The 287,258-nt window shown below is 44.9% G+C and overlaps 9 protein-coding genes, 7 long non-coding RNA genes and 4 pseudogenes across 50 annotated transcripts; 13 read left to right on the forward strand and 7 right to left on the reverse strand.

Annotated features, from left to right (window-relative positions):
* The first annotated feature begins 954 nt into the window (after positions 1-954).
* Positions 955-15,651, forward strand: LOC149353883 (uncharacterized). Of its 12 annotated transcripts, none has more exons than XM_089582948.1 (8): positions 955-1,975; positions 2,693-2,855; positions 9,545-9,741; positions 9,803-9,968; positions 10,155-10,253; positions 10,586-10,725; positions 11,544-12,314; positions 13,199-15,651. In XM_089582948.1, the coding sequence occupies exons 1-4, from the start codon at positions 1,924-1,926 to the stop codon at positions 9,865-9,867; spliced, it is 477 nt and encodes a 158-aa protein (XP_089439074.1). In that variant the 5' UTR covers positions 955-1,923; the 3' UTR covers positions 9,868-9,968; positions 10,155-10,253; positions 10,586-10,725; positions 11,544-12,314; positions 13,199-15,651. The 12 variants fall into 12 exon arrangements, with proteins under 12 accessions (XP_089439074.1, XP_089439076.1, XP_089439077.1 ...); XM_089582950.1 differs by having other exon boundaries at positions 11,544-11,615; XM_089582951.1 differs by having other exon boundaries at positions 11,544-11,615; positions 15,296-15,651.
* A 2,432-nt stretch (positions 15,652-18,083) lies between these two features.
* On the forward strand, positions 18,084-37,191 carry LOC149353884 (uncharacterized). 15 transcript variants are annotated; one of them, XM_089582935.1, is made up of 8 exons: positions 18,088-20,628; positions 21,346-21,508; positions 28,197-28,393; positions 28,455-28,620; positions 28,807-28,905; positions 29,238-29,377; positions 30,196-32,016; positions 36,836-37,191. In XM_089582935.1, exons 1-4 carry the CDS (start codon positions 20,577-20,579, stop codon positions 28,517-28,519), a joined length of 477 nt encoding a protein of 158 aa, XP_089439061.1. In that variant the 5' UTR covers positions 18,088-20,576; the 3' UTR covers positions 28,520-28,620; positions 28,807-28,905; positions 29,238-29,377; positions 30,196-32,016; positions 36,836-37,191. The 15 variants fall into 15 exon arrangements, with proteins under 15 accessions (XP_089439062.1, XP_089439065.1, XP_089439061.1 ...); XM_089582938.1 differs by having other exon boundaries at positions 30,196-30,267; positions 33,846-37,191; XM_089582941.1 differs by having other exon boundaries at positions 30,196-30,267.
* A 2,178-nt stretch (positions 37,192-39,369) lies between these two features.
* On the forward strand, positions 39,370-50,476 carry LOC149353885 (uncharacterized). 5 transcript variants are annotated; one of them, XM_089582960.1, is made up of 5 exons: positions 39,370-42,169; positions 42,891-43,053; positions 49,768-49,964; positions 50,026-50,191; positions 50,385-50,476. In XM_089582960.1, exons 1-4 carry the CDS (start codon positions 42,118-42,120, stop codon positions 50,088-50,090), a joined length of 477 nt encoding a protein of 158 aa, XP_089439086.1. In that variant the 5' UTR covers positions 39,370-42,117; the 3' UTR covers positions 50,091-50,191; positions 50,385-50,476. The 5 variants fall into 5 exon arrangements, 4 of the variants coding, with proteins under 4 accessions (XP_089439086.1, XP_089439084.1, XP_089439085.1 ...); XR_016291123.1 differs by lacking the exons at positions 50,026-50,191; positions 50,385-50,476 and having other exon boundaries at positions 39,370-41,549; positions 42,891-44,536; positions 49,768-49,894; XM_089582958.1 differs by lacking the exons at positions 49,768-49,964; positions 50,026-50,191; positions 50,385-50,476 and adding an exon at positions 46,699-49,240 and having other exon boundaries at positions 39,370-41,549; positions 42,891-44,536.
* LOC149353886 (uncharacterized) lies at positions 50,358-58,131 on the forward strand. 2 transcript variants are annotated; one of them, XM_089582962.1, is made up of 6 exons: positions 50,358-50,476; positions 50,812-50,951; positions 51,750-51,821; positions 52,358-52,521; positions 54,805-54,970; positions 56,798-58,131. In XM_089582962.1, the coding sequence occupies exons 2-6, from the start codon at positions 50,846-50,848 to the stop codon at positions 56,935-56,937; spliced, it is 648 nt and encodes a 215-aa protein (XP_089439088.1). In that variant the 5' UTR covers positions 50,358-50,476; positions 50,812-50,845; the 3' UTR covers positions 56,938-58,131. The 2 variants fall into 2 exon arrangements, with proteins under 2 accessions (XP_089439088.1, XP_089439087.1); XM_089582961.1 differs by having other exon boundaries at positions 50,379-50,476; positions 50,805-50,951.
* Positions 58,132-65,163: 7,032 nt separating this feature from the next.
* On the reverse strand, positions 65,164-69,510 carry LOC149353887 (uncharacterized). Its single transcript, XR_016291124.1, has 2 exons — positions 68,927-69,510; positions 65,164-68,383 (listed from the first exon to the last, which is right to left on the reverse strand). It is a non-coding gene; the product is annotated as an uncharacterized LOC149353887 (long non-coding RNA).
* Positions 69,511-69,803: 293 nt separating this feature from the next.
* On the forward strand, positions 69,804-77,002 carry LOC149353888 (uncharacterized). The gene is made up of 2 exons (XM_089582964.1): positions 69,804-70,195; positions 70,660-77,002. Exon 2 carries the CDS (start codon positions 74,592-74,594, stop codon positions 76,692-76,694), a length of 2,103 nt encoding a protein of 700 aa, XP_089439090.1. The 5' UTR covers positions 69,804-70,195; positions 70,660-74,591; the 3' UTR covers positions 76,695-77,002.
* Positions 77,003-77,059: 57 nt separating this feature from the next.
* On the forward strand, positions 77,060-83,330 carry LOC149353889 (uncharacterized). 3 transcript variants are annotated; one of them, XM_089582966.1, is made up of 8 exons: positions 77,060-77,710; positions 77,772-77,936; positions 78,123-78,233; positions 78,562-78,708; positions 79,505-79,576; positions 80,112-80,275; positions 81,160-81,324; positions 83,152-83,330. In XM_089582966.1, the coding sequence occupies exons 1-7, from the start codon at positions 77,644-77,646 to the stop codon at positions 81,277-81,279; spliced, it is 846 nt and encodes a 281-aa protein (XP_089439092.1). In that variant the 5' UTR covers positions 77,060-77,643; the 3' UTR covers positions 81,280-81,324; positions 83,152-83,330. The 3 variants fall into 3 exon arrangements, with proteins under 3 accessions (XP_089439092.1, XP_089439091.1, XP_089439093.1); XM_089582965.1 differs by lacking the exon at positions 80,112-80,275; XM_089582967.1 differs by lacking the exons at positions 80,112-80,275; positions 81,160-81,324.
* A 10,475-nt stretch (positions 83,331-93,805) lies between these two features.
* Positions 93,806-95,149, reverse strand: LOC149353890 (uncharacterized). The gene is made up of 2 exons (XR_016291125.1): positions 94,571-95,149; positions 93,806-94,027 (listed from the first exon to the last, which is right to left on the reverse strand). It is a non-coding gene; the product is annotated as an uncharacterized LOC149353890 (long non-coding RNA).
* A 2,164-nt stretch (positions 95,150-97,313) lies between these two features.
* Positions 97,314-106,971, forward strand: LOC149353891 (uncharacterized). The gene is made up of 3 exons (XM_089575873.1): positions 97,314-97,922; positions 104,809-106,928; positions 106,961-106,971. Exons 2-3 carry the CDS (start codon positions 104,918-104,920, stop codon positions 106,969-106,971), a joined length of 2,022 nt encoding a protein of 673 aa, XP_089431999.1. The 5' UTR covers positions 97,314-97,922; positions 104,809-104,917.
* Positions 106,972-107,426: 455 nt separating this feature from the next.
* LOC149353892 (uncharacterized) lies at positions 107,427-111,832 on the reverse strand. The gene is made up of 4 exons (XR_016291126.1): positions 111,130-111,832; positions 110,673-110,741; positions 110,094-110,158; positions 107,427-107,562 (listed from the first exon to the last, which is right to left on the reverse strand). It is a non-coding gene; the product is annotated as an uncharacterized LOC149353892 (long non-coding RNA).
* A 462-nt stretch (positions 111,833-112,294) lies between these two features.
* Positions 112,295-118,717, forward strand: LOC149353893 (uncharacterized). 2 transcript variants are annotated; one of them, XM_089582969.1, is made up of 7 exons: positions 112,295-112,945; positions 113,007-113,171; positions 113,358-113,468; positions 113,797-113,943; positions 114,740-114,811; positions 116,393-116,558; positions 118,539-118,717. In XM_089582969.1, the coding sequence occupies exons 3-6, from the start codon at positions 113,429-113,431 to the stop codon at positions 116,518-116,520; spliced, it is 387 nt and encodes a 128-aa protein (XP_089439095.1). In that variant the 5' UTR covers positions 112,295-112,945; positions 113,007-113,171; positions 113,358-113,428; the 3' UTR covers positions 116,521-116,558; positions 118,539-118,717. The 2 variants fall into 2 exon arrangements, with proteins under 2 accessions (XP_089439095.1, XP_089439094.1); XM_089582968.1 differs by lacking the exon at positions 118,539-118,717 and having other exon boundaries at positions 113,365-113,468; positions 116,393-117,996.
* Positions 118,718-129,185: 10,468 nt separating this feature from the next.
* Positions 129,186-130,534, reverse strand: LOC149353894 (uncharacterized). Its single transcript, XR_016289607.1, has 2 exons — positions 129,951-130,534; positions 129,186-129,407 (listed from the first exon to the last, which is right to left on the reverse strand). It is a non-coding gene; the product is annotated as an uncharacterized LOC149353894 (long non-coding RNA).
* Positions 130,270-151,558, forward strand: LOC149353895 (uncharacterized; annotated as a pseudogene).
* LOC149353896 (uncharacterized) lies at positions 143,318-148,382 on the forward strand. 2 transcript variants are annotated; one of them, XR_016291127.1, is made up of 4 exons: positions 143,318-143,402; positions 143,738-143,877; positions 144,673-144,744; positions 148,295-148,382. It is a non-coding gene; the product is annotated as an uncharacterized LOC149353896 (long non-coding RNA). The 2 variants fall into 2 exon arrangements; XR_016291128.1 differs by lacking the exon at positions 148,295-148,382 and adding an exon at positions 146,304-146,422.
* Positions 151,559-154,767: 3,209 nt separating the features above from the next.
* On the forward strand, positions 154,768-166,802 carry LOC149353897 (uncharacterized). Its single transcript, XM_089575874.1, has 4 exons — positions 154,768-154,816; positions 156,914-157,076; positions 161,286-161,425; positions 166,666-166,802. Exons 1-4 carry the CDS (start codon positions 154,768-154,770, stop codon positions 166,800-166,802), a joined length of 489 nt encoding a protein of 162 aa, XP_089432000.1.
* A 9,821-nt stretch (positions 166,803-176,623) lies between these two features.
* Positions 176,624-184,273, forward strand: LOC149353898 (uncharacterized). Its single transcript, XR_016291129.1, has 2 exons — positions 176,624-176,746; positions 184,095-184,273. It is a non-coding gene; the product is annotated as an uncharacterized LOC149353898 (long non-coding RNA).
* Positions 184,274-199,861: 15,588 nt separating this feature from the next.
* LOC149353899 (uncharacterized) lies at positions 199,862-204,886 on the reverse strand (annotated as a pseudogene).
* Positions 204,887-208,058: 3,172 nt separating this feature from the next.
* Positions 208,059-208,732, forward strand: LOC149353900 (uncharacterized). The gene is made up of 3 exons (XR_016289608.1): positions 208,059-208,143; positions 208,238-208,276; positions 208,719-208,732. It is a non-coding gene; the product is annotated as an uncharacterized LOC149353900 (long non-coding RNA).
* A 13,866-nt stretch (positions 208,733-222,598) lies between these two features.
* Positions 222,599-225,467, reverse strand: LOC149353901 (uncharacterized; annotated as a pseudogene).
* A 16,977-nt stretch (positions 225,468-242,444) lies between these two features.
* Positions 242,445-249,529, reverse strand: LOC149353902 (uncharacterized; annotated as a pseudogene).
* Between the last annotated feature and the right edge of the window lie 37,729 nt (positions 249,530-287,258).

Genomic DNA, 287,258 nt, shown 5'->3' on the forward strand with positions numbered 1-287,258 from the left:
TTCGGCACTGCTTCTCGCCGCAATGCATCCTTGCATAGCCACCACATATATGCCTCGTCAGATGATTGCACAGACGAGCTGTCTAGTCAGAGACAACTCGAAAGCATCGCGGTGACCTCGAAAGTCGCTCACCTTTCCCACTTCTAGGGTTTAACAAACGACGAATGAATGCAAGGAGCAGCAAATCGCAGCGCCGGCACCGCCATTCGAGCAATTTTCGCGCTTCACTAACCGCACGGACGGATGATTTCTCACCGCGAGCGAAGGGTTTGCAACGGGAGAGCAGTTAGCGCCCCCATGCGGCTGTACGCTTAAGCCTTCACTATTAACGCTCTCGAGGGTTGCTTATTTCAGATGAGCTCTTACAACGCGATATCATTACATTGTGCAATCAAAACAAGACTTTTGTAAGCTTAGTTTTGTCTTGAAATAAATACCCGTTAAAATGCGGCTACCTAACGCCGTATAAATCAGCATTTCACTAACTCATTTGCATGATTCGGGTACCTTTCGCCGGGCGAAATGATGGCGGCGAATTTCAGCCATTTTTTGCAATGGCGGCACAACGTAAACGTGATGAAACGTCATTCTGACATCACTCCAAAATGTGTGCCTATCACGTGATTTACGTGATATTGTTCCAACCAATCAGATTTTAGGAAGTTGCCATTTCCGGTGTGCAGCTATTTTCTCCGAATTGGCAAGTCGAGCGCAAGTGCTCTCGCACGGACCGCTTGTAGCTTCTTTTCCCTTCACAATCACATATATGTACCAGCCGGGCACCAAGAATAGCGCTACGAAAATGCATTTTCAATGCCACGTCAAATCGACGTCACCGCGAAAAGTGCTCGCGTAACCGACCCTGATTGACACGCCCATTGACGGCGATTGACACTTCTGACAGCCAATCAGAGAGGCAATATGGCGCCGACAGGCGAATGTGAATATCGAGAATCGGGCCCCCGGCCACAGTGGCTGCAGGACATGCTGCGGGAGACGAAGCGATTTCATATCTCCAACTGCCTGCTATGGCGCGCCTTGGAAAGCGTGCAGATTAAGCTCGCCGGTCTCGAAATGGCTCCTTTAAGAAGTTTTTGTCGTCCTTGCCCGTCGCTTCTCTGTCACCGTTTGGCAAGATCTGCACCCCGCTGCACCGCTACAGCGTTTCCTTCGGTGTACGGCCAGTGCGAAACCTTTTCCCGAGGCTTCGCGCTCATCGTTTCAAGCGCTTAGCTCTGCATTTCAGTGAGCTTGCGGCATGTGAAGAAACATTGCTCCGTGGCACATTGTGACAGCGTGGGTTGTACCGTGGGTGTCTTACCAAGACTACATCGCTTCCCTCTGGACTTTCGCAGGTGAGCTCTTGCCGTTGTCGTCTGCTCTATCGACTGTTGCGGAAATAAACGCGCCCCGTAAAATGCTTCTTTCAGCTAAACGGGCTCACTGTTCGAGCTCAAATTTCGCATAGAAATGGCATTTGGTCGGCAGAATTGTTTAATACCACGTTTGCTTGGGGTACTTACCTGATTCGAACAGAATAAGTCGGATATTCACATCGTCTGCGGCGACGATGAAGAAAATTAAACTGCTCTGCCAGATAGATAGATAGATAGATACTTGAGGCCGTACCCTTTGTAACGGGCGGGCACCACTAAAGTGAGCACCCAGACCAAACAAAAAACGAGGTGAAAGCGCACAAGAAAGGAGAGAAAAAATAAAAAAATAAAAAAAACGCAAAGTTCAGAGCAAGGAGTTCGCTCATCGACCGCGTTCACATTCGACTCTGCGGTTTCGCGCGGTTAGACACAGTGCGCCACCAAAGAGTCAGTCGACGCTTGGTTCGCAGCACACCCTCGCTCTTGAGCTTGGAGTTGTCTCCCTCGTCGTCCACCGCAGGATCGTGAAAGCCGAGCGCCTGAGGGAATGTGGTGCCCTCTGTCGGCATCGGATGGAGTCTCTGGCACGACATCACCAGGTGCTCGATGGTCTCCTCCGCATTGCCACACGCTCGGCATAGTGCTGCCTGTGCTTCTGATGTTGCATCGAAGCGACGGCGGTACACCAGTGTCCGCAGCGCTCCGGCCCGGGCCTCAAACAGCAGTGTGCTACCAAGGCCGTTGTCAAAGATCTTTTCGGGTCCGATGCTGTTCTTGCACTCGCGGTACACAGCCAGTGTCGGTTTTTCAGCGAGCGCCTGCAGCCACTGCTTATTCTCCAGTTCTTGGACCCGTCTCCTTGCCTCCTGTTTCCACGCCGTTGCTGATTCGGCATTTATGGGTGTCTGGAAAAGGCCATACTTGCCTTGTATCCGGTGGAGGCGCTTCACCCATGTAGTGCGTAGGCATGTCGCAGCGAGGTATTCAAAGACCCGCCTAGCCCATCGGTCGCGGCTCATGAACTGGAGTCGACCGCGGTACTCTAGCTTGCTGCATGCCTCCCTTGCCTCAAAACTAGACCATCCAAGGTCGCCATCGCACCGGTGGCGCCATCTCGTTTGTTGGTGGTGAACTATCGCCCCAGTGGCGCCATCTCGTTGGTTGGTGGTGAACAATGAGCAATAGAGCGAGGTTCGGGGGGGTTTGAAGACGGTCTTTCAACTGGTTTTTCAATGCTCACAGAAAACTTAGCTTGGCAAAACTAAGTTTTCAGCAAGCTAACTCGGTTTTTGGCACTAAAGGAGATTTCTTTTCAGGCACAAGCGTCTTTGATTTTACATGCATTGTGGCGCTTGATGGAGCGAGGTGCTTTGAAGGCCTGAGCTTTCTGCCTGCCATGGAGATCCTTTTTGCTGCATACTTTTGTCTCAACATCAAATACAGTCAAGAAGTGCAAGCCACATTGGAATTCAATCAGAGGTAAGCACATAAATTTTTCTCTTGCGTATCGGCACGTTTTTGCCATATCTATCTCTCTGACTGTTGCAGTAGCCTTATACTCAGTGAGACGTGAGAAAAAGCTGCATGCAAACTCCATAAGCCTGGCATCTCTCCCACAACATCTGACATTGTTGCGATTAAATGTGCATGTGCATTTTGTGCGTGGTTTGACAACCTTAATAATACGAACTGATGGACGAGTAGGTCGAACATTACGGTGAAACGGCGCTGTGGCACATGGACTAAGAAATGACACAACTACTTATCTCAACTATGTGGCTCAAGCATATGTGAAGCTGCTAGGAGTTGGATGGCTTGTGTCAGAAATCGGGAGTCCGCTGTGCTTTCCAGTGCATGCAACCATGGCTTTCATTCTTTTGTTACAGTTTTTTTATGCCATGCTCGGGTGGCCCCAAGCAGCACTGTCCGATGGCCTTTCATTGCACACGTCTTGGAATCCTCTTGGTGGCCATCATACTTGGCCAGGATTCTGTTTCCTTGATAGGAGATAACTTGGGCACCATGCTGAATGCAATTAAATAGGACGACCATTGGTCATATTGCTTGGCAACTCTTTGGCCACCGTGCACGATCCGTTCTGAATTCGCTGAATATTCGTATAACACACCCCGGCTAAAAAAACTTCATGGGGCACTTTGACGATCTAAAGAGCGTGAGGCGAAAGGCATTCCATGTCTGACTAGTCATGATTGTTTAATGACTAACCAGTTATGACTAATTATGACTGGTTAATGCATATAGTTATGACTAATTAGTTGTTACTAATTACCACTAATTAGTCGGTGACTGGTTAATGACTAATTTTATGGCTGATGGCATATATGGTTAATGACTAGTTAGTCATGTCTTGTAATGACTCGTCTTGGCCGGCAGTATGAGCTATTAAATGCTTTCACCTTAATATTAATGTATGCTGTGAGGGTCTGCGCCTGTGTGCATCGTTTTTATTTCGTCGCCACTTTCGCGCACGTCATTCCGGCGCACGACCGGCGTGTTCCGGCGCATGCTTCGTGTTGGTCGGACGGACGCGTGGCCTGCGAGAACGCCGATAAAAGAAATAGTTCTCCTAAAAAAATTCAGTCGTAATGTGGAAACCATCTGTATCTGAGCGAATATTGCAAGTAAAGAAAACATCCACTTATTTTCCATAGATATAATTGCAATCTGTGCATATAAACTTGGGCAGAAAAGTTTGTTGTCAGCATGATTTTGTATTCGTCCGCCGGGTGTGCCGCACGTGATACTTCTGTCATCGCGGTACACCGGAATGTGCAGTGCCGTCTCTGCACCTGCTTCGTTGTCGCCTGTGTGATCTGCGAAGTTTTACGACAACATTTTGCGACAGTCCTTTTGGGGTATTTGAGCTGAACGTGTCTCCGGCGATTGAAACATCCCGGAGTACCATTTCGGGATAGATCTTCTTGTCTTCTGGAGTTGATAAAGGTAAGCCTAAAATCTTTCCTACTGCAAGTACGCCATGTGTCTTATTTTAAGCTTGGAGACAGTTCGAAGCTGCACCCAACTTATTTTTCATTGTCCCGGACTACTAGGGACCCGATCAGCCTTCCCCGTCAACTAAGGCATTGTGGCTTTAATAAACGTTTTGATCATCATCATTCTCCTGGGCTGGCGGAGGTTTGCAATCGCCACTGTGCAGTTGGCGGAAATGAATTGCCATTCGAAATTGAAAGCACTCTTGAAAGAAAAAAAAAAAACGTGGTTGAGGCGCGGTCACAAGTTCTGTAGCACTTGCAGGTCGGTGGTCGCACAGTAATTTACGGGTAACGTTGCCGTGGCATAAAAAGATAGCCCTAAAAAAAATTATGTGTGCTGTAGTGTGAAAAATGTTTTCAGATTAACACCAGCGCTTGAAATAAGCCAACGAGGTATAAAGAACTATTAATTAATATCACCGTGTGCCGGTGAACAAATTTGAAAGCTGGGCCTGTGCATTGGTTTTCTGGGCCTCTGCATTTACACTCCCGACTCGCAACACGTGCTTTTCGGATAGGCGCGCCGGACTACACGTGCTTTGCGGACTTAGGCGCGCATGTACTTTCATTCATTCTTTCTGCGAGTGCATGCAATACGCGCGATCACTTCCCCCATATTTATGTGCCAGATTTTTAAAAAAATCTTGCTATTGGCCGATTCGAAAGCAAACATCGCTGGCAAAAATGACGTTGTGGTCTGCGTTCTTTAAGATGAATAGAAGCATCTGTTATTTTATCCCGTGTTCTCTCAATTGCTTTGTGATGCAAGTGGAAACAGATATGCACCAAATGGCTATGTTATTGAAAATAAGTAAACATACATTTACAGTTCTTGTTATACCCGTGCCACACGTTCGAATGAAATGCCACTGAGTGCTTAAGTTTTAGCGCCATTCGCGCGGTGCCACACGCATAAATATAATGGCATTAGCATTACTGCCATTTGCAGCGTACTGATCAGTACACCACAACTCATTCGCCCGAGCTGTGTGTACTCTTGTCCCGATTACACTCGCAAAAAAGCACATGATTTTGTAGTAACAATTGAACTTTCTAACCAGTAGCAAATAGTTAACTTAGTAGCAAATGTTTAATGGTTAATGAAGTAGCAAATGGTCAACTTTCAGTCAAATTGGACATACCTCTTCTGCATTTTTAATGAGAAGGGTTCCATTTTTACCAGCACTTCTGACAGATATCTCAGCTTGTATGCTAACATGCGAGTTTATGGCTGTTTGATTTGTCAAAGAACAATAGCAGAATAATTTTTATATTGCATTTCAGCAACATTCCCAAAATCACTCATCAGTGTTTATATTCGGGTAAAATTTTTGACTGCCTTGCAAGCGTTTACTATCATTGTGACTTGTGTAAAATTATATTAAATGTGGACATGTAGCAGCAAATCTGAAAATAGCGTTAGGAAACTTAAGGCCCTAAGCATTTACTGCTGCTGCTTCTGTACGTATGGCATGGATATTAAAATAGGGCCAGCGATGTAGCAAAACAGAATAAAACTGATTGCATATTGGGGGGTGCAGAAATTAGCAGTCAGCTTCTCTGCGAAGCAAAAACACCTCACTGGGGTGGTGTTGCTCTTCCTGCAGCTAGAAGTTTGGAGCCGCGCTAGAGATTTCCGTTGTGAGCCTCATGCACATGCACTTCCCATGGCATGGAGACAGTCCGTCTCCCCTTACCTCATAGCCTTGGCTGCAGAGCCACTGAATGCTGCACAGCTTTGTTTTATCCCCCATTGCGAAGCAGTAGCTTGGGTGAACTGTGCTTAATACCTTAAATGCAATAGCTGCATAAAGCAGGAACGTGAAGGAGACTCAGCATTTCTCAGACTGTGGAACTCTTCACTGATGTACCTAATTTCTTCCCCAAAAACCAGTGCCCATGGTGAAGGACTTTTCTGGTGCAAGGAAGCTGGCTTTCAGATTTCTGTAACTCTATTGCCTTGTCAGTCTTGCTGAAATGTTTTAATGCCAGAAGGATGTCAACACTGACCTGGCCATGTCTTGATCAGAATCGTGGTATGTTGTACACTATCTGAAGTGCAGAGTGTGCGTTATAATTGTGAGAATTGTGCGTTATAATTTCTTGTGGCACTTTAAATTTCTGTGTTTCCAGGATGAATCTCGAGAACTGGAAGCCAGCTCCTCCTGAAAGGTGAATTTCGAGATTCAGTAGTGGTGCACAGCAGCTAGCTAATCGCATATAGGTAGTGTCGAGAAGCAATATGATTAGGTGTTCTGATGCAGAACTGTCACAGAAAAGGCAAAGGAGGGAAATTAATGCAGAAGCTGAAGCAAGCATATCTCGTATTGATAAGTTTGCCAACAACGGTCCTGCTAGCAAATCTCATGTACAGCCAGAAGAGCACACAGAGGAAGCTCAAATTCTAGTATCAGAAGGTGTGTCCAATGAACTGCGGAACTTTCAAGATCAGGCACATAGTCCAGGTCACAGTTTGTCCTCATCTGATGATAATGGGGTAGCTGTCGACGCTGACAGTCAACCTGAAGATATTGTCTCTTCTCTGAGGAGGTGGGCTGTAGAGAACAACATAACGCATGCAAGCATTGACAGCCTGCTGCAAATTCTAAAATCTAAATTGCCACAGTTGCCAGGCTCTGCACGGGCACTTCTTGCCATGCCATCCGTTGTAGACATAGATCGTTTGAGCAATGGGCAGTACTTTCATTTCGGCTTGAAAAGGAGCATATCCACTCTACTCGACCGAATGCAGCCACTACCGAGTGTTGCTTGCCAAATCAGCTTTAATGTTGATGGCCTTCCACTGTTCAAAAGCAGTGGAAAGGAGTTTTGGTGCATTCTTGTGGAGTTGCATCATCCGCTACACCGCAGGGATGACAGCGTTTGTTTGGTTGGGGCATTTTGTGGCGTCAGTAAGCCTCTGCTCAATGAATTTGTCCAGCCATTCGTGGAGGAACTGTCCGAGGTCCTCAGCACAGGAAGATGGCACAGCAGCATGCACGATAATGTCTCGCTGAGAGCATTTATATGTGATGCCCCTGCCAGAGCATTTCTGAAGGCAACTAAAGCTCACAATGCTAGGTCAGGGTGTGAGAAGTGCACGTCGGAGGGTGTTTTTCGTGGGCGCATGACGTTTCCAAACACTAGGGCACCTCGTCGTACTGACTCTGCCTTTGCACAGCAGGAAGACGAAGACCACCACAAAGGCCACTCTCCTTTTGTGGCACTTGAAGTGGGAATGGTAACAGCTTTTCCGCTTGATTATATGCATCTTGTATGTTTAGGTGTCACAAGAAGACTGATGCTAATTTGGCTGAAAGGAGACCTGTCTGTGCGATTGAATTCAGCTCGCGTGGGTAGGTTATCTGCTCACCTTCATGCACTGAGGTGTGAAATTCCAAAAGACTTCCCCAGAAAATGTCGAGGTGTAGATGAAGTTAACCGGTGGAAAGCTACAGAATTTCGTTTTTTTGTTCTCTATGCTGGCCCACTTGTGCTGAAAGACATTCTGCCTGCAGAGCTGTATGAGCACTTTTTGACCCTTCATGTAGCGGTGGCTCTCCTCGTGTGTCCCTCTCTACGGTGTCGTGTTCAGTATGCAGAACAGTTAATGCACTATTTTGTGGAATGTGGAATCTCACTGTATGGCAATGAGTTTCCTGTGTACAGTATTCACAACCTGGTCCATTTGCCTAGTGATAGCCTGCATTTTGGTCCACTGGACACATTTAGTGCCTTCCCTTTTGAAAATTACCTGCAAAAGGTAAAGCGACTTGTGCGGACAGGCAGAAAGCCTCTTGAACAGCTTGTCAAATGGGTTGAGGAAATTCACAGCCTCTCCCCTACGAAGTTGCCAGCAGCCATCACAACCAATACCTGCCGAATAGTTCTGTCATCTTGACATTCTGATGGCCCGACTTGTGGAATTCAGTGTCAAGCACAGTTCCGAAAGGCAAGCTTTGCTAATTCAGATTTAACGACTGCAGGGCCTGAGAGATTTGCACTCTTGAAAGATGGTCGTATCATAGGCATCTGTAACTTTTTGCAGTGTGAATCTGAGGTTATTGTTATAGGTGAAGAGCTTGAGCATGTTGAAAGCCTGTACAACCATCCATGCAATTCTTCCACAGTTTCTTGTTATGCTGGTCGTGGGCTTTGTCAGCAGCTCTTGCCTTATGCGTCTTCTGACATAGCCTGCAAGGGTATGGTCCTCACATTTGGAAAGAGGCTAGCTTTCTTTCCACTTTTTCATATGTTTTGAGCCAGCTTGTGCCATATTTTCTACAGCTAAAGGAGGACCCTAGTCTTTGAAAAAAAATTTTTTTTATTAATGAACTCAAAATTATGAAATTTTCAAGGTACATGTATTTTTGTGTGCTGATTCTAAATATGTAATTTAGTTTCATGTGAAAGAAGTCCTTGTGTGCTTGTGAAATATGTTATGCAAGTCATTTGGAGAGACCATTTAAAAAAATTTCCCTGCAAGGAACTTGCTGAAATGCATGACATTGGTTTGTCTTGACATTAAGGAATGAAGTAAGGGCAAAATTATCATCCTGTCTGTTATAGAAGTTGAGTTATGGAGATTTGAAGTTGCCGCTTCAGGAATGGCAAGGAAAGTTGGTATACTGGTTTCTGGAGTGGCAACTTAGAAACCTTAACTCAAGTTCTATGATAGACAGCAGGATAATTTTACCCTTATTTCATTCCTTGATGTCAAGGCAAACCAATGGCGCACTTTTAGCAAGCTCCCTACTGCAAACTTTTTTGAAAGCTCCAAAAATTAACTTAACATATTGCATAAGTGCACAAGGGCTTGTTTTACATACTTTACATATTTCGAATCAGCGTGGCAAAATACATGTTCCGTGAAGATTGCATACCTGACTTCATTAATCAAATTTTTTTTTTAAAGACCAGGGTCTCCCTTTAAACGTCTGCTGTCAATGTAATCACGAATTGTCTCCATGTTTCAGACTTCCGAGTAACGGGGGTTTACTGTGAACATTTGCCGAGCCATTTCATCTAATCTTTTTGTTCTGGTTTCTCTTCTGCACAGTCCTTCCAAGATTTCACATGAAAACTGGATGTAACGAAAAATTGCAGCTTTTCTCAATTTTGTTATATCTAATATTAATTCTGTTTCCCCCCCAGGTATCATTTGGTTGAGTTTTTATGTGACAAGAGCACATATGTTGTTCCATCGTCATGGCTTTTGAATGATGCAACATCAGCATTTGCTTATTGGCCTCCGGCTAAGACAAAATTGGATGCCATCAAGGCAATGACCTCAAGGAAGCTGATTGATGAAAAATGGAGCCTCCATGAAGTTAGAGTCGTCGCCACGAAAGGTAATGTTTATTCTTAGCGAAATAATATTAACTGCTGACTTAGGTTTGCACGCCCGTTTAGATATCCTCAAGGAGGCACTGGACAGACTGACTGATGCCGAAAAGACATCAAACCTCGACTCTTGACACTGATCATGAGAGGCAATCTCGCAAAGTTCGGAAGCGGCGCTTGCTTTCAAGCTCAGATGAAGAGGGCCTGGTGGTGGAGCCGCCACACCAGCTAAAAGGTACCCAACCCCTAGTAGTGTCTTCATTCTCAATGGTATATTCAAGAGCTGACTTGAACTGTTCACTACTTTTTGCCCATGTTATTCTTGCAGTTTTCCTGCATGCTTGTTTGCTGCGTTTATTGTTTAATTTTCAGAAATTCTCAGTATTTCACTCCCCTAGGCCTTCTTATGTATGAAAAACAGTTCGCAGGCTGCCACCGCCACCTTCTGCGAGACCACATGTGCGGCAGCCGTTGAGCCCAATGCCAACCCAGTCGCAGGCTCATTGTCGTGAACTGACAGGTAGGGAGGGCTACTAGAAATTGGCAACCAGATTTAAAATGCACCGTGAATACAACAAGTAAAAACTGCGCATTCAGTGGGTGAATCATACTTTAATTTAAACTGTAAGAATAGTTTTATGCCAAAGTTTACCTGTTGTTTCTGTACCGACTTTTAAAAGACATACATAGGTGCTAATAGGGGAACCATGAGAAGTCCATTCACTGCTTCCTTGACTGTGATCTATAGTACTTGAATATCAACACTTTAAATTCGTATGGAGCTGACAGGATTATTACGAGCAGCTCTCATGGAAAGCATTGCATGTAGTTGTATTTTGTAACCGCCAGCAGGGAACCAGAACTCCTCCCGGTTCCAGTGTCCAGGACGGAGACCAGCGAGGCTGCAATACCTCGGCTGTCAGCAACCCTAGGTCAGCAGCTGCCTGCGGTGTCTCCACCACCAGCAGCAGAAACAGCAGCACCACAGCAAAGTATGTTAGGCTACTGTTATTTTAAAGAATGACAAATTGCTTAATCTATAAAAAAATTATGTTCACTGTGATTAACCTGTTTGTCTTGGCAATCTAAAACCATACCTCAGTATTCATGAAATCTCTATTTAGCAATCTCTATTCCAGTGAGCAACCAAGCAGACTTTGAGAAGCTTAACCTCAGTTGTACGTAGAGAGGGCTGCTAGCAGACAAGGGTACCGGAGTGTTTGAAACCAGCTGACAGTGTTTGAAACCGAGAGAAGCATAGGGGGCCAATTTTATGATGGTTTCAATTGGTGCGAAATTATTAGCATAACCATTTCAAAGATGGGAGATATATGGAGCAAAGAGCAGAAGAAAACCACATAATGCTGGTGAGATCTGAACCTATGACCTCAGCATATCTCGTACGGTGCTCTGCCTGTCGCTGCAGTAGTTGTCCAGATATGCATAAAAGTAGAAGGCTGGAGAAGTGATTGCCTTCTCCTCTGTTTTGTTGAAATCTTTTCTATGTAAAGGAAAATTGCACAACTAGTTGTAGACTGATGAACACAACAATGGAAAGAAGAAACTTCCCGTATGCTTTACTTTGTTTCAATGACCATTGGCTTTTTTCATGGGCTGACAATGTGCGTATTCAATGGCAGGGCCGAGAAGTTTGGCAAATTTTGATGGGAGTGCATTCCTTGGGTGTTGCCTCGCAACAACCATAGCATGACAAGATTTCGATGAGAAAGTGATCAAAGGGCCCTTTCATTATGTGAGGATTTTGTGGGACGAGAATAATGCTTACACTAGGATACTGTTTTATTTGCAGTGGAAGCAAGCCAACCCGCGACATTGCAGGCAATTTTGGACGCAGTTCAAAAGCTTCACCGACGTCAGATCTGTAAGAAGAGCAAGCATATATTTCAATTTACAGTTAAATCATAATATAAATGCATCTGTGTCGTGGTTTAATGGTTTCGATTTGTTTTGTGTTCCTGATAAAGATGACGGATCTCGAGTTCGTTTTCCAAAGTTACAGGAAATGTTGTATCACCTAATACCTCTTCAATCTTTCCAGAAAAAAAAAACTTCATGAACAGCCCTTTTTAAGTGGAATAAATCATGTCGCAATGCTGTCAAAGATATATTGGCTGTACATGCAAAATGCGGTGATGACTGCTCTGAGTAGCTTGCATGGCTCATTGAGAGGGTAGTCGTATGGCACAGCGTCTTTAGAAGTTCACAACTACACTGAGTGAAATTCAGTGGTAGCAATGCGAATCGCAGCAATGAAGATGCTCGAGATGTGAAGTGTCGACAGATTAGTTTTCTTTACTTACGTTGCTCAGAGATGATCTTAAAAAGAGAAGTGCTTAAACATGTCTCTCCTTTACACTTTCTATGCTTTGAAAAAGAAGTTATGAAAAAACTTGCAGACGTCCTCGTGACGGTCAATGACCTGCGTAAAGAGCAACGCAGCAGATCAGTTCAAGCTGCTCTGAGGCTGCCAGCAGACTGCCCTGGTTTGCCGGTAGTGTCGCTGGAGGCACTAATTTCTTTTGACGCTTATCTGCAAGATGAGCAGCACATGCAGTCTTTGGTATGTAGTTAGTCCTTTAGAGCATTTTACTTGAGAGATCTAGCGTATATATATTCATGTAGGAACCCAACTCCGCAAAGAGCTTTTATGTCGGAGGCAATGTGAGCACTAATTAAATTTCAGGGGAAAAAATTGAAGCTAAGGAAAGCTTGTTCGTGGCTGTAGACACTTTATTATACAAACCTCAGCTATTTGTTTCAAGTATTGTTAAAAGACTATAGCCACCTCATTTTAGTTGCGTTTTCTTCTTTCAAATGATGCGTTAGACGTTAAAATACATGAATGGTATATTTTGGTTTCTCATGCGCTCATGCTATTTTGGTTTCATCAATTGAACGATGGCTGTGATGTGTGGTGGACTTTTAGGTTGCTCGAGGCATGAAGAAGAAACCTGCAATATTAACGCTGATACATAGTTTTAATCGACTACAACACCTAAACCAGTCTGCTTCGAGAGCTGGGACGACAACAAATGGCATATCAGCAGTTATATTGCCACTTTTTTCACACCTCATGTGACCTGACGGCCAAATACATTTCACAGCCATCATTTGGTTGTGAAGCCAAAACATAATCGAGAAGAAATGCAATTACAATTTATATAATGGTCGTATATGTGAATACACGTGCTGATCCATGTATATTAAGGTCTAAGGTATCAGCTGAAAGAAAACACTCAAGCAAAAATTTGGTGTCTATAGTCCTTTAATTGGTATACCAGAGCTGTACCTGAAGATAGACTAAACACGCATGCATTTCAACAGTGTGAACTTAGAAAAATCTATGCACATAACCCTTTCTGCGGTTGAGGTACTTGGCAGGGCCAGCACGTCTACATGAGCGTAATGTGCTTGAACTTCAGTGCAGCCTTTTTCTTTTTCCAGGTCTCATATTTTGCATTAAAAGGGGGCACAGATGCAAAGGGTGCTGTGCAGCGAATTTTGAAGGCAACAGTAAGCAAGCCTGTTGCCCTGCAGTGCAGCTGGGCAGGCTCGAGGGGCCTAAAGCATAGCTTTAAGAGCCTCAGAAACATTCTGAGCCTGCTTCTTGGTAAGCAATGCCGTCCATAAACTGGAATAGTGTGCAGTGGTGGGAGTGAACAGCCCAACTACTACTAGGTACTACTACTTTAAGAGCTATGTGCAGCATTCCTCAGTTAGGCTGCTCGGCTGCTGACCCGAAAGACGTGGGTTTGGTCCCGGCCGCAGCGGTTGAATTTCTTTGGAGGAGAAATTCTAGAGGCCCGTGTACTGTGCGATGTCAGTGCACGTTAAAGAACTCCAGGTGGTCGAAATTTCCGGAGCCCTCCACTACGGCGTCTCTCATAACCTTAGTCGCTTTGGGACGTTAAACCCCATAAACCAAACCTCAGTTAGGCTTAGCCAGTCATCAACATTGAGCGTAGGTAAGGGATAGGCACAAAGGAAGGCGTGGAGAGAAGGTCAGGCATGTGCAAGTGTAAGCCTTTCCGTCTCTACCACTGGGAAAACCCTGCAGTGACTACTTAAGGCTCCATGCAGGTACAGGGCTCTCTAGACTATATGAGCGTTTCGGTGAGCATAAGGTCACAAATGAAAGTGCTTAGTTTGCGAAGACTTAGCTCGTCACGTAGCCAAAACTGGAATCGAGCAGAAATATCACTCCCAGGCAGCAATGCATGCAGCAGAGAGGAAGTGTAGTGCTTGGGACGCTGCACATCAATGTGAGGCCAGAGCCAGCTACTGTGTGGCGGGGGTGTAGAGGATGAATGCGCTTGAAACAAGATTATATACCTTGATCAAACGGTAGATGCTGCCAGTGTAGAGACAAAACGACATGTCTCAAACATCCAGCACTGCATGCTGCCAAAGGTATTGCTGAATTTTGCATTGAAAGTGAGCCTTAGAACTTTCGACCCAACAGGTGAGTCTGGAAATAATGTAAATTTCATGCATACTCTGATAAAATTTCTCAGAAAAATTTGCAAATGGGTTGAAATCAATATTATCTTTATTTCTAATTTTCATGGCAGGTGCATAAATGTGTTGTACTTCGACATAATGTTGACAGAAGAATGAAGTGGAAAAAGGCTCTGAAGATGTAGCAGTTGTGTGTTCAGGCTTTTCGAACTCTTCTTTCATTTCCATTTCTGCAACATGCTGGCTAACCTACTTCAGATATCAGTTTCAGTGTTGTGACAGCAAATGTATCTCCATGTTGAAATACCTGCTTATTGGTTTAGTGGCATTAATTAGTAAAAGACAAATTATTGTGTATGCAGAGCCTCCTAGCTTTACCAGAAATGTCGAAGTACATGGTGGTGCAGACATTTAGAGCGTGCATTGACAGCAAATTTTTCAGAATGTACAGCACATGCACTCATCCCTTGCGATAATGGCTGCAATGCTTAACGCGGTGGTAAAGGCACGGTGTGTATATTTAGCACCAGCAAATCCAACCCCATGGAATTCTAATTACCATATAATCTCGTATAAGGGCTGCAGCCATAAATGGGGTGCCCCTCGTTTTGAACTACATAGTTAAAAAACATGGTTATACGTTATTTTTTTTAAATTCATGTATGGACCACACCTTCCAAATTCACAGCCCAAATTAAAAAAAAGTGCACCCCTTTCATGAGTTTATACAGTATCACAACTAAATTTTATGCAGAGGCCTGTACTGACACCCTGATTTTTCTTTCAGTGCTTTACATGAACAATAACAGTTCAGCTTGTCCTGCAGCCACAGTTTGTGTTCTTAGCTTTTTCTTTAGTGAAGCATTTCATACAATTTGCAGTGTGTCTGTTTCTTCTGAAAGTTCATTTATTATGAAATGATGTTAATATGTACCGTTATTTCCACAGAAGTGGCGCTAAGAGAGCATTGGACTGTTGGGAATCAAACTCAACCTAACGGCAGTTATGCATTTAGACTAGCCCTAAAATTCTGCAGGTCTAAGCAGGATGATCTAGCTTCTAAATGTGTCTTTTCCTTTTCAGGCCATTGGTGGGGATGAACCCAGAGGAAAGGAGCCGGCAGTTGTCCCGGAGGATAACCTCAGTCCACCCAAAAGTGCACAGTACCCTTCAGCAGCTTGAAAAGTTCAAAAAAAGTGGCAGGATTGCATGGCTCAGATTTAGTGTGGTTATTAACTCTGATATCAGAGCTTAGATATTGGATTATTGTGTAGAGCAAATTTAGTGTGTTTATGAACTCTGATATCAGATTAGATATTGGATTTAGTAGCTTTTGCAAATAACTGTTTTATTTATATCATTCAATGTAGATTCTCTGTATAGCTTGCTTTTGCTATTTTTTGTACCTCTGTGTTCTTCATTAAAACTTTCTAAAACTATTTAATTTCTATGCAATATTTATTCCTAGATTGCGTCTCTGCCCGAAAATTTTTGAAGGAGATGCAGAGAAGTACTGCATATAGACACATGTATATGTACAAATTTTGTGGCTTTTCTAGCTTTGTACACACAGATGTGTTATTACATCGACTACCAGTGACAGGCTACAGACATGACATATTTACCATGCGTAGCATGCCTCTGACCTGAACGTGGGCCTGGCCCCAATCAAAAAATACGGGAGTGTAACATTGCGTATTATGTGCCGTAAAGCATTGAACAGCATGTGTTCAGTCAATTTTCAAAACTGGCCATGGGCTGCTCGTAAATGCTACGGGACATGCATATGTTAGCACCTTTGCTGTCTAATGTACAGTGCAGCATAAGAACAGAACATGGGGTGTAGTCGTATAAACAGATCATGTCATGTTAATTCAGTTGCAGCACATATGCTGTACATTATTATGACGGTTGATGTAACGTCAGCATAAAAACAGCACATACACCATGGTATACAGAACATTTGATGTCATAACAGAGTTTATTTATTTTATTTATTATTACCCTCAGGATATAAACATTACAGAGGGGAGTGGGTTTTAATCAATAAACAAACAAAAAGTATGCACAGCAACAAGAACATACAAGTAATACTGTAAGTGACAGTTAAGTTTGGTTAAAAAATGATGTAAACAAAGTCCCCTAACACTTAATATAACACAATGAAATTCGCGATAACGTTTGAGTGTACACAGTGGTGAAATTAAATAATATATGAACACACAGGAAGGAGGTAGGTTTTATACAATGTTAAGAAAAACTCGCATGGTCTATATTGCGCACGGCAGACTGAAATAACCAAAATTTATCGATTGTTGCAACGGAAGAGGGAAGGCGGTTCCAGTCTTTAGATGTGCGGGGTATGTATGAATCGGAGAAACATTTAGTGTTGCATGAATTTATGCCAACCTTGTGAGCGTTGTCAATGCGCGATGATACATATGAAGGCGGAATGAGCAATTTATCGTGTAAGTCATCATGGTAAAATATCTTATGAAAGAGGCATAACCGTGCATGGTTTCGAGGAAATGTGAGGGGTAGCAGATTGAGATTAGATTTCATTGAGGATGCACTAGCGGTGCGGTGATAATTAGAGATGAAACGAGCTGCATTATTTTGAATCATTTCTAGCTGGTTAATGAGATCAGTAGTGCCCGGGTCCCAAACTGAAGATGCGTATTCAAGTTGCGAACGAACTAACGTTTTTTAAAAGAGAAGCTTGGTACTAGAAGGGGCCGAGCGATAGTTCCGTTTTAAGTAGCCTAGCATGCGGTTAGCTTTGTTGACAATGAATTCGACATGACTGTTCCAGCTAAGGTTAGAAGCGATATGAATGCCTAGGTACTTGTATGACGCTACTGATTCGAGAGCTACATTGTTAAAGGGGCCCTGCACCATAATCTGAGTGCATTGTTTTTGTAATTGTTGAGTTATGGCGACGCTATTACCACCGGTCATAACACGCATATTTTTGTATTTAATATTTTAAGTTGCTCGAGAATCAAAACCTTGGCACTAACGGCGTCGGCACACAGCGGTGTTCTTTTGCATTTTTGCAGCGGATATGACTTCAGCTGGCGAGCGATTATGATTGGATGAACAACTAATAACGAGCTAATTGTGTTCGTGAGCAAAAATATCTTATAATTTGTTGTGTGCTTTTATATTAAATTGAAAAAAAACGCATCTTTTCTTACACAAAAGCATTTCAAAGCTTGTTAGAAAAAAAAGCCCCAGCAGAGGCGCTGGCTATTACTTTGCATCAAAGAACTTCGTGGCCTCCTGCTGCGCCGCTCTGCCCAAGATCCACCCACAACCGGTGTCGCACTTCGCCGCCGTGCAGCAGTTCCTGAGCGCTGCTTGGCTTGGTATACAAATATCGCAAGGAAAGACAAGATCACCTTGTTATCAGAAAGACTGCCAGCTATACTCGAGCAGCGACAAAGCATGCCTACTTATGTGGCGAGCTTACGGCAACGGCACCGCTCGCGGGCGCTCCGGGCGACGAGCTCTGCTGCTGCCTGGCTGCCGTGGTCGTCGCTAGGCCTATAGCTCGTCTCGCGTCGAAGCCGCAGCGGCCGGCGCTCGGAAGGCGCCTGCGCTATAATAAAAGGCCTACTCTTCACACCGCTTTTCTGTCAACAGCATTATCTCGCAATAAAATAATAGCGTGGTGAATTTCCGCTACGCCCTCAGCAGCGGAGCTAGCGGGCGCCAGTCGAGCCGGACCCCGTCGGGTCAGAGGCAGCTGCGAGGCGGTTCTCGCAACAAATTCGCTCGTGCCACAGTTGTCCCTTTTACCAGCAACTCGGTATAGGCCAGTGACCCAGAAAAATGATATATTTCTCATTTTCCTATCCCAGGCTTTATTACTTACGTCAAGAACACTCTTTAGCACGTTTTTATGACGCTGGCAGACGGGATCCCGTCTGCTGGCATTCAGGCTGGCCGGCCGGCAGGCTCGGCTTACTTCACGTTCGCACAAGAAAATACAAAAACAACCATGCTACCTGAAAGGATGCTTTCTACCGCGTGTTGCGTAAATCAGAGAAAATCGAAAAAAAATTCTCTCGGCCTAACTGCACGTTTGTTCGGGCTCAAATTTCGCACAGAGGTTGCATTTGGCGGTCAGTTTTGTTTTATACCACATTTAGGTGGGGTACTTGCCTGATTCGGTCAGAATTATTTGGAAATCCCCATCGTCTGCGGCGACGGTGAACCAAAATCGAAAGACTTCGCAGCAATGGTACGCGTGGCGCCATTGCTGCGATGACAGCGCGCGCCTTCCATGGCATCCTCAGAATTGTACGTGGCACACACAGCCGAGTCGGCGTGGAAGAAACTAAGTGTACAGGAATGAAGACATTGTGCGTCGTCGAATCAGTTGAATAAACGACTGTAGCCCAGAAACAATTTGTTTTTAATGAAGCAGTTCCCCCCGACCTTTTCAGTTTACGGCGTCGCTCTACCCCGGCCAGCATGGCGATCCTCTGCGCAATGCTCAGGATGGCGTCTGCGGGCCGCCGCAGCCCAGAAAACTGGCAAGGATGCAGTGGGGTCGTGCGGGGATCCTGGGGTGTGCCTCCAATTCCTCTTACAATGTTTTTTTTCTCTCTCTCTGTAGGGCGGGAAGACTGGTCGGTTCCGCAGGCCTGCTGCGCGGTGGTGGCGGCGGATCGTTGTGCGCAGGGCCTGTTGAGACCATGGGTCCAGGCCTTTGTGGACATTTGAGCGTGTGGGCCTTCAACTCCGAAGACACGACGTGGGACGCTGGGATGTCATTAGCAGGGTTGTTCTTTCTACGTACAAAAGTTAGCGCAAAACACGACACTCACAAGAAAGGTGGACAGGTTCTACACTTGGACAGGTGGATGCACAACCTGCTGTCTGCAGTGGTGTCTAGGGTTGAGCGGGCACCGTACAAAGGGGTCTCCTGCTGTGGATGGAAATGTGGCCACATCCGAGTTCGGTCAAGAGATGACACTGGCAACACAGGAGATGATACAGCACCGATGATGACACGGTGAACTACACTTCAAACACTCCGCAAGTGTGGCAGCAGCTCACGATGTGCAGCTGGCGGAACGATAGAAGCTGGGAGAACAACCAAGGTGGATGTAGAATGGCGAAGGCTGGGCACAAAAACGGTCTAGCGCGACTGCAGCACAGCCACTTTGGGCGGCCGAAACACTTCTATAATGAAATTCAAAAGCACAAATGAAAATGATATTAAACAACAAAAAGAAATTAATATTTTAATGACCACGTTTTATAAAATAGGTAAATTATTTCAGCAAAACATCACGCCGAATTTTGTAATTTTTTTGCAACGGTCTTGTTGCGCCCTCTGCTGATGACTGTGCGGTGCATTTGCAGCGCTACTTTGCAGGCCTTGTTTCGGTCCCGGCCACAGTGGCTGCAGGACATGCTGCGGGAGACGAAGCGATTTCATATCTCCAACTGCCTGCTATGGCGCGCCTTGGAAAGCGTGCAGATTAAGCTCGCCGGTCTCGAAATGGCTCCTTTAAGAAGTTTTTGTCGTCCTTGCCCGTCGCTTCTCTGTCACCGTTTGGCAAGATCTGCACCCCGCTGCACCGCTACAGCGTTTCCTTCGGTGTACGGCCAGTGCGAAACCTTTTCCCGAGGCTTCGCGCTCATCGTTTCAAGCGCTTAGCTCTGCATTTCAGTGAGCTTGCGGCATGTGAAGAAACATTGCTCCGTGGCACATTGTGACAGCGTGGGTTGTACCGTGGGTGTCTTACCAAGACTACATCGCTTCCCTCTGGACTTTCGCAGGTGAGCTCTTGCCGTTGTCGTCTGCTCTATCGACTGTTGCGGAAATAAACGCGCCCCGTAAAATGCTTCTTTCAGCTAAACGGGCTCACTGTTCGAGCTCAAATTTCGCATAGAAATGGCATTTGGTCGGCAGAATTGTTTAATACCACGTTTGCTTGGGGTACTTACCTGATTCGAACAGAATAAGTCGGATATTCACATCGTCTGCGGCGACGATGAAGAAAATTAAACTGCTCTGCCAGATAGATAGATAGATAGATACTTGAGGCCGTACCCTTTGTAACGGGCGGGCACCACTAAAGTGAGCACCCAGACCAAACAAAAAACGCGGTGAAAGCGCACAAGAAAGGAGAGAAAAAATAAAAAAATAAAAAAAACGCAAAGTTCAGAGCAAGGAGTTCGCTCATCGACCGCGTTCACATTCGACTCTGCGGTTTCGCGCGGTTAGACACAGTGCGCCACCAAAGAGTCAGTCGACGCTTGGTTCGCAGCACACCCTCGCTCTTGAGCTTGGAGTTGTCTCCCTCGTCGTCCACCGCAGGATCGTGAAAGCCGAGCGCCTGAGGGAATGTGGTGCCCTCTGTCGGCATCGGATGGAGTCTCTGGCACGACATCACCAGGTGCTCGATGGTCTCCTCCGCATTGCCACACGCTCGGCATAGTGCTGCCTGTGCTTCTGATGTTGCATCGAAGCGACGGCGGTACACCAGTGTCCGCAGCGCTCCGGCCCGGGCCTCAAACAGCAGTGTGCTACCAAGGCCGTTGTCAAAGATCTTTTCGGGTCCGATGCTGTTCTTGCACTCGCGGTACACAGCCAGTGTCGGTTTTTCAGCGAGCGCCTGCAGCCACTGCTTATTCTCCAGTTCTTGGACCCGTCTCCTTGCCTCCTGTTTCCACGCCGTTGCTGATTCGGCATTTATGGGTGTCTGGAAAAGGCCATACTTGCCTTGTATCCGGTGGAGGCGCTTCACCCATGTAGTGCGTAGGCATGTCGCAGCGAGGTATTCAAAGACCCGCCTAGCCCATCGGTCGCGGCTCATGAACTGGAGTCGACCGCGGTACTCTAGCTTGCTGCATGCCTCCCTTTCCTCAAAACTAGACCATCCAAGGTCGCCATCGCACCGGTGGCGCCATCTCGTTTGTTGGTGGTGAACTATCGCCCCAGTGGCGCCATCTCGTTGGTTGGTGGTGAACAATGAGCAATAGAGCGAGGTTCGGGGGGGTTTGAAGACGGTCTTTCAACTGGTTTTTCAATGCTCACAGAAAACTTAGCTTGGCAAAACTAAGTTTTCAGCAAGCTAACTCGGTTTTTGGCACTAAAGGAGATTTCTTTTCAGGCACAAGCGTCTTTGATTTTACATGCATTGTGGCGCTTGATGGAGCGAGGTGCTTTGAAGGCCTGAGCTTTCTGCCTGCCATGGAGATCCTTTTTGCTGCATACTTTTGTCTCAACATCAAATACAGTCAAGAAGTGCAAGCCACATTGGAATTCAATCAGAGGTAAGCACATAAATTTTTCTCTTGCGTATCGGCACGTTTTTGCCATATCTATCTCTCTGACTGTTGCAGTAGCCTTATACTCAGTGAGACGTGAGAAAAAGCTGCATGCAAACTCCATAAGCCTGGCATCTCTCCCACAACATCTGACATTGTTGCGATTAAATGTGCATGTGCATTTTGTGCGTGGTTTGACAACCTTAATAATACGAACTGATGGACGAGTAGGTCGAACATTACGGTGAAACGGCGCTGTGGCACATGGACTAAGAAATGACACAACTACTTATCTCAACTATGTGGCTCAAGCATATGTGAAGCTGCTAGGAGTTGGATGGCTTGTGTCAGAAATCGGGAGTCCGCTGTGCTTTCCAGTGCATGCAACCATGGCTTTCATTCTTTTGTTACAGTTTTTTTATGCCATGCTCGGGTGGCCCCAAGCAGCACTGTCCGATGGCCTTTCATTGCACACGTCTTGGAATCCTCTTGGTGGCCATCATACTTGGCCAGGATTCTGTTTCCTTGATAGGAGATAACTTGGGCACCATGCTGAATGCAATTAAATAGGACGACCATTGGTCATATTGCTTGGCAACTCTTTGGCCACCGTGCACGATCCGTTCTGAATTCGCTGAATATTCGTATAACACACCCCGGCTAAAAAAAATTCATGGGGCACTTTGACGATCTAAAGAGCGTGAGGCGAAAGGCATTCCATGTCTGACTAGTCATGATTGTTTAATGACTAACCAGTTATGACTAATTATGACTGGTTAATGCATATAGTTATGACTAATTAGTTGTTACTAATTACCACTAATTAGTCGGTGACTGGTTAATGACTAATTTTATGGCTGATGGCATATATGGTTATGACTAGTTAGTCATGTCTTGTAATGACTCGTCTTGGCCGGCAGTATGAGCTATTAAATGCTTTCACCTTAATATTAATGTATGCTGTGAGGGTCTGCGCCTGTGTGCATCGTTTTTATTTCGTCGCCACTTTCGCGCACGTCATTCCGGCGCACGACCGGCGTGTTCCGGCGCATGCTTCGTGTTGGTCGGACGGACGCGTGGCCTGCGAGAACGCCGATAAAAGAAATAGTTCTCCTAAAAAAATTCAGTCGTAATGTGGAAACCATCTGTATCTGAGCGAATATTGCAAGTAAAGAAAACATCCACTTATTTTCCATAGATATAATTGCAATCTGTGCATATAAACTTGGGCAGAAAAGTTTGTTGTCAGCATGATTTTGTATTCGTCCGCCGGGTGTGCCGCACGTGATACTTCTGTCATCGCGGTACACCGGAATGTGCAGTGCCGTCTCTGCACCTGCTTCGTTGTCGCCTGTGTGATCTGCGAAGTTTTACGACAACGTTTTGCGACAGTCCTTTTGGGGTATTTGAGCTGAACGTGTCTCCGGCGATTGAAACATCCCGGAGTACCATTTCGGGATAGATCTTCTTGTCTTCTGGAGTTGATAAAGGTAAGCCTAAAATCTTTCCTACTGCAAGTACGCCATGTGTCTTATTTTAAGCTTGGAGACAGTTCGAAGCTGCACCCAACTTATTTTTCATTGTCCCGGACTACTAGGGACCCGATCAGCCTTCCCCGTCAACTAAGGCATTGTGGCTTTAATAAACGTTTTGATCATCATCATTCTCCTGGGCTGGCGGAGGTTTGCAATCGCCACTGTGCAGTTGGCGGAAATGAATTGCCATTCGAAATTGAAAGCACTCTTGAAAGAAAAAAAAAAAACGTGGTTGAGGCGCGGTCACAAGTTCTATAGCACTTGCAGGTCGGTGGTCGCACAGTAATTTACGGGTAACGTTGCCGTGGCATAAAAAGATAGCCCTAAAAAAAATTATGTGTGCTGTAGTGTGAAAAATGTTTTCAGATTAACACCAGCGCTTGAAATAAGCCAACGAGGTATAAAGAACTATTAATTAATATCACCGTGTGCCAGTGAACAAATTTGAAAGCTGGGCCTGTGCATTGGTTTTCTGGGCCTCTGCATTTACACTCCGGACTCGCAACACGTGCTTTTCGGATAGGCGCGCCGGACTACACGTGCTTTGCGGACTTAGGCGCGCATGTACTTTCATTCATTCTTTCTGCGAGTGCATGCAATACGCGCGATCACTTCCCCCATATTTATGTGCCAGATTTTTAAAAAAATCTTGCTATTGGCCGATTCGAAAGCAAACATCGCTGGCAAAAATGACGTTGTGGTCTGCGTTCTTTAAGATGAATAGAAGCATCTGTTATTTTATCCCGTGTTCTCTCAATTGCTTTGTGATGCAAGTGGAAACAGATATGCACCAAATGGCTATGTTATTGAAAATAAGTAAACATACATTTACAGTTCTTGTTATACCCGTGCCACACGTTCGAATGAAATGCCACTGAGTGCTTAAGTTTTAGCGCCATTCGCGCGGTGCCACACGCATAAATATAATGGCATTAGCATTACTGCCATTTGCAGCGTACTGATCAGTACACCACAACTCATTCGCCCGAGCTGTGTGTACTCTTGTCCCGATTACACTCGCAAAAAAGCACATGATTTTGTAGTAACAATTGAACTTTCTAACCAGTAGCAAATAGTTAACTTAGTAGCAAATGTTTAATGGTTAATGAAGTAGCAAATGGTCAACTTTCAGTCAAATTGGACATACCTCTTCTGCATTTTTAATGAGAAGGGTTCCATTTTTACCAGCACTTCTGACAGATATCTCAGCTTGTATGCTAACATGCGAGTTTATGGCTGTTTGATTTGTCAAAGAACAATAGCAGAATAATTTTTATATTGCATTTCAGCAACATTCCCAAAATCACTCATCAGTGTTTATATTCGGGTAAAATTTTTGACTGCCTTGCAAGCGTTTACTATCATTGTGACTTGTGTAAAATTATATTAAATGTGGACATGTAGCAGCAAATCTGAAAATAGCGTTAGGAAACTTAAGGCCCTAAGCATTTACTGCTGCTGCTTCTGTACGTATGGCATGGATATTAAAATAGGGCCAGCGATGTAGCAAAACAGAATAAAACTGATTGCATATTGGGGGGTGCAGAAATTAGCAGTCAGCTTCTCTGCGAAGCAAAAACACCTCACTGGGGTGGTGTTGCTCTTCCTGCAGCTAGAAGTTTGGAGCCGCGCTAGAGATTTCCGTTGTGAGCCTCATGCACATGCACTTCCCATGGCATGGAGACAGTCCGTCTCCCCTTACCTCATAGCCTTGGCTGCAGAGCCACTGAATGCTGCACAGCTTTGTTTTATCCCCCATTGCGAAGCAGTAGCTTGGGTGAACTGTGCTTAATACCTTAAATGCAATAGCTGCATAAAGCAGGAACGTGAAGGAGACTCAGCATTTCTCAGACTGTGGAACTCTTCACTGATGTACCTAATTTCTTCCCCAAAAACCAGTGCCCATGGTGAAGGACTTTTCTGGTGCAAGGAAGCTGGCTTTCAGATTTCTGTAACTCTATTGCCTTGTCAGTCTTGCTGAAATGTTTTAATGCCAGAAGGATGTCAACACTGACCTGGCCATGTCTTGATCAGAATCGTGGTATGTTGTACACTATCTGAAGTGCAGAGTGTGCGTTATAATTGTGAGAATTGTGCGTTATAATTTCTTGTGGCACTTTAAATTTCTGTGTTTCCAGGATGAATCTCGAGAACTGGAAGCCAGCTCCTCCTGAAAGGTGAATTTCGAGATTCAGTAGTGGTGCACAGCAGCTAGCTAATCGCATATAGGTAGTGTCGAGAAGCAATATGATTAGGTGTTCTGATGCAGAACTGTCACAGAAAAGGCAAAGGAGGGAAATTAATGCAGAAGCTGAAGCAAGCATATCTCGTATTGATAAGTTTGCCAACAACGGTCCTGCTAGCAAATCTCATGTACAGCCAGAAGAGCACACAGAGGAAGCTCAAATTCTAGTATCAGAAGGTGTGTCCAATGAACTGCGGAACTTTCAAGATCAGGCACATAGTCCAGGTCACAGTTTGTCCTCATCTGATGATAATGGGGTAGCTGTCGACGCTGACAGTCAACCTGAAGATATTGTCTCTTCTCTGAGGAGGTGGGCTGTAGAGAACAACATAACGCATGCAAGCATTGACAGCCTGCTGCAAATTCTAAAATCTAAATTGCCACAGTTGCCAGGCTCTGCACGGGCACTTCTTGCCATGCCATCCGTTGTAGACATAGATCGTTTGAGCAATGGGCAGTACTTTCATTTCGGCTTGAAAAGGAGCATATCCACTCTACTCGACCGAATGCAGCCACTACCGAGTGTTGCTTGCCAAATCAGCTTTAATGTTGATGGCCTTCCACTGTTCAAAAGCAGTGGAAAGGAGTTTTGGTGCATTCTTGTGGAGTTGCATCATCCGCTACACCGCAGGGATGACAGCGTTTGTTTGGTTGGGGCATTTTGTGGCGTCAGTAAGCCTCTGCTCAATGAATTTGTCCAGCCATTCGTGGAGGAACTGTCCGAGGTCCTCAGCACAGGAAGATGGCACAGCAGCATGCACGATAATGTCTCGCTGAGAGCATTTATATGTGATGCCCCTGCCAGAGCATTTCTGAAGGCAACTAAAGCTCACAATGCTAGGTCAGGGTGTGAGAAGTGCACGTCGGAGGGTGTTTTTCGTGGGCGCATGACGTTTCCAAACACTAGGGCACCTCGTCGTACTGACTCTGCCTTTGCACAGCAGGAAGACGAAGACCACCACAAAGGCCACTCTCCTTTTGTGGCACTTGAAGTGGGAATGGTAACAGCTTTTCCGCTTGATTATATGCATCTTGTATGTTTAGGTGTCACAAGAAGACTGATGCTAATTTGGCTGAAAGGAGACCTGTCTGTGCGATTGAATTCAGCTCGCGTGGGTAGGTTATCTGCTCACCTTCATGCACTGAGGTGTGAAATTCCAAAAGACTTCCCCAGAAAATGTCGAGGTGTAGATGAAGTTAACCGGTGGAAAGCTACAGAATTTCGTTTTTTTGTTCTCTATGCTGGCCCACTTGTGCTGAAAGACATTCTGCCTGCAGAGCTGTATGAGCACTTTTTGACCCTTCATGTAGCGGTGGCTCTCCTCGTGTGTCCCTCTCTACGGTGTCGTGTTCAGTATGCAGAACAGTTAATGCACTATTTTGTGGAATGTGGAATCTCACTGTATGGCAATGAGTTTCCTGTGTACAGTATTCACAACCTGGTCCATTTGCCTAGTGATAGCCTGCATTTTGGTCCACTGGACACATTTAGTGCCTTCCCTTTTGAAAATTACCTGCAAAAGGTAAAGCGACTTGTGCGGACAGGCAGAAAGCCTCTTGAACAGCTTGTCAAATGGGTTGAGGAAATTCACAGCCTCTCCCCTACGAAGTTGCCAGCAGCCATCACAACCAATACCTGCCGAATAGTTCTGTCATCTTGACATTCTGATGGCCCGACTTGTGGAATTCAGTGTCAAGCACAGTTCCGAAAGGCAAGCTTTGCTAATTCAGATTTAACGACTGCAGGGCCTGAGAGATTTGCACTCTTGAAAGATGGTCGTATCATAGGCATCTGTAACTTTTTGCAGTGTGAATCTGAGGTTATTGTTATAGGTGAAGAGCTTGAGCATGTTGAAAGCCTGTACAACCATCCATGCAATTCTTCCACAGTTTCTTGTTATGCTGGTCATGGGCTTTGTCAGCAGCTCTTGCCTTATGCGTCTTCTGACATAGCCTGCAAGGGTATGGTCCTCACATTTGGAAAGAGGCTAGCTTTCTTTCCACTTTTTCATATGTTTTGAGCCAGCTTGTGCCATATTTTCTACAGCTAAAGGAGGACCCTAGTCTTTGAAAAAAAATTTTTTTTATTAATGAACTCAAAATTATGAAATTTTCAAGGTACATGTATTTTTGTGTGCTGATTCTAAATATGTAATTTAGTTTCATGTGAAAGAAGTCCTTGTGTGCTTGTGAAATATGTTATGCAAGTCATTTGGAGAGACCATTTAAAAAAATTTCCCTGCAAGGAACTTGCTGAAATGCATGACATTGGTTTGTCTTGACATTAAGGAGTGCAGTAAGGGCAAAATTATCATCCTGTCTGTTATAGAAGTTGAGTTATGGAGATTTGAAGTTGCCGCTTCAGGAATGGCAAGGAAAGTTGGTATACTGGTTTCTGGAGTGGCAACTTAGAAACCTTAACTCAAGTTCTATCATAGACAGCAGGATAATTTTACCCTTATTTCATTCCTTGATGTCAAGGCAAACCAATGGCGCACTTTTAGCAAGCTCCCTACTGCAAACTTTTTTGAAAGCTCCAAAAATTAACTTAACATATTGCATAAGTGCACAAGGGCTTGTTTTACATACTTTACATATTTCGAATCAGCGTGGCAAAATACATGTTCCGTGAAGATTGCATACCTGACTTCATTAATCAAATTTTTTTTTTAAAGACCAGGGTCTCCCTTTAAACGTCTGCTGTCAATGTAATCACGAATTGTCTCCATGTTTCAGACTTCCGAGTAACGGGGGTTTACTGTGAACATTTGCCGAGCCATTTCATCTAATCTTTTTGTTCTGGTTTCTCTTCTGCACAGTCCTTCCAAGATTTCACATGAAAACTGGATGTAACGAAAAATTGCAGCTTTTCTCAATTTTGTTATATCTAATATTAATTCTGTTTCCCCCCCAGGTATCATTTGGTTGAGTTTTTATGTGACAAGAGCACATATGTTGTTCCATCGTCATGGCTTTTGAATGATGCAACATCAGCATTTGCTTATTGGCCTCCGGCTAAAACAAAATTGGATGCCATCAAGGCAATGACCTCAAGGAAGCTGATTGATGAAAAATGGAGCCTCCATGAAGTTAGAGTCGTCGCCACGAAAGGTAATGTTTATTCTTAGCGAAATAATATTAACTGCTGACTTAGGTTTGCACGCCCGTTTAGATATCCTCAAGGAGGCACTGGACAGACTGACTGATGCCGAAAAGACATCAAACCTCGACTCTTGACACTGATCATGAGAGGCAATCTCGCAAAGTTCGGAAGCGGCGCTTGCTTTCAAGCTCAGATGAAGAGGGCCTGGTGGTGGAGCCGCCACACCAGCTAAAAGGTACCCAACCCCTAGTAGTGTCTTCATTCTCAATGGTATATTCAAGAGCTGACTTGAACTGTTCACTACTTTTTGCCCATGTTATTCTTGCAGTTTTCCTGCATGCTTGTTTGCTGCGTTTATTGTTTAATTTTCAGAAATTCTCAGTATTTCACTCCCCTAGGCCTTCTTATGTATGAAAAACAGTTCGCAGGCTGCCACCGCCACCTTCTGCGAGACCACATGTGCGGCAGCCGTTGAGCCCAATGCCAACCCAGTCGCAGGCTCATTGTCGTGAACTGACAGGTAGGGAGGGCTACTAGAAATTGGCAACCAGATTTAAAATGCACAGTGAATACAACAAGTAAAAACTGCGCATTCAGTGGGTGAATCATACTTTAATTTAAACTGTAAGAATAGTTTTATGCCAAAGTTTACCTGTTGTTTCTGTACCGACTTTTAAAAGACATACATAGGTGCTAATAGGGGAACCATGAGAAGTCCATTCACTGCTTCCTTGACTGTGATCTATAGTACTTGAATATCAACACTTTAAATTCGTATGGAGCTGACAGGATTATTACGAGCAGCTCTCATGGAAAGCATTGCATGTAGTTGTATTTTGTAACCGCCTGCAGGGAACCAGAACTCCTCCCGGTTCCAGTGTCCAGGACGGAGACCAGCGAGGCTGCAATACCTCGGCTGTCAGCAACCCTAGGTCAGCAGCTGCCTGCGGTGTCTCCACCACCAGCAGCAGAAACAGCAGCACCACAGCAAAGTATGTTAGGCTACTGTTATTTTAAAGAATGACAAATTGCTTAATCTATAAAAAAATTATGTTCACTGTGATTAACCTGTTTGTCTTGGCAATCTAAAACCATACCTCAGTATTCATGAAATCTCTATTTAGCAATCTCTATTCCAGTGAGCAACCAAGCAGACTTTGAGAAGCTTAACCTCAGTTGTACGTAGAGAGGGCTGCTAGCAGACAAGGGTACCGGAGTGTTTGAAACCAGCTGACAGTGTTTGAAACCGAGAGAAGCATAGGGGGCCAATTTTATGATGGTTTCAATTGGTGCGAAATTATTAGCATAACCATTTCAAAGATGGGAGATATATGGAGCAAAGAGCAGAAGAAAACCACATAATGCTGGTGAGATCTGAACCTATGACCTCAGCATATCTCGTACGGTGCTCTGCCTGTCGCTGCAGTAGTTGTCCAGATATGCATAAAAGTAGAAGGCTGGAGAAGTGATTGCCTTCTCCTCTGTTTTGTTGAAATCTTTTCTATGTAAAGGAAAATTGCACAACTAGTTGTAGACTGATGAACACAACAATGGAAAGAAGAAACTTCCCGTATGCTTTACTTTGTTTCAATGACCATTGGCTTTTTTCATGGGCTGACAATGTGCGTATTCAATGGCAGGGCCGAGAAGTTTGGCAAATTTTGATGGGAGTGCATTCCTTGGGTGTTGCCTCGCAACAACCATAGCATGACAAGATTTCGATGAGAAAGTGATCAAAGGGCCCTTTCATTATGTGAGGATTTTGTGGGACGAGAATAATGCTTACACTAGGATACTGTTTTATTTGCAGTGGAAGCAAGCCAACCCGCGACATTGCAGGCAATTTTGGACGCAGTTCAAAAGCTTCACCGACGTCAGATCTGTAAGAAGAGCAAGCATATATTTCAATTTACAGTTAAATCATAATATAAATGCATCTGTGTCGTGGTTTAATGGTTTCGATTTGTTTTGTGTTCCTGATAAAGATGACGGATCTCGAGTTCGTTTTCCAAAGTTACAGGAAATGTTGTATCACCTAATACCTCTTCAATCTTTCCAGAAAAAAAAAACTTCATGAACAGCCCTTTTTAAGTGGAATAAATCATGTCGCAATGCTGTCAAAGATATATTGGCTGTACATGCAAAATGCGGTGATGACTGCTCTGAGTAGCTTGCATGGCTCATTGAGAGGGTAGTCGTATGGCACAGCGTCTTTAGAAGTTCACAACTACACTGAGTGAAATTCAGTGGTAGCAATGCGAATCGCAGCAATGAAGATGCTCGAGATGTGAAGTGTCGACAGATTAGTTTTCTTTACTTACGTTGCTCAGAGATGATCTTAAAAAGAGAAGTGCTTAAACATGTCTCTCCTTTACACTTTCTATGCTTTGAAAAAGAAGTTATGAAAAAACTTGCAGACGTCCTCGTGACGGTAAATGACCTGCGTAAAGAGCAACGCAGCAGATCAGTTCAAGCTGCTCTGAGGCTGCCAGCAGACTGCCCTGGTTTGCCGGTAGTGTCGCTGGAGGCACTAATTTCTTTTGACGCTTATCTGCAAGATGAGCAGCACATGCAGTCTTTGGTATGTAGTTAGTCCTTTAGAGCATTTTACTTGAGAGATCTAGCGTATATATATTCATGTAGGAACCCAACTCCGCAAAGAGCTTTTATGTCGGAGGCAATGTGAGCACTAATTAAATTTCAGGGGAAAAAATTGAAGCTAAGGAAAGCTTGTTCGTGGCTGTAGACACTTTATTATACAAACCTCAGCTATTTGTTTCAAGTATTGTTAAAAGACTATAGCCACCTCATTTTAGTTGCGTTTTCTTCTTTCAAATGATGCGTTAGACGTTAAAATACATGAATGGTATATTTTGGTTTCTCATGCGCTCATGCTATTTTGGTTTCATCAATTGAACGATGGCTGTGATGTGTGGTGGACTTTTAGGTTGCTCGAGGCATGAAGAAGAAACCTGCAATATTAACGCTGATACATAGTTTTAATCGACTACAACACCTAAACCAGTCTGCTTCGAGAGCTGGGACGACAACAAATGGCATATCAGCAGTTATATTGCCACTTTTTTCACACCTCATGTGACCTGACGGCCAAATACATTTCACAGCCATCATTTGGTTGTGAAACCAAAACATAATCGAGAAGAAATGCAATTACAATTTATATAATGGTCGTATATGTGAATACACGTGCTGATCCATGTATATTAAGGTCTAAGGTATCAGCTGAAAGAAAACACTCAAGCAAAAATTTGGTGTCTATAGTCCTTTAATTGGTATACCAGAGCTGTACCTGAAGATAGACTAAACACGCATGCATTTCAACAGTGTGAACTTAGAAAAATCTATGCACATAACCCTTTCTGCGGTTGAGGCACTTGGCAGGGCCAGCACGTCTACATGAGCGTAATGTGCTTGAACTTCAGTGCAGCCTTTTTCTTTTTCCAGGTCTCATATTTTGCATTAAAAGGGGGCACAGATGCAAAGGGTGCTGTGCAGCGAATTTTGAAGGCAACAGTAAGCAAGCCTGTTGCCCTGCAGTGCAGCTGGGCAGGCTCGAGGGGCCTAAAGCATAGCTTTAAGAGCCTCAGAAACATTCTGAGCCTGCTTCTTGGTAAGCAATGCCGTCCATAAACTGGAATAGTGTGCAGTGGTGGGAGTGAACAGCCCAACTACTACTAGGTACTACTACTTTAAGAGCTATGTGCAGCATTCCTCAGTTAGGCTGCTCGGCTGCTGACCCGAAAGACGTGGGTTTGGTCCCGGCCGCAGCGGTTGAATTTCTTTGGAGGAGAAATTCTAGAGGCCCGTGTACTGTGCGATGTCAGTGCACGTTAAAGAACTCCAGGTGGTCGAAATTTCCGGAGCCCTCCACTACGGCGTCTCTCATAACCTTAGTCGCTTTGGGACGTTAAACCCCATAAACCAAACCTCAGTTAGGCTTAGCCAGTCATCAACATTGAGCGTAGGTAAGGGATAGGCACAAAGGAAGGCGTGGAGAGAAGGTCAGGCATGTGCAAGTGTGAGCCTTTCCGTCTCTACCACTGGGAAAACCCTGCAGTGACTACTTAAGGCTCCATGCAGGTACAGGGCTCTCTAGACTATATGAGCGTTTCGGTGAGCATAAGGTCACAAATGAAAGTGCTTAGTTTGCGAAGACTTAGCTCGTCACGTAGCCAAAACTGGAATCGAGCAGAAATATCACTCCCAGGCAGCAATGCATGCAGCAGAGAGGAAGTGTAGTGCTTGGGACGCTGCACATCAATGTGAGGCCAGAGCCAGCTACTGTGTGGCGGGGGTGTAGAGGATGAATGCGCTTGAAACAAGATTATATACCTTGATCAAACGGTAGATGCTGCCAGTGTAGAGACAAAACGACATGTCTCAAACATCCAGCACTGCATGCTGCCAAAGGTATTGCTGAATTTTGCATTGAAAGTGAGCCTTAGAACTTTCGACCCAACAGGTGAGTCTGGAAATAATGTAAATTTCATGCATACTCTGATAAAATTTCTCAGAAAAATTTGCAAATGGGTTGAAATCAATATTATCTTTATTTCTAATTTTCATGGCAGGTGCATAAATGTGTTGTACTTCGACATAATGTTGACAGAAGAATGAAGTGGAAAAAGGCTCTGAAGATGTAGCAGTTGTGTGTTCAGGCTTTTCGAACTCTTCTTTCATTTCCATTTCTGCAACATGCTGGCTAACCTACTTCAGATATCAGTTTCAGTGTTGTGACAGCAAATGTATCTCCATGTTGAAATACCTGCTTATTGGTTTAGTGGCATTAATTAGTAAAAGACAAATTATTGTGTATGCAGAGCCTCCTAGCTTTACCAGAAATGTCGAAGTACATGGTGGTGCAGACATTTAGAGCGTGCATTGACAGCAAATTTTTCAGAATGTACAGCACATGCACTCATCCCTTGCGATAATGGCTGCAATGCTTAACGCGGTGGTAAAGGCACGGTGTGTATATATAGCACCAGCAAATCCAACCCCATGGAATTCTAATTACCATATAATCTCGTATAAGGGCTGCAGCCATAAATGGGGTGCCCCTCGTTTTGAACTACGTAGTTAAAAAACATGGTTATACGTTATTTTTTTTAAATTCATGTATGGACCACACCTTCCAAATTCACAGCCCAAATTAAAAAAAAGTGCACCCCTTTCATGAGTTTATACAGTATCACAACTAAATTTTATGCAGAGGCCTGTACTGACACCCTGATTTTTCTTTCAGTGCTTTACATGAACAATAACAGTTCAGCTTGTCCTGCAGCCACAGTTTGTGTTCTTAGCTTTTTCTTTAGTGAAGCATTTCATACAATTTGCAGTGTGTCTGTTTCTTCTGAAAGTTCATTTATTGCTGACTTGTTTTGGTGTGCGTATTTGTTAATTTTATGGCATTGGTGTGCATGTACTCTGTTTTGGCAGGTGCAACACGCAGATTGTTTGACACCACAGAAGCATGTGTCGCAGATGCCACAAAGAGGTGGCTGATGTTTGCGGGGGACCAGGAAGGGGGCCGGACTGCAAGGCGTCATGCAGCCTTAATGGCTGCATCCAGCACTTAAATATTCTGTGTATACAAATAAATGCATGAAGTAAACGTACTACCTGATTTCGGCTGTGTATTTAGTAGTGCTCATCTGTTGTCTGTAGAGTACAAAACAATATTCCGGATAGATGTGCAGAACGTAAATTATGGGAACATTATTGCAGCTATACAAGCTAATCAATTGCAAATCTAGGACTAGGTGGTTATGCCTCACTCGTTCATGGAGCATTGCAGCAAGTCTGCTTGCTTCTGGAACGTCGATATCTACTGCCTTAGTACAGGGCTGTTCAATGAACAATGGTTTTTTTCTGCCTTTTGATGTTGTTAGTCCCTTTTGAACCCAAGGTTTGTTAATTTTATATGGCAGAAATTTTTACTACAGCATTTTCCGGGCTCTTTTTTTCCAGTTTGTCTGAAAAACATCCTTTTTCGAGATGACCTCGTGATTTATCTGTTGCTGTTTGCCCAAGTCGCTGCAGATTTCTCTCATTCAGGGCAGCAGTGAGAATAAAATATGCAACTGTAGATAAGATTAACAGCATAAAAAAATGCATTTGCAAAGTGTTCCAACAGTTCTTGAATTCACGGTGCCTCACCACATTTGAATATTCCTGTAAATGGGGAGCAAAAAAGATGCGTGCAGACTTTGGCAGATTTACAAAAATGTGCAATATTTAGATGCCTGGTCCAATATAGTACTTTGCACCTTTCTTTGCAGAAGTCTTTTACAGCTATGCAATCAGCTGCTGTACTGTTGCATTTTACACCATGCTGCCAAGTGGCGATAATGGTGTTTTTTGAGACCATCATCTCCTAGAAGGGATTGTATATGTTTGAGATGTTTGGCAAGTGGTGGCCCCAAACTGCTTGCAGAATACCTCACAGAAAGGACCAGGGAGGGCTAGAAACAGCTGCAGGTACTGAAAAAACAAGGTGCTAGGAAAAAGCTAGAATATTAATTGGCCAACATGATTGGCCTACAAGCAAAGAAACTGCTTGGATTCAACATGGTGCTAGAGTACAGGCCCCATGATGGCCCAGGGCATTTCCAATGATTGTCCATGCTTGGCCTTCCTTACATTGGCCAATGGTTGGCTTGTCACCACATCCAAGCACAAATTTCGATTGGTGTCCAGCATTTTGCCAATCATGGAAGCATTGGCCACTGATGATTTGCCTTGCTTGGGCCAATAAAATTCTGCTGCTTGGAAACTGCTGTTGTATCAAAGAAATAAAAAATATGAACGCATGAAATGCAAGAAATCCTTGGTGAACCCTGCTGTTTCAGGGAAGGCCAGGAGAATAGTAGGCAGGATTTAATTAAGCTTCATTCTAACAAGGCAGCTAGTAAAGAATATTTATTTTCATATGCTAAACATCCTTGAGCCCTCCTCCAGAGATGAGTTGCAATTGAATGTGCTGTAGTTTCAAACTAAGCCCAGTGAAAGATGCTAGTCTCTTTCTATTCTCCAAAACCACGAAGAGTTGTGCTATAGGACGACATGCACACACGTCCGCTCAACCTGTCTGCTTACTGTGTATTGTTCTTTTGGGCTGTTCTTCATGGCTTTATAGAAGTCTTGAAGGCTAGCTTTTATGCGAGTATGGCTCGGTTAATAATTTTCTTCAGCTCTTTCAATCATTTGGCTGAGTAATAAAATCAGAGCTTGGCTGTATTGTCTAGTCATGTGTAACATCCCTAGTTCACAAAAACCTATGATTTCAGCATTTTTGTGCAATGATGTGCTACCAGCCACATTATCTTTTTTTGGACGATAATGTGTCTGTAGAAACCAGTACAATGACAGAACGATAGGAATGTGATTGTTTTTCATGTGAACGTTTAGGAAGAATACAACCTGGTAATGAACAAAGTTCTGCTGATGCCTTGATATGTTTGCTACTCTTCTGCTCATGCAAGCCAGCACAACAAGTGCTGCGGCTTGGCAGCAACACTCTCACATATTTGTATGAGAAATTTACAGACGGGCACCTGCCAAAAGCAGCGCTACCATATAATGCATGAATCTAGAACGAGTTCCTTTTTCAAAATCGTATGCTTCAGAAAGCACCTCGCGTTATATTGGAGCCAAGGTATGAATAGAGCACAATTTTTTTTTTCTCACTCTGGTACACCCACAGCGAGCTCACACGACAGGCTCATGAGCTGTGAGGGAAAGCAAACTTTTTGATGACCAGAAACGCGGAAAGAAAACCGTGCAGACTACTGAGAAAGAAGAGAAGGGACTGAAAGAGCCTTGAGTAGTAGGGAAGCAAAAAAATGCTGAATATGCACAGAACTGTACTGTACGGGCCGCGAAGCATTAAGACAGGAAGCGATGGCATGCGAGCCATTGCTGTGTGTGAGGCTGTGTACGTGAATGTGGGGGAGCCTTCCTCCAGAATATTGCAGATTCTTCATTTGCAAGTCGCAGAATTCAAAATTTTTTGCCAAAATTAGAAGCTGAGGCATATGGCAGTAACTGCGCTGTGGCTTATGCACAAGGCATATCTCTCGGGACAGAAATTGGTTGTATAAAGAATTCCAAATCAGAATGCACTGAGTAACTGCAGTGTCTGGAACAAGTTACTGTTGCCTGCCTAATACTGGAGTCATTTGCTCTCTTGGCATCACAGCATGCCTTACTCTGTGTGCTTTTATTGCTTTGTTTTGCTTGAAAAGCTAGTATAACCATGTAAATGATGTTAATATGTACCGTTATTTCCACAGAAGTGGCGCTAAGAGAGCATTGGACTGTTGGGAATCAAACTCAACCTAACGGCAGTTATGCATTTAGACTAGCCCTAAAATTCTGCAGGTCTAAGCAGGATGATCTAGCTTCTAAATGTGTCTTTTCCTTTTCAGGCCATTGGTGGGGATGAACCCAGAGGAAAGGAGCCGGCAGTTGTCCCGGAGGATAACCTCAGTCCACCCAAAAGTGCACAGTACCCTTCAGCAGCTTGAAAAGTTCAAAAAAAGTGGCAGGATTGCATGGCTCAGATTTAGTGTGGTTATTAACTCTGATATCAGAGCTTAGATATTGGATTATTGTGTAGAGCAAATTTAGTGTGTTTATGAACTCTGATATCAGATTAGATATTGGATTTAGTAGCTTTTGCAAATAACTGTTTTATTTATATCATTCAATGTAGATTCTCTGTATAGCTTGCTTTTGCTATTTTTTGTACCTCTGTGTTCTTCATTAAAACTTTCTAAAACTATTTAATTTCTATGCAATATTTATTCCTAGATTGCGTCTCTGCCCGAAAATTTTTGAAGGAGATGCAGAGAAGTACTGCATATAGACACATGTATATGTACAAATTTTGTGGCTTTTCTAGCTTTGTACACACAGATGTGTTATTGCATCGACTACCAGTGACAGGCTACAGACATGACATATTTACCATGCGTAGCATGCCTCTGACCTGAACGTGGGCCTGGCCCCAATCAAAAAATACGGGAGTGTAACATTGCGTATTATGTGCCGTAAAGCATTGAACAGCATGTGTTCAGTCACTTTTCAAAACTGGCCATGGGCTGCTCGTAAATGCTACGGGACATGCATATGTTAGCACCTTTGCTGTCTAATGTACAGTGCAGCATAAGAACAGAACATGGGGTGTAGTCGTATAAACAGATCATGTCATGTTAATTCAGTTGCAGCACATATGCTGTACATTATTATGACGGTTGATGTAACGTCAGCATAAAAACAGCACATACACCATGGTATACAGAACATTTGATGTCATAACAGAGTTTATTTATTTTATTTATTATTACCCTCAGGGTATAAACATTACAGAGGGGAGTGGGTTTTAATCAATAAAGAAACAAAAAGTATGCACAGCAACAAGAACATACAAGTAATACTGTAAGTGACAGTTAAGTTTGGTTAAAAAATGATGTAAACAAAGTCCCCTAACACTTAATATAACACAATGAAATTCGCGATAACGTTTGAGTGTACACAGTGGTGAAATTAAATAATATATGAACACACAGGAAGGAGGTAGGTTTTATACAATGTTAAGAAAAACTCGCATGGTCTATATTGCGCACGGCAGACTGAAATAACCAAAATTTATCGATTGTTGCAACGGAAGAGGGAAGGCGGTTCCAGTCTTTAGATGTGCGGGGTATGTATGAATCGGAGAAACATTTAGTGTTGCATGAATTTATGCCAACCTTGTGAGCGTTGTCAATGCGCGATGATACATATGAAGGCGGAATGAGCAATTTATCGTGTAAGTCATCATGGTAAAATATCTTATGAAAGAGGCATAACCGTGCATGGTTTCGAGGAAATGTGAGGGGTAGCAGATTGAGATTAGATTTCATTGAGGATGCACTAGCGGTGCGGTGATAATTAGAGATGAAACGAGCTGCATTATTTTGAATCATTTCTAGCTGGTTAATGAGATCAGTAGTGCCCGGGTCCCAAACTGAAGATGCGTATTCAAGTTGCGAACGAACTAACGTTTTTTAAAAGAGAAGCTTGGTACTAGAAGGGGCCGAGCGATAGTTCCGTTTTAAGTAGCCTAGCATGCGGTTAGCTTTGTTGACAATGAATTCGACATGACTGTTCCAGCTAAGGTTAGAAGCGATATGAATGCCTAGGTACTTGTATGACGCTACTGATTCGAGAGCTACATTGTTAAAGGGGCCCTGCACCATAATCTGAGTGCATTGTTTTTGTAATTGTTGAGTTATGGCGACGCTATTACCACCGGTCATAACACGCATATTTTTGTATTTAATATTTTAAGTTGCTCGAGAATCAAAACCATGGCACTAACGGCGTCGGCACACAGCGGTGTTCTTTTGCATTTTTGCAGCGGATATGACTTCAGTTGGCGAGCGATTATGATTGGATGAACAACTAATAACAAGCTAATTGTGTTCGTGAGCAAAAATATCTTATAATTTGTTGTGTGCTTTTATATTAAATTGAAAAAAAACTAGCATCTTTTCTTACACAAAAGCATTTCAAAGCTTGTTAGAAAAAAAGCCCCAGCAGAGGCGCTGGCTATTACTTTGCATCAAAGAACTTCGTGGCCTCCTGCTGCGCCGCTCTGCCCAAGATCCACCCACAACCGGTGTCGCACTTCGCCGCCGTGCAGCAGTTCCTGAGCGCTGCTTGGCTTGGTATACAAATATCGCAAGGAAAGACAAGATCACCTTGTTATCAGAAAGACTGCCAGCTATACTCGAGCAGCGACAAAGCATGCCTACTTATGTGGCGAGCTTACGGCAACGGCACCGCTCGCGGGCGCTCCGGGCGACGAGCTCTGCTGCTGCCTGGCTGCCGTGGTCGTCGCTAGGCCTATAGCTCGTCTCGCGTCGAAGCCGCAGCGGCCGGCTCTCGGAAGGCGCCTGCGCTATAATAAAAGGCCTACTCTTCACACCGCTTTTCTGTCAACAGCATTATCTCGCAATAAAATAATAGCGTGGTGAATTTCCGCTACGCCCTCAGCAGCGGAGCTAGCGGGCGCCAGTCGAGCCGGACCCCGTCGGGTCAGAGGCAGCTGCGAGGCGGTTCTCGCAACAAATTCGCTCGTGCCACAGTTGTCCCTTTTACCAGCAACTCGGTATTGGCCAGTGACCCAGAAAAATGATATATTTCTCATTTTCCTATCCCAGGCTTTATTACTTACGTCAAGAACACTCTTTAGCACGTTTTTATGACGCCAGCAGACGGGATCCCGTCTGCTGGCATTCAGGCTGGCCGGCCGGCAGGCTCGGCTTACTTCACGTTCGCACAAGAAAATACAAAAACAACCATGCTACCTGAAAGGATGCTTTCTACCGCGTGTTGCGTAGATCAGAGAAAATCGAAAAAAAATTCTCTCGGCCTAACTGCACGTTTGTTCGGGCTCAAATTTCGCACAGAGGTTGCATTTGGCGGTCAGTTTTGTTTTATACCACATTTAGGTGGGGTACTTGCCTGATTCGGTCAGAATTATTTGGAAATCCCCATCGTCTGCGGCGACGGTGAACCAAAATCGAAAGACTTCGCAGCAATGGTACGCGTGGCGCCATTGCTGCGATGACAGCGCGCGCCTTCCATGGCATCCTCAGAATTGTACGTGGCACACACAGCCGAGTCGGCGTGGAAGAAACTAAGTGTACAGGAATGAAGACATTGTGCGTCGTCGAATCAGTTGAATAAACGACTGTAGCCCAGAAACAATTTGTTTTTAATGAAGCAGTTCCCCCCGACCTTTTCAGTTTACGGCGTCGCTCTACCCCGGCCAGCATGGCGATCCTCTGCGCAATGCTCAGGATGGCGTCTGCGGGCCGCCGCAGCCCAGAAAACTGGCAAGGATGCAGTGGGGTCGTGCGGGGATCCTGGGGTGTGCCTCCAATTCCTCTTACAATGTTTTTTTTCTCTCTCTCTGTAGGGCGGGAAGACTGGTCGGTTCCGCAGGCCTGCTGCGCGGTGGTGGCGGCGGATCGTTGTGCGCAGGGCCTGTTGAGACCATGGGTCCAGGCCTTTGTGGACATTTGAGCGTGTGGGCCTTCAACTCCGAAGACACGACGTGGGACGCTGGGATGTCATTAGCAGGGTTGTTCTTTCTACGTACAAAAGTTAGCGCAAAACACGACACTCACAAGAAAGGTGGACAGGTTCTACACTTGGACAGGTGGATGCACAACCTGCTGTCTGCAGTGGTGTCTAGGGTTGAGCGGGCACCGTACAAAGGGGTCTCCTGCTGTGGATGGAAATGTGGCCACATCCGAGTTCGGTCAAGAGATGACACTGGCAACACAGGAGATGATACAGCACCGATGATGACACGGTGAACTACACTTCAAACACTCCGCAAGTGTGGCAGCAGCTCACGATGTGCAGCTGGCGGAACGATAGAAGCTGGGAGAACAACCAAGGTGGATGTAGAATGGCGAAGGCTGGGCCCAAAAACGGTCTAGCGCGACTGCAGCACAGCCACTTTGGGCGGCCGAAACACTTCTATAATGAAATTCAAAAGCACAAATGAGAATGATATTAAACAACAAAAAAAAATTAATATTTTAATGACCACGTTTTATAAAATAGGTAAATTATTTCAGCAAAACATCACGCCGAATTTTGTAATTTTTTTGCAACGGTCTTGTTGCGCCCTCTGCTGATGACTGTGCGGTGCATTTGCAGCGCTACTTTGCAGGCCTTGTTTCGGTCCCGGCCACAGTGGCTGCAGGACATGCTGCGGGAGACGAAGCGATTTCATATCTCCAACTGCCTGCTATGGCGCGCCTTGGAAAGCGTGCAGATTAAGCTCGCCGGTCTCGAAATGGCTCCTTTAAGAAGTTTTTGTCGTCCTTGCCCGTCGCTTCTCTGTCACCGTTTGGCAAGATCTGCACCCCGCTGCACCGCTACAGCGTTTCCTTCGGTGTACGGCCAGTGCGAAACCTTTTCCCGAGGCTTCGCGCTCATCGTTTCAAGCGCTTAGCTCTGCATTTCAGTGAGCTTGCGGCATGTGAAGAAACATTGCTCCGTGGCACATTGTGACAGCGTGGGTTGTACCGTGGGTGTCTTACCAAGACTACATCGCTTCCCTCTGGACTTTCGCAGGTGAGCTCTTGCCGTTGTCGTCTGCTCTATCGACTGTTGCGGAAATAAACGCGCCCCGTAAAATGCTTCTTTCAGCTAAACGGGCTCACTGTTCGAGCTCAAATTTCGCATAGAAATGGCATTTGGTCGGCAGAATTGTTTAATACCACGTTTGCTTGGGGTACTTACCTGATTCGAACAGAATAAGTCGGATATTCACATCGTCTGCGGCGACGATGAAGAAAATTAAACTGCTCTGCCAGATAGATAGATAGATAGATACTTGAGGCCGTACCCTTTGTAACGGGCGGGCACCACTAAAGTGAGCACCCAGACCAAACAAAAAACGAGGTGAAAGCGCACAAGAAAGGAGAGAAAAAATAAAAAAATAAAAAAAACGCAAAGTTCAGAGCAAGGAGTTCGCTCATCGACCGCGTTCACATTCGACTCTGCGGTTTCGCGCGGTTAGACACAGTGCGCCACCAAAGAGTCAGTCGACGCTTGGTTCGCAGCACACCCTCGCTCTTGAGCTTGGAGTTGTCTCCCTCGTCGTCCACCGCAGGATCGTGAAAGCCGAGCGCCTGAGGGAATGTGGTGCCCTCTGTCGGCATCGGATGGAGTCTCTGGCACGACATCACCAGGTGCTCGATGGTCTCCTCCGCATTGCCACACGCTCGGCATAGTGCTGCCTGTGCTTCTGATGTTGCATCGAAGCGACGGCGGTACACCAGTGTCCGCAGCGCTCCGGCCCGGGCCTCAAACAGCAGTGTGCTACCAAGGCCGTTGTCAAAGATCTTTTCGGGTCCGATGCTGTTCTTGCACTCGCGGTACACAGCCAGTGTCGGTTTTTCAGCGAGCGCCTGCAGCCACTGCTTATTCTCCAGTTCTTGGACCCGTCTCCTTGCCTCCTGTTTCCACGCCGTTGCTGATTCGGCATTTATGGGTGTCTGGAAAAGGCCATACTTGCCTTGTATCCGGTGGAGGCGCTTCACCCATGTAGTGCGTAGGCATGTCGCAGCGAGGTATTCAAAGACCCGCCTAGCCCATCGGTCGCGGCTCATGAACTGGAGTCGACCGCGGTACTCTAGCTTGCTGCATGCCTCCCTTGCCTCAAAACTAGACCATCCAAGGTCGCCATCGCACCGGTGGCGCCATCTCGTTTGTTGGTGGTGAACTATCGCCCCAGTGGCGCCATCTCGTTGGTTGGTGGTGAACAATGAGCAATAGAGCGAGGTTCGGGGGGGGGGGTTTGAAGACGGTCTTTCAACTGGTTTTTCAATGCTCACAGAAAACTTAGCTTGGCAAAACTAAGTTTTCAGCAAGCTAACTCGGTTTTTGGCACTAAAGGAGATTTCTTTTCAGGCACAAGCGTCTTTGATTTTACATGCATTGTGGCGCTTGATGGAGCGAGGTGCTTTGAAGGCCTGAGCTTTCTGCCTGCCATGGAGATCCTTTTTGCTGCATACTTTTGTCTCAACATCAAATACAGTCAAGAAGTGCAAGCCACATTGGAATTCAATCAGAGGTAAGCACATAAATTTTTCTCTTGCGTATCGGCACGTTTTTGCCATATCTATCTCTCTGACTGTTGCAGTAGCCTTATACTCAGTGAGACGTGAGAAAAAGCTGCATGCAAACTCCATAAGCCTGGCATCTCTCCCACAACATCTGACATTGTTGCGATTAAATGTGCATGTGCATTTTGTGCGTGGTTTGACAACCTTAATAATACGAACTGATGGACGAGTAGGTCGAACATTACGGTGAAACGGCGCTGTGGCACATGGACAAAGAAATGACACAACTACTTATCTCAACTATGTGGCTCAAGCATATGTGAAGCTGCTAGGAGTTGGATGGCTTGTGTCAGAAATCGGGAGTCCGCTGTGCTTTCCAGTGCATGCAACCATGGCTTTCATTCTTTTGTTACAGTTTTTTTTATGCCATGCTCGGGTGGCCCCAAGCAGCACTGTCCGATGGCCTTTCATTGCACACGTCTTGGAATCCTCTTGGTGGCCATCATACTTGGCCAGGATTCTGTTTCCTTGATAGGAGATAACTTGGGCACCATGCTGAATGCAATTAAATAGGACGACCATTGGTCATATTGCTTGGCAACTCTTTGGCCACCGTGCACGATCCGTTCTGAATTCGCTGAATATTCGTATAACACACCCCGGCTAAAAAAAATTCATGGGGCACTTTGACGATCTAAAGAGCGTGAGGCGAAAGGCATTCCATGTCTGACTAGTCATGATTGTTTAATGACTAACCAGTTATGACTAATTATGACTGGTTAATGCATATAGTTATGACTAATTAGTTGTTTCTAATTACCACTAATTAGTCGGTGACTGGTTAATGACTAATTTTATGGCTGATGGCATATATGGTTAATGACTAGTTAGTCATGTCTTGTAATGACTCGTCTTGGCCGGCAGTATGAGCTATTAAATGCTTTCACCTTAATATTAATGTATGCTGTGAGGGTCTGCGCCTGTGTGCATCGTTTTTATTTCGTCGCCACTTTCGCGCACGTCATTCCGGCGCACGACCGGCGTGTTCCGGCGCATGCTTCGTGTTGGTCGGACGGACGCGTGGCCTGCGAGAACGCCGATAAAAGAAATAGTTCTAAAAAAATTCAGTCGTAATGTGGAAACCATCTGTATCTGAGCGAATATTGCAAGTAAATAAAACATCCACTTATTTTCCATAGATATAATTGCAATCTGTGCATATAAACTTGGGCAGAAAAGTTTGTTGTCAGCATGATTTTGTATTCGTCCGCCGGGTGTGCCGCACGTGATACTTCTGTCATCGCGGTACACCGGAATGTGCAGTGCCGTCTCTGCACCTGCTTCGTTGTCGCCTGTGTGATCTGCGAAGTTTTACGACAACGTTTTGCGACAGTCCTTTTGGGGTATTTGAGCTGAACGTGTCTCCGGCGATTGAAACATCCCGGAGTACCATTTCGGGATAGATCTTCTTGTCTTCTGGAGTTGATAAAGGTAAGCCTAAAATTTTTCCTACTGCAAGTACGCCATGTGTCTTATTTTAAGCTTGGAGACAGTTCGAAGCTGCACCCAACTTATTTTTCATTGTCCCGGACTACTAGGGACCCGATCAGCCTTCCCCGTCAACTAAGGCATTGTGGCTTTAATAAACGTTTTGATCATCATCATTCTCCTGGGCTGGCGGAGGTTTGCAATCGCCACTGTGCAGTTGGCGGGAATGAATTGCCATTCGAAATTGAAAGCACTCTTGAAAGAAAAAAAAAACGTGGTTGAGGCGCGGTCACAAGTTCTGTAGCACCTGCAGGTCGGTGGTCGCACAGTAATTTACGGGTAACGTTGCCGTGGCGTAAAAAGATAGCCCTAAAAAAAAATTACGTGTGGTGTAGTGTGAAAAATGTTTTCAGATTAACACCAGCGCTTCAAATAAGCCAACGAGGTATAAAGAACTATTAATTAATATCACCGTGTGCCAGTGAACAAATTTGAAAGCTGGGCCTGCGCATTGGTTTTCTGGGCCTCTGCATTTACACTCCGGACTCGCAACACGTGCTTTTCGGATAGGCGCGCCGGACTACACGTGCTTTGCGGACTTAGGCGCGCATGTACTTTCATTCATTCTTTCTGCGAGTGCATGCAATACGCGCCATCACTTCCCCCATATTTATGTGCCAGATTTAAAAAAAAATCTTGCTATTGGCCGATTCGAGAGCAAACATCGCTGGCAAAAATGACGTTGTGGTCTGCGTTCTTTAAGATGAATAGAAGCATCTGTTATTGTATCCCGTGTTCTCTCAATTGCTTTGTGATGCAAGTGGAAACAGATATGCACCAAATGGCTATGTTATTGAAAATGAGTAAACATACATTTACAGTTCTTGCTATACCCGTGCCACACGTTCGAATGAAATGCCACTGAGTGCTTAAGTTTTAGCGCCATTCGCGCGGTGCCACACGCATAAATATAATGGCATTAGCATTACTGCCATTTGCAGCCTACTGATCAGTACACCACAACTCATTCGCCCGAGCTGTGTGTACTCTTGTCAGCACATGATTTTGTAGTAACAATTGAACTTTCTAACCAGTAGCAAATAGTTAACTTAGTAGCAAATGTTTAATGGTTAATGAAGTAGCAAATGGTCAACTTTCAGTCAAATTGGACATACCTCTTCTGCATTTTTAATGAGAAGGGTGCCATTTTTACCAGCACTTCTGACAGATATCTCAGCTTGTATGCTAACATGCGAGTTTATGGCTGTTTGATTTGTCAAACAACAATAGCAGAATAATTTTTATATTGCATTTCAGCAACATTCCCAAAATCACTCATCAGTGTTTATATTCGGGTAAAATTTTTGACTGCCTTGCAAGCGTTTACTATCATTGTGACTTGTGTAAAATTATATTAAATGTGGACATGTAGCAGCAATTCTGAAAATAGCATTAGGAAACTTAAGGCCCTAAGCATTTACTGCTGCTGCTTCTGTACGTATGGCATGGATATTAAAATAGGGCCAGCGAGGTAGCAAAACAGAATAAAACTGATTACATATTGGGGGGTGCAGAAATTAGCAGTCAGCTTCTCTGCGAAGCAAAAACACCTCACTGTGGTGGTGTTGCTCTTCCTGCAGCTAGAAGTTTGGAGCCGCGCTAGAGATTTCCGTTGTGAGCCTCAAGCACATGCACTTCCCATGGCATGGAGACAGTCCGTCTCCCCTTACCTCATAGCCTTGACTGCAGAGCCACTGAATGCTGCACAGCTTTGTTTTATCCCCCATTGCGAAGCAGTAGCTTGGGTGAACTGTGCTTAATACCTAAATGCAATAGCTGCATAAAGCAGGAACGTGAAGGAGACTCAGCATTTCTCAGACTGTGGAACTCTTCACTGATGTACCTAATTTCTTCCCCAAAAACCAGTGCCCATGGTGAAGGACTTTTCTGGTGCAAGGAAGCTGGCTTTCAGATTTCTGTAACTCTATTGCCTTGTCAGTCTTGCTGAAATGTTTTAATGCCAGAAGGATGTCAACACTGACCTGGCCATGTCTTGATCAGAATCGTGGTATGTTGTAAACTATTTGAAGTGCAGAGTGTGCGTTATAATTGTGAGAATTGTGCGTTATAATTTTTTGTGGCACTTTAAATTTCTGTGTTTCCAGGATGAATCTCGAGAACTGGAAGCCAGCTCCTCCTGAAAGGTGAATTTCGAGATTCAGTAGTGGTGCACAGCAGCTAGCTAATCGCATATAGGTAGTGTCGAGAAGCAATATGATTAGGTGTTCTGATGCAGAACTGTCACAGAAAAGGCAAAGGAGGGAAATTAATGCAGAAGCTGAAGCAAGCATATCTCGTATTGATAAGTTTGCCAACAACGGTCCTGCTAGCAAATCTCATGTACAGCCAGAAGAGCACACAGAGGAAGCTCAAATTCTAGTATCAGAAGGTGTGTCCAATGAACTGCGGAACTTTCAAGATCAGGCACATATTCCAGGTCACAGTTTGTCCTCATCTGATGATAACGGGGTAGCTGTCGACGCTGACAGTCAACCTGAAGAGGTAGCTGTCGACGCTGACAGTCAACCTGAAGATATTGTCTCCTCTGAGGAGGTGGGCTGTAGAGAACAACATAACGCATTCAAGCATTGACAGCCTGCTGCAAATTCTAAAATCTAAATTGCCACAGTTGCCAGGCTCTGCACGGGCACTTCTTGCCACGCCATCCGTTGTAGACATAGATTGTTTGAGCAATGGGCAGTACTTTCATTTCGGCTTGAAAAGGAGCATATCCACTCTACTCGACCGAATGCCGCCACTACCGAGTGTTGCTTGCCAAATCAGCTTTAATGTTGATGGCCTTCCACTGTTCAAAAGCAGTGGAAAGGAGTTTTGGTGCATTCTTGTGGAGTTGCATCATCCGCTACACCGCAGGGATGAGAGCGTTTGTTTGGTTGGGGCATTTTGTGGCATCAGTAAGCCTCTGCTGAATGAATTTGTCCAGCCATTCGTGGAGGAACTGTCCGAGGTCCTCAGCACAGGAATATGGCACAGCAGCATGCACTATAATGTCTTGCTGAGAGCATTTATATGTGATGCCCCTGCCGGAGCATTTCTGAAGGCAACTAAAGCTCACAATGCTAGGTCAGGGTGTGAGAAGTGCCCGTCGGAGGGTGTTTTTCGTGGGCGCATGACGTTTCCAAACACTAGGGCACCTCATCGTACTGACTCTGCCTTTGCACAGCAGGAAGACGAAGACCACCACAAAGGCCCCTCTCCTTTTGTGGCACTTGAAGTGGGAATGGTAACAGCTTTTCCGCTTGATGATATGCATCTTGTATGTTTAGGTGTCACAAGAAGACTGATGCTAATTTGGCTGAAAGGAGACCTGTCTGTGCGATTGAATTCAGCTCGCGTGAGTAGGTTATCTGCTCACCTTCATGCACTGAGGTGTGAAATTCCAAAAGACTTCCCCAGAAAATGTCGAGGTGTAGATGAAGTTAACCGGTGGAAAGCTACAGAATTTCGTTTTTTTGTTCTCTATGCTGGCCCACTTGTGCTGAAAGACATTCTGCCTGCAGAGCTGTATGAGCACTTTTTGACCCTTCATGTAGCGGTGGCTCTCCTCGTGTGTCCCTCTCTACGGTGTCGTGTTCAGTATGCAGAACAGTTAATGCACTATTTTGTGGAATGTGGAATCTCACTGTATGGCAATGAGTTTCCTGTGTACAGTATTCAAAACCTGGTCTATTTGCCTAGCGATAGCCTGCATTTTGGTCCACTGCACACATTTAGTGCCTTCCCTTTTGAAAATTACCTGCAAAAGGTAAAGCGACTTGTGCAGACAGGCAGAAAGCCTCTTGAACAGCATGTCAAATGGGTTGAGGAAATTCACAGCCTCTCCCCTACGAAGTTGCCAGCAGCCATCACAACCAAAACCTGCCGAATAGTTCTGTCATCTTGTCATTCTGATGGCCCGACTTGTGGAATTCAGTGTCAAGCACAGTTCCGAAAGGCAAGCTTTGCTAATTCAGATTTAACGACTGCAGGGCCTGAGAGATTTGCACTCTTGAAAGATGGTCGTATCATAGGCATCTGTAACTTTTTGCAGTGTGAATCTGAGGTTATTGTTATAGGTGAAGAGCTTGAGCATGTTGAAAGCCTGTACAACCACCCATGCAATTCTTCCACCGTTTCTTGTTATTCTGGTCGTGGGCTTTGTCAGCAGCTCTTACCTTATGCGTCTTCTGACATAGCCTGCAAGGGTATGGTCCTCACATTTGGAAAGAGGCTAGCTTTCTTTCCACTTTTTCATATGTTTTGAGCCAGCTTGTGCCATATTTTCTACAGCTAAAGGAGGACCCTAGTCTTTGAAAAAAAATTTTTTTATTAATGAACTCAAAGTTATGAAATTTTCAAGGTACATGTATTTTTGTGTGCTGATTCTAAATATGTAATTTAGTTTCATGTGAAAGAAGTCCTTGTGTGCTTGTGCAATGTGTTATGCAAGTCATTTGGAGAGGCCGTTTAAAAAAAATTTCCCTGCAAGGAACGTGCTGAAATGCATGACATTGGTTTGTCTTGACATTAAGGAGTGCAGTAAGGGCAAAATTATCATCCTGTCTGTTATAGAAGTTGAGTTATGGAGATTTGAAGTTGCCGCTTCAGGAATGGCAAGGAAAGTTGGTATACTGGTTTCTGGACTGGCAACTTAGAAACCTTAACTCAAGTTCTATGATAGACAGCAGGATAATTTTACCCTTATTTCATTCCTTGATGTCAAGGCAAACCAATGGCGCACATTTAGCAAGCTCCCTACTGCAAACTTTTCTGAAAGCTCCAAAAATTAACTTAACATATTGCATAAGTGCACAAGGGCTTGTTTTACATACTTTACATATTTCGAATCAGCGTGGCAAAATAAATGTTCCGTGAAGATTGCATACCTGACTTCATTAATCAAATTTTTTTTTTAAAGACCAGGGTCTCCATTTAAACGTCTCCTGTCAATGTAATCACGAATTGTCTCCATGTTTCAGACTTCCGAGTAACGGGGGTTTACTGTGAACATTTGCCGAGCCATTTCATCTAATCTTTTTGTTCTGGTTTCTCTTCTGCACAGTCCTTCCAGGATTTCACATGAAAACTGGATGTAACGAAAACTTGCGTGCAAAGAAAAATTGCAGCTTTTCTCAATTTTGTTATATCTAATATTAATTCGGTTTCCCCCCCAGGTATCATTTGGTTGAGTTTTTATGTGACAAGAGCACATATGTTGTTCCATCGTCATGGCTTTTGAATGATGCAACATCAGCATTTGCTTATTGGCCTCCGGCTAAAACAAAATTGGATGCCATCAAGGCAATGACCTCAAGGAAGCTTATTGATGAAAAATGGAGCCTCCATGAAGTTAGAGTCGTCGCCACGAAAGGTAATGTTTATTCTTAGCGAAATAATATTAACTGCTGACTTAGGTTTGCACGCCCGTTTAGATACCCTCAAGGAGGCACTGGACAGACTGACTGATGCCGAAAAGACATCAAACCTCGACTCTTGACACTGATCATGAGAGGCAATCTCGCAAAGTTCGGAAGCGGCGCTTGCTGTCAAGCTCAGATGAAGAGGGCCTGGTGGTGGAGCCGCCACACCAGCTAAAAGGTACCCAACCCCTAGTAGTGTCTTCATTCTCATTGGTATATTCAAGAGCTGACTTGAACTGTTCACTACTTTTTGCCCATGTTATTCTTGCAGTTTTCCGGCATGCATGTTTGCTGCGTTTATTGTTTAATTTTCAGAAATTCTCAGTATTTCACTCCCCTAGGCCTTCTTATATATGAAAAACAATTCGCAGGCTGCCACCGCCACCTTCTGCGAGACCACATGTGCGGCAGCCGTTGAGCCCAATGCCAACCCAGTCGCAGGCTCATTGTCGTGAACTGACAGGTAGGGAGGGCTACTAGAAATTGGCAACCAGATTTAAAATGCACCGTGAATATAACAAGTAAAAACTGTGCATTCAGTGGGTGAATCATACTTTAATTTAAACTGTAAGAATAGTTTTATGCCAAAGTTTACCTGTTGTTTCTGTACCGACTTTTAAAAGACATACATAGGTGCTAATAGGGGAACCATGAGAAGTCCATTCACTGCTTCCTTGACTGTGATCTATAGTACTTGAATATCAACACTTTAAATTCGTATGGAGCTGACAGGATTATTACGAGCAGCTCTCATGGAAAGCATTGCATGTAGTTGTTGTATTTTGTAACAGCCTGCAGGGAACCAGAACTCCTCCCGGTTCCAGTGTCCAGGATGGAGACCAGCGAGGCTGCAATACCTCGGCTGTCAGCAACCCTAGGTCAGCAGCTGCCTGCGGTGTCTCCACCACCAGCAGCAGAAACAGCAGCACCACAGCAAAGTATGTTAGGCTACTGTTATTTTAAAGAATGACAAATTGCTTAATCTATAAAAAAATTATGTTCACTGTGATTAACCTGTTTGTCTTGGCATTCTAAACCCATACCTCAGTATTCATGAAATCTCTATTTAGCAATCTCTATTCCAGTGAGTAACCAAGCAGACTTTGAGAAGCTTAACCTCAGTTGTACATAGAGAGGGCTGCTAGCAGACAAGGGTACTGGAGTGTTTGAAACCGAGAGAAGCATAGGGGGCCAATTTTATGATGGTTTCAATTGGTGAGAAATTATTAGCATAACCATTTCAAAGTTGGGAGATATATGGAGCAAAGAGCAGAAGAAAACCACATAATGCTGGTGAGATCTGAACCTATGACCTCAGCATATCTCGTACGGTGCTCTGCCTGTCGCTGCAGTAGTTGTCAAGATATGCATAAAAGTAGAAGGCTGGAGAAGTGATTGCCTTCTCCTCTGTTTTGTTGAAATCTTTTCTATGTAAAGGAAAATTGCACAACTAGTTGTAGACTGATGAACACAACAATGGAAAGACAAAACTTCCCGTATGCTTTACTTTGTTTCAATGACCATTGGCTTCTTTCATGGGCTGACAATGTGCGTATTCAATGGCAGGGCCGAGAAGTTTGGCAAATTTTGATGGGAGTGCATTTCTTGGGTGTTGCCTCGCAACAACCATAGCATGACAAGATTTCGATGAGAAAGTGATCAAAGGGCCCTTTCATTATGTGAGAATTTTGTGGGACAAGAATAATGCTTACACTAGGATACTGTTTTATTTGCAGTGGAAGCAAGCCAACCCGCGACATTGCAGGCAATTTTGGACGCAGTTCAAAAGCTTCACCGACGTCAGATCTGTAAGAACAGCAAGCATATATTTCAATTTACAGTTAAATCATAATATAAATGCATCTGTGTCGTGGTTTAATGGTTTCGATTTGTTTTGTGTTCCTGATAAAGATGACGGATCTCGAGTTCATTTTCCAAAGTTACAGGAAATGTTGTATCACCTAATACCTCTTCAATCTTTCCAGAAAAAAAAAAACTTCATGAACAGCCCTGTTTAACTGGAATAAATCATGTCGCAATGCTGTCAAAGATATATTGGCTGTACATGCAAAATGCGGTGATGACAGCTCTGAGTAGCTTGCATGGCTTATTGAGAGGGTAGTCGTATGGCACAGCGTGTTTAGAAGTTCACAACTACACTGAGTGAAATTCAGTGGTAGCAATGCGAATCGCAGCAATGACAATGCTCGAGATGTGAAGTGTCGACAGATTAGTTTTCATTAGTTACGTTGCTCAGAGATGATCTTAAAAAGAGAAGTGCTTAAACATGTCTCTCCTTTACACTTTCTATGCTTTGAAAAAGAAATTATGAAAAAACTTGCAGACGTCCTCGTGACGGTAAATGACCTGCGTAAAGAGCAACGCAGCAGATCAGTTCAAGCTGCTCTGAGGCTGCCAGCAGACTGCCCTGGTTTGCCGGTAGTGTCGCTGGAGGCACTAATTTCTTTTGACGCTTATCTGCAAGATGAGCAGCACATGCAGTCTTTGGTATGTAGTTAGTCCTTTAGAGCATTTTACTTGAGAGATCTAGCGTATATATATTCATGTAGGAACCCAACTCCGCAAAGAGCTTTTATGTCGGAGGCAATGTGAGCACTAATTAAATTTCAGGGGAAAAAATTGAAGCTAAGGAAAGCTTGTTCGTGGCTGTAGACAGTTTATTATACAAACCTCAGCTATTTGTTTCAAGTATTGTTAAAAGACTATAGCCACCTCATTTTAGTTGCGTTTTCTTCTTTCAAATGATGCGTTAGACGTTAAAATACATGAATGGTATATTTTGGTTTCTCATGCTCTCATGCTATTTTGGTTTCATCAATTGAACGATGGCTGTGATGTGTGGTGGACTTTTAGGTTGCTCGAGGCATGAAGAAGAAACCTGCAATATTAACGCTGATACATAGTTTTAATCGACTACAACACCTAAACCAGTCTGCTTCGAGAGCTGGGACGAGAACAAATGGCATATCAGCAGTTGAACCTCGATATAACGAAGTCCTACTTGCAGCCGAAAATTTCGTTACATCGCGAATTTCGTTACGTCGAGGTTCCCATGTTTCAGCTGTCAAAATAAAGTAAAACTGGTTGGAACACTGCTTGTTGATGGGAACTTGTAAATCACTTATTGAGGAAATACGCAAGAAAATCGAGTAATAGTATCGCTAACAAGGGCACCGGATGTTTTTTTCTACATCAGGAGCATAATGAGTAATAGCAAACACCGCGACGGCATCATTTTTCTCCGTGTGCGCATAGCAAAAGAACGAGCGCAGCGCCTAGTACTGAAAGCCGCCACAAGATGTCGCTACTGGTATCATCATCATCAGCATTGAATATTTGCAGCCGGGGACGCATCAGAGAAACAAAGAAAAATGTTCGCATCGCTCACGCCGGCGCGGTGGGATTGTGCACGCGGCGCGGTTATACTCCGACGTAGCGCGAGCGCGCGTGCGCGCGCGGCACGGCGACGTCACGTCCGCAAAACAGCGGCGCCCGATCGCCAGTGTGTTCGGCGGCTACCGGCGCGCTCTGACGGCACCCGGCGCGGAATGCAGCCGGCTGCACTCCGCGCGGCACGTCGCCGTGCCGCCGTGCCGCGCGCGCACGCGCGCTCGCGCTACGTCAGAGTATAACCGCGCCGTGTGCACAATCCCACCGCGCCGGCGTGAGCGATGCGAACATTTTCTTTATTTTTCTCTGATGCGTGCTGCATTTCGCGCGGGCCGCGCCGAAGCCGCCCACCCAGAATGCACCGCGCGCCTCCCACGCCACGCCTCCCCTCTACCCCCTTCGCCACTCGCCTCCTCTGCCAGGGCACGTTTTTTTTTTTTCGCCGCTCACCCGTTTTAAAGGTACGACCACAGTAGCTCCACGAGTTTGTCAACACTGAAGACTTTTTTTGTTGTTGTCTACGAGGACATCGCACGCAAAAAAAAAAAACGAACGGACGCTGCAAGAAAATTCCGGTTTGCGCTTTCACGTTCAGAGTCTACAGCTCGCCAGTGGCGTCATGGCGCGGCGCGTCTTGAAACTTCCATGCCGCGGGCTTTGTATCCGCACGACAGATGGCGCGGCGGTACGTTCTCGCAGATTCCCACACTGCCGGCAAAATTGGCGCGTAAAAGGGCAAATACAAACTGCGTTTCGTCTCGGCTAAACTTTTAGCTCTCATTCGATTGTCAAGGTAGCTCCTGGCACATGCATGCGATGCGCAAGGACTTCGTTACATCGAAAGTGCGGAGCAATATTACTTCGTTAAATCGCGAAAAAAAAATACATGGTTTTCAATGGGGAAGTGATTGGGAAATGAAAAAAATGCGTTACATCGCGAATTTCGTTACATTGAGGTTCGTTACATCGAGGTTCGACTGTAGTTATATTGCCACTTTTTTCACACCTCATGTGACCTGACGGCCAAATACATTTCACAGCCATCATTTGGTTGTGAAACCAAAACATAATCGAGAAGAAATGCAATTACAATTTATATAATGGTCGTATATGTGAATACACGTGCTGATCCATGTATATTAAGGTCTAAGGTATCAGCTGAAAGCAAACACTCAAGCAAAAATTTGGTGTCTATAGTCCTTTAATTGGTATACCAGAGCTGTACCTGAAGATAGACTAAACACGCATGCATTTCAACAGTGTGAACTTAGAAAAATCTATGCACATAACCCTTTCTGCGGTTGAGGCACTTGGCAGGGCCAGCACATCTACATGAGCGTAATGTGCTTGAACTTCAGTGCAGCCTTTTTCTTTTTCCAGGTCTCATATTTTGCATTAAAAGGGGGCACAGATGCAAAGGGTGCTGTGCAGCGAATTTTGAAGGCAACAGTAAGCAAGCCTGTTGCCCTGCAGTGCAGCTGGGCAGGCTCGAGGGGCCTAAAGCATAGCTTTAAGAGCCTCAGAAACATTCTGAGCCTGCTTCTTGGTAAGCAATGCCGTCCATAAACTGGAATAGTGTGCAGTGGTGGGAGTGAACAGCCCAACTACTACTAGGTACTACTACCTTAAGAGCTATGTGCAGCATTCCTCAGTTAGGCTGCTCGGCTGCTGACCCGAAAGACGTGGGTTTGGTCCCGGCCGCAGCGGTTGAATTTTTTTGGAGGAGAAATTCTAGAGGCCCGTGTACTGTGCGATGTCAGTGCACGTTAAAGAACTCCAGGTGGTCGAAATTTCCGGAGCCCTCCACTACGGCTTCTCTCATAACCTTAGTCGCTTTGGGACGTTAAACCCCATAAACCAAACCTCAGTTAGGCTTAGCCAGTCATCAACATTGAGCGTAGGTAAGGGATAGGCACAAAGGAAGGCGTGGAGAGAAGGTCAGGCATGTGCAAGTGTGAGCCTTTCCGTCTCTACCACTGGGAAAACCCTGCAGTCACTACTTAAGGCTCCATGCAGGTACAGGGCTCTCTAGACTATATGAGTGTTTCGGTGAGCATAAGGTCACAAATGAAAGTGCTTAGTTCGCGAAGACTTAGCTCGTCACGTAGCCAAAACTGGAATCGAGCAGAAATATCACTCCCAGGCAGCAATGCATGCAGCAGAGAGGAAGTGTACTGCTTGGAACGCTGCACGTCAATGTGAGGCCAGAACCAGCTACTGTGTGGCGGGGGTGTAGAGGATGAATGCGCTTGAAACAAGATTATATACCTTGATCAAACGGTAGATGCTGCCAGTGTAGAGACAAAACGACAAGTCTCAAACATCCAGCACTGCATGCTGCCAAAGGTATTGCTGAATTTTGCATTGAAAGTGAGCCTTAGAACTTTCGACCCAACAGCTGAGTCTGGAAATAATGTAAATTTCATGCATACTCTGATAAAATTTCTCAAAAAAATTTGGAAATGGGTTGCAATCAATATTATTTTTATTTCTAATTTTCATGGCAGGTGCATAAATGTGTTGTACTTCGACATAATGTTGACAGAAGAATGAAGTGGAAAAAGGCTCTGAAGATGTAGCAGTTGTGTGTTGAGGCTTTTCGAACTCTTCTTTCATTTCCATTTCTGCAACATGCTGGCTAACCTACTTCAGATATCAGTTTCAGTGTTGTGACAGCAAATGTATCTCCATGTTGAAATACCTCCTTATTGGTTTAGTGGCATTAATTAGTAAAAGACAAATTATTGTGTATGCAGAGCCTCCTAGCTTTACCAGAAATGTCGAAGTACATGGTGGTGCAGACATTTAGAGCGTGCATTGACAGCAAATTTTTCAGAATGTACAGCACATGCACTCATCCCTTGCGATAATGGCTGCAATGCTTAATGCGGTGGTAAAGGCACGGTGTGTATATATAGCACCAGCAAATCCAACCCCATGGAATTCTAATTACCATATAATCTCGTATAAGGGCTGCAGCCATAAATGGGGTGCCCCTCGTTTTGAACTACATAGTTAAAAAACATGGTTATACGTTATTTTTTTTAAATTCATGTATGGACCACACCTTCCAAATTCACAGCCCAAATTAAAAAAAAGTGCACCCCTTTCATGAGTTTATACAGCATCACAACTAAATTTTATGCAGAGGCCTGTACTGACACCCTGATTTTTCTTTCAGTGCTTTACATGAACAATAACAGTTCAGCTTGTCCTGCAGCCACAGTTTGTGTTCTTAGCTTTTTCTTTAGTGAAGCATTTCATACAATTTGCAGTGTCTGTTTCTTCTGAAAGTTCATTTATTGCTGACTTGTTTTGGTGTGCGTATTTGTTAATTTTATGGCATTGGTGTGCATGTACTCTGTTTTGGCAGGTGCAACACGCAGATTGTTTGACACCACAGAAGCATGTGTCGCAGATGCCACAAAGAGGTGGCTGATGTTCGCGGGGGACCAGGAAGGGGGTTGGACTGCAAGGCGTCATGCAGCCTTAATGGCTGCATCCAGCACTTAAATATTCTGTGTATACAAATAAATGCATGAAGTAAACGTACTACCTGATTTTGGCTGTGTATTTAGTAGTGCTCATCTGTCTTCTGTAGAGTACAAAACAATATTCCGGATAGATGTGCAGAACATAAATCATGGGAACATTATTGCAGCTATACAAGCTAATCAATTGCAAATCTAGGACTAGGTGGTTATGCCTCACTCGTTCATGGAGCATTGCAGCAAGTCTGCTTGCTTCTGGAACATCGATATCTACTGCCTGAGTACAGGGCTGTTCAATGAACAATGGTTTTTTTCTGCCTTTTGGTGTTGTTAGTCCCTTTTGAACCCAAGGTTTGTTAATTTTATATGGCAGAAATTTTTACTACAGCATTTTCCGGGCTGTTTTTTTCCAGTTTATCTGAAAAACATCCTTCATCGAGATGACCTCGTGATTTATGTTGCTGTTTGCCCAAGTCACTGCAGATTTCTCTCATTCAGTGCAGCAGTGAGAATAAAATATGCAACTGTAGATAAGATTAACAGCATAAAAAGATGCATTTGCAAAGTGTTCCAACAGTTATTGAATTCACGGTGCCTCACCACATTTGAATATTGCTGTAAATGGGGAGCAAAAAAGATGCGTACAGACTTTGGCAGATTTTCAAAAATGTGCAATTTTTAGATGCCTGGTCCAATATAGTACTTTGCACCTTTCTTTGCAGAAGTCTTTTACAGCAATGCAATCAGCTGCTGTACTGTTGCATTTTACACCATGCTGCCAAGTGGCGATAATGGTGTTTTTTGAGACCATCATCTCCTAGAAGGGATTGTATATGTTTCAGATGTTTGTCAAGTGGTGGCCCCAAACTGCTTGCAGAATACCTCACAGAATGGACCAGGGAGGGCTAGAAGCAGCTACAGGTGCTGAAAAAACAAGGTGCTAGGAAAAAGCTAGAATATTAATTGGCCAACATGATTGGCCTACAAGCAAAGAAACTGCTTGGATTCAACATGGTGTTAGAGTACAGGCCCTATGATGGCCCAGGGCATTTCCAATGATTGTCCATGCTTGGCCTTCCTTACATTGGCCAATGGTTGGCTTGTGACCACATCCAAGCACAAATTTCGATTGGTGTCCAGCATTTTGCCAATCATGGAAGCATTGGCCACTGATGATTTGCCTTGCTTGGGCCAATAAAATTCTGCTGCTTGGAAACTGCTGTTGTATCAAAGAAATAAGAAATATGAACGCATGAAATGCAAGAAATCCTTGGTGAACCCTGCTGTTTCAGGGAAGGCCAGGAGAATAGTAGGCAGGATTTAATTAAGCTTCATTCTAACAAGGCAGCTAGTAAAGAATATTTATTTTCATATGCTAAACATCCTTGAGCCCTCCTCCAGAGATGAGTTGCAATTGAATGTGCTGTAGTTGCAAACTAAGCCCTGTGAAAGATGCTAGTCTCTTTCTATTCTCCAAAACCACGAAGAGTTGTGCTAAAGGACGACATACACACACGTGCACTCAACCTGTCTACTTCCTATGTATTGTTCTTTTGGGCTGTTCTTCATGGCTTTATAGAAGTCTTGAAGGCTAGCTTTTATGCGAGTATGGCTCGGTTAATAATTTTCTTCAGCTCTTTCAATCATTTGACTGAGTAATAAAATCAGAGCTTGGCTGTATTCTCTAGTCATGTGTAACATCCCTAGCTGACAAAAACCTATGATTTCAGCATTTTTGTGCAGTGATGTGCTATCAGCCACATTATCTTTTTTTGGACGATAATGTGTCTGTAGAAAGCAGTACAATGACTTAACGATAGGAATGTGATTGTTGTTCATGTGAATTTTTAGGAAGGGTACAACCTGGTAATGAACAAAGTTCTGCTGATGCCTTGATATGTTTGCTACTCTTCTGCTCATGCAAGCCAGCACAAGTGCTGCGGCTTGGCAGCAACACTCTCACATATTTCTATGAGAAATTTACAGACGGGCACCTGCCAAAAGCAGCGCTACCATATAATGCATGAATCTAGAACGAGTTTCTTTTTCAAAATCGTATGCTTCAGAAAGCACCTCGCGTTATATTGGAGCCAAGGTATGAATAGAGCGCAATTTTTTTTCTCACTTTGATACACCCGCAGCGAGCTCACACGACATGCTCATGAGCTGTGAGGGAAAGCAAACTTTTTGATGACCAGAAACGCGGAAAGAAAACTGTGCGGACTACTGAGAAAGAAGAGAAGGGACTGAAAGAGCCTTGAGTAGTAGGGAAGCGACAAAATGCTGAATATGCACAGAACTGTACTGTACGGGCCGCGAAGCATTAAGACAGGAAGCGATGGCATGCGAGCCATTGCTGTGTGTGAGGCTGTGTACGTGAATGTGGGGGAGCCTTCCTCCAGAATATTGCAGATTCTTCATTTGCAAGTCACAGAATTCAAAATTTTTTGCCAAAATTAGAAGCTGAGGCATATGGCAGTAACTGCGCTGTGGCTTATGCACAAGGCATATCTCTCGGGACAGAAATTGGTTGTATAAAGAATTCCAAATCAGAATGCACTGAGTAACTGCAGTGTCTGGAACAAGTTACTGTTGCCTGCTTAATACTGGAGTCATTTGCTCTCTTGGCATCACAGCATACCTTACTCTGTGTGCTTTTATTGCTTTGTGTTGCTTTGTTTTGCTTGAAAAGCTAGTATAACCATGTAAATGATGTTAATATGTGCCGTTATTTCCACAGAAGTGGCGCTAAGAGAGCATTGGACTGTTGGGAATCAAACTCAACCTAACGGCAGTTATGCATTTAGACTAGCCCTAAAATTCTGCCGGTCTAAGCAGGATGATCTAGCTTCTAAAAGTGTTGTTTCCTTTTCAGGCAATTGGTGGGGATGAACCCAGAGGAAAGGAGCCGGCAGTTGTCCCGGAGGATAACCTCAGTCCACCCAAAAGTGCACAGTGCCCTTCAGCAGCTTGAAAAGTTCAAAAAAAGTGGCAGGATTGCATGGCTCAGATTTAGTGTGGTTATTAACTCTGATATCAGAGCTTAGATATTGGATTATTGTGTAGAGCAAATTTAGTGTGTTTATGAACTCTGATATCAGATTAGATATTGGATTTAGTAGCTTTTGCAAATAACTGTTTTATTGATATCATTCAATGTAGATTCTCTGTATAGCTTGCTTTTGCTATTTTTTGTACCTCTGTGTACTTAATTAAAACTTTCTAAAACTATTTAATTTCTATGCAATATTTATTACTAGATTGTGTCTCTACCCGAAAATATTTGAAGGAGATGCAGAAAAGTACTGCATATAGACACATGTATATGTACAAATTTTGTGGTTTTTCTAACTTTGTACACACAGATGTGTTATTGCATCGACTACCAGTGACAGGCTACAGACATGACATATTTACCATGCGTAGCATGCCTCTGATCTGAACGTGGGCCTGGCCCCGATTAAAAAATACGGGAGTGTAACATTGCGTATTATGTGCCGTAAAGCATTGAACAGCATGTGTTCAGTCAACTTTCAAAACTGGCCATGGGCTTCTCGTAAATGCTACGGGACGTGCATATGTTAGCACCTTTGCTGTGTAATGTACAGTGCGGCATAAAAACATAACATGGGGTGTACTCGTATAATCAGATCATGTCATGTTAATGCAGTTGCAGCACATATGCTGTACATTATTACGACGGTTGATGTAACGTCAGCATAAAAACAGACATACACCATGGTATACAGAACATTTGACGTCATAACAGAGTTTATTTATTTATTTATTATTACCCTCAGGGTATAAAGATTACAGAGGGGAGTGCGTTTTAATCAATAAGCAAACAAAAAATATGCACAGCAACAAGAACATACAACTAATACTGTAAGTGACAGTTCAGTTTGGTTAAAAAATGATGTAAACAAAGTCCCCTAACACTTAATATAACACAATGAAATTCGCGATAACGTTTGAGTGTACACAGTGGTGAAATTGAATAATATATGAACACACAGGAAGGAGGTAGGTTTTATACAATGTTAAGAAAAACTCGCATGGTCTATATTGCGCACAGCAGACTGAAATAACCAAAATTTATCGATTGCTGCAACGGAAGAGGGAAGGCGGTTCCAGTCTTTAGATGTGCGGGGTATGAATGAATCGGAGAAACATTTAGTGTTGCATGAATTTATGCCAACCTTGTAGGTGTGGTCAATGCGCGATGATACATATGAAGGCGGAATGAGCAATTTATCGTGTAAGTCATCATAGTAAAATACCTTATGAAAGAGGCATAACCGTGCATGCTTTCGACGAAATGTGAGTGGTAGCAGATTGAGATTAGATTTCATTGAGGATGCACTAGCGGTGCGGTGATAATTAGAGATGAAACGAGGCGCATTATTTTGTATCATTTCTAGCTGGTTAATGAGATCAGTAGTGCCCGGGTCCCAAACTGAAGATGCGTATTCAAGTTGCGAACGAACTAACGTTTTGTAAAAGAGAAGGTTGGTACTAGAAGGGGCCGAGCGAAAGTTCTGTTTTAAGTAGCCTAGCATGCGGTTAGCTTTGTTGACAATGAATTCGACATGACTCTTCCAGCTAAGGTTAGAAGCGATCTGAATGCCTAGGTACTTGTATGACGCTACTGATTCGAGAGCTACATTGTTAAAGGGGCCCTGCACCATAATCTGAGTGCCTTGTTTTGCTTCCTTGTTGTAATTGTTGAGTTATGGCGACGCTATTACCACCGGTCATAACACGCATATTTTTGTATTTAATATTCTAAGTTGCTCGAGAATCAAAACCATGGCACTGACGGCATCGGCACACAGCGGTGTTCTTTTGCATTTTTGCAATGGATATGACTTCAGCTGGCGAGCGATTATGATTGGATGAACAACTAATAACAAGCTAATTGTGTTCGTGAGCAAAAATATCTTATGTTTTGTTGTGTCCTTTTATATTAAATTGAAAAAAACTAGCATCTTTTCTTACGCAAAAGCATTTCAAAGCTTGTTAGAAAAAAAAGCCCCAGCAGAGGCGCTGGCTATTACTTTGCATCAAAGAACTTCGTGGCCTCCTGCTGCGCCGCTCTGCCCAAGACCCGCCCACAACCAGTGTCGCACTTCGCCGCCGTGCAGCAGTTCCTGAGCGCTGCTAGGCTTGGTATACAAATATCGCAAGGAAAGACAAGATCACCTTGTTATCAGAAAGACTGCCAGCTATACTCGAGCAGCGACAAAGCATGCCTGCTTATGTTGCGAGCTTACGGCAACGGCACCGCTCGCGGGCGCTCCGGGCGACGAGCTCTGCTGCTGCCTGGCTGCCGTGGTCGTCGCTAGGCCTATAGCTCGTCTCGCGTCGAAGCCGCAGCGGCCGGCGCTCGGAAGGCGCCTGCGCTATATTAAAAGGCCTACTCTTCACACCGCTTTTCTGTCAACAGCATTATCTCGCAATAAAATAATAGCGTGGTCAATTTCCGCGACGCCCTCAGCAGCAGAGCTAGCGGGCGCCAGTCGAGCCGGACCCCGTCGGGTCAGAGGCAGCTGCGAGGCGGTTCTCGCAACAAATTCGCTCGTGCCACAGTTGTCCTTTTTACCAGCAACTCGGTATTGGCCAGTGACCCAGAAAAATGATATATTTCTCATTTTCCTATCCCAGGCTTTATTACTTACGTCAAGAACACTCTTTAGCTCGTTTTTTATGACGGCGGCAGACGGGATCCCGTCTGCCGGCATCCAGGCTTACTTCACGTTCGCACAAGAAAATACAAAAACAGCCATGCTACCTGAAAGGATGCTTTTTTCTATCGCGTGTTGCGTAAATCAGAGAAAATCGAAAAAAAATTCTCTCGGCCTAACCGCACGTTTGTTCGGGCTCAAATTTCGCACAGAGGTTGCATTTGGCGGTCACTTTTGTTTTATACCACATTTAGGTGGGGTACTTGCCTGATTCGGTCAGATTTATTTGGAAATCCCCATCGTCTGTGGCGACGGTGAATCAAAATCGAAAGACTTCGCAGCGATGGTACGCGTGGCGCCATCTCGTAGCCGCCGGAGAAACGAGCCCTCTACCGAGGACGGCTGCGCGGGTGCGCGGTTTATTTTAAAAGAACTTACTTCACCACGTTATCAATGTTGGACATAGAAAACATTGTTTGCACAAAAATTGCCGCAATTTCAACGAGTTCGGTTTCTGTCTATCGCAATAAAGTGTTGTCATGTTCGCTTCGCGTCGTCTGCTTTCGTTTTTCTGTCACCGGCGGTAGCTGTGCTAAGCTGGTGAGAGAATTGCCTTTGCTCGGTGCTCTTTCCTGCAAAAAAGCGCAAGACATCGCCGAAAATGCGGGCATACAGCAATGAAGAGAAGGCCATGGCCGTGACTTGGCTATGTGAGTCGAACTCTCTTCGCTTCGTGCGGAAGCAATTCAGGGCGACATTTCATCGTCGGCCGCCCCGTCGGTCGTGCGTGCAAAGGTGGCTGAAAAAGTTTCAAAGTACGGGAAGCGTAGCAAGGGCACGAAGATTCGATGCCGGGAGCTCCCGCGGGGGCATTGGAGATGCCATCGAAGGCGCATTTGAATCTGTGGTGAAGTATAAGTTCCTTTAAAATAAACCGCGCACCCGCGCAGCCGTCCTCGGTAGAGGGCTCGTTTCTCCGGTGGCTACGAGATGGCGCCACGCCTACCATCGCGTATGGTTGGAAGATTAGCCCTAGGTGCCCATGGCAAAACCACAAACGAGGCAGCACAAGGGGATATGGGCTGGGCATCGTTCGAAGCACGGGAAGCTAAGAGTAAAATACTATATGAAGAACGCCTGAGGAAATTGGACGATAACAGGTGGGCAGCTAAGGTATTTAAATATTTATACAGAAAGAGCGTTGACTCACAGTGGCGGAAAAGAACTAGAAAACTAACCAGTAAGTATGCAGGTCATGATGAGGGAGAAAGAAAGAGCATTAAACGACAGGTTAAAAACGCGGAAGTTAAAAATTGGATGAATTCAATGGAAAAGAAACATAGTGTAGAACTATATCGATGCTGGAAAAGGCAGATAAGGAAAGAATTTTTCTATGATAACTCAAGAGGCAGTGCCCTACTTTTTGAAGCTAGGTCAGGGTGTCTTAGAACGCGCAGCTACAAAAAGAAATTTAACGAAGAAGATGACACATGTGCAGTGTGTGGTAGATCTGTGGAAACAATTGAACACCTCATAATCAAATGTGACGGTATCCATCCGGATGTCGATGCAGGCGCAGTCACTCTTCCTGAGGCCCTAGGGTTTAAAGATAACAATGGTCATGTAAATAAATCTGCAGTGGAAGTCAGCAAAAAGCGATTGGAGGATTGGTGGCTGAAAAGCAGAGATGTGGCATAAGGTTAGAATTGTAGGAAACCGTAGGTAAAGATGGTGGCGATTCTTAATGAGAATTGCCAACACAGTAAACAAAAAAAATAAAGAACAAAAGCTGAGCATGGTGGCAGTTGCGACCACCCCGTTTCAAAGGGGGCGCTCCTATGCATCCATCCATCCAGCCTGCGAAGTCTTTCGATTTTGGTTCACCATCGCCACAGACGATGGGGATTTCCAAATAATTCTGACCGAATCAGGCAAGTACCCCACCTAAATGTGGTATAAAACAAAACTGACCGCCAAATGCAACCTCTGTGCGAAATTTGAGCCCGAACAAACGTGCGGTTAGGTCGAGAGAATTTTTTTTCGACATTCTCTGATTTACGCAACAGTCGTTAGATTAGAGCAACGACAGCATGCCTGTACTAGAGTGGAGCTTTCGGCTCCTTCACTCCGTCTCAGTCTAGCGCCCACGTGCTTGTAACCATGGAAACGACGCCATCAGCGTCAGCGGAAACGTGTTACAGCGACCAGGAAACCATGAGAAGCTATCTTCCCGGACGTTGTGGTGACGTGCTCCTGCACGCTGTTTCGATTGGTCTCGCCGTGTGTCGTCATTGGGTGAACGAAACGGCAAAGAGAAGACCGTTTAAATTTGAGTCGAGGGCAATTTTTTGTTTGCTTCTATTTTGAAAATTCATTCCTTAATAACTCCCCTTCTAGCGCACCGATTCCAGTAATTCTTTTTGATTCGGTATCTGCGTGTCATGAAGAAATCATCTAAAGCATATGAAAAAAGCGTTGCTGGGCCGCTTTAAAGGGACCATGAAAAGAATTAAAAGACGATTGTAAATGTTAGAAGTTATGCTCAGAAGCACTGACACCAAGTATGAGTCTTCGGAACTGAGCCGGCAATTTATTATGGCTTTTTAAAAATCGCGTTTTTTAAAATTCGCGGGCCGATTGGTGTCTTCGTAGGGAGCGATTTTGAAACCAAAACCGGGAAAACAGACGTCACTAGTCCCATGACGTCGGTAGGCCACCACACGCTGTCATTCGCTCGAGCCGCGGCAGCTACGACGTCACGGGCACACTTCCGGTAGCGGTGAAAATCGTCTGCTCGAGGCGCCGCGCGACCCCCTCGGGCAAGCGCGGGCCAGGGCATTGCCTTCACGCATGTTTCCAATTTACCTCTGCCGCCTCTTTCTGCCGGGAGTTCGGGAGCAAAGAAAGCGCCGAGACCGGAGAGACGCTGCGGACGCACGCTGCTCCTCGGGAGTGCGACAACCGGAAGCCGTAAACCGAACGTCAGCGAATGACGTATTCATGGGCGGAGCCCAGTCCCGGAGCTGTTTTCTTTATTTTTTCTTGGTGCTCCGTGCGTATGAGTTGAGGGGGGAGAGGAGGAGCGTGATTTTTAATCGTCTATAACTTCGTTGTTATTCATGCTAGCTCGAAAATTCTTCCGCTGGGGTGACGAGTGATGGATTGCCTATCTTTACGTAATCTCAATTAATTTGTTTCATAGTCCCTTTAAGGTGATACCTAGGTGAGTTGCTAGATGACCTTGATACGCGCAGGAATTTGCACTTGTTAACGCTTAGCGTCAATTGCCATGCTTTGCACCAAGAGATGCTGTTAATGTCAGTTTGAATTGCGCGTACGTCATCGTCGGTTATTATTTCACGGAAAAGGACGCAGTCGTCTGCAAATAAGTAAATCGATGATGTAACAGAGTCAGGCAGGTCATTAATGAATATTAAGAAGAGTAAGGGCCCAAGCACGGTACCTTGAGGAACGCCAGAAAGAACGGGGTGTAAATTTGAGTAAGTTCCATTAGTTGCTACAAACTGCTGACGGTCTGTTAAAAAGAACTCTAGCCATTTTAGTACGTCAGTATCGAGCCCTATCATGCGCAGTTTTAGTAGCAAAAGCCAGTGACAAACTTTATCAAAAGCCCTGGCGAAATCTAAAAATATGCAATCTGCAGTGGAACGATGATCAAGAATTGCATGCAATTTATGAGTAAAGAGAACAAGTTGCGTTTCACATGAATATGAATTACGAAAACCGTGTTGTGCATGATGAAAAAACGAGTTTGGCTCTAAGAAATTTGCTATATGTGAAAAAAGAATGTGTTCTAGGATCTTACAGGGGATGCTGGTGATTGAAATAGGCCGGTAGTTGTAAGGTGAGTGCTTGTTTCCAGATTTATGTACTGGAATCACCTTCCCTATCTTCCAGTCTGCCGGCATCGCGCTATTTTCCAGAGACTGCTGAAATAATTTAGAAAGAATAATGGACGAATATATCTTAGGGCTTTTCAGAAATTTTGAGTTAATGCAGTCGATGCCGGCGGCTGAAAATGGTTTCAGGCCGTCAATGATTTTGGCGATTCCATCCGGGTTGACGATAACAGGATACATTGGCAGATAATTATAGGCGCAACAATAAGGTACGTCGTTTGGCAGGGATTTCGTGAAGTAGCTGGAGAAGACATCATTTAATACAGTGGAGCATTCATCGTCAGGAACAGGTTCGTCATTAGCACTTGTTAAAATAATTTTAGACCGGTCTGTAGGATTGATAACTTTCCAGAACTTTTTAGGATTATCTACCAATATATCGGGTAAAGTCTTTGCAAGAAACATTTTTTTAGCATTTTTAACTGCGTCGTTTGCAGTACGATATAAAGACCAACGAAACTGACTACATGAGGTGTTAGCAAGCCGGTATAAGCGTTTCTTCCAGTTAGATAAGCGCGCGTAATGTATGAGTTATACCAAAGTGCCTTTGGATTATACGAGATATTTCGGATGGGAATAAATCGATTGATAAGCTCGGTAACCTTATTCTTGAAGAGTGTCCAGTTCGTTTCAACAGAGCGTTGCTCGAAGCCTTCTAGGAACTTTGTTAAAAAGAGGCTTAACTCACTGTTGATTTGGGTAAAATCTGCACGGTGATAATTGCGCAGTGTTTTAGTTGTCTTTACTCTCTTTTGTTTGGGTATGTTAATAGTAAAATTCAATGCAAGATGGTCACTCAGCCCTGGCAGGTATATTATTTCTGAACATAATTCAGGGCTAGAGCAGAGGACTAAATCTAATATATTAGCAGTGGTGTCCGTTATTTGGGTAGGTTGTGTAACTATTTGCGTGAGGTTAAAGCATGAACAAAAATCTGTGAATTCCTTGGAAGTAGAGGAAGTTGAATTAATAGAAGCAGTACTCACTGACAAATCAATGCCAGGAAGATTAAAATCGCCCAGTAAAAATATAGGTGTTGTCGGAAATTGTGTAGTTACGATGTTGATACTGTCATGAAGCTCAGAGACAAACGTCGACGATGCGTCTGGTGCGCGATAACAAGCCCCTATAATGAATTGACGGTGCGTTAGTTTCAGATATACCCATATTATCTCTAATCCGGTCGGGACATTTTTGTTAATGGCTATAAGGACGCCACCGCCTTGCCTTGCATTCCTATCACAACGATAAAATTGAAATTTGTACATAGCATGTGTGCGTTAACCTTGTTGCCGCTCAATGCATCGCACTACTTCACCACGGGGCACGTGCACAACGGAGTGGTACAGCACATGTTGTGGCAACAAGGTTAGCGCCCACATGTTACGTACTTTTGCGGGATTTTTTTAGTGTGGCTACCGGCCGCCGCTACCCGAAAGACCGTTCTTGTGCGTAGTATTGCTTTCGCAATAAAAGGAAAGGTGGATGACAGCGCGCGCCTTCCATGGCATTCAATCTTGTCATGCGTGGAAGCTGTCTAACTCATAACGGAAGCATCCTCAGAATTGTACGTGGCACACACAGCCGAGTCTGCGTGGAAGAAACTAAGTGTACAGGAATGAAGACATTGTGCGTCGTCGAATCAGTTGAATAAACGACTGTAGCCCAGAAACAATTTGTTTTTAATGAAGCAGTTCCCCCCGACCTTTTCAGTTTACGGCGTCGCTCTACCCCGGCCCAGCATGGCGATCCTCTGCGCAATGCTCAGGATGGCGTCTGCGGGCCGCCGCAGCCCAGAAAACTGGCAAGGATGCAGTGGGGTCGTGCGGGGACCCTGGGGTGTGCCTCCAATTCCGCTCTCATTCTGAAATGCAACCGCACCATAATCATCAATCAGATCGTTAACAGAAGACAAAATTTCTGCTTGAGGAATGGTGTAATAAAGATCCTTTACATCGACGGAAAATCCACAAAGCTTCTTACTGTAGTTACTTTCTAGGAACGCGATAACATCCTTCGAACTTTTTACTCTAAAAGGGTCGTCAATTGATAAAATATTCAGTTTTTTCTGCAGGAACTTAGCTACATGCTGCTGCCATGTTCCAACTTCCGAGACAATTACACGAAACGGCCACTCTAGTTTATGTGTTTTCGCAGTGAAAAACATTTGCAACCACTTTCCTGAGCTGCTGTCAATCTTACTTGATAGCCTAGTTAATTCCAGCCTATTAGCAAGTTTCTTCGCCTTGCTCTTAACTTTTGAGGCGGACACATCACTGCGTTTTTGAAACGTCGCAAGAACAGCTTCCGATGCTTTCGACAAATATACGTTCCTGTCCAAGACAACAAAACCTCCGTCCTTATCAGAAAGTAGCAGAGAGAACGAGTTCTCTTTCAGCCAACTAACCGTCTTATGCAGAGGTAGCTTCGTCCCCGATGCCCTGTACCTCGTTAACATGTCCACACCTTCCGAAATGCAACGGTCCACCTCAGCTCTGTCGGCCTGCTTGGAAACTAGCTTTACCATGGCTAAACGTTCCGGTCTGGATTTCTTGGGCTCCACAGCAAACTTCGGTCCCAGCCCCAGGACTTGCCTGACGTATCCAGGAAAGGGGATGCTTTCAGTGGTGTGGATCTGTTGTCTTGTTGATACACTCTTCTTCGGCAGCAGCGCACGAAGGCCGGGAAGCGTTTGCTGCCATAGGAACTACACTACACTTGGACAGATGGATGCACAGCCTGCTCAGTCTGCACTGGTGTCTAGGGTTGAGCGGGCACCGCACAAAGGGGTCTCCTGCTGTGGTTGGAAACGTGGCAACATCCGAGTTCGGTCAAGAGATGACACTGGCAACACAGGAGATGATACAGCACCGATGATGACACGGTGAACTACACTTCAAACATACCGCAAGTGTGGCAGCAGCTCACGATGTGCAGCTGGCGTTACGATAGAAGCTGGGAGAACAACCAAGGTGGATGTAGAATGGCGAAGGCTGGGCCCAAAAGCGGTCTAGCGCGACTGCAGCACAGCCACTTTGGGCGGCCGAAACACTTCTATAATGAAATTCAAAAGCACAAATGAAAATGATATTAAACAACAAAAAGAAATTAATATTTTAATGACCACGTTTTATAAAATAGGTAAATTATTTCAGCAAAACAACACGCCGAATTTTGTAATTTTTTTGCAACAGTCTTGTGGCGCCCTCTGTTGATGAGTGTGCGGTGCATTTGCAGCGCTACTTTGCAGGCCTTGTTTCGGTACCCGGCCACAATGGCTGCGGGCATGGAGGTCTGCGGGACATGCTGCGGGAGACGAAGCGATTTCTTATCTCCAGCTGCCTGCTATGGCGCGCCTTGGAAAGTGTGCAGATTAAGCTCGCCGGTCTCGAAATGGCTCCTTTAAGAAGTTTTTGTCGTCCTTGCCCGTCGCTTCTGTGTCACCGTTTGGCAAGATCTGCACCCCGCTGCACCGCGGCAGCGTTTCCTTCGGTGTACGGCCAGTGCGAAACCTTTTCCCGAGGCTTCGCGCTCATCGTTTCAAGCGCTTAGCTCTGCATTTCAAGATGAGCTTGCGGCATGTGAAGAAACATTGCTCCGTGGCACATTGTGACAGCGTGGGTTGTACCGTGGTTGTCTTACCAAGACTACATCGCTTCCCTCTGGACTTTCGCAGGTGAGCTCTTGCCGTTGTCGTCTGCTCTATGGACTGTTGCGGAAATAATCGCGCCCCGTAAAATGCTTCTTTCAGCTAAACGGGCTCACTGTTCGAGCTCAAATTTCGCATAGAAATGGCAGTTGGTCGGCAGAATTGTTTAATACCACGTTTGCTTGGGGTACTTACCTGATTCGAACAGAATAAGTCGGATATTCACATCGTCTGCGGCGACGACGAAGAAAATTAAGCTGCTCTGACAGCCATCGCACCGGTGGCGCCATCTCGTTTGTTGAGGTGAACCATAGCCCCGGTGGCGCCATCTCGTTTGTTCGTGGTGAACAATGAGCAATAGAGCGAGGTTCGGGGGGTTTGAAGGCGCTCTTTCAACTGGTTTTTCAATGCTCACAGAAAACTTAGCTTGGCAAAACTAAGTTTTCAGCAAGCTAACTCGGTTTTTGGCACTAAAGGAGATTTCTTTTCAGGCACAAGCGTCTTTGATTTTACATGCATTGTGACGCTTGATGGAGCGAGGTGCTTTGAAGGCCTGAGCTTTCTGGCTGCCATGGAGATCCTTTTTGCTGCATACTTTTGTCTCAACATCAAATACAGTCAAGAAGTGCAAGCCACATTGGAATTCATTCAGAGGTAAGCACATAAATTTTTCTCTTGTGTATCGGCAAGTTTTTGCCATATCTATCTCTCTGACTGTTCCAGTAGCCTTATACTCAGTGAGACGTGAGAAAAAGCTGCATGCAAACTCCATAAGCCTGGCATCTCTCCCACAACATCTGACATTGTTGCGATTAAATGTGCATGTGCAATTTGTGCGTGGTTTGACAACCTTAATAATACGAACTGATGGGTGAGTAGGTCGAACATTACGAAGAAACGGCGCTGTGGCACATGCACAAAGAAATGACACAACTACTTATCTCAACTATGTGGCTCAAGCATGTGTGAAGCTGCTAGGAGTTGGATGGCTTGTGTCAGAAATCGGGAGTCCGCTGTGCTTTCCAGTGCCTGCAACCATGGCTTTCATTCTTTTGTTACAGTTTTTTTATGCCATTCTCAGGTGGCCCCAAGCAGCACTGGCCGATGGCCTTTCATTGGACACGTCTTGGAATCCTCTTGGTGGCCATCATACTTGGCCAGGATTCTGTTTCCTTGATAGGAAATAACTTGGGCACCATGCTGAATGCAATTAAATAGGACGACCATTGGTCATATTGCTTGGCAACTCTTTGGCCACCGTGCACGATCCGTTCTGAATTCGCTGAATATTCGTATAACACACCCCGGCTAAAAAAAATTCATGGGGCACTTTGACGATCTAAAGAGCGTGAGGCGAAAGGCTTTCCGTGACTGACTAGTCATGATTGTCTAATGACTAACCAGTTATGACTAATTATGACTGGTTAATGCATATAGTTATGACTAATTAGTTGTTACTAATTACCACTAATTAGTCGATGACTGGTTAATGACTAATTATATGGCTGATGGCATATATGGTTAATGACTAGTTAGTCATGAGTTGTAATGACTCGTCTTGGCCGGCAGTATGAGCTATTAAATGCTTTCACCTTAATATTAATGTATGCTGTGAGGGCCTGCGCCTGTCTGCATCGTTTTTATTTCGTCGGCACTTTCGCGCACGTCATTCCGGCGCACGACCGGCGTGTTCCGGCGCATGCTTCGTGTTGGTCGGACGGACGCGTGGCCTGCGAGAACGCCGATAAAAGAAATAGTTCTAAAAAAATTCAGTCGTAATGTGGAAACCATCTGTATCTGAGCGAATATTGCAAGTAAATAAAACATCCGCTTATTTTCCACAGATAATTGCAATCTGTGCATATTATCTTGGGCAGAAAAGTTTGTTGTCAGCATGATTTTGTATTCGTCCGCCGGGTGCGCCGCACGTGATACTTCTGTCATCGCGGTACACCGGAATGCGCAGTGCCGTCTCTGCACCTGCTTCGTTGTCGCCTGTGTGACCTGCGAAGTTTTACGACAACGTTTTGCGACAGTCCTTTTGGGGTATTTGAGCTGAACGTGTCTCCGGCGATTGAAACATCCCGGATCACCATTTCGGGATAGATCTTCTTGTCTTCTGGAGTTGATAAAGGTAAGGCTAAAATTTTTCCTACTGCAAGTACGCCATGTGTCTTATTTTAAGCTTGGGGACAGTTCGATGCTGCACCCAACTTATTTTTCATTGTCCCAGACTACTAGGGACCCGATCAGCCTTCCCCGTCAACTAAGGCATTGTGGCTTTAATAAACGTTTTAATCATCATCATTCTCCTGGGCTGGCGGAGGTTTGCAATCGCCACTGTGTAGTTGGCGGGAATGAATTGCCGTTCGAAATTGAAAGTACTCTTGAAAGAAAAAAAAAACGTGGTTGAGGCGCGGTCACAAGTTCTGTACCACTTGCAGGTCGGTGGTCGCACAGTAATTTACGGGTAACGTTGCCGTGGCATAAAAAGATAGCCCTAAAAAAATTACGTGTGCTGTAGTGTGAAAAATGTTTTCAGATTAACACCAGCGCTTGAAATAAGCCAACGAGGTATAAAGAACTATTAATTAATATCACCGTGTGCCAGTGAACAAATTTGAAAGCTGGGCCTGCGCATTGGTTTTCTGGGCCTCTGCATTTACACTCCGGACTCGCAACACGTGCTTTTCGGATAGGCGCGCCGGACTACACGTGCTTTGCGGACTTAGGCGCGCATGTACTTTCATTCATTCTTTCTGCGAGTGCATGCAATACGCGCCATCACTTCCCCCATATTTATGTGCCAGATTTAAAAAAAAATCTTGCTATTGGCCGATTCGAGAGCAAACATCGCTGGCAAAAATGACGTTGTGGTCTGCGTTCTTCAAGATGAATAGAAGCATCTGTTACTGTATCCCGTGTTCTCTCAATTGCTTTGTGATGCAAGTGGAAACAGATATGCACCAAATGGCTATGTTATTGAAAATGAGTAAACATACATTTACAGTTCTTGTTATACCCGTGCCACACGTTCGAATGAAATGCCACTGAGTGCTTAAGTTTTAGCGCCATTCGCGTGGTGCCACACGCATAAATATAATGGCATTAGCATTACTGCCATTTGCAGCCTACTGATCAGTACACCACAACTCATTCGCCCGAGCTGTGTGTACTCTTGTCCCAATTACACTCGCAGAAAAGCACATGATTTTGTAGTAACAATTGAACTTTCTAACCAGTAGCAAATAGTTAACTTAGTAGCAAATGTTTAATGGTTAATGAAGTAGCAAATGGTCAACTTTCAGTCAAATTAGACATACCTCTTCTGCATATTTAATGAGAAGGGTGCCATTTTTACCAGCACTTCTGACAGATATCTCAGCTTGTATGCTAACATGCGAGTTTATGGCTGTTTGATTTGTCAAACAACAATAGCAGAATAATTTTTATATTGCGTTTCAGCAACATTCCCAAAATCACTCATCAGTGTTTATATTCGGGTAAAATTTTTGACTGCCTTGCAAGCATTTACTATCATTGTGACTTGTGTAAAATTATATTAAATGTGGACATGTAACAGCAAATCTGAAAATAGCATTAGGAAACTTAAGGCCCTAAGCATTTACTGCTGCTGCTTCTGTACGTGTGGCATGGATATTAAAATAGGGCCAGCGATGTAGCAAAACAGAATAAAACTGATTGCATATTGGGGGGTGCAGAAATTAGCAGTCAGCTTCTGTGCGAAGCAAAAACACCTCACTGTGCTGGTGTTGCTCTTCCTGCAGCTAGAAGTTTGGAGCCGCGCTAGAGATTTCCGTTGTGAGCCTCATGCACATGCACTTCCCATGGCATGGAGACAGTCCGTCTCCCCTTACCTCCTAGCCTTGGCTGCAGAGCCACTGAATGCTGCACAGCTTTGTTTTATCCCCCATTGCGAAGCAGTAGCTTGGGTGAACTGTGCTTAATACCTTAAATGCAATAGCTGCATAATGCAGGAACGTGAAGGAGACTCAGCATTTCTCAGAACTGTGGAACTCCACTGATGTACCTAATTTCTTCCCCAAAAACCAGTGCCCATGGTGAAGGAGTTTTCTGGTGCAAGGAAGCTGTCTTTCAGATTTCTGTAACTCTATTGCCTTGTCAGTCTTGCTGAAATGTTTTAATGCCAGAAGGATGTCAACACTGACCTGGCCATGTCTTGATTAGAATCGTGGTATGTTGTACACTATCTGAAGTGCAGAGTTGTGCGTTATAATTGTGAGAATTGTGCATTATAATTTCTTGTGGCACTTTAAATTTCTGTGTTTCCAGGATGAATCTCGAGAACTGGAAGCCAGCTCCTCCTGAAAGGTGAATTTCGAGATTCAGTAGTGGTGCACAGCAGCTAGCTAATCGCATATAGGTAGTGTCGAGAAGCAGTATGATTAGGTGTTCTGATGCAGAACTGTCACAGAAAAGGCAAAGGAGGGAAATTAATGCAGAAGCTGAAGCAAGCATATCTCATATTGATAAGTTTGCCAACAACGGTCCTGCTAGCAAATCTCATGTACAGCCTGAAGAGCACACAGAGGAAGCTCAAATTCTAGTATCAGAAGGTGTGTCCAATGAACTGCGGAACTTTCAAGATCAGGCACATAGTCCAGGTCACAGTTTGTCCTCATCTGATGATAACGGGGTAGCTGTCGACGCTGACAGTCAACCTGAAGATATTGTCTCTTCTCTGAGGAGGTGGGCTGTAGAGAACAACATAACGCATGCAAGCATTGACAGCCTGCTGCAAATTCTAAAATCTAAATTGCCACAGTTGCCAGGCTCTGCACGGGCACTTCTTGCCACGCCATCCGTTGTAGACATAGATTGTTTGAGCAATGGGCAGTACTTTCATTTCGGCTTGAAAAGGAGCATATCCACTCTACTCGACCGAATGCCGCCACTACCGAGTGTTGCTTGCCAAATCAGCTTTAATGTTGATGGCCTTCCACTGTTCAAAAGCAGTGGAAAGGAGTTTTGGTGCATTCTTGTGGAGTTGCATCATCCGCTACACCGCAGGGATGACAGCGTTTGTTTGGTTGGGGCATTTTGTGGCATCAGTAAGCCTCTGCTGAATGAATTTGTCCAGCCATTCGTGGAGGAACTGTCCGAGGTCCTCAGCACAGGAATATGGCACAGCAGCATGCACTATAATGTCTCGCTGAGAGCATTTATATGTGATGCCCCTGCCGGAGCATTTCTGAAGGCAACTAAAGCTCACAATGCTAGGTCAGGGTGTGAGAAGTGCCCGTCGGAGGGTGTTTTTCGTGGGCGCATGACGTTTCCAAACACTAGGGCACCTCGTCGTACTGACTCTGCCTTTGCACAGCAGGAAGACGAAGACCACCACAAAGGCCCCTCTCCTTTTGTGGCACTTGAAGTGGGAATGGTAACAGCTTTTCCGCTTGATGATATGCATCTTGTATGTTTAGGTGTCACAAGAAGACTGATGCTAATTTGGCTGAAAGGAGACCTGTCTGTGCGATTGAATTCAGCTCGCGTGAGTAGGTTATCTGCTCACCTTCATGCACTGAGGTGTGAAATTCTAAAAGACTTCCCCAGAAAATGTCGAGGTGTAGATGAAGTTAACCGGTGGAAAGCTACAGAATTTCGTTTTTTTGTTCTCTATGCTGGCCCACTTGTGCTGAAAGACATTCTGCCTGCAGAGCTGTATGAGCACTTTTTGACCCTTCATGTAGCGGTGGCTCTCCTCGTGTGTCCCTCTCTACGGTGTCGTGTTCAGTATGCAGGACAGTTAATGCACTATTTTGTGGAATGTGGAATCTCACTGTATGGCAATGAGTTTCCTGTGTACAGTATTCACAACCTGGTCCATTTGCCTAGTGATAGCCTGCATTTTGGTCCACTGGACACATTTAGTGCCTTCCCTTTTGAAAATTACCTGCAAAAGGTAAAGCGACTTGTGCGGACAGGCAGAAAGCCTCTTGAACAGCTTGTCAAATGGGTTGAGGAAATTCACAGCCTCTCCCCTACAAAGTTGCCAGCAGCCATCACAACCAAAACCTGTCGAATAGTTCTGTCATCTAGTCATTCCGAGTGCCCGACTTGTGGAATTCAGTGTCAAGCACAGTTCCGAAAGGCAAGCTTTGCTAATTCAGATTTAACGACTGCAGGGCCTGACAGATTTGCACTCTTGAAACATGGTCGTATCATAGGCATCTGTAACTTTTTGCAGTGTGAATCTGAGGTTATTGTTATAGGTCAAGAGCTTGAGCATGTTGAAAGCCTGTACAACCATCCATGCAATTCTTCCACAGTTTCTTGTTATGCTGGTCGTGGGCTTTGTCAGCAGCTCTTGCCTTATGCGTCTTCTGACATAGCCTGCAAGGGTATGGTCCTCACATTTGGAAAGAGGCTAGCTTTCTTTCCACTTTTTCATGTTTTGAGCCAGCTTGTGCCATATTTTCTACAGCTAAAGGAGGACCCTAGTCTTTGCAAAAAAAATTTTTTATTAATGAACTCAAAATTATGAAATTTTCAAGGGACATGTATTTTTGTGTGCTGATTCTAAATATGTAATTTAGTTTCATGAGAAAGAAGTCCTTGTGTGCTTGTGCAATATGTTATGCAAGTCAATTGGAGAGACCTTTTAAAAGTTTCCCTGCAAGGAACTTGCTGAAATGCATGACATTGGTTTGTCTTGACATTAAGGAGTGCAGTAAGGGCAAAATTATCATCCTGTCTGTTATAGAAGTTGAGTTATGGAGATTTGAAGTTGCCGCTTCAGGAATGGCAAGGAAAGTTGGTATACTGGTTTCTGGAGTGGCAACTTAGAAACCTTAACTCAAGTTCTATGATAGACAGCGGGATAATTTTATCCTTATTTCATTCCTTGATGTCAAGGCAAACCAATGGCGCACTTTTAGCAAGCTCCCTACTGCAAACTTTTTTGAAAGCTCCAAAAATTAACTTAACATATTGCATAAGTGCACAAGGGCTTGTTTTACATACTTTACATATTTCGAATCAGCGTGGCAAAATACATGTTCCGTGAAGATTGCATACCTGACTTCATTAATCAAATTTTTTTTTTAAAGACCAGGGTCTCCCTTTAAACGTCTGCTGTCAATGTAATCACGAATTGTCTCCATGTTTCAGACTTCCGAGTAACGGGGGTTTACTGTGAACATTTGCCGAGCCATTTCATCTAATCTTTTTGTTCTGGTTTCTCTTCTGCACGGTCCTTCCAAGATTTCACATGAAAACTGGATGTAACGAAAACTTGCATGGAAAGAAAAATTGCAGCTTTTCTCAGTTTTGTTATATCTAGTATTAATTCTGTTTCCCCCAGGTATCATTTGGTTCAGTTTTTATGTGACAAGAGCACATATGTTGTTCCATCGTGATGGCTTTTGAATGATGCAACATCAGCATTTGCTTATTGGCCTCCGGCTAAAACAAAATTGGATGCCATCAAGGCAATGACCTCAAGGAAGCTGATTGATGAAAAATGGAGCCTCCATGAAGTTAGAGTCGTTGCCACGAAAGGTAATGTTTATTCTTAGCGAAATAATATTAACTGCTGACTGAGGTTTGCACGCCCATTTAGATACCCTCAAGGAGGCACTGGACAGACTGACTGATGCCGAAAACACATCAAACCTCGACTCTGACACTGATCATGAGAGGCAATCTTGCAAAGTTCGGAAGCGGCGCTTGCTGTCAAGCTCAGATGAAGAGGGCCTGGTGGTGGAGCCGCCACACCAGCTAAAAGGTACCCAACCCCTAGTAGTGTCTTCATTCTAAATGGTATATTCAAGAGCTGACTTGAACTGTTCACTACTTTTTGCCCATGTTATTCTTGCAGTTTTCCTGCATGCATGTTTGCAGCGTTTATTGTTTAATTTTCAGAAATTCTCAGTATTTCACTCCCCTAGGCCTTCTTATATATGAAAAACAGTTCGCAGGCTGCCACCGCCGCCAACACCGCCACCTTCTGCGAGACCACATGTGCGGCAGCCGTTGAGCCCAATGCCAACCCAGTCGCAGGCTCATTGTCGTGAACTGACAGGTAGGGAGGGCTACTAGAAATTGGCAACCAGATTTAAAATGCACCATGAATATAACAAGTAAAAACTGTGCATTCAGTGGGTGAATCATACTTTAATTTAAACTGTAAGAATAGTTTTATGCCAAAGTTTACCTGTTGTTTCTGTACCGACTTTTAAAAGACATACATAGGTGCTAATAGGGGAACCATGAGAAGTCCATTCACTGCTTCCTTGACTGTGATCTATAGTACTTGAATATCAACACTTTAAATTCGTATGGAGCTGACAGGATTATTACGAGCAGCTCTCATGGAAAGCATTGCATGTAGTTGTTGTATTTTGTAACAGCCTGCAGGGAACCAGAACTCCTCCCGGTTCCAGTGTCCAGGACGGAGACCAGCGAGGCTGCAATACCTCAGCTGTCAGCAACCATAGGTCAGCAGCTGCCTGCGGTGTCTCCACCACCAGCAGCAGAAACAGCAGCACCACAGCAAAGTATGTTAGGCTACTGTTATTTTAAAGAATGACAAATTGCTTATCTATAAAAAAATTATGTTCACTGTGATTAACCTGTTTGTCTTGGCACTCTAAACCCATACCTCAGTATTCATGAAATCTCTATTTAGCAATCTCTATTCCAGTGAGTAACCAAGCAGACTTTGAGAAGCTTAACCTCAGTTGTACATAGAGAGGGCTGCTAGCAGACAAGGGTACTGGAGTGTTTGAAACCGAGAGAAGCATAGGGGGCCAATTTTATGATGGTTTCAATTGGTGAGAAATTATTAGCATAACCATTTCAAAGATGGGAGATATATGGAGCAAAGAGCAGAAGAAAACCACATAATGCTGGTGAGATCTGAACCTATGACCTCAGCATATCTCGTACGGTGCTCTGCCTGTCGCTGCAGTAGTTGTCCAGATATGCATAAAAGTAGAAGGCTGGAGAAGTGATTGCCTTCTCCTCTGTTTTGTTGAAATCTTTTCTATGTAAAGGAAAATTGCACAACTAGTTGTAGACTGATGAACACAACAATGGAAAGACAAAACTTCCCGTATGCTTTACTTTGTTTCATGACCATTGGCTTCTTTCATGGGCTGACAATGTGCGTATTCAATGGCAGGGCCGAGAAGTTTGGCAAATTTTGATGGGAGTGCATTTCTTGGGTGTTGCCTCGCAACAACCATAGCATGACAAGATTTCGATGAGAAAGTGATCAAAGGGCCCTTTCATTATGTGAGAATTTTGTGGGACGAGAATAATGCTTACACTAGGATACTGTTTTATTTGCAGTGGAAGCAAGCCAACCCGCGACATTGCAGGCAATTTTGGACGCAGTTCAAAAGCTTCACCGACGTCAGATCTGTAAGAACAGCAAGCATATATTTCAATTTACAGTTAAATCATAATATAAATGCATCTGTGTCGTGGTTTAATGGTTTCGATTTGTTTTGTGTTCCTGATAAAGATGACGGATCTCGAGTTCATTTTCCAAAGTTACAGGAAATGTTGTATCACCTAATACCTCTTCAATCTTTCCAGAAAAAAAAAACTTCATGAACAGCCCTGTTTAACTGGAATAAATCATGTCGCAATGCTGTCAAAGATATATTGGCTGTACATGCAAAATGCGGTGATGACAGCTCTGAGTAGCTTGCATGGCTTATTGAGAGGGTAGTCGTATGGCACAGCGTGTTTAGAAGTTCACAGCTACACTGAGTGAAATTCAGTGGTAGCAATGCGAATCGCAGCAATGACAATGCTCGAGATGTGAAGTGTCGACAGATTAGTTTTCTTTAGTTACGTTGCTCAGAGATGATCTTAAAAAGAGAAGTGCTTAAACATGTCTCTCCTTTACACTTTCTATGCTTTGAAAAAGAAGTTATGAAAAAACTTGCAGACGTCCTCGTGACGGTAAATGACCTGCGTAAAGAGCAACGCAGCAGATCAGTTCAAGCTGCTCTGAGGCTGCCAGCAGACTGCCCTGGTTTGCCGGTAGTGTCGCTGGAGGCACTAATTTCTTTTGACGCTTATCTGCAAGATGAGCAGCACATGCAGTCTTTGGTATGTAGTTAGTCCTTTAGAGCATTTTACTTGAGAGATCTAGCGTATATATATTCATGTAGGAACCCAACTCCGCAAAGAGCTTTTATGTCGGAGGCAATGTGAGCACTAATTAAATTTCAGGGGGAAAAATTGAAGCTAAGGAAAGCTTGTTCGTGGCTGTAGACACTTTATTATACAAACCTCAGCTATTTGTTTCAAGTATTGTTAAAAGACTATAGCCACCTCATTTTAGTTGCGTTTTCTTCTTTCAAATGATGCGTTAGACGTTAAAATACATGAATGGTATATTTTGGTTTCTCATGCGCTCATGCTATTTTGGTTTCATCAATTGAACGATGGCTGTGATGTGTGGTGGACTTTTAGGTTGCTCGAGGCATGAAGAAGAAACCTGCAATATTAACGCTGATACATAGTTTTAATCGACTACAACACCTAAACCAGTCTGCTTCGAGAGCTGGGACGACAACAAATGGCATATCAGTAGTTATATTGCCACTTTTTTCACACCTCATGTGACCTGACGGCCAAATACATTTCACAGCCATCATTTGGTTGTGAAACCAAAACATAATCGAGAAGAAATGCAATTACAATTTATATAATGATCGTATATGTGAATACACGTGCTGATCCATGTATATTAAGGTCTAAGGTATCAGCTGAAAGCAAACACTCAAGCAAAAATTTGGTGTCTATAGTCCTTTAATTGGTATACCAGAGCTGTACCTGAAGATAGACTAAACACGCATGCATTTCAACAGTGTGAACTTAGAAAAATCTATGCACATAACCCTTTCTGCGGTTGAGGCACTTGGCAGGGCCAGCACGTCTACATGAGCGTAATGTGCTTGAACTTCAGTGCAGCCTTTTTCTTTTTCCAGGTCTCATATTTTGCATTAAAAGGGGGCACAGATGCAAAGGGTGCTGTGCAGCGAATTTTGAAGGCAACAGTAAGCAAGCCTTGTCCCTGCAGTGCAGCTGGGCAGGCTCGAGGGGCCTAAAGCATAGCTTTAAGAGCCTCAGAAACATTCTGAGCCTGCTTCTTGGTAAGCAATGCCGTCCATAAACTGGAATAGTGTGCAGTGGTGGGAGTGAACAGCCCAACTACTACTAGGTACTACTACCTTAAGAGCTATGTGCAGCATTCCTCAGTTAGGCTGCTCGGCTGCTGACCCGAAAGACGTGGGTTTGGTCCAGGCCGCAGCGGTTGAATTTCTTTGGAGGAGAAATTCTAGAGGCCCGTGTACTGTGCGATGTCAGTGCACGTTAAAGAACTCCAGGTGGTCGAAATTTCCGGAGCCCTCCACTACGGCGTCTCTCATAACCTTAGTCGCATTGGGACGTTAAACCCCATAAACCAAACCTCAGTTAGGCTTAGCCAGTCATCAACATTGAGCGTAGGTAAGTGATAGGCACAAAGGAAGGCGTGGAGAGAAGGTCAGGCATGTGCAAGTGTGAGCCTTTCCGTCTCTACCACTGGGAAAACCCTGCAGTGACTACTTAAGGCTCCATGCAGGTACAGGGCTCTCTAGACTATATGAGCGTTTCGGTGAGCATAAGGTCACAAATGAAAGTGCTTAGTTCGCGAAGACTTAGCTCGTCACGTAGCCAAAACTGGAATCGAGCAGAAATATCACTCCCAGGCAGCAATGCATGCAGCAGAGAGGAAGTGTACTGCTTGGAACGCTGCACGTCAATGTGAGGCCAGAGCCAGCTACTGTGTGGCGGGGGTGTAGAGGATGAATGCGCTTGAAACAAGATTATATACCTTGATCAAACGGTAGATGCTGCCAGTGTAGAGACAAAACGACAAGTCTCAAACATCCAGCACTGCATGCTGCCAAAGGTATTGCTGAATTTTGCATTGAAAGTGAGCCTTAGAACTTTCGACCCAACAGCTGAGTCTGGAAATAATGTAAATTTCATGCATACTCTGATAAAATTTCTCAAAAAAATTTGGAAATGGGTTGCAATCAATATTATTTTTATTTCTAATTTTCATGGCAGGTGCATAAATGTGTTGTACTTCGACATAATGTTGACAGAAGAATGAAGTGGAAAAAGGCTCTGAAGATGTAGCAGTTGTGTGTTGAGGCTTTTCGAACTCTTCTTTCATTTCCATTTCTGCAACATGCTGGCTAACCTACTTCAGATATCAGTTTCAGTGTTGTGACAGCAAATGTATCTCCATGTTGAAATACCTCCTTATTGGTTTAGTGGCATTAATTAGTAAAAGACAAATTATTGTGTATGCAGAGCCTCCTAGCTTTACCAGAAATGTCGAAGTACATGGTGGTGCAGACATTTAGAGCGTGCATTGACAACAAATTTTTCAGAATGTACAGCACATGCACTCATCCCTTGCGATAATGGCTGCAATGCTTAACGCGGTGGTAAAGGCACGGTGTGTATATATAGCACCAGCACATCCAACCCCATGGAATTCTAATTACCATATAATCTCGTATAAGGGCTGCAGCCATAAATGGGGTGCCCCTCGTTTTGAACTACATAGTTAAAAAACATGGTTATACGTTATTTTTTTAATTCATGTATGGACCACACCTTCCAAATTCACAGCCCAAATTAAAAAAAAGTGCACCCCTTTCATGAGTTTATACAGTATCACAACTAAATTTTATGCAGAGGCCTGTACTGACACCCTGATTTTTCTTTCAGTGCTTTACATGAACAATAACAGTTCAGCTTGTCCTGCAGCCACAGTTTGTGTTCTTAGCTTTTTCTTTAGTGAAGCATTTCATACAATTTGCAGTGTGTCTGTTTCTTCTGAAAGTTCATTTATTGCTGACTTGTTTTGGTGTGCGTATTTGTTAATTTTATGGCATTGGTGTGCATGTACTCTGTTTTGGCAGGTGCAACACGCAGATTGTTTGACACCACAGAAGCATGTGTCGCAGATGCCACAAAGAGGTGGCTGATGTTCGCGGGGGACCAGGAAGGGGGCCGGACTGCAAGGCGTCATGCAGCCTTAATGGCTGCATCCAGCACTTAAATATTCTGTGTATACAAATAAATGCATGAAGTAAACGTACTACCTGATTTTGGCTGTGTATTTAGTAGTGCTCATCTGTTGTCTGTAGAGTACAAAACAATATTCCGGATAGATGTGCAGAACATAAATCATGGGAACATTATTGCAGCTATACAAGCTAATCAATTGCAAATCTAGGACTAGGTGGTTATGCCTCACTCGTTCATGGAGCATTGCAGCAAGTCTGCTTGCTTCTGGAACGTCGATATCTACTGCCTGAGTACAGGGCTGTTCAATGAACAATGGTTTTTTTCTGCCTTTTGATGTTGTTAGTCCCTTTTGAACCCAAGGTTTGTTAATTTTATATGGCAGAAATTTTTACTACAGCATTTTCCGGGCTGTTTTTTTCCAGTTTATCTGAAAAACATCCTTCATCGAGATGACCTCGTGATTTATGTTGCTGTTTGCCCAAGTCTCTGCAGATTTCTCTCATTCAGTGCAGCAGTGAGAATAAAATATGCAACTGTAGATAAGATTAACAGCATAAAAAATGCATTTGCAAAGTGTTCCAACAGTTATTGAATTCACGGTGCCTCACCACATTTGAATATTGCTGTAAATGGGGAGCAAACAAGATGCATACAGACTTTGGCAGATTTTCAAAAATGTGCAATTTTTAGATGCCTGGTCCAATATAGTACTTTGCACCTTTCTTTGCAGAAGTCTTTTACAGCAATGCAATCAGCTGCTGTACTGTTGCATTTTACACCATGCTGCTAAGTGGCGATAATGGTGTTTTTTGAGACCATCATCTCCTAGAAGGGATTGTATATGTTTCAGATGTTTGTCAAGTGGTGGCCCCAAACTGCTTGCAGAATACCTCACAGAATGGACCAGGGAGGGCTAGAAGCAGCTACAGGTACTGAAAAAACAAGGTGCTAGGAAAAATCTAGAATATTAATTGGCCAACATGATTGGCCTACAAGCAAAGAAACTGCTTGGATTCAACATGGTGTTAGAGTACAGGCCCTATGATGGCCCAGGGCATTTCCAATGATTGTCCATGCTTGGCCTTCCTTACATTGGCCAATGGTTGGCTTGTCACCACATCCAAGCACAAATTTCGATTGGTGTCCAGCATTTTGCCAATCATGGAAGCATTGGCCACTGATGATTTGCCTTGCTTGGGCCAATAAAATTCTGCTGCTTGGAAACTGCTGTTGTATCAAAGAAATAAGAAATATGAACGCATGAAATGCAAGAAATCCTTGGTGAACCCTGCTGTTTCAGGGAAGGCCAGGAGAATAGTGGGCAGGATTTAATTAAGCTTCATTCTAACAAAGCATCTAGTAAAGAATATTTATTTTCATATGCTAAACATCCTTGAGCCCTCCTCCAGAGATGAGTTGCAATTGAATGTGCTGTAGTTGCAAACTAAGCCCTGTGAAAGATGCTAGTCTCTTTCTATTCTCCAAAACCGCGAAGAGTTGTGCTAAAGGACGACATGCACACACGTCCGCTCAACCTGTCTGCTTACTGTGTATTGTTCTTTTGGGCTGTTCTTCATGGCTTTATAGAAGTCTTGAAGGCTAGCTTTTATGCGAGTATGGCTCGGTTAATAATTTTCTTCAGCTCTTTCAATCATTTGACTGAGTAATAAAATCAGCTTGGCTGTATTCTCTAGTCATGTGTAACATCCCTAGCTGACAAAAACCTATGATTTCAGCATTTTTGTGCAGTGATGTGCTATCGGCCACATTATCTTTTTTTGGACGATAATGTGTCTGTAGAAACCAGTACAATGACTTAACGATAGGAATGTGATTGTTGTTCATGTGAATTTTTAGGAAGGGTACAGCCTGGTAATGAACAAAGTTCTGCTGATGCCTTGATATGTTTGCTACTCTTCTGCTCATGAAAGCCAGCACAAGTGCTGCGGCTTGGCAGCAACACTCTCACATATTTCTATGAGAAATTTACAGACGGGCACCTGCCAAAAGCAGCGCTACCATATAATGCATGAATCTAGAACGAGTTTCTTTTTCAAAATCGTATGCTTCAGAAAGCACCTCGCGTTATATTGGAGCCAAGGTATGAATAGAGCGCAATTTTTTTCTCACTTTGATACACCCGCAGCGAGCTCACACGACATGCTCATGAGCTGTGAGGGAAAGCAAACTTTTTGATGACCAGAAACGCGGAAAGAAAACTGTGCAGACTACTGAGAAAGAAGAGAAGGGACTGAAAGAGCCTTGAGTAGTAGGGAAGCGAAAAAATGCTGAGTATGCACAGAACTGTACTGTACGGGCCGCGAAGCATTAAGACAGGAAGCGATGGCATGCGAGCCATTGCTGTGTGTGAGGCTGTGTACGTGAATGTGGTAGAGCCTTCCTCCAGAATATTGCAGATTCTTCATTTGCAAGTCACAGAATTCAAAATTTTTTGCCAAAATTAGAAGCTGAGGCATATGGCAGTAACTGCGCTATGGCTTATGCACAAGGCATATCTCTCGGGACAGAAATTGGTTGTATAAAGAATTCCAAATCAGAATGCACTGAGTAACTGCAGTGTCTGGAACAAGTTACTGTTGCCTGCCTAATACTGGAGTCATTTGCTCTCTTGGCATCACAGCATGCCTTACTCTGTGTGCTTTTATTGCTTTGTTTTCTTGAAAAGCTAGTATAACCATGTAAATGATGTTAATATGTACCGTTATTTCCACAGAAGTGGCGCTAAGAGAGCATTGGACTGTTGGGAATCAAACTCAACTTAACGGCAGTTATGCATTTAGACTAGCCCTAAAATTCTGCCGGTCTAAGCAGGATGATCTAGCTTCTAAATGTGTCTTTTTCTTTTCAGGCAATTGGTGGGGATGAACCCAGAGGAAAGGAGCCGGCAGTTGTCCCGGAGGATAACCTCAGTCCACCCAAAAGTGCACAGTGCCCTTCAGCAGCTTGAAAAGTTCAAAAAAAGTGGCAGGATTACATGGCTCAGATTTAGTGTGGTTATTAACTCTGATATCAGAGCTTAGATATTGGATTATTGTGTAGAGCAAATTTAGTGTGTTTATGAACTCTGATATCAGATTAGATATTGGATTTAGTAGCTTTTGCAAATAACTGTTTTATTGATATCATTCAATGTAGATTCTCTGTATAGCTTGCTTTTGCTATTTTTTGTACCTCTGTGTACTTAATAAAACTTTCTAAAACTATTTAATTTCTATGCAATATTTATTCCTAGATTGTGTCTCTACCCGAAAATATTTGAAGGATATGCAGAAAAGTACTGCATATAGACACATGTATATGTACAAATTTTGTGGTTTTTCTAACTTTGTACACACAGATGTGTTATTGCATCGACTACCAGTGACAGGCTACAGACATGACATATTTACCATGCGTAGCATGCCTCTGATCTGAACGTGGGCCTGGCCCCGATTAAAAAATACGGGAGTGTAACATTGCGTATTATGTGCCGTAAAGCATTGAACAGCATGTGTTCAGTCAACTTTCAAAACTGGCCATGGGCTTCTCGTAAATGCTACGGGATGTGCATATGTTAGCACCTTTGCTGTGTAATGTACAGTGCGGCATAAAAACATAACATGGGGTGTACTCGTATAAACAGATCATGTCATGTTAATTCAGTTGCAGCACATATGCTGTACATTATTACGACGGTTGATGTAACATCAGCATAAAAACAGCACATACACCATGGTATACAGAACATTTGACGTCATAACAGAGTTTATTTATTTATTTATTATTAACCTCAGGGTATAAAGATTACAGAGGGGAGTGCGTTTTAATCAATAAGCAAACAAAAAATATGCACAGCAACAAGAACATACAACTAATACTGTAAGTGACAGTTCAGTTTGGTTAAAAAATGATGTAAACAAAGTCCCCTAACACTTAATATAACACAATGAAATTCGCGATAACGTTTGAGTGTACACAGTGGTGAAATTGAATAATATATGAACACACAGGAAGGAGGTAGGTTTTATACAATGTTAAGAAAAACTCGCATGGTCTATATTGCGCACAGCAGACTGAAATAACCAAAATTTATCGATTGCTGCAACGGAAGAGGGAAGGCGGTTCCAGTCTTTAGATGTGCGGGGTATGAATGAATCGGAGAAACATTTAGTGTTGCATGAATTTATGCCAACCTTGTAGGTGTGGTCAATGCGCGATGATACATATGAAGGCGGAATGAGCAATTTATCGTGTAAGTCATCATGGTAAAATACCTTATGAAAGAGGCATAACCGTGCATGCTTTTGACGAAATGTGAGTGGTAGCAGATTGAGATTAGATTTCATTGAGGATGCACTTGCGGTGCGGTGATAATTAGAGATGAAACGAGCTGCATTATTTTGTATCATTTCTAGCTGGTTAATGAGATCAGTAGTGCCCGGGTCCCAAACTGAAGATGCGTATTCAAGTTGCGAACGAACTAACGTTTTCTAAAAGAGAAGGTTGGTACTAGAAGGGGCCGGACGAAAGTTCTGTTTTAAGTAGCCTAGCATGCGGTTAGCTTTGTTGACAATGAATTCGACATGACTCTTCCAGCTAAGGTTAGAAGCGATCTGAATGCCTAGGTACTTGTATGACGCTACTGATTCGAGAGCTACATTGTTAAAGGGGCCCTGCACCATAATCTGAGTGCCTTGTTTTGCTTCCTTGTTGTAATTGTTGAGTTATGGCGACGCTATTACCACCGGTCATAACACGCATATTTTTGTATTTAATATTCTAAGTTGCTCGAGAATCAAAACCATGGCACTGACGGCATCGGCACACAGCGGTGTTCTTTTGTATTTTTGCAACGGATATGACTTCAGCTGGCGAGCGATTATGATTGGATGAACAACTAATAACAAGCTAATTGTGTTCGTGAGCAAAAATATCTTATGTTTTGTTGTGTCCTTTTATATTAAATTGAAAAAAACTAGCATCTTTTCTTACGCAAAAGCATTTCAAAGCTTGTTAGAAAAAAAAGCCCCAGCAGAGGCGCTGGCTATTACTTTGCATCAAAGAACTTCGTGGCCTCCTGCTGCGCCGCTCTGCCCAAGACCCGCCCACAACCAGTGTCGCACTTCGCCGCCGGTCAGCAGTTCCTGAGCGCTGCTTGGCTTGGTATACAAATATCGCAAGGAAAGACAAGATCACCTTGTTATCAGAAAGACTGCCAGCTATACTCGAGCAGCGACAAAGCATGCCTGCTTATGTTGCGAGCTTACGGCAACGGCACCGCTCGCGGGCGCTCCGGGCGACGAGCTCTGCTGCTGCCTGGCTGCCGTGGTCGTCGCTAGGCCTATAGCTCGTCTCGCGTCGAAGCCGCAGCGGCCGGCGCTCGGAAGGCGCCTGCGCTATAATAAAAGGCCTACTCTTCACACCGCTTTTCTGTCAACAGCATTATCTCGCAATAAAATAATAGCGTGGTCAATTTCCGCTACGCCCTCAGCAGCGGAGCTAGCGGGCGCCAGTCGAGCCGGACCCCGTCGGGTCAGAGGCAGCTGCGAGGCGGTTCTCGCAACAAATTCGCTCGTGCCACAGTTGTCCTTTTTACCAGCAACTCGGTATTGGCCAGTGACCCAGAAAAATGATATATTTCTCATTTTCCTATCCCAGGCTTTATTACTTACGTCAAGAACACTCTTTAGCTCGTTTTTTATGACGCCGGCTGACGGGATCCCGTCTGCCGGCATCCAGGCTGGCCGGCCGGCAGGCTCGGCTTACTTCACGTTCGCACAAGAAAATACAAAAACAGCCATGCTACCTGAAAGGATGCTTTTTTCTATCGCGTGTTGCGTAAATCAGAGAAAATCGAAAAAAAATTCTCTCGGCCTAACCGCACGTTTGTTCGGGCTCAAATTTCGCACAGAGGTTGCATTTGGCGGTCACTTTTGTTTTATACCACATTTAGGTGGGGTACTTGCCTGATTCGGTCAGATTTATTTGGAAATCCCCATCGTCTGTGGCGACGGTGAACCAAAATCGAAAGACTTCGCAGTGATGGTACGCGTGGCGCCATCTCGTAGCCACCGGAGAAACGAGCCCTCTACCGAGGACGGCTGCGCGGGTGCGCGGTTTATTTTAAAAGAACTTACTTCACCACGTTATCAATGTTGGACATAGAAAACATTGTTTGCACAAAAATTGCCGCAATTTCAACGAGTTCGGTTTCTGTCTATCGCAATAAAGTGTTGTCATGTTCGCTTCGCGTCGTCTGCTTTCGTTTTTCTGTCACCGGCGGTAGCTGTGCTAAGCTGGTGAGAGAATTGCCTTTGCTCGGTGCTCTTTCCTGCAAAGAAGCGCAAGACATCGCCGAAAATGCGGGCATACAGCAATGAAGAGAAGGCCATGGCCGTGACTTGGCTATGTGAGTCGAACTCTCTTCGCTTCGTGCGGAAGCAATTCAGGGCGACATTTCATCGTCGGCCGCCCCGTCGGTCGTGCTTGCAAAGGTGGCTGAAAAAGTTTCAAAGTACGGGAAGCGTAGCAAGGGCACGAATATTCGATGCCGGGAGCTCCCGCGGGTGCACTGGAGATGCCATCGAAGGCGCATTTGAATCTGTGGTGAAGTATAAGTTCCTTTAAAATAAACCGCGCACCCGCGCAGCCGTCCTCGGTAGAGGGCTCGTTTCTCCGGTGGCTACGAGATGGCGCCACGCCTACCATCGCGTGTGGTTGGAAGATTAGCCCTAGGTGCCCATGGCAAAACCACAAACGAGGCAGCACAAGGGGATATGGGCTGGGCATCGTTCGAAGCACGGGAAGCTAAGAGTAAAATACTATATGAAGAACGCCTGAGGAAATTGGACGATAACAGGTGGGCAGCTAAGGTATTTAAATATTTATACAGAAAGAGCGTTGACTCACAGTGGCGGAAAAGAACTAGAAAACTAACCAGTAAGTATGCAGGTCATGAGGAGGGAGAAAGAAAGAGCACTAAACGACAGGTTAAAAACGCGGAAGTTAAAAATTGGATGAATTCAATGGAAAAGAAACATAGTGTAGAACTATATCGATGCTGGAAAAGGCAGATAAGGAAAGAATTTTTCTATGATAACTCAAGAGGCAGTGCCCTACTTTTTGAAGCTAGGTCAGGGTGTCTTAGAACGCGCAGCTACAAAAAGAAATTTAACGAAGAAGATGACACATGTGCAGTGTGTGGTAGATCTGTGGAAACAATTGAACACCTCATAATCAAATGTGACGGTATCCATCCGGATGTCGATGCAGGCGCAGTCACTCTTCCTGGGGCCCTAGGGTTTAAAGATAACAATGGTCATGTAAATAAATCTGCAGTGGAAGTCAGCAAAAACCGATTGGAGGATTGGTGGCTGAAAAGCAGATATGTGGCATAAGGTTAGAATTGTAGGAAACCGTAGGTAAAGATAGTGGCGATTCTTAATGAGAATTGCCAACACAGTAAACAAAAAAAAATAAAGAACAAAAGCTGAGCATGGTGGCAGTTGCGACCACCCCGTTTCAAAGGGGGCGCTCCTATGCATCCATCCATCCATCCTGCGAAGTCTTTCGATTTTGGTTCACCATCGCCACAGACGATGGGGATTTCCAAATAATTCTGACCGAATCAGGCAAGTACCCCACCTAAATGTGGTATAAAACAAAACTGACCGCCAAATGCAACCTCTGTGCGAAATTTGAGCCCGAACAAACGTGCGGTTAGGTCGAGAGAATTTTTTTTCGACATTCTCTGATTTACGCAACAGTCGTTAGATTAGAGCAACGACAGCATGCCTGTACTAGAGTGGAGCTTTCGGCTCCTTCACTCCGTCTCAGTCTAGCGCCCACGTGCTTGTAACCATGGAAACGACGCCATCAGCGTCAGCGGAAACGTGTTACAGCGACCAGGAAACCATGAGCAGCTATCTTCCCGGACGTTGTGGTGACGTGCTCCTGCACGCTGTTTCGATTGGTCTCGCCGTGTGTCGTCATTGGGTGAACGAAACGGCAAAGAGAAGACCGTTTAAATTTGAGTCGAGGGCAATTTTTTGTTTGCTTCTATTTTGAAAATTCATTCCTTAATAACTCCCCTTCTAGCGCACCGATTCCAGTAATTCTTTTTGATTCGGTATCTGCGTGTCATGAAGAAATCATCTAAAGCATATGAAAAAAGCGTTGCTGGGCCCCTTTAAGGTGATACCTAGGTGAGTTGCTAGATGACCTTGATACGCGCAGGAATTTGCACTTGTTAACGCTTAGCGTCAATTGCCATGCTTTGCACCAAGAGATGCTGTTAATGTCAGTTTGAATTGCGCGTACGTCATCGTCGGTTATTATTTCACGGAAAAGGACGCAGTCGTCTGCAAATAAGTAAATCGATGATGTAACAGAGTCAGGCAGGTCATTAATGAATATTAAGAAGAGTAAGGGCCCAAGCACGGTACCTTGAGGAACGCCAGAAAGAACGGGGTGTAAATTTGAGTAAGTTCCATTAGTTGCTACAAACTGCTGACGGTCTGTTAAAAAGAACTCTAGCCATTTTAGTACGTCAGTATCGAGCCCTATCATGCGCAGTTTTAGTAGCAAAAGCCAGTGACAAACTTTATCAAAAGCCCTGGCGAAATCTAAAAATATGCAATCTGCAGTGGAACGATGATCAAGAATTGCATGCAATTTATGAGTAAAGAGAACAAGTTGCGTTTCACATGAATATGAATTACGAAAACCGTGTTGTGCATGATGAAAAAACGAGTTTGGCTCTAAGAAATTTGCTATATGTGAAAAAAGAATGTGTTCTAGGATCTTACAGGGGATGCTGGTGATTGAAATAGGCCGGTAGTTGTAAGGTGAGTGCTTGTTTCCAGATTTATGTACTGGAATCACCTTCCCTATCTTCCAGTCTGCCGGCATCGCGCTATTTTCCAGAGACTGCTGAAATAATTTAGAAAGAATAATGGACGAATATATCTTAGGGCTTTTCAGAAATTTTGAGTTAATGCAGTCGATGCCGGCGGCTGAAAATGGTTTCAGGCCGTCAATGATTTTGGCGATTCCATCCGGGTTGACGATAACAGGATACATTGGCAGATAATTATAGGCGCAACAATAAGGTACGTCGTTTGGCAGGGATTTCGTGAAGTAGCTGGAGAAGACATCATTTAATACAGTGGAGCATTCATCGTCAGGAACAGGTTCGTCATTAGCACTTGTTAAAATAATTTTAGACCGGTCTGTAGGATTGATAACTTTCCAGAACTTTTTAGGATTATCTACCAATATATCGGGTAAAGTCTTTGCAAGAAACATTTTTTTAGCATTTTTAACTGCGTCGTTTGCAGTACGATATAAAGACCAACGAAACTGACTACATGAGGTGTTAGCAAGCCGGTATAAGCGTTTCTTCCAGTTAGATAAGCGCGCGTAATGTATGAGTTATACCAAAGTGCCTTTGGATTATACGAGATATTTCGGATGGGAATAAATCGATTGATAAGCTCGGTAACCTTATTCTTGAAGAGTGTCCAGTTCGTTTCAACAGAGCGTTGCTCGAAACCTTCTAGGAACTTTGTTAAAAAGAGGCTTAACTCACTGTTGATTTGGGTAAAATCTGCACGGTGATAATTGCGCAGTGTTTTAGTTGTCTTTACTCTCTTTTGTTTGGGTATGTTAATAGTAAAATTCAATGCAAGATGGTCACTCAGCCCTGGCAGGTATATTATTTCTGAACATAATTCAGGGCTAGAGCAGAGGACTAAATCTAATATATTAGCAGTGGTGTCCGTTATTTGGGTAGGTTGTGTAACTATTTGCGTGAGGTTAAAGCATGAACAAAAATCTGTGAATTCCTTGGAAGTAGAGGAAGTTGAATTAATAGAAGCAGTACTCACTGACAAATCAATGCCAGGAAGATTAAAATCGCCCAGTAAAAATATAGGTGTTGTCGGAAATTGTGTAGTTACGATGTTGATACTGTCATGAAGCTCAGAGACAAACGTCGACGATGCGTCTGGTGCGCGATAACAAGCCCCTATAATGAATTGACGGTGCGTTAGTTTCAGATATACCCATATTATCTCTAATCCGGTCGGGACATTTTTGTTAATGGCTATAAGGACGCCACCGCCTTGCCTTGCATTCCTATCACAACGATAAAATTGAAATTTGTACATAGCATGTGTGCGTTAACCTTGTTGCCGCTCAATGCACCGCACTACTTCACCACGGGGCACGTGCACAACGGAGTGGTACAGCACATGTTGCGGCAACAAGGTTAGCGCCCACATGTTACGTACTTTTGCGGGATTTTTTCTTAGTGTGGCTACCGGCCGCCGCTACCCGAAAGACCGTTCATGTGCGTAGTATTGCTTTCGCAATAAAAGGAAAGGTGGATGACAGCGCGCGCCTTCCATGGCATTCAATCTTGTTATGCGTGGAAGCTGTCTAACTCATAACGGAAGCATCCTCAGAATTGTACGTGGCACACACAGCCGAGTCTGCGTGGAAGAAACTAAGTGTACAGGAATGAAGACATTGTGCGTCGTCGAATCAGTTGAATAAACGACTGTAGCCCAGAAACAATTTGTTTTTAATGAAGCAGTTCCCCCCGACCTTTTCAGTTTACGGCGTCGCTCTACCCCGGCCCAGCATGGCGATCCTCTGCGCAATGCTCAGGATGGCGTCTGCGGGCCGCCGCAGCCCAGAAAACTGGCAAGGATGCAGTGGGGTCGTGCGGGGACCCTGGGGTGTGCCTCCAATTCCGCTCTCATTCTGAAATGCAACCGCACCATATTCATCAATCAGATCGTTAACAGAAGACAAAATTTCTGCATGAGGAATGGTGTAATGAAGATGCTTTACATCGACGGAAAATCCACAAAGCTTCTTACTGTAGTTACTTTCTAGGAACGCGATAACATCCTTCGAACTTTTTACTCTAAAAGGGTCGTCAATTGATAAAATATTCAGTTTTTTCTGCAGGAACTTAGCTACATGCTGCTGCCATGTTCCAACTTCCGAGACAATTACACGAAACGGCCACTCTAGTTTATGTGTTTTCGCAGTGAAAAACATTTGCAACCACTTTCCTGAGCTGCTGTCAATCTTACTTGATAGCCTAGTTAATTCCAGCCTATTAGCAAGTTTCTTCGCCTTGCTCTTAACTTTTGAGGCGGACACATCACTGCGTTTTTGAAACATCGCAAGAACAGCTTCCGATGCTTTCGACAAATATACGTTCCTGTCCAAGACAACAAAACCTCCGTCCTTATCAGAAAGTAGCAGAGAGAACGAGTTCTCTTTCAGCCAACTAACCGTCTTATGCAGAGGTAGCTTCGTCCCCGATGCCCTGTACCTCGTTAACATGTCCACACCTTCCGAAATGCAACGGTCCACCTCAGCTCTGTCGGCCTGCTTGGAAACTAGCTTTACCATGGCTAAAAGTTCCGGTCTGGATTTCTTGGGCTCCACAGCAAACTTCGGTCCCAGCCCCAGGACTTGCCTGACGTATCCAGGAAAAGGGATGCTTTCAGTGGTGTGGATCTGTTGTCTTGTTGATACACTCTTCTTCGGCAGCAGCGCACGAAGGCCGGGAAGCGTTTGCTGCCATAGGAACTACACTACACTTGGCCAGATGGATGCACAGCCTGCTCAGTCTGCACTGGTGTCTAGGGTTGAGCGGGCACCGCACAAAGGGGTCTCCTGCTGTGGTTGGAAACGTGGCCACATCCGAGTTCGGTCAAGAGATGACACTGGCAACACAGGAGATGATACAGCACCGATGATGACACGGTGAACTACACTTCAAACATACCGCAAGTGTGGCAGCAGCTCACGATGTGCAGCTGGCGTTACGATAGAAGCTGGGAGAACAACCAAGGTGGATGTAGAATGGCGAAGGCTGGGCCCAAAAGCGGTCTAGCGCGACTGCAGCACAGCCACTTTGGGCGGCCGAAACACTTCTATAATGAAATTCAAAAGCACAAATGAAAATGCTATAAAACAACAAAAAGAAATTAATATTTTAATGACCACGTTTTATAAAATATGTAAATTATTTCAGCAAAACATCACGCCGAATTTTGTAATTTTTTTGCAACAGTCTTGTGGCGCCCTCTGTTGATGAGTGTGCGGTGCATTTGCAGCGCTACTTTGCAGGCCTTGTTTCGGTACCCGGCCACAGTGGCTGCGGGACATGCTGCGGGAGACGAAGCGATTTCTTATCTCCAGCTGCCTGCTATGGCGCGCCTTGGAAAGCGTGCAGATTAAGCTCGCCGGTCTCGAAATGGCTCCTTTAAGAAGTTTTTGTCGTCCTTGCCCGTCGCTTCTGTGTCACCGTTTGGCAAGATCTGCACCCCGCTGCACCGCGGCAGCGTTTCCTTCGGTGTACGGCCAGTGCGAAACCTTTTCCCGAGGCTTCGCGCTCATCGTTTCAAGCGCTTATCTCTGCATTTCAAGATGAGCTTGCGGCATGTGAAGAAACATTGCTCCGTGGCACATTGTGACAGCGTGGGTTGTACCGTGGTTGTCTTACCAAGACTACATCGCTTCCCTCTGGACTTTCGCAGGTGAGCTCTTGCCGTTGTCGTCTGCTCTATGGACTGTTGCGGAAATAATCGCGCCCCGTAAAATGCTTCTTTCAGCTAAACGGGCTCACTGTTCGAGCTCAAATTTCGCATAGAAATGGCAGCTGGTCGGCAGAATTGTTTAATACCACGTTTGCTTGGGGTACTTACCTGATTCGAACAGAATAAGTCGGATATTCACATCGTCTGCGGCGACGACGAAGAAAATTAAGCTGCTCTGCCAGCCATCGCACCGGTGGCGCCATCTCGTTTGTTGAGGTGAACCATAGCCCCGGTGGTGCCATCTCGTTTGTTCGTGGTGAACAATGAGCAATAGAGCGAGGTTTGAAGGCGCTCTTTCAACTGGTTTTTCAATGCTGACAGAAAACTTAGCTTGGCAAAACTAAGTTTTCAGCAAGCTAACTCGGTTTTTGGCACTAAAGGAGATTTCTTTTCAGGCACAAGCGTCTTTGATTTTACATGCATTGTGACGCTTGATGGAGCGAGGTGCTTTGAAGGCCTGAGCTTTCTGGCTGCCATGGAGATCCTTTTTGCTGCATACTTTTGTCTCAACATCAAATACAGTCAAGAAGTGCAAGCCACATTGGAATTCATTCAGAGGTAAGCACATAAATTTTTCTCTTGTGTATCGGCAAGTTTTTGCCATATCTATCTCTCTGACTGTTCCAGTAGCCTTACACTCAGTGAGAAGTGAGAAAAAGCTGCATGCAAACTCCATAAGCCTGGCATCTCTCCCACAACATCTGACATTGTTGCGATTAAATGTGCATGTGCAATTTGTGCGTGGTTTGACAACCTTAATAATACGAACTGATGGGTGAGTAGGTCGAACATTACGATGAAACGGCGCTGTGGCACATGGACAAAGAAATGACACAACTACTTATCTCAACTATGTGGTTCAAGCATGTGTGAAGCTGCTAGGAGTTGGATGGCTTGTGTCAGAAATCGGGAGTCCGCTGTGCTTTCCAGTGCATGCAACCATGGCTTTCATTCTTTTGTTACAGTTTTTTTTATGCCATTCTCAGGTGGCCCCAAGCAGCACTGGCCGATGGCCTTTCATTGGACACGTCTTGGAATCCTCTTGGTGGCCATCATACTTGGCCAGGATTCTGTTTCCTTGATAGGAAATAACTTGGGCACCATGCTGAATGCAATTAAATAGGACGACCATTGGTCATATTGCTTGGCAACTCTTTGGCCACCGTGCACGATCCGTTCTGAATTCGCTGAATATTCGTATAACACACCCCGGCTAAAAAAAATTCATGGGGCACTTTGACGATCTAAAGAGCGTGAGGCGAAAGGCTTTCCGTGACTGACTAGTCATGATTGTCTAATGACTAACCAGTTATGACTAATTATGACTGGTTAATGCATATAGTTATGACTAATTAGTTGTTACTAATTACCACTAATTAGTCGATGGCTGGTTAATGACTAATTATATGGCTGATGGCATATATGGTTAATGACTAGTTAGTCATGAGTTGTAATGACTCGTCTTGGCCGGCAGTATGAGCTATTAAATGCTTTCACCTTAATATTAATGTATGCTGTGAGGGCCTGCGCCTGTCTGCATCGTTTTTATTTCGTCGGCACTTTCGCGCACGTCATTCCGGCGCACGACCGGCGTGTTCCGGCGCATGCTTTGTGTTGGTCGGACGGACGCGTGGCCTGCGAGAACGCCGATAAAAGAAATAGTTCTCCTAAAAAAATTCAGTCGTAATGTGGAAACCATCTGTATCTGAGCGAATATTGCAAGTAAATAAAACATCCGCTTATTTTCCACAGATAATTGCAATCTGTGCATATTATCTTGGGCAGAAAAGTTTGTTGTAAGCATGATTTTGTATTCGTCCGCCGGGTGCGCCGCACGTGATACTTCTGTCATCGCGGTACACCGGAATGCGCAGTGCCGTCTCTGCACCTGCTTCGTTGTCGCCTGTGTGACCTGCGAAGTTTTACGACAACGTTTTGCGACAGTCCTTTTGGGGTATTTGAGCTGAACGTGTCTCCGGCGATTGAAACATCCCGGATCACCATTTCGGGATAGATCTTGTCTTCTGGAGTTGATAAAGGTAAGCCTAAAATTTTTCCTACTGCAAGTACGCCATGTGTCTTATTTTAAGCTTGGGGACAGTTCGAAGCTGCACCCAACTTATTTTTCATTGTCCCAGACTACTAGGGACCCGATCAGCCTTCCCCGTCAACTAAGGCATTGTGGCTTTAATAAACGTTTTAATCATCATCATTCTCCTGGGCTGGCGGAGGTTTGCAATCGCCACTGTGTAGTTGGCGGGAATGAATTGCCATTCGAGATTGAAAGTACTCTTGAAAGAAAAAAAAACGTGGTTGAGGCGCGGTCACAAGTTCTGTAGCACTTGCAGGTCGGTGGTCGCACAGTAATTTACGGGTAACGTTGCCGTGGCATAAAAAGATAGCCCTAAAAAAATTACGTGTGCTGTAGTGTGAAAAATGTTTTCAGATTAACACCAGCGCTTGAAATAAGCCAACGAGGTATAAAGAACTATTAATTAATATCACCGTGTGCCAGTGAACAAATTTGAAAGCTGGGCCTGCGCATTGGTTTTCTGGGCCTCTGCATTTACACTCCGGACTCGCAACACGTGCTTTTCGGATAGGCGCGCTGGACTACACGTGCTTTGCGGACTTAGGCGCGCATGTACTTTCATTCATTCTTTCTGCGAGTGCATGCAATACGCGCCATCACTTCCCCCATATTTATGTGCCAGATTTAAAAAAAAATCTTGCTATTGGCCGATTCGAGAGCAAACATCGCTGGCAAAAATGACGTTGTGGTCTGCGTTCTTCAAGATGAATAGAAGCATCTGTTATTGTATCCCGTGTTCTCTCAATTGCTTTGTGATGCAAGTGGAAACAGATATGCACCAAATGGCTATGTTATTGAAAATGAGTAAACATACATTGTGGGTTCCTACGTGGACACAGGCCACCACCCACCGCGGGTTCGAGCTTCGCGCGAGCCAAGGGCCCCGATGAGCCGTCACCACACACACACTGGGACACCGACGCAGCGCACTCAACCTCCGCTGGGAGGAGAGCGATTCACCGCAAAGAAATAGGCCTCCAATCTCACAAAGGAGACGTTTATTCACGTCGTCCTTCAGCAGTACACACACACACTCAATCGTCACCCCGTCCCGGGGGCGCGCGAGGAGCAAGGCTCCGCTGCGCGCACGAAGCGACTCGAGTAATGCGCACCGCTAGCACGCCGCTGCAGGAGAATGTCCCCGCGGCAGTGCTGTGATCTCTCTCTCGTGTCGACCGTTGGGTCGGTTGCGAGAGAGAGTGGGCAATCAACGCAAGGTACGCCTGTCTGAGGTCGCTGGACCCCGAGTGACAGGCTCGAGCCGCTGCAGGTCAGAGGACACGTGCGGGCGAGCTCGAGTAAGCACTGGTCCGAACGGCAACGGCCGGCACGGACAAAACAGTAGCGTACGCACCTTACGCTGTCTCGGAGGGATCTCTCTCTCTCTCGGCCCCGCTCGGACGGTCGCGGGATGCGCGGCCGCCAAAACGGGTCCCGGATTCCCGCCAAAAGGCGCCAATGGCAAAGGCCCTTGGGGAGCCGGGGCGGAGCTGTGGCTAAATGACAGTGATTAGTCACCCAGCCGCCTCTCCACCGCCTGAGGCGGGAGCAAGGGAAAGAGGAGAAACAACGCGGGCGGCCGGCATAGCCGCGCAAAGGCGACGGCGGAAAGCCAGGATTCCCACATCCCCCTCTCCTTAAATGCCCTCCTACCCATCGGCAAAGCACGCGGCCAAAAATAAAGAAATCAATACACAAAAAAAACTACACTTCAGTTCCAAAATAAAGAAATGAATACACACAAAAAAAACCGGCTACACTTCAGTTCCAGCCAGAACAACGTAAGAAAACAAAGGAAAAACAAGGCAAACAAACAAACACTGCCATACGCTTCAGTAAATCAAAACAGCTTGCAGATAATATACACGGTACCCAAGAAGATGTGAATAAAACTGTACAGCTATGTGACAGGTGGATTTCAGCCTCAAAGTTCGATGGCACGGCCCAGTGGGCTGGTCGGCGACTCACCGCTCGCAGACTTCAAGTTGAACGGGTTGGGAGGGCCGACGACTGATGGCGGTCTTCTTTCCGTTGATGTATGGTGCGTTGATGACGACGGGGCCGCGGCAGAGCACTGACCTCACGCCCTTGGACACGACATCACGTTCGGGCACAAGAAAGTTAGTGCACCCCCTTCATGCCGGCTGAAACGGGCGAGGACGTTCGGCGGCGTCCAGATGTGTAACCTTGTCCACAGCGAGGGGTCCTTCTCATCCTCGCGCTCACGCAGAAGAACACAACGGCACAACTCACAGGCGTCGCCTTGGCTCATGGTTACGCGCGCACACAGCCACAGCCACAAACACGCATACACCGGCACGTGCGCGGACGCTGGTCGGCGACAACGACCCCCCCATCAGAAGCGTCCAGAGGCGCCGCGGCGAGGGTCAAAGGGTGCACTTTCCGCCCCCCATCGCCCCAAACGCCCCGCCAACTTCCCCTCCATACGGGCCGCACAAAACTCGCACCGCGACACACGGCTCCTTAACGAGCCCACCACCCACAGTCGGGCCGGAAATGAGAAAAGGCTCGCTGTACAAACGACACCTAATCCAATCTATTCCTTCTAGAAGATAAGAGCAAGCACGAGCGGGCTGAAGTTTGCCTATGTACATCTCGGTACGTTAGAACGAAAACAGACGTACAAGCGGGAAACGAAAGTGGCTAGAAACTGACTCAAGCAAAACAAATAAATAAATAGATAAACACTCAAGGCTGGAACTGAGCATGCTGCCAAAACAAAACAAAACAAAAAAATACCACACCGTGCTTCGCCTGGGTAGGGCCTGACGAGAAAGCTCGCCAGCTAGCTGAGGCTGCGTGCCTTCGGTTGCGGAAGAGTCCGCCGTCCGGCATCAATCACGCCGGTGACCGTCGCCTCAGATTGTACCGGTGCTCCGTACGCTTGCGTTCCGCAGCACCAGTTGTGCCTTTGCGCTTGCCTTTGATACCAACGGGTACCGGCGCAAGCTCGTCAGACCGTGACGCGTAGGCCTTCAGGTCTATGAACCCCTGCTTGCTCCTGGAGAAAGGCCCCATCAAATCGCAGGTGGCCATCTGCCACGGACGCACACTGTCAATCGGTTTCATCATTCCAGGCGGCTTGCCGCCCCGTGACTTCACCGCTTGACAGACATGGCAGGAACGGCAATAGCGGAAAATGTCACGCTTCATGCCAGGCCACGTCACCGAATGACTCAGTTTTGCAAAAACTTTGGAGCCACTCAGATGACCGGCCAGTGGTGCGTCATGAGAGAATCGCAAAAGTGCGCCTCTCAGACTTTTGGGGATAACCACCTGAACGGGTTGATGGACTCGTCATCGGTGGCTATGTACTTCAGCACGAGCCCGTCATTGTCCAGCAAATATGAATCCCCGGGGTTCGCCGCGACACACGCTGGCTTCTGCCCCCCTGCGCCCGCTACAATACAAGTAGCGTCACGGCGCTCCGTCTCCCTGAGACCGTCGCTCACCTCGCGACAAAAGGGGTCATTTTGCTGGGCTTTCAGTAGCTCTTACGGCTGAAAACGATTCCAGTAGCCGCCGCGGTGGCTCAGCGGTTATGGTGCTCGGCTGCTGACCCGAAAGACGCGGGTTCGATCCCGGCCGCGGCGGCTGGAATTTCTTTGGAGGAGAAATTCTAGAGGCCCGTGTACTGTGCGATGTCAGTGCACGTTAAAGAACCCCAGGTGGTCGAAATTTCCGGAGCCCTTCACTACGGCGTCTCTCATAGCCTTAGTCGCTTTGGGACGTTAAACCCCATAAACCAACCAACCAACGATTCCAGTAATCCCAGAGGGGAGCATGGTCTCGTCCCCACTCAGGTTTGCAGCCAAAATTTCCGTTCGCGTCGGCACCTCCGAGGCGCTCACCTCACGAAGAGCTTTGCCTCTCGTCCGCTTTGCGAAGCGCTGCTCGCCTGGTTAGCGGAATGGGTTAACCCGTTTGCGGGTTCCCCCTCCTTGCCGCCCGGCGGCTCGTCCGCTGTTTCGCCCCCTCCGCCTACAGGCGTCAAGGCGCCGCTGGCGAGTGGGGCACGGGATAGCGCGTCAGCTACCACGTTTGTGCTCCCCTTTCGACACTGCACGGAAAAGTCGTAATGCTGTATCAGGAGAGCCCAGCGCGCCAGCCGACCCGCAGGCTCGCGGAGCCGCATCAGCCAACTGAGCGCACTGCACCCCTGCCTCAGTGGAGGCTTGGGCGGGCTACACGAACGAGGGAGGCAGGGCTCCTAGTTCGATGAGCGGCGTGGTTTCCACAGGGAACCGGGCCAGCGCCTCGCCGTTCCCAGAGCAGAATTGACTGCTCGCGGGGCACAGCTGCTGCTGTTCGAAACTGCCGGTTGCGGCAGCGTGACACGAACTGCTTTCGCACTGGGCGGAAAGCTTGCACAGCTGAGGCATGCGACCAGCGGATGCACCGCAGGGTGCTTCCGATAGAGCTCCAATGGGAGCCGCGTGGTCGACATTTTGGGTTGTCTCGCCGTGAACCCCACTGGGGGCCGCGGCCAACCACGGTGTCTAGCTATTCGAAGGAACAGCAGCCAGCGGATCAAACGACGCTACAACTCCGTAGGGAGCCGACATGTAGCTGCCGAGTGCCCCGCTGGGGGTGTTAGACACGGTGCGCAAGCGTGATCGTCAAGGCGACCTGCTCGGCTAATGTGCCATCAAAGGCGTAAGCGCCAATGACTTAGCACGTTGGGCGCCAGTTGTGGGTTCCTACGTGGACACAGGCCACCACCCACCGCGGGTTCGAGCTTCGCGCGAGCCAAGGGCCCCGATCAGCCGTCCCCACACACACACTGGGACACCGACGCAGCGCACTCAACCTCCGCTGGGAGGAGAGCGATTCACCGCAAAGAAATAGGCCTCCAATCTCACAAAGGAGACGTTTATTCACGTCGTCCTTCAGCAGTACACACACACTCAATCGTCACCCCGTCCCGGGGGCGCGCGAGGAGCAAGGCTCCGCTGCGCGCACGAAGCGACTCGAGTAATGCGCACCGCTAGCACGCCGCTGCAGGAGAATGTCCCCGCGGCAGTGCTGTGATCTCTCTCTCGTGTCGACCGTTGGGCCGATTGCGAGAGAGAGTGGGCAATCAACGCAAGGTACGCCTGTCTGAGGTCGCTGGACCCCGAGTGACAGGCTCGAGCCGCTGCAGGTCAGAGGACACGTGCGGGCGAGCTCGAGTAAGCACTGGTCCGAACGGCAACGGCCGGCACGGACAAAACAGTAGCGTACGCACCTTACGCTGTCTCGGAGGGATCTCTCTCTCTCTCGGCCCCGCTCGGACGGTCGCGGGATGCGCGGCCGCCAAAACGGGTCCCGGATTCCCGCCAAAAGGCGCCAATGGCAAAGGCCCTTGGGGAGCCGGGGCGGAGCTGTGGCTAAATGACAGTGATTAGTCACCCAGCCGCCTCTCCACCGCCTGAGGCGGGAGCAAGGGAAAGAGGAGAAACAACGCGGGCGGCCGGCACAGCCGCGCAAAGGCGACGGCGGAAAGCCAGGATTCCCACAACATTTACAGTTCTTGTTATACCCGTGCCACACGTTCGAATGAAATGCCACTGAGTGCTTAAGTTTTAGCGCCATTCGCGCGGTGCCACACGCATAAATATAATGGCATTAGCATTACTGCCATTTGCAGCCTACTGATCAGTACACCACAACTCATTCGCCCGAGCTGTGTGTACTCTTGTCCCAATTACACTCGCAGAAAAGCACATGATTTTGTAGTAACAATTGAACTTTCTAACCAGTAGCAAATAGTTAACTTAGTAGCAAATGTTTAATGGTTAATGAAGTAGCAAATGGTCAACTTTCAGTCAAATTAGACATACCTCTTCTGCATATTTAATGAGAAGGGTGCCATTTTTACCAGCACTTCTAACAGATATCTCAGCTTGTATGCTAACATGAGAGTTTATGGCTGTTTGATTTGTCAAACAACAATAGCAGAATAATTTTTATATTGCGTTTCAGCAACATTCCCAAAATCACTCATCAGTGTTTATATTCGGGTAAAATTTTTGACTGCCTTGCAAGCATTTACTATCATTGTGACTTGTGTAAAATTATATTAAATGTGGACATGTAACAGCAAATCTGAAAATAGCATTAGGAAACTTAAGGCCCTAAGCATTTACTGCTGCTGCTTCTGTACGTGTGGCATGGATATTAAAATAGGGCCAGCGATGTAGCAAAACAGAATAAAACTGATTGCATATTGGGGGGTGCAGAAATTAGCAGTCAGCTTCTGTGCGAAGCAAAAACACCTCACTGTGGTGGTGTTGCTCTTCCTGCAGCTAGAAGTTTGGAGCCGCGCTAGAGATTTCCGTTGTGAGCCTCATGCACATGCACTTCCCATGGCATGGAGACAGTCCGTCTCCCCTTACCTCCTAGCCTTGGCTGCAGAGCCACTGAATGCTGCACAGCTTTGTTTTATCCCCCATTGCGAAGCAGTAGCTTGGGTGAACTGTGCTTAATACCTTAAATGCAATAGCTGCATAATGCAGGAACGTGAAGGAGTCTCAGCATTTCTCAGAACTGTGGAACTCCACTGATGTACCTAATTTCTTCCCCAAAAACCAGTGCCCATGGTGAAGGACTTTTCTGGTGCAAGGAAGCTGGCTTTCAGATTTCTGTAACTCTATTGCCTTGTCAGTCTTGCTGAAATGTTTTAATGCCAGAAGGATGTCAACACTGACCTGGCCATGTCTTGATCAGAATCGTGGTATGTTGTACACTATCTGAAGTGCAGAGTGTGCGTTATAATTGTGAGAATTGTGCATTATAATTTCTTGTGGCACTTTAAATTTCTGTGTTTCCAGGATGAATCTCGAGAACTGGAAGCCAGCTCCTCCTGAAAGGTGAATTTCGAGATTCAGTAGTGGTGCACAGCAGCTAGCTAATCGCATATAGGTAGTGTCGAGAAGCAATATGATTAGGTGTTCTGATGCAGAACTGTCACAGAAAAGGCAAAGGAGGGAAATTAATGCAGAAGCTGAAGCAAGCATATCTCGTATTGATAAGTTTGCCAACAACGGTCCTGCTAGCAAATCTCATGTACAGCCTGAAGAGCACACAGAGGAAGCTCAAATTCTAGTATCAGAAGGTGTGTCCAATGAACTGCGGAACTTTCAAGATCAGGCACATAGTCCAGGTCACAGTTTGTCCTCATCTGATGATAACGGGGTAGCTGTCGACGCTGACAGTCAACCTGAAGATATTGTCTCTTCTCTGAGGAGGTGGGCTGTAGAGAACAACATAACGCATGCAAGCATTGACAGCCTGCTGCAAATTCTAAAATCTAAATTGCCACAGTTGCCAGGCTCTGCACGGGCACTTCTTGCCACGCCATCCGTTGTAGACATAGATTGTTTGAGCAATGGGCAGTACTTTCATTTCGGCTTGAAAAGGAGCATATCCACTCTACTCGACCGAATGCCGCCACTACCGAGTGTTGCTTGCCAAATCAGCTTTAATGTTGATGGCCTTCCACTGTTCAAAAGCAGTGGAAAGGAGTTTTGGTGCATTCTTGTGGAGTTGCATCATCCGCTACACCGCAGGGATGACAGCGTTTGTTTGGTTGGGGCATTTTGTGGCATCAGTAAGCCTCTGCTGAATGAATTTGTCCAGCCATTCGTGGAGGAACTGTCCGAGGTCCTCAGCACAGGAATATGGCACAGCAGCATGCACTATAATGTCTCGCTGAGAGCATTTATATGTGATGCCCCTGCCGGAGCATTTCTGAAGGCAACTAAAGCTCACAATGCTAGGTCAGGGTGTGAGAAGTGCCCGTCGGAGGGTGTTTTTCGTGGGCGCATGACGTTTCCAAACACTAGGGCACCTCGTCGTACTGACTCTGCCTTTGCACAGCAGGAAGACGAACACCACCACAAAGGCCCCTCTCCTTTTGTGGCACTTGAAGTGGGAATGGTAACAGCTTTTCCGCTTGATGATATGCATCTTGTATGTTTAGGTGTCACAAAAAGACTGATGCTAATTTGGCTGAAAGGAGACCTGTCTGTGCGATTGAATTCAGCTCGCGTGGGTAGGTTATCTGCTCACCTTCATGCACTGAGGTGTGAAATTCCAAAAGACTTCCCCAGAAAATGTCGAGGTGTAGATGAAGTTATCCGGTGGAAAGCGTTTCGTTTTTTTGTTCTCTATGCTGGCCCACTTGTGCTGAAAGACATTCTGCCTGCAGAGCTGTATGAGCACTTTTTGACCCTTCATGTAGCGGTGGCTCTCCTCGTGTGTCCCTCTGTACGGTGTCGTATTCAGTATGCAGAACAGTTAATGCACTATTTTGTGGAATGTGGAATCTCATTGTATGGCAATGAGTTTCCTGTGTACAGTATTCACAACCTGGTCCATTTGCTTAGCGATAGCCTGCATTTTGGTCCACTGGACACATTTAGTGCCTTCCCTTTTGAATATTACCTGCAAAAGGTAAAGCGACTTGTGCGGACAGGCAGAAAGCCTCTTGAACAGCTTGTCAAATGGGTTGAGGAAATTCACAGCCTCTCCCCTACAAAGTTGCCAGCAGCCATCACAACCAAAACCTGTCGAATAGTTCTGTCATCTAGTCATTCCGATGGCCCGACTTGTGGAATTCATTGTCAAGCACAGTTCCGAAAGGAAAGCTTTGCTAATTCAGATTTAACGACTGCAGGGCCTGACAGATTTGCACTCTTGAAACATGGTCGTATCATAGGCATCTGTAACTTTTTGCAGTGTGAATCTGAGGTTATTGTTATAGGTCAAGAGCTTGAGCATGTTGAAAGCCTGTACAACCATCCATACAATTCTTCCACAGTTTCTTGTTATGCTGGTCGTGGGCTTTGTCAGCAGCTCTTGCCTTATGCGTCTTCTGACATAGCCTGCAAGGGTATGGTCCTCACATTTGGAAAGAGGCTAGCTTTCTTTCCACTTTTTCATGTTTTGAGCCAGCTTGTGCCATATTTTCTACAGCTAAAGGAGGACCCTAGTCTTTGCAAAAAAAAATTTTTATTAATGAACTCAAAATTATGAAATTTTCAAGGGACATGTATTTTTGTGTGCTGATTCTAAATATCCCAATCAACCAGTGTACATTCAATGGACGTCCGAGGTATGTCCTTTACTGGATATACGGATATCCGTGGGAGATCCGCCGACGTCCAACGGCTCTCGCACGGACCTCCGACGGAGGTACAAATATAATTATTTAGACTGCCGACAGATATCCATCTCGGATATCCGCCGGCGGATCTTTTGAGGATATTTGCAGGTAATGCATTCTTCACCATTATGAGGCAAGCCAGAACTACAACCACCAATCAGTGCACCTCCCACGGCCACTGGGCTTATTAAAAGCCCGCAGAGTGTCTGAAATCGGACATACACCTTGCTGTATGTAATCTGCATGAATCTGTAAAGCAATCGACCAAAATGGCAAAGCATATCAGTCGGGATGATTTTATTATGACATAAATGCCGTCTTCAGTCTTCATGAGGAATTCATCAAGCCGGCCATACACAGCAGCAGGAAGGATACTGTACAGACCATGATGAATTTGTAGACAAGCCGGGGACGTCTTCTGCAGAAAACAGTAAACATTAAGTTCAGAATATGTCATTAAAGCAAGCGGATTTGACAGACACCATTCAGTTGTATGGAGTAAGTCCACCGTGCCAAGTAAATTAGTCATCTGCCACTCCGAAAGCATGTTTACATCTTGAACAACTAGTAAGTTGTAAGCAACAGAGGTGAGAATATTTCTTGCAATACAAAATATTTTGCTTTTCCAAAAAAAACTGCAAAAACAAATGCCCGAATGCAAAGCTTTGTACCAGTTCATGAAAAATGCGTGTACATTGCAAGCTTGAAGGAATTGGTGAGCGCTATAAAAACACGGAAAAGGGATAAACACACAGGACAACTGTTTAATCTCAGAAGAAACATGACTAAATACACACATTTGACTTCATATCATACACACAAGAGGGAGGAACACACGCGCTGACAAGAATGAAGGAAAAACAGGTAAAAACTATGCTAGCTTACAACAGCCGAAGATTACTATTCTTGAGGTAGGTTAATTCTGTTCCCCCTAACATCACTGAAGGGGAGCTGAGGCATTGCTTATCTGGAGCAACGTGCATTGCAAAATTTTCGATAATTTCTCGTTCCCGTCAGTTTCTAGCCCTACCTATTACTTTGGTGTTCTTTAGCAAGGGTATGCATTTACAGTGTGCGAAATGAGGTGTCAGATTCCCGGACTTTGCAAGTTGTTCACTTGATCTTTCGTGTTCCCGGAGCCTCTTGTTAAGGCATCTTCCCATTTGCCCTGCGTAAGTTTGTTGGCAGCTGAGGGGAATGCTGTAAATGACGTTTTCGTCACACTTTACATAGGTGTTTTCGTGTTTGGTGTTGCACCCAGGTTTCTTTTTGTGGTCTTCATTCTCGTTGACCTTTTTACACATTCCAATGAGCTTATTGGGAGCTGAAGAAACCACCTGGACTCCGTACTTGTTAGCTGTCCTCCTTATTCTGTGGGAGATATTGTGAACATACGGCATCACGGCAGGGCGTCCCTCGTAGCTCGTTTTCTTAGTTTTGTGGGACCCAGTAACTTCTCTTAGTAAGCTTTCAGCAGTACAGCAAAGTAACTGCGACGGGTAACCGCTCTCCTTCAATCGGGAGACCTGTTGGTCTACGCTGTGAATTATCAGTCATTCCAGAATTGTAAAGCGAGCTGTAGCTACGTCTTGCCTGAAACCAGCTATAAGAAAATCTTGCCCCCACTCGATAATTCAGAGCGTAGACCAACAGGTCTCCCAATTGAAGGAGAGCGGTTATCCGGAGCAGTTACTTTGCGGCATTGCTGAAAGCTTACTAAGAGAAGTTACTGGGTCCCACAAAACTAAGAAAATGAGCTACGAGGGACGCCCTGCCGTGATGCCGTAGGTTCACAATATCTCCCACAGAATAAGGAGGACAGCTAACAAGTACGGAGTCCAGGTGGTTTCTTCAGCTCCCAATAAGCTCATTGGAATGTGTAAAAAGGTCAACGAGAATGAAGACCACAAAAAGAAACCTGGGTGCAACACCAAACACGAAAACACCTATGTAAAGTGTGACGAAAACGTCATTTACAGCATTCCCCTCAGCTGCCAACAAACTTACGCAGGGCAAACGGGAAGATGCCTTAACAAGAGTCTCCGGGAACACGAAAGATCAAGTGAACAACTTGCAAAGTCCGGGAATCTGGCACCTCATTTCGCACACTATAAATGCATACCCTTGCTAAAAAACACCAAAGTAATAGGTAGGGCTAGAAACAGACGGGAACAAGAAATTATCGAAGCTTTTGCAATGCACATTGCTCCAGATAAGCAATGCGTCAGCTCCCCTTCAGTGATGTTAGGGGGAACAGAATTAACCTCCCTCAAGAACAGTAATCTTCGGCTGTTGTAAGCGCGCGTAGTTTTTACCTGTTTTTCCTTCATTCTTGTCGTCAAATGTGTGTATATAGTAATGTTTCTTCTGAGATTAAACAGTAGTTAGAAAGCGCTTCGTCCTGTGCGTTTGTCCCTTTTCAGTGTTTCTATAGCGCTCACCAATTCCTTCAAGTATGTATTTCCAACTCGCCCCAGTAGTAGCTCTTTTGTCTTTTACATTGCAAGACACCACAGCTACTCCCACAGGCAGTCACTTCCACACTGATGGTCAAAAAAATTCAAGTGCAAGAGTAGGGATCCTTACCACATCGTTGCAAGCTAGCTAATGACTTAGGTTGGGCACAAGGTACACTCATAGAGAAAAGTTTGCTGGATGTCGATTTTCCGAAAATATTTATTTTTGCATTGCCTCGCCAGGCAGTCAGCTGAAATTTGTTCAATAAGATCGAGTATCCATGTCCCCTCCTGGTTCTAGGCTTTTGATTAAATTGCTCTGGCTAACAGCACGGAGAAAATGTTTCACAAAGAACTCTCATACCACAAATTTTTATCCATTATTGTACAAGTACACTGCAGTATAGCTAGATACCCTCCGCTGCACAGAGCAAACAGAAGGAAAGTATCCATTATGTGACAGGGTCAAACTTGCACTGTAGTTCAAACTTACCTGAAGGTTGCTGCTGTAAGCTGCAGGTACTATATAGCTGCTAGCTTAGGTCAGTCACATCCACACTGTATGGACAAGAAAATAAAGTATGAGAGAGCACCTTATACTGCACGTTGTCAATGATGCAGCAAAACACAATCTCTGTCGAAACTACAATGCCCACAGGGTTCCCTGATGAATCACGCATCAGGGCACTGACAGCATATTTGATGATCCACAGCTGCACAGGAGTAAGGAAGAGAGGTCTGGTCACAATCCAGGAACATGTGGCTCTAGGGGTGCCATATATGGTCCTGCTATCTGGCTCAGCATTGAGCCCTGTGGGCATAACATGTTTGGCAAAGTTATACCAAAGCACTGCAAGAGCTCATTGCACTCAGTGATTGGGAAGTAAGTGAAAAATGTGACTGAAGCTCGCAAATTTAACACAACAGTTAAGCTTTCCTAAACAATGCTACTGCACAGTGCAAAGTACTGTGTAGTGAGTGGATGGTTGGAGACTTCCATTTGGCAAGCCTAATAAATAAATTAATAAGCTGTGGAAGTATGCACAACTTTTATATGACATTTTCAACCTACCTGTGCTTTCCACGGCTTGGCATAATTAATGTAGGCACCAATACACTCGGTAGCCAGGCCACATCCACACTGCAAAGGCAACAGAAAAGTAAGAAAAACTAAGTCGCGAAGCACTGAAAAACTAACACCGTCCTGGCACTATGCTTTTCGTGCATTCTGTTTCATCGTAATTATGAACCTACGCGCAATTGCCTTAAGATTCAAACCATGCAACTACACACCGTCTCCATCCATGGCAGAATTCTGCAGGGGTGGCAACGAATCACCTCCTTTGATGAGAAACGTAGGTCAACTTTTTTTCACAAACACGAGAAACACGTTTGCGGCAGCTAATGCATAGTGCTTGCAACTTCCACTCCGTGGCAAACAAGTAGCGCAACAGAGTACAACTGCGTTAATGCGGTTTAGTCATCCCACAGCAACACCCTGAAAGTAATTTTCAAGCACAGTTACTTACCTCGCAAGTGTTAACACCATGGCCGCTTCTTTCATCCAAAGCAACAAAGCATGTCTCGGCAAGGGGTCAGGCGACACCGGAGCTTTTTCACGAGAGCCTCAGAATCAAACGAACGTCTTTTCGAGCGCGTAGATGACACAACACATTTGTAGCACAGCCAAGCAACCACAGAGCGAACAAACCGCACATTGCAGCAAAAGTAAAGGTCGAAAGGAGCACCACGCGACGAAAACCAACGAGACCATCGCGCCACAAATATTGGCTTGGCTGATAGATTGGATTGGGTTGACTTTTAGGCTTACCGCTCTGCCGCGGCCCCTGGTAGGAGTTTATTAGGGTTTGTTTTCATGGAAGGCAGCATGCATGGCTACATGCCTCGGTTACCTCGAAGGAGTGCTGCAGGATAAAAGGGCGTTAATTATGAGCACTGGCGCCAGAAAGCCAAGCGATTCGTTTAATTCTGGTTCTTTAACATCAACACCATAGTTGAGTGATCTTAATCAATCTGAATATTAAACTAGTTGGTGGTAGAAATGTGATTGTGTGAATTTTGGCATTGGCAAAATAGAATTTGTTTTAAAATGTTCGTCTGAGGGAAAACAAATTATATATGTCATGTAAGCTCACATCCCAAGAGGGATGTTTACGGATACTCCTCGGACATCCGCCGGCGGATGTCCGCCAGCCATCCAAAAACGAACGTCCCTCGTACATACACGGAATCTCCGATGCGTATATCCGAATATGGACATACGTAGGCATGCCCTATGGACATCCCAGCCTGGCACTGGAGATTCGGACCTTACTCGGATATACCACGGATATCCGTGGTTGACTGGGATGTAATCTAGTTTCATGAGAAAGAAGTCCTTGTGTGCTTGTGCAATATGTTATGCAAGTCATTTGGAGAGACCATTTAAAAAATTTCCCTGCAAGGAACTTGCTGAAATGCATGACATTGGTTTGTCTTGACATTAAGGAGTGCAGTAAGGGCAAAATTATCATCCTGTCTGTTATAGAAGTTGAGTTATGGAGATTTGAAGTTGCCGCTTCAGGAATGGCAAGGAAAGTTGGTATACTGGTTTCTGGAGTGGCAACTTAGAAACCTTAACTCAAGTTCTATGATAGACAGCGGGATAATTTTATCCTTATTTCATTCCTTGATGTCAAGGCAAACCAATGGCGCACTTTTAGCAAGCTCCCTACTGCAAACTTTTTTGAAAGCTCCAAAAATTAACTTAACATATTGCATAAGTGCACAAGGGCTTGTTTTACATACTTTACATATTTCGAATCAGCGTGGCAAAATACATGTTCCGTGAAGATTGCATACCTGACTTCATTAATCAAATTTTTTTTTTAAAGACCAGGGTCTCCCTTTAAACGTCTGCTGTCAATGTAATCACGAATTGTCTCCATGTTTCAGACTTCCGAGTAACGGGGGTTTACTGTGAACATTTGCCGAGCCATTTCATCTAATCTTTTTGTTCTGGTTTCTCTTCTGCACGGTCCTTCCAAGATTTCACATGAAAACTGGATGTAACGAAAACTTGCATGGAAAGAAAAATTGCAGCTTTTCTCAGTTTTGTTATATCTAATATTAATTCTGTTTCCCCCAGGTATCATTTGGTTCAGTTTTTATGTGACAAGAGCACATATGTTGTTCCATCGTGATGGCTTTTGAATGATGCAACATCAGCATTTGCTTATTGGCCTCCGGCTAAAACAAAATTGGATGCCATCAAGGCAATGACCTCAAGGAAGCTGATTGATGAAAAATGAAGCCTCCATGAAGTTAGAGTCGTTGCCACGAAAGGTAATGTTTATTCTTAGCGAAATAATATTAACTGCTGACTGAGGTTTGCACGCCCATTTAGATACCCTCAAGGAGGCACTGGACAGACTGACTGATGCCGAAAACACATCAAACCTCGACTCTGACACTGATCATGAGAGGCAATCTTGCAAAGTTCGGAAGCGGCGCTTGCTGTCAAGCTCAGATGAAGAGGGCCTGGTGGTGGAGCCGCCACACCAGCTAAAAGGTACCCAACCCCTAGTAGTGTCTTCATTCTAAATGGTATATTCAAGAGCTGACTTGAACTGTTCACTACTTTTTGCCCATGTTATTCTTGCAGTTTTCCTGCATGCATGTTTGCAGCGTTTATTGTTTAATTTTCAGAAATTCTCAGTATTTCACTCCCCTAGGCCTTCTTATATATGAAAAACAGTTCGCAGGCTGCCACCGCCGCCAACACCGCCACCTTCTGCGAGACCACATGTGCGGCAGCCGTTGAGCCCAATGCCAACCCAGTCGCAGGCTCATTGTCGTGAACTGACAGGTAGGGAGGGCTACTAGAAATTGGCAACCAGATTTAAAATGCACCATGAATATAACAAGTAAAAACTGTGCATTCAGTGGGTGAATCATACTTTAATTTAAACTGTAAGAATAGTTTTATGCCAAAGTTTACCTGTTGTTTCTGTACCGACTTTTAAAAGACATACATAGGTGCTAATAGGGGAACCATGAGAAGTCCATTCACTGCTTCCTTGACTGTGATCTATAGTACTTGAATATCAACACTTTAAATTCGTATGGAGCTGACAGGATTATTACGAGCAGCTCTCATGGAAAGCATTGCATGTAGTTGTTGTATTTTGTAACAGCCTGCAGGGAACCAGAACTCCTCCCGGTTCCAGTGTCCAGGACGGAGACCAGCGAGGCTGCAATACCTCAGCTGTCAGCAACCATAGGTCAGCAGCTGCCTGCGGTGTCTCCACCACCAGCAGCAGAAACAGCAGCACCACAGCAAAGTATGTTAGGCTACTGTTATTTTAAAGAATGACAAATTGCTTATCTATAAAAAAATTATGTTCACTGTGATTAACCTGTTTGTCTTGGCACTCTAAACCCATACCTCAGTATTCATGAAATCTCTATTTAGCAATCTCTATTCCAGTGAGTAACCAAGCAGACTTTGAGAAGCTTAACCTCAGTTGTACATAGAGAGGGCTGCTAGCAGACAAGGGTACTGGAGTGTTTGAAACCGAGAGAAGCATAGGGGGCCAATTTTATGATGGTTTCAATTGGTGAGAAATTATTAGCATAACCATTTCAAAGATGGGAGATATATGGAGCAAAGAGCAGAAGAAAACCACATAATGCTGGTGAGATCTGAACCTATGACCTCAGCATATCTCGTACGGTGCTCTGCCTGTCGCTGCAGTAGTTGTCCAGATATGCATAAAAGTAGAAGGCTGGAGAAGTGATTGCCTTCTCCTCTGTTTTGTTGAAATCTTTTCTATGTAAAGGAAAATTGCACAACTAGTTGTAGACTGATGAACACAACAATGGAAAGACAAAACTTCCCGTATGCTTTACTTTGTTTCATGACCATTGGCTTCTTTCATGGGCTGACAATGTGCGTATTCAATGGCAGGGCCGAGAAGTTTGGCAAATTTTGATGGGAGTGCATTTCTTGGGTGTTGCCTCGCAACAACCATAGCATGACAAGATTTCGATGAGAAAGTGATCAAAGGGCCCTTTCATTATGTGAGAATTTTGTGGGACGAGAATAATGCTTACACTAGGATACTGTTTTATTTGCAGTGGAAGAAAGCCAACCCGCGACATTGCAGGCAATTTTGGACGCAGTTCAAAAGCTTCACCGACGTCAGATCTGTAAGAAGAGCAAGCATATATTTCAATTTACAGTTAAATCATAATATAAATGCATCTGTGTCGTGGTTTAATGGTTTCGATTTGTTTTGTGTTCCTGATAAAGATGACGGATCTCGAGTTCATTTTCCAAAGTTACAGGAAATGTTGTATCACCTAATACCTCTTCAATCTTTCCAGAAAAAAAAACTTCATGAACAGCCCTGTTTAACTGGAATAAATCATGTCGCAATGCTGTCAAAGATATATTGGCTGTACATGCAAAATGCGGTGATGACAGCTCTGAGTAGCTTGCATGGCTTATTGAGAGGGTAGTCGTATGGCACAGCGTGTTTAGAAGTTCACAACTACACTGAGTGAAATTCAGTGGTAGCAATGCGAATCGCAGCAATGACAATGCTCGAGATGTGAAGTGTCGACAGATTAGTTTTCTTTAGTTACGTTGCTCAGAGATGATCTTAAAAAGAGAAGTGCTTAAACATGTCTCTCCTTTACACTTTCTATGCTTTGAAAAAGAAGTTATGAAAAAACTTGCAGACGTCCTCGTGACGGTAAATGACCTGCGTAAAGAGCAACGCAGCAGATCAGTTCAAGCTGCTCTGAGGCTGCCAGCAGACTGCCCTGGTTTGCCGGTAGTGTCGCTGGAGGCACTAATTTCTTTTGACGCTTATCTGCAAGATGAGCAGCACATGCAGTCTTTGGTATGTAGTTAGTCCTTTAGAGCATTTTACTTGAGAGATCTAGCGTATATATATTCATGTAGGAACCCAACTCCGCAAAGAGCTTTTATGTCGGAGGCAATGTGAGCACTAATTAAATTTCAGGGGGAAAAATTGAAGCTAAGGAAAGCTTGTTCGTGGCTGTAGACACTTTTTTATACAAACCTCAGCTATTTGTTTCAAGTATTGTTAAAAGACTATAGCCACCTCATTTTAGTTGCGTTTTCTTCTTTCAAATGATGCGTTAGACGTTAAAATACATGAATGGTATATTTTGGTTTCTCATGCGCTCATGCTACTTTGGTTTCATGAATTGAACGATGGCTGTGATGTGTGGTGGACTTTTAGGTTGCTCGAGGCATGAAGAAGAAACCTGCAATATTAACGCTGATACATAGTTTTAATCGACTACAACACCTAAACCAGTCTGCTTCGAGAGCTGGGACGACAACAAATGGCATATCAGTAGTTATATTGCCACTTTTTTCACACCTCATGTGACCTGACGGCCAAATACATTTCACAGCCATCATTTGGTTGTGAAACCAAAACATAATCGAGAAGAAATGCAATTACAATTTATATAATGGTCGTATATGTGAATACACGTGCTGATCCATGTATATTAGGTGTAAGGTATCAGCTGAAAGAAAACACTCAAGCAAAAATTTGGTGTCTATAGTCCTTTAATTGGTATACCAGAGCTGTACCTGAAGATAGACTAAACACGCATGCATTTCAACAGTGTGAACTTAGAAAAATCTATGCACATAACCCTTTCTGCGGTTGAGGCACTTCGCAGGGCCAGCACGTCTACATGAGCGTAATGTGCTTGAACTTCAGTGCAGCCTTTTTCTTTTTCCAGGTCTCATATTTTGCATTAAAAGGGGGCACAGATGCAAAGGGTGCTGTGCAGCGAATTTTGAAGGCAACAGTAAGCAAGCCTGTTGCCCTGCAGTGCAGCTGGGCAGGCTCGAGGGGCCTAAAGCATAGCTTTAAGAGCCTCAGAAACATTCTGAGCCTGCTTCTTGGTAAGCAATGCCGTCCATAAACTGGAATAGTGTGCAGTGGTGGGAGTGAACAGCCCAACTACTACTAGGTACTACTACTTTAAGAGCTATGTGCAGCATTCCTCAGTTAGGCTGCTCGGCTGCTGACCCGAAAGACGTGGGTTTGGTCCCGGCCGCAGCGGTTGAATTTCTTTGGAGGAGAAATTCTAGAGGCCCGTATACTGTGCGATGTCAGTGCACGTTAAAGAACTCCAGGTGGTCGAAATTTCCGGAGCCCTCCACTACGGCGTCTCTCATAACCTTAGTCGCTTTGGGACGTTAAACCCCATAAGCCAAACCTCAGTTAGGCTTAGCCAGTCATCAACATTGAGCGTAGGTAAGGGATAGGCACAAAGGAAGGCGTGGAGAGAAGGTCAGGCATGTGCAAGTGTGAGCCTTTCCGTCTCTACCACTGGGAAAACCCTGCAGTGACTACTTAAGGCTCCATGCAGGTACAGGGCTCTCAGACTATATGAGCGTTTCGGTGAGCATAAGGTCACAAATGAAAGTGCTTAGTTTGCGAAGACTTAGCTCGTCACGTAGCCAAAACTGGAATCGAGCAGAAATATCACTCCCAGGCAGCAATGCATGCAGCAGAGAGGAAGTGTAGTGCTTGGGACGCTGCACATCAATGTGAGGCCAGAGCCAGCTACTGTGTGGCGGGGGTGTAGAGGATGAATGCGCTTGAAACAAGATTATATACCTTGATCAAACGGTAGATGCTGCCAGTGTAGAGACAAAACGACATGTCTCAAACATCCAGCACTGCATGCTGCCAAAGGTATTGCTGAATTTTGCATTGAAAGTGAGCCTTAGAACTTTCGACCCAACAGGTGAGTCTGGAAATAATGTAAATTTCATGCATACTCTGATAAAATTTCTCAGAAAAATTTGCAAATGGGTTGAAATCAATATTATCTTTATTTCTAATTTTCATGGCAGGTGCATAAATGTGTTGTACTTCGACATAATGTTGACAGAAGAATGAAGTGGAAAAAGGCTCTGAAGATGTAGCAGTTGTGTGTTCAGGCTTTTCGAACTCTTCTTTCATTTCCATTTCTGCAACATGCTGGCTAACCTACTTCAGATATCAGTTTCAGTGTTGTGACAGCAAATGTATCTCCATGTTGAAATACCTGCTTATTGGTTTAGTGGCATTAATTAGTAAAAGACAAATTATTGTGTATGCAGAGCCTCCTAGCTTTACCAGAAATGTCGAAGTACATGGTGGTGCAGACATTTAGAGCGTGCATTGACAGCAAATTTTTCAGAATGTACAGCACATGCACTCATCCCTTGCGATAATGGCTGCAATGCTTAACGCGGTGGTAAAGGCACGGTGTGTATATATAGCACCAGCAAATCCAACCCCATGGAATTCTAATTACCATATAATCTCGTATAAGGGCTGCAGCCATAAATGGGGTTTAAGGCAGACAGCTGGGCTAGTTGGTGTTTAGATTGAAAGGACATAGTAGTAGCGCTTAAAAAAACAAGGACTAGCGCCTGTGCTGTCTTTCTCTACCCCGTCGTCCTTGTTTTTTTAAGCGCTACTACTATGTCCTCTCAATAAATGGGGTGCCCCTCGTTTTGCACTACATAGTTAAAAAACATGGTTATACGTTATTTTTTTTTAATTCATGTATGGACCACACCTTCCAAATTCACAGCCCAAATTAAAAAAAGTGCACCCCTTTCATGAGTTTATACAGTATCACAACTAAATTTTATGCAGAGGCCTGTACTGACACCCTGATTTTTCTTTCAGTGCTTTACATGAACAATAACAGTTCAGCTTGTCCTGCAGCCACAGTTTGTGTTCTTAGCTTTTTCTTTAGTGAAGCATTTCATACAATTTGCAGTGTGTCTGTTTCTTCTGAAAGTTCATTTATTGCTGACTTGTTTTGGTGTGCGTATTTGTTAATTTTATGGCATTGGTGTGCATGTACTCTGTTTTGGCAGGTGCAACACGCAGATTGTTTGACACCACAGAAGCATGTGTCGCAGATGCCACAAAGAGGTGGCTGATGTTCGCGGGGGACCAGGAAGGTGGTTGGACTGCAAGGCGTCATGCAGCCTTAATGGCTGCATCCAGCACTTAAATATTCTGTGTATACAAATAAATGCATGAAGTAAACGTACTACCTGATTTTGGCTGTGTATTTAGTAGTGCTCATCTGTTGTCTGTAGAGTACAAAACAATATTCCGGATAGATGTGCAGAACATAAATCATGGGAACATTATTGCAGCTATACAAGCTAATCAATTGCAAATCTAGGACTAGGTGGTTATGCCTCACTCGTTCATGGAGCATTGCAGCAAGTCTGCTTGCTTCTGGAACGTCGATATCTACTGCCTGAGTACAGGGCTGTTCAATGAACAATGGTTTTTTTCTGCCTTTTGATGTTGTTAGTCCCTTTTGAACCCAAGGTTTGTTAATTTTATATGGCAGAAATTTTTACTACAGCATTTTCCGGGCTGTTTTTTTCCAGTTTATCTGAAAAACATCCTTCATCGAGATGACCTCGTGATTTATGTTGCTGTTTGCCGAAGTCTCTGCAGATTTCTCTCATTCAGTGCAGCAGTGAGAATAAAATATGCAACTGTAGATAAGATTAACAGCATAAAAAATGCATTTGCAAAGTGTTCCAACAGTTATTGAATTCACGGTGCCTCACCACATTTGAATATTGCTGTAAATGGGGAGCAAACAAGATGCGTACAGACTGGCAGATTTTCAAAAATGTGCAATTTTTAGATGCCTGGTCCAATATAGTACTTTGCACCTTTCTTTGCAGAAGTCTTTTACAGCAATGCAATCAGCTGCTGTACTGTTGCATTTTACACCATGCTGCTAAGTGGCGATAATGGTGTTTTTTGAGACCATCATCTCCTAGAAGGGATTGTATATGTTTCAGATGTTTGTCAAGTGGTGGCCCCAAACTGCTTGCAGAATACCTCACAGAATGGACCAGGGAGGGCTAGAAGCAGCTACAGGTACTGAAAAAACAAGGTGCTAGGAAAAAGCTAGAATATTAATTGGCCAACATGATTGGCCTACAAGCAAAGAAACTGCTTGGATTCAACATGGTGTTAGAGTACAGGCCCTATGATGGCCCAGGGCATTTCCAATGATTGTCCATGCTTGGCCTTCCTTACATTGGCCAATGGTTGGCTTGTCACCACATCCAAGCACGAATTTCGATTGGTGTCCAGCATTTTCCCAATCATGGAAGCATTGGCCACTGATGATTTGCCTTGCTTGGGCCAATAAAATTCTGCTGCTTGGAAACTGCTGTTGTATCAAAGAAATAAGAAATATGAACGCATGAAATGCAAGAAATCCTTGGTGAACCCTGCTGTTTCAGGGAAGGCCAGGAGAATAGTAGGCAGGATTTAATTAAGCTTCATTCTAACAAGGCATCTAGTAAAGAATATTTATTTTCATATGCTAAACATCCTTGAGCCCTCCTCCAGAGATGAGTTGCAATTGAATGTGCTGTAGTTGCAAACTAAGCCCTGTGAAAGATGCTAGTCTCTTTCTATTCTCCAAAACCACGAAGAGTTGTGCTAAAGGACGACATGCACACACGTCCGCTCAACCTGTCTGCTTACTGTGTATTGTTCTTTTGGGCTGTTCTTCATGGCTTTATAGAAGTCTTGAAGGCTAGCTTTTATGCGAGTATGGCTCGGTTAATAATTTTCTTCAGCTCTTTCAATCATTTGACTGAGTAATAAAATCAGAGCTTGGCTGTATTCTCTAGTCATGTGTAACATCCCTAGCTGACAAAAACCTATGATTTCAGCATTTTTGTGCAGTGATGTGCTATCAGCCACATTATCTTTTTTTGGACGATAATGTGTCTGTAGAAACCAGTACAATGACTTAACGATAGGAATGTGATTGTTGTTCATGTGAATTTTTAGGAAGGGTACAACCTGGTAATGAACAAAGTTCTGCTGATGCCTTGATATGTTTGCTACTCTTCTGCTCATGAAAGCCAGCACAAGTGCTGCGGCTTGGCAGCAACACTCTCACATATTTCTATGAGAAATTTACAGACGGGCACCTGCCAAAAGCAGCGCTACCATATAATGCATGAATCTAGAACGAGTTTCTTTTTCAAAATCGTATGCTTCAGAAAGCACCTCGCGTTATATTGGAGCCAAGGTATGAATAGAGCGCAATTTTTTTTCTCACTTTGATACACCCGCAGCGAGCTCACACGACATGCTCATGAGCTGTGAGGGAAAGCAAACTTTTTGATGACCAGAAACGCGGAAAGAAAACTGTGCAGACTACTGAGAAAGAAGAGAAGGGACTGAAAGAGCCTTGAGTAGTAGGGAAGCGAAAAAATGCTGAGTATGCACAGAACTGTACTGTACGGGCCGCGAAGCATTAAGACAGGAAGCGATGGCATGCGAGCCATTGCTGTGTGTGAGGCTGTGTACGTGAATGTGGTAGAGCCTTCCTCCAGAATATTGCAGATTCTTCATTTGCAAGTCACAGAATTCAAAATTTTTTGCCAAAATTAGAAGCTGAGGCATATGGCAGTAACTGCGCTATGGCTTATGCACAAGGCATATCCCTCGGGACAGAAATTGGTTGTATAAAGAATTCCAAATCAGAATGCACTGAGTAACTGCAGTGTCTGGAACAAGTTACTGTTGCCTGCCTAATACTGGAGTCATTTGCTCTCTTGGCATCACAGCATGCCTTACTCTGTGTGCTTTTATTGCTTTGTTTTGCTTGAAAAGCTAGTATAACCATGTAAATGATGTTAATATGTACCGTTATTTCCACAGAAGTGGCGCTAAGAGAGCATTGGACTGTTGGGAATCAAACTCAACCTAACGGCAGTTATGCATTTAGACTAGCCCTAAAATTCTGCCGGTCTAAGCAGGATGATCTAGCTTCTAAATGTGTCTTTTCCTTTTCAGGCAATTGGTGGGGATGAACCCAGAGGAAAGGAGCCGGCAGTTGTCCCGGAGGATAACCTCAGTCCACCCAAAAGTGCACAGTGCCCTTCAGCAGCTTGAAAAGTTCAAAAAAAGTGGCAGGAGTGCATGGCTCAGATTTAGTGTGGTTATTAACTCTGATATCAGAGCTTAGATATTGGATTATTGTGTAGAGCAAATTTAGTGTGTTTATGAACTGTGATATCAGATTAGATATTGGATTTAGTAGCTTTTGCAAATAACTGTTTCATTGATATCATTCAATGTAGATTCTCTGTATAGCTTGCTTTTGCTATTTTTTGTACCTCTGTGTACTTAATAAAACTTTCTAAAACTATTTAATTTCTATGCAATATTTATTCCTAGATTGTGTCTCTACCCGAAAATATTTGAAGGAGATGCAGAAAAGTACTGCATATAGACACATGTATATGTACAAATTTTGTGGTTTTTCTAACTTTGTACACACAGATGTGTTATTGCATCGACTACCAGTGACAGGCTACAGACATGACATATTTACCATGCGTAGCATGCCTCTGATCTGAACGTGGGCCTGGCCCCGATTAAAAAATACGGGAGTGTAACATTGCGTATTATGTGCCGTAAAGCATTGAACAGCATGTGTTCAGTCAACTTTCAAAACTGGCCATGGGCTTCTCGTAAATGCTACGGGATGTGCATATGTTAGCACCTTTGCTGTGTAATGTACAGTGCGGCATAAAAACATAACATGGGGTGTACTCGTATAAACAGATCATGTCATGTTAATTCAGTTGCAGCACATATGCTGTACATTATTACGACGGTTGATGTAACGTCAGCATAAAAACAGCACATACACCATGGTATACAGAACATTTGACGTCATAACAGAGTTTATTTATTTATTTATTATTAACCTCAGGGTATAAAGATTACAGAGGGGAGTGCGTTTTAATCAATAAGCAAACAAAAAATATGCACAGCAACAAGAACATACAACTAATACTGTAAGTGACAGTTCAGTTTGGTTAAAAAATGATGTAAACAAAGTCCCCTAACACTTAATATAACACAATGAAATTCGCGATAACGTTTGAGTGTACACAGTGGTGAAATTGAATAATATATGAACACACAGGAAGGAGGTAGGTTTTATACAATGTTAAGAAAAACTCGCATGGTCTATATTGCGCACAGCAGACTGAAATAACCAAAATTTATCGATTGCTGCAACGGAAGAGGGAAGGCGGTTCCAGTCTTTAGATGTGCGGGGTATGAATGAATCGGAGAAACATTTAGTGTTGCATGAATTTATGCCAACCTTATGCCAATGCGCGATGATACATATGAAGGCGGAATGAGCAATTTATCGTGTAAGTCATCATGGTAAAATACCTTATGAAAGAGGCATAACCGTGCATGCTTTCGACGAAATGTGAGTGGTAGCAGATTGAGATTAGATTTCATTGAGGATGCACTTGCGGTGCGGTGATAATTAGAGATGAAACGAGCTGCATTATTTTGTATCATTTCTAGCTGGTTAATGAGATCAGTAGTGCCCGGGTCCCAAACTGAAGATGCGTATTCAAGTTGCGAACGAACTAACGTTTTGTAAAAGAGAAGGTTGGTACTAGAAGGGGCCGAGCGAAAGTTCTGTTTTAAGTAGCCTAGCATGCGGTTAGCTTTGTTGACAATGAATTCGACATGACTCTTCCAGCTAAGGTTAGAAGCGATCTGAATGACTAGGTACTTGTATGACGCTACTGATTCGAGAGCTACATTGTTAAAGGGGCCCTGCACCATAATCTGAGTGCCTTGTTTTGCTTCCTTGTTGTGATTGTTGAGTTATGGCGACGCTATTACCACCGGTCATAACACGCATATTTTTGTATTTAATATTCTAAGTTGCTCGAGAATCAAAACCATGGCACTGACGGCATCGGCACACAGCGGTGTTCTTTTGCATTTTTGCAACGGATATGACTTCAGCTGGCGAGCGATTATGATTGGATGAACAACTAATAACAAGCTAATTGTGTTCGTGAGCAAAAATATCTTATGTTTTGTTGTGTCCTTTTATATTAAATTGAAAAAAACTAGCATCTTTTCTTACGCAAAAGCATTTCAAAGCTTGTTAGAAAAAAAAGCCCCAGCAGAGGCGCTGGCTATTACTTTGCATCAAAGAACTTCGTGGCCTCCTGCTGCGCCGCTCTGCCCAAGACCCGCCCACAACCAGTGTCGCACTTCGCCGCCGTGCAGCAGTTCCTGAGCGCTGCTTGGCTTGGTATACAAATATCGCAAGGAAAGACAAGATCACCTTGTTATCAGAAAGACTGCCAGCTATACTCGAGCAGCGACAAAGCATGCCTGCTTATGTTGCGAGCTTACGGCAACGGCACCGCTCGCGGGCGCTCCGGGCGACGAGCTCTGCTGCTGCCTGGCTGCCGTGGTCGTCGCTAGGCCTATAGCTCGTCTCGCGTCGAAGCCGCAGCGGCCGGCGCTCGGAAGGCGCCTGCGCTATAATAAAAGGCCTACTCTTCACACCGCTTTTCTGTCAACAGCATTATCTCGCAATAAAATAATAGCGTGGTCAATTTCCGCTACGCCCTCAGCAGCGGAGCTAGCGGGCGCCAGTCGAGCCGGACCCCGTCGGGTCAGAGGCAGCTGCGAGGCGGTTCTCGCAACAAATTCGCTCGTGCCACAGTTGTCCTTTTTACCAGCAACTCGATATTGGCCAGTGACCCAGAAAAATGATATATTTCTCATTTTCCTATCCCAGGCTTTATTACTTACGTCAAGAACACTCTTTAGCTCGTTTTTTATGACGCCGGCTGACGGGATCCCGTCTGCCGGCATCCAGGCTGGCCGGCCGGCAGGCTCGGCTTACTTCACGTTCGCACAAGAAAATACAAAAACAGCCATGCTACCTGAAAGGATGCTTTTTTCTATCGCGTGTTGCGTAAATCAGAGAAAATCGAAAAAAAAATTCTCTCGGCCTAACCGCACGTTTGTTCGGGCTCAAATTTCGCACAGAGGTTGCATTTGGCGGTCACTTTTGTTTTATACCACATTTAGGTGGGGTACTTGCCTGATTCGGTCAGATTTATTTGGAAATCCCCATCGTCTGTGGCGACGGTGAACCAAAATCGAAAGACTTCGCAGTGATGGTACGCGTGGCGCCATCTCGTAGCCACCGGAGAAACGAGCCCTCTACCGAGGACGGCTGCGCGGGTGCGCGGTTTATTTTAAAAGAACTTACTTCACCACGTTATCAATGTTGGACATAGAAAACATTGTTTGCACAAAAATTGCCGCAATTTCAACGAGTTCGGTTTCTGTCTATCGCAATAAAGTGTTGTCATGTTCGCTTCGCGTCGTCTGCTTTCGTTTTTCTGTCACCGGCGGTAGCTGTGCTAAGCTGGTGAGAGAATTGCCTTTGCTCGGTGCTCTTTCCTGCAAAGAAGCGCAAGACATCGCCGAAAATGCGGGCATACAGCAATGAAGAGAAGGCCATGGCCTTGACTTGGCTATGTGAGTCGAACTCTCTTCGCTTCGTGCGGAAGCAATTCAGGGCGACATTTCATCGTCGGCCGCCCCGTCGGTCGTGCTTGCAAAGGTGGCTGAAAAAGTTTCAAAGTACGGGAAGCGTAGCAAGGGCACGAATATTCGATGCCGGGAGCTCCCGCGGGTGCATTGGAGATGCCATCGAAGGCGCATTTGAATCTGTGGTGAAGTATAAGTTCCTTTAAAATAAACCGCGCACCCGCGCAGCCGTCCTCGGTAGAGGGCTCGTTTCTCCGGTGGCTACGAGATGGCGCCACGCCTACCATCGCGTGTGGTTGGAAGATTAGCCCTAGGTGCCCATGGCAAAACCACAAACGAGGCAGCACAAGGGGATATGGGCTGGGCATCGTTCGAAGCACGGGAAGCTAAGAGTAAAATACTATATGAAGAACGCCTGAGGAAATTGGACGATAACAGGTGGGCAGCTAAGGCATTTAAATATTTATACAGAAAGAGCGTTGACTCACAGTGGCGGAAAAGAACTAGAAAACTAACCAGTAATTATGCAGGTCATGAGGAGGGAGAAAGAAAGAGCACTAAACGACAGGTTAAAAACGCGGAAGTTAAAAATTGGATGAATTCAATGGAAAAGAAACATAGTGTAGAACTATATCGATGCTGGAAAAGGCAGATAAGGAAAGAATTTTTCTATGATAACTCAAGAGGCAGTGCCCTACTTTTTGAAGCTGGGTCAGGGTGTCTTAGAACGCGCAGCTACAAAAAGAAATTTAACGAAGAAGATGACACATGTGCAGTGTGTGGTAGATCTGTGGAAACAATTGAACACCTCATAATCAAATGTGACGGTATCCATCCGGATGTCGATGCAGGCGCAGTCACTCTTCCTGGGGCCCTAGGGTTTAAAGATAACAATGGTCATGTAAATAAATCTGCAGTGGAAGTCAGCAAAAAGCGATTGGAGGATTGGCGGCTGAAAAGCAGATATGTGGCATAAGGTTAGAATTGTAGGAAACCGTAGGTAAAGATGGTGGCGATTCTTAATGAGAATTGCCAACACAGTAAACAAAAAAAATAAAGAACAAAAGCTGAGCATGGTGGCAGTTGCGACCACCCCGTTTCAAAGGGGGCGCTCCTATGCATCCATCCATCCATCCTGCGAAGTCTTTCGATTTTGGTTCACCGTCGCCACAGACGATGGGGATTTCCAAATAATTCTGACCGAATCAGGCAAGTACCCCACCTAAATGTGGTATAAAACAAAACTGACCGCCAAATGCAACCTCTGTGCGAAATTTGAGCCCGAACAAACGTGCGGTTAGGTCGAGAGAATTTTTTTTCGACATTCTCTGATTTACGCAACAGTCGTTAGATTAGAGCAACGACAGCATGCCTGTACTAGAGTGGAGCTTTCGGCTTCTTCACTCCGTCTCAGTCTAGCGCCCACGTGCTTGTAACCATGGAAAGGACGCCATCAGCGTCAGCGGAAACGTGTTACAGCGACCAGGAAACCATGAGAAGCTATCTTCCCGGACGTTGTGGTGACGTGCTCCTGCACGCTGTTTCGATTGGTCTCGCCGTGTGTCGTCATTGGGTGAACGAAACGGCAAAGAGAAGACCGTTTAAATTTGAGTCGAGGGCAATTTTTTGTTTGCTTCTATTTTGAAAATTCATTCCTTAATAACTCCCCTTCTAGCGCACCGATTCCAGTAATTCTTTTTGATTCGGTATCTGCGTGTCATGAAGAAATCATCTAAAGCATATGAAAAAAGCGTTGCTGGGCCCCTTTAAGGTGATACCTAGGTGAGTTGCTAGATGACCTTGATACGCGCAGGAATTTGCACTTGTTAACGCTTAGCGTCAATTGCCATGCTTTGCACCAAGAGATGCTGTTAATGTCAGTTTGAATTGCGCGTACGTCATCGTCGGTTATTATTTCACGGAAAAGGACGCAGTCGTCTGCAAATAAGTAAATCGATGATGTAACAGAGTCAGGCAGGTCATTAATGAATATTAAGAAGAGTAAGGGCCCAAGCACGGTACCTTGAGGAACGCCAGAAAGAACGGGGTGTAAATTTGAGTAAGTTACATTAGTTGCTACAAACTGCTGACGGTCTGTTAAAAATAACTCTAGCCATTTTAGTACGTCAGTATCGAGCCCTATCATGCGCAGGTTTAGTAGCAAAAGCCAGTGACAAACTTTATCAAAAGCCCTGGCGAAATCTAAAAATATGCAATCTGCAGTGGAACGATGATCAAGAATTGCATGCAATTTATGAGTAAAGAGAACAAGTTGCGTTTCACATGAATATGAATTACGAAAACCGTGTTGTGCATGACGAAAAAACGAGTTTGGCTGTAAGAAATTTGCTATATGTGAAAAAAGAATGTGTTCTAGGATCTTACAGGGGATGCTGGTGATTGAAATAGGCCGGTAGTTGTAAGGTGAGTGCTTGTTTCCAGATTTATGTACTGGAATCACGTTCCCTATCTTCCAGTCTGCCGGCATCGCGCTATTTTCCAGAGACTGCTGAAATAATGTAGAAAGAATAATGGACGAATATATCTTAGGGCTTTTCAGAAATTTTGAGTTAATGCAGTCGATGCCGGCGGCTGAAAATGGTTTCAGGCCGTCAATGATTTTGGCGATTCCATCCGGGTTGACGATAACAGGATACATTGGCAGATAATTATAGGCGCAACAATAAGGTACGTCGTTTGGCAGGGATTTCGTGAAGTAGCTGGAGAAGACATCATTTAATACAGTGGAGCATTCATCGTCAGGAACAGGTTCGTCATTAGCACTTGTTAAAATAATTTTAGACCGGTCTGTAGGATTGATAACTGTCCAGAACTTTTTAGGATTATCTACCAATATATCGGGTAAAGTCTTTGCAAGAAACATTTTTTTAGCATTTTTAACTGCGTCGTTTGGAGTACGATATAAAGACCAACGAAACTGACTACATGAGGTGTTAGCAAGCCGGTATAAGCGTTTCTTCCAGTTAGATAAGCGCGCGTAATGTATGAGTTATACCAAAGTGCCTTTGGATTATACGAGATATTTCGGATGGGAATAAATCGATTGATAAGCTCGGTAACCTTATTCTTGAAGAGTGTCCAGTTCGTTTCAACAGAGCGTTGCTCGAAGCCTTCTAGGAACTTTGTTAAAAAGAGGCTTAACTCACTGTTGATTTGGGTAAAATCTGCACGGTGATAATTGCGCAGTGTTTTAGTTGTCTTTACTCTCTTTTGTTTGGGTATGTTAATAGTAAAATTCAATGCAAGATGGTCACTCAGCCCTGGCAGGTATATTATTTCTGAACATAATTCAGGGCTAGAGCAGAGGACTAAATCTAATATATTAGCAGTGGTGTCCGTTATTTGGGTAGGTTGTGTAACTATTTGCGTGAGGTTAAAGCATGAACAAAAATCTGTGAATTCCTTGGAAGTAGAGGAAGTTGAATTAATAGAAGCAGTACTCACTGACAAATCAATGCCAGGAAGATTAAAATCGCCCAGTAAAAATATAGGTGTTGTCGGAAATTGTGTAGTTACGATGTTGATACTGTCATGAAGCTCAGAGACAAACGTCGACGATGCGTCTGGTGCGCGATAACAAGCCCCTATAATGAATTGACGGTGCGTTAGTTTCAGATATACCCATATTATCTCTAATCCGGTCGGGACATTTTTGTTAATGGCTATAAGGACGCCACCGCCTTGCCTTGCATTCCTATCACAACGATAAAATTGAAATTTGTACATAGCATGTGTGCGTTAACCTTGTTGCCGCTCAATGCACCGCACTACTTCACCACGGGGCACGTGCACAACGGAGTGGTACAGCACATGTTGCGGCAACAAGGTTAGCGCCCACATGTTACGTACTTTTGCGGGATTTTTTTAGTGTGGCTACCGGCCGCCGCTACCCGAAAGACCGTTCTTGTGCGTAGTATTGCTTTCGCAATAAAAGGAAAGGTGGATGACAGCGCGCGCCTTCCATGGCATTCAATGTTGTCATGCGTGGAAGCTGTCTAACTCATAACGGAAGCATCCTCAGAATTGTACGTGGCACACACAGCCGAGTCTGCGTGGAAGAAACTAAGTGTACAGGAATGAAGACATTGTGCGTCGTCGAATCAGTTGAATAAACGACTGTAGCCCAGAAACAATTTGTTTTTAATGAAGCAGTTCCCCCCGACCTTTTCAGTTTACGGCGTCGCTCTACCCCGGCCCAGCATGGCGATCCTCTGCGCAATGCTCAGGATGGCGTCTGCGGGCCGCCGCAGCCCAGAAAACTGGCAAGGATGCAGTGGGGTCGTGCGGGGACCCTGGGGTGTGCCTCCAATTCCGCTCTCATTCTGAAATGCAACCGCACCATATTCATCAATCAGATCGTTAACAGAAGACAAAATTTCTGCTTCAGGAATGGTGTAATAAAGATCCTTTACATCGACGGAAAATCCACAAAGCTTCTTACTGTAGTTACTTTCTAGGAACGCGATAACATCCTTCGAACTTTTTACTCTAAAAGGGTCGTCAATTGATAAAATATTCAGTTTTCTCTGCGGGAACTTAGCTACATGCTGCTGCCATGTTCCAACTTCCGAGACAATTACACGAAACGGCCACTCTAGTTTATGTGTTTTCGCAGTGAAAAACATTTGCAACCACTTTCCTGAGCTGCTGTCAATCTTACTTGATAACCTAGTTAATTCCAGCCTATTAGCAAGTTTCTTCGCCTTGCTCTTAACTTTTGAGGCGGACACATCACTGCGTTTTTGAAACATCGCAAGAACAGCTTCCGATGCTTTCGACAAATATACGTTCCTGTCCAAGACAACAAAACCTCCGTCCTTTTCAGAAAGTAGCAGAGAGAACGAGTTCTCTTTCAGCCAACTAACCGTCTTATGCAGAGGTAGCTTCGTCCCCGATGCCCTGTACCTCGTTAACATGTCCACACCTTCCGAAATGCAACGGTCCACCTCAGCTCTGTCGGCCTGCTTGGAAACTAGCTTTACCATGGCTAAAAGTTCCGGTCTGAATTTCTTGGGCTCCACAGCAAACTTCGGTCCCAGCCCCAGGACTTGCCTGACGTATCCAGGAAAGGGGATGCTTTCAGTGGTGTGGATCTGTTGTCTTGTTGATACACTCTTCTTCGGCAGCAGCGCACGAAGGCCGGGAAGCGTTTGCTGCCATAGGAACTACACTACACTTGGACAGATGGATGCACAGCCTGCTCAGTCTGCACTGGTGTCTAGGGTTGAGCGGGCACCGCACAAAGGGGTCTCCTGCTGTGGTTGGAAACGTGGCCACATCCGAGTTCGGTCAAGAGATGACACTGGCAACACAGGAGATGATACAGCACCGATGATGACACGGTGAACTACACTTCAAACATACCGCAAGTGTGGCAGCAGCTCACGATGTGCAGCTGGCGTTACGATAGAAGCTGGGAGAACAACCAAGGTGGATGTAGAATGGCGAAGGCTGGGCCCAAAAACGGTCTAGCGCGACTGCAGCACAGCCACTTTGGGCGGCCGAAACACTTCTATAATGAAATTCAAAAGCACAAATGAAAATGCTATAAAACAACAAAAAGAAATTAATATTTTAATGACCACGTTTTATAAAATAGGTAAATTATTTCAGCAAAACATCACGCCGAATTTTGTAATTTTTTTGCAACAGTCTTGTGGCGCCCTCTGTTGATGAGTGTGCGGTGCATTTGCAGCGCTACTTTGCAGGCCTTGTTTCGGTACCCGGCCACAGTGGCTGCGGGACATGCTGCGGGAGACGAAGCGATTTCTTATCTCCAGCTGCCTGCTATGGCGCGCCTTGGAAAGCGTGCAGATTATAGATTGTGCAGATTAAGCTCGCCGGTCTCGAAATGGCTCCTTTAAGAAGTTTTTGTCGTCCTTGCCCGTCGCTTCTGTGTCACCGTTTGGCAAGATCTGCACCCCGCTGCACCGATGCAGCGTTTCCTTCGGTGTACGGCCAGTGCGAAACCTTTTCCCGAGGCTTCGCGCTCATCGTTTCAAGCGCTTAGCTCTGCATTTCAAGATGAGCTTGCGGCATGTGAAGAAACATTGCTCCGTGGCACATTGTGACAGCGTGGGTTGTACCGTGGTTGTCTTACCAAGACTACATCGCTTCCCTCTGGACTTTCGCAGGTTAGCTCTTGCCGTTGTCGTCTGCTCTATGGACTGTTGCGGAAATAATCGCGCCCCGTAAAATGCTTCTTTCAGCTAAACGGGCTCACTGTTCGAGCTCAAATTTCGCATAGAAATGGCAGTTGGTCGGCAGAATTGTTTAATACCACGTTTGCTTGGGGTACTTACCTGATTCGAACAGAATAAGTCGGATATTCACATCGTCTGCGGCGACGACGAAGAAAATTAAGCTGCTCTGCCAGCCATCGCACCGGTGGCGCCATCTCCTTTGTTGAGGTGAACCATAACCCCAGTGGCGCCATCTCGTTTGTTCGTGGTGAACAATGAGCAATAGAGCGAGGTTCGGGAGGTTTGAAGGCGCTCTTTCAACTGGTTTTTCAATGCTCACAGAAAACTTAGCTTGGCATAACTAAGTTTTCAGCAAGCTAACTCGGTTTTTGGCACTAAAGAAGATTTCTGACATTTGGTTGGCTGACATTAAACGCCTGTTACAAGCGCATGAGGTACAGAATGCCACTGCGGCTAGAACGCCACCCACCGTGTCCCAGGCTTCGACCAATAATGCGATGGAAACAGACGCTATTTGCCACACTCCCTCCACCGCGTCCCAGTCTTCGGCCCATAACGCGACGGACCCAGACGCCAGAATAGCAACTAAAAGACCGCTTCCTACAAAAGAAGGCGAGGAATCAAAACGAAAGGCCGAGGCTTCAGAAGCCGACACCCCGCAGCCGTCGAAAGCGCCTACCAAACTCAGGGCAGACATCAATACTCTGTCAGAGAGAACTAGCGCTATATCAACAGAACAAGCAACCTTCCAAGGCCTCGTTACTACCAAATTTGCAGAGATAGATATTCGCTTTGCAACACTAGAGGGACAGGTATCCCAAATAGCCACCTGCATGCAGCAAATAATGGATAGGCTTACAACTATCGAGGCCCGCCTACCCCCCATCTTGGATCTGTCCACGACGCCACAACCATCTATAACCCAACATGGCATCACGCCAAAAATTTGAAATTTGGCAATGGAACTGCAGAGGCTTCCGCCGCAAGCGGGCCCACTTGCAGCTCCACATCCAACAAGCACCGTCTGTTCCAACCCCAGACGTGATTTCATTGCAAGAAGCTAGCGGCAGGGCTACACTGCCAGGCTATAAAGTATATCTGCCACCTCATTATGATACTAGTAACGCAGCCGGCTCCTTCACAGCCACTCTGGTGCATAGAAATATCACCGCAATTCAACATTTTATAAATGGTTCGGAAGAAGATTACACCCTACTTGAAGTAGTACCAAGGCAAAAAGGAGACTCAAATCTCTTCATCCTTAATGTATACAACCCGCCCAGAAACAAAGGCAATGGACTCCCACACTTGTTGATAAACACAGTAAAGCTGGCTGCTGGGGCTCAACTAATAATTGTGGGAGACTTCAACGCTCAACACCCAGCATGGGGATATACCAAAGCAACTCCGAAAGGGAACCTGCTCTGGCAAATCATACAGTCACTAGGGCTCACAACGCTAAACAACCCGAGCGACCACACACGCATGGGTAACAGTGTATGTGTAGACACATCTCCAGACTTATCCCTCTCTAAAAACGTCAAGGACGCAAAGTGGGTCAACACCGGGCAAAACCTTGGTAGTGATCACTTCATCCTTAGCATCACCTTCCCCACGACAAAACTTAAAAACAAAGCAAAAGAAATACGAACCACGGATTGGGACAAGTTCAGGCAACTTCGCGACAAAACAGCTCCAAAGGAGATCTCTAACCTTAGCGACTGGGTTATCTCCCTGAATGAGGATGTCAGCTCCACTAGCTTTGTGGTGCCAGTTGAGAAGGAGGAGCAGATTGCAGACTCAAAGCTGTTACACCTGTGGCAGGCACAAAAAGGCCTCCAAAAACGCTGGAAGAAGCAAAAACACAACAAGCGACTACGCAAAAAGATCGGTGAAATCGAGAGGTGAATCGAGGAACACACACTTACTCTCCAAACACAACAATGGAACCAAATATGTGAAAGCGTCAATGGACAGCTCGGAAATAAGAAGACATGGCATCTTCTAAGACACCTGCTCGACCCAGAACAAACACGTCCCGTGCAACAAAGTCAACTGTACAGACTCATACATAAATATGAGGGTACAACTGAAGACCTAATCAAAGAGCTAGCAGAACGTTATCTAAACACGGATGATGGTACCACACAACCAGACTACCGGGGGACTCCTAATCCAAATTTAGACGCAGACATCACAGACGCAGAGGTCTGGTACGCAATTGGAAAACTGCGGACAACATCTGCGGCAGGACCAGACAAAGTAACAAATAAGACTCTCAGGAACTTAGACGCAACGTCGATCGCGGCGGTTACAGACCTTATGAACAAATACTGGCATGCAGGCAACATACCACCAGAGTGGAAACACGCGAAAATCACTTTTATTCCTAAAGCGGGTAAGAAACTCAGCACTGAGAATCTACGCCCAATTTCAATAACATCATGCCTAGGCAAACTCATGGAGCATGTCATCTTCAATAGGCTCCAAAACTATGCGGAGGACATGAACCTCCTACCTGAAACAATGTTAGGATTCAGGGCCCAACTATCTACCCAGGACATACTCTTGCAGCTTAACAAGGACATAATTGAAGCTGACGAGGGAACAGGAACGAAAGCAATATTGGGTTTAGACCTTGTTAAAGCTTTCGACAACGTCACCCACAAAGCCATTTTGACAAGCTTGTCAGAAATCAACCCCAGAGAAAGGACGTACAACTACATCCGATCCTTCCTCACTAACAGAACAGCAGTGATAACAGTCGGAACAATAGAGTCTGCCCCAATCACACTAGGAAGTAAAGGAACACCACAGGGCTCCGTCCTGTCCCCTTTCCTTTTCAACCTCTCCCTCATCAAAATTCCCCCCAAACTGGCACAAATACCAGACCTACATCACACGTTCTATGCAGATGACATCACACTTTGGGTAACCAAAGGATGCGAAGGCTACATAGAAGACAAACTCCAAGCAGCAGTGGACATCATTGAGGCATGCGCATGGGAATCCGGCCTCACTTGTTCTGAGCAAAAATCTGAACTCTTCGTGATCCGTCGTAAACAAAGAGGTAGGCGTACCACGACATCCCCCCGCAAATAAACGTCTATGTTAATGGACGATCTGTCAAAGAGGTACAGACCATGAGAATACTGGGGTTGTATTTAAAAACAAATGGAAAGAATACTGACACACTCACTAAGCTAAAACGCACGGTAGAAGCGACGGCGCGATTAATCCGCCGCATAGCTAACCGCAGACAAGGGGTGAGGGAAAGATTTATGCCGCCTAGTGCAGGCCTTTGCGCTAAGCAGGATACTCTATGCCACCCCTTATCTCAAATTTTCGAAAGCAGAAAAGGACAAATTGGATAGCATGATACGGCAGGCCTATAAGGCTGCGTTAGGACTCCCACTAAATGCCTCAACCGAAAGGCTTATGAGGTTAGGAATACATAACACCTACAATGAACTGCAAGAAGCCCATTTAATGGCTCAAACAGCGCGATTAGCCAATTCCAGAACTGGCAGGAGTATTCTTACCAGGCTCGGAATTAACTTTCAACCTACGAATAACGATGCTAAAGTAGACTTACCCCGCGACTATAGGACGGCCCTACTAATCAAACCACTCCCCAAAAACATGCACCCCTTACACCATGAGGGTAGAAGACAAGCACGAGCCAAAGCCTTACATAAGAAATACAGACAGTGCGCTGCAACACTTTATGTAGATGCGGCAGAATACAAAAATACCAATGCCTTTGCAATTGTGGTTGTGAACGAGAATGGTGACCACATCGTCTCGGCGACAATCAAAACGAAATCCTCTGAAACGGCAGAAGAGGCGGCTATAGCCCTCGCCCTAGCACATACCCAAGGGAGCATAATCCTCAGCGATTCCAAAATGGGTATCAATAATTTCGCTAAAGGGCGAATTACAAACACCTCCCTTAGAATCCTTAACGCAACCAAATTCTCACCAAATTATTCCGAATTGATATGGGTCCCAGCCCATTCGGGGAATCCGGGGAACGAGGCAGCCCACAATAAAGCCCGAGGTTTCGTCGACCGGGCAGTGGATGAGTCTGGCTCCCTGAATTTCACGAAGGACTCAATGATCGCATATCATGATCTCACCAATCATTTTAAATTAGAGAGGAGAATTTTCCCCCCTCCAGACAAAAGACTTACTAAAGAACAAGAGGTTACGTGGCGTCGTCTACAGACGAGATCGATACGCACCCCATCACTCCTCGCGCACATTTATCCAGATCTTTACAACCCAAACTGCAAACACTGTGGCCAACGTGCTACCTACGATCACATCCTGTGGGACTGCAAAATAGAGCCACCTCCGGGTGATCTAGTTACAGCTCCTTCTCTAGAGCGGTGGGAGACCGTGCTGGCTAGCTCTGACCCCAGAACGCAAGTTTTGGCGGTGGAGTGGGCTGACAAAGTCGTCGAGGGCTATGTACTCTCGACCACTTAACGCGACCTCTTGCCAAGCTCTTCCCGGCGAATAAAATGTTTTACAATCAATCTTTTCAGGCACAAGCGTCTTTGATTTTACATGCATTGTGACGCTTGATGGAGCGAGGTGCTTTGAAGGCCTGAGCTTTCTGGCTGCCATGGAGATCCTTTTTGCTGCATACTTTTGTCTCAACATCAAATACAGTAAAGAAGTGCAAGCCACATTGGAATTCATTCAGAGGTAAGCACATAAATTTTTCTCTTGTGTATCGGCAAGTTTTTGCCATATCTATCTCTCTGACTGTTCCAGTAGCCTTATACTCAGTGAGACGTGAGAAAAAGCTGCATGCAAACTCCATAAGCCTGGCATCTCTCCCACAACATCTGACATTGTTGCGATTAAATGTGCATGTGCATTTTGTGCGTGGTTTGACAACCTTAATAATACGAACTGATGGGTGAGTAGGTCGAACATTACGAAGAAACGGCGCTGTGGCACATGGACAAAGAAATGACACTACTTATCTCAACTATGTGGCTCAAGCATGTGTGAAGCTGCTAGGGGTTGGATGGCTTGTGTCAGAAATCAGGAGTCCGCTGTGCTTTCCAGTGCATGCAACCATGGCTTTCATTCTTTTGTTACAGTTTTTTTATTATGCCATTCTCAGGTGGCCCCAAGCAGCACTGGCCGATGGCCTTTCATTGGACACGTCTTGGAATCCTCTTGGTGGCCATCATACTTGGCCAGGATTCTGTTTCCTTGATAGGAAATAACTTGGGCACCATGCTGAATGCAATTAAATAGGACGACCATTGGTCATATTGCTTGGCAACTCTTTGGCCACTGTGCACGATCCGTTCTGAATTCGCTGAATATTCGTATAACACACCCCGGCTAAAAAAAATTCATGGGGCACTTTGACGATCTAAAGAGCGTGAGGCGAAAGGCTTTCCGTGACTGACTAGTCATGATTGTCTAATGACTAACCAGTTATGACTAATTATGACTGGTTAATGCATATAGTTATGACTAATTAGTTGTTACTAATTACCACTAATTAGTCGATGACTGGTTAATGACTAATTATATGGCTGATGGCATATATGGTTAATGACTAGTTAGTCATGAGTTGTAATGACTCGTCTTGGCCGGCAGTATGAGCTATTAAATGCTTTCACCTTAATATTAATGTATGCTGTGAGGGCCTGCGCCTGTCTGCATCGTTTTTATTTCGTCGGCACTTTCGCGCACGTCATTCCGGCGCACGACCGGCGTGTTCCGGCGCATGCTTCGTGTTGGTCGGACGGACGCGTGGCCTGCGAGAACGCCGATAAAAGAAATAGTTCTAAAAAAATTCAGTCGTAATGTGGAAACCATCTGTATCTGAGCGAATATTGCAAGTAAATAAAACATCCGCTTATTTTCCACAGATAATTGCAATCTGTGCATATTATCTTGGGCAGAAAAGTTTGTTGTCAGCATGATTTTGTATTCGTCGGCCGGGTGCGCCGCACGTAATACTTCTGTCATCGCGGTACACCGGAATGCGCAGTGCCGTCTCTGCACATGTTTCGTTGTTGCCTGTGTGACCTCCGAAGTTTTACGACAACGTTTTGCGACAGTTCTTTTGGGGTATTTGAGCTGAACCTGTCTCCGGCGATTGAAACATCCCAGATCAACATTTCGGGATAGATCTTCTTGTCTTCTGGAGTTGATAAAGGTAAGCCTAAAATTTTTCCTACTGCAAGTACGCCATGTGTCTTATTTTAAGCTTGGGGACAGTTCGAAGCTGCACCCAACTTATTTTTCATTGTCCCAGACTACTAGGGACCCGATCAGCCTTCCCCGTCAACTAAGGCATTGTGGCTTTAATAAACGTTTTAATCATCATCATTCTCCTGGGCTGGCGGATGTTTGCAATCGCCACTGTGTAGTTGGCGGGAATGAATTGCCATTCGAAATTGAAAGTACTCTTGAAAGAAAAAAAAAACGTGGTTGAGGCGCGGTCACAAGTTCTGTACCACTTGCAGGTCGGTGGTCGCACAGTAATTTACGGGTAACGTTGCCGTGGCATAAAAAGATAGCCCTAAAAAAAATTACGTGTCCTGTAGTGTGAAAAATGTTTTCAGATTAACACCAGCGCTTGAAATAAGCCAACGAGGTATAAAGAACTATTAATTAATATCACCGTGTGCCAGTGAACAAATTTGAAAGCTGGGCCTGCGCATTGGTTTTCTGGGCCTCTGCATTTACACTCCGGACTCGCAACACGTGCTTTTCGGATAGGCGCGCCGGACTACACGTGCTTTGCGGACTTAGGCGCGCATGCACTTTCATTCATTCTTTCTGCGAGTGCATGCAATACGCGCCATCACTTCCCCCATATTTATGTGCCAGATTTAAAAAAAATCTTGCTATTGGCCGATTCGAGAGCAAACATCGCTGGCAAAAATGACGTTGTGGTCTGCGTTCTTTAAGATGAATAGAAGCATCTGTTATTGTATCCCGTGTTCTCTCAATTGCTTTGTGATGCAAGTGGAAACAGATATGCACCAAATGGCTATGTTATTGAAAATGAGTAAACATACATTTACAGTTCTTGTTATACCCGTGCCACACGTTCGAATGAAATGCCACTGAGTGCTTAAGTTTTAGCGCCATTCGCGCGGTGCCACACGCATAAATATAATGGCATTAGCATTACTGCCATTTGCAGCCTACTGATCAGTACACCACAACTCATTCGCCCGAGCTGTGTGTACTCTTGTCCCAATTACACTCGCAGAAAAGCACATGATTTTGTAGTAACAATTGAACTTTGTAACCAGTAGCAAATAGTTAACTTAGTAGCAAATGTTTAATGGTTAATGAAGTAGCAAATGGTCAACTTTCAGTCAAATTAGACATACCTCATCTGCATATTTAATGAGAAGGGTGCCATTTTTACCAGCACTTCTGACAGATATCTCAGCTTGTATGCTAACATGCGAGTTTATGGCTGTTTGATTTGTCAAACAACAATAGCAGAATAATTTTTATATTGCGTTTCAGCAACATTCCCAAAATCACTCATCAGTGTTTATATTCGGGTAAAATGTTTGACTGCCTTGCAAGCATTTACTATCATTGTGACTTGTGTAAAATTATATTAAATGTGGACATGTAACAGCAAATCTGAAAATAGCATTAGGAAACTTAAGGCCCTAAGCATTTACTGCTGCTGCTTCTGTACGTGTGGCATGGATATTAAAATAGGGCCAGCAATGTAGCAAAACAGAATAAAACTGATTGCATATTGGGGGGTGCAGAAATTAGCAGTCAGCTTCTCTGCGAAGCAAAAACACCTCACTGTGGTGGGGTTGCTCTTCCTGCAGCTAGAAGTTTGGAGCCGCGCTAGAGATTTCCGTTGTGAGCCTCATGCACATGCACTTCCCATGGCATGGAGACAGTCCGTCTCCCCTTACCTCCTAGCCTTGGCTGCAGAGCCACTGAATGCTGCACAGCTTTGTTTTATCCCCCATTGCGAAGCAGTAGCTTGGGTGAACTGTGCTTAATACCTTAAATGCAATAACTGCATAAAGCAGGAACGTGAAGGAGACTCAGCATTTCTCAGAACTGTGGAACTCCACTGATGTACCTAATTTCTTCCCCAAAAACCAGTGCCCATGGTGAAGGACTTTTCTGGTGCAAGAAAGCTGGCTTTCAGATTTCTGTAACTCTATTGCCTTGTCAGTCTTGCTGAAATGTTTTAATGCCAGAAGGATGTCAACACTGACCTGGCCATGTCTTGATCAGAATCGTGGTATGTTGTACACTATCTGAAGTGCAGAGTGTGCGTTATAATTGTGAGAATTGTGCATTATAATTTCTTGTGGCACTTTAAATTTCTGTGTTTCCAGGATGAATCTCGAGAACTGGAAGCCAGCTCCTCCTGAAAGGTGAATTTCGAGATTCAGTAGTGGTGCACAGCAGCTAGCTAATCGCATATAGGTAGTGTCGAGAAGCAATATGATTAGGTGTTCTGATGCAGAATTGTCACAGAAAAGGCAAAGGAGGGAAATTAATGCAGAAGCTGAAGCAAGCATATCTCGTATTGATAAGTTTGCCAACAACGGTCCTGCTAGCAAATCTCATGTACAGCCAGAAGAGCACACAGAGGAAGCTCAAATTCTAGTATCAGAAGGTGTGTCCAATGAACTGCGGAACTTTCAAGATCAGGCACATAGTCCAGGTCACAGTTTGTCCTCATCTGATGATAACGGGGTAGCTGTCGACGCTGACAGTCAACCTGAAGATATTGTCTCTTCTCTGAGGAGGTGGGCTGTAGAGAACATAACGCATGCAAGCATTGACAGCCTGCTGCAAATTCTAAAATCTAAATTGCCACAGTTGCCAGGCTCTGCACGGGCACTTCTTGCCACGCCATCCGTTGTAGACATAGATTGTTTGAGCAATGGGCAGTACTTTCATTTCGGCTTGAAAAGGAGCATATCCACTCTACTCGACCGAATGCCGCCACTACCGAGTGTTGCTTGCCAAATCAGCTTTAATGTTGATGGCCTTCCACTGTTCAAAAGCACTGGAAAGGAGTTTTGGTGCATTCTTGTGGAGTTGCATCATCCGCTACACCGCAGGGATGACAGCGTTTGTTTGGTTGGGGCATTTTGTGGCATCAGTAAGCCTCTGCTGAATGAATTTGTCCAGCCATTCGTGGAGGAACTGTCCGAGGTCCTCAGCACAGGAATATGGCACAGCAGCATGCACTATAATGTCTCGCTGAGAGCATTTATATGTGATGCCCCTGCCGGAGCATTTCTGAAGGCAACTAAAGCTCACAATGCTAGGTCAGGGTGTGAGAAGTGCCCGTCGGAGGGTGTTTTTCGTGGGCGCATGACGTTTCCAAACACTAGGGCACCTCGTCGTACTGACTCTGCCTTTGCACAGCAGGAAGACGAAGACCACCACAAAGGCCCCTCTCCTTTTGTAGCACTGGAAGTGGGAATGGTAACAGCTTTTCCGCTTGATGATATGCATCTTGTATGTTTAGGTGTCACAAGAAGACTGATGCTAATTTGGCTGAAAGGAGACCTGTCTGTGCGATGGAATTCAGCTCGCGTGGGTAGGTTATCTGCTCACCTTCATGCACTGAGGTGTGAAGTTCCAAAAGACTTCCCCAGAAAATGTCGAGGTGTAGATGAAGTTATCCGGTGGAAAGCGTTTCGTTTTTTTGTTCTCTATGCTGGCCCACTTGTGCTGAAAGGCATTCTGCCTGCAGAGCTGTATGAGCACTTCTTGACCCTTCATGTAGCGGTGGCTCTCCTCGTGTGTCCCTCTGTACGGTGTCGTATTCAGTATGCAGAACAGTTAATGCACTATTTTGTGGAATGTGGAATCTCATTGTATGGAAATGAGTATCCTGTGTACAGTATTCACAACCTGGTCCATTTGCTTAGCGATAGCCTGCATTTTGGTCCACTGGACACATTTAGTGCCTTCCCTTTTGAAAATTACCTGCAAAAGGTAAAGCGACTTGTGCGGACAGGCAGAAAGCCTCTTGAACAGCTTGTCAAATGGGTTGAGGAAATTCACAGCCTCTCCCCTACAAAGTTGCCAGCAGCCATCACAACCAAAACCTGTCGAATAGTTCTGTCATCTTGTCATTCCGATGGCCCGACTTGTGGAATTCAGTGTCAAGCACAGTTCCGAAAGGCAAGCTTTGCTAATTCAGATTTAACGACTGCAGGGCCTGACAGATTTGCACTCTTGAAACATGGTCGTATCATAGGCATCTGTAACTTTTTGCAGTGTGAATCTGAGGTTATTGTTATAGGTCAAGAGCTTGAGCATGTTGAAAGCCTGTACAACCATCCATGCAATTCTTCCACAGTTTCTTGTTATGCTGGTCGTGGGCTTTGTCAGCAGCTCTTGCCTTATGCGTCTTCTGACATAGCCTGCAAGGGTATGGTCCTCACATTTGGAAAGAGGCTAGCTTTCTTTCCACTTTTTCATATGTTTTGAGCCAGCTTGTGCCATATTTTCTACAGCTAAAGGAGGACCCTAGTCTTTGCAAAAAAAATTTTTTATTAATGAATTCAGAATTATGAAATTTTCAAGGGACATGTATTTTTGTGTGCTGATTCTAAATATGTAATTTAGTTTCATGAGAAAGAAGTCCTTGTGTGCTTGTGCAATATGTTATGCAAGTCATTTGGAGAGACCATTTAAAAAATTTCCCTGCAAGGAACTTGCTGAAATGCATGACATTGGTTTGTCTTGACATTAAGGAGTGCAGTAAGGGCAAAATTATCATCCTGTCTATTATAGAAGTTGAGTTATGGAGATTTGAAGTTGCCGCTTCAGGAATGGCAAGGAAAGTTGGTATACTGGTTTCTGGAGTGGCAACTTAGAAACCTTAACTAAGTTCTATGATAGACAGCAGGATAATTTTACCCTTATTTCATTCCTTGATGTCAAGGCAAACCAATGGCGCACATTTAGCAAGCTCCCTACAGCAAACTTTTTTGAAAGCCCCAAAAATTAACTTAACATATTGCATAAGTGCACAAGGGCTTGTTTTACATACTTTACATATTTCGAATCAGCGTGGCAAAATACATGTTCCGTGAAGATTGCATACCTGACTTCATTAATCAAATTTTTTTTTAAGACCAGGGTCTCCCTTTAAACGTCTGTTGTCAATGTAATCACGAATTGTCTCCATGTTTCAGACTTCCGAGTAACGGGGGTTTACTGTGAACATTTGCCGAGCCATTTCATCTAATCTTTTTGTTCTGGTTTCTCTTCTGCACAGTCCTTCCAAGATTTCACATGAAAACTGGATGTAACGAAAACTTGCATGGAAAGAAAAATTGCAGCTTTTCTCAGTTTTGTTATATCTAATATTAATTCTGTTTCCCCCAGGTATCATTTGGTTCAGTTTTTATGTGACAAGAGCACATATGTTGTTCCATCGTGATGGCTTTTGAATGATGCAACATCAGCATTTGCTTATTGGCCTCCGGCTAAAACAAAATTGGATGCCATCAAGGCAATGACCTCAAGGAAGCTGATTGATGAAAAATGGAGCCTCCATGAAGTTAGAGTCGTTGCCACGAAAGGTAATGTTTATTCTTAGCGAAATAATATTAACTGCTGACTGAGGTTTGCACGCCCATTTAGATACCCTCAAGGAGGCACTGGACAGACTGACTGATGCCGAAAACACATCAAACCTCGACTCTGACACTGATGATGAGAGGCAATCTTGCAAAGTTCGGAAGCGGCGCTTGCTGTGAAGCTCAGAGAAAGAGGGCCTGGTGGTGGAGCCGCCACACCAGCAAAAAGGTACCCAACCCCTAGTAGTGTCTTCATTCTAAATGGTATATTCAAGAGCTGACTTGAACTGTTCACTACTTTTTGCCCATGTTATTCTTGCAGTTTTCCTGCATGCATGTTTGCAGCGTTTATTGTTTAATTTTCAGAAAATCTCAGTATTTCACTCCCCTAGGCCTTCTTATATATGAAAAACAGTTCGCAGGCTGCCACCGCCGCCAACACCGCCACCTTCTGCGAGACCACATGTGCGGCAGCCGTTGAGCCCAATGCCAACCCAGTCGCAGGCTCATTGTCGTGAACTGACAGGTAGGGAGGGCTACTAGAAATTGGCAACCAGATTTAAAATGCACCGTGAATATAACAAGTAAAAACTGTGCATTCAGTGGGTGAATCATACTTTAATTTAAACTGTAAGAATAGTTTTATGCCAAAGTTTACCTGTTGTTTCTGTACCGACTTTTAAAAGACATACATAGGTGCTAATAGGGGAACCATGAGAAGTCCATTCACTGCTTCCTTGACTGTGATCTATAGTACTTGAATATCAACACTTTAAATTCGTATGGAGCTGACAGGATTATTACGAGCAGCTCTCATGGAAAGCATTGGATGTAGTTGTTGTATTTTGTAACAGCCTGCAGGGAACCAGAACTCCTCCCGGTTCCAGTGTCCAGGACGGAGACCAGCGAGGCTGCAATACCTCGGCTGTCAGCAACCCTAGGTCAGCAGCTGCCTGCGGTGTCTCCACCACCAGCAGCAGAAACAGCAGCACCACAGCAAAGTATGTTAGGCTACTGTTATTTTAAAGAATGACAAATTGCTTAATCTATAAAAAAATTATGTTCACTGTGATTAACCTGTTTGTCTTGGCACTCTAAACCCATACCTCAGTATTCATGAAATCTCTATTAAGCAATCTCTATTCCAGTGAGTAACCAAGCAGACTTTGAGAAGCTTAACCTCAGTTGTACATAGAGAGGGCTGCTAGCAGACAAGGGTACTGGAGTGTTTGAAACCGAGAGAAGCATAGGGGGCCAATTTTATGATGGTTTCAATTGGTGAGAAATTATTAGCATAACCATTTCAAAGATGGGAGATATATGGAGGAAAGAGCAGAAGAAAACCACATAATGCTGGTGAGATCTGAACCTATGACCTCAGCATATCTCGTACGGTGCTCTGCCTGTCGCTGCACTAGTTGTCCAGGTATGCATAAAAGTAGAAGGCTGGAGAAGTGATTGCCTTCTTCTCTGTTTTGTTGAAATCTTTTCTATGTAAAGGAAAATTGCACTAGTTGTAGACTGATGAACACAACAATGGAAAGACAAAACTTCCCGTATGCTTTACTTTGTTTCAATGACCATTGGCTTCTTTCATGGGCTGACAATGTGCGTATTCAATGGCAGGGCCGAGAAGTTTGGCAAATTTTGATGGGAGTGCATTTCTTGGGTGTTGCCTCGCAACAACCATAGCATGACAAGATTTCGATGAGAAAGTGATCAAAGGGCCCTTTCATTATGTGAGAATTTTGTGGGACGAGAATAATGCTTACACTAGGATACTGTTTTATTTGCAGTGGAAGCAAGCCAACCCGCGACATTGCAGGCAATTTTGGACGCAGTTCAAAAGCTTCACCGACGTCAGATCTGTAAGAACAGCAAGCATATATTTCAATTTACAGTTAAATCATAATATAAATGCATCTGTGTCGTGGTTTAATGGTTTCGATTTGTTTTGTGTTCCTGATAAAGATGACGGATCTCGAGTTCGTTTTCCAAAGTTACAGGAAATGTTGTATCACCTAATACCTCTTCAATCTTTCCAGAAAAAAAAAAAACTTCATGAACAGCCCTTTTTAAGTGGAATAAATCATGTCGCAATGCTGTCAAAGATATATTGGCTGTACATGCAAAATGCGGTGATGACAGCTCTGAGTAGCTTGCATGGCTTATTGAGAGGGGAGTAGTATGGCACAGCGTGTTTAGAAGTTCACAACTACACTGAGTGAAATTCAGTGGTAGCAATGCGAATCGCAGCAATGACGATGCTCGAGATGTGAAGTGTCGACAGATTAGTTTTCTTTACTTACGTTGCTCAGAGATGATCTTAAAAAGAGAAGTGCTTAAACATGTCTCTCTTTTACACTTTCTAGGCTTTGAAAAAGAAGTTATGAAAAAACTTGCAGACGTCCTCGTGACGGTAAATGACCTGTGTAAAGAGCAACGCAGCAGATCAGTTCAAGCTGCTCTGAGGCTGCCAGCAGACTGCCCTGGTTTGCCGGTAGTGTCGCTGGAGGCACTAATTTCTTTTGACGCTTATCTGCAAGACGAGCAGCACATGCAGTCTTTGGTATGTAGTTAGTCCTTTAGAGCATTTTACTTGAGAGGTCTAGCGTATATATATTCATGTAGGAACCCAACTCCGCAAAGAGCTTTTATGTCGGAGGCAATGTGAGCACTAATTAAATTTCAGGGGGAAAAATTGAAGCTAAGGAAAGCTTGTTCGTGGCTGTAAACACTTTATTATACAAACCTCAGCTATTTGTTTCAAGTATTGTTAAAAGACTATAGCCACCTCATTTTAGTTGCGTTTTCTTCTTTCAAATGATGCGTTAGACGTTAAAATACATGAATGGTATATTTTGGTTTCATCAATTGAACGATGGCTGTGATGTGTGGTGGACTTTTAGGTTGCTCGAGGCATGAAGAAGAAACCTGCAATATTAATGCTGATACATAGTTTTAATCGACTACAACACGTAAACCAGTCTGCTTCGAGAGCTGGGACGAGAACAAATGGCATATCAGTAGTTATATTGCCACTTTTTTCACACCTCATGTGACCTGACGGCCAAATACATTTCACAGCCATCATTTGGTTGTGAAACCAAAACATAATCGAGAAGAAATGCAATTACAATTTATATAATGGTCGTATATGAGAATACACGTGCTGATATATGTATATTAAGGTCTAAGGTATCAGCTGAAATAAAACACTCAAGCAAAAATTTGGTGTCTATAGTCCTTTAATTGGTATACCAGAGCTGTACCTGAAGATAGACTAAACACGCATGCATTTCAACAGTGTGAACTTAGAAAAATCTATGCACATAACCCTTTCTGCGGTTGAGGCACTTGGCAGGGCCAGCACGTCTACATGAGCGTAATGTGCTTGAACTTCAGTGCAGCCTTTTTCTTTTTCCAGGTCTCATATTTTGCATTAAAAGGGGGCACAGATGCAAAGGGTGCTGTGCAGCGAATTTTGAAGGCAACAGTAAGCAAGCCTGTTGCCCTGCAGTGCAGCTGGGCAGTCTCGAGGGGCCTAAAGCATAGCTTTAAGAGCCTCAGAAACATTCTGAGCCTGCTTCTTGGTAAGCAATGCCGTCCATAAACTGGAATAGTGTGCAGTGGTGGGAGTGAACAGCCCAACTACCACTAGGTACTACTACCTTAAGAGCTATGTGCAGCATTCCTCAGTTAGGCTGCTCGGCTGCTGACCCGAAAGACGTGGGTTTGGTCCCGGCCGCAGCGGTTGAATTTCTTTGGGGGAGAAATTCTAGAGGCCCGTGTACTGTGCGATGTCAGTGCACGTTAAAGAACTCCAGGTGGTCGAAATTTCCGGAGCCCTCCACTACGGCGTCTCTCATAACCTTAGTCGCTTTGGGACGTTAAACCCCATAAACCAAACCTCAGTTAGGCTTAGCCAGTCATCAACATTGAGTGTAGGTAAGGGATAGGCACAAAGGAAGGCGTGGAGAGAAGGTCAGGCATGTGCAAGTGTGAGCCTTTCCGTCTCTACCACTGGGAAAACCCTGCAGTGACTACTTAAGGCTCCATTCAGGTACAGGGCTCTCTAGACTATAGGAGCGTTTCGGTGAGCATAAGGTCACAAATGAAAGTGCTTAGTTCGCGAAGACTTAGCTCGTCACGTAGCCAAAACTGGAATCGAGCAGAAATATCACTCCCAGGCAGCAATGCATGCAGCAGAGAGGAAGTGTACTGCTTGGAACGCTGCACGTCAATGTGAGGCCAGAGCCAGCTACTGTGTGGCGGGGGTGTAGAGGATGAATGCGCTTGAAACAAGATTATATACCTTGATCAAACGGTAGATGCTGCCAGTGTAGAGACAAAACGACAAGTCTCAAACATCCAGCACTGCATGCTGCCAAAGGTATTGCTGAATTTTGCATTGAAAGTGAGCCTTAGAACTTTCGACCCAACAGCTGAGTGGGGAAATAATGTAAATTTCATGCATACTCTGATAAAATTTCTCAAAAAAATTTGGAAATGGGTTGCAATCAATATTATTTTTATTTCTAATTTTCATGGCAGGTGCATAAATGTGTTGTACTTCGACATAATGTTGACAGAAGAATGAAGTGGAAAAAGGCTCTGAAGATGTAGCAGTTGTGTGTTCAGGCTTTTCGAACTCTTCTTTCATTTCCATTTCTGCAACATGCTGGCTAACCTACTTCAGATATCAGTTTCAGTGTTGTGACAGCAAATGTATCTCCATGTTGAAATACCTCCTTATTGGTTTAGTGGCATTAATTAGTAAAAGACAAATTATTGTGTATGCAGAGCCTCCTAGCTTTACCAGAAATGTCGAAGTACATGGTGGTGCAGACATTTAGAGCGTGCATTGACAACAAATTTTTCAGAATGTATAGCACATGCACTCATCCCTTGCGATAATGGCTGCAATGCTTAACGCGGTGGTAAAGGCACGGTGTGTATATATAGCACCAGCACATCCAACCCCATGGAATTCTAATTACCATATAATCTCGTATAAGGGCTGCAGCCATAAATGGGGTGCCCCTCGTTTTGAACTACATAGTTAAAAAACATGGTTATACGTTATTTTTTTAATTCATGTATGGACCACACCTTCCAAATTCACAGCCCAAATTAAAAAAAAGTGCACCCCTTTCATGAGTTTATACAGTATCACAACTAAATTTTATGCAGAGGCCTGTACTGACACTGATTTTTCTTTCAGTGCTTTACATGAACAATAACAGTTCAGCTTGTCCTGCAGATACAGTTTGTGTTCTTAGCTTTTTCTTTAGTGAAGCATTTCATACAATTTGCAGTGTGTCTGTTTCTTCTGAAAGTTCATTTATCGCTGACTTGTTTTGGTGTGCGTATTTGTTAATTTTATGGCATTGGTGTGCATGTACTCTGTTTTGGCAGGTGCAACACGCAGATTGTTTGACACCACAGAAGCATGTGTCGCAGATGCCACAAAGAGGTGGCTGATGTTCGCGGGGGCCAGGAAGGGGGTTGGACTGCAAGGCATCATGCAGCCTTAATGGCTGCATCCAGCACTTAAATATTCTGTGTATACAAATAAATGCATGAAGTAAACGTACTACCTGATTTTGGCTGTGTATTTAGTAGTGCTCATCTGTTGTCTGTAGAGTACAAAACAATATTCCGGATAGATGTGCAGAACGTAAATCATGGGAACATTATTGCAGCTATACAAGCTAATCAATTGCAAATCTAGGACTAGGTGGTTATGCCTCACTCGTTCATGGAGCATTGCAGCAAGTCTGCTTGCTTCTGGAACGTCGATATCTACTGCCTGAGTACAGGGCTGTTCAATGAACAATGTTTTTTTTCTGCCTTTTGATGTTGTTAGTCCCTTTTGAACTCAAGGTTTGTTAATTTTATATGGCAGAAATTTTTACTACAGCATTTTCCGGGCTCTTTTTTTCCAGTTTATCTGAAAAACATCCTTCATCGAGATGACCTCGTGATTTATGTTGCTGTTTGCCCAAGTCGCTGCAGATTTCTCTCATTCAGTGCAGCAGTGAGAATAAAATATGCAACTGTAGATAACATTAACAGCATAAAAAATGCATTTGCAAAGTGTTCCAACAGTTATTGAATTCACGGCGCCTCACCACATTTGAATATTGCTGTAAATGGGGAGCAAAAAAGATGCGTACAGACTTTGGCAGATTTACAAAAATGTGCAATTTTTAGATGCCTGGTCCAATATAGTACTTTGCACCTTTCTTTGCAGAAGTCTTTTACAGCAATGCAATCAGCTGCTGTACTGTTGCATTTTACACCATGCTGCCAAGTGGCGATAATGGTGTTTTTTGAGACCATCATCTCCTAGAAGGGATGGTATATGTTTCAGATGTTTGTCAAGTGGTGGCCCCAAACTGCTTGCAGAATACCTCACAGAATGGACCAGGGAGGGCTAGAAGCAGCTACAGGTACTGAAAAAACAAGGCGCTAGGAAAAAGCTAGAATATTAATTGGCCAACATGATTGGCTTACAAGCAAAGAAACTGCGTGGATTCAACATGGTGTTAGAGTACAGGCCCTATGATGGCCCAGGGCATTTCCAATGATTGTCCATGCTTGGCCTTCCTTACATTGGCCAATGGTTGGCTTGTCACCACATCCAAGCACGAATTTCGATTGGTGTCCAGCATTTTGCCAATCATGGAAGCATTGGCCACTGATGATTTGCCTTGCTTGGGCCAATAAAATTCTGCTGCTTGGAAACTGCTGTTGTATCAAAGAAATAAGAAATATGAATGCATGAAATGCAAGAAATCCTTGGTGAACCCTGCTGTTTCAGGGAAGGCCAGGAGAATAGTAGGCAGGATTTAATTAAGCTTCATTCTAACAAGGCAGCTAGTAAAGAATATTTATTTTCATATGCTAAACATCCTTGAGCCCTCCTCCAGAGATGAGTTGCAATTGAATGTGCTGTAGTTGCAAACTAAGCCCTGTGAAAGATGCTAGTCTCTTTCTATTCTCCAGAACCACGAAGAGTTGTGCTAAAGGACGACATGCACACACGTGCGCTCAACCTGTCTACTTACTATGTATTGTTCTTTTGGGCTGTTCTTCATGGCTTTATAGAAGTCTTGAAGGCTAGCTTTTATGCGAGTATGGCTCGGTTAATAATTTTCTTCAGTTCTTTCAATCATTTGGCTGAGTAATAAAATCAGAGTTTGGCTGTATTCTCTAGTCATGTGTAACATCCCTAGCGGACAAAAACCTATGATTTCAGCATTTTTGTGCAGTGATGTGCTATCAGCCACATTATCTTTTTTTGGACGATAATGTGTCTGTAATAACCAGTACAATGACATAACGATAGGAATGTGATTGTTTTTCATGTGAATTTTTAGGAAGGGTACAACCTGGTAATGAACAAAGTTCTGCTGATGCCTTGATATGTTTGCTACTCTTCTGCTCATGCAAGCCAGCACAAGTGCTGCGGCTTGGCATCAACACTCTCACATATTTGTATGAGAAATTTACAGACGGGCACCTGCCAAAAGCAGCGCTACCATATAATGCATGAATCTAGAACGAGTTTCTTTTTCAAAATCGTATGCTTCAGAAAGCACCTCGCGTTATATTGGAGCCAAGGTATGAATAGAGCGCAATTTTTTTTTCTCACTTTGATACACCCACAGCGAGCTCACACGACAGGCTCATGAGCTGTGAGGGAAAGCAAACTTTTTGATGACCAGAAACGCGGAAAGAAAACCGTGCAGACTACTGAGAAAGAAGAGAAGGGACTGAAAGAGCCTTGAGTAGTAGGGAAGCGAAAAAATGCTGAATATGCACAGAACTGTACTGTACGGGCCGCGAAGCATTAAGACAGGAAGCGATGGCATGCGAGCCATTGCTGTGTGTGAGGCTGTGTACGTGAATGTGGGGGAGCCTTCCTCCAGAATATTGCAGATTCTTCATTTGCAAGTCACAGAATTCAAAATTTTTTGCCAAAATTAGAAGCTGAGGCATATGGCAGTAACTGCGCTATGGCTTATGCACAAGGCATATCTCTCGGGACAGAAATTGGTTGTATAAAGAATTCCAAATCAGAATGCACTGAGTAACTGCAGTGTCTGGAACAAGTTACTGTTGCCTGCCTAATACTGGAGTCATTTGCTCTCTTGGCATCACAGCATGCCTTACTCTGTGTGCTTTTATTGCTTTGTTTTGCTTGAAAAGCTAGTATAACCATGTAAATGATGTTAATATGTACCGTTATTTCCACAGAAGTGGCGCTAAGAGATCATTGGACTGTTGGGAATCAAACTCAACCTAACGGCAGTTATGCATTTAGACTGGCCCTAAAATTCTGCAGGTCTAAGCAGGATGATCTAGCTTCTCAATGTGTCTTTTCCTTTTCAGGCAATTGGTGGGGATGAACCCAGAGGAAAGGAGCCGGCAGTTGTCCCGGAGGATAACCTCAGTCCACCCAAAAGTGCACAGTGCCCTTCAGCAGCTTGAAAAGTTCAAAAAAAGTGGCAGGATTGCATGGCTCAGATTTAGTGTGGTTATTAACTCTGATATCAGAGCTTAGATATTGGATTATTGTGTAGAGCAAATTTAGTGTGTTTATGAACTCTGATATCAGATTAGATATTGGATTTAGTAGCTTTTGCAAATAACTGTTTTATTTATATCATTCAATGTAGATTCTCTGTATACCTTGCTTTTGCTATTTTTTGTACCTCTTTGTTCTTAATTAAAACTTTCTAAAACTATTTAATTTCTATGCAATATTTATTCCTAGATTGTGTCTCTACCCGAAAATATTTGAAGGAGATGCAGAAAAGTACTGCATATAGACACATGTATATGTACAAATTTTGTGGCTTTTCTAACTTTGTACACACAGATGTGTTATTGCATCGACTACCAGTGACAGGCTACAGACATGACATATTTACCATGCGTAGCATGCCTCTGATCTGAACGTGGGCCTGGCCCCGATTAAAAAATACGGGAGTGTAACATTGCGTATTATGTGCCGTAAAGCATTGAACAGCATGTGTTCAGTCAACTTTCAAAACTGGCCATGGGCTTCTCGTAAATGCTACGGGACGTGCATATGTTAGCACCTTTGCTGTGTAATGTACAGTGCGGCATAAAAACAGAACATGGGGTGTACTCGTATAAACAGATCATGTCATGTTAATTCAGTTGCAGCACATATGCTGTACATTATTACGACGGTTGATGTAACGTCAGCATAAAAACAGCACATACACCATGGTATACAGAACATTTGACGTCATAACAGAGTTTATTTATTTATTCATTATTACCCTCAGGGTATAAAGATTACAGAGGGGAGTGCGTTTTAATCAATAAACAAACAAAAAATATGCACAGCAACAAGAACATACAAGTAATACTGTAAGTGACAGTTAAGTTTGGTTAAAAAATGATGTAAACAAAGTCCCCTAACGCTTAATATAACACAATGAAATTCGCGATATCGTTTGAGTGTACACAGTGGTGAAATTGAATAATATATGAACACACAGGAAGGAGGTAGGTTTTATACAATGTTAAGAAAAACTCGCATGGTCTATATTGAGCACAGCAGATTGAAATAACCAAAATTTATCGATTGCTGCAACGGAAGTGGAAGGCGGTTCCAGTCTTTAGATGTGCGGGGTATGAATGAATCGGAGAAGCATTTAGTGTTGCATGAATTTATGCCAACCTTGTAGGTGTGGTCAATGCGCGATGATACATATGAAAGCAGAATGAGCAATTTATCGTGTAAGTCATCATGGCAAAATACCTTATGAAAGAGGCATAACCGTGCATGCTTTCGACGAAATGTGAGTGGTAGCAGATTCAGATTAGATTTCATTGAGGATGCACTAGCGGTGCGGTGATAATTAGAGATGAAACGAGCTGCATTATTTTGTATCATTTCTAGCTGGTTAATGAGATCAGTAGTGCCCGGGTCCCAAACTGAAGATGCGTATTCAAGTTGCGAACGAACTAACGTTTTGTAAAAGAGAAGCTTGGTACTAGAAGGGGCCGAGCGAAAGTTCTGTTTTAAGTAGCCTAGCATGCGGTTAGCTTTGTTGACAATGAATTCGACATGACTGTTCCAGCTAAGGTTAGAAGCGATATGAATGCCTAGGTACTTGTATGACGCTACTGATTCGAGAGCTACATTGTTAAAGGGGCCCTGCACCATAATCTGAGTGCCTTGTTTTGCTTCCTTGTTGTAATTGTTGTGTTATGGCGACCCTATTACCACCGGTCATAACACGCATATTTTTGTATTTAATATTCTAAGTTGCTCGAGAATCAAAACCATGGCACTGACGGCGTCGGCACACAGCGGTGTTCTTTTGCATTTTTGCAACGGATATGACTTCAGCTGGCGAGCGATTATGATTGGATGAACAACTAATAACAAGCTAATTGTGTTCGTGAGCAAAAATATCTTATGTTTTGTTGTGTCCTTTTATATTAAATTGAAAAAAACTAGCATCTTTTCTTACGCAAAAGCATTTCAAAGCTTGTTAGAAAAAAAAGCCCCAGCAGAGGCGCTGGCTATTACTTTGCATCAAAGAACTTCGTGGCCTCCTGCTGCGCCGCTCTGCCCAAGACCCGCCCACAACCAGGGTCGCACTTCGCCGCGGTGCAGCAGTTCCTGAGCGCTGCTTGGCTTGGTATACAAATATCGCAAGGAAATACAAGATCACCTTGTTATCAGAAAGACTGCCAGCTATACTCGAGCAGCGACAAAGCATGCCTGCTTATGTTGCGAGCTTACGGCAACGGCACCGCTCGCGGGCGCTCCGGGCGACGAGCTCTGCTGCTGCCTGGCTGCCGTGGTCGTCGCTAGGCCTATAGCTCGTCTCGCGTCGAAGCCGCAGCGGCCGGCGCTCGGAAGGCGCCTGCGCTATAATAAAAGGCCTACTCTTCACACCGCTTTTCTGTCAACAGCATTATCTCGCAATAAAATAATAGCGTGGTCAATTTCCGCTACGCCCTCAGCAGCGGAGCTAGCGGGCGCCAGTCGAGCCGGACCCCGTCGGGTCAGAGGCAGCTGCGAGGCGGTTCTCGCAACAAATTCGCTCGTGCCACAGTTGTCCTTTTTACCAGCAACTCGGTATTGGCCAGTGACCCAGAAAAATGATATATTTCTCATTTTCCTATCCCAGGCTTTATTACTTACGTCAAGAACACTCTATAGCTCGTTTTTTATGACGCCGGCTGACGGGATCCCGTCTGCCGGCATCCAGGCTGGCCGGCCGGCAGGCTCGGCTTACTTCACGTTCGCACAAGAAAATACAAAAACAGCCATGCTACCTGAAAGGATGCTTTTTTCTATCGCGTGTTGCGTAAATCAGAGAAAATCGAAAAAAAATTATCTCGGCCTAACCGCACGTTTGTTCGGGCTCAAATTTCGCACAGAGGTTGCATTTGGCGGTCACTTTTGTTTTATACCACATTTAGGTGGGCTACTTGCCTGATTCGGTCAGAATTATTTCGAAATCTCCATCGCCTGTGGCGACGGTGAACCAAAATCGAAAGACTTCGCAGCGATGGTACGCGTGGCGCCATCTCGTAGCCACCGGAGAAACGAGCCCTCTACCGAGGACGGCTGCGCGGGTGCGCGGTTTATTTTAAAAGAACTTACTTCACCACGTTATCAATGTTGGACATAGAAAACATTGTTTGCACAAAAATTGCCGCAATTTCAACGAGTTCGGTTTCTGTCTATCGCAATAAAGTGTTGTCATGTTCGCTTCGCGTCGTCTGCTTTCGTTTTTCTGTCACCGGCGGTAGCTGTGCTAAGCTGGTGAGAGAATTGCCTTTGCTCGGTGCTCTTTCCTGCAAAGAAGCGCAAGACATCGCCGAAAATGCGGGCATACAGCAATGAAGAGAAGGCCATGGCCGTGACTTGGCTATGTGAGTCGAACTCTCTTCGCTTCGTGCGGAAGCAATTCAGGGCGACATTTCATCGTCGGCCGCCCCGTCGGTCGTGCTTGCAAAGGTGGCTGAAAAAGTTTCAAAGTACGGGAAGCGTAGCAAGGGCACGAAGATTCGATGCCGGGAGCTCCCGCGGGGGCATTGGAGATGCCATCGAAGGCGCATTTGAATCTGTGGTGAAGTATAAGTTCTTTTAAAATAAACCGCGCACCCGCGCAGCCGTCCTCGGTAGAGGGCTCGTTTCTCCGGTGGCTACGAGATGGCGCCACGCCTACCATCGCGTGTGGTTGGAAGATTAGCCCTACGTGCCCATGGCAAAACCACAAACGAGGCAGCACAAGGGGATATGGGCTGGGCATCGTTCGAAGCACGGGAAGCTAAGAGTAAAATACTATATGAAGAACGCCTGAGGAAATTGGACGATAACAGGTGGGCAGCTAAGGCATTTAAATATTTATACAGAAAGAGCGTTGACTCACAGTGGCGGAAAAGAACTAGAAAACTAACCAGTAAGTATGCAGGTCATGAGGAGGGAGAAAGAAAGAGCGTTAAACGACAGGTTAAAAACGCGGAAGTTAAAAATTGGATGAATTCAATGGAAAAGAAACATAGTGTAGAACTATATCTATGCTGGAAAAGGCAGATAAGGAAAGAATTTTTCTATGATAACTCAAGAGGCAGTGCCCTACTTTTTGAAGCTAGGTCAGGGTGTCTTAGAACGCGCAGCTACAAAAGAAATTTAACAAAGAAGATGACACATGTGCAGTGTGTGGTAGATCTGTGGAAACAATTGAACACCTCATAATCAAATGTGACGGTATCCATCCGGATGTCGATGCAGGTGCAGTCACTCTTCCTGAGGCCCTAGGGTTTAAAGATAACAATGGTCATGTAAATAAATCTGCAGAGGAAGTCAGCAAAAAGCGATTGGAGGATTGGTGGCTGAAAAGCAGAGATGTTGCATAAGGTTAGAATTGTAGGAAACCGTAGGTAAAGATGGTGGCGATTCTTAATGAGAATTGCCAACACAGTAAACAAAAAAAGTAAAGAACAAAAGCTGAGCATGGTGGCAGTTGCGACCACCCCGTTTCAAAGGGGGCGCTCCTATGCATCCATCCATCCATCCTGCGAAGTCTTTCGATTTTGGTTCACCGTCGCCACAGACGATGGGGATTTCCAAATAATTCTGACCGAATCAGGCAAGTACCCCACCTAAATGTGGTATAAAACAAAACTGACCGCCAAATGCAACCTCTGTGTGAAATTTGAGCCGGAACAAACGTGCGGTTAGGTCGAGAGAATTTTTTTTCGACATTCTCTGATTTACGCAACAGTCGTTAGATTAGAGCAACGACAGCATGCCTGTACTAGAGTGGAGCTTTCGGCTCCTTCACTCCGTCTCAGTCTAGCGCCCACGTGCTTGTAACCATGGAAACGACGCCATCAGCGTCAGCGGAAACGTGTTACAGCGACCAGGAAACCATGAGAAGCTATCTTCCGGGACGTTGTGGTGACGTGCTCCTGCACGCTGTTTCGATTGGTCTCGCCGTGTGTCGTCATTGGGTGAACGAAACGGCAAAGAGAAGACCGGGTAAATTTGAGTCGAGGGCAATTTTTTGTTTGCTTGTATTTTGAAAATTCATTCCTTAATAACTCCCCTTCTAGTGCACCGATTCCAGTAATTCTTTTTGATTCGGTATCTGCGTGTCATGAAGAAATCATCTAAAGCATATGAAAAAAGCGTTGCTGGGCCCGTTTAAGAATAAGTCGGATATTCACATCGAATATAACAGAATAAGTCGGATATTCACATCGTCTGCGGCGACGACGAAGAAAATTAAGCTGCTCTGCCAGCCATCGCACCGGTGGCGCCATCTCGTTTGTTGAGGTGAACCATCGCCCCGGTAGCGCCATCTCGTTTGTTCGTGGTGAACAATGAGCAATAGAGCGAGGTTCAGGGGGTTTGAAGGCGCTCTTTCAACTGGTTTTTCAATGCTCACAGAAAACTTAGCTTGGCAAAACTAAGTTTTCAGCAAGCTAACTCAGTTTTTGGCACTAAAGGAGATTTCTTTTCAGGCACAAGCGTCTTTGATTTTACATGCATTGTGACGCTTGATGGAGCGAGGTGCTTTGAAGGCCTGAGCTTTCTGGCTGCCATGGAGATCCTTTTTGCTGCATACTTTTGTCTCAACATCAAATACAGTCAAGAAGTGCAAGCCACATTGGAATTCATTCAGAGGTAAGCACATAAATTTTTCTCTTGCGTATCGGCAAGTTTTTGCCATATCTATCTCTCTGACTGTTCCAGTAGCCTTATACTCAGTGAGACGTGAGAAAAAGCTGCATGCAAACTCCATAAGCCTGGCATCTCTCCCACAACATCTGAGATTGTTGCGATTAAATGTGCATGTGCATTTTGTGCGTGGTTTGACAACCTTAATAATACGAACTAATGGGTGAGTAGGTCGAACATTACGATGAAACGGCGCTGTGGCACATGGAAAAAGAAATGACACAACTACTTATCTCAACTATGGGGCTCAAGCATGTGTGAAGCTGCTAGGAGTTGGATGGCTTGTGTCAGAAATCGGGAGTCCGCTGTGCTTTCCATTGCATGCAACCATGGCTTTCATTCTTTTGTTACAGTTTTTTTATGCCATTCTCAGGTGGCCCCAAGCAGCACTGGCCGATGGCCTTTCATTGGACACGTCTTGGAATCCTCTTGGTGGCAATCATACTTGGCCAGGATTCTGTTTCCTTGATAGGAAATAACTTGGGCACCATGCTGAATGCAATTAAATAGGACGACCATTGGTCATATTGCTTGGCAACTCTTTGGCCACCGTGCACGATCCGTTCTGAATTCGCTGAATATTCGTATAACACACCCCGGCTAAAAAAAATTCATGGGGCACTTTGACGATCTAAAGAGCGTGAGGCGAAAGGCTTTCCGTGACTGATTATTCATGATTGTCTAATGACTAACCAGCTATGACTAATTATGACTGGTTAATGCATATAGTTATGACTAATTAGTTGTTACTAATTACCACTAATTAGTCGATGACTGATTAATGACTAATTATATGGCTGATGGCATATATGGTTAATGACTAGTTAGTCATGAGTTGTAATGACTCGTCTTGGCCGGCAGTTTTAGCTATTAAATGCTTTCACCTTAATATTAATGTATGCTGTGAGGGTCTGCGCCTGTCTGCATCGTTTTTATTTCGTCGCCACTTTCGCGCACGTCATTCCGGCGCACGACCGGCGTGTTCCGGCGCATGCTTCGTGTTGGTCGGACGGACGCGTGGCCTGCGAGAACGCCGATAAAAGAAAAGTTCTAAAAAAATTCAGTCGTAATGTGGAAACCATCTGTATCTGAGCGAATGTTGCAAGTAAATAAAACATCCACTTATTTTTCACAGATAATTGCAATCTGTGCATATTATCTTGGGCAGAAAAGTTTGTTGTCAGCATGATTTTGTATTCGTCCGCCGGGTGCGCCGCACGTGATACTTCTGTCATCGCGGTACACCGGAATGCGCAGTGCCGTCTCTGCACCTGCTTCGTTGTCGCCTGTGTGACCTGCGAAGTTTTACGACAACGTTTTGCGACAGTCCTTTTGGGGTATTTGAGCTGAACGTGTCTCCGGCGATTGAAACATCCCGGATCACCATTTCGGGATAGATCTTCTTGTCTTCTGGAGTTGATAAAGGTAAGCCTAAAATTTTTCCTGCTGCAAGTACGCCATGTGTCTTATTTTAAGCTTGGGGACAGTTCGAAGCTGCACCCAGCTTATTTTTCATTGTCCCGGACTACTAGGAACCCGATCAGCCTTCCCCGTCAACTAAGGCATTGTGGCTTTAATAAACGTTTTAATCATCATCATTCTCCTGGGCTGGCGGAGGTTTGCAATCGCCACTGTGTAGTTGGCGGGAATGAATTGCCATTCGAAATTGAAAGTACTCTTGAAAGAAAAAAAACGTGGCTGAGGCGCGGTCACAAGTTCTGTAGCACTTGCAGGTCGGTGGCCGCACAGTAATTTACGGGTAACTTTGCCGTGGCATAAAAAGATAGCCCTAAAAAAAATTACGTGTGCTGTAGTGTGAAAAATGTTTTCAGATTAACACCAGCGCTTGAAATAAGCCAACGAGGTATAAAGAACTATTAATTAATATCACCGTGTGCCAGTGAACAAATTTGAAAGCTGGGCCTGCGCATTGGTTTTCTGGGCCTCTGCATTTACACTCCGGACTCGCAACACGTGCTTTTCGGATAGGCGCGCCGGACTACACGTGCTTTGCGGACTTAGGCGCGCATCTGCTTTCATTCATTCTTTCTGCGAGTGCATGCAATACGCGCCATCTCTTCGCCCATATTTATGTGCCAGATTTTAAAAAAATCTTGATAGTGGCCGATTCGAGAGCAAACATCGCTGGCAAAAATGACGTTGTGGTCTGCGTTCTTTAAGATGAACAGAAGCATCTGTTATTGTATCCCGTGTTCTCTCAATTGCTTTGTGATGCAAGTGGAAACAGATATGCACCAAATGGCTATGTTATTGAAAATGAGTAAACATACATTTACAGTTCTTGTTATACCCGTGCCACACGTTCGAATGAAATACCACTGAGTGCTTAAGTTTTAGCGCCATTCGCACGGTGCCACACGCATAAATATAATGGCATTAGCATTACTGCCTTTTGCAGCCTACTGATCAGTACACCACAACTCATTCGCCCGAGCTGTGTGTACTCTTGTCCCGATTACACTCGCAGAAAAGCACATGATTTTGTAGTAACAATTGAACTTTCTAACCAGTAGCAAATAGTTAACTTAGTAGCAAATGTTTAATGGTTAATGAAGTAGCAAATGGTCAACTTTCAGTCAAATTGGACATACCTCTTCTGCATTTTTAATGAGAAGGGTTCCATTTTTACCAGCACTTCTGACAGATATCTCAGCTTGTATGCTAACATGCGAGTTTATGGCTGTTTGATTTGTCAAAGAACAATAGCAGAATAATTTTTATAATGCATTTCAGCAACATTCCCAAAATCACTCATCAGTGTTTATATTCGGGTAAAATTTTTGACTGCCTTGCAAGCGTTTACTATCATTGTGACTTGTGTAAAATTATATTAAATGTGGACATGTAGCAGCAAATCTGAAAATAGCGTTAGGAAACTTAAGGCCCTAAGCATTTACTGCTGCTGCTTCTGTACGTATGGCATGGATATTAAAATAGGGCCAGCGATGTAGCAAAACAGAATAAAACTGATTGCATATTGGGGGGTGCAGAAATTAGCAGTCAGCTTCTCGGCGAAGCAAAAACACCTCACTGTGGTGGTGTTGCTCTTCCTGCAGCTAGAAGTTTGGAGCCGCGCTAGAGATTTCCGTTGTGAGCCTCATGCACATGCACTTCCCATGGCATGGAGACAGTCCGTCTGCCCTTACCTCCTAGCCTTGGCTGCAGAGCCACTGAATGCTGCACAGCTTTTTTTATCCCCCATTGCGAAGCAGTAGCTTGGGTGAACTGTGCTTAATACCTTAAATGCAATAGCTGCATAAAGCAGGAACGTGAAGGAGACTCAGCATTTCTCAGAACTGTGGAACTCCACTGATGTACCTAATTTCTTCCCCAAAAACCAGTGCCCATGGTGAAGGACTTTTCTGGTGCAAGGAAGCTGGCTTTCAGATTTCTGCAACTCTATTGCCTTGCCAGTCTTGCTGAAATGTTTTAATGCCAGAAGGATGTCAACACTGACCTGGCCATGTCTTGATCAGAATCGTGGTATGTTGTACACTATCTGAAGTGCACAGTGTGCGTTATAATTGTGAGAATTGTGCGTTATAATTTTTTGTGGCACTTTAAATTTCTGTGTTTCCAGGATGAATCTCAAGAACTGGAAGCCAGCTCCTCCTGAATGGTGAATTTCGAGATTCAGTAGTGATGCATAGCAGCTAGCTAATCGCATATAGGTAGTGTCGAGAAGCAATATGCTTAGGTGTTCTGACGCAGAAAATTAGAAGCTGAGGCATATGGCAGTAACTGCGCTGTGGCTTATGCACAAGGCATATCTCTCGGGACAGAAATTGGTTGTATAAAGAATTCCAAATCAGAATGCACTGAGTAACTGCAGTGTCTGGAACAAGTTCCTGTTGCCTGCCTAATACTGGAGTCATTTGCTCTCTTGGCATCACAGCATGCCTTACTCTGTGTGCTTTTATTGCTTTGTGTTGCTTTGTTTTGCTGGAAAAGCTAGTATAACCATGTAAATGATGTTAATATGTACCGTTATTTCCACAGAAGTGGCGCTAAGAGAGCATTGGACTGTTGGGAATCAAACTCAACCTAACGGCAGTTATGCATTTAGACTAGCCCTAAAATTCTGCCGGTCTAAGCAGGATGATCTAGCTTCTAAATGGGTCTTTTCCTTTTCAGGCAATTGGTGGGGATGAACCCAGAGGAAAGGAGCCGGCAGTTGTCCCGGAGGATAACCTCAGTCCACCCAAAAGTGCACAGTGCCCTTCAGCAGCTTGAAAAGTTCAAAAAAAGTGGCAGCATTGCATGGCTCAGATTTAGTGTGGTTATTAACTCTGATATCAGAGCTTAGATATTGGATTATTGTGTAGAGCAAATTTAGTGTGTTTATGAACTCTGATATCAGATTAGATATTGGATTTAGTAGCTTTTGCAAATAACTGTTTTATTTATATCATTCAATGTAGATTCTCTGTATAGCTTGCTTTTGCTATTTTTTGTACCTCTGTGTTCTTAATTAAAACTTTCTAAAACTATTTAATTTCTATGCAATATTTATTCCTAGATTGTGTCTCTACCCGAAAATATTTGAAGGAGATGCAGAAAAGTATTGCATATAGACACATGTATATGTACAAATTTTGTGGCTTTTCTAACTTTGTACACACAGATGTGTTATTGCATCGACTACCAGTGACAGGCTACAGACATGACATATTTACCATGCGTAGCATATGCCTCTGATCTGAACGTGGGCCTGGCCCCGATTAAAAAATTCGGGAGTGTAACATTGCGTATTATGTGCCGTAAAGCATTAAACAGCATGTGTTCAGTCAACTTTCAAAACTGGCCATGGGCTTCTCGTAAATGCTACGGGACATGCATATGTTAGCACCTTTGCTGTGTAATGTACAGTGCGGCATAAAAACAGAACATAAGGTGTACTCGTATAAACAGATCATGTCATGTTAATTCAGTTGCATCACATATGCTGTACATTATTACGACGGTTGATGTAACGTCAGCATAAAAACAGCACATACACCATGGTATACAGAACATTTGACGTCATAACAGAGTTTATTTATTTATTTATTATTACACTCAGGGTATAAACATTACAGAGGGGAGTGCGTTTTAATCAATAAACAAACAAAAAATATGCACAGGAACAAGAACATACAAGTAATACTGTAAGTGAGAGTTAAGTTTGGTTAAAAAAGGATGTAAACAAAGTCCCCTAACGCTTAATATAACACAATGAAATTCGCGATACCGTTTGAGTGTACACAGTGGTGAAATTGAATAATATATGAACACACAGGAAGGAGGTAGGTTTTATACAATGTTAAGAAAAACTCGCATGGTCTATATTGCGCACAGCAGACTGAAATAACCAAAATTTATTGATTGCTGCAACGGAAGAGGGAAGGCGGTTCCAGTCTTTAGATGTGCGGGGTATGAATGAATCGGAAAACATTTAGTGTTGCATGAATTTATGCCAACCTTGTGAGCGTGGTCAATGCGCGATAATACATATGAAGGCGGAATGAGCAATTTATCGTGTAAGTCATCACAGTAAAATATCTTATGAAAGAGGCATAACCATGCATGCTTTCGAGGAAATGTGAGGGGTAGCAGATTGAGATTAGATTTCATTGAGGATGCACTAGCGGTGCGGTGATAATTAGAGATGAAACGAGCTGCATTGTTTTGAATCATTTCTAGCTGGTTAATGAGATCAGTAGTGCACGGGTCCCAAACTGAAGATGCGTATTCAAGTTGCGAACGGACTAACGTTTTGTAAAAGAGAAGCTTGGTACTAGAAGGGGCCGAGCGAAAGTTCCGTTTTAAGTAGCCTAGCATGTGGTTAGCTTTGTTGACAATGAATTCGACATGACTGTTCCAGCTAAGGTTAGAAGCGATATGAATGCCTAGGTACTTGTATGACGCTACTGATTCGAGAGCTACATTGTTAAAGGGGCCCTGCACCATAATCTGAGTGCATTGTTTTGCTTCCTTGTTGTAATTGTTGAGTTATGGCGACGCTATTACCACCGGTCATAACACGCATATTTTTGTATTTAATATTTTAAGTTGCTCGAGAATCAAAACCATGACACTGACGGCGTCGGCACACAGCGGTGTTCTTTTGCATTTTTGCAGCGGATATGACTTCAGCTGGCGAGCGATTATGATTGGATGAACAACTAATAACAAGCTAATTGTGTTCGTGAGCAAAAATATCTTATGTTTTGTTGTGTCCTTTTATATTAAATTGAAAAAAACTAGCATCTTTTCTTACGCAAAAGAATTTCAAAGCTTGTTAGAAAAAAAAGCCCCAGCAGAGGCGCTGGCTATTACTTTGCATCAAAGAACTTCGTGGCCTCCTGCTGCGCCGCTCTGCCCAAGATCCACCCACAACCGGTGTCGCACTTCGCCGCCGTGCAGCAGTTCCTGAGCGTTGCTTGGCTTGGTATACAAATATCGCAAGGAAAGACAAGATCACCTTGTTATCAGAAAGACTGCCAGCTATACTCGAGCAGCGACAAAGCATGCCTGCTTATGTTGCGAGCTTTCGGCAACGGCACCGCTCGCGGGCGCTCCGGGCGACGAGCTCTGCTGCTGCCTGGCTGCCGTAGGTCGTCGCTAGGCCTATAGCTCGTCTCGCGTCGAAGCCGCAGCGGCCGGCGCACGGAAGGCGCCTGCGCTATAATAAAAGGCCTACTCTTCACACCGCTTTTCTGTCAACAGCATTATCTCGCAATAAAATAATAGCGTGGTCAATTTCCGCTACGCCCTCAGCAGCGGAGCTAGCGGGCGCCAGTCGAGCCGGACCCCGTCGGGTCAGAGGCAGCTGCGAGGCGGTTCTCGCAACAAATTCGCTCCTGCCACAGTTGTCCCTTTTACCAGCAACTCTGTATTGGCCACTGACCCAGAAAAATGATATATTTCTCATTTTCCTATCTCAGGCTTTATTACTTACGTCAAGAACACTCTTTAGCTCGTTTTTATGACGCCGGCAGACGGGATCCCGTCTGCCGGCATCTAGGCTGGCCGGCCGGCAGGCTCGGCTTACTTCACGTTCGCACAAGAAAATACAAAAACAGCCATGCTATCTGAAAGGATGCTTTCTATCGCGTGTTGCGTAAATCAGAGAAAATCGAAAAAAAATTCTCTCGGCGTAACCGCACGTTTGTTCGGGCTCAAATTTCGCACAGAGGTTGCATTTGGCGGCCAGTTTTGTTTTATACCACATTTAGGTGGGGTACTTGCCTGATTCGGTCAGAATTATTTGGAAATCCCCATCGTCTGTGGCGACTGTGAACCAAAACCGACAGACTTCGCAGCAATGGTAGGCGTGGCGCCATCTCGTAGCCACCGGAGAAACGAGCCCTCTACCGAGGACGGCTGCGCGGGTGCGCGGTTTATTATAAAAGAACTTACTTCACCACGTTATCAATGTTGGACATAGAAAACATTGTTTGCACAAAAATTGCCGCAATTTCAACGAGTTCGGTTTCTGTCTATAGCAATAAAGTGTTGTCATGTTCGCTTCGCGTCGCCTGCTTTCGTTTTTCTGTCACCGGCGGTAGCTGTGCTAAGCTGGTGAGAGAATTGGCTTTGCTCGGTGCTCTTTCCTGCAAAGAAGCGCAAGACATCGCCGAAAATGCGGGCACACAGCAATGAAGAGAAGGCCATGGCCGTGACTTGGCTATGTGAGTCGAACTCTCTCCTCTTCGTGCGGAAGCAATTCAGGGTGACATTTCATCGTCGGCCGTCCCATCGCTCGTGCTTGCAAAGGTGGCTGAAAAAAGTTTCAAAGTACGGGAAGCGTAGCAAGGGCACAAAGATTCGATGCCGGGAGCTCCCGCGGGGGCATTGGAGATGCCATCGAAGGCGAATTTGAATCTGTGGTGAAGTAAGTTCTTTTAAAATAAACCGCGCACCCGCGCAGCCGTCCTCGGTAGAGGGCTCGTTTCTCCGGTGACTACGAGATGGCGCCACGTCTACCATTGCTGCGAAGTCTTTCGATTTTGGTTCACCGTCGCCACAGACGATGGGGATTTCCAAATAATTCTGACCGAATCAGGCAAGTACCCCACCTAAATGTGGTATAAAAGAAAACTGATCGCCAAATGCAACCTCTGTGCGAAATTTGAGCCCGAACAAACGTGCGGTTAGGCCGAGAGAATTTTTTTTCGACTTTCTCTGATTTACGCAACAGTCGTTAGATTAGAGCAACGACAGCATGCCTGTACTAGAGTGGAGCTTTCGGCTCCTTCACTCCGTCTCAGTCTAGCGCCCACGTGCTTGTAACCATGGAAACGACGCCATCAGCGTCAGCGGAAACGTGTTACAGCGACCAGGAAACCATGAGAAGCTATCTTCCGGGACGTTGTGGTGACGTGTTCCTGCACGCTGCTTCGATTGGTCTCGCCGCGTGTCGTCATTGGGTGAATGAAACGGCAAAGAGAAGACCGGGAAAATTTGAGTCGAGGGCAATATTTTGTTTGCTTCTATTTTGAGAATTCATTCCTTAATAACTCCCGTTCTAGTGCACCGATTCCAGTAATTCTTTTTGATTCGGTATTTGCGTGTCATGAAGAAATCATCTAAAGCATATCAAAAAAGCGTTGCTGGGCCCGTTTAAGAATAAGTCGGATATTCACATCGAATATAACAGAATAAGTCGGATATTCACATCGTCTGCGGCGACGACGAAGAAAATTAAGCTGCTCTGCCAGCCATCGCACCGGTGGCACCATCTCGTTTGTTGAGGTGAACCATCGCCCCGGTGGCGCCATCTCGTTTGTTCGTGGTGAACAATGAGCAATAGAGCGAGGTTCGGGGGGTTTGAAGGCGCTCTTTCAACTGGTTTTTCAATGCTCACAGAAAACTTAGCTTGGCAAAACTAAGTTTTCAGCAAGCTAACTCGGTTTTTGGCACTAAAGGAGATTTCTTTTCAGGCACAAGCGTCTTTGATTTTACATGCATTGTGACGCTTGATGGAGCGAGGTGCTTTGAAGGCCTGAGCTTTCTGGCTGCCATGGAGATCCTTTTTGCTGCATACTTTTGTCTCAACATCAAATACAGTCAAGAAGTGCAAGCCACATTGGAATTCATTCAGAGGTAAGCACATAGTTTTTTCTCTTGTGTATTGGCAAGTTTATGCCATATCTATCTCTCTGACGGTTCCAGTAGCCTTATACTCAGTGCGACGTGAGAAAAAGCTGCATGCAAACTCCATAAGCCTGGCATCTCTCCCACAACATCTGACATCGTTGCGATTAAATGTGCATGTGCGTTTTGTGCGTGTTTTGACAACCTTAATAATGCGAACTGATGGGTGAGTAGGTCGAACATTACGGTGAAACGGCGCTGTGGCACATGGACAAAGAAATGACACAACTACTTATCTCAACTATGTGGCTCAAGCATGTGTGAAGCTGCTAGGAGTTGGATGGCTTGTGTCAGAAATCGGGAGTCCGCAGTGCTTTCCAGTGCATGCAACCATGGCTTTCATTCTTTTGTTACAGTTTTTTTATGCCATTCTCAGGTGGCCCCAAGCAGCACTGGCCGATGGCCTTTCATTGGACACGTCTTGGAATCCTCTTGGTGGCCATCATACTTGGCCAGGGTGCTGTTTCCTTGATAGGAAATAACTTGGGCACCATGCTGAATGCAATTAAATAGGACGACCATTGGTCATATTGCTTGGCAACTCTTTGGCCACCGTGCACGATCCGTTCTGAATTCGCTGAATATTCGTATAACACACCCCGGCTAAAAAAAATTCATGGGGCACTTTGACGATCTAAAGAGCGTGAGGCGAAAGGCTTTCCGTGACTGACTAGTCATGATTGTCTAATGACTAACCAGTTATGACTAATTATGACTGGTTAATGCATATAGTTATGACTAATTAGTTGTTACTAATTACCACTAATTAGTCGATGACTGGTTAATGACTAATTATATGCCTGATGGCATATATGGTTAATGACTAGTTAGTCATGAGTTGTAATGACTCGTCTTGGCCGGCAGTATGAGCTATTAAATGCTTTCACCTTAATATTAATGTATGCTGTGAGGGTCTGCGCCTGTCTGCATCGTTTTTATTTCGTCGCCACTTTCGCGCACGTCATTCCGGCGCACGACCGGCGTGTTCCGGCGCATGCTTCGTGTTGGTCGGACGGACGCGTGGCCTGCGAGAACGCCGATAAAAGAAATAGTTCTCCTAAAAAAATTCAGTCGTAATGTGGAAACCATCTGTATCTGAGCGAATATTGCAAGTAAATATTTTATTTAGTAATTATTTTCCACAGATAATTGCAATCTGTGCATATTATCTTGGGCAGAAAAGTTTGTTGTCAGCATGATTTTGTATTCGTCCGCCGGGTGCGCCGCACGTGATACTTCTGTCATCGCGGTACACCGGAATGCGCAGTGCCGTCTCTGCACCTGTGACCTGCGAAGTTTTACGACAACGTTTTGCGACAGTCCTTTTGGGGTATTTGAGCTGAACGTGTCTCCGGCGATTGAAACATCCCGGATCACCATTTCGGGATAGATCTTGTCTTCTGGAGTTGATAAAGGTAAGCCTAAAATTTTTCCTACTGCAAGTACGCCATGTGTCTTATTTTAAGCTTGGGGACAGTTCGAAGCTGCACCCAACTTATTTTTCATTGTCCCGGACTACTAGGGACCCGATCAGCCTTCCCCGTCAACTAAGGCATTGTGGCTTTAATAAACGTTTTAATCATCATCATTCTCCTGGGCTGGCGGAGGTTTGCAATCGCCACTGTGTAGTTGGCGGGAATGAATTGCCATTCGAAATTGAAAGTACTCTTGAAAGAAAAAAAAAACGTGGTTGAGGCGCGGTCACAAGTTCTGTACCACTTGCAGGTCGGTGGTCGCACAGTAATTTACGGGTAACGTTGCCGTGGCATTAAAAGATAGCCCTAAAAAAATTACGTGTGCTGTAGTGTGAAAAATGTTTTCAGATTAACACCAGCGCTTGAAATAAGCCAACGAGGTATAAAGAACTATTAATTAATATCACCGTGTGCCAGTGAACAAATTTGAAAGCTGGGCCTGCGCATTGGTTTTCTGGGCCTCTGCATTTACACTCCGGACTCGCAACACGTGCTTTTCGGATAGGCGCGCCGGACTACACGTGCTTTGCGGACTTAGGCGCGCATGTACTTTCATTCATTCTTTCTGCGAGTGCATGCAATACGCGCCATCACTTCCCCCATATTTATGTGCCAGATTTAAAAAAAAATCTTGCTATTGGCCGATTCGAGAGCAAACATCGCTGGCAAAAATGACGTTGTGGTCTGCGTTCTGTAAGATGAATAGAAGCATCTGTTATTGTATCCCGTGTTCTCTCAATTGCTTTGAGATGCAAGTGGAAAGAGATATGCACCAAATGGCTATGTTATTGAAAATGAGTAAACATGATACAGTTCTTGTTATACCCGTGCTACACGTTCGAATGAAATGCCACTGAGTGCTTAAGTTTTAGCGCCATTCGCGCGGTGCCACACGCATAAATATAATGGCATTAGCATTACTGCCATTTGCAGCCTACTGATCAGTACACCACAACTCATTCGCCCGAGCTGTGTGTACTCTTGTCCCGATTACACTCGCGAAAAAGCACATGATTTTGTAGTATCAATTGAACTTTCTAACCAGTGGCAAATAGTTAACTTAGTAGCAAATGTTTAATGGTTAATGAAGTAGCAAATGGTCAACTTTCAGTCAAATTAGACATACCTCTTCTGCATATTTAATGAGAAGGGTGCCATTTTTACCAGCACTTCTGACAGATATCTCAGCTTGTATGCTAACATGCGAGTTTATGGCTGTTTGATTTGTCAAACAACGATAGCAGAATAATTTTTATATTGCATTTCAGCAACATTCCCAAAATCACTCATCAGTGTTTATATTCGGGTAAAATTTTTGACTGCCTTGCAAGCGTTTACTATCATTGTGACTTGTGGAAAATTATATTAAATATGGACATGTAACAGCAAATCTGAAAATAGCATTAGGAAACTTAAGGCCCTAAGCATTTACTGCTGCTGCTTCTGTACGTGTGGCATGGATATTAAAATAGGGCCAGCGATGTAGCAAAACAGAATAAAACTGATTGCATATTGGGGGGTGCAGAAATTAGCAGTCAGCTTCTCTGCGAAGCAAAAACACCTCACTGTGGTGGTGTTGCTCTTCCTGCAGCTAGAAGTTTGGAGCCGCGCTAGAGATTTCCGTTGTGAGCCTCATGCACATGCACTTCCCATGGCATGGAGACAGTCCGTCTCCCCTTACCTCATAGCCTTGGCTGCAGAGCCACTGAATGCTGCACAGCTTTGTTTTATCCCCCATTGCGAAGCAGTAGCTTGGGTGAACTGTGCTTAATACCTTAAATGCAATAGCTGCATAAAGCAGGAACGTGAAGGAGACTCAGCATTTCTCAGAACTGTGGAACTCCACTGATGTACCTAATTTCTTCCCCAAAAACGAGTGCCCATGGTGAAGGACTTTTCTGGTGCAAGGAAGCTGGCTTTCAGATTTCTGTAACTCTATTGCCTTGCCAGTCTTGCTGAAATGTTTTAATGCCAGAAGGATGTCAACACTGACCTGGCGATGTCTTGATCAGAATCGTGGTATGTTGTACACTATCTGAAGTGCAGGGTGTGCGTTATAATTGTGAGAATTGTGCGTTATAATTTTTTGTGGCACTTTAAATTTCTGTGTTTCCAGGATGAATCTCGAGAACTGGAAGCCAGCTCCTCCTGAAAGGTGAATTTCGAGATTCAGTAGTGGTGCACAGCAGCTAGCTAATCGCATATAGGTAGTGTCGAGAAGCAATATGATTAGGTGTTCTGATGCAGAACTGTCACAGAAAAGGCAAAGGAGGGAAATTAATGCAGAAGCTGAAGCAAGCATATCTCGTATTGATAAGTTTGCCAACAACGGTCCTGCTAGCAAATCTCATGTACAGCCTGAAGAGCACACAGAGGAAGCTCAAATTCTAGTATCAGAAGGTGTGTCCAATGAACTGCGGAACTTTCAAGATCAGGCACAAAGTCCAGGTCACAGTTTGTCCTCATCTGATGATAACGGGGTAGCTGTCGACGCTGACAGTCAACATGAAGAGGTAGCTGACGACGCTGACAGTCAACCTGAAGATATTGTCTCTTCTCTGAGGAGGTGGGCTGTAGAGAAGAACATAACGCATGCAAGCATTGACAGCCTGCTGCAAATTCTAAAATCTAAATTGCCACAGTTGCCAGGCTCTGCACGGGCACTTCTTGCCACGCCATCCGTTGTAGACATAGATTGTTTGAGCAATGGGCAGTACTTTCATTTCGGCTTGAAAAGGAGCATATCCACTCTACTCGACCGAATGCCGCCACTACCGAGTGTTGCTTGCCAAATCAGCTTTAATGTTGATGGCCTTCCACTGTTCAAATGCAGTGGAAAGGAGTTTTGGTGCATTCTAGTGGAGTGGCATTATCCGCTACAGCGCAGGGATGACAGCGTTTGGTTGGGGCATTTTGTGGCATCAGTAAGCCTCTGCTGAATGAATTTGTCCAGCCATTCGTGGAGGAACTGTCCGAGGTCCTCAGCACAGGAATATGGCACAGCAGCATGCACTATAATGTCTCGCTGAGAGCATTTATATGCGATGCCCCTGCCAGAGTATTTCTGAAGGCAACTAAAGCTCACAATGCTAGGTCAGGGTGTGAGAAGTGCACGTCGGAGGGTGTTTTTCGTGGGCGCATGACGTTTCCAAACACTAGGGCACCTCGTCGTACTTGCTCTGCCTTTGCACAGCAGGAAGACGAAGACCACCACAAAGGCCACTCTCCTTTTGTGGCACTTGAAGTGGGAATGGTAACAGCTGTTCCGCTTGATGATATGCATGTTGTATAGGTGTCACAAGAAGACTGATGCTAATTTGGCTGAAAGGAGCCCTATCTGTGCGATTGAATTCAGATCGCGTGGGTAGGTTATCTGCTCACCTTCATGCACTGAGGTGTGAAATTCCAAAAGACTTCCCCAGAAAATGTCGAGGTGTAGATGAAGTTATCCGGTGGAAAGCTACAGAATTTCGTTTTTTTTTGTTCTCTATGCTGGCCCACTTGTGCTGAAAGACATTCTGCCTGCAGAGCTGTATGAGCACTTTTTGACCGTTCATGTAGCGGTGGCTCTCCTCGTGTGTCCCTCTCTACGGTGTCGTATTCAGTATGCAGAACAGTTAATGCACTATTTTGTGGAATGTGGATTCTCACTGTATGGCAATGAGTTTCCTGTGTACAGTATTCACAACCTGGTCCATTTGCCTAGCGATAGCCTGCATTTTGGTCCACTGGACACATTTAGTGCCTTCCCTTTTGAAAATTACCTGGAAAAGGTAAAGCGACTTGTGCGGACAGGCAGAAAGCCTCTTGAACAGCTTGTCAAATGGGTTGAGGAAATTCACAGTCTCTCCCCTACAAAGTTGCCAGCAGCCATCACAACCAAAACCTGTCGAATAGTTCTGTCATCTTGTCATTCTGATGGCCCGACTTGTGGAATTCAGTGTCAAGCACAGTTCCGAAAGGCAAGCTTTGCTAATTCAGATTTAACGACTGCAGGGCCTGACAGATTAGCACTCTTGAAAGATGGTCGTACCATAGGCATCTGTAACTTTTTGCAGTGTGAATTTGAGGTTATTGTTATAGGTAAAGAGCTTGAGCATGTTGAAAGCCTGTACAACCATCCATGCAATTCTTCCACCGTTTCTTGTTATGCTGGTCGTGGGCTTTGTCAGCAGCTCTTGCCTTATGCGTCTTCTGACATAGCCTGCAAGGGTATGGTCCTCACATTTGGAAAGAGGCTAGCTTTCTTTCCACTTTTTCATATGTTTTGAGCCAGCTTGTGCCATATTTTCTACAGCTAAAGGAGGACCCTAGTCTTTGCAAAAAAAATTTTTATTAATGAACTCAAAATTATGAAATTTTCAAGGGACATGTATTTTTGTGTGCTGATTCTAAATATGTAATTTAGTTTCATGAGAAAGAACTCCTTCTGTGCTTGTGCAATATGTTATGCAAGTCATTTGGAGAGACCATTAAAAAAATTTCCCTGCAAGGAACTTGCTGAAATGCATGACATTGGTTTGTCTTGACATTAAGGAGTGCAGTAAGGGCAAAATTAGCATCCTGTCTGTTATAGAAGTTGAGTTATGGAGATTTGAAGTGGCCGCTTCAGGAATGGCAAGGAAAGTTGGTATACTGGTTTCTGGAGTGGCAACTTAGAAACCTTAACTCAAGTTCTATGATAGACAGCAGGATAATTTTACCCTTATTTCATTCCTTGATGTCAAGGCAAACCAATGGCGCACATTTAGCAAGCTCCCTACAGCAAACTTTTTTGAAAGCCCCAAAAATTAACTTAACATATTGCATAAGTGCACAAGGGCTTGTTTTACATACTTTACATATTTCGAATCAGCGTGGCAAAATACATGTTCCGTGAAGATTGCATACCTGACTTCATTAATCAATTTTTTTTTTAAAGACCAGGGTCTCCCTTTAAACGTCTGTTGTCAATGTAATCACGAATTGTCTCCATGTTTCAGACTTCCGAGTAACGGGGGTTTACTGTGAACATTTGCCGAGCCATTTCATCTAATCTTTTTGTTCTCGTTTCTCTTCTGCACAGTCCTTCCAAGATTTCACATGAAAACTGGATGTAACGAAAACTTGCATGCAAAGAAAAATTGCAGCTTTTCTCAGTTTTGTTATATCTAATATTAATTCTGTTTCCCCCAGGTATCATTTGGTTGAGTTTTTATGTGACAAGAGCACATATGTTGTTCCATCGTCATGGCTTTTGAATGATGCAACATCAGCATTTGCTTATTGGCCTCCGGCTAAACAAAATTGGATGCCATCAAGGCAATGACCTCAAGGAAGCTGATTGATGAAAAATGGAGCCTGCATGAAGTTAGAGTCGTCGCCACGAAAGGTAATGTTTATTCTTGGCGAAATAATATTAACTGCTGACTGAGGTTTGCACGCCCATTTAGATACCCTCAAGGAGGCACTGGACAGACTGACTGATGCCGAAAACACATCAAACCTCGACTCTGACACTGATCATGAGAGGCAATCTCGCAATGTTCGGAAGCGGCGCTTGCTGTCAAGCTCAGATGAAGAGGGCCTGGTGATGGAGCCGCCACACCAGCTAAAAGGTACCCAACCCCTAGTAGTGTCTTCATTCTAAATGGTATATTCAAGAGCTGACTTGAACTGTTCACTACTTTTTGCCCATGTTATTCTTGCAGTTTTCCTGCATGCATGTTTGCAGCGTTTATTGTTTAATTTTCAGAAATTCTCAGTATTTCACTCCCCTAGGCCTTCTTATATATGAAAAACAGTTCGCAGGCTGCCACCGCCGCCAACACCGCCACCTTCTGCGAGACCACATGTGTGGCAGCCGTTGAGCCCAATGCCAACCCAGTCGCAGGCTCACTGTCGTGAACTGACAGGTAGGGAGGGCTACTAGAAATTGGCAACCAGATTTAAAATGCACCGTGAATATAACAAGTAAAAACTGTGCATTCAGTGGGTGAATCATACTTTAATTTAAACTGTAAGAATAGTTTTATGCCAAAGTTTACCTGTTGTTTCTGTACCGACTTTTAAAAGACATACATAGGTGCTAATAGGGGAACCATGAGAAGTCCATTCACTGCTTCCTTGACTGTGATCTATAGTACTTGAATATCAACACTTTAAATTCGTATGGAGCTGACAGGATTATTACGAGCAGCTCTCATGGAAAGCATTGCATGTAGTTGTTGTATTTTGTAACAGCCTGCAGGGAACCAGAGCTCCTCCCGGTTCCAGTGTCCAGGACGGAGACCAGCGAGGCTGCAATACTTCGGCTGTCAGCAACCCCAGGTCAGCAGCTGGCTGCGGTCTCTCCACCACCAGCAGCAGAAACAGCAGCACCACAGCAAAGTATGTTAGGCTACTGTTATTTTAAAGAATGACAAATTGCTTAATCTATAAAAAAATTATGTTCACTGTTATTAACCTGTTTGTCTTGGCACTCTAAACCCATACCTCAGTATTCATGAAATCTCTATATAGCAATCTCTATTCCAGTGAGTAACCAAGCAGACTTTGAGAAGCGTAACCTCAGTTGTACATAGAGAGGGCTGCTAGCAGACAAGGGTACTGGAGTGTTTGAAACCAGCTGACAGTGTTTGAAACCGAGAGAAGCATAGGGGGCCAATTTTATGATGGTTTCAATTGGTGAGAAATTATTAGCATAACCATTTCAAAGATGGGAGATATATGGAGCAAAGAGCAGAAGAAAACCACATAATGCTGGTGAGATCTGAACCCATGACCTCAGCATATCTCGTACGGTGCTCTGCCTGTCGCTGGAGTAGTTGTCCAGATATGCATAAAAGTAGAAGGCTGGAGAAGTGATTGCCTTCTTCTCTGTTTTGTTGAAATCTTTTCTATGTAAAGGAAAATTGCACAACTAGTTGTAGACTGATGAACACAACATTGGAAAGACAAAACTTCCCGTATGCTTTACTTTGTTTCAATGACCATTGGCTTCTTTCATGGGCTGACAATGTGCGTATTCAATGGCAGGGCCGAGAAGTTTGGCAAATTTTGATGGGAGTGCATTCCTTGGGTGTTGCCTCGCAACAACCATAGCATGACAAGATTTCGATGAGAAAGTGATCAAAGGGCCCTTTCATTATGTGAGAATTTTGTGGGTCGAGAATAATGCTTACACTAGGATACTGTTTTATTTGCAGTGGAAGCAAGCCAACCCGCGACATTGCAGGCAATTTTTGACGCAGTTCAAAAGCTTCACCGACGTCAGATCTGTAAGAACAGCAAGCATATATTTCAATTTACAGTTAGATCATAATATAAATGCATCTGTGTCGTGGTTTAATGGTTTCGATTTGTTTTGTGTTCCTGATAAAGATGTCGGATCTCGAGTTCGTTTTCCAAAGTTACAGGAAATGTTTCCAGAAAAAAAAACTTCATGAACACCCTTTTTTAAGTGGAATAAATCATGTCGCAATGCTGTCAAAGATATATTGGCTGTACATGCAAAATGCGGTGATGACTGCTCTGAGTAGCTTGCATGGCTCATTGAGAGGGTAGTAGTATGGCACAGCGTCTTTAGAAGTTCACAACTACACTGAGTGAAATTCAGTGGTAGCAATGCGAATCGCAGCAATGAAGATGCTCGAGATGTGAAGTGTCGACAGATTAGTTTTCTTTACTTACGTTGCTCAGAGATGATCTTAAAAAGAGAAGTGCTTAAACATGTCTCTCGTTTACACTTTCTATGCTTTGAAAAAGAAGTTATGAAAAAACTTGCAGACGTCCTCGTGACGGTAAATGACCTGCGTAAAGAGCAACGCAGCAGATCAGTTCAAGCTGCTCTGAGGCTGCCAGCAGACTGCCCTGGTTTGCCGGTAGTGTCGCTGGAGGCACTAATTTCTTTTGACGCTTATCTGCAAGATGAGCAGCACATGCAGTCTTTGGTATGTAGTTAGTCCTTTAGAGCATTTTACTTGAGAGATCTAGCGTATATATATTCATGTAGGAACCCAACTCCGCAAAGAGCTTTTATGTCGGAGGCAATGTGAGCACTAATTAAATTTCAGGGGAAAAAATCGAAGCTAAGGAAAGCTTGTTCGTGGCTGTAGACACTTTATTATACAAACCTCAGCTATTTGTTTCAAGTATTGTTAAAAGACTATAGCCACCTCATTTTAGTTGCGTTTTCTTCTTTCAAATGATGCGTTAGACGTTAAAATACATGAATGGTATATTTTGGTTTCTCATGCGCTCATGCTATTTTGGTTTCATCAACTGAACGATGGCTGTGATGTGTGGTGGACTTTTAGGTTGCTCGAGGCATGAAGAAGAAACCTGCAATATTAACGCTGATACATAGTTTTAATCGACTACAACACCTAAACCAGTCTGCTTCGAGAGCTGGGACGACAACAAATGGCATATCAGCAGTTATAGTGCCACTTTTTTCACACCTCATGTGACCTGACGGCGAAATACATTTCACAGCCATCATTTGGTTGTGAAACCAAAACATAATCGAGAAGAAATGCAATTACAATTTATATAATGGTCGTATATGTGAATACACGTGCTGATCCATGTATATTAAGGTCTAAGGTATCAGCTGAAAGAAAACACTCAAGCAAAAATTTGGTGTCTATAGTCCTTTAATTGGTATACCATAGCTGTACCTGAAGATTGACTAAACACGCATGCATTTCAACAGTGTGAACTTAGAAAAATCTATGCACATAACCCTTTCTGCGGTTGAGGCACTTGTCAGGGCCAGCACGTGTACATGAGTGTAATGTGCTTGAATTTCAGTGCAGCCTTTTTCTTTTTCCAGGTCTCATATTTTGCATTAAAAGGGGGCACAGATGCAAAGGGCATCTGTGCAGCGAATTTTGAAGGCAACAGTAAGCAAGCCTGTTGCCCTGCAGTGCAGCTGGGCAGGCTCGAGGGGCCTAAAGCATAGCTTTAAGAGCCTCAGAAACATTCTGAGCCTGCTTCTTGGTAAGCAATGCCGTCCATAAACTGGAATAGTGTGCAGTGGTGGGAGTGAACAGCCCAACTACTACTAGGTACTACTACCTTAAGAGCTATGTGCAGCATTCCTCAGTTAGGCTGCTCGGCTGCTGACCCGAAAGAAGTGGGTTTGGTCCCGGCCGCAGCGGTTGAATTTCTTTGGAGGAGAAATTCTAGAGGCCCGTGTACTGTGCGATGTCAGTGCACGTTAAAGAACTCCAGGTGGTCGAAATTTCCGGAGCCCTCCACTACGGCGTCTCTCATAACCTTAGTCGCTTTGGGACGTTAAACCCCATAAACCAAACCTCAGTTAGGCTTAGCCAGTCATCAACATTGAGTGTAGGTAAGGGATAGGCACAAAGGAAGGCGTGGAGAGAAGGTCAGGCATGTGCAAGTGTGAGCCTTTCCGTCTCTACCACTGGGAAAACCCTGCAGTGACTACTTAAGGCTCCATGCAGGTACAGGGCTCTCTAGACTATATGAGCGTTTCGGTGAGCATAAGGTCACAAATGAAAGTGCTTAGTTCGTGAAGACTTAGCTCGTCACGTAGCCAAAACTGGAATCGAGCAGAAATATCACTCCCAGGCAGCAATGCATGCAGCAGAGAGGATGTGTAGTGCTTGGGACGCTGCACGTCAATGTGAGGCCAGAGCCAGCTCCCTAGTAGCACAGTATGTTACTGCAACGTTGCAACAACATTGCCAATGTTGTACTATGTTGCGCTAACATTTTTCAACATTAGATAATGTTGCTGCAATGTTACCAAGCAACATGCTGATAACGTTGCCCTAAAGTGGTCTTTTTACATTGCAGCAATATTGTCAAATGATGAATAAATGTTGAATCACATACGATGACATTGATATAACATTCATGCTATAGGTTAATTGTCTGCCCTCTCGGGCTATTTCTGAAGCCCAAATAGAAAAGCCGGTACCAGATCACTTCTGCTCACCATGACAGTATTTATTTATTTATTTATTAATTTTTACTTCGAGGGCAAGTTTGCAAGTTTGCATATGCAAATGGTGAGCAGTCCAAGTGTACTTGCACTCTGTGACACTAATGTAGAAAGATATATTTCTATCTAAAATATTTTTAATGAGCTGGAAGTACTTTGTTTTTCAATTAAACATGCAGACAAAATTAAAACTGCCGAAGAAATTTAGTTCTGGTTTCACTGACGCCCCGCAGTCTAATGGCCATGGAGATCACTATCACAAATCCAAATCCAAACCGCGGCCGCGCCGAGAGCCAATCCTGCGATGCGCGCTCATCGGAGAACCTGCGTTGCGTGTCAGCGGCAGTCGTGGCAAGATATTCACGTTTTTTGTTCTTCACTACAGTTTTTCTTGCGGTCGCCGTGCCCGCGCTGCTGTTTTTCGTTGTGGTTTCACTGGAATTCAGCTGAAACAACGAAGGCTTGCCCAGAGGATGACCTCAATGGTGAGTGATTTCTAGACTTCCATTGTTGTGCTGTGAGTTGTGTTGGTTCTTCGTGATAGTTTGATAAAGTGTTACATTCGTGGTATCATGAAGAGAATGAAGTGTTCGCTAAGCGAAGTGTCCATTCAGCAACGACGCCGAAGAACAGCAGAGGTTGTTCACGACGAACTAGAAAACTGTTTTTCTGTTGTTAGGCTTGATAATGGTCATGGCAGCAGATTGTACGCAACATTAGCAGAACAGTATCAAGATGCCTTTTGATCGCATAATATTATTTTATCCTCTTTATCAGCGCCAGGCGAGGACGCAGTTGAAAGCCGCAGTTCTCACTTGTCGGATTTTAGCACCGCTAGCAGCATCTCTGACATAGAAAGGGCAACATAGGAGTTGTCGCGGATTTCTGACAATAAGGAGTTGGTGGTTTATGAAGATAGGATGACACTTGAGTCTGGTGCCGCTACTCAATGTCTAGAGCACGACTTGCGCGTGTGGGCAATTAATAGCCTGCTTCTCACCTGCATTCCCTGCTTAAAGTGCTGAAGCCATACCATCCGGAGTTACCCACGGATGCGAGAAAATTACTAAAGACGCAGAGGCATACTGATCCAGCAGTGATGATCGATGGTCATTACCACTACTTTGGAATGTTTCGTTCTCTGGAAGAACATGTGCATGTTCCTTAACGTCTGCACTTTGTGCGAGGGCATTACACCAGTTCTCATGCATTCTACTGGAAGATAGCATGAATCCAGCGGCATTTTAACCCCTTCAGCGTTTTTTTATATCAACGAATTTCATAACAAAACTGCTGATTTATTTTATTCCTGATTTCGATTATTATTGCAATAAAAAGCATGCATTCGATCTTTGAAAAATATTTGGAGCAAACACAAAGTCAAATTGGCATATTGAAGTTTATTATTCCTCACAATACAGAAAACCAACTTGTGGTTGGTAATGACCGATAAAAATTAAAGAATGACCATCATCAGGCTAGCTTACAGTGAACGTCTTACGAGGAACTGCCAGAAAAGGAAACTGAGGGGGTTGCGTTGGAATGCTACTGGCGTTGATCTTCATCTACTGACGCGCGCCCTCAAAGTTCGCTTCTGAGCTCTCCACTTCTTCATCGGAAAAACTGCTCAGCATAACGTCATCACTGTCGTCCTCGCTCCCTGAAACAATGTACACTTCGGTGTCTAAGTCACCATCGTCTGAAGAAGATGACGACGAAGAAAAGCGTCTTTTCCGCGAAGACGGGCCAGGAACACACGCGTCGCCTCCGCCGGGTGCCATTTTTAAAACCTAGGTTGCCATACGAAAAAAACGTTTATGCGGTAGAAGAAAACGAAATAAACAGGTCAGTGCTGCCATCTGTCGACCAAAATGGCATCTAAGCCACGCACGAGCGCTGATCGTCCGAAGCGCTGAAGGGAAGAACCTATTCAGCGAGGACGAGCTACAGTCGTCCAAAACAGTTTGGGGACATCTTGGCAGGGACGAGCCCAGCTCATCCAAAACGGTTAAGGGGTTAAGCAAGGAACCAGAATTTATTCTTTCACTCGAAACTGACGCTGCTGCATTATACTAGTCTTTGCCCTCTCATTCCCAATCAGATGTATACCCTTATAACCAACATTTATGGGACTGTGCAGCGATTTGCGCCAAGGGTAAGAAAAGTGAAATATTCATTGGTGTTCAATCATCCTTCATCATCGTCAGTGGGTGCAGGGCTGTCGCCCTGCACCCACTGCAGGGCGACAGTCTCTCCCATATTCCCCAAATTAGTTCTTTCCTGTGCTAGCTGCATCCACTTGACCCCTGCACCCATCATCAGTTTGTGATCTAGCTTATGTAGCCCAGGAAGAATCGGCCGTTAGCAACTTTGCCTTTCAAATTGTGCACAGCAGTGAGACTGAAAAAGACTATAGGCTGGGCCTGCCCTCTTCGCTCGGTTTACTTTGTCGGCCACCTGCCATGGCACAATTGAGGGAAGACAAAGGGAGTGATGTGCAACCACGTCCAGCCGGCTACGCCTTCATCTACAAACGCCCTTGTGGTTTTAAGCAATTGAATGGTCGTCCCCATGGATGACATCAGTATGTCCGCTTGTAAGGCAAGATTCAAGCGAGACAGCAGCACTGGCCATTGCTGTGAGGTGCGGGAATGGGAATTTTTGTTTGTAAATTATTTGCTTGCTTTGGAGGAATTTTAGGTGGCATGAATAGTCGATGTCTTTTATGTAATGAATGAATTTTTTAGCCACTTTCAGAACAATTTGTTGCTCAGGCTGTTAAAATATGCTCGCGGTGCCAGGGAAGGGCATTTTTTTTCGCTATTTTGGTTTGAGCCAAGTGACTGGACATAAGTTCTTTGTACAGAGCTGTCCAGTGTCTGTGTTCTTTGAGGAGTGTAAAAGATTTGTTATTAGACGTGTATGCTTATATTAGGAAATTTTTTGTTCTTTTTTTTTTGCAGGGATGCAGCTTCGCTTGTGACATCATGAATTAGAAGAGACCATCATCGTGAGCAGCTGGAGGCTACCAGAAGACAAGCATATTTTGGACGTGCTAAATTGTTCAGGCAAATGTTGACAGTACTTTAAATTTGTAGTTTCCCAGTGCAACGGTGCATGACCAAAGAAGGGAAGAAGGATACTTGAAGAAAACAGCGCAGCAACAGGGACAAGAGAGAAGATGAGACAGGTGCTGACTAGCAACTGAAGGTTTATTGAAAAAGAACACATAAAACATACTCTCTTCACAACCAAGAGTGCGCATAAACTGCGCGAATAACACTGATAACCTGTCAACTTCAGTCATGGTGGTCAGGATACAATAGTTCACAATCATGAACAAGGACGGACAGTCGCTCATGACTGTGAACTGTTGAATCTTGACCACCATGACTGAAGTTGATAGCTTAACGGTGTTGTTTGCGCAGCTCATGTGCGCTCTTGGTTGTAAAGTGAGTATATTTTAAGTGTTCCTTTTCAATAAACCTTCAGTTGCTGGTCAGCACCTGTCCCATCTTCTCTCTTGTGCTTGTTGCTGCGCTGTTTTCTTCAAGTATGTACCAACTTGCCGTTTTACTGAAGTTGGGAAGAAGGATAAAACACTCACTGACAACTGGTTATTTAACGGCACAGACACTGCTTAAATGCCCTCAAACCAGCCTTTATCATAAAAACTATGAAAGAAACATCATATCTGCATTATATGATACAATTGAAGTATTGCTCGCACATTGTGAACCAGCTTTTTTAATATGATGCGTCTCTGTCGCTTCACATGTGGTTTGTGGTCTGCTTCTGCTAAGGATCTTCGCACTTGAAAATCTCTGTACAATCATTGCAGTGCTTGACAAGTTTGGAACCTGTCTTCATTCTTTAGATCTCTTGCATGCAGATTGCATTTACGGGCCTCTAGCATTTTGCCTCCATCGAAATGCAACCACCGCGGCCAGGATAGAACCCGTGTCTTAACAGGCCAGCAGCCGAGCACCATAACCACTGAACCACCGCAGCGGCTCATGTATCTGTGTGTGTGTGTTCCGTAGGGCTGGAAAACTATGCACTTAAATCAGTGATGTTAAACAGCCCAACAACTAACTCTGCTGTTCATAATACCTCTGCTCCTTGTTTCTGAATGGCCAACTAGGTTGAACTGCTACTTTGTTTATTTGTTGCAATTTTGTGCACAAAATGAATGTGTTATATTTGGGAAATACAAAGTCCAGGTGGTGCATGTTTTCAAGGTGTGCTATTGTTGTGTAAATAGTTTACTCAAGTGTTTTGTATTTATAACATGCCAGTTGAGAGGTGTGTGCACGTTTTCATGCTATGGTAATGTGCCTAGTAACTGTTTAAAACATTAGCTCTGGTTCTTGTTCCCGAGTAGCTCACATGTGTACTGTTTTTTTAGATTTGTTGCAAGTTTCTTTATGAAGTAAGTAAATAAATCATATCCGTGAAAATGTAAGCCCTCGTGTTGCATTTTTCAAGCTGTATTGTTGAGTGTATTATAAGTCTGCTTCCTTTTTCGAAATTATATTTCCATTTAAATAAATCAGTCTAATTGTCAGAATAACCATGTCATGGAATCTTGTTGCATCTAAACGATAGGAGCACTGGTAGAGAGCTAATGAATGTAACATTTAAGGATTTATTTAGAGTAAGCGGTCTGGAAAGTATGGAAATACAATGTGTTGTGCAGTGCAGTTTTGTATTTGTATTCTATAGCAAACACCGCATTACTGTGTAGCAAGGACTAATGCTCAATTGCTTATTCTTGTGACCTTAAGCTGCTGTAACCATTCTGGTATGATGATGCCATTGTACACAGTTTAGTCTTTCAAGAGGTCACTTTATTGAGCAGCAGCCATTATTGGTCGCTGAAATATTTCAGTAATTTAGAATGCTGTCTGAATGTTTCTGAAACATTATGACAGCATTGCAGCAATATTGTAGTAACATTGTCGTGGGAATTTTGCATGTGTGCGAATAAAAAGTTGTATCAACATTAAGAAAATGTTGTAGCAATGTTGCATTAATAATGTCTCCAGAAGTTGCTTTAACATTGACTGAAAGTTGATGTAACATTGGAGCAATATTGTCTCAACGTTGTCTTATGTATGTTGCGTTAACTTGGCAAAAAGAGGACGCTAGCCACGTTAAGGCAATGTTAGAAGGTAACGTTGTGGCCACACTGAGGCAACAAAGCGTGCTACTAGGGCTACTGTGTGGCGGGGGTGTAGAGGATGAATGCGCTTGAAACAAGATTATATACCTTGATCAAACGGTAGATGCTGCCAGTGTAGAGACAAAACGACAAGTCTCAAACATCCAGCACTGCATGATGCCAAAGGTATTGCTGAATTTTGCATTGAAAGTGAGCCTTAGAACTTTCGTCCAACAGCTGAGTCTGGAAATAATGTAAATTTTATGCATACTCTGATAAAATTTCTCAAAAAAATTTGGAAATGGGTTGCAATCAATATTATTTTTATTTCTAATTTTCATGGCAGGTGCATAAATGTGTTGTACTTCGACATAATGTTGACAGAAGAATGAAGTGTAAAAAGGCTCTGAAGATGTAGCAGTTGTGTGTTCAGGCTTTTCGAAATCTTCTTTCATTTCCATTTCTGCAACATGCTGGCTAACCTACTTCAGATATCAGTTTCAGTGTTGTGACAGCAAATGCATCTCCATGTTGAAATACCTGCTTATTGGTTTAGTGGCATTAATTAGTAAAAGACAAATTATTGTGTATGCAGAGCCTCCTAGCTTTACCAGAAATGTCGAAGTACATGGTGGTGCAGACATTTAGAGCATGCATTGACAGCAAATTTTTCAGAATGTACAGCACATGCACTCATCCCTTGCGATAATGGCTGCAATGCTTAACGCGGTGGTAAAGGCACGGTGTGTATATATAGCACCAGCAAATCCAACCCCATGGAATTCTAATTACCATTTAATCTCGTATAAGGGCTGCAGCCATAAATGGGGTGCCCCTCGTTTTGAACTATATAGATAAAAACATGGTTATACGTCATTTTTTTAATTCATGTATGGACCACACCTTCCAAATTCACAGCCAAAATTAAAAAAAAGTGCACCCCTTTCATGAGTTTATACAGTATCACAACTAAATTTTATTCAGAGGCCTGTACTGACACACTGATTTTTCTTTCAGTGCTTGACATGAACAATAACAGTTCAGCTTGTCCTGCAGCCACAGTTTGTGTTCTTAGCTTTTTCTTTAGTGAAGCATTTCATACAATTTGCAGTGTGTCTGTTTCTTCTGAAAGTTCATTTATTGCTGACTTGTTTTGGTGTGCGTATTTGTTAATTTCATGGCATTGGTGTGCATGTACTCTGTTTTGGCAGGTGCAACACGCAGATTGTTTGACACCACAGAAGCATGTGTCGCAGATGCCACAAAGAGGTGGCTGATGTTCGCGGGGGACCAGGAAGGGGGCCGGACTGCAAGGCGTCATGCAGCCTTAATGGCTGCATCCAGCACTTAAATATTCTGTGTATACAAATAAATGCATGAAGTAAACGTACTACCTGATTTTGGCTGTGTATTTAGTAGTGCTCATCTGTTGTCTGTAGAGTACAAAACAATATTCCGGATAGATGTGCAGAACGTAAATCATGGGAACATTATTGCAGCTATACAAGCTAATCAATTGCAAATCTAGGACTAGGTGGTTATGCCTCACTCGTTCATGGAGCATTGCAGCAAGTCTGCTTGCTTCTGGAACGTCGATATCTACTGCCTGAGTACAGGGCTGTTCAATGAACAATGGTTTTTTTCTGCCTTTTGATGTTGTTAGTCCCTTTTGAACCCAAGGTTTGTTAATTTTATATGGCAGAAATTTTTACTACAGCATTTTCAGGGCTCTTTTTTTCCAGTTTATCTGAAAAACATCCTTCATCGAGATGACCTCGTGATTTATCTGTTGCTGTTTGCCCAAGTCGCTGCAGATTTCTCTCATTCAGTGCAGCAGTGAGAATAAAATATGCAACTGTAGATAAGATTAACAGTATAAAAAATGCATTTGCAAAGTGTTCCAACAGTTATTGAATTCACGGTGCCTCACCACATTTGAATATTGCTGTAAATGGGGAGCAAAAAAGATGCGTACAGACTTTGGCAGATTTACAAAAATGTGCAATTTTTAGATGCCTGGTCCAATATAGTACTTTGCACCTTTCTTTGCAGAAGTATTTTACAGCAATGCAATCAGCTGCTGTACTGTTGCATTTTACACCATGCTGCCAAGTGGCGATAATGGTGTTTTTTGAGACCATCATCTCCTAGAAGGGATTGTATATGTTTGAGATGTTTGTCAAGTGGTGGCCCCAAACTGCTTGCAGAATACCTCACAGAATGGACCAGGGAGGGCTAGAAGCAGCTGCAGGTACTGAAAAAACAAGGTGCTAGGAAAAAGCTAGAATATTAATTGGCCAACATGATTGGCCTACAAGCAAAAAAACTGCTTGGATTCATCATGGTGTTAGAGTACAGGCCCTATGATGGCCCAGGGCATTTCCAATGATTGTCCATGCTTGGCCTTCCTTACATTGGCCAATGGTTGGCTTGTCACCACATCCAAGCACAAATTTCGATTGGTGTCCAGCATTTTGCCAATCATGGAAGCATTGGCCATTGATGATTTGCCTTGCTTGGGTCAATAAAATTCTGCTGCTTGGAAACTGCTGTTGTATCAAAGAAATAAGAAATATGAACGCATGAAATGCAAGATATCCTTGGTGAACCCTGCTGTTTCAGGGAAGGCCAGGAGAATAGTAGACAGGATTTAATAAAGCTTCATTCTAACAAGGCAGCCAGTAAAGAATATTTATTTTCATATGCTAAACATCCTTGAGCCCTCCTCCAGAGATGAGTTGCAATTGAATGTGCTGTAGTTGCAAACTAAGCCCTGTGAAAGATGCTAGTCTCTTTCTATTCTCCAAAACCACGAAGAGTTGTGCTAAAGGACGACATGCACACACGTGCGCTCAACCTGTCTACTTCCTATGTATTGTTGTTTTGGGCTGTTCTTCATGGCTTTATAGAAGTCTTGAAGGCTAGCTTTTATGCGAGTATGGCTCGGTTAATAATTTTCTTCAGCTCTTTCAATCATTTGGCTGAGTAATAAAATCAGAGCTTGGCTGTATTCTCTACTCATGTGTAACATCCCTAGCTGACAAAAACCTATGATTTCAGCATTTTTGTGCAGTGATGTGCTATCAGCCACATTATCTTTTTTTGGACGATAATGTGTCTGTAGAAACCAGTACAATGACATAACGATAGGAATGTGATTGTTTTTCATGTGAATTTTTAGGAAGGGTACAACCTGGGAATGAACAAAGTTCTGCTGATGCCGTGATAAGTTTGCTACTCTTATGCTCATGCAAGCCAGCACAAGTGCTGCGGCTTGGCAGCAACACTCACACATATTTGTATGAGAAATTTAGAGACGGGCATTTGCCAAAAGCAGCGCTACCATATAATGCATGAATCTAGAACGAGTTTCTTTTTAAAAATCGTATATTTCAGAAAGCACCTCGCGTTATATTGGAGCCAAGGTATGAATAGAGCGCTATTTTTTTTTCTCACTTTGATACACCAACAGCGAGCTCACACGACAGGCTCATGAGCTGTGAGGGAAAGCAAACTTTTTGATGACCAGAAACGCGAAAGAAAACCGTGCAGACTGCTGAGAAAGAAGAAAAGGGACTGAAAGAGCCTTGAGTAGTAGGGAAGCGAAAAAATGCTGAATATGCACAGAGCTGTACTGTATGGGCCGCGAAGCATTAAGACAGGAAGCGATGGCATGCGAGCCATTGTTGTGTGTGAGGCTGTGTACGTGAATGTGGGGGAGCCTTCCTCCAGAATATTGCAGATTCTTCATTTGCAAGTCACAGAATTCAAAATTTTTTTCCAAAATTAGAAGCTGAGGCATATGGCAGTAACTGCGCTGTGGCTTATGCACAAGGCATATCTCTCGGGACAGAAATTGGTTGTATAAAGAATTCCAAATCAGAATGCACTGAGTAACTGCAGTGTCTGGAACAAGTTACTGTTGCCTGCCTAATACTGGAGTCATTTACTCTCTTGGCATCACAGCATGCCTTACTCTGTGTGCTTTTATTGCTTTGTGTTGCTTTGTTTTGCTTGAAAAGCTAGTATAACCATGTAAATGATGTTAATATGTACCGTTATTTCCACAGAAGTGGCGCTAAGAGTGCATTGGACTGTTGGGAATCAAACTCAACCTAACGTACTAGCCCTAAAATTCTGCCGGTCTAAGCAGGATGATCTAGCTTCTAAATGTGTCTTTTCCTTTTCAGGCAATTGGTGGGGATGAACCCAGAGGAAAGGAGCCGGCAGTTGTCCCGGAGGATAACCTCAGTCCACCCAAAAGTGCACAGTGCCCTTCAGCAGCTTGAAAAGTCCAAAAAAAGTGGCAGGATTGCATGGCTCAGATTTAGTGTGGTTATTAACTCTGATATCAGAGCTTAGATATTGGATTATTGTGTAGAGCAAATTTAGTGTGTTTATGAACTCTGATATCAGATTAGATATTGGATTTAGTAGCTTTTGCAAATAACTGTTTTATTTATATCATTCAATGTAGATTCTCTGTATAGCTTGCTTTTGCTATTTTTTGTACCTCTGTGTTCTTAATTAAAACTTTCTAAAACTATTTAATTTTTATGCAATATTTATTCATAGATTGTGTCTCTACCCGAAAATATTTGAAGGAGATGCAGAAAAGTACTGCATCTAGACACATGTATATGTACAAATTTTGTGGCTTTTCTAACTTTGTAAACACAGATGTGTTATTGCATCGACTACCAGTGACAGGCTACAGACATGACAGATTTACCATGCGTAGCATGCCTCTGATCTGAACGTGGGCCTGGCCCCGATTAAAAAATACGGGAGTGTAACATTGCGTATTATGTGCCGTAAAGCATTGAACAGCATGTGTTCAGTCAACTTTCAAAACTGGCCATGGGCTTCTCGTGGAAAGGCGGAATGAGCAATTTATCGTGTAAGTCATCATGGTAAAATATCTTATGAAAGAGGCATACCCGTGCATGCTTTCGAGGAAATGTGAGGGGTAGCAGATTGAGATTAGATTTCATTGAGGATGCACTAGCGGTGCGGTGATAATTAGAGATGAAACGAGCAGCATTATTTTGAATCATTTCTAGCTGGTTAATGAGATCAGTAGTGCCCGGGTCCCAAACTGAAGATGCGTATTCAAGTTGCGAACGAACTAACGTTTTGTAAAAGAGAAGCTTGGTACTAGAAGGGGCCGAGCGAAAGTTCCGTTTTAAGTAGCCTAGCATGTGGTTAGCTTTGTTGACAATGAATTCGACATGACTGTTCCAGCTAAGGTTAGAAGCGATATGAATGCCTAGGTACTTGTATGACGCTACTGATTCGAGAGCTACATTGTTAAAGGGGCCCTGCACCATAATCTGAGTACATTGTTTTGCTTCCTTGTTGTAATTGTTGAGTTATGGCGACGCTATTACCACTGGTCATAACACGCATATTTTTGTATTTAATATTTTAAGTTGCTCGAGAATCAAAACCATGGCACTGACGGCGTCGGCACACAGCGGTGTTCTTTTGCATTTTTGCAGCGGATATGACTTCAGCTGGCGAGCGATTATGATTGGATGAACAATAACAAGCTAATTGTGTTCGTGAGCAAAAATATCTTATGTTTTGTTGTGTCCTTTTATATTAAATTGAAAAAAACTAGCATCTTTTCTTACGCAAAAGCATTTCAAAGCTTGTTAGAAAAAAAAGCCCCAGCAGAGGCGCTGGCTATTACTTTGCATCAAAGAACTTCGTGGCCTCCTGCTGAGCCGCTCTGCCCAAGACCCGCCCACAACCAGTGTCGCACTTCGCCGCCGTGCAGCAGTTCCTGAGCGCTGCTTGGCTTGGTATACAAATATCGCAAGGAAAGACATGATCACCTTGTTATCAGAAAGACTGCCAGCTATACTCGAGCAGCGACAAAGCATGCCTGCTTATGTTGCGAGCTTACGGCAACGGCACCGCTCGCGGGCGCTCCGGGCGACGAGCTCTGCTGCTGCCTGGCTGCCGTGGTCGTCGCTAGGCCTATAGCTCGTCTCGCGTCGAAGCCCCAGCGGCCGGCGCTCGGAAGGCGCCTGCGCTATAATAAAAGGCCTACTCTTCACACCGCTTTTCTGTCAACAGCATTATCTCGCAATAAAATAATAGCGTGGTCAATTTCCGCTACGCCCTCAGCAGCGGAGCTAGCGGGCGCCAGTCGAGCCGGACCCCGTCGGGTCAGAGGCAGCTGCGAGGCGGTTCTCGCAACAAATTCGCTTGTGCCACAGTTGTCCCTTTTACCAGCAACTCGGTATTGGCCAGTGACCCAGAAAAGTGATATATTTCTCATTTTCCTATCCCAGGCTTTATTACTTACGTCAAGAACACTCTTTAGCTCGTTTTTATGACGCCGGCAGACGGGATCCCGTCTGCCGGCATCCAGGCTGGCCGGCCGGCAGGCTCGGCTTACTTCACGTTCGCACAAGAAAATACAAAAACAGCCATGCTACCTGAAAGGATGCTTTCTATCGCGTGTTGCGTAAATCAGAGAAAATCGAAAAAAAAATTCTCTCGGCCTAACCGCACGTTTGTTCGGGCTCATATTTCGCACAGAGGTTGCATTTGGCGGCCAGTTTTGTTTTATACCACATTTAGGTGGGGTACTTGCCTGATTCGGTCAGAATGATTTGGAAATCCCCTTCGTCTGTGGCGACGGTGAACCAAAATCAAAAGACTTCGCAGCAATGGTAGGCGTGGCGCCATCTCGTAGCCACCGGAGAAACGAGCCCTCTTCCGAGGACGGCTGCGCGGGTGCGCGGTTTATTTTAAAAGAACTTACTTCACCACGTTATCAATGTTGCACATAGAAAACATTGTTTGCACAAAAATTGCCGCAATTTCAACGAGTTCGGTTTCTGTCTATCGCAATAAAGTGTTGTCATGTTCGCTTCGCGTCGTCTGCTTTCGTTTTTCTGTCACCGGCGGTAGCTGTGCTAAGCTGGTGAGAGAATTGGTTTTTCTCGGTGCTTTTTCCTGCAAAGAAGCGCAAGACATCGCCGAAAATGCGGGCATACAGCAATGAAGAGAAGGCCATGGCCGTGACTTGGCTATGTGAGTCGAACTCTCTCCGCTTCGTGCGGAAGCAATTCAGGGCGACATTTCATCGTCGGCCGTCCCATCGCTCGTGCTTGCAAAGGTGGCTGAAAAAAGTTTCAAAGTACGGGAAGCGTAGCAAGGGCACAAAGATTCGATGCGGGGAGCTCCCGCGGGGGCATTGGAGATGCCATCGAAGGCGCTTTTGAATCTGTGGTGAAGTAAGTTCTTTTAAAATAAACCGCGCACCTGCGCAGCCGTCCTCGGTAGAGGGCTCGTTTCTCAGGTGGCAACGAGATGGCGCCACGTCTACCATTGCTGCGAAGTCTTTCGATTTTGAATCACCGTCGCCACAGACGATGGGGATTTCCAAATAATTCTGACCGAATCATGCAAGTACCCCACCTAAATGTGGTATAAAACAAAACTGACCGCCAAATGCAACCTCTGTGAGAAATTTGAGCCCGAACAAACGTGCGGTTAGGCCGAGAGAATTGTTTTTCGACTTTTTCTGATTTACGCAACAGTCGTTAGATTAGAGCAGCGACAGCATGCCTGTACTAGAGTGGAGCTTTCGGCTCCTTCACTCCGGCTCAGTCTAGCGCCCACGTGCTTGTAACCATAGAAACGACGCCATCAGCGTCAGTGGAAACGTGTTACAGCGACCAGGAAACCATGAGAAGCTATCTTCCGGGACGTTGTGGTGACGTGTTCCTGCACGCTGCTTCGATTGGTCTCGCCGCGTGTCGTCATTGAGTGAATGAAACGGCAAAGAGAAGACCGGGAAAATTTGAGTCGAGGGTTTTTTTGTTTGCTTCTATTTTGAAAATTCATTCCTTATCAACTCCCGTTCTAGTGCACCGATTCCAGTAATTCTTTTTGATTCGGTATCTGCTTGTCATGAAGAAATCATCTAAAGCATATGAAAAAAGCGTTGCTGGGCCCCTTTAAGGTGATACCTAGGTGAGTTGCTAGATGACCTTGATACGCGCAGGAATTTGCACTTGTTAACGTTTAGCGTCATTTGCCATGCGTTGCACCAAGAGATGCTGTTAATGTCAGTCTGAATTTCGCGTATGCCATCGTCGGTTATTATTTCACGGAAAAGGACGCAGTCGTCTGCAAATAAGTGAATTGATGATGTAACAGAATCAGGCAGGTCATCAATGAATATTAAGAAGTGTAAGGGCCCAAGCACGGTACCTTGAGGAACGCCAGAAAGAACGGGGTGTAAATTTGAGTTAGTTCCATTAATTGCTACAAACTGCTGACGGTCTGTTAAAAAGCACTCTAGCCATTTTAGTACGTCAGTATCGAGCCCTATCATGCGCAGTTTTAGTAGCAAAAGCCATTGACAAACTTGATCAAAAGCCTTGGCGAAATCTAAAAATATGCAATCTGCAGTGGAACGATGATCAAGAATTGCATGCAATTTATGAGTAAAGAGAACAAGTTGCGTTTCACATGAATATGAATTACGAAAACCGTGTTGTGCATGATGAAAAAACGAGTTTGGCTCTAAGAAATTTGCTATATGTGAAAAAAGAACGTGTTCTAGGATCTTACAGGGGATGCTGGTGATTGAAATAGGCCGGTAGTTGTAAGGTGAGTGCTTGTTTCCAGATTTATGTACTGGAATCACCTTCCCTATCTTCCAGTCTGCCGGCATCGCGCTATTTTCCAGAGACTGCTGAAATAATTTAGAAAGAATAATGGAGGAATATATCTTAGGGCTTTTCAGAAATTTTGAGTTAATGCAGTCGATGCCGGCGGCTGAAAATGGTTTCAGGCCGTCAATGATTTTGGCGATTCCATCCGGGTTGACGATAACAGGATACATTCGCAGATAATTATGGGCGCAACAATAAGGTACGTCGTTTGGCAGGGATTTGGTGAAGTAGCTGGAGAAGACATCATTTAATACAGTGGAGCATTCATTGTCAGGAACAGGTTCGTCATTAGCACTTGTTAAAATAATTTTAGACCGGTCTGTAGGATTGATAACTTTCCAGAACTTTTTAGGATTATCTACCAATATATCGGGTAAAGTCTTTGCAAGAAGCATTTCTTTAGCATTTTTAACTGCGTCGTTTGCAGTACGATATAAAAACTGACTACATGAGGTGTTAGCAAGCCGGTATAAGCGCTTCTTCCGGTTAGATAAGCGCGTAATGTATGAGTTATACCAAGGTGCCTTTGGATTATACGAGATATTTCGGATGGGAATAAATCGATTGATAAGCTCGGTAACCTTATTCTTGAAGAGTGTGCAGTTCGTTTCAACAGAGCGTTGCTCGAAGCTTTCAAGGAACTTTGTTAAAAAGAGGCTTTACTCACTGTTGATGTGGGCAAAATCTGCACGGTGATAATTGCGCAGTGTTTTAGTTGTCTTTAATCTTTTTTTTTCGGTATGTTAATAGTAAAATTCAATGCAAGAGTGTCACTTAGCCCTGGCAGGTATATTATTTCTGAACATAATTGAGGGCTCGAGCACAGGACTAAATCTAATATATTAGCAGTGGTGTCCGTTATTTGGGTAGGTTGTGTAACTATTTGCGTGAGGTTAAAGCATGAACGAAAATCTGTGAATTCCTTGGAAGTTGAGGAAGTTGAATTAATAGAAGCAGTACTCACTGACAAATCAATACCAAAAAGATTAAAATCGCCCAGTAAAAATATAGGTGTTGTCGGAAATCGTGTAGTTACGATGTTGATACTGTCATGAAGCTCAGAGACAAACGTCGACGATGCGTTTGGTGCGCGATAACAAGCCCCTATAATGAATTGACGGTGCGTTAGTTTCAGATATACCCATATTATCTCTAATCCGGTCGTGACATTAAGGGCGAAAGTTTGGAAATTTTTGTTAATGGCTATAAGGACGCCTCTGCCTTGCATTGCATTCCTATCACAACGATAAAATTGAAATTTGTACATAGCATGTGTGCGTTAACCTTGTTGCCGCTCAATGGACCGCACTACTTCACCACGGGGCACGTGCACAACGGAGTGGTACAGCACATGTTGCGGCAACAAGGTTAGCGCCCACATGTTACGCACTTTTGCGGGATTTTTTCTTAGTGTGGGTACCGGCCTCCGCTACCCGAAAGACCGTTCATGTGCGTAGTATTGCTTTCGCAATAAAAGGAAAGGTGGATGACAGCGCGCGCCTTCCATGGCATTCAATCTTGTCATGCGTGGAAGCTGTCTAACTCATAACGGAAGCATCCTCAGAATTGTACGTGGCACGCACAGCCGTGTCTGCGTGGAAGGTACAGGAATGAAGACATTGTGCGTCGTCGAATCAGTTGAATAAACGACTGTAGCCCAGAAACAATTTGTTTTTAATGAAGCAGTTCCCCCCGACCTTTTCAGTTTACGGCGTCGCTCTACCCCGGCCCAGCATGGCGATCCTCTGCGCAATGCTCAGGATGGTGTCTGCGGGCCGCCGCAGCCCAGAAAACTGGCAAGGATGCAGTGGGGTCGTGCGGGGACCCTGGGGTGTGCCTCCAATTCCTCTTACAATTTTTTGTTTCTCTGTCTCTGTAGTGCGGGAAGACTGGTCGGTTCCGCAGGCCTGCTGCGCGTCGGTGGCGGCGGATCGTTGTGCGCAGGGCCTGTTGAGACCATGGGTCCAGGCCTTTGTGGACATTTGAGCGTGTGGGCCTTCAACTCCGAAGACACGACGTGGGACGCTGGGATGTCATTAGCAGGGTTGTTCTTTCTACGTGCAAAAGGTAGCGCAAAACACGACACTCACAAGAAAGGTGGACAGGACAGGACAACAGAATAATGCACCAACTAGCCCAGCAACAAGTGTTACTTGTTCTTTCTACACTTGGACAGATGGATGCACAACCTGCTCAGTCTGCACTGGTGTCTAGGGTTAAGCGGGCACTGCACAAAGGGGTCTCCTGCTGTGGTTGGAAACGTGGCCACATCCGAGTTCGGTCAAGAGATGACACTGGCAACACAGGAGATGATACAGCACCGATGATGACACGGTGAGCGAGATGACAAGGTGAACTACACTTCAAACACTCCGCAAGTGTGGCAGCAGCTCACGATGTGCAGCTGGCGGAACGATAGAAGTTGGGAGTACAACCAAGGTGGATGTAGAATGGCGAAGGCTGGGCCCAAAAACGGTCTAGCGCGACTGCAGCACAGCCACTTTGGGCGGCCGAAACACTTCTACAATAAAATTCAAAAGCACAAATGAAAATGCTATAAAACAACAAAAAGAAATTAATATTTTAACGACCACGTTTTTTAAAATAGGCGAATTATTTCAGCAAAACATCACGCCGAATTTTGTAATTTTTTGCAACGGTCTTGTTGCGCCCTCTGTTGATGAGTGTGCGGTGCATTTGCAGCGCTACTTTGCAGGCCTTGTTTCGGTACCCGGCCACAGTGGCTGCGGGACATGCTGCGGGCGACGAAGCGATTTCTTATCTCCAGCTGCCTGCTATGGCGCGCCTTGGGAAGCGTGCAAATTAAGCTCCCCGGTCTCGAAATGGCCCCTTTAAGAAGTTTTTGTCGTCCTTGCCCGTCGCTTCTCTGTCACCGTTTGGCAAGATCTGCACCCCGCTGCACCGCTGCAGCGTTTCCTTCGGTGTACGGCCAGTGCGAAACCTTTTCCCGAGGCTTCGCGCTCATCGTTTCAAGCGCTTAGCTCTGCATTTCAAGAGGAGCTTGTGGCATGTGAAGAAACATTGCTCCGTGGCACATTGTGACAGCGTGGGTTGTACCGTGGTTGTCTTACCAAGACTACATCGCTTCCCTCTGGACTTTCGCAGGTGAGCTCTTGCCGTTGTCGTCTGCTCTATGGACTGTTGCGGAAATAAACGCGCCCCGTAAAATGCTTCTTTCAGCTAAACGGGCTCATTGTTTGAGCTCAAATTTCGCATAGAAATGGCATTTGGTCGGCAGAATTTTTTAATATCACGTTTGTTTGGGGTACTTACCTGATTCGAACAGAATAAGTCGGAGTGAGTGAAGAAACTTTATTTCCGCCAGAAGAAGACCCGTGCCCCCCCGGGTCCGCACGCAGGCGTCTGGGGAGGGGCAGCGTCCCAGCTCGAAGACTAGCAACGGTATAGTCGCGCAGCTTCTGCTGCCGGGCGGGTAGCGTATCGTTGTATGCTAAGGTCGGCACTTCAGAGTATGGTCTCCCATTCCTCTATATTATTGATTCTGCCATAACCTGGGGCACTGGGGCGTCTCCATAGTATGTGTTCGAGTGTAGCGGTATGCCCGCAGAACTCGCACACCTCCGCATCCTCCCTCGTGTCACCTCCTGTCCAGCTCCTCCAGAGCGGGGATGCGAAGTTTCTAGCTTGGAGTCTTCTCCAGTCATAGGCCTCAGCCGAGCTAAGCGATCTATCCGGAGGAGGATACATCCTTTTGTTCTTTTTCTGAATGTCTGTGATGCTATTAAAGGTATTGGTTTCCTCTTTAGTGCTGAATTCGTATGAGGTGTCGACGGCTCCCCAGGGTAAAGAGGAGCGGGCGATCCTGTGGGCGGCCTCGTTTCCAACCAGACCCGAGTGGGCTGGTGTCCAGATAATTAGAATATTGTGGGCTGGGATAAAGTCTTTTAGATATTTAGCCGGCATTTCGTGGATGCGTCCCTTGCTGTAATTTCTAATTGCGGCTTTGCAGTCGCTTACTACGTATTTGGTACCTGGCTGAGTTAGAGCGATCGCTATTGCAACCTCCTCCGCCACAAGGGGTTTTAAGTCAAGGTGTCTTACAACGCGTAACGTTCTGCCTGAGTCCCCGACGGCTACGGAGACGGTGTCTCCTAGCGTGCCTACCGCGGCATCAGTGTAGGCCACGGTTCCCTGTGGCATCTTGCCTAGCTTAGCAGCCAGCTGTGCGACCCTGCTTTTCCTTCTGTCTTTGTCGTGGATGGGATGCATGTTTCTAGGTATGGGAGTGATAATAAGATGCTCTCTTATTTCTCTTCCCAGATCTGTTCTGGCGTTCACTGTGCTATCTACGGTTGCCCATTTCGCTAGCTCTAGGTATTTCCTTCCTGAGGGTGTGGATGTTAGCCTTTCGATTTGCGATGTTCTAACCGCTTCAGTCAGTTCTCTCCAATTGTTATGCAGGACCATTTTCTCCAGTATATCATTGGACGTGGAAATGGGCAGCCCTAGCGCTCGTTTGACACATTTACTGATGATTGTGTCTAATGCATTTTCTTCGGTTTTGTTTATTTTCAGGAATGGGGTTGCGTCGCATATCCTGCTAACGATGAAGGCCTGCGTGAGTCTTAGTTTGCTGGACTCAGAGAGTCCTTCAACCCTTCTAGATACCTTTCTGAAGGCTCTGACGACAAGTTCAGCTTGCGCTTTGAGCTTGTCTAGCATACTTTTGTTTTTCCCTTTTTTGTTAATATACATGCCTAGGATTCTTATTTCCTCGACAATTGGTATCGTTCTATTTTCAAGTGTAACCTCGATTGCCGGTATCCTTTGACTGCGCTTGCTCATTGCTACAAATAGCTCCGACTTTTGCGGAGAGCAGCTGAGACCCACGCATTTCGCATGCTCGTTAATGATATCCGCTGGCTTCTGTAGGTTTTCTTTCATTTCTGATTCTCCTCCTTTGTTTAGCCAGACATTTACATCATCTGCGTAGAGGCTGATGTTTAAGCCTTCTATCTCTCTAAGCTTGCGGGGAAGGTCCCCCATTACCAGATTAAAGAGAAATGGGGAGAGGACAGCCCCTTGTGGGGTTCCTCTGCATCCCATGGGGAACTCATCGGATGTGATGCCCTGAAAGGTAATGATAGCAGTCCTGTCCCTTAGGAACGATCGGATGTAGTTATAGGTGTTTTTTCCTACAGCTATCTCACTTAGCCCATCAAGGATGGCGTCATGGCTGACATTGTCAAAGGCTTTCTTAAGATCTATACCTAAGATCGCCTTCAGGTTGCCGAGGTCCAGCTGATCTACTATTTCTCCATAGAGTCTTAGCAGTGTATCTTGGGTGGTGAGCCCAGGCCTAAATCCGACCATTTCATCTGGCCAGAGGCCGTTATCCTCCATGTATTTGGTCAGTCTGGTCAGGATGACCTTCTCAAGCAGTTTCCCTACACATGATATTAGTGAGATCGGCCTGAGGTTCTCCAAGCTCGGAGGTTTGTCCTGCTTGTGTATAAGCTTGATCTTGGCCTTCCACTCCTCGGGGACAGTGCCTGCTTTCCACACTTGGTTGAGATACCTAGTGAGGCTATTTATTGATTCTTCATCCAGATTTCTCAACATTCTGTTTTCTACTCTGTCGAGCCCCGGGGCTGACCTTCGTTTTAGCTTCAGCAGTTCCATCCTGACATCGGCTCTTAATATGGGGGCATCCAACTCCTCATTTGGTTGTCCCTTATAGTCGTCATATTTAGCGGCCCCATGGGGAGCAATATACAGTGACTTGAGCGTGTCAATAAGTTGCTCATCTGTGCCATTAAACTTATACCTAGCTTTTATTTGCTCAGTTCTCATAGCCGTCTTAGATTTATTTGGGTCTATAAGAAATTTGAGCAACTGCCATGTACTAGATTTTCCCATGCTTTTCTCCATTTCCTCGCATCTATTATCCCATCTCTGAGGTTCCAACTGTCGAGCATACCTTTCTAATTCTACATTGTGTCTAGCTATTTCCCTCCTTAGGTTTCTGTTCCACCTTTGGCGCTTCAGCTGGTTAATTAGCTGTTCCTTCCTTTTGTACATGCTGAAGAGCCTGCTGTCCATTCTATCTTGGGAGTCATCTACCTGAACCTCCTCAGTTGCTCTTTCTACATGCTCAAGCAGCGTTGCCGTCCAGTTCTGGATACAGGTTATGTCACTATGCTCATGTTCTTCTCTGATAGCTCTGAATTTATACCAATCCGTAAGCTTCTCTTGCCTGTAGGTTGTAGGTTTCACGCTGACTTTTCTGCTGAGCTCGAGCGTCAGCAGAAAGTGATCGCTACCCAAATATTCCTGTCGGTTCCGCCATTTCACAATACCAGCGTTCCTACATAGCGTAACGTCGGGAGATGTGTCCGCTGTAACGCTGTTTACCAGTCCTCGTGGGACAGGAGATGTCACAGGCTATGTAAAAATTGGATGCTACTATATCATCCAGTAGGGCTTGACCCTTGGCGTTGTTGCTTACGTAACCCCATTCCTGGTGCCGGGCGTTGAAATCGCCCATTATGATCAGGGGGTTTTTCCCCGCGAGTTTAGCTGCCCTTCTGAATATGGGCTTAATTTTCTTCGTCGTCGTCGCAGACGATGTGAATATCCGACTTATTCTCACCAAAAAAGATGAGAATAAGTCGCATATTCACATCGTATGCGGCGACGTCGAAGAAAATTAAGCTGCTCTGCCAGCCATCGCACCGGTGGCGCCATCTCGTTTGTTGGTGGGGAACTATCGCCCCGGTGGCGAAATCTCGTTTGTTCGTGGTGAACAATGAGCAATAGAGCGAGGTTCGGGGGGTTTGAAGACGCTCTTTCAACTGGTTTTTTAATGCTCACAGAAAACTTAGCTTGGCAAAACTAAGTTTTCAGCAAGCTAACTCGGTTTTTGGCACTAAAGGAGATTTCTTTTCAGGCACAAGCGTCTTTGATTTTACATGCATTCTGACGCTTGATGGAGCGAGGTGCTTGGAAGGCCTGAGCTTTCTGGCTGCCATGGAGATCCTTTTTGCTGCATACTTTTGTCTCAACATCAAATACAGTCAAGAAGTGCAAGCCACATTGGAATTCATTCAGAGGTAACCACATAAATTTTTCTCTTGTGTATCGGCAAGGTTTTGCTATATCTATCTCTCTGACTGTTGCAGTAGCCTTAAACTCAGTGACGCCTGAGAAAAAGCTGCATGCAAACTCCATAAGCCTGGCATCTCTCCCACAACATCTGACATTGTTGCGATTAAATGTGCATGTGCATTTTGTGCGTAGTTTGACAACCTTAATAATGCGAACTGATGGGCGAGTAGGTCGAACATTACGGTGAAACGGTGCTGTGGCACATGGACAAAGAAATGACAACACTACTTATCTCAACTATGTGGCTCAAGCATGTGTGAAGCTGCTAGGAGTTGGATGGCTTGTTTCAGAAATCGGGAGTCCGCTGTGCTTTCCAGTGCATGCAACCATGGCTTCATTCTTTTGTTACAGTTTTTTTATGCCATTCTCGGGTGGCAACTGCTGTTGTATCAAAGAAATAAGAAATATGAACGCATGAAATGCAAGAAATCCTTGGTGAACCCTGCTGTTTCAGGGAAGGCCAGGAGAATAGTAGGCAGGATTTAAATAAGCTGCATTCTAACAAGGCAGCTAGTAAAGAATATTTATTTTCATATGCTAAACATCCTTGAGCCCTCCTCCAGAGATGAATTGCAATTGAATGTGCTGTAGTTGCAAACTAAGCCCCGTGAAAGATGCTAGTCTCTTTCTATTCTCCAAAACCACGAAGAGTTGTGTTAAAGGACGACATGCACACACGTGCGCTCAACCTGTCCGCTTACTGTGTATTGTTCTTTTGCGCTGTTCTTCATGGCTTTATAGAAGTCTTGAAGGCTAGCTTTTATGCGAGTATGGCTCGGTTAATAATTTTCTTCAGCTCTTTCAATCATTTGGCTGAGTAATAAAATCAGAGCTTGGCTGTATTGTCTAGTCATGTGTAACATCCCTAGTTCACAAAAACCTATGATTTCAGCGTTTCTGTGCAATGATGTGCTAGCAGCCACATCATCTTTTTTTGGACGATAATGTAAAGTGGTTTGACAAGTGGTACAATTACAACAAAGTGGTTTTAGTTCAGAACCACTTCAATGTAAGTGGTACCAGTTGGTCCGTCAAGTGGTTCCACTTGTTAACCACTCCAGTGTAAGTGGTCTGCAAAGTGGTTCCACTTGGTAACCACTTCAGTGTATGTGGTCGGCAAAGTGGTTTCACTTGAAAGCCACTTTGGAGCAAGTGGTATCAGCTGGTGTGCAAGTGGTCCCAGTTGCTTCTGAAGTGGTCTGTATGAAAACCACTTGTGCCTGGGTGGTCCCAGCAAGAAAACCACTTGAGGCTGATATGGTTCCATTTACATCAGCTAAGTGGTCAAGCTTAGGGTTTCTACAGCCAATTGCACATCCAGGCATCACACTCATCAAGATCAGAGATCACCTGACTGAGGCGGCTCCACTTTTGCCTGAAAAACAAGGGCGGGGGAACTGCTGGTCAAGTGGATATGTTAGTGGTAACACATCTTGAGCAAATGCATTGCACTGAAGGAAATCCCCACCCCTGCATATTTCATTCTGAATGAGCATTGTACCAGCTGTGGTCGTGTAATCACAAAGGGTATTGCACGTTGCACCACAGGCTATATACAGTGGCCCCACTGCACTGCCTAAATTGATAATCTATGTATAGAACAGAACAAGTACCAATCCATTCGTGCAGTCCAAACATTTGAAAACGTATGGTTTGCTTTTGTGTTTCAAAAATATTATTAAAATGCCAAGTCCAGGTAAATCTTAATTTGGAATACCTCAGACAACCAATTTTGATTGCTTTTTATGAGATCAGTAAGAGGAATCTTTTCACTTGTGAATGTACCAAGATGTTGAATCACAACCAAGAATGCAAACCATATTTGACATTTCAATAATAGTAAGCCAATATTTCAAGAAAAAAAAATACTCGGACACTCATTATGGACATGAGATAAGGCCTTACGTGGAACCTTTAAGAATCCTTTTAGATCACTAATTTGCAATTTTGCAGGTAAATGATACTATTTAAAATCAATAAGCTCAGAAAGAACACTCAATCAATGAGGGGAATAATTTTGATACAGCAATTTCTCGACATACTGGCGGTGGCAAAAACATTCACTTGAATACAAATAAAATAAGCGCATTTAATCGTGTTTTAAATCCTTTGCATGCCTTTGGAATCAGCTGTAACCTTCAATAGTCAGATACAACTCAAGAACGAAGCGGCAGATGCCCCTCAAAGGAGGTCCACCAACCAATAGCATCCACTGATATTTTATGACGTCGTGGTTAATCCCTCGGAGTGGCAGATGAAAGGCAAGTAACCATGGCTTAATCCGATCAGCCACAGCATCATGAAAATTGGTTGATGCCATTGGCTAGAGGGCCTCCTTTGTAGGGCATCTGCCGCTTTGTTCTTGAGTTGTCTGGCTGTACTTAACCCGGAAATTGCTCAAAGCAAATGAATGGAGAGTTCTAATTTGATGCATTGCTTTCACATCACAGAGGCAGTTTTATGGGGTACATAGATCAAGGACTTTATTCCAAACAAACAAGTTTTACTACACAATGTACTAAAGCACAAGCAACAATGAACATTGTACAATATATGGTACAAAATACTCATCACGTAATTCTTTTAACAAAATACACAAAAAACCTTTTAAAATGAAAAGTGCACACAATGAAAATCATAAGCGCAAGACAGTCACATGGAAACAGTAAATGTCGTAGTGAAACCCCATAAATATATTAAAAGACAAAATGACAAGATAATTCTTGCAAGAATCTAAAGCACATGTCCAAAATTTAAAATCTGCAATTTGCATACATCCCCTCTAAAAGTGTGGCAGAGCTACGTTATAGAGCAACTCCAGCATTTTTTGTACCTTCTCAGATTTTACAGCTACTTTCATGATGTGTTCTCTGCAGTTTTGTGGTCTTTTGTGCAAAAGTTTGCGGTGGGGCTGTTGTTTTGTTGTGGTGCAAATGAATATTTAAGTTTTCCATTGCATGACCTCAGTCAGGCAGATTTCTATGGGCAGCCATGCGTGTGATGTCACTGGACACACAGACGTTGACCTTGGCTCTGCGTTTGTTAAATGACAGAATTTCGACCTTGCTTTTAGTCATTTCAAACAAATAATGACCTAAGCAGTCACATAGTTGCAGTTTATCCAGTCAGAACGCACGATAGGTTCTGTGGCAGTATCCATATGGCATCATAGGTCTGCCTGTTGTGACGTCATCATTTACGTCTACTCGCTATTAGCAAAATGGTTTCTTGTACCAGATTTTTTGTAAGTTGCCCTTTGACATAAGTGAAACTGGTCACCTTTCCTGAAGACCATTCATACTTATTGCAGAATTCAGCGAATATTACCTCATTTTTTATCTCCAAGTACATACATGGATGCATGGGCTCACAAAGTTTGTACAGCAGCAGTGTAGGTTGCTTGTGAGCGCGTTTCAAGTGACTTGCGTCTCCAAAGTCAACAACATCATAGCTACATGACATAACATATACACTGCAGCTTCCATCAGTTGCAGTCAAAGACAGAATCCTTTCTGCCCTAAGGTAGACATCTCCCAGTTTCAGGGCTGTTGAATCCCGCTTTGACGGATCCAGATACTGCATGCTGTGGATGGTATGACCAGAAATTCTAACTCTATCATGCTCGACAATCTGGTCAAAAGCATCAGGGGTCAGCCTTCTCAACAGCTCACAAAGATGCTCAGGTACCGCTTTAGGCTTTCCAAGGGTTTGCAAAGCACCTGGTTTTTCTTGGTTTTTTGTCAGATGCAGCTGAACTTCTTGCGAGGCCATGCTCCTCAGCTCAAAAAATGTGCTTCTGAGTAAAACACGAGGAAAAATCTGGAAAGCCACTCCATTCGATGATGATATAAGCTTCAGAAGATGGCGCATGCTAGACTCATATGGAAAGCATGATAGTGCCCATAATGGCCCATGAAGCAGCACACCTTTTGGTAGATGCAGCAGTGTATGAACATTTGATGTCATCTGTGCTCCGCCATACAGGTATTCGTTCATCACGACGAACTCCGTAAGCCTCAAAGTGCTCATATTGATGTCGTCAGCGGTCACACAGGTTTTGCACAACATGTATAGTGCTGAACTAAAAAGTTCAAAAGTTTATAGTATTCGTCAGGCAAGACATCCTTCAAACAAGGCAGGCAGTAGTAAAAAACCCAACACTGCCGCTCAGCTGCCTTCCAATATTTGCGGAGTTTCAGGGCACGTGGTGGCCTATTGAAACACTTCGGCGGCTTAAGAGCGCAGAGTCGTTCACTGACTATGGACTGCCGCGTGGGATCACCAATGTAGTATGGCTCACCAATGCCTGAAAGCCACAGCTCAGTAAACTGGCGGGCAACGCCAAGCATGGCACAATGCATATAGTCTGGATTAAAGCTCCACACTATATCAAATCCTGGTACATTAACAAGTGGTGAGGGACCGTTCACACCACGAACTGTGCGCTGGGTTGTTGCAGCTTCCTTCATGTCCTTCAGCATACCCAGCTCATTGCAGTCCTCGACGAAACCTGCACTGACCGGTATTTTACGCACCCTGCAAAATAAATAACGCCACTAGTTAGCCTCTTAAAAATATCACAATTAAATTTTAGTTTACCATTAATGCAAACTCCTGGGTGAAGGCACCATGAGCAGCCGTAGTAATTATTGAACTGCAGGACATTCTGCATTGCAGCCCTTGCAGGGGCGTCTGCCACGCAGCTAATGCGGTACACCTAGAAGAGATGGTGAGTCAACAGTGCATCAAATATGAAAAAGAATGATAACACAGGAAAACATTTATCTAGAAGCATCTAGCTGCCGCTATCAGTGCTTATTGCATGCATTAATATTATTAGTACAATGTCAGGCAACGCAGATTTGGGCAGACCATCCAGAAATATTGAAGCTGTCATGCAGATTGCATATAAGTTTTTGAACAATAACTGAGTTGCTTGAACAAATTCGGGAATTAACTATGGAGCTTGTACATGTTCTCAAAGCTACGTGCATCTAGGAATCAGACAAGTGCCTTTTGCATTTCTAGAAAACAGTGCTTCCATATATCGCAATAAATATGCAGAAAACTTACCTTAGAGTTTACTGTTATATCCCTTGCTTTCCAACTGATGCCATCTTGAGCCAGTCTCTTCATTTGCACACAGAAGGCTTCAAGAAGTAGCGTCATATTTGGATGCTTACTGCCATACCACAAAAGTGGCAGAACGACTGACCGCCATCGTAGGAAAGGTGGCAATTCATTGATGGTCAGCTGTACTGGCCAAATGGCATAGTTTGCGGATTTGAAAACAGGGCTGCCATCTGCATTCAGCGAAACAGTCAAATCGTGCTGACCACAATTTAGTTGAGCACGCTGCTTGCGATAACTTTCCCCATCAGTCAAATCTGATTTCTCATTCTCCCTGGGTGAATTCAGGCTTTCAAGGGATTCCGCCAACTTTTCTTGCACTGTTTCGTCCGCGAGAACCGAGGCTAGCTGAGTCGCCAGCGGCCGGCCAACGAAGTAGCTTCCCTTCGAAATTAAATCTCTTCCGGAATACTTTTCCCCACACACTGAACACGTCGGCGAGATGCCCTGTCTGGCTTGCAGGTTGCCTGGTGTAGTTTCCAAGAACGCTTCACATGCTGGGCGGTAAAAATGAAATTAATGTCATCAGGAAAAGCACCTGCAAATTTCCGGAAGAGGTATTTGCTATCAGGTAGACTGCTTGTTCCTAAAAGCTTGTTTTGCATTTTCCGCAATCTTTCTATGCTTGTCCATGGTAGGCAGTCTTCAATCGCATAGTCCATGATTAAAACTAGAGCGTCTCCAACGGACAGCGCAGTCCCATTTTCCAGCGGGGTTAAAAATTCGACGAATTGTCTACCGCAACCTATTTGCGAAGGGCCGGATGAAAGAGAATTCCCAGCGCAGTACTCTTCACCTGTACAGTCCAGATCATTCACAGAATACTGCGGTTCATCACAGAGATCGTACGAGGTGGCAGTACCAGAAGCCGAAGTCTGCGTGCTTGATGCTGTCGCACTGGTCTGACTGGTGGAGTCGTCCTTCATAAGCCTATGCGCCGTCGACATCGGAATATCCTCATAATCCGCGGCATTTGGCTCTAGGTACCGCTTCCGAGCCCTGTGCTTTTTTGCAGTGGCCATTTTTTTGAAGCAGCCTTCACAAACCCACGATGTAAAAAAAGAGAACAGAAGAAGCACTAAAAACAACCACAGATCAAGCCATAAGGCAATGATCAAACCACAAAAACACAAACTAGCCAAACGTTCCGAATGTAACTGGATTGGATTCGAGCGTCTCCCCCCTTTCCCCTAAATACACGGTAGTGGTATGACGATCGTTACTCATGGTGAAAGCTAGGAATTTTGCTGTTTTATTTCACACACTGCTTGGGAGAATTTTTTAGGCACTAATAAATTTATAAAGCCGCTAAAGACAAGAAAAACGCGAGCAAAAACGTATGCTGGGAAGCCTAATCCAACAATAGCCAAGCCAGCCGGCCAAACTAGTCGATTTCCCACATGGAGGAAGGAAGGATTTCCCACATGGAGTTTTCCTTCCTCCATGATTTCCCATGACGGCGATACCGCGAGCCACCATATGCGAGTTGCACGTGTAGGCTTGTGTACGTACGGTTTGACGCGAAACATTTAAGCCACGCGTAGTTCCTGAAATGTACGCTCTGCTGCGATTCCTCAACGATCATGACCGAAAGGTGCATCCTGTTCCTGTCGCGAAAATTAAAGACTTTGCGCCAGCGCATTACAAGGATTTCGATGCGAAGGAGGTGTACTCGGCATTTTGGGCTGATCCACATAATGAGAATTCCGGGCACTATTCTGCGCAGATTTTGATGATGGCAGGTAAGTTGATTTCCATCTTGAGAACCGTTCCTTTGATATCAACCTTCAACAAAATCTTGACCCTAACTACTACATCTATCTTATTTTTTATAGAGACTGAAGAAGACCTGCGCAGAAAGCGGGAGGCAAAACGAATTCGCACGGCCAAAAATTCCGGCCTCAGAATATGAGGTTGATGGGAGTGATGAGGGTGGAGTGTCCTCCCAAGCTACCCAGTCACGGAAGGGGAAGCAGGTACCCGTTCATTCGAGATCGAGATTTTGCAGATTGTAGCAGTCATTGTGTACTTTCAGGAACAAAAGAAACAGAAACAGGCTGGAAAAAACACTGCATATGCCAGTATTCTGAAAGCACAGATCGAAAACGCCAAAAGAAAGAACGAGGAAGCCACCGACAGTGGAGGTGTAAGTTGCACGTACTGCTACAAATTTTATGGGAATCTTCATTAATACTCAGTTTCCTTGCAGACCCGAAAGAAGCATATTCTATATGCATCAACATCTGACAGCGACACAGATGATGGCGCCGTGGCAGAATCCGATCTTGTTCTGGCGAAACAAGATGCCAGACACTGGCGCCAGCGTTACAAAGAGAAATGTGCCGAAAATGCCAGGCTGCATGACATCAAGTCACAGCTGACATTGATTGATGGGACGCTGCTCACAAGTAGGCTTATCAAGGGTTTACTCTATTTTTAGTGATTAGGCGGAATTTGGCATTGCATGCTAATAGCTTTATCATGGTCTCAAATGTAAGGGAGCTTTTATAATTTCTCTCAGCTGCTGGCAATGTGGAATTTCAGTCTATGTTTTCTGCAGCACAAATATTTTGTCCTTTTATGGAATAATGATTGTCTTGCCTCAATTACCTCCAACAGCAGTTTTATTGGTCATTTTGGAGATTCGCTGTTTGCGTTACGGTGTGTTTACTGTGTGTTTTTATATTTAACACAGGCAATGATTCTCAAGACGCTGATACAAAGAACAAGCTGCCCTATAAACCGCTTTAGTGCATCTGACCCTTTAGGCAAAATTAATTATTATAATCTTGGCCTTTCTTTGTAAAGCCATTTGGCCATAGTGAAGCATGTTAAGGTCTTTGTGGTGTTGTTGAACTCCTTTTCTTGTTTTAGTGCACGACTTACTAGAGGCCAAAATGCAGCCCATGCTGTCAGGTGAAACCAGTGTTGAAGATGCCCTCGTGCAAAATAACGTCGGACCCTCGTGCAGCAACCAACCCAGTTTTGGCAAGTTGATTCATAGATTTTAGCTCTGACTGGTGTATCAAAATTGTGGTATGTGTTTTATTTTAAGGCTTACAGCTTCCGCCGAGGGGTACCTACTATGCATGGGTTCTCTGAGTGAACGGTGATTTCCACTGACGGTGTAGTGCATGCGGACACCCTTTCACTTAAGTAGACTGGGGATATGCAGAATTCGAACTTATTCGCTTGCACCGGTAAAGAGAAGCCCGTTTGTCTTGAAGTGACGGAACAGTGTAAGGACAGGGCAAAGAGACCGAAATAATGAATGACACACATGGGCGCTGATTGTCATCTGAAAAAGAGGTAACACATTAATAGGAGGGTTTGCATGGTAACTGGAATTGAGTGTATAATCACGTAAGTAAATAAAAAAACATGAAGTTGTGAATGATGACAGCGGTAGAGGCAAAAAAGCAAAAAAAAACTGGGGCGTAGAGGGCCATTGCAAAAACAACAAAATGAATACAAAAACATCTGATGCTTGAAAGTGGCCATAAAGGGCTAAAAGTTTAAAACTGAAACGGGAAAAGGTTAATTGATCAAGCACATAGGAAGAGTGAAACATCTCGAGGCAAGTAACTGCTCACAATGCATGCTCAGCTGCGCTTATGAGCTTCATTGTCAGATCGACGGTGTGCTGACACAGTGTTCCTTGGCACGATGCGTTTTCATTTAACTAAGATACCGCCTTCAATTATCTCCCTGGACGTGTGATCTCGTCCTTTGTTTATGCGAGGGCCATCTACACCTCGCGGCTTTTAGCGTATTTAAAGACTTTCTAGCTTTTTTGGCGGCTTTTAAGCATCAGATTCCGTTTTCAATATGTATCTGTTGTTTGGACAATGGCACTCTACACCTATCAGTCTTTTCTTCCCATGTTTTCGCCTCGACTGCTTTTATATTTCACAACTTCATGTTTTTTATTCACTTACGCGACTGTACACTGAATTTCGGTGATTATGCAAACCCTCATATTGATGTACCACCTATTTTTTTCTTCCTCTACATAGTCTGCTGTCCGAAATAAAATTCAATTGATAGTCATAGTCCATTTGTGTCATTTACTGTTTCGGCCTTTTTGTCCTGTTCTTGCACTGTTCCGTCACCATGCAGAACCAACTAGAATGTTAACTCGTTCTTCTAAGTTCTCTTGAATTTACAAGCTCAACCGTTTATTATATTTCAGATCTTGCAACTACCAGTCGTGACGAGAGTGCCAGTGCCACACATTTCAATGAGGAGTTGGACGCTGCACACACGTCACCATTACCTGGTAAAATAATATTCTTTTATGTAATAACTAGAATTCAGTTCATTTTTCTCAGTGAATCTCAGATGCGATTTATCATCACTGTGCTCTGCCCTAGGCCTGGAAAACAACCTGCCACAATCACAGCTTTCCCGAGGTAATCATAAGGGTTTACCGGAGACTAAACTTGGTATACTGCATGTTACCTCTATCTTGTTCTTCTGTTTCTGATTCCTTTTTCTGCTATCGCAAGACAAGGTTTCTGGGTCACTGAATTTTCTCCGTGGAGCATGTACGTTGTTGTCACGTTTGAATCTTCATAACCATGTGTACCATAGCACAGCAGGCCTTCTACCATTCAGCCATCTCATCCTCTGCCATCCCCATTTCCTTTTGCCTTCAATCTTTCCCAACATCGAGGTCTTTTTCAGCAGCTCCTCTCTTTGCATTATGTAGCCAAAGTAATTATTTGGCTATTTAATGCAAAGAAAGGAGTCGGACCTGGCCTTCCAATGAGCAGCCAGGCCTGATTACCGCTAGTACTGACTGGTTTGCAAGTATGTAGTAAAAAGCTAATGCCCGAAATTGGTTTTTTTCAGACTGTGATCCTGGAACACCAATCTTCACTGACTGTGGCGATGGAAGGGTAAGCATACGTGCAGCTTGGTCAACAGCAGTAGCTGAATTTCACTCTTTGCAGTTTCACTTGAAGAGAGGAGTGACTATCAGTGAAGCACAAACAACAAAAATTTTCAACTAAAAAAACCAAAAGCCGAAACTAGTGGCTAAAGACACTGCACAAGCCTTGTGGGGTTCCGCGGTTTTGGCAAACAGAACCTATGGCGGCAAGGTGGCCCGCAGAGACAGAAAAAAACCTGGTGTTGAGGCGCGCAAAGAATTGACTCTGGAGAAAGTCCGCCTCGTCATTGGTAAGTGATATTCCAGGTGCTTTCAAGCATCTTATATTTATAAATTCTAATTTAGCAATTACTACTTTTCAGAAACTGTCACCGACTGGGGTATGCTCAGAAACATTGATGTGACAGGCACGGTGCAAAACATGTCAGCTGTGCTCTCTGAGAAGATTCAGGATACGCGTAGGAGCCTCAAGCGTCATCTTGAAAATGCATCCTAGTTACACTACAGGCCCTGATGATGAAATAAAATGTGGAACTGACCAACACGCATACTGTGCTTTAATTTCCATCCTTTTTTCAGCACCACTTGAAAATGGTTTTGAACTGGTGAGACTTGCAAGTGGTTTGGAACAGGAACCACTTGATTTCGGGACCACTTACAAGTGGTTTATGGAACAGGGACCATTTGTAACTGGTGCCAATTGCAAGGGGGACCATTTACAAGTGGTACCTGTTCCATAAACCACTTTAAAGTGGTCCCACTTTGTGGAAAAAAGTGGAAACCAGTACAATGACAGAACGATAGAAATGTGATTGTGTTTCATGTGAATTTTTAGGAAGGGTACAACCTGGGAATGAACAAAGTTCTGCTGATGCCTTGATAAGTTTGCTACTCTTCTGCTCATGCAAGCCAGCAGAACAACTGCTGCGGCTTGGCAGCAACACTCTCACATATTTGTATGAGACATTTACAGACGGGCACCTGCCAAAAGCAGCGCTACCCTATATGCATGAATCTAGAACGAGTTTTTTTTCAAAATCGTATGCTTCAGAAAGCACCTGGCGTTATGTTGGAGCCAAGGTATGAATAGAGCGCAATTCTTTTTCTCGCTTTGATACACCCACCGCGAGCTCACACGACAGGCTCATGACCTGTGAGGCAAAGCAAACTTTTTGATGACCAGAAACGCGGAAAGAAAACCGTGCAGACTAGTGAGAAAGAAGAGAAGGGACTGAAAGAGCCTTGAGTAGTAGGGAAGCGAAAAAATGCTGAATATGCACAGAACTGTACTGTACGGGCCGCGAAGCATTAAGACAGGAAGCGATGGCATGCGAGCCATTGCTGTGTGTGAGGCTGTGTACGTGAATGTGTGGGAGCCTTCCTCCAGAATATTGCAGATTATTCATTTGCAAGTCACAGAATTCAAAATTTTTTGCCAAAATTAGATGCTGAGGCATATGGCAGTAACTGCGCTGTGGCTTATGCACAAGGCATATCTCTCTGGACAGAAATTGGTTGTATAAAGAATTCCAAATCAAAATGCACTGAGTAACTGCAGTGTCTGGAACAAGTACTGTTGGCTGCCTAATACTGGAGTCATTTGCTCTCTTGGCATCACAGCATGCCTTACTCTGTGTGCTTTTATTGCTTTGTGTTGCTTTGTTTTGCTTGAAAAGCTAGTATGACCATGTAAAAGATGTTAATATGTACCGTTATTTCCACAGAAGTGGCGCTAAGAGAGCATTGGACTCAACCTAACGGCAGTACTAACAGAGGCAGTTATGCATTTAGACTAGCCCTAAAATTCTGCAGGTCTAAGCAGGATGATCTAGCTTCTAAATGTGTCTTTTTCTTTTCAGGCAATTGGTGGGGATGAACCCAGAGGAGAGGAGCCGGCAGTTGTCCCGGAGGTTAACCTCAGTCCACCCAAAAGTGCACAGTGCCCTTCAGCAGCTTGAAAAGTTCAAAAAAAGTGGCAGGATTGCATGGCTCAGATTTAGTGTGCTTATTAACTCTGATATCAGAGCTTAGATATTGGATTATTGTGTAAAGCAAATTTAGTGTGTTTATGAACTCTGATATCAGATTAGATATTGGATTTAGTAGCTTTTGCAAAGAACTGTTTTATTTATATCATTCAATGTAGATTCTCTGTATAGCTTGCATTTGCTATTTTTTTGTACCTCTGTGTTCTTAATTAAAACTTTCTAAAACTATTTAATTTCTATGCAATATTTATTCCTAGATTGCGTCTCTACCCGAAAATATTTGAAGGAGATGCGGAAAAGAACTGCATATAGACACATGTATATGTACAAATTTTGTGGCTTTTCTAGCTTTCTACACACAGATGTGTTATTGCATCGACTACCAGTGACAGGCTACAGACATGACATATTTACCATGCGTATCATGCCTCTGACCTTAACGTGGGCCTGGCCCCGATCAAAAAATACGGGAGTGTAACATTGCGATTATGTGCCGTAAAGCATTGAACAGCATGTGTTCAGTCAACTTTCAAAACTGGCCATGGGCTGCTCGTAAATGCTACGGGACATGCATATGTTAGCACCTTTGCTGTGTAATGTACAGTGCAGCATAAGAACAGAACATGGGGTGTAGTCGTATAAACAGATCATGTCATGTTAATTCAGTTGCAGCACATATGCTGTACATTATTATGACGGTTGATGTAACGTCAGCATAAAAACAGCACATACACCATGGTATACAGAACATTTGACGTCATAACAGAGTATATTTATTTTATTTATTATTACCCTCAGGGTATAAACATTACAGAGGGTAGTGGGTTTTAATCAATAAACAAACAAAAAATATGCACAGCAAGAAGAACATAAAGTAATACTGTAAGTGACAGTTAAGTTTGGTTAAAAAATGATCTAAACAGTCCCCTAACACTTAATATAACACAATGAAATGCGCGATAACGTTTGAGTGTACACAGTGGTGAAATTAAATAATACATGAACACACAGGAAGGAGGTAGGTTTTACACAATGTTAAGAAAAACTCGCATGGTCTATGTTGCGCACGGCAGACTGAAATAACCAAAATTTATCGATTGTTGCAACGGAAGAGGGAAGGCGGTTCCAGTCTCTAGATGTGCGGGGTATGAATGAATCGGAAAACATTTAGTGTTGCATGAATTTATGCCAACCTTGTGAGCGTGGTCAATGCGTGATGATACAATACATATGAAGGCGAAATGAGCAATTTATCGTGTAAGTCATCATGGTAACATACCTTATGAAAGAGGCATAACCGTGCATGCTTTCGACGAAATGTGAGTGGTAGCAGATTGAGATTAGATTTCATTGAGGATGCACTAGCGGTGCGGTGATAATTAGAGATGAAACGAGCTGCATTATTTTGTATCATTTCTAGCTGGTTAATGATATCAGTAGTGCCCGGGTCCCAAACTGAAGAAGCGTATTCAAGTTGCGAACGAACTATCGTTTTGTAAAAGAGAAGCTTGGTACTAGAAGGGGCCGAGCGAAAGTTCCGTTTTAAGTAGCCTAGCATGTGGTTAGCTTTGTTGACAACGAATTCGACATGACTGTTCCAGCTAAGGTTAGAAGCGATATGAATGCCTTGGTACTTGTATGACGCTACTGATTCGAGAGCTACATTGTTAAAGGGGCCCTGCACCATAATCTGAGTGCATTGTTTTGCTTCCTTGTTGTAATTGTTGAGTTATGGCGACGCTATTACCACCGGTCATAACACGCATATTTTTGTATTTAATATTTTAAGTTACTCGAGAATCAAAACCATGGCACTGACGGCGTCGGCACACAGCGGTGTTCTTTTTCATTTTTGCAGCGGATATGACTTCAGCTGGCGAGCGATTACGATTGGATGAACAACTAATAACAAGCTAATTGTGTTCGTGAGCAAAAATATGTTATGTTTTGTTGTGTCCTTTTATATTAAATTGAAAAAAACTAGCATTTTTTCTTACGCGAAAGCATTTCAAAGCTTGTTAGAAAAAAAAGCCCCAGCAGAGGCGCTGGCTATTACTTTGCATCAAAGAACTTCGTGGGCTCCTGCTTCGCCGCTCTGCCCAAGCTCCGCCCACAACCGGTGTCGCACTTCGTTGCCGTGCAGCAGTTCCTGAGCGCTGCTTGGCTTGGTATACAAATATCGCAAGGAAAGACAAGATCGCCTTGTTATCAGAAAGAGTGCCAGCTATACTCGAGCAGCGACAAAGCATGCCTGCTTATGTTGCGAGCTTACGGCAACGGCACCACTCTCGGGCGCTCCGGGCGACGAGCTCTGCTGCTGCCTGGCTGCCGTGGTCGTCGCTAGACCTATAGCTCGTCTCGCGTCGAAGCCGCAGCGGCCGGCGCTCGGAAGGCGCCTGCGCTATAATAAAAGACCTACTCTTCACACCGCTTTTCTGTCAACAGCATTATCTCGCAATAAAATAATAGCGGGGTCAATTTCCGCTACGCCCACAGCAGCGGAGCTAGCGGGCGCCAGTCGAGCCGGACCCCGTCGGGTCAGACGCAGCTGTGAGGCGGTTCTCGCAACGAATTCGCTTGTGCCACAGTTGTCCCTTTTACCAGCAACTCGGTATTGGCCAGTGACCCAGAAAAATGATATATTTCTCATTTTCCTATCCCAGGCTTTATTACTTACGTCAAGAACACTCTTTAGCTCGTTTTTATGACGCCGGCAGTCGGGATCCCGTCTGCCGGCATCCAGGCTGGCCGGCCGGCTGGCTCGACTTACTTCACGTTCGCACAAGAAAACACAAAAACAGCCATGCTACCTGAAAGGATGCTTTCTATCGCGTGTTGCGTAAGTAAGAGAAAATCGAAAAAAATTCTCTCGGCCTAACCGCACGTTTGTTCGGGCTCAAATTTCGCACAGAGGTTGCATTTGGCGGTCAGTTTTGTTTTATACCACATTTAGGTGGGGTACTTGCCTGATTCGGTCAGAATTATTGGGAAATACCCATCGTCTGGGGCGACGGTGAACCAAAATCGAAAGACTTCGCAGCAATGGTACGCGTGGCGGCATCTCGTAGCCACCGGAGAAACGCGCCCTCTACCGAGGACGGCTGCGCGGGTGCGCGGTTTATTTTAAAAGAACTTACTTCACCACGTTATCAATGTTGGACATAGAAAACATTGTTCGCACAAAAATTGCCGCAATTTCAACGAGTTCGGTTTCTGTCTATCGCAATAAAGTGTTGTCATGTTCGCTTCGCGTCGTCTGCTTTCGTTTTTCTGTCACCGGCGGTAGCTGTGCTAAGCTGGTGAGAGAATTGCCTTTGCTCGGTGCTCTTTCCTGCAAAGAAGCGCAAGACATCGCCGAAAATGCGGGAATACAGCAATGAACAGAAGGCCATGGCCGTGACTTGGCTATGTGAGTCGAACTCTCTTCGCTTCGTGCGGAAGCAATTCAGGGCGACATTTCATCGTCGGCCGCCCCATCGCTCGTGCTTGCAAAGGTGGCTGAAAAAGTTTCAAAGCACGGGAAGCGTAGCAAGCGCACGAATATTCGATGCCGGGAGCTCCCGCGGGGGCATTGGAGATGCCATCGAAGGCGCATTTGAATCTGTTGTGAAGTAAGTTCTTTTAAAATAAACCGCGCATCCGCGCAGCCGTCCTCGGTAGAGGGCTCGTTTCTCCGGTGGCTACGTGATGGCGCCACGCGTACCATTGCTGCGAAGTCTTTCGATTTTGGTTCACCGTCGCCACAGACGATGGGGATTTCCAAATAATTCTGACCGAATCAGGCAAGTACCCCACCTAAATGTGGTATAAAACAAAACTGACCGCCAAATGCAACCTCTGTGCGAAATTTGGTCCCGAACAAACGTACGGTTAGGCAGAGAGAATTTTTTTCGACTTTCTCTGATTTACGGAACAGTCGTTAGATTAGAGCAACGACCGCATGCCTGTACTAGAGTGGAGCTTTAGGCTCCTTCACTCTGTCGCTGTCTAGCGCCCACGTGCTTGTAACCATGGAAACGACGCCGTCAGCGTCAGCGGAAACGTGTTACAGCGACCAGGAAACCATGAGAAGCTATCTTCCGGGACGTTGTGGTTTACGTGCTCGTGCACGCTCGCCGCGTGTCGTCATTGGGTGAATGAATTGGCAAAGAGAAGACAGGGAAAATTTGAGTCGAGGGCAATTTTTTGTTTCCTTCTATTTTCAAAATTCATTTCTTAAGAACTCCCGTTCAAGTGCACCGATTCCAGTAACTCTTTTTGATTCGGTATCTGTGTGTCATGAAGAAATCATCTAAGTCATATGAAAAAAGCGTTGCTGGGCCCCTTTAAGGTGATACCTAGGTGAGTTGCTAGATGACCTTGATACGCGCAGGAATTTGCACTTGTTAACGTTTAGCGTCATTTGCCATGCGTTGCACCAAGAGATGCTGTTAATGTCAGTTTGAATTGCGCGTATGCCATCGTCGGTTATTATTTCACGGAAAAGGACGCAGTCGTCTGCAAATAAGTGAATTGATGATGTAACAGAATCAGACAGGTCATTAATGAATATTAAGAAGAGTAAGAGCCCAAGCACGGTACCTTGAGGAACGCCAGAAAGAACGGGGTGTAAATGTGAGTTAGTTTCATTAGTTGCTACAAACTGCTGACGGTCTGTAAAAAAGCACTCTAGCCATTTTAGTATGTCAGTATCGAGCCCTAGCATGCGCAGTTTTAGTAGCAAATGCCAGTGACAAACTTGATCAAAAGCCTTGGCGAAATCTAAAAATATGCAATCTGCAGTGGAACGATGATAAAGAATTGCATGCAATTTATGAGTAAAGAGAACAAGTTGCGTTTCACATGAATATGACTTACGAAAACCGTGTTGTGCATGATGAAAAAACGAGTTTGGCTCTAAGAAATTTGCTATATGTGAAAAAAGAACGTGTTCTAGGATCTTACAGGGGATGCTGGTGATTGAAATAGGCCGGTAGTTGTAAGGTGAGTGCTTGTTTCCAGATTTATGTACTGGAATCGCCTTCCCTATCTTCTAGTCTGCCGGCATCGCGCTATTTTCTAGAGACTGCTGAAATAATTTAGAAAGAATAATGGAGGAATATATCTTAGTGCTTTTTAGAAATTTTGAGTTAATGCAGTCGATGCCGGCGGCTGAAATTGGTTTGAGGCCGTCAATGATTTTGGCGATTCCATCCGGGTTGACGATAACAGGATACATTGGCAGATATATAATTATGGGCGCAACAATAAGGTAAGTCGTTTGGCAGAGATTTCGTGAAGTAGCTGGAGAAGACATCATTTAATACAGTGGAGCATTCATCGTCAGGAACAGGTTCGTCATTAGCACTTGTTAAAATAATTTTAGACCGGTCTGTAGGATTGATAACTTTCCAGAACTTTTTAGGATTATCTACCAATATATCGGGTAAAGTCTTTGCAAGAAACATTTTTTAAGCATTTTTGACTGCGTCGTTCGCAGTACGATATAAAGACCAACGAAACTGACTACATGAGGTGTTAGCAAGCCGGTAAAAGCGCTTCTTCCGGTTAGATAAGCGCGTAATGTATGAGTTATACCAAGGTGCCTTTGGATTATATGAGTTATTTCGGATGGGAATAAATCGATTGATAAGCTCGGTAACCTTAATCTTGAAGAGTGTCCAGTTCGTTTCAACAGAGCATTGCTCGAAGCCTTCTAGGAACTTTGTTAAAAAGAGGATTAACTCACTGTTGATTTGGGTAAAATCTGCACGGTGATAATTGCGCAGTGTTTTAGTTGTCTTTACTCTCTCTTGTTTGGGTATGTTAATAGTAAAATTCAATGCAAGATGGTCACTCAGCCCTGGCAGGTATATTATTTCTGAACATAATTCAGGGCTCGCGCACAGGACTAAATCTAATATATTAGCAGTGGTGTCAGTTATTTGGGTAGGTTGTGTAACTATTTGCGTGAGGTTAAAGCATGAACAAAAATCTGTGAATTCCTTGGAAGTAGAGGAAGTTGAATTAATAGAAGAAGTACTCACTGACAAATCAATGCCAGGAAGATTAAAATCGCCCAGTAAAAATATAGGTGTTGTCGGAAATCGTGTAGTTACGATGTTGATACTGTCATGAAGCTCAGAGACAAACGTCGACGATGCGTCTGGTGCGCGATAACAAGCCCCTATAATGAATTGACGGCGCGTTAGTTTCAGATATACCCATATTATCTCTAATCCGGTCGGGACATTTTTGTTAACGGCTATAAGGACGCCACCGCCTTGCCTTGCGTTCCTATCACAACGATAAGATTGAAATTTGTACATAGCATGTGTGCGTTAACCTTGTCCGCTCAATGCACCGCACTACTTCACTACCGGGCACGTGCACAAAGGAGTGGTACAGCACATGTTGCGGCAACAAGGTTAGCGCCCACTTGTTAAGAAACAATTTGTTTTTAATGAAGCAGTTCCCCCCGACCTTTTCAGTTTACGGCGTCGCTCTACCCCGGCCCAGCATGGCGATCCTCTGCGCAATGCTCAGGATGGCGTCTGCGGGCCGCCGCAGCCCAGAAAACTGGCAAGAATGCAGTGGGGTCGTGCGGGGACCCTGGGGTGTGCCTCGAATTCCTTTTACAATGTTTTTTCTCTCTCTCTGTAGGGCGGGAAGACTGGTCGGTTCCGCAGGCCTGCTGCGCGGTGGTGGCGGCGGATCGTTGTGCGCAGGGCCTGTTGAGACCATGGGTCCAGGCCTTTCTGGACATTTGAGCGTGTGGGCCTGCAACCCCGAAGACACGACGTGGGACGCTGGGATGTCATTAGCAAGGTTGTTCTTTCTACGTACAAAAGTTAGCGAAAAAAACGACACTCACAAGAAAGGTGGTCAGGACAGGACAACAGAATAATGCCCCAACAAGCCCGGCAACAAGTGTTACTTATCCTTTCTACACTTGGACAGATGGATGCACAACCTGCTCAATCTGCACTGGTGTCTAGGGTTCAGCGGGCACCGCAAAAAGGGGTCTCCTGCTGTGGTTGGAAACGTGGCCACATCAGAGTTCGGTCAAGAGATGACACTGGCAACACAGGAGATGATACAGCACCGATGATGACACGGTGAACGAGATGACAAGGTGAACTACACTTCAAACACTCCGCAAGTGTGGCAGCAGCTCACGATGTGCAGCTGCCGGAACGATATAAGCTGGGAGTACAACCAAGGTGGATGTAGAATGGCGAAGGCTTGGCCCGAAAACGGTCTAGCGCGACTGCAGCACAGCCACTTTGGGCGGCCGAAACACTTATATAATGAAATTCAAAAGCACAAATGAAAATGCTATAAAACAACAAAAAGAAATTAATATTTTAATGAACACGTTTTATAAAATAGGTAAATTATTTCAGCAAAACATCACGCCCAATTTTGTAATTTTTTGCAACGGTCTTCTTGCGCCCTCTGTTGATGAGTGTGCGGTGCATTCGCTGCGCTACTTTGCTGGCCTTGTTTCGGTACCCGGCCACAGTGGCTGCGGGACATGCTGCGGAAGACGAAGCGATTTCTTATCTCCAGCTGCGTGCTATGGCGCGCCTTGGAAAGCGTGCAAATAAAGCTCGCCGGTCTCGAAATGGCTCCTTTAAGAAATTTTTGTCGTCCTTGCCCGTCGCTTCTCTGTCACCGTTTGGCAAGATCTGCACCCCGCTGCACCGCTGCAGCGTTTCCTTCGGTGTACGGCCAGTGCGAAACCTTTTCCCGAGGCTTCGCGCTCATCGTTTCAAGCGCTAAGCTCTGCATTTCAAGATGAGCTTGCGGCATGTGAAGAAACATTGCTCCGTGGCACATTGTTACAGCCTGGGTTGTACCGTGGGTGTCTTACAAGACTACATCGCTTCCCTCTGGACTTTCGCAAGTGAGCTCTTGCCGTTGTCGTCTGCTCTATCGACTGTTTCGGAAATAAACGCGCCCCGCAAAATGCTTCTTTGAGCTAAACGGGCTCATTGATCGAGCTCAAATTTCGCATAGAAATGGCATTTGGTCGGTACAATTGTTTAATACCACGTTTGCTTGGGGTACTTACCTGATTCGAAAAGAATAAGTCGGATATTCACATCGTCTGCAGCGACGACGAAGAAAATTAAGCTGCTCTGCCAGCCATCGCACCGGTGGCGCCATCTGGTTTGTTGGTGGTGAACTATCGCTCCGGTGGCGCCATCTCGTTTATTCGTGGGGAACAATGAGCAATAGAGCGAGGTTCGGGGGGTTTGAAGACGCTCTTTCAACTGGTTTTTTAATGCTCACAGGAAACTTAGCTTGGCAAAACTAAGTTTTCAGCAAGCTAACTCGGTTTTTGGCACTAAAGGAGATTTCTTTTCAGGCACAAGCGTCTTTGATTTTACATGCATTGTGACGCTTGATGGAGCGAGGTGCTTTGAAGGCCTGAACTTTCTGGCTGCCATGGAGATCCTTTTTGCTGCATATTTTTGTCTGAACATCAAATATAGTCAAGAAGTGCAAGCCACATTGGAATTCATTCAGAGGTAAGCACATAAATTTTTCTCTTGTGTATCGGCAAGTTTTTACCATATCTATCTCTCTGAATATTGCAGTAGCCTTATAATCAGTGAGACGTGAGAAAAAGCTGCATGCAAACTCCATAAGCCTGGCATCTCTCCCACATCTGACATTGTTGCGATTAAATGTGCATGTGCATTTTGTGTGTGGTTTGACAACCTTAATAATACGAACTGATGGGCGAGTAGGTCGAAGATCACGGTGAAACGGTGCTGTGGCACATGGACAAAGAAATGACACAACTACTTATCTCAACTATGTGGCTCAAGCATGTGTGAAGCTGCTAGGAGTTGGATGGCTTTTGTCAGAAATCGGGAGTCGGCTGCGCTTTCCAGTGCATGCAACCATGGCTTTCATTCTTTTGTTACAGTTTTTTTATGCCATTCTCGGGTGGCAACTGCGTTTGTATCAAAGAAATAAGAAATATGAACGCATGAATTGCAAGAAATCCGTGCTGAACCCTGCTGTTTCAGGGGAGGCCAGGAGAATAGTAGGGGGGATTTAATTAAGCTTCATTCTAACAAGGCAGCTAGTAAAGAATATTTATTTTCATATGCTAATCATCCTTGAGCCCTCCTCCAGAGATGAGTTGCAATTGAATGTGCTGTAGTTGCAAACTAAGCCCCGTGAAAGATGCTAGTTTCTTTCTATTCTCCAAAACCACGAAGAGCTGTGCTAAAGGACGACATGCACACACGTGCGCTAAACCTGTCTGCTTACTGTATATTGTTCTTTTGGGCTGTTCTTCATGGCTTTATAGAAGTCTTGAAGGCTAGCTTTTATGCGAGTATGGCTCGGTTAATAGCTTTCTTCAGCTCTTTCAATAATTTGGCTGAGTAATAAAATCAGAGCTTGGCTATATTGTCTAGTCATGTGTAACATCCCTAGTTCACAAAAACCTATGATTTAAGCATTTTTGTGCAATGATGTGCTAGCAGCCACATTATCTTTTTTTGGACGATAATGTAAAGTGGTTTGACAAGTGGTACCATTTACAACAAAGTGGTTCCAGTTCAGAACCACTTCAATGTAAGTGGTACCAGTTGGTCTATCAAGTGGTTCCACTTGGTAACCACTCCAGTGTAAGTGGTGTGCAAAGTGGTTCCACTTGATAACCACTTCAGTGTATGTGGTCGGCAAAGTGGTTTCACTTCAAAGCCACTTTGGAGGAAGTGGTATCAGCTGGTGTGCCAAGTGGTCCCACTTGCTTCTGAAGTGGTCAGTATGAAAACCACTTGGGGACTAGGTGGTCCCAGCAAGAAAACCACTTGAGGCTGATATGGTTCCATTTACATCGGCTAAGTGGTCAAGCTTAGGGTTTCTACAGCCAATTGCACATCCAGGAATCACACTCATAGAGCTCAGAGATCACCTGACTGAGGTGGCTCCACTTTTGCCTGAAAAACAAGGGCGGGGGAACTGCTTGTCAAGTGGATATGTTAGTTGTCACAGCATCTCGAGCAAATGCATTGCACTGAAGGAAATGCCCACCCCTGCATATTACATTCTGAATGAGCATTGCACCAGCTGTGTTTGTGTAATCACAAAGGGTATTGCACGTTGCACCACAGGCTATATACAGTGGCCCCACTGCACTGGATAAATTGATAATCTATGTATACAACAGAACAAGTACCAATCCATTCGGTCAGACCAAACATTTGAAAACGTATGGTTTGCTTTTGTGTTTCAAAAATATTATTAAAATGCCAAGTCCAGGTAAATCTTAATTTGGAATACCTCAGACAAACAATTTTGATTGCTTTTTATGAGATCAGTAAGAGGAATCTTTTCACTTGTGAATGTACCAAGATGTTGAATCACAACCAATAATGCAAACCATATTTGACATTTTAATAATAGTAAGCCAATATTTCGAGAAAAAAAAACTCGGCCACTCATAATGGGCATGAGATAAGGCCTTACGTGGAGCCTTTAAGAATCCTTTTAGATCACTAATTTGCAATATTGCAGGTAAATGATGCTATTTCAAATCAATAAGCTCAGAAAGAACGCTCAATCAATGAGGGGAATAATTTTGATACAGGAATTTCTCGACATACTCGCGGTGGCAAAAACATTCACTTGAATACAAATACAACAAGCGCACTTAATCGTGTTTTAAATCCTTTGCATGCCTTTGGAATCAGCTATAATCTTCAATAGTCAGATAGAACTCAAGAACGAAGCGGCAGATGCCCCTCAAAGCAGGTCCACCAACCAATAGCATCCACTGATTCTTATGACGTCGTTGTTAATCCCTCGGAGTGGCAGATGAAAGGCAAGTAACCATGGCTTCATCCGATCAGCCACAGCGTCATGAAAATTGGTTGACGCCATTGGATAGAGGGACTCCTTTTTAGGGCATCTGCCGCTTTGTTCTTGAGTTGTCTGGCTGTATTTGACCCGGCAATTGCTCAAAGCAAATGAATGGAGAGGTCTAATCTGATGCATTGCTTTCACATCTCAGAGGCAGTTTTATGTGGTACATACATCAAGGACTTTATTCCAAACAAACAAGTTTTACTACACAAAGTACTAAAGCACAAGCAACAATGAACATTATACAATATATGGTACAAAATACTCATCCGATAATTTTGTTAAAAAATACACACAAAAACGTTTCAAAATGAAAAGTGCACACAATGAAAATCATAAGCGCAAGACTGCCACATGGAAAGAGTAAATGTAATGAAACGCCATAAATATATTAAAAGACAAAATGACAAGATAATTCTTGCAAGAATCTAAAGCCCATGTCCAAAATTTAAAATCTGCAATTTGCATACATCCCCTCTAAAAGTGTGGTACTGCTACGTTATAGAGCAACTCCAGCATTTTTTGTACCTTCTCAGATTTTACAGCTACTTTCATGATGTGTTCTCTGCAGTTTTGTGGTCTTTTGTGCAAAAGTTTGCGGTGGGGCTGTTGTTTTGTTGTGGTGCAAATGAATATTTAAGTTTTCCATTGCATGACCTCAGTCAGGCGGATTTCTATGGGTAGCCATGCGTGTGATGTCACTGGACACACAGACGTTGACCTTGGCTCTGCGTTTGTTAAATGACAGAATTTCGACCTTGCTTTTTGTCATTTCAAACAAATAATGACCTAAGCAGTCACATAGTTGCAGTTTATCCAGTCAGAACGCACGATAGGTTTTGTGGCAGTATCCATATGGCATCATAGGTCTGTCTGTTGTGACGTCATCATTTACGTCTACTCGCTATTAGCAAAATGGTTTCTTGTACCAGATTTTTTGTAAGTTGCCCTTTGACATAAGTGAAACTGGTCACCTTTCCTTAAGACCATTCATACTTATTGCACAATTCAGCGAATATTACCTCATTTTTTATCTCCAAGTACATACATGGATGCATGGGCTCACAAAGTTTGTACAGCAGCAGTGTAGGGTGCTTGTGAGCGCGTTTCAAGTGACTTGCGTCTCCAAAGTCAACAACATCATAGCTACATGACATAGCATATACACTGCAGCTTCCATCAGTTGCAGTCAAAGACAGAATCCTTTCTGCCCTAAGGTAGACATCTCCCAGTTTCAGGGCTGTTGAATCCCGCTTTGACGGATCCAGATACTGCATGCTGTGGATGGTATGACCAGAAATTCTAACTCTATCATGCTCGACAATCTGGTCAAAAGCATCAGGGGTCAGCCTTCTCAACAGCTCACAAAGATGCTCAGGTACCGCTTTAGGCTTTCCAAGGGTTTGCAAAGCACCTGGTTTTTCTTGGTTTTTTGTCAGATGCAGCTGAACTTCTTGCGAGGCCATGCTCCTAAGCTCAAAAAATGTGCTTCTGAGTAAAACACGAGAAAAAATCTGGAAAGCCACTCCATTCGATGATGATATAAGCTTCAGAAGATGGCGCATGCTAGACTCATATGGAAAGCATGATAGTGCCCATAATGGCCCATGAAGCAGCACACCTTTTGGTAGATGCAGCAGTGTATGAACATTTGATGTCATCTGTGCTCCGCCATACAGGTATTCGTTCATCACGACGAACTCCGTAAGCCTCAAAGTGCTCATATTGATGTCGTCAGCGGTCACACAGGTTTTCCACAACATGTATAGTGCTGAACTAAAAAGTTCAAAATGTTTATAGTATTCGTCAGGCAAGACATCCTTCAAACAAGGCAGGCAGTAGTAAAAACCCAACACTGCCACTCAGCTGCCTTCCAATATTTGCGGAGTTTCAGGGCACGTGGTGGCCAATTAAAACACTGCGGCGGCTTAAGACCGCACAGTCGTTCACTGACTATGGACTGCCGCGTGGGATCACCAATGTAGTATGGCTCACCAATGCCTGAAAGCCACAGCTCAGTAAACTGGCGGCCAACGGCAAGCATGACACAGTGCATATAGTCGGGATTAAAGCTCCACACTATATCAAATCCTGGTACATTAACAAGTGGTGAGGGACCGTTCACACCACGAACTGTGCGCTGGGTTGTTGCAGCTTCCTTCATGTCCTTCAGCATACCCAGCTCATTGCGGTCCTCGACGACACCTGCACTGACCGGGTGTTTTACGCACCCTGCAAAATAAATAACGCCACTAGTTAGCCTCTTAAAAATATCACAATTAAATTTTAGTTTGGCATTAATGCAAACTCCTGGGTGAAGGCACCATGAGCAGCCACAGTAACCATTGAACTGCCGGACATTCGGCATTGCAGCCCTTGCAGGGGCGTCTGCCACGCAGCTAATGCAGTACACCTAGAAGAGATGGCGAGTCAACAGTGCACCAAATATGGAAAAGAATGAAAACACAGGAAAACATTTATCTAGAAGCATCTAGCTGCCGCTATCAGAGCTTGTTGCATGCATTAATATTTTTAGTACAATGTCAGACAACGCAGATTTGGGCAGACCATCCAGAAATATTGAAGCTGTCATGCAGATTGCACATAAGTTTTTGAACAATAACTGAGTTGCTTGAACAAATTCGGGAATTAACTATGGAGCTTGTACATGTTCTCAAAGCTACGTGCATGTAGGAATCAGACAAGTGCCTTTTGCATTTCTAGAAAACAGTGCTTCCATATATCGCAATAAATATGCAGAAAACTTACCTTGGAGTTTACTGTTATATCCCTTGCTTTCCAACTGATGCCATCTTGAGCCAGTCTCTTCATTTGCACACAGAAGGCTTCAAGAAGTAGCGTCATATTTGGATGCTTACTGCCATACCACAAAAGTGGCAGAACAACTGACCGCCATCGTAGGAAAGGTGGCAATTCATTGATGGTCAGCTGTACTGGCAAAATGGCATAGTTTGCGGATTGGAAAATAGGGCTGCCATCTGCATTCAGCGAAACAGTCAAATCGTGCTGTCCACAATTTAGTTGAGCACGCTGGTCGCGATAACTTTCCCCATCAGTCAAATCTGATTTCCCTGTCTCCCTGGGTGAATTCAGGCTTTCAAGGGATTCCGCCAGCTTTTCTTGTACTGTTTCGTCCGCGAGAACCGAGGCTAGCTGAGTCGCCAGCGGCAGGCCAACGAAGTAGCTTCCCTTCGAAATTAAATCTCTTCCGGAATACTTTTCCCCACACACGGAACACATCGGCGAGATGCTCTGTCTGGCTTGCAGGTTGCCTGGTGTAGTTTCCAAGAACGCTTCACATGCTGGGCAGTAAAAATGAAAAGTAATGTCATCAGGAAAAGCACCTGCAAATTTTCGGAAGAGGTATTTGCTATCAGGTAGACTGCTTGTTCCTAAAAGCTTGTTTTGCAGTTTCAGCAATCTTTCTATGCTTGTCCATGGTAGGCGTTCTTCAATCGCATAGTCCATTATTAAAACTAGAGCGTCTCCAACGGACAGCGAAGTTCCATTTTTCAGCGGGGTTAAAAATTCGACGAATTCTCTACCGCAACCTGTTTGCGAAGGGCCGGATGAAAGAGAATTCCCAGCGCAGTACTCTTCATCTGTACAGTCCAGATCATTCACAGAATAGTGCGGTTCATCACAGAGATCGTACGAGGCGGCAGTACCAGAAGCCGAAGTCTGCGTGCTTGATGCTGTCGCACTGGTGTGACTGGTGGAGTCGTCCTTCATAAGCCAATGCGCCGTCGACCTCGCAATGTCCTCATAATCCGCGGCATTTGGCTCTAGGTACCGCTTCCGAACCCTGTGCTTTTTTGCAGTGGCCATTTTTTTGAAGCAGCCTTCACAAACCCACGACGTAAAAAAAGAGAACATGGGAAGCACTAAAAACAACCACAGATCAAGCCATAAGGCAATGATAAAACCACAAAAACACAAACTAGCCAAACGTTCCCAATGTAACTGGATTGGAATCGAGCGTCTCCCGCCCCCTAAATACACGGTAGTGGTATGACGATCGTTACCCATGGTGAAAGCTAGGCATTTTGCTGTTTTATTTCACACACTGCTTGGCAGAATTTTTTAGGCACCAATAAATTTATAAAGCCACTAAAGACAAGAACGCAAGCAAAAACGTATGCTGTGAAGCCTAATCCAACAATAGCCAAGCCAGCCGGCTAAACTAGTCGATTTCACACATGGAGGAAGGAAGGATTTACAACATGGAGTTTTCCTTCCTCCATGATTTCCCATGACCGCGGTACCGCGAGCCACCATACGCGAGTTGCACGTGTAGGCTTGTGTACGTACAGTGTGACGCGAAACATTGAAGCCACGCGTAGTTCCTGAAATGTACGCTCTGCTGCGATTCCTCAACGACCATGACCGAAAGGTGCATGCTGTTCCTGTCGCGAAAATTAAAGACCTTTCGACAGCGCATTACAAGGATTTCAATGCGAAGCAGGTGTACTCGGCATTTTGGGCTGATCCACATAATGAGAATTCCGGTCACTGTTCTGCGCAGATTTTGATGATGGCAGGTAAGTTGATTTCCATCTTGAGAACCGTTCCTTTGATATCAACCTTCAACAAAATCTTGACCCTAACTACTACATCTGTCTTAATTTTTATAGAGACTGAAGAAGACCTGCGCAGAAAGCGGGAGAGCAAAACGAATTCGCATGGCGAAAATTCCGGCCTCAGAATATGAGGTTGATGGGAGTGATGACGGTGGAGTGTCCTCCCAAGCTACCCAGTCACGGAAGGGGAAGCAGGTACCCGTTCATTCGAGATCGAGATTTTGCAGATTGTAGCAGTCATTGTGTACTTTCAGGAGTGAACGGTGATTTCCACTGACGGTGTAGTGCATGCGGACAGCCTTTCACTTAAGTAGACAGGGGATATGCAGAATTCGAACATATTCGCTTGCACCGGTAAAGAGAAGCCCGTTTGTCTTGAAATGACGGAACAGTTCAAGGACAGGGCAAAGAGACCGAAATAATGAATGACACACATGGGCGCTGATTGTCATCTGAAAAAGAGGTAACACATTAATAGCAGGGTTTGCATGGTAACTGGAATTGAGTGTATAATCACGTAAGTGAATAATAAAACATGAAGTTGTGGATGAAGAGAGCGGTAGAGGCAAAAAAGCAAAAAAAACTGGGGCGTATAGGGCCATTGCAAAAACAACAAAATGAATAAAAAAACATCTGATGCTTGAAAGTGGCCAGAAAGGGCTAAAAGTCTTTAAAATTGAAACGGGGAAAGGTTAATTGATCAAGCACATAGGAACAGAAACATCTCGAGGCATGTGACTGCTCACAATGCATGCTCAGCTGCGCTTATGAGCTTCATTGTCAGATCGACGATGTGCTGACACAGTGATCCTTGCCACCATGGGTTTTCATTTATCTAAGATACCGCCTTCAATTATCTCCCTGGACGTGTGATCTCGTCCTTTGTTTATGCGAGGGCCATCTACACCTCGCGGCTTTTAGCGTATTTAAAGACTTTCTAGCTTTTTTGGCCGCTTTTAAGCATCAGATTCCGTTTTTAATATGTATCTGTTGTTTGGACTATGGCACTCTACACCTATCAGTCTTTTTTTCCAATGTTTTCGCCTCGACTGCTTTTATCTTTCACAACTTCATGTTTTTTTATTCACTTATGCGACTGTACACTGAATTTCGGTGATTATGGAAACCATCATATTGATGTACCACCTATTTTTTTCTTCCTCTATATAGTCTGCTGTCCGAAATAAAATTCAGTTGATAGTCATAGTCCATTTGTGTCATTTATTGTTTCGGCCTTTTTTTTCCTGTGCTTGCACTGTTCCGTCACCATGCAGAACCAACTAGCATGTTAGCTCGCTCTTCTAAGTTCTCTTGAATTTACAAGCTCAACAGTTTACTATATTTCAGATCTTGCATCTACCAGTCGTGACGAGAGTGCCAGTGCCACACATTTCAATGAGGAGTTGGACGCTGCACACACGTCACCATTACCTGGTAAAATAATATTCTTTTATGTAGTAACTAGTATTCAGTTGATTGTTCTCAGTGAATCTCAGATGCGATTTATCATCACTGTGCTCTGCCCTAGGCTTGGAAAACAACCTGCCACAATCACAGCTTTCCGGAGGTAATCATAAGGCTTTACCGGAGACTAAACTTGGTATACTGCATGTTACCTCTATCTTGTTCTTCTGTTTCTGATTCCTTTTTTTTTGCTATCGCAAGACAAGGTTTCTGGGTCACTGAATTTTCTCCGTGGAGCATGTACGTTGTTGTCACGTTTGAATCTTCATGACCATGTGTACCATAGCACAGCAGGCCTTCCACCATTCAGCCATCTCATCGTCTGCCATCCCCATTTCCTTTTGCCTTCGATATTTCCCAACATCGAGGTCTTTTTAAGCGGCTCCTCTCTTTGCATTAGGTAGCCAAAGTAATTATTTGGCTACCTAATGCAAAGAAAGGAGTCGGACATGGCCTTCCAATGAGCAGCCAGGCCTGATTACCGCTAGTACTGACTGGTTTGCAAGTATGTAATAAAAAGCTAATGCCAGAAATTGGGTTTTTTCAGACTGTGATCCTGGAACACCAATCTTCACTGACTGTGGCGATGGAAGGGTAAACACACGTGCAGCTTGGTCAACAGCAGTAGCTGAATTTCACTCTTTGCAGTTTCACTTGAAGAGAGGAGTGACTATCAGTGAAGCACAAGCAACAAAAATTTTCAACTCAAAAAACCAAAAGCCGAAACTGGTGGCTAAAGACACTGCACAAGCCTTGTGGGGTTCCGCGGTTTTGGCAAACAGAAAGTATGGCGGCAAGGTGGCCCCCAGCGACAGAAAAAAACCTGGTGTTGAGGCGCGCAAAGAATTGACTCCGGAGAAAGTCCGCCTCGTCATTGGTAAGTGAAATTCCAGGTGCTTTCAAGCATCTTATATTTATAAATTCTAATTTAGCAATTACTACTTTTCAGAAACTGTCACCCACTGGGGTATTCTCAGAAACATTGATGTGACATGCACGGTGCAAAACATGTCAGCTGTGCTCTCTGAGAAGATTCAGGATACGCGTAGGAGCCTCAAGCGTCATCTTGAAAATGCCTCCTAGTTACACTATAGGCCCTGATGATGAAATAAAATGTGGAACTGACCAACACGCATACTGTGCTTTAATTTCCATCCTTTCTTCAGCACCACTTGCAAATGGTTTTGAACTGGTGAGACTTGCAAGTGGTTTTGAACAGGAACCACTTGCAAGTAGGACCACTTGAAATTGGGACCACTTACAAGTGGTTTATGGAACTGGTACCATTTGTAACTGGTGCCAATTGCAAGAGGGACCATTTACAAGTGGTACCTGTTCCATAAACCACTTTAAAGTAGTCCCACTTTGAATTTTCGCCTGGAAACCAGTAGAATGACAGAACGATAGGAATGTGATTGTTTTTCATGTGAATTTTTAGGAAGGGTACAACCTGGTAATGAACAAAGTTCTGCTGATGCCTTGATATGTTTGCTACTCTTCTGCTCATGCAAGCCAGCACAACAAGTGCTGCGGCTTGGCAGCAACACTCTCACATATTTGTATGAGAAATTTACAGACGGGCACCTGCCAAAAGCAGCGCTACCATATAATGCATGAATCTAGAACGAGTTACTTTTTCAAAATCGTATGCTTCAGAAAGCACCTCGCGTTATATTGGAGCCAAGGTATGAATAGAGCGCAATTTTTTCTTCTCACTTTGATACACCCACAGCGAGCTCACACGACAGGCTCATGAGCTGTGAGGGAAAGCAAACATTTTGATGACCAGAAACGCGGAAAGAAAACCGTGCAGACTACTGAGAAAGAAGAGAAGGGACTGAAAGAGCTTTGAGTAGTAGGGAAGCGAAAAATGCTGAATATGCACAGAACTGTACTGTACGGGCCGCGAAGCATTAAGACAGGAAGCGATGGCATGCGAGCCATTGCTGTGTGTGAGGCTGTGTACGTGAATGTGTGGGAGCCTTCCTCCAGAATATTGCAGATTCTTCATTTGCAAGTCACAGAATTCAAAATTTGTGTCCAAAATTAGAAGCTGAGGCATATGGCAGTAACTGCGCTGTGGCTTATGCACAAGGCATATCTCTCGGGACAGAAATTGGTTGTATAAGGAATTCCAAATCAAAATGCACTGAGTAACTGCAGTTTCTGGAACAAGTTACTGTTGGCTGCCTAATACTGGAGTCATTTGCTCTCTTGGCATCACAGCATGCCTTACTCTGTGTGCTTTTATTGCTTTGTGTTGCTTTGTTTTGCTTGAAAAGCTAGTATAACCATGTAAATGATGTTAATATGTACCGTTATTTCCACAGAAGTGGCGCTAAGAGAGCATTGGTCTCAACCTAACGGCAATACTAACAGAGGCAGTTATGCATTTAGACTAGCCCTAAAATTCTGCAGGTCTAAGCAGGATGATCTAGCTTCTAAATGTGTCTTTTTCTTTTCAGGCAATTGGTGGGGATGAACCCAGAAGAAAGGAGCCGGCAGTTGTGCCGGAGGATAACCTGAGTCCACCGAAAAGTGCACAGTGCCCTTCAGCAGCTTGAAAAGTTCAAAAAAAGTGGCAGGATTGCATGGCTCAAATTTAGTGTGCTTATTAAATCTGATATCAGAGATTAGATATTGGATTATTGTGTAAAGCAAATTTAGTGTGTTCATGAACTCTGATATCAGATTAGATATTGGATTTAGTAGCTTTTGCAAATAACTGTTTTATTGATATCCTTCAATGTAGACTCTCTGTATAGCTTGCATTTGCTATTTTTTGTACATCTGTGTTCTTAATTAAAACTTTCTAAAACTATTTAAATTCTATGCAATATTTATTCCTAGATTGCGTCTCTACCCGAAAATTTTTGAAGGAGATGCAGAAAAGGACTGCATATAGACACATGTATATGTACAAGTTTTGTGGCTTTTCTAGCTTTGTACACACAGATGTGTTATTGCATCGACTACCAGTGACAGGCTACAGACATGACATATTTACCATGCGTAGCATGCCTCTGACCTGAACGTGGGCCTGGCCCCGATCAAAAAATACGGGAGTGTAACATTGCGTATTATGTGCCGTAAAGCATTGAACAGCATGTGTTCTGTCAACTTTCAAAACTGGCCATGGGCTTCTCGTAAATGCTACGGGACATGCATATGTTAGAACCTTTGCTGTGTAATGTACAGTGCAGCATAAGAATAGAACATGGGGTGTAGTCGTACAAACAGATCATGTCATGTTAATTCAGTTGCAGCACATATGCTGTACATTATTATGACGGTTGATGTAACGTCAGCATAAAAATAGCACATACACCTTGGTAACAGAACATTTGACGTCATAACAGAGTTTATTTATTTTATTTATTATGACCCTCAGGGTATAAACATTACAGAGGGGAGTGGGTTTTAATCAATAAACAAACAAAAAATATGCACAGCAACAAGAACATACAAGTAATACTGTAAGTGACAGTTAAGTTTGGTTAAAAAATGATCTAAACAAAGTCCCCTAACACTTAATATAACACAATGAAATTCGCGAAAACGTTTGAGTGTACACAGTGGTGAAATTAAATAATATATGAACACACAGGAAGGAGGTAGGTTTTGTACAATGTTAAGAAAAACTCGCATGGTCTATATTGCGCACGGCAGACTGAAATAACCAAAATTTATCGATTGTTGCAACGGAAGAGGGAAGGCGGTTCCAGTCTTTAGATGTGCGGGGTATGAATGAATCGGAGAAACATTTTGTGTTGCATGAATTTATGCCAACCTTGTGAGCGTGGTCAATGCGTGATGATACACATGAAGGCGGAATGAGCAAATTATCGTGTAAGTCATCATGGTAAAATATCTTATGACAGAGGCATAACCGTGCATGCTTTCGACGAAATGTGAGGGGTAGCAGATTGAGATTAGATTTCATTGAGAATGCACTAGCGGTGTAGTGATAATTAGAGATGAAACGAGCTGCATTATTTTGAATCATTTCTAGCAGGTTAATGAGATCAGTAGTGCCCGGGTTCCAAACTGAAGATGTGTATTCAAGTTGCGAACGAACTAAAGTTTTGTAAAAGAGAAGCTTGGTACTAGAAGGGGCCGAGCGAAAGTTCCGTTTTAAGTAGACAAGCATGCGGTTAGCTTTGTTGACAATGAACTCGACATGACTGTTCCAGCTAAGGTTAGAAGCGATATGAATGCCTAGGTACTTGTATGACGCTACTGATTCGAGAGCTACATTGTTAAAGGGGCCCTGCACCATAATCTGAGTGCATTGTTTTGCTTCCTTGTTGTAATTGTTGAGTTATGGCGATGCTATTACCACCGGTCATAACACGCATATTTTTGTATTTAATATTTTAAGTTGCTTGAGAATCAAAACCATGGCACTGACGGCGTCGGCACACAGCGGTGTTCTTTTGCATTTTTGCAGCGGATATGACTTCAGCTGGCGAGCGATTACGATTGGATGAACAACTAATAACAAGCTAATTGTGTTCGTGAGCAAAAATATGTTGTTTTGTAGTGTCCTTTTATATTAAATTGAAAAAAACTAGCATCTTTTCTTACGCAAAAGCATTTCAAAGCTTGTTAGAAAAAAAAAGCCCCAGCAGAGGCGCTGGCTATTACTTTGCATCAAAGAACTTCGTGGCCTCCTGCTGCGCCGCTCTGCCCAAGCTCCGCTCACAACTGGTGTCGCACTTCGCCGCCGTGCAGCAGTTCCTGAGCGCTGCTTGGCTTGGTATACAAATATCGCAAGGAAAGACAAGATCACCTTGTTACCAGAAAGACTGCCAGCTATACTCGAGCAGCGACAAAGCATGCCTATTATGTTGCGAGCTTACGGCAACGGCACCGCTCGCGGGCGCTCCGGGCGACGAGCTCTTCTGCTGCCTGGCTGCCGTGGTCGTCGCTAGGCCTATAGCTCGTCTCGCGTCGGAGCCGCAGGGGCCGGCGCTCGGAAGGCGCCAGCGCTATAATAAAAGGGCTGCTCTTCACACCGCTTTTCTGTCAACAGCATTCTCGCAATAAAATAATAGCGTGGTCAATTTCCTCTACGCCCTCAGCAGCAGAGCTAGCGGGCGCCAGTCGAGCCGGACCCCGTCAGGTCAGAGGCAGCTGCGAGGCGGTTCTCGCAACAAATTCGCTCGTGCCAGAGTTGTCCCTTTTACCAGCAACTCGGTATTGGCCAGTAACGCAGAAAAATGATATATTTCTCATTTTCCTATCCCAGGCTTTATTACTTACGTCAAGAACACTCTTTAGCTCGTTTTTATGACGCCGGCAGACGGGATCTCGTCTGCCGGCATACAGGCTGGCCGGCCGGCAGGCTCGGCTTACTTCACGTTCGCACAAGAAAATACAAAAACAGCCATGCTACCTGAAAGGATGCTTTCTATCGCGTGTTGCGTAAATCAGAGAAAATCGAAAAAAATTCTCTCGGCCTAACCGCACGTTTGTTCGGGCTCAAATTTCACACAGAGGTTGCATTTGGCGGTCAGTTTTGTTTTATACTACATTTAGGTGGGGTACTTGCCTGATTCGGTCAGAATTATTTGGAAATCCCCATCGTCTGTGGCGACGGTGAACCAAAATCGAAAGACTTCGCAGCAATGGTACGCGTGGCGCCATCTCGTAGCCACCGGAGAAACGCGCCGTCTACCGAGGACGGCTGCACGGGTGCGGGGTTTATTTTAAAAGAACTTACTTCACCACGTTATCAATGTTGGACATAGAAAACATTGTTTGCACAAAAATTGCCGCAATTTCAAAGAGTTCGGTTTCTGTCTATCGCAATAAAGTGTTGTCATGTTCGCTTCGCGTCGTCTGCTTTCGTTTTTCTGTCACCGGCGGTAGCTGTGCTAAGCTGGTGAGAGAATTGGCTTTGCTCGGTGCTCTTTCCTCCAAAGAAGCGCAAGACATCGCCGAAAATGCGGGCATACAGCAATGAAGAGAAGGCCATGGCCGTGACTTGGCTATGTGAGTCGAACTCTCTTCGCTTCGTGCGGAAGCAATTAAGGGCGACATTTGATCGTCGGCCGCCCCATCGCTTGTGCTTGCAAAGGTGGCTGAAAAAGTTTCAAAGTACGGGAAGCGTAGCAAGGGCACGAAGATTCGATGCCGGGAGCTCCCGCGGGGGCATTGGAGATGCCATCGAAGGTGCATTTGAATCTGTGGTGAAGTAAGTTCTTTTGAAATAAACCGCGCACCCGCGCAGCCATCCTCGGTAGAGGGCTCGTTTCTCCGGTGGCTACGAGATGGCGCCACGCGTACCATTGCTGCGAAGTCTTTCGATTTTGGTTCACCGTCGCCACAGACGATGGGGATTTGCAAATAATTCTGACCGAATCAGGCAAGTACCCCACCTAAATGTGGTATAAAACAAAAGTGACCGCCAAATGCAACCTCTGTGCGAAATTTGAGCCCGAACAAACGTGCCGTTAGGCCGAGAGAATTTTTTTCGACTTTTTCTGATTTACGCAATAGTAAGATTAGAGCAACGACAGCATGCCGGTACTAGAGTGGAGCTTTCGGCTCCTTCACTCCGGCTCAGTCTAGTGCCCATGTGCTTGTAACCATGGAAACGACGCCATCAGCGTCAGCGGAAACGTGTTACAGCGACCAGGAAACCATGAGAAGCCATCTTCCGGGACATTGTGGTGACGTGCTCGTGCACGCTGTTTCGATTGGTCTCGCCGCGTGTCGTCATTGGGTGAATGAAACGGCAAAGAGAAGACCGGGAAATTTGAGTCGAGCGCAATTTTTTGTTTGCTTGTATTTTGAAAATTCATTCCTTAATAACTCCCATTCTAGTGCACCGATTCCAGTAATTCTTTTTGATTCGGTATCTACGTGTCATGAAGAAATCATCTAAAGCATATGAAAAAAGCGTTGCTGGGCCCCTTTAAGGTGATATGTAGGTAAGCTGCTAGATGACCTTGATACGCGCAGGAATTTGCACTTGTTAATGTTCAGCGTCATTTGCTAGGCTTTGCACCAAGAGATGTTGTTAATGTCAGTTTGAATTGAGCGTATGTCGTCGTCGGTTATTATTTCACGGAAAAGGACGCAGTCGTCTGCAAATAAGTGGATTGGTGATGTAACAGAATCAGGCAGGTCATTGATGAATATTAAGAAGAGTAAGGGCCCAAGCACGGTTCCTTGAGGAACGCCAGAAAGAACGGGGTGTAAATGTAGATGTGAGTTAGTTCCATTAGTTGCTACAAACTGCTGACGGTCTGTTAAAAAGCACTCTAGCCATTTTAGTACGTCAGTATCGAGCCCTATCATGCGCAGTTTTAGTAGCAAAAGCCAGTAATAAACTTTATCAAAAGCCTTGGCGAAATCTAAAAATATGCAATCTGCAGTGGAACGATGATCAAGAATTGCATGCAATTTATGAGTAAAGAGAACTAGTTGCGTTTCACATGAGTACGAAAACCGTGTTGTGCATGATGAAAAAACGAGTTTGGCTCTAAGAAATTTGCTATATGTGAAAAAAGTACGTGTTCTGGGATCGTACAGGGGATGCTGGTGATTGAAATAGGCCGGTAGTTGTAAGGTGAGTGCTTGTTTCCAGATTTATGTACTGGAATCACCTTCCCTATCTTCCAGTCTGCCGGCATCACGCTATTTTCTAGAGACTGCTGAAATAATTTAGAAAGAATAACGGAGGAATATAACTTAGTGCTTTTCAGAAATTTTGAGTTAATGCAGTCGATGCCGGTGGCTGAAACTGGTTTCAGGCCGTCAATGATTTTGGTGATTCCATCCGGGTTGACGATAACAGGATACATTGGCAGATATATAATTATGGGCGCAACAATAAGGTAAGTCGTTTGGCAGGGATTTCGTGAAGTAGCTGGAGAAGACATCATTTAATACAGTGGAGCATTCATCGTCAGGAACAGGTTCGTCGTTAGCACTTGTTAAAATAATTTTAGACCGGTCTGTAGGATTGATAACTTTCCAGAACTTTTTAGGATTAGCTACCAATATATCGGGTAAAGACTTTGCAAGAAACATTTTTTAAGCATTTTTGGCAGCGTCGTTTGCAGTACGATATAAAGACCAACGAAACTGACTACATGAGGTGTTAGCGAGCCGGTATAAGCGCTTCTTCCGGTTAGATAAGCGCGTAATGTATGAGCTATACCAAGGTACCTTTGGATTATACGAGATATTTCGGATGGGAATAAATCGATTGATAAGCTCGGTAACATTATTCTTGAAGAGTGTCCAGTTCGTTTCAACAGAGCGTTGCTCGAAGCCTTCTAGGAACTTTCTTAAAAAGAGGCTTAACTCACTGTTGATTTGGGCAAAATCTGCACGGTGATAATTGCGCAGTGTTTTAGTTGTCTTTACTCTCTTTTGTTTGGGTATGTTAATAGTAAAATTCAATGCAAGATGGTCACTCAGCCCTGGCAGGTATATTATTTCTGAACATAATTCACGGCTCGTGCACAGGACTAAATCTAATATATTAGCAGTGGTGTCCGTTATTTGGGTAGGTTGTGTAACTATTTGCGTGAGGTTAAAGCATGAACAAAAATCTGTGAATTCCTTGGAAGTAGAGGAAGTTGAACTAATAGAAGCAGTACTCACTGACAAATCAATGCCAGGAAGATTAAAATATCCCAGTAATAATATAGGTGTTGTCGGAAATCGTGTAGTTACGATGTTGATACTGTCATGAAGCTCAGAGACAAACGTCGACGATGCGGTTGGTGTGCGATAACAAGCGCCTATAATGAATTGACGGTGCGTTAGGTTCAGATATACCCATATTATCTCTAATCCGGTCGTGACATTAAGGGCGAAAGATTCGAAATTTTTGTTAATGGCTATAAGGACGCCACCGCCTTGTCTTGCATTCCTATCACAACGATAAAATTGAAATTTGTACATAGCATGTGTGCGTTAACCTTGTTGGCGCTCAATGCACCGCACTACTTCACCACGGGGCACGTGCACAACGGAGTGGTACAGCACATGTTGCGGCAACAAGGTTAGCGCCCACATGTTACGTACTTTTGCGGGATTTTTTCTTAGTGTGGTTACCGGCCGCCGCTACCCGAAAGACCGTTCATGTGCGTAGTATTGCTTTCGCAATAAAAGGAAAGGTGGATGACAGCGCGCGCCTTCCATGGCATTCAATCTTGTTATGCGTGGTAGCTGTCTAACTCATAATGGAAGCATCCTCAGAATTGTACGTGGCACGCACAGCCGAGTCTGCGTGGAAGAAACTAAGTGTACAGGAATGAAGACATTGTGCGTCGTCGAATCAGTTGAATAAACGACTGTAGGCCAGAAACAATTTGCTTTTAATGAAGCAGTTCCCCCCGACCTTTTCAGTTTACGGCGTCGCTCTACCCCGGCCCAGCATGGCGATCCTCTGCGCAATGCTCAGGATGGCGTCTGCGGGCCGCCGCAGCCCAGAAAGCTGGCGAGGATGCAGTGGGGTCGTGCGGGGACCCTGGGGTGTGCCTCCAATTCCTCTTACAATGTGTTTTTTTCTCTCACTCTGTAGGGCGGGAAGACTGGTCGGTTCCGCAGGCCTGCTGCGCGGTGGTGGCGGCGGATCGTTGTGCGCAGGGCCTGTTGAGACCATGGGTCCAGGCCTTTCTGGACATTTGAGCGTGTGTGCCTTCAACTCCGAAGACACGACGTGGGACGCTGGGATGTCATTAGCAGGGTTGCTCTTTCTACGTACAAAAGTTAGCGCAAAACACGACACTCACAAGAAAGGTGGACAGGACAGGACAACAGTATAATGCACCAACTAGCCCAGCAAGAAGTGTTACTTGTTCTTTCTACACTTGGACAGATGGATGCACAACCTGCTCAGTCTGCACTGGTGTCTAGGGTTGAGCGGGCGCTGCACAAAGGGGTCTCCTGCTGTGGTTGGAAACGTGGCCACATCCGAGTTCGGTCAAGAGATGACACTGGCAACACAGGAGATGATACAGCACCGATGATGACACGGTGAACTACACTTCAAACACTCCGCAAGTGTGGCAGCAGCTCACGATGTGCAGCTGGCGGAACTATAGAAGCTGGCAGAACAACCAAGGTGGATGTAGAATGGCGAAGGCTTGGCCCGAAAACGGTCTAGCGCGAGTGCAGCACAGCCACTTTGGGCGGCCGAAACACTTCTATAATGAAATTCAAAAGCACAAATGAAAATGCTATAAAACAACAAAAAGAAATTAATATTTTAATGACCACGTTTTATAAAATAGGTAAATTATTTCAGCAAAACAACACGCCGAATTTTGTAATTTTTCTGCAACGGTCTTGTTGCGCCCTCTGTTGATGAGTGTGCGGTGTATTTGCAGCGCTACTTTGCAGGCCTTGTTTCGGTACCCGGCCACAGTGGCTGCGGGAATGCTGCGGGACATGCTGCGGGAGACGAAGCGATTTCTTATCTCCCGCTGCCTGCTATGGCGCGCCTTGGAAAGCGTGCAAATTAAGCTCGCCGGTCTCGAAATGGCTCCTTTAAGAAGTTTTTGTCGTCCTTGCCCGTCGCTTCTCTGTCACCGTTTGGCAAGATCTGCACCCCGCTGCACCGCTGCAGCGTTTCCTTCGGTGTACGGCCAGTGCGAAACCTTTTCCCGAGGCTTCGCGCTCATAGTTTCAAGCGCTTAGCTCTGCATTTCAAGATGAGATTGCGGCATGTGAAAAAACATTGCTGCGTGGCACATTGTGACAGCGTGGGTTGTACCGTGGGTGTCTTACCAAGACTACATCGCTTCCCTCTGGACTTTCGCAGGTGAGCTCTTGCCGTTGTCGTCTGCTCTATCGACTGTTGCGGAAATAAACGCTCCCCGTAAAATGCTTCTTTCAGCTAAACGGGCTCATTGTTCGAGCTCAAATTTCGCATAGAAATGGCATTTGGTCGGCAGAATTGTTTAATACCACGTTTGCTAGGGGTACTTACCTGATTCGAACAGAATAAGTCGGATATTCACATCGTCTGCGGCGACGACGAAGAAAATTAAGCTGCTCTGCCAGCCATCGCACCGGTGGCGCCATCTCGTTTGTTGGTGGTGAACTATCGCCCGGTGGCGCCATCTCGTTTGTTCGTGGTGAACAATGAGCAATAGAGCGAGGTTTGGGGGCTTTGAAGACGCTCTTTCAACTGGTTTTTAATGCTCACAGAAAACTTAGCTTGGCAAAACTAAGTTTTCAGCAAGCTAACTCGGTTTTTGGCATTAAAGGAGATTTCTTTTCAGGCACAAGCGTCTTTGATTTTTCATGCATTGTGACGCTTGATGGAGCGAGGTGCTTGGAAGGCCTGAGCTTTCTGGCTGCCATGGAGATCCTTTTTGCTGCATACTTTTGTCTCAACATCAAATACAGTCAAAAAGTGCAAGCCACATCGGAATTCATTTACAGGTAAGCACATAAATTTTTCTGTTGTGTATCGGCAAGTTTTTACCATATCTATCTCTCCGACTGTTGCAGTAGCCTTATAATCAGTGAGACGTGAGAAAAAGCTGCATGCAAACTCCATAAGCCTGGCATCTCTCCCACAACATCTGACATTGTTGCGATTAAATGTGCATGTGCATTTTGTGCGTGGTTTGACAACCTTAATAATACGAACTGATGGGCGAGTAGGTCGAACATTACGGTGAAATGGCGCTGTGGCACATGGACAAAGAAATGACACAACTACTTATCTCAACTATGTGGCCCAAGCATGTGTGAAGCTGCTAGGAGTTGGATGGCTTGTTTCAGAAATCGTGAGTCCGGTGTGCTTTCTAGTGCATGCAACCATGGCTTTCATTCTTTCGTTACAGTTTTTTTATGGCATTCTCGGGTGGCAACTGCTGTTGTATCAAAGAAATAAGAAATATGAACGCATGAAATGCAAGAAATCCTTGGTGAACCCTGCTGTTTCAGGGAAGGCCAGGAGAATAGCATGCAGGATTTAATTAAGCTTCATTCTAACAAGGCAGCTAGTAAAGAATATTTATTTTCATATGCTAAACATCCTTGAGCCCTCCTCCTGAGATGAGTTGCAATTGAATGTGCTGTAGTTGCAAACTAAGCCCCGTGAAAGATGCTAGTCTCTTTCTATTTTCCAAAACCACGAAGAGTTGTGCTAAAGGACGACATGCACACACGTGCGCTCAACCTGTCTGCTTACTGTGTATTGTTCTTTTGGGCTGTTCTTCATGGCTTTATAGAAGTCTTGAAGGCTAGCTTTTATGCGAGTATGGATGGCTCGGTTAATAATTTTCTTCAGCTCTTTCAATCATTTGGCTGAGCAATAAAATCAGAGCTTGGCTGTATTGTCTAGTCATGTGTAACATCCCTAGTTCACAAAAACCTATGATTTCAGCATTTTTGTGCAATGATGTGCTAGCAGCCACATTACCTTTTTTTGGACGATAATGTAAAGTGGTTTGACAAGTGGTACCATTTACAACTAAGTGGTTCCAGTTCAGAACCACTTCAATGTAAGTGGTACCAGTTGGTCCGTCAAGTGGTTCCACTTGGTAACCACTCCAGTGTAAATGGTCTGCAAAGTGGTTCCACTTGGTGACCACTTCAAAGTATGCGGTAGGCAAAGTGGTTTCATTTGAAAGCCACTTTGGAGCAAGTGGCATCAGCTGGTGCGCCAAGTGGTCCCACTTGCTTCTGAAGTGGTCAGTATGGTAACCACTTGGCGCCTAGGTGGTCCCAGCAAGAAAACCACTTGAGGCTGATATGGTTCCATTTACATCAGCTAAGTGGTCAAGCTTAGGGTTTCTACAGCCAATTGCACATCCAGGCATCACACTCATCAAGCTCAGAGATCACCTGACTGAGGTGGCTCCACTTTTGCCTGAAAAACAAGGGCGGGGGAACTGCTGGTCAAGTGGATATGTTAGTGGTCACAGCATCTCGAGCAAATGCATTGCACTGAAGGAAATCCCCACCCCTGCATATTTCATTCTGAATGAGCATTGTACCAGCTGTGTTTGTGTAATCACAAAGGGTATTGCACGTTGCACCACAGGCTATGTACAGTGGCCCCACTGCACTGGCTAAATTGATAATCATGTATAGAACAGAACAAGTACCAATCCATTCGTGCAGACCAAACATTTGAAAACGAATGGTTTGCTTTTGTGTTTCAAAAATATTATTAAAATGCCAAGTCCCGGTAAATCTTAATTTGGAATACCTCAGACAACCAATTTTGATTGCTTTTTATGTGATCAGTAAGAGGAATCTTTTCACTTGTGAATGTACCAAGATGTTGAATCACAACCAATAATGCAAACCATATTTGACATTTTAATAATAGTAAGCCAATATTTCAAGAAAAAATTCTCAGCCACTCATAATGGGCATGAGATAAGGCCTTACGTGGAGCCTTTAAGAATCCTTTTAAATCACTAATTTGCAATTTTGCAGGTAAATGATGCTATTTCAAATCAATAAGCTCAGAAACAACACTCAATCAATGAGGGAAGTAATTTTGATAGAGCAATTTCTCGACATACTCGCGGTGGCAAAAACATTCACTTGAATACAAATAGAACAAGCGCATTTAATCGTGTTTTAAATCCTTTGCATGCCTTTGGAATCAGCTGTAACCTTCAATAGTCAGATACAACTCAAGAACGAAGTGGCAGATGCCCCTCAAAGCAGGTCCACCAACCAATAGCGTCCACTGATTCTTATGACGTCGTGGTTAATCCCTCGGTGTTGCAGATGAAAGGCAAGTAACCATGGCTTCATCCGATCAGGCACAGCGTCATGAAAATTGGTTGACGCCATTGGCTAGAGGGCCTCCTTTGTAGGGCATCTGCCGCTTTGTTCTTGAGTTGTCTGGCTGTATTTAACCCGGCAATTGCTCAAAGCAAATGTATGGAGAGTTCTAATCTGATGCATTGCTTTCACATCACAGAGGCAGTTTTATGTGGTACATACATCAAGGACTTTATTCCAAACAAACAAGTTTTACCACAGAAAGTACTAAAGCACAAGCAACAATGAACATTATACAATATATGGTACAAAATACTCATCCCATAATTTTGTTAACAAAATACGCACAAAAACATTTTAAAATGAAAAGTGCACAGAATGAAAATCATAAGCGCAAGACTGCCACATGGAAAGAGTAAATGTCGTAATGAAACCCCATAAATATATTAAAAGACAAAATGACAAGATAATTCTTGCAAGAATCTAAAGCCCATGACCAAAATTTAAAATCTGCAATTTGCATACATCCCCTCTAAAAGTGTGGCACAGCTACGTTATAGAGCAACTCCAGCATTTTTTGTACCCTCTCAGATTTTACAGCTACTTTCATGATGTGTTCTCTGCAGGTTTGTGGTCTTTTGTGCAAAAGTTTGCAGTGGGACTGTTGTTTTGTTGTGGTGCGAATGAATATTTAAGTTTTCCATTGCATGACCTCAGTCAGGCAGATTTCTAAGGGCAGCCATGCGTGTGATGTCACTGGACACACAGACGTTGACCTTGGCTCTGCGTTGGTTAAATGACACAATTTCGACCTTGCTTTTGGTAATTTCAAACAAATAATGACCTAAGCAGTCACATAGTTGCAGTTTATCCAGTCAGCACGCACGACAGGTTTTGTGGCAGTATCCATATGGCATCATAGGTCTGTCTGTTGTGACGTCATCATTTACGTCTACTCGCTATTAGCAAAATGGTTTCTTGTACCAGATTTTTTTGTAAGTTGCCCTTTGACATAAGTGAAACTGGTCACCTTTCCTTAAGACCATTCATACTTATTGCACAATTCAGCGAATATTACCTCATTGTTTATCTACAAGTATATACATGGATGCATGGGCTCACAAAGTTTGTACAGCAGCAGTGTAGGGTGCTTGTGAGCGCGTTTCAAGTGACTTGCTTCTCCAAAGTCAACATGATAGCTACATGACATAACACATACGCTGCAGCTTCCATCAGTTGCAGTCAAAGACAGAATCCTTTCTGCTCTAAGGTAGACATCTCCCAGTTTCAGGGCTGTCGAATCCCGCTTTGACGGATCCAGATACTGCATGCTGTTTATGGTATGACCAGAAATTTTCACTCTATCATGCTCGACAATCTGGCCAAAAGCCTCAGGGGTCAGCCTTCTCACAAGATCACAAAGATGCTCAGGTACCGCTATACGCCCCAGGCAGCACAAACCGTTGGCCCAATATTGGGAGTCTGTTGGCTATGTGTGGCCCTATACAGGACCAATGTTGCCTTCATTGTCCCCATATTGGCACTGCCAAAATGTGCAATTTCCAACATTGGCCCTACTTGTCCGATGTTTTCCCCATATTGGCAATGCCGCTTAGTTACACCTCCAACGATGGCCCTACTTGTCCGATGTTTTCCCCATATTGGCAATGCCACTTAGTTACACCTCCAACGATGGCCCTAAATTCCTGCTGTCGTCCCCATATTGGCAGTGCCGCCTCATTACACCCGCTATGATGGCCCTACTTGTCCGCTGTTTTCCCTGTATTGGCAGTGCCGCTCCACGACACACCAAATGATGTCCCTGTGATTATATGTGGTTATTTCTCTCAATCCGTTTTTTTTAATATTCGGACTTGTTTATTTATTTATTTTTTATGACCAACAACAGCGCTAGCGTCGAACTCTGACGCGAAATTACAATAAAAAGCGCGATGTAATTGATTGCGCGAAAGTGAGCAGAGGTCAGATTCATTCACGAAGGTATACGAATTTTGAAAAGCGGCGTCTTTTGTAATTATGGTATGCAAAAAAAAGAAAGAGGGAAAGAGGTGCCACAATCAAGAAAATGAAATTTCGATTCGAGGAATGGTATAATAACGCACTAATTAACGTACTGCCTCGCATATCTCTCGCATACCTCGCATACCACAGCCCCCGATTATAGGTTGCCGGTTCAAATTCGTGTCTCAAGATATAGGCTCAACTTAACTAATAAGTTTATGCTGCACGAAACGCTGAATCGTATTACACAATCCGGAATACAATGCCTCACCCACAGGATGCTCACCCTAGAAAAAAACAAATAAATCGCTTTTTCCACTTGGTCACAAATTATTGCGTGGCGCAATTTGAGAGAAGAAACGATGTGAGTAAAACGGGATTTTGGTTTTATCGCAAATAAACAGTTGACGTGAACAACTTGCTGCGCATTTACTGCGTGAAGAAGCAGCGGACGAGAAAGAAAATGTAGATGTATGTTAAATTAAAAAAATAATAATAAGCGAACAAACGGCTCTGCTTCCTGAAGCCGCGAAGCTAAGGTGGCTAGGTTTTTTTAATGTCGCAAATTGTTTTGTTATTCTGCTGTGATTTTTGGGTATTCTATAACGACGGCTCTAGCATACGTTTTTGCTTTAAATTATCACGTTTATCAAATTAAAGATCGGAACTTTTTCCCGGTCGCATTTCCACTAGTTTTTTTTTGCCTTTTCTTTGCGCGTATCCTTAATACCAATGAGCCATAACAGGTGCATTGCTGATTAGCGCGCCGCGTCATTTCGAGCTAGCGCAGACACGCACGGGTGGGCCGCATGACGGCTTAGACCGACCTGCCTACACTGGTGTGTATAAAATGTAGAGTATTCGTCGCTCTAGAAGCGAATCATTGGATTATATTGATGAATGGTGTTGCTTGGACGTGTGTCATCCTACTTAGTCCGCCACAAGTATCATATATAAAACACTCAAAGAACACGCATTGTTCCCGCTAATTTTATTTATTGTTTTATATTTCCGGTATTTTCATAGTAACACGTTTATCTCAGCTTCAACCAAAGAGGCACACGACCGCAGAGACTACGCTAATGTTTGGAGCCGTTTTGACGAAATTCATGCCCAAGCTCCACGTTTCCACTTCCAACATCTCCGCATTGTCGTTTCCTTGCCGCTTTTCACGTGCTCAACGCCTATGGCGCACCCTCCGGACATTCCGGAATTCTTTCACTCATTTCACCCCCCCCCCTCTCCACCCCCTTTTTGAAGTCCCATACAGCCGCCTTTTGCCAGGCCGAGCCTCTTTGTTGGAAGAGCGCTGGCCCTCACCATGCTAGGAGTTTTTTTTTTTCTTTGTGATTTTAGGTACACTGACCTTCTCTAACCTGTTTTCCCCTCGCGCCCAACTAAGCGCAACGCCGCTCATCCACCCTCCCTAGATTTTCTTCTACCCCTTTTCCAGCTGCCGTTTCTCTTGCTGCAGCAAATTCTCCGAAAAATATAAGAAACCTGTCCCATCGTCGTCTCCTCCTTTCCCGAACACTCGCCCAACGAGTATCGCCTGTAGCTAGCAAGGCGGCGAAAAGCCACACAACCAGCGTGCCGACGAAGCATGCGCGCTCAAGCTGACGCCGTTCGTTGTCGAGAATCCGCACCCGATACGATTTGACAATTATGACGGAATTCAGTAGCCTGGCCTGCAAGATTCTATTTGTGAGTACCACCATACTTTTATATTGAAATGTGTTCGGAAATGAATATGGTTCTTGGCGTAATTGCCGCTTTGAATCAGCGCCGACCTTTTTTTTCTCCGGCAGGAAACGAGAAAGCGACAAATCACTGGCGCCAACTTCTGAATGGCAACTTTCACAGCGAAATGTCTAGCGCAAAGGCATGCACAGAATGGTGAGAACTTTATTTTTCAGCTTTGAAAAAATGGATTTACCGAACGTTGACTATCTCTTCAATCACCGTGGCGGAGTGTCGTGTGGCCCGACTCATGTTGCGTTCTTTACGACATTGGTCGTCTATCGTTTGTGCAAGATGAGTACCAGAAGCGCTTATTCTTTCACTGCAGCAGTTTTCTGGCCGCGTGTAATATTCCCGTGCCGGGTGCCCTTGTCTTGGCCAGTTGCAGGCGTACGAGAAAAGCGGAATTCCTGGTCCCAGCGAACTTTATCCATGTTGTCTCGGAATTAATCACCCATGGACTAACGGAAGAGTGATTTCGTGTGGTTTTCAAGTAAGATTTCCGTCTGCCCCGTTACATGCATGCCAAGCGGCATCGATAATCTGCTTACTTTAAAAAAATTGTATTCGGTCTCCTGCGTTCAGCGCATTCCGCAAAACTGTGCAAACCGTCTTTGCATGGAATATTATATTTCATAGCGAAAAAAAAATTGCTCACAGCTGTTCAATAGGGAGGAGCTGCTACCACCTGTGCCATACTTTGCTGGAACAAAAAGGCAAATAACCAGCTCGCAATAGACATATAACTTTGATAGGAAATATAAAAATAGATTGATTTGTATTAAACACTATATTTATCTCTTTTTGTGACTTTCAATATGCATTTGAGGGTGTGACACGGCAAATTGGGATTAGAAATTAGCAATACGGTGGGAAAAAATTGTTAAATTCAATTCAACATTTTGCTATTAGTGTGGGGAATTATATTAAGAGTCATTTAGAAATTATACTTTCAACATACGTTGCGAGTACCTTCTCGCACACTGCGCGCCACTAAGATCAATGTGTTATTTTATTTCTTGTCTTTTTTCTGCGATGGTTGTACTTACACTCATGATCACATCATGCACCTCTTTGCAGCTGCGATGTACAGCCAGGTCATCGTGCAAGAGCTTGGCGAGGAATTTGTTTCAAGGCACTGCAAAAGTTCTCTTACAAGAGGAGTGCAACGATTAGTGCCGATATGACTCATCGATTCAGCGGCTCCGGCACAATGCATTTCACGATGTACTGGCACCGTAGATGCAATAAATTTTGTTCTTTGAATCCATTCTTTCTTTTTTGTATGTCTGCTGACTGCTCATATGTAAAATGTTACACATACAAGCTCCGGCTGGTGGAAAACAAGCGCTATATGTCTGCATTGTTGCTGGCCAGCAAGAGGTTTGGTACAAAACTAGGTGGGACCCCCGATCGCGTACAATTTCCCACTGGCCTTGCAATTGATATGCCACCTATAAAAGTTAGATCAAGGGTGGAAAAGTGGGCACAAGTCGGAGCAAACCTGGGGCTATTATTGATACTGGCGGAATGTGGGCATACTATTGGCGCGAATTTCGGGCCATTATTGACAGATCGACTGAATGTGGGCATACTATTGGCGTGAGATTGGCTGAATATGGGCATAGTATTGGCACGAATGTCGGGCCATAATTAATAGATTGGCTGAACATGGGCATAGTCTTGGCACGAACGTTGGCCATTTGTGGATAGACTGGCTGAATGTTGGGTCAATGCTGGCAGCTAGACTGGCTGAGTATAGGCACAATCTTGGCATGAATGAAGGGCCATTGTTGGAAAAAGTCTCGGATTGCTCAAATGCCAGTGTAGGACCAATATTCATGCCAATTTCCGCCACTCTTTTGCCACTGTTGGACCAATCAATTTGTGCTGCTTGGGGCTTTCCAAGGGTTTACAAAGCACCTGGTTTTTGTTGGTTTTTTGTCAGATGCAGCTGAACATCTTGCGAGGCCATGCTCCTCAGCTCAAAAAATGTGCTTCTGAGTAAAACACGAGAAAAAATCTGGAAAGCCACTGCATTCGATGATGATATAAGCTTCAGAAGATGGCCCATGCTTGACTCATATGGAAAGCATGACAGTGCCCATAATGGCCCATGAAGCAGCACACCTTTTGGTAGATGCAGTAATGTATGAACATTTGATGTCATCTGTGCTCCGCCATACAGGTATTCGGTCATCACGACGAAGTCCGTAAGCCTCAAAGTGCTCATATTGATGTCGTCAGCGGTCACACAGGTTTTGCACAACATGTATAGTGCTGAACTAAAAAGTTCAAAATGTTTATAGTATTCGTCAGGCAAGACATCCTTCAAACAAGGCAGGCAGTAGTAAAAAACCCAACACTGCTACTCAGCTGCCTTCCAATATTTGCGGAGTTTCAGGGCACGTGGTGGCCTATTGAAACACTGCGGCGGCTTAAGACCGCAGAGTCGTTCACTGACTATGGACTGCCGCGTGGGATCACCAATGTAGTATAGCTCACCAATGCCTGAAAGCCACAGCTCAGTAAACTGGCGGCCAACGGCAAGCATGGCACAGTGCATATAGTCTGGATTAAAGCTCCACACTATATCAAATCCTGGTACATTAACAAGTGGTGAGGGACCTTTCACACCACGAACTGTGCGCTGGGTTGTTGCAGCTTCCTTCATGTCCTTCAGCATACCCAGCTCATTGCAGTCCTCGACGACACCTGCACTGACCGGGTATTTTACGCACCCTGCAAAATAAATAACGCCACTAGTTAGCCTCTTAAAAATATCACAATTAAATTTTAGTTTAGGATTAATGCAAACTCCTGGGTGAAGGCACCATGAGCAGCCACAGTAACCATTGAACTGCAGGACATTCTGCATTGCAACCCTTGCAGGGGCGTCTGCCACGCAGCTAATGCAGTACACCAAGAAGAGATGGTGAGTCAACAGTGCATCAAATATGGAAAAGAATGAAAACACAGGAAAACATTTATCTAGAAGCATCTAGCTGCCGCTATCAGAGCTTATTGCATGCATTAATATTATTAGTACAATGTCAGGCAACGCAGATTTGGGCAGACCATCCAGAAATATTGAAGCTGTCACGCAGATTGCATATAAGGTTTTGAACAATAACTGAGTTGCTTGAACAAATTCGGGAATTAACTATGGAGCTTGTACATGTTCTCAAAGCTACGTGCAGCTAGGAATCAGACAAGTGCCTTTTGCATTTCTATAAAACAGTGCTTCCATATATCGCAATAGATATGCAGAAAACTTACCTTGGCGTTTACTGTTATTTCCCTTGCTTTCCAACTGATGCCATCTTGAACCAGTGTCTTCATTTGCACACAGAAGGCTTCAAGAAGTAGCGTCATATTTGGATGCTTACTGCCATACCACAAAAGTGGCAGAACGACTGACCGCCATCGTAGGAAAGGTGGCAATTCATTGATGGTCAGCTGTACTGGCCAAATGACATAGTTTGCGGATTTGAAAACTGGGCTCCCATCTGCATTCAGCGAAACAGTCAAATCGTGCTTACCACAATTTAGTTGAGCACGCTGCTTGCGATAACTTTCCCTATCAGTCAAATCTGATTTCCCTGTCTCCCTGGGTGAATTCAGGCTTTCAAGGGATTCCGCCAGCTTTTCTTGTACTGTTTCGTCCGCGAGAGCCGAGGCTAGCTGAGTCGCCAGCGGCAGGCCAACGAAGTAGCTTCCCTTCGAAATTAAATATCTTCCTGAATACTTTTCCCCACACACGGAACACGTCGGCGAGATGCCCTGTCTGGCTTGCAGGTTGCCTGGTGTAGTTTCCAAGAACGCTTCACATGCTGGGCAGTAAAAATGAGAAGTAATATCATCAGGAAAAGCACCTGCAAATTTCCGGAAGAGGTATTTGCTATCAGGTAGACTGCTTGTTCCTAAACGCTTGTTTTGCAGTTTCAGCAATCTTTCTATGCTTGTGCATGGTAGGCGTTCTTCAATCGCATAGTCCATGATTAAAACTAGAGCGTCTCCAATGGACAGCGAAGTTCCATTTACCAGCGGGGTTAAAAATTCGACGAATTGTCTACCGCAACCTGTTTGCGAAGGGCCGGATGAAAGAGAATTCCCAGCGTAGTACTCTTCATCTGTACAGCCCAGATCATTCACAGAATAGGGCGGTTCATCACAGAGATAGTACGAGGCGGCAGTACTAGAAGCCGAAGTCTGCGTGCTTGATGCTGTCGCACTGGTGTGACTGGTGGAGTCGTCCTTCATAAGCCTATGCGCCGTCGACCTCGCAATGTCCTCATAATCCGCGGCATTTGGCTCTAGGTACCGCTTCCGAGCCCTGTGCTTTTTTGCAGTGGCCATTTTTTTAAGCAGCCTTCACAAACCCACGACGTAAAAAAAGAGAACAGAAGGAGCACTAAAAACAACCACAGATCAAGCCATAAGGCAATGATCAAACCACAAAAACACAAACTAGCCAAACGTTCCGAATGTAACTGGATTGGTTTCGAGCGTCTCCCCCCCACCCTAAATACACGGTAGTGGTATGACGATCGTTTCTCATGGTGAAAGCTAGGCATTTTGCTGTTTTATTTCACACACTGCTTGACAGAAATTTTTAGGCACTAATAAATTTATAAAGCCGCTAAAGACAAGAAGAACGCGAGCAAAAACTTATGCTGGGAAGCCTAATCCAACAATAGCCAAGCCAGCCGGCCAAACTAGTCGATTTCCCTCATGGAGTTTTCCTTCCTCCATGATTTCCCATGACCGCGATACCGCGAGCCACCATAGGCGAGTTGCACGTGTAGGCTTGTGTACGTACGGTGTGACGCGAAACATTGAAGCCATGCGTAGGTCCTGAAATGTACGCTCTGCTGCGATTCCTCAACGATCATGACCGAAAGGTGCATGCTGTTCCTGTCGCGAAAATTAAAGACTTTGCGCCAGCGCATTACAAGGATTTCGATGCGAAGCAGGTGTACTCGGCATTTTGGGCTGATCCACATAATGAGAATTCTGGTCACTATTCTGCGCAGATTTTGATGATGGCAGGTAAGTTGATTTCCATCTTGAGAACCGTTCCTTTGATATCAACCTTCAACAAAATCTTGACCCTAACTACTACATCTGTCTTATTTGTTATAGAGACTGAAGAAGACCTGCGCAGAAAGCGGGAGGCAAAACAAATTCGCATGGCGAAAATTCCGGCCTCAGAATATGAGGTTGATGGGAGTGATGACGGTGGAGTGTCCTCCCAAGCTACCCAGTCACGGAAGGGGAAGCAGGTACCCGTTCATTCGAGATCGAGATTTTGCAGATTGTAGCAGTCATTGTGTACTTTCAGGAACAAAAGAAACAGAAACAGGCTGCAAAAAACAGTGCATATGCCAGTATTCGGAAAGCACAGATCGAAAACGCCAAAAGAAAGAACGACGAAGCCACCGACAGCGGAGGTGTAAGTTGCACGTACTGCTACAAATTTTATGGGAATCTTCATTAATACTCAGTTTCCTTGGAGACCCGAAAGAAGCATATTCTATTTGCATCAACATCTGACGGCGACACAGATGATGGCGTCGTGGCAGAATCCGATCTTGTTCTGGCGAAACAAGATGCCAGACACTGGCGCCAGCGTTACAAAGAGAAATGTGCCGATAATGCCAGGCTGCATGACATCAAGTCACAGCTGACATTGATTGATGGGAAGCTGCTCACAAGTAGGCTTATCAAGGGTTTACTCTATCTTTAGTGATTATGCTGAATTTGGCATTGCGTGCTAATAGCTTTATCATGGTCTCAAATGTAAGGGAGCTTTTATAATTTCTATAAGCTGCTGGGAATGTGGAATTTCAGTCTATGTTTTCTGCAGCACAAATATTTGGTCTTTTTATGGAATAATGATTGTCTTGCCTCAATTACCTCCAAGAGCAGTTTTATTGGTCATTTTGGAGATTCGCTGTTTGCATTACGGTGTGTTTATTGTGTGTTTTTATATTTAACACAGGCAATGATTCTCAAGACGCTGATACAAAGAACAAGCTGCCCTAAAAACCACTTTAGTGTATCTGGTCCTTTAGGCAAAATTAATTATTATAATCTTAGCCTTTCTTTGTGGAAGCCATTTGTCCATAGTGAAGCATGTTAAGGTCTTTGTGGTGTTGTTGAACTCCTTTTCTTGTTTTAGTGCACGACTTACTAGAGGCCAAAATGCAGCCCATGCTGTCAGGTGAAACCAGTGTTGAAGATGCCCTCGTGCAAAATAACGTCCGACCCTCATGCAGCACCCAACCCGGTTTTGGTAAGTTGGTTCATAGATTTTAGCTCTGACTGGTGTATCAAAATTGTGGTATGTGTTTTATTTTAAGGCTTACAGCATCCGCCGAGGGGTACCTACTATGCATGGGTTCTCTGAGTGAACGGTGATTTCCACTGACGGTGTAGTGCATGCGGACAGCTTTTCACTTAAGTAGACAGGGGATATGAAGAATTCGAACATATTCGCTTGCACCGGTAAAGAGAAGCCCGTTTGTCTTGAAGTGACGGAACAGTGCAAGGACAGGGCAAAGAGACCGAAATAATGAATGACACACATGGGCGCTGATTGTCATCTGAAAAAGAGGTAACACATTAATAGGAGGGTTTGCATGGTAACTGGAATTGAGTGTATAATCACGTAAGTAAATAAAAAAACATGAAGTTGTGAATGATGACAGCGGTAGAGGCAAAAAAGCAAAAAAAAACTGGGGCGTAGAGGGCCATTGCAAAAACAACAAAATGAATACAAAAACATCTGATGCTTGAAAGTGGCCATAAAGGGCTAAAAGTCTTTAAAATTCAAAAAAGGGAAAAGGTTAATTGATCAAGCACATAGGAAGAGTGAAACATCTCGAGGCAAGTGACTGCTCACAATGCATGCTCAGCTGCGCTTATGAGCTTCATTGTCAGATCGACGGTGTGCTGACACAGTGATCCTTGCCACGATGGGTTTTCATTTATCTAAGATACCGCCTTCAATTATCTCCCTGGACGTATGATCTCGTCCTTTGTTTATGCGAGGGCCATCTACACCTCGCGGCTTTTAGCGTATTTAAATACTTTCTAGCTTTTTTGGGCGCTTTTAAGCATCAGATTCCGTTTTTAATATGTATCTGTTGTTTGGACAATGGCACTCTACACCTATCAGTCTTTTTTTCCAATGTTTTCGCCTCGACTGCTTTTATCTTTCACAACTTCATGTTTTTTATTCACTTACGCGACTGTACACTGAATTTCAGTGATTATGCAAACCCTCATATTGATGTACCACCTATTTGTTTCTTCCTCTATATAGTCTGCTGTCCGAAATAAAATTCAGTTGATAGTCAGTCCATTTGTGTCATTTATTGTTTCGGCCTTTTTGTCCTGTGCTTGCACTGTTCCATCACCATGCAGAACCAACTAGCATGTTAACTCGCTCTTCTAAGTTCTCTTGAATTTACAAGCTCAACAGTTTACTATATTTCAGATCTTGCATCTACCAGTCGTGACGAGAGTGCCAGTGCCACACATTTCAATGAGGAGTTGGACGCTGCACACACGTCACCATTACCTGGTAAAATAATATTCTTTTATGTAATAACTAGAATTCAGTTCATTTTTCTCAGTGAATCTCAGATGCGATTTATCATCACTGTGCTCTGCCCTAGGCTTGGAAAACAACCTGCTACAATCACAGCTTTCCCGAGGTAATCATAAGGCTTTACCGGAGACTAAACTTGGTATACTGCATGTTACCTCTATCTTGTTCTTCTGTTTCTGATTCCTTTTTTGCTATCGCAAGACAAGGTTTCTGGGTCACTGAATTTTCTCCGTGGAGCATGTACGTTGTTGTCACGTTTGAATCTTCATAACCATGTGTACCATAGCACAGCAGGCCTTCTACTATTCAGCCATCTCATCCTCTGCCATCCCCATTTCCTTTTGCCTCCAATATTTCCCAACATCGAGGTCTTTTTGAGCAGCTCCTCTCTTTGCATTAGATAGCCAAAGTATTTATTTGGCTACCTAATGCAAAGAAAGGAGTCGGACTTGGCCTTCCAATGAGCAGCCAGGCCTGATTACCGCTAGTACTGACAGGTTTGCAAGTATGTAGTAAAAAGCTAATGCCCGAAATTGTTTTTTTTTCAGACTGTTATCCTGAAACACCAATCTTCACTGACTGTGGCGATGGAAGGGTAAGCATACGTGCAGCTTGGTCAACAGCAGTAGCTGAATTTCACTCTTTGCAGTTTCACTTGAAGAGAGGAGTGACTATCAATGAAGCACAAGCAACAAAAATTTTCAACTCAAAAAACAAAAAGCCGAAACTAGTGGCTAAAGACACTGCACAAGCCTTGTGGGGTTCCGCGGTTTTGGCAAACAGAACCTATGGTGGCAAGGTGGCCCCCAGGGACAGAAAAAAACCTGCTGTTGAGGCGCGCAAAGAATTGACTCCGGAGAAAGTCCCCCTCGTCATTGGTAAGTGAAATTCCAGGTGCTTTCAAGCATCTTATATTTATAAATTCTAATTTAGCAATTACTACTTTTCAGAAACTGTCACCCACTGGGGTATGCTCAGAAACATTGATGTGACAGGCACGGTGCAAAACATGTCAGCTGTGCTCTCTGAGAAGATTCAGGATACGCGTAGGAGCCTCAAGCGTCATCTTGAAAATGCATCCTAGTTACACTATAGGCCCTGATGATGAAATAAAATGTGGAACTGGCCAACACGCATACTGTGCTTTAATTTCCATCCTTTTTTCAGCACCACTTGAAAATGGTTTTGAACTGGTGAGACTTGCAAGTGGTTTGGAACAGGAACCACTTGCAAGTGGGACCACTTGCATTTTGGGACCACTTACAAGTGGTTTATGGAACAGGTACCATTTGTAACTGGTGCCAAATGCAAGGGGGTCCATTTACAAGTGGTACCTGTTCCATAAACCACTTTAAAGTGGTCCCACTTTGAATTTTCACCTGGAAACCAGTACAATGACAGAACGATAGAAATGTGATTGTTTTTTCATGTGAATTTTTAGGAAGGGTACAACCTGGTAATAAACAAAGTTCTGCTGATGCCTTGATATGTTTGCTACTCTTCTGCTCATGCAAGCCAGCACAACAACTGCTGCGGCTTGGCAGCAACACTCTCACATATTTGTATGAGACATTTACAGACGCGCACCTGCCAAAAGCAGCGCTACCCTATATGCATGAATCTAGGACGAGTTTTTTTTTCAAAATCGTATGCTTCAGAAAGCACCTCGCGTTATATTGGAGCCAAGGTATGAATAGAGCGCAATTTTTTTTCTCACTTTAATACACCCACAGCGAGCTCACCCGACAGGCTCATGAGCTGTGAGGGAAAGCAAACTTTTTATGACCAGAAACGCGGAAAGAAAACCGTGCAGACTACTGAGAAAGAAGAGAAGGGACTGAAAGAGCCTTGAGTAGTAGGGAAGCGAAAAAATGCTGAATATGCACAGAACTGTACTGTACGGGCCGCGAAGCATTAAGACAGGAAGCGATGGCATGCGAGCCATTGCTGTGTGTGAGGCTGTGTACGTGAATGTGTGGGAGCCTTCCTCCAGAATATTGCAGATTCTTCATTTGCAAGTCACAGAATTCAACATTTTTTGCCAAAATTAGATGCTGAGGCATATGGTAGTAACTGCGCTGTGGCTTATGCACAAGGCATATCTCTCGGGACAGAAATTGGTTGTATATAGTATTCCGAATCAGAATACACTGAGCAACTGCAGTGTCTTGAACAAGTTACTGTTGCCTGCCTAATACTGGAGTCATTTGCTCTCTTGGCATCACAGCATGCCTTACTCTGTGTGCTTTTGTTGCTTTGTGTTGCTTTGTTTTGCTTGAAAAGCTAGTATAACCATGTAAATGATGTTAATATGTACCGTTATTTCCACAGAAGTGGCGCTAAGAGAGCATTGGACTCAACCTAACGGCAGTACTAACAGAGGCAGTTATGCATTTAGACTAGCCCTAAAATTCTTCAGGTCTAAGCAGGATGATCTAGCTTCTAAATGTGTCTTTTTCTTTTCAGGCAATTGGTGGGGATGAACCCAGAGGAAAGGAGCCGGCAGTTGTCCCGGAGGATAACCTCAGTCCACCCAAAAGTGCACAGTGCCCTTCAGCAGCTTGAAAAGTTCAAAAAAAGTGGCAGGATTGCATGGCTCAGATTTAGTGCGCTTATTAACTCTGATATCAGAGCTTAGATATTGGATTATTGTGTAGAGAAAATTTAGTGTGTTTATGAACTCTGATATCAGATTAGATATTGGATTTAGTAGCTTTTGCAAATAACTGTTTTATTTATATCATTCAATGTAGATTCTCTGTATAGCGTGCTTTTCTATTTTTTGTACCTCTGTGTTCTTAATTAAAACTTTCTAAAACTATTTAATTTCTATGCAATATTTATTCCTAGATTGCGTCTCTACCCGAAAATTTTTGAAGGAGATGCAGAAAAGTACTGCATATAGACACATGTATATGTACAAATTTTGTGGCTTTTCTAGCTTTGTACACGCAGATGTTTTATTGCTTCAACTACCAGTGACAGGCTACATACATGACATATTTACCATACGTAGCATGCCTCTGACCTGAACGTGGGCCTGGCCCCGATCAAAAAATACGGGAATGTAACATTGCGTATTATGTGCCGTAAAGCATTGAACAGCATGTGTTCAGTCAACTTTCAAAACTGGCCATGGGCTGCTCGTAAATGTTACGGGACATGCATATGTTAGAACCTTTGCTGTGTAATGTACAGTGCAGCATAAGAACAGAACATGGGGTGTAGTCGTATAAACAGATCATGTCATGTTAATTCAGTTGCAGCACATATGCTGTACATTATTATGACGGTTGATGTAACGTCAGCATAAAAACAGCACATACACCATGGTATACAGAACATTTGACGTCATAACAGAGTGTATTTATTTTATTTATTATTACCCTCAGGGTATAAACATTACAGAGGGGAGTGGGTTTTAATCAATAAACAAACAAAAAATATTGCCAGCAACAAGAACATACAAGTAATACTGTAAGTGACAGTTAAGTTTGGTTAAAAAATGATCTAAACAAAGTCCCCTAACACTTAATATAACACAATGAAATTCGCGAAAACGTTTGAGTGTACACAGTGGTGAAATTAAATAATATATGACCACACAGGAAGGAGGTAGGTTTTATACAATGTTAAGAAAAACTCGCATGGTCTATATTGCGCACGGCAGACTGAAATAACCAAAATTTATCGATTGTTGCAACTGAAGAGGGAAGGCGGTTCCAGTCTTTAGATGTGCGGGGCATGAATAAATCGGGGAAACATTAAGTGTTGCATGAATTTATGCCAACCTTGTGAGCGTGGTCAATGCGGGATGATACATATGAAGGCGGAATGAGCAATTTATCATGTAAGTCATCATGGTAAAATATCTTATGAAAGAGGCATAACCGTGCATGCTTTCGACGAAATGTCAGGGGTAGCAGATTGAGATTAGATTTCATTGAGGATGCACTATCGGTGCGGTGATAATTAGAGATGAAACGAGCTGCATTATTTTGAATCATTTCTAGCAGGTTTATGAGATCAGTAGTGCCCGGGTCCCAAACTGAAGATGTGTATTCAAGTTGCGAACGAACTAACGTTTTGTAAAAGAGAAGTTTGGTACTAGAAGGGGCCGAGCGAAAGTTCCGTTTTAAGTAGACTAGCATGCGGTTAGCTTTGTTGACAATGAACTCGACATGACTGTTCCAGCTAAGGTTAGAAGCGATATGAATGCCTAGGTACTTGTATGACGCTACTGATTCGAGAGCTACATTGTTAAAGGGGCCCTGCACCATAATCTGAGTGCATTATTTTGCTTCCTTGTTGTAATTGTTGAGTTATGGCGACGCTATTACCACCGGTCACAACACGCATATTTTTGTATTTATTATTTTAAGTTGCTTGAGAATCAAAACCATGGCACTGACGGCGTCGGCACACAGCGGTGTTCTTTTGCATTTTTGCAGCGGATATGACTTCAGCTGGCGAGCGATTACGATTGGATGAACAACTAATAACAAGCTAATTGTGTTCGTGAGCAAAAATATGTTGTTTTGTTTTGTCCTTTTATACTAAATTGAAAAAAACTGGCATCTTTTCTTACGCAAAAGCATTTCAAAACTTGTTAGAAAAAAAAGCCCCAGCAGAGGCGCTGGCTATTACTTTGCATCAAAGAACTTCGTGGCCTCCTGCTGCGCCGCTCTGCCCAAGCACCGCCCACAACCGGTGTCGCACTTCGCCGCCGTGCAGCAGTTCCTGAGCGCTGCTTGGCTTGGTATACAAATATCGCAAGGAAAGACAAGATCACCTTGTTATCAGAAAGACTGCCAGCTATACTCGAGCAGCGACAAAGCATGCCTGCTTATGTTGCGAGCTTACGGCAACGGCACCGCTCGCGGGCGCTCCGGGCGACGAGCTCTGCTGCTGCCTGGCTGCCGTAGGTCGTCGCTAGGCCTATAGCTCGTCTCGCGTCGAAGCCGCAGCGGCCGGCGCACGGAAGGCGCCTGCGCTATAATAAAAGGCCTACTCTTCACACCGCTTTTCTGTCAACAGCATTATCTCGCAATAAAATAATAGCGTGGTCAATTTGCGCTACGCCCTCAGCAGCGGAGCTAGCGGGCGCCAGTCGAGCCGGACCCCGTCGGGTCAGAGGCAGCTGCGAGGCGGTTCTCGCAAGAAATTCGCTCGCGCAACAGTTGTCCCTTTTACCAGCAACTCGGTATTAGCCAGTAACCCAGAAAAAGGATATATTTCTCATTTTCCTATCCCAGGCTTTATTACTTACGTCAAGAACACTCTTTAGCTCGTTTTTATGACGCCGGCAGACGGGATCCCGTCTGCCGGCATCAAGGCTGGCCGGCCGGCAGGCTCGGCTTACTTCACGTTCGCACAAGAAAATACAAAAACAGCCATGCTACCTGAAAGGATGCTTTCTATCGCGTGTTGCGTAAATCAGAGAAAATCGAAAAAAATTCTCTCGGCCTAACCGCACGTTTGTCCGGGCTCAAATTTCGCACAGAGGTTGCATTTGGCGGTCAGTTTTGTTTTATACCACATTTAGGTGGGGTACTTGCGTGATTCGGTCAGAATTATTTGGAAATCCCCATCATCTGTGGCGACGGTGAACCAAAATCGAAAGACTTCGCAGCAATGGTACGCGTGGCGCCATCTCGTAGCCACCGGAGAAACTCGCCCTCTACCGAGGACGGCTGCGCGGGTGCGCGGTTTATTATAAAAAAAATTACTTCACCACGTTAACAATGTTGTACAGAGAAAACATTGTTTGCACAAAAATTGCCGCAATTTCAACGAGTTCGGTTTCTGTCTATCGCAATAAAGTGTTGTCATGTTCGCTTCGCGTCGTCTGCTTTCGTTTTTCTGTCACCGGCGGTAGCTGTGCTAAGCTGGTGAGAGAATTGCCCTTGCTCGGTGCTCTTTCCTGCAAAGAAGCGCAAGACACCGCCGAAAATGCGGGCATACAGCAATGAAGAAAAGGCCATGGCCGTGACTTGGCTATGTGAGTCGAACTCTCTTCGCTTCGTGCGGAAGGAATTAAGGGCGACATTTGATCGTCGGCCGCCCCATCGCTCGTGCTTGCAAAGGTGGCTGAAAAAGTTTGAAAGTACGGGAAGCGTAGCAAGGGCACGAAGATTCGATGCCGGGAGCTCCCGCGGGGGCATTGGAGATGCCATCGAAGGCGCATTTGAATCTGTTGTGAAGTAAGTTCTTTTAAAATAAACCGCGCACCCGCGCAGCCGTCCTCGGTAGAGGGCTCGTTTCTCCGGTGGCTACGAGATGGCGCCACGCGTACCATTGCTGCGAAGTCTTTCGATTTAGGTTCACCGTCGCCACAGACGATGGGGATTTGCAAATAATTCTGACCGAATCAGGCAAGTACCCCACCTAAATGTGGTATAAAACAAAAGTGACCGCCAAATGCAACCTCTGTGCGAAATTTGAGCCCGAACAAACGTGCGATTAGGCCGAGAGAATTTTTTTCGATTTTTTCTGATTTACAACAGTCGTTAGATTAGAGCAATGACAGCATGCCTGTACTATTGTGGAGCTTTCGGCTCCTTCACTCCGTCTCAGTCTAGTGCCCACGTGCTTGTAACCATGGAAACGACGCCATCAGCGTCAGCGGAAACGTGTTACAGCGACCAGGAAACCATGAGAAGCTATCTTCCGGGACGTTGTGGTGGCGTGCTCGTGCACGCTGTTTTGATTGGTCTCGCCGCGTGTCGTCATTGGGTGAATGAAACGGCAAAGAGAAGACCGGGAAATTTGAGTCGAGCGCAATTTTTTGATTGCTTGTATTTTGAAAATTCATTCCTTAATAACTCCCATTCTAGTGCACCGATTCCAGTTATTCTTTTTGATTCGGTATCTGTGTGTCATGAAGAAATCATCTAAAGCATATGAAAAAAAGCGTTGCTGGGCCCCTTTAAGGTGATATGTAGGTGAGCTGCTAGATGACCTTGATACGCGCAGGAATTTGCGCTTGTTAATGTTTAGCGTCATTTGCCAGGCTTTGCACCAACAGATGTTGTTAATGTCAGTTTGAATTGCGCGTACGTCATCGTCGGTTATTATTTCACGGAAAAGGACGCAGTCGTCTGCAAATAAGTGAATTGTTGATGTAACAGAATCAGGCAGGTCATTGATGAATATTAAGAAGAGTAAGGGCCCAAGCACGGTACCTTGAGGAACGCCAGAAAGAACGGGGTGAAAATATAAATGTGAGTTAGTTCCATTAGTTGCTACAAACTGCTGACGGTCTGTTAAAAAGCACTCTAGCCATTTTAGTACGTCAGTATCGAGTCCCATAATGCGCAGTTTTAGTAGCAAAAGCCAGTGACAAACTTTATCAAAAGCCTTGGCGAAATCTAAAAATATGCAATCTGCAGTGGAACGATGATCAAGAATTGCATGCAATTTATGAGTAAAGAGAACAAGTTGCGTTTCACATGAATATGAGTTACGAAAACCGTGTTGTGCATGATGAAAAAACGAGTTTGGCTCTAAGAAATTTGCTATATGCGAAAAAAGTACGTGTTCTGGGATCTTACAGGGGATGCTGGTGATTGAAATAGGCCGGTAGTTGTAAGGTGAGTGCTTGTTTCCAGATTTATGTACTGGAATCACCTTCCGTATCTTCCAGTCTGCCGGCATCACGCTATTTTCTAGAGACTGCTGAAATAATTTAGAAAGAATAATGGAGGAATATATTTTAGTGCTTTTCAGAAATTTTGAGTTAATGCAGTCGATGCCGGCGGCTGAAAATGGTTTCAGGCCGTCAATGATTTTGGCGATTCCATCCGGGTTGACGATAACAGGATACATTGGCAGATATATAATTATGGGCGCAAAAATAAGGTAAGTCGTTTGGCAGGGATATCGTGAAGTAGCTGGAGAAGGCATCATTTAATACAATGGAGCATTCATCGTCAGGAACAGGTTCGTCATTAGCACTTGGTAAAATAATTTTAGACCGGTCTGTAGGATTGATAACTTTCCAGAACTTTTTAGGATTATCTACCAATATATCGGGTAAAGTCTTTGCAAGAAACATTTTTTAAGCATTTTTGACTGCGTCGTTTGCAGTAAGATATAAAGACTAACGAAACTGACTACATGAGGTGTTAGCAAGCCGGTATAAGCGCTTCTTCCGGTTAGATAAGCGCGTAATGTATGAGTTATACCAAAGTGCCTTTGGATTATACGAGATATTTCGGATGGGAATAAATCGATTGATAAGCTCGGTAACCTTATTCTTGAAGAGTGTCCAGTTCGTTTCAACAGAGCGTTGCTCTAAGCCTGCTAGGAACTTTGTTAAAAAGAGGCTTTACTCACTGTTGATTTGGGTAAAATCTGCACGGTGATAGTTGCGCAGTGTTTTAGTTGTCTTTACTCTCTTTTGTTTGGGTATGTTAATAGTAAAATTCAATGCAAGATGGTCACTCAGCCCTGGCAGGTATATTATTTCTGAACATAAATCAGGGCTCGAGCACAGGACTAAATCTAATATATTAGCAGTGGTGTCCGTTATTTGGGTAGGTTGTGTAACTATTTGCATGAGGTTAAAGCATGAACAAATATCTGTGAATTCCTTGGAAGTAGAGGAAGTTGAATTAATAGAAGCAATACTCACTGACAAATCAATGCCAGGAAGATTAAAATATCCCAGTAAACATATAGGTGTTTTCGGAAATCGTGTAGTTACGATGTTGATACTGTCATGAAGCTCAGAGACAAACGTCGACGATGTGTTTGGTGCGCGATAGCAAGCCCCTATAATGAATTGACGGTGCTTTAGGTTCAGATGTACCCATATTATCTCTAATCCGGTCGTGACATTAAGGGCGAAAGATTCGAAGTTTTTGTTAATGGCTATAAGGACGCCACCGCCTTGCCTTGCATTACTATCACAACGATAAAATTGAAATTTGTACATAGCATGTGTGCGTTAACCTTGTTGGCGCTCAATGCACCGCTATACTTCACCACGGGGCACGTGCACAACTGAGTGGTACAGCACATGTTGCGGCAACAAGGTTAGCGCCCACATGTTACGTACTTTTGCGGGATTTTTTCTTAGTGTGGCTACCGGCCTCCGCTACCCGAAAGACCGTTCATGTGCGTAGTTTTGCTTTCGCAATAAAAGGAAAGGTGGATGACAGCGCGCGCCTTCCATGGCATTCAATCTTGTCATGCGTGGAAGCTGTCTAACTCATAACGGAAGCATCCTCAGAATTGTACGTGGCACGCACAGCCGAGTCTGCGTGGAAGAAACTAAGCGTACAGGAATGAAGACATTGTGCGTCGTCGATTCAGTTGAATAAACGACTGTAGCCCAGAAACAATTTGTTTTTAATGAAGCAGTTCCCCCCGACCTTTTCAGTTTACGGCGTCGCTCTACACCAGCCCAGCATGGCGATCCTCTGCGCAATGCTCAGGATGGCGTCTGCGGGTCGCCGCAGACCAGAAAACTGGCAAGGATGCAGTGGGGTCGTGCGGGGACCCTGGGGTGTGCCTCCAATTCCTCTTACAATGTTTTTTTTTCTCTCTCTCTGTAGAGCGGGAAGACTGGTCGGTTCCGCCGGCCTGCTGCGCGGTGGTGGCGGCGGATCGTTGTGCGCAGGGCCTGTTGTGACCATGGGTCCAGGCCTTTGTGGACATTTGAGCGTGTGGGCCTTCAACTCCGAAGACACGACGTGGGACGCTGGGATGTCATTAGCAGGGTTGTTCTTTCTGCGTACAAAAGTTAGCGCAAAAAACGACACTCACAAGAAAGGTGGACAGGACAGGACAACAGAATAATGCACCAACTAGCCCAGCAACAAGTGTTACTTGTTCTTTCTACACTTGGACAGATGGATGCACAACCTGCTCAGTCTGCACTGGTGTCTAGGGTTGAGCGGGCGCTGCACAAAGGGGTCTCCTGCTGTGGTTGGAAACGTGGCCACAGCAGAGTTCGGTCAAGAGATGACACTGGCAACACAGGAGATGATACAGCACCGATGATGACACGGTGAACTACACTTCAAACACTCCGCAAGTGTGGCAGCAGCTCACGATGTGCAGCTGGCGGAACGATAGAAGCTGGCAGAACAACCAAAGTGGATGTAGAATGGCGAAGGCTGGGCCCAAAAACGGTCTAGAGCGACTGCAGCACAGCCACTTTGGACGGCCGAAACACTTCTATAATGAAATTCAAAAGCACAAATGAAAATGCTATAAAACAACAAAAAGAAATTAATATTTTATTGACCGCGTTTTATAAAATAGGTAAATTATTTCAGCAAAACATCACGCCGAATTTTGTAATTTTTTTGCAACGGTCTTGTTGCGCCCTTTGTTGATGAGTGTGCGGTGCATTTGCAGCGCTACTTTGCAGGCCTTGTTTTGGTACCCGGCCACCGTGGCTGCGGGACATGCTGCGGGAGACGAAGCGATTTCTTATCTCCCGCTGCCTGCAATGGCGCACCTTGGAAAGCGTGCAAATTAAGCTCGCCGGTCTCGAAATGCTCCTTTAAGAAGTTTTTGTCGTCCTTGCCCGTCGCTTCTCTGTCACCGTTTGGCAAGATTTGCACCCCGCTGCACCGCTGCAGCGTTTCCTTCGGTGTACGGCCAGTGCGAAACCTTTTCCCGAGGCTTCGCGCCCATAGTTTCAAGCGCTTAGCTCTGCATTTCAAGATGAGCTTGCGGCATGTGAAAAAACATTGCTCCGTGGCACATTGTGACAGCGTGGGTTGTACCGTGGGTGTCTTACCAAGACTACATCGCTTCCCTCTGGACTTTCGCAGGTGAGCTCTTGCCGTTGTCGTCTGCTCTGAAGAAGCATTTTACGGGGCGCGTTTATTTCCGCAACACGCGATAGATATGCTTTTGTCGGGCTTTCCGCTCCTATCGTAGCTGTAACCGTTTCATACGGACATGGCTTCATGTTATCGGGATATTTTGGCAAATTGCAGGGCACGCACTTGCAGTCATAAGATGTGCAAAAGACACAACTCATTTGTCTTATTTATAGCTACTTTCGTGCAACCGACTGTCACCAAAGTGAAATTGATACCGGGCTATCATGAGCAACCACGTGCCCTCTACTTGCCATATGGTCAATTTAAAACCAACTGCGCTGCCTAACAGCTCTGAGCATGATATTAATGGGTTTTGCAGGACCGTGAAGCCAATTTGAGGATCCCCTCGTAACTGACAGTAACGAAACTCAACCATGTGTATGTGCGCCGCATTGACTGTGCTTTAACTGAATTCGGCCAGCAGTAGTTATTGCCGTTCTACGTATACATGAGCGTCAATGTAGTTTTAAACTCATTTCGCTGCATCGCTCTCGTCATTGTTTGAGCATAGAAAAGCAGCTAGCCGCGTGGTATCAGGCGAGCGTAACCGCACTCTGAGGCGCGGAGGCTTGGCGCGAGCATTTTCTGCCATAGTTATAACGTACTGCATTTAGGTGAAATGAATCTTGGCGTATTGACGTTTGGAGTATATGGTATTCATTTGGGTGCAGTTGTATAACGTGGACGCTGCATCATGTCCAGGTGCAAAACGTGGGTGCAGTTCTGCCGCAACCTCTTGGAGAAGACGCCGTGCCAGCTGCGAGACCTGAGGGTTTCTTCCAAGCACTTCGCACTGGGCTTCGATTATCCGCCTCTCGCAGCCCGCGGGTTGCTTTCGGGCTGCCCGAGCGCGCTCGATTTTCTCGGGTTGCTTCGCCCACTTCCGGTGGCTGCCCGGAACGCGTTCGTTTTTCTCTGGCTGGGCGGTTTCCGGCTGCCAGCCGGCGGCCAGACTCGCCAGGACGATTTTGTGCTGGCAGCGCTCGGGCAGCTAGCAGACGACAGAGAGGTGTACGGTAGCGGGAAGTTTGCGCGGCCATTTTTATATGGACTAGAAGGACCGCGGTACTTCATGCGATGTTTTGCGCGATGCAGGCGCTTGTTTCGACTAGGCCACGGTGCGTTTCGACTGTGTCGCCTGCAATGGCACCTTTTGCGGTAGTTCTCGCTGTTTATTGATATGTTTTGCGTGCGTATGCGCGATCATATTTCGAACGTCTCACCACCTCGCAAGCACAATTGCTCTCTTCATATTACGATCGCATATACTTCTGATTCACAAAAGATTTCGGCTGTTAATCTCGTGCGCCCGGCGGATATTGCGATGGTGTTCGAGGCCTTTCACGAGAGCAGCCGGATTCCAGTTCCGAGTACGCGTTCAGACGCGTGCATATGTGCTGAACGTGTTTTACGAAGTGTTGGTTGAGCGCGATACGGGAGCGTAAGGTCTTCATTGCGTTTGGCGCCGTGCAAAAGTGGATATGCTTTGAAAAACGCTTGACTGAAACATGTCCTTTATTAAAAGCCCTCACGAGCACATTGCTCGAGACATCTCTGCGGTCATATATGTGGCCACACAGAATTGTCGCGCCGACCAAGTGCTGATTCTGTCGTCGCCAACTGTTGTACAGCTTCATGCTCGGGCCTTCTGCCACATATGCTCAAAATATCTGAGAAGTACCGCAGGCATGCACCTCCTCGCGTTTGGCTCATTAAAAAAATAGATAAAAATGAGCTCTAGCGCTGATCATGCAAACACACGCGGAACGTGAGGCGCCGACACGCAGGGCTTTATTGTAGCGGCTTTCATTCCAGTGCCAGTTCTCTGCTATAAAGCTGTATCATTAGAGAAACGATACGCAGCTAAATTTATACAGTGCACCCGCTTGTTCTAGGTGGACGTTCAACAAGCTGATATGCGCAAATTTTGCCGAGATTATGCGTTCCTTGCCCGCAGCAAAAGCCGGCGGCCGACAGACTACAGTTGAACGAACGTATCCCGATTATTTTCTGCTTACAGCTTAAAGGAAGCAGCTAGGTTACGAGCGTAGATATCGCAACGACCACAGCAGAGTCCACCAGGGTCGATCGTCGGCGGTTATACCAGTCATATATACTTACTACGTAGTAAGCAAACACGCAATAATCCGAGAGTACGGCTTGTCGTTTGATAAACAACGCACGGGCATTTTCTGTCCTATGTGGTGTCGACTGAAACACGTTAGATTGCGATTGCTCATCGCATGCTTTTGAGGATTTCTTGAAGCTTACACAGTGCACCGAAGGCACACGCTCGCGTTGTCGTTGACGATGTATACGAGTGCGAGCTTGATCAGCTGCATGTTCTGCAGTCTGCGGCATGCAGCCCTCAATAAATGCAAGTCGTTGTTTTCGATACCAAGCAGCCTATTTCTACCGTACGCGTGCGTAGCAATGAGACGCAGAACGCGAAGCTAGAGAGAGCATCTGCCCTCCGTGATCCGCGACTTGCTTGCCGCCGTGATTGCCGGCGGGCTGGTTCCGGTGGCCGCTAGCCCACGTGACCATGATGCGTTTTCCAGTCAGAGACGAACTTGCGCATGGAGGAAAAAAAACTCCATGAACTTGCCGGCCGCCAGCGGGCTGCCCGAGCGCGGTTAATCGAAGAGGCCCACTGTTCGTGTATCTGCGGCCAGGATGGCTGCGCCTCGATGCTGTGCCTACTCGATGAAGGAGTGGCTGTATTGAATATCCTTGCACTTCAATTTAAAGTGCACTCATGTATATTTTAGTTTGATTAGAATTGCTTCAAATTACTTCGGTTCGCGACAAGAAGGAGGCCTCGAGGTTGTGCGCAGGCCCTATGTATGGTGTAATGCTCTAGCGTTGAGCGGATTTGTTGATGCTAAAACTTGTTTTTAATATTGCCATGCAGGTGTAAACATAGGTGCTATATTCTTTCAGTTGAAGAAATGAAATGTGAAGAGTAATTCCTGCGTGCTGCATGGTCTATGTATTGATGCGCCTACTTATGTCATGTCATGTTTGCCTCAATGGAAGCTGTCGTAGCATTCTTTTCTGCACTTTTCAATTTCCTACTTGGCAACGTTCGTGGAACTTCAGGGCTTTTTCCAATCCGCACTGTGACCATTGAGATCAATAGCCAGCTTAAAAAAAACTACTGGTTGAGCTGCCTGTGACGTGCATTTTTTGTTGGTGTGCTTTATCACTGTATTTGTTTGGTTGCTGTAATAAACCATGAATATGAAAACCATACTTGGCGTACACTGTATTGCAAACTGTGCACTTGAGCCTGTGCTTTGTGCATCATACCTTCATATACTCAAAAGTACTAGCACAAGTATTTCCACCAAGGTTTTCACTACGAATCATGCATGCTTAGCCAGCGTCTGAAAGTGTTGCGGCCTTTCTATGCTGCTTTCTTTGCCAGACACTTTCATTGGGCTCCCCATTGCACATTAACAAGGCCATAACTAGCAGGAACTCGAGTACATTTGACTGGCAAAGGTTGGTGCACACTGAAAAGCAACCTTCAAGTGATACCGGCTCAAAAATGCGGGTTCTATAAAAAGACCACTTTATAATTAGTGCCAAAACAATACGTATGCGTGACGTCATTCAACGTCACTCATACGTAGGTTGCCCCCCAAAATAGGGGCGCTGGGGTGCCCCTATGAGCCGCCATTTTTTGGACCAATGGGCGTCTATGGAGCCTTAGCTACCATGGTATATCTATCTACCTTGGAACAACCTGTAGCGCGGTAGAGCAGTCGCGCTCGTTCCGGGGCTCCGGCTAGCGACTGCTGCGCCGCCTAGAGAGCTTCGCTTGTACCAGTGGGTGTATGCTCAGTATGTTGTGTTTGGATTTCTGAACGGCATTTTACTTAAGGCTGATCTATAGGAATGGCGCGCAGGCCATAAGGACCTTGTTTTCCCTTCTTACAGATGTCTATCTGTTGACAACTCCTTTTGTGTTGTTTTCACGGGTGACGTTTTAGAAGAAAAACGCGCAGCGCATAAGCGCATTTTTTATTTTGTTTGGAACAAAGTGCATGAGCTTCACCAAAACTTATTTCTAGTTGCTTACTGCAATATGGCGTATTTTATAAAAAATATGATTCAGTATTCTATCAGTGCAATTGCCAGTATAAACAAGCAAAAACATACATTTCCATGAAACCACTTCATCCTATTGTGTGCAACTGAGAAAAGCGGAAAACGGACTCCTTAACAGCAAAATATTGTAAAAAGAACAGCTCTGGTCACATTATTCCAATACTGATCAACTAATTCAGCTCTGCTTAGGTCCTTCGAGCAGCTTGGCGGCATTTCCAGTAAAAAGGTTGCTATCCGCCACTTTATTACGTCTGTATGCACGACATGCTTAGAAATGGCATATTAAAATAAATGCGCTCCACTATAGACGATGCAGTTGATCATTTTAACAACAAGTAAATCAGAATCGAAAGCATTGGTATAGAAACCGAAACAGAGCTATAGTATGCGTCTAAAATCTCGTAGGATGAAATCAACGGTCTCGTCAGACGCTCGGGGCACTGGCGGCAGTGCGGCATCTCGGCCGCAGGGACCTTATGGGAGTGTCCTCTCTTTGTTGTTGTTGTTGTTGCCAATATCTTTCTCGGTACGCATTCTTCTACTTTACCCACTAATTCTCCCTCCTCTTCTTTCTCCAATCTCGCTTCGAAAATTCGAGCTTTGTGCTACTTCAGAAAACGTTGGAGCCCCTCGGAACGGTAACCAGGGGCCTGAAAGCATCTCCGCCTTCCCGAGGCCTTTCCCCTCCAATTTACCAGAGCACCCAGGAAAAACTGCATTCTTTCGAGCAGTTCTTCTTTGTTCATCTCTGTCCTGATCATTCTGGAAACCACGCATGATTTCCATCCTAACCTATTCACCTTCGACTATGACCAGTCAGAAACCCGCGGACGTGACGGACTCTCAGGATACGCGATTGTACTCGTGAAATGCATGCCGGCCCTGGAATTAGTCGCGTGCTCAAAGCCACCGAAATATTGCCGACATCTCTCCTTGTGCACGCGCCGAACGAATGGAAAGGAAGAGAAAAAAAACTCTCGTGGTCTTCGTTCTTCTCGCGTCTTCTGCTCGAGTGGCGCGAGACATCGAATGGGCGCCATCTTTTCTTCAGAACCATTTTTTATGGCGCATAGCCAATCAATGTGTGCCCACTACGCCCGTCCCGACTCGTCTGCTGCTCAGCTCTATTAGAATGGTTCCGGACCAACGCGCGATGCCGAACGATCTCGGACACGGAGCTCAGTGCTTCCATGAGAGCTGCCGTAACATCACAGCCCTTTCCATGCGGCCATCAAGGCGGCCCCTGGTCGCCGAGCTCATCGCCTCCGTCCGACGCCTCAGCTGCAGCATCGGAGCAGGACCAGCTGGTGCCTACAACCAGCTGCGCGGTCAAGGCGAGGAGGCGCTTGAGCTCCCAGCCGGTCGCAGTCGTCAGCCGTCCGCACGGCGCCCTACCCGGTCCGCACGCACACACACTTTGCTCCTAAGCCTTCCACTCTGCTGAGTTGTTTTAGTGCACTTGCTGCATTTTAGTGTAACCTGCTTCCCCGAGCCCTGCGAGTGTTGAAATGGTACAGCCTGTCGAGATGCAGCAACCACAAGCCGCAGTTCAGAAGTAGCCAAGTGGTATTCCATTGCGAGAAGCATTACGGTGCAACACACAGGTATGTTTTCACGACTAGGGCTTGGAACCGCCTCCTCGCTACTCGTCAGCATTTTCAGGACAGAGGGACACCGGCGTAGCATGTCTTGCATGAAGAGGACAAGCTAGCAGCATGCTGTTAAGACGGCTTTATGATTGCAGCTGCCACCTGGATTTCAAGAAAAAGGAAGCGCTTCACGCGTAACATGTGGAAGGAAAAAAATTACAGGCTGTTTACCACTGCGGTAGTGTTATCATCAGTGACAGCTGGGCTCAGGGTAAACGCATGTATAATTTAATAACGCGGGGTAGGGGGGCCTTTTGCGCTCAACACCGAGGACACCCTCGGTAGCGACCACTGCATACTGAACACTGTCATTTACACTCGGCCCTTACATCGCCCCCTTGCGCAAGCCAAACTTCCCGACTGGAACGCTTTCCGCCAGGCCCTCCCAGTAACTTCTCTCATGGAACAGGACTACTCCACTTGGGCACACGGACTCATGCAAACACTCCGTACACAAGAAAAGCATATCCAGCTTACGGAGCGTGCACCTGACGTGGATAACCACCTAATGCACCTCTGGGAAGCTCGCCGCAGCCTCACTAAGCGATGGCGTCGGCAGAAACAGAACCGTAAACTCCGCGCTCGCATCTCTGACCTCACCCAGCAAGCTGCCGAGTATGCTGCCCAGCTCGCAGACACTAACTGGGTAGATCGATGCAATAGCGCAGCAAGACAGATGTCCAGCCGCAACACTTGGTGACTCTTTAGGAGCCTCATAGACCCCACACAAACACGCTCGGAGACCCAGAAACACATCAATCGCGCGATACACAACTTTCAAGAAAACACGAAACAGCTAGCGAACACCTTGCGCTCACAATACCTCAATCAGGATCAAGACCCGTGCGGGCAGGATTATTCGTATGCAGGCTGCGATAATCCGGAACTAGATCAACTTTTCCAGCTTCACGACCTTCGCGCGGCTCTTGCCAAAATGGGAAGGGGGATGGTGCCCGGGAGGGATAAGGTCAAAGTCAAATTATTGGCGAACCTTCCTGATCGGGCATACGAAACCCTACTCGAACATATTAACGCCATTTGGACCGGGGACACTTCGTTGCCACCGGAATGGAAGACATCATTGGTAACCTTTATCCCAAAGGCGGGGAAACTGGTAAACACAGACAACCTCCGGCCCATCTCCCTCACTTCATGCGTAGGAAAACTGATGGAAACGATGGTCCGTGACCGCCTCTCAGAATATCTCGAGAGCAAGAACTCCTTTGCCGACACCATGTTCGGTTTCAGACCCAGTAAGTCCGCACAAGACATCCTTTTACAGCTTCATCACGAGGTTCTCGAACCCATAGAACACCCACACAACGACAAAATAGTCCTAGCACTCGATCTCAAACGTGCGTTTGACAATGTTAAACACGGCGTCATACTAAAGCACCTTAGCGAGACCAACTGTGGTCCTCGTACGTTCAATTACATCAAAGATTTCTTAACAGACCGCCTGGCCTATATACGTATACACGAGACCGAGTACGGCCCGTTTGAGATGGGAACGCGGGGCACACCACAAGGCGCTGTGTTGTCCCCGCTTCTCTTTAACATTGCTATGATGTATCTCCCGGCACAGCTGGCGGCTGTCGGCGGTGTTCAGCATGCGCTGTACGCCGATGATATCACCATCTGGGCCACTACGGGAAACATAGGAGAGATGGAGGAATGCCTGCAAGCAGCGGCGAGCACAGTTGACCACTATGCCACGTACTGCGGCCTCCAGTGCTCCCCGTCGAAGTCTGAATTTGTGCATATTCGATCTTCTCCGAAATGCAATATCTCCGTTCAGCTTTCTCTCGCAAGCGGCCCCATCCGTGAAGCGAAGGAGCTACGAATACTCGGTCTCTTCATTAATCAACATCGTAAGGCAGACACAACTCTTGCCAAACTCCGCAAAGTCGCCGACCAGGTGGGCCGAATGGTTCGCCGTGTTTCCAACAAGCAAGGAGGGTTGCGAAGTAAGGATGCGATGCGGCTCGCGCATGCCTTCGTAACTAGTCGCGTACTGTACTCGACTCCTTACCTCCGCTTACGGAAACATGACGAAGATCACTTGGAGACTGTACTCCGCAAAATTTTCAAGAGAGCCCTCGACCTCCCGATATCCACTTCCAACGCGCGACTCCTCGCGTTGGGGGTGGTGAACACCTATCGAGAACTCCGCGAGGCGCATCTCGTTAACCAGTACACGCGTCTCGCCCAGACCGTGTCCGGTCGCCGCCTCTTGGACCGGTTACATATCAGACATGATCACCATACCATGGAACGGGTTCGAGTGCCAGAACTGTGGAGAAGCGCCCTCTACGTTCGACCCCTTCCGACTAAGATGAACAAGGAGGACCATAATGGCCGGCGCCAGGCGCGGGCGAATGCCCTGCACCGCCACTATGGCTCAAAGAAACACGTCTTCTACGTCGACATTGCAGGCCCCTACCGCTCCAGGAGGGAATGGTACACGGCTGCAGTTATACACGAGGGAAAACAGGTGGACGGCCTCTCGTTCAGAGCGCCCAACTCAACGCATGCGGAGGAGGTGGCGATCGCCCTCGCAGCCTCCCATCCCGCCTCTAAATTCATCCTCACAGACTCTCGCGGAGCCTGTCGTAACTTTGAGTTCGGTTGGATCACTCCACTCGCTCAACAAATTTTACACCGCAGTACTCGCGACGGCGATCCAACTCATCGCTCAATCATATGGGTCCCCGGCCATCAAGGAATGCCAGGTAACGAAGCCGCCCATGCGGCAGCCCGCGCGCTCACTCACCGGGCACCAGGCGTCCCTTGGGAGGAGCTTAACCCAGATCACAGCGCTCTCTTTTATTATAAAGAAATTACTGAGCACTATCGTGCCGAACACCGGCGATACCCAGTTCCTATGAAAGGACTGGGTAAAGCTGGCGAACGAATTCTCCTCAGGCTCTTTACAAACACCCTGCTGTGCCCGGCGGTTCTCAAGCACTTTAATCCTTCTTTTGACGGCCGCTGCTCATTCTGTGGGGAGGTGGCCGACACCTTCCACATGTTTTGGGCATGCAGAAAAATCCTTCTCTCCCCCCAATCACCCCTTCCCCTACCCGAGAGGACTGGGAGGCGGCCCTGCTCAGCTGCCAGGAACTATCGGCCCAACAGGCCCTGGTTCGGCGAACTTGTGTAGCGGTCTCGACCAACGGGATCACGGAATGAGGGACTCCGCTTAGTATTGTAAGGGGTGAGACCCCCGAGCACCTCTCTGTAAATTACTAAATAAATGCTTTTCACCACCACCACAACACATTTACCTTGTAAGCAGTACTTTACTGCCGCATAGTGATGTCATCTTGGTTTTCTTTTGTAGACGCAGCGTCATTGACAAGTGAACTCGTCATAGGACACTGTGTATTATCTGTAGTTGCTTTTATGGTGCTCGAATTCATGCTTGCCCACAATGAGTAATAGCCATGAGACTTAAATTTCAGTGCGAGCAAGCTGCGGCGCTACCTTGCTGGGTGCAGCCAGACGTCACAGTGACTCCACACGTAGAAGAGAAGATATTGAACACTACTTCGAAGCCTGTCCGGCCTTCCAACCCCCCCTCCCCCCTTCCCCGCGAACTTCTTTTAAGGCGCAAGCCTTACTTGCCCCATTAAGCGAAGACCCTCCTCTTTGTACGTGCGCACGCGCGCGCCAGCGTGAGTTCATGTCTGTTCGCGCGAGGTGGCACAAACCCAACCATCGCAGCACCTGCCATAGCAGGGTCAGGGAGTCAGGGAGCGCAGCGCAGCGCCGCTGCACCCGGAGGGCTGTGAGGACACCCTGACCTTACGACACATCCGAATGCAACCTGATGCAACAGCTTGTGGGGAGGGGGCGCGCGCCGTGGTTGACCTGCGACTACCTTCGCGAAGCTAGCACGTACAGATATGATGGGGTGGGGCTGCGTTGCGGCGGCGGCTACCTAGAAAAATCTAGACGTAGAACTGCCAGGCACCCACGTGGCTAGGCACCCACAGAAGATGACAAGAGTGGTTTCAGTATTCTAGGAGTTAAATCGTAGTTTAGGGTACTGGAACTTTCCAGACAGCCCAGCCACTTCATTGTTCCTCGTGAAATTATTTCATGCTGGCTTAAAGCGACAACCGCAGAGAAATACATCCGTGTAGCAATCAAAGGGTTCAAAGGGATCAAAGCGTCGTGTCACTGCATACCGCTTCTTGAACAATGCATGGTTTTAAAAGTGCACAATAACCGGTTGGCACGAGAAATCATAGAAGCGGAATGGATATCACTTTTGAAAGATGATTGTGTTAGTACCCCCTATGTATCATTAATGGCGAAAGAGCTCGCATATCTGGCTGATACGCTTTGCTAGCTCATGGTTTGACGGCGTGTTGGTCGTGATGTCGTTATAAAACCACCTTTCTTTCTGAAATAAACCATTGTTGGAAGTTAGCGCCGTGTGTTGTCCGTCTTTCTGTGTCCTCGTCTCTTTGCGCTACGTTTTTCACCTTGCAGTTATGAACCAACAAGCCCAAGCATATACCCTTCAGAAAAGCCTGTATTCAAGATTTATCTATGCCTACTCAGTTTGTCATAAGCATTAAAGCGACTTGTCCATAGCAGGGACTAAGTTTTTCCTAGAGATTTACACACCATTTATGGAGCAGCCAGTGTGTAGTAGTCACAGTACATCGGGATCCTTGAAAAGCAACTTTAACTTGGCAAGGATCTGTTGCTGCTCGTACTTCTCACAGGGCGAAAATTTCAGCATGCTTATCTGTGTAGTTCCTTAGTCTTGTCAGAATGAACTCTCGACTCAGTTCCGTGAGTTCACACCGGAAGTTATAGACTTTGAAGCACGGCAGTAAGCGAAAGTGATGCCGCGGACTCATAAGGGAAAAGACTGAAATCTCTGTTCCGCAGTCGAGCGAGACGAGTCATTTTTTTTTTCAGAATTGAGTACCTTTCAAGCTGTCTTCCTTGGTTGAGGCGGCGGTGTGGTATTTTAAATACCTGTACATGTATGAAAAGAGTACAAATTTTTTCCATATTTGTGAAAGGAAACAAAAACTGTCAGAGATGTGCTAATGACCTAAAAATGTTGCGCACATCACTTATTTTAGACTTGAATGTTGATAAAGGATGCGACGAAGCATTTCCTCTCTACTTTTATTCTTGATGCTACTATAGCGACTTAGTTCACTTCCCATGTCAGCAAAAGCAGCTTGTGCACTCGGGGCTCAGATGTAAATCTTGTTTGAAATGGGGAGTTCTCATATGAGAGCAAATGTAAGAGCGCCGTTAAGGACAGTTAAATTTAACTGAAGTCGCTAACGTTCCGTCAAAACTTTCTTTTTCTTCCTCCTAAACTCCAATCCATCGACCAGCAGATTTTATAGTTCCCACTTTTCGTGCAGAGAGAGAGAGAGAGAGAGAGGGACTAATGAAATGCAGAGAATTTAGCCGGCGTTTAAAAATCGCTGGCATGCTACTCTGCGTAGGAAGGGGAATTTGGGAGAAAAAGACAGAAGCAGAGCAGCGTGGAAGAGGTAAAAGACAAAAAAAACGAAGATAAAATGCGGCCATGAAATGGGTACTAAGGATGCAATGGCGAGTATTGATGTAACCTATGGAATGATGGAGCGCATAGTCCGACAAATGGGCTGACGAAGTTCACTGCATGAAGGATGCATGAAGGTAACGTGCAAGTGAATTTAGAGCTTATCAAGATGTCCAATGCTTTTAAATATGTAAAAAGAAAGTTCATTGCAAGTCTCTGTTGCCTGAAGCAGGCTAAGGGACCTAAAACTTTGTCCATTGTTAGGGGCACTGGGCAGAGCTTCTGCATGCAATGTTCATAGTACGCACGCTCGTTAGCATACGCAGGGCACACAAGTAGGATATGTTCCACAGTTTCTATCGAGGCACAATTGTCACAATGCGGACTGTTCGTTTGTCCAAAACGGTATTCCAAGCCGTTTGTATATGCAGAATTCAGACGAAGTCGGTGATAAAGTGTTTCCAGTTGTCGAGGAATTCTGGGTGAGAGTCTTGATCTAAGATGTGGGTCGATTGAGTGAAGAAATTGGTACTGATGTGTCGGCAAACTCCAAAGCCGATACGTTTCTTCGTAAGCAAAACTTTTAGCCATTTGGACTTTTCGTGTACGCTTTAATTACCCTGGAAGAGTGCTATGAAGGCAGATGTGATTAACAAGTCTGCTGTGACAAGGTTGCCGCGTCGGCCGCAGAACAAGGTTTAATGGAGAGATATGGGAGAGAGTGTTTTTTTCTGCAGTGGCCATAGTCAGGCTGATGATGGTGGTAATGATGACCTAGCACTGACGAGGACCCACTTTTGATGCACGAGTGTGTTTCGTTTGTGCGTTTATGAACCGAAATCTAGTGTGCCTTTTTGTTAATCTGGATATTTTGCGCACATCTTCTCGGGTGCAGCCGATGGTTCAGCAAGGCATCTACCTTGCGCTCCGTGCGTCACCACCGGTGCGATGGTGACACTCGGGCAGCACCGCGGATGGCATTGCCTTCGCCATGACGGCCGAGCTGCTCGCGCTTGTAGGTCGTCCGCCCGCGGTGCTGCTGCTGCTCCTGCTGGTTTCTCCCGTAAGTGGCGTCTCCAGCACACGCCAGCACACAGCTCCTTGTTCGGAGTTCCGCATCGAATGGAAAGGCCATGAAAGCAACTACTGTCAGGTGATCGGACGGCTCGGAACGCATTCACTTCTCGGAGCGGAGCACAAGTGTTTCAACTTAATCTTTCTGACTCCCCTTACACGTCCGTCTACTACGTTGTACCTCTCTCTCTTCCTCTCTCTTGCCTGTAGCTCGCGAGCCTACCGTTGTCGCTCGCGCTACCTCGCAAAGAGGACCTGACTACAAATACTACCAGGCAGCACTCGGAAGTGAAGTATCTTCGAAAGATCTTTCACACCACCTACAGAAACGCACCAGTTTCGCGCATCGAGAAAGACTAAGAACACACACACACACACACACACACACACACACACACACACACACACACACACACACACACACACACACACACACACACACACACACACACACACACACACACACACACACACACGCACGCACGCACGCACGCACGCACACACACACACGCACGCACACACACACGCACACGCACACACACACACACGCGCACACACGCGCGCACACACGCACGCACACGCACGCACACGCACACGCGCACGCACGCACACACACACACGCACGTACACGCACACGCACACGCGCACACGCACACGCACGAACACGCACACGCGCACACGCACACGCACACGCACAGAGAAAGTGAGTGAGAGAGGAGTTAATAAGACATTATTTTAATCTCCCACATAGGCTCCAGCAGACGTCGTGCCAGACAAAGATGCCACACCAACAACAGAACGCGGATGAGCAACGGCAGTTTTCAGTGATGTACTACAGCTAATTCGTGCTTCTACAGATGATGTTTCGTTTAGTTTATGGGGGTTTGACCTCCCAACGCGACTAAGGCTATGAGGGAGGCCGCAGGAGAGGGCTCCGGAAATTTCGACCACTTGGGGGTTCTTTAACGTGCACTGACATCGCTCAGTACGCGGGCCTCTAGAATTTCGCCTCCATCTTAATTCAACCTCCATGGCGGGAATCGAACCCGCGTCTTTCGGGTCAGCAGCTGAGCACCGTAACCACTGGGCCACCGTAGCGGCTTCTACAGATGAATAAAAGATGCCCAGGCTTAGCTTGGTTAAGCCAAGAATGCGTTGCATATTGCGCGGTCTTTTTGTGCGAGGTATTGCTTGGCGGCACTCGATTTTCTCAGCAGCTTCTCCTCCGTGACGTATGGATAGATGGATGGATGGATTGATAGGAGCGCCCCCTTTGAAACGGGGCGGTGGCAACCGCCACCATGCTCAGCCATCCTTTTTTTCTTTTCTTTCTTTTTCTTTTATTCGCTTTTTTTTCCTTTCACGTGGTTTGGTGACTGCCCGGCCGCGCCCAAGGGCTGAACAGAGTGATTGCAATATGCTACGCATAAAAGGGTTTATGACATCATCAGTTTGCTTGACGGCTAGGGCGGGACATACCGGCGAGCCATGAGCCTTATTATAAAGGCTTTCGCCTTAATGAATCTGTCCACAAAGGCTTTCGCCTACATACCGGCGCGCCATACCGGCGCGCACATACCGGCGAGCCATGAGCCTTATTATAAAGGCTTTCGCCTTAATGAATCTGTCCACAAAGGCTTTCGCCTTAATAAATCTTTTACACCATCTGCAGATTTATTAAGGCGAAAGACTTTATAGGCTCATGGCTCGCAGGCGTGTGCGTCCGCAGTTGTACCACCATAGCTGTAAACAAAACTGATGAAGTCTTTAACAAGGCATAGTTCGGCGTAAGATGAATTAATTAACTAAAATAAATTAAAATGAATTGAAGTAATAATAAAGCTTGGTGACGTCATCGACGTCGCGTAGTATGTCGTAACACGAAATTAATTGAAGCTAATTAAAAATTAAGATACCAAGATTTATCAAGAAAAATCACTAGCCATGGCATGACGTCAGAGGTCATTCTAAATGTCACGCATGGCTACCGGCTGCCGCTGCGCGGCGACTCACCTTGGCAGCCCATCTCTCTCCTTGGTATGACGTCACGCTACGACGTCACTAGGCATGGCATGACGTCAGAGGTCATTCTAAATGTCACGCGTAGCTACCGGCCGGCGACTCACCTTGGTAGCCCACTCTCACCCTGGCATGACGTCAAGGTACGACGTCACTAGGCTTGGCATGACGTCAGAGCTCATTCTAAATGTCACGCATGGCTACCGGCTGCCGCTGCGCGGCGACTCACATTGGTAGCCCATCTCTCACACTGATATGACGTCACGCTACGACGTCACTAGGCATGGCATGACGTCGGAGGTCATTCTAAATGTCACGCATGGCTACCGGCCGCCCGCTGCGCGGCGACTCACCTTAGTAGCCCATCTCTCACCCTGGTATGACGTCACGCTACGACGTCACTAGGCATGTCATGACGTCAGAGCTCATTCTAAATGTCACGCGTGGCTGCCGGCCGCCGCTTCGCGGCGACTCACCTTGGTAGCCCATCTTTCACACTGGTATGACGTCACGCTATGACGTCACTAGGCATGGCATGCCGTCAGAGGTCATTCTAAATGTCACGCATGGCTACCGGCTACCGCTGCGCGACGACTCAGCTTGGTAGCCCATCTCTCATCCTGGTATGACGTCACGCTACGACGTCACTAGGCATGGCATGACGTCAGAGGTCATTCTAAATGTCACGCGTGGCTACCGGCCGCCGCTGCGCGGCTACTCACCTTGGTAGCCCATCTCTCACCCTGGTATGACGTCACGCTACGACGTTACTAGGCATGTCATGACGTCAGAGGTCGTTCTAAATGTCACGCGTGGCTACCGGCCGCCGCTGCGCGGCGACTCCCCTTGGTAGGCCATCTCTCACCCTGGTATGACGTCACGCTACGACGTCACTAGGCATGTCATGACGTCAGAGGTCATTCTAAATGTCACGCGTGGCTACCGGCCGCCGCTGCGCGGCTACTCACCTTTTTAGCCCATCTCTCACCCTGGTATGACGTCACGCTACGACGTTACTAGGCATGTCATGACGTCAGAGGTCGTTCTAAATGTCACGCGTGGCTACCGGCCGCCGCTGCGCGGCGACTCACATTGGTAGCCCATCTCTCACCCTGGTATGACGCCACGCTACTACGTCACTAGGCATGGCGTGACGTCAGAGGTCATTCTAAATGTCAGGCACGGCTACCGGCCGCCGCTGCGCGGCGACTCACCTTGGTAGCCCATCTCTCACCCTGGTATGACGTCACGCTACGACGTCACTAGGCATGGCATGACGTCAAAGGTCATTCGAAATGTCACGCGTGGCTACCGGCAGCCGCTGCGCGACGACTTGACTTGGTAGCCCATCTCTCACCCTGGTATGACGTCACGCTATGACGTCGCTAGGCATGGCATGACGTCAGAGGTCATTCTAAATGTCACGCGTGGCTACTGGCCGCCGCTGCGCGACGACTCAACTTGGTAGCCCATCTCTCACCCTGGTATGACGTGAGAGGTAATTCTAAAGGGCAAACCTGGCTACCGGCCGCCGCTACGCGAAATACCTTTCATGTGCGTAGTATTGCTTTCGCAATAAAAGGAAAGGTGGATGACAGCGCGCGCCTTCCATGGCATTCAATCTTGTCATGCGTGGAAGCTGTCTAACTCATAACGGAAGCATCCTGAGAATTGTACGTGGCACGCAAAGCCGAGTCTGCGTGGAAGAAACTAAGTGTACAGGAATGAAGACATTGTGCGGCGTCGAATCAGTTGAATAAACGACTGCTGCCCAGAAACAAATTATTTTTAATGAAGCAGTTCCCCCCGACCTTTTTAGTTCACGGCGTCGCTCTACCCCAGCCCAGCATGGCGATTCTCTGCGCAAGGCTCAGGATGGCGTCTGCGGGCCGCCGCAGCCCAGAAATCTGGCCGGGATGCAGTGGAGTCCGTCCCCAGGATTCCGGCCCATGCGCCTCGGAGAACCGGTCCCGTCATCTCGAGACAGTCGGCGGCGCGGCCACGCGTAACTGAATGGCGATGAAAAATAAAAAATCAATATCTCGTCACGCATAACAGTTACAAGCAAGCTCTCACCCTGGGAGGTTAAATACCTCATAAAGTTTCTTTTAATAAAGTTTCATGACTGTGCCTTAAATATTGCGGTTACCCTGCTCGATGAGATATGGTCGCATGAAGCCTAAGACGAGGTCGCGAAAAAAACCCCACTTGTCCTCACTTGATTACTCACCGCTGCCATGATTTACAATATATCGGCCTGGTATAGGAGCTTTAGGTAGCGAAATGTCCCATCTTTTAACAGATGTAAAGTATTTCACATTTGGAAGAGGCAAAGTTTTTCCCTGGCTTTTTTTCTATTCATCATGAATCCTCAGCATCGGCAAGAAACGTGTGGCGCCCTATCTCGGTGCGTTGGCTAGGCGCACGTCTACGCTTTTTTGCTTGCTTTAGGGAGATCAAGTCATGCCTTGTGATGGCGCGCTTTTATTAAAAGTGTCCCCATCGGATGTAGGCATACAAACATGGACCGGTACAAGAAAGCGCTCGCCATGTATGGATCTTAGAGAGGATTATAAAGAAACTCTGGAGCTATACAGATACATTTACTATTGCAAACGCATACAGTGGCTACTTGAGGATGAGTGATAGTGGAATGGCGTGCACATTAACTATACAAAGCCACGAAACTTAGGTATTAGCGCATTAATCGCTACATCTTAAAGCTCAATAGCGGCGAGCTTTTCGAAAGTTTAGGCGATGTGGTCAAAATGCAGCAGGGATGCGTTGAAGTCAGTGTACCTCTGTAATCTCTTTATTGAATATAAAGCTATTTCTGTAAGGCTACAAGCCCAATCAGGCCCAATTCGTTTGGCTTCTTGCTGTACTCCTGTCAACTGTACATATATAGATGCCCATAAACTTGTATGTTGAAGTACTGCAGAATTCTATGCAAGGAACCTGGTGCTCCGTTTCGTGCCTGTTTCACTAACTGATTGTGCGCATTAGGCAATTAGTCCAGTGTAACAATTCGTAGTGTGCTAATTCACAGCATTTATTCTAGGTTGCTAAAGTGCATCCAATTATTCGATCATTCGCCGTCGCTAAGGGCTTTGCCATTGCTGTAATCGCTGCTAATTTCCGCGTTCATGTCAAAAGTGTGTGCAAACTATGAAGCGATAACAAAGAGTTCATAGAAAAGTTCATAGTTGTGAGCTATTCTGAGAATTCCTGAGGCTGAGAATTGTGAGGCTGAGAATTCCGTGAATTCCGCCGGCTGCAGCTCTCGTCTTTCCTTTTTGTATTTTTTTGTCAGTAAACGATTACTACCACTTCTGGAAGGTGCGACTGCGGGCGCGTTGCGGAGGCTTTTTTAAGCCCACATAAGGTCGACCGCAGGGTCACGGAGCTTAAACCGTGGATGTTGGAAAAGGGAGTGGTCCCCAAAAAACATTCAACATTCTCTTCCGTCATGACTCAAGTAGAAGGCTCCTGCGCAGTTTGGTTCTGTTTCCACCACAATAGTGCCGTCAAAGTCACCCCTGTGGTGGCATGGCTGGGAAGTACGACCACTGCGCTTCTCTTCAGTGGCATAAGCTTTGTGCTGCTTCACCCTTTCCGTCATATTGTTGGTGTCCCCAGCCTAAGCCTCGTTTACATGAACCGGACTGCGGTAGATTGAATAGGGGGGGGGGGTCGAGTTGTGTAAGGTCCGCCCGACTCAACGATTGCGTGTTTGCATGAACTAGATTTTAGCAAGTCGAGACCGGTTCAACTGCAACGACACCAAGCGTCGAGCAGCGCAACGGTGAGGGCAGTGGCAGCCTCCAAGATTGCGGCATGGCACCGCTGTCTCGCAGGCGCGATGACGCAAGCGTAAAAACAGGATCGCAAGTTATCCTCTCCCCTCCCGCTAACTCGACTCTTCGTAGTAGTAGTGGTTTTATTGGTACATTTCATATGGAAGGTAAAAGAGTGTTCGCTGCCCCGGCATCTGCTATCGCAGCTGGAAGCACCTGAGCTGGGGCAGCGGAAATAAAGGATAGCAGGCAGTGTGTAGAAGTGAAAGGAAAGGGGTGAGGGGATAGTAGAAAGGACAGGAGAAGGGGTACACTGTCAATAAATCTATTTACATATTTACATGACAAATATAAACATATTGTAACATACGCTTACAACACTGGAACACACGACATCACTGGATACTCTCCGTTCTTTCTGCTGTACGCGTGCATACCGCGCACCTTTCTGGACACAATTCTTCCCTTTTCTAAACACCGTGATCCGTCCATTTCGCAGACTCTTCGCCGTGCGGAGGAAGCGCGACGAGTAGCTCGCCTCCGAACACTCAGTGCACAAGTTCGCACAAAGAGCCGTTACGATAGTGGACACATTGCGGTGACGTATGAGCCCGGTGACTACAGGTCGCACGCGCGTGAAGATCTGGTAGGCCACAGTACATTCACACGCGCATGACACAAAGCACAGAAACAGCTGGAGTGAGGGCGTCCAGCTGTTCATCGTCCGAGGTAGCACACGGGGAGCGTTCGGTCACTGCACGTAACTACCTGGCGGAGAACAGGCAGGACGTCAAGCCCGCCTGTTCGAGCAATGCACAGAGGCTAAACCATTGTTCACTCACGGGTGCGCGCACTGCCCTGCAGCCACAAAAGCGTTGCGAGGGAATCTGGGAGAATGCCCAGCGCCCTGTAGGCCGCGAGCATGTCGCGACGGGCATCAGCGAATGACGGACTCTTTCGTCTCGATCCGGTTTACGTGCTACCTTCCGTTGGAGTTGAGCGAGTCAACCCCCCCCCCCCCCCCCCCCGTCCTTTTGGCAGTGGAGTCGACTGGACTTACTGGACTCACTTCCTCGACTCCCGGAACTGACTGTGCGGTGTTTACATGAAACCACTTTACGTACGGATTGCATACGCGTTTTTGCTCCTGGCGTGTACTTAGCCTACGCGTAGAATTCTTTTCGTTCCGTGTTTTTCTATAACGATGTTTTCTTTTGTTGTCGAGTTTTAATGGTGCAAGGGCAGCCTTGCACCAAAGAGCGCCATGGAACAGTGTTTTCTTCTACATAAGGTTAGGCCAAAGACTTTTTTCGAATCAATTCACCTAAGAGAAACCACGAGAAAATTTGTATGCATTGGAAACCGATAGGTACCCGGCGGCACTTGCAATCGAACAACCATACCGCCCGCGAACCGCACGCGCAAAGCACTGCTGTCGCTGATTTTGAAATCAATAAGGAAGAATGGGGAATCGCTTTCAACCTGAACTTGCTTGAATTTTACTGTACCATTCCGACACAACTTTTTGACAAAGTTCCTCTCAAAAAGGCTATGACAACGCGGCACCAGATTCGCAGAATTAAATGGATAACGAATAGGGAGGGGCGATGGTGTTAAGCGCGATGAAGGATGTGAGCGGGGGCACAGGGAGAAATGGGCGTTATTTTCAAGAGGTACGTGAGTGACCGTTTGCGGGGGTTAGGGGAGGAGAGAGCAAAGGGCAGTAGGGAGGGGCGTGCGCCTTTCTCTTTTTCCCCTTTTACTTTTCCTGGAGCCGTGGACCGCAGGCCGATGTTTGTTCTAAAGTTCGCTGTTTTTTTACTTCCGACGCTGAAGAACGACAAAGCTGGTGCGTCTGTCAAACCGGTCCTGAAAGGTCTCATGCATGAACGCATCCTTGCAGGCTCACGTAAAAAAACAAAAAAAAACTTACAGCGGATAATGTGTCACTCCTTGCGAAGGGCCAGTCCTGAAGCGGCGAAACATTTGTGAAAAATCACATCAGAGTTTTTGGAGAGAATCAGTTGCATTCTCTGACGTCCTGGTTACGCAGGACTGCCACCAGCTTTGTGAAGAGCGCTCTGCAAGGCAGAAAGAGTGGCACAAAAACAAATTTTGGTCGATTTGGCGTGGCTACGGCAAATGCGAATTAGGTGTGTTAGCACTGCGTTTTGGATATTCGGACCAACTGCGCACGGCTGGAAGTTGATGCAGAAGATACCAAACGCACAGCGCCAGAGACTGGTAGTTTAGGACACGGGATGTTCGGCTGCGGCGATGTAAGAGCGAGTGCTGTGCTGCTGAGGTGTGCCGTATTACGTGTCATGTCGATCTGCCACTTTTTTCCTCATGGTTTGTTCATGGTTTATGTACCTAGAACAGAATGCGATGATGTAGTGGTCTGATGCAGTGCCCAGCAAAACTAATCTAATCGCGCCGTCCGGATTGGAAACCCACTCGCGGCCGTAAGGTATTTTCTTTTAGTTAATTTTATTTAAGGTCAAGAAAACTCCAGACATACAGACGGACCTCGGTGAACACTAAGATTGAAATCTCACCGCCGGATAAAAAAAAATTCGATCGCATCAGGTCGTTGTTGTTCCACCGCCAAGCGTAGGCAACGGCAAGGTGTTCTCCGGCCGCCCGATGGAAACGCATGGTCGTGCGGCCGCGGTTCTCGTCTGTTGACTTAATGAAGAAGACGGCACAAGAAAAGGTTCTACCTTAGAGCCTTTACTTCGTAAACAATTCATTACACAACCATTATGAACAGGCGAGACCTTTGTGCGGCCACATAATTGGTGAAAGCTTCGGAAACCACGTGTCCTCAGCCTGTGTGTCAAGAAACCAGTTGTATGGAGCAAGGTATCCATTTCTCTACAGATCATTTGTAGATGACGAAAGCGACACAGCCGGAGGATCTGATTGCGTGTTGCGTTCTCGAATATCTTGTTTACACTATCACAAGACATACGCCTGCACTTGCAAAGCATCACGTCCTGTGCCGATCCAACCCCTCCTAACCGCTGGTAAGGCTCCACCAGCGCTGGTGGAGGCCTATCGGTGGTCTAGCTCTTAGGCCTATATCATATGTTAGGTGCGTGCGTGCGTGCGTGTGTGTGTGTGTGCGTGTGTGTGTGGACACCCACACAAAAAAGGAAGTGAAGAGTTTCAACAAAAAGTTGCGTGAATGCGAGGGCTATTCCTATGTAAGCGCATCAAACTATATCATATATGCGACGGCAAATCTCATGAAAATGGATATACGTTTCAGTAGAGCTATCTCCATAATACTGCACGGATGCAGGAAACGGGCGCGATGCATATTGTGTTTTTCCGTTTCGGAAAAATGAAAAGAACATTGTGACTGAGGTTATGCGTAGATGTGAAACACTGTAAATTAGCCGCATGTCCTGCTGCATGTATCCGGTCTACACTGACGGACCCATATGACTGGAGCCTCTTCGAGCAAAAAGAAAAAAAAAAGTGAAAACAAATCCGCAATGCCGTGTTTTCACTAATGCTTAGGCGGCCGCTAGTTTGTTCCGTAACAGTTTTGCGTTGCGAGTATAGCATGTGGTAACATCTGTCCTGCTGTAGGTACTCAGTCCTTCCTCTGCGTCTCGAGGCAAGCTCGTTGTACTTTAGGCGGTGCGGCAGGGCAGTATTATATTTTTAACTGCCCACAAGGCACCTATCGAACCCGCCCCCCCCCCCCCCCCCCACCACCGTTAGCTCGACATTTACCCCGAGCTACTCTCGAAAAAAATTCCTGCCTACGTGCCTGCTGTCCGCACTACATGTACATCGAGATGTTCACGCTGTAACTGGGCTTTAAGCTTACGACATGTGTTTCTGATTAGTCGATATGACAGTGATCTCCAGAAATTATTTCCTCACAGAAAAATCCAAATAACTGGTACGGAAATAATTTCGTAAATACAAAAATCATTCGTACTAAGTAGAACATGTGCTGAACGCAAAACTGGGCGTTTAGACTATTTCAGTTTCCCACGACTCAAAGCAATCTGTTTGCGTGGTTCTTAAGTTTCTTCGGTTCCATTTTTCGTTTGATGCACTGTTCACCTCACGGCTGTCCAGGCTCTTAATTTTTAGTGATACACTTTCTCTCAGAATGTGTGCGCGCATTTACCTTGTTCTTCATACTTTAGAGAAGTTGTCGATGGTGTTAATGAGAGCAACTGCAGGGCTTTTAAGGCGCCACTGTCTGGTTATCGCAGCAACAAGCTTGTCTTTAACAGCCGCTTTGAATTCTCCTTGTCTCGAAGTTCTGAACGGCTTTTGGTACTTTTGGGTATTTCTTGTCTCGTATGCAGACTTGCATTATTAGTACGAAAGCACTGTTCCGGTGTGTAAATCCCGAGCGAGATCTTGCTATAAATGTAAGTTTGTTCCAAGAACATAGACTCTGAAACATAGCATCCGCAGCGACATAGCAGCGCTGTAACGTAGTTATGTAAACAAATGAACAAACAAACAAAACAAATATTGCCGCCACTGAGTTTGCAACCCGCGGCGGTGCAAACAGATTTGTCTCGCTGGCCTGTACACGAGAGCACTATGCTCTCGCCGCGGCCGATCACCGCCTCGTGCTAAACTGCAACACACTCTCACGCTGTGCTTTGCGGCTCGTCGTCTTCCACAACTTCCATCTGTGCCCAAGTCACGAAAGGAAAGGAAACAGGTACGCGGCGTTGGTGTCCACATGCAAAAACTTGCTTTCGAAAAATATTTCATAGTTAGAAGTGCTAAACCGCCCGCAATTTTTCGACGAAGACGGCGTGCGTACACCGCACTAGCCACGAGCCGGCTTCTTTTCTTTCACCCCAGGAAAGAACGGAGCGAGTAGGGGAGTCACACAGTCAGCGCGCCTTGAATACGCTGGGTGACAAAAGAATAAAGAGAATCTCAGCCAAGGCCCTGAAAAGCTGGGTTCATGCGAGGGGAGTACACACTAAGTGGACAATGGAGGAAGGTGAAGGCATCTCTCTCCCAAACCAGGAAGGAGGAATGTAAGAGGAGAAGGAGGAGCTCAACTGCATGCGGCGCGTGGTGGCGGATTTGTGAACGAGGGGCGCATGAACCAGAATCCTGGCCATGAACTGGCGTTGGTTTATGTCCACCATACCTGGATCAAGGTGCTACATTCGGAACAGCCGGTTGTTACATGTGCAACCGATCTTGGGCAGCAGATCCTGGGCAGCACGGATCGCACGACAGCAAAGCATTTTGACTCTTATCGACGGCTGGCATTCGCCGCATGAGCACTTGTGATGATGGCGCAGGAGTTATTTAATCTATACGTTGGACGGTTTTATAATTCGAAATTGAAGTGAGGGTCTTCCTTCACAGTCATGTCGAAGAGCGACGAACTGCGTTAGCTCAGCACCACCATGGTGAGGCCT

This window comes from Amblyomma mixtum, chromosome 3, assembly GCF_055824585.1.
Source record: "Amblyomma mixtum isolate Tamu chromosome 3, ASM5582458v1, whole genome shotgun sequence".
Lineage (NCBI taxonomy): Eukaryota > Metazoa > Arthropoda > Arachnida > Ixodida > Ixodidae > Amblyomma > Amblyomma mixtum.

Bases quoted from the DNA above. Each gene is read 5' to 3' on its own strand.
- LOC149353883 (XM_089582945.1), top strand. From the start codon at position 6,633: ATGATTAGGTGTTCTGATGCAGAACTGTCACAGAAAAGGCAAAGGAGG.
- LOC149353884 (XM_089582930.1), top strand. From the start codon at position 25,285: ATGATTAGGTGTTCTGATGCAGAACTGTCACAGAAAAGGCAAAGGAGG.
- LOC149353885 (XM_089582957.1), top strand. From the start codon at position 47,343: ATGCCGCCACTACCGAGTGTTGCTTGCCAAATCAGCTTTAATGTTGAT.
- LOC149353886 (XM_089582961.1), top strand. From the start codon at position 50,437: ATGCCAACCCAGTCGCAGGCTCATTGTCGTGAACTGACAG. The intron at 50,477-50,804 runs GTAGGGAGGGCT...ATTTTGTAACAG, and splicing joins TCATTGTCGTGAACTGACAG to CCTGCAGGGAACCAGAACTC. The intron at 51,822-52,357 runs GTAAGAACAGCA...AAAAACTTGCAG, and splicing joins GCTTCACCGACGTCAGATCT to ACGTCCTCGTGACGGTAAAT.
- LOC149353888 (XM_089582964.1), top strand. From the start codon at position 74,592: ATGATTAGGTGTTCTGATGCAGAACTGTCACAGAAAAGGCAAAGGAGG.
- LOC149353889 (XM_089582965.1), top strand. From the start codon at position 77,644: ATGACCTCAAGGAAGCTGATTGATGAAAAATGGAGCCTCCATGAAGTT. The intron at 79,577-81,159 runs GTAAGAACAGCA...TTCTTTTTCCAG, and splicing joins GCTTCACCGACGTCAGATCT to GTCTCATATTTTGCATTAAA. The intron at 81,325-83,151 runs GTAAGCAATGCC...CTGTTTTGGCAG, and splicing joins CATTCTGAGCCTGCTTCTTG to GTGCAACACGCAGATTGTTT.
- LOC149353891 (XM_089575873.1), top strand. From the start codon at position 104,918: ATGATTAGGTGTTCTGATGCAGAACTGTCACAGAAAAGGCAAAGGAGG.
- LOC149353893 (XM_089582969.1), top strand. From the start codon at position 113,429: ATGCCAACCCAGTCGCAGGCTCATTGTCGTGAACTGACAG. The intron at 113,469-113,796 runs GTAGGGAGGGCT...ATTTTGTAACAG, and splicing joins TCATTGTCGTGAACTGACAG to CCTGCAGGGAACCAGAACTC. The intron at 114,812-116,392 runs GTAAGAAGAGCA...TTCTTTTTCCAG, and splicing joins GCTTCACCGACGTCAGATCT to GTCTCATATTTTGCATTAAA.
- LOC149353897 (XM_089575874.1), top strand. From the start codon at position 154,768: ATGCGGGCATACAGCAATGAAGAGAAGGCCATGGCCGTGACTTGGCTA. The intron at 154,817-156,913 runs GTGAGTCGAACT...ATTTCTTTTCAG, and splicing joins CATGGCCGTGACTTGGCTAT to GCACAAGCGTCTTTGATTTT. The intron at 161,426-166,665 runs GTGTGGTTATTA...TGCCATTCTCAG, and splicing joins CATTGCATGGCTCAGATTTA to GTGGCCCCAAGCAGCACTGG.